The 288358-nt window shown below is 42.8% G+C and overlaps 12 protein-coding genes and 1 long non-coding RNA gene across 18 annotated transcripts in view; 3 read left to right on the forward strand and 10 right to left on the reverse strand.

The window, feature by feature from the left end:
• Window positions 1–4819: 4819 nt before the first annotated feature.
• On the reverse strand, window positions 4820–107248 carry LOC311262791 (inactive dipeptidyl peptidase 10-like). The gene is made up of 26 exons (XM_084362509.1): window positions 106993–107248; window positions 49912–50023; window positions 49194–49289; window positions 43431–43525; window positions 42932–43006; window positions 25644–25696; window positions 25253–25334; window positions 23208–23328; window positions 22293–22447; window positions 20052–20149; window positions 19838–19961; window positions 19718–19756; window positions 18728–18835; window positions 18197–18288; window positions 18061–18108; window positions 17376–17497; window positions 16471–16518; window positions 15718–15816; window positions 13393–13462; window positions 12955–13149; window positions 12496–12550; window positions 12124–12223; window positions 11886–11944; window positions 9230–9302; window positions 7823–7896; window positions 4820–7475 (listed from the first exon to the last, which is right to left on the reverse strand). The coding sequence occupies exons 1-26, from the start codon at window positions 107047–107049 to the stop codon at window positions 7338–7340; spliced, it is 2388 nt and encodes a 795-aa protein (XP_084218635.1). The 5' UTR covers window positions 107050–107248; the 3' UTR covers window positions 4820–7337.
• A 29199-nt stretch (window positions 107249–136447) lies between these two features.
• cops8 (COP9 signalosome subunit 8) lies at window positions 136448–147039 on the forward strand. Its single transcript, XM_084362712.1, has 7 exons — window positions 136448–136563; window positions 137234–137304; window positions 138181–138229; window positions 139526–139658; window positions 145139–145246; window positions 145422–145484; window positions 146401–147039. Exons 1-7 carry the CDS (start codon window positions 136492–136494, stop codon window positions 146478–146480), a joined length of 576 nt encoding a protein of 191 aa, XP_084218838.1. The 5' UTR covers window positions 136448–136491; the 3' UTR covers window positions 146481–147039.
• Window positions 141143–142802, forward strand: trim63b (tripartite motif containing 63b). Its single transcript, XM_084362781.1, has one exon. It carries the CDS (start codon window positions 141312–141314, stop codon window positions 142377–142379), a length of 1068 nt encoding a protein of 355 aa, XP_084218907.1. The 5' UTR covers window positions 141143–141311; the 3' UTR covers window positions 142380–142802.
• Window positions 147040–162977: 15938 nt separating the features above from the next.
• On the forward strand, window positions 162978–167365 carry LOC311262481. Its single transcript, XR_014623262.1, has 3 exons — window positions 162978–163081; window positions 166565–166701; window positions 166810–167365. It is a non-coding gene; the product is annotated as an uncharacterized lncRNA (long non-coding RNA).
• Window positions 167366–169719: 2354 nt separating this feature from the next.
• Window positions 169720–288358, reverse strand: part of col6a3 (collagen, type VI, alpha 3) — a 118962-nt gene continuing 323 nt past the window's right edge. The window contains exons 2-45 of one of the 6 annotated variants that reach the window (XM_084362089.1): window positions 279336–279451; window positions 275774–276370; window positions 273664–274257; window positions 271931–272557; window positions 271235–271822; window positions 188625–189236; window positions 187822–188445; window positions 186944–187537; window positions 186170–186781; window positions 185715–186049; window positions 185182–185260; window positions 184928–185073; window positions 184745–184837; window positions 184563–184616; window positions 184305–184376; window positions 184161–184187; window positions 184021–184065; window positions 183773–183826; window positions 183361–183423; window positions 183160–183225; window positions 183007–183060; window positions 182878–182913; window positions 182711–182773; window positions 182406–182468; window positions 181901–181963; window positions 181501–181563; window positions 180972–181022; window positions 180666–180701; window positions 180500–180562; window positions 180115–180177; window positions 179632–179664; window positions 179473–179509; window positions 179352–179363; window positions 178747–179243; window positions 178532–178634; window positions 177500–178201; window positions 176760–176862; window positions 176606–176661; window positions 176048–176308; window positions 175851–175925; window positions 174326–174511; window positions 172981–173040; window positions 171858–172043; window positions 169720–170593 (exon numbers count right to left, since the gene is read on the reverse strand). In XM_084362089.1, the coding sequence (XP_084218215.1) occupies window positions 170556–170593; window positions 171858–172043; window positions 172981–173040; window positions 174326–174511; window positions 175851–175925; window positions 176048–176308; window positions 176606–176661; window positions 176760–176862; window positions 177500–178201; window positions 178532–178634; window positions 178747–179243; window positions 179352–179363; window positions 179473–179509; window positions 179632–179664; window positions 180115–180177; window positions 180500–180562; window positions 180666–180701; window positions 180972–181022; window positions 181501–181563; window positions 181901–181963; window positions 182406–182468; window positions 182711–182773; window positions 182878–182913; window positions 183007–183060; window positions 183160–183225; window positions 183361–183423; window positions 183773–183826; window positions 184021–184065; window positions 184161–184187; window positions 184305–184376; window positions 184563–184616; window positions 184745–184837; window positions 184928–185073; window positions 185182–185260; window positions 185715–186049; window positions 186170–186781; window positions 186944–187537; window positions 187822–188445; window positions 188625–189236; window positions 271235–271822; window positions 271931–272557; window positions 273664–274257; window positions 275774–276370; window positions 279336–279420 (8871 nt within the window). In that variant the 5' untranslated portion in view covers window positions 279421–279451 and the 3' untranslated portion in view covers window positions 169720–170555. Of the gene's footprint in view, window positions 170594–171857; window positions 172044–172980; window positions 173041–174325; window positions 174512–175850; window positions 175926–176047; window positions 176309–176605; window positions 176662–176759; window positions 176863–177499; window positions 178202–178531; window positions 178635–178746; window positions 179244–179351; window positions 179364–179472; window positions 179510–179631; window positions 179665–180114; window positions 180178–180499; window positions 180563–180665; window positions 180702–180971; window positions 181023–181500; window positions 181564–181900; window positions 181964–182405; window positions 182469–182710; window positions 182774–182877; window positions 182914–183006; window positions 183061–183159; window positions 183226–183360; window positions 183424–183772; window positions 183827–184020; window positions 184066–184160; window positions 184188–184304; window positions 184377–184562; window positions 184617–184744; window positions 184838–184927; window positions 185074–185181; window positions 185261–185714; window positions 186050–186169; window positions 186782–186943; window positions 187538–187821; window positions 188446–188624; window positions 189237–191430; window positions 192031–192274; window positions 192869–193131; window positions 193729–193959; window positions 194554–194816; window positions 195279–271234; window positions 271823–271930; window positions 272558–273663; window positions 274258–275773; window positions 276371–278199; window positions 278972–279335; window positions 279452–288358 lie in introns of those variants that run through there. The other 5 variants (XM_084362087.1, XM_084362090.1, XM_084362091.1 and 2 more) reach the window with 5 other exon arrangements.
• On the reverse strand, window positions 203967–205371 carry LOC311262838 (collagen alpha-3(VI) chain-like; the record flags this gene model as incomplete). Its single annotated transcript, XM_084362587.1, has 2 exons — window positions 203967–204601; window positions 204849–205371. 2 exons carry the CDS (start codon window positions 205369–205371, stop codon window positions 203967–203969), a joined length of 1158 nt encoding a protein of 385 aa, XP_084218713.1.
• Window positions 212327–213731, reverse strand: LOC311262839 (collagen alpha-3(VI) chain-like; the record flags this gene model as incomplete). Its single annotated transcript, XM_084362588.1, has 2 exons — window positions 212327–212961; window positions 213209–213731. 2 exons carry the CDS (start codon window positions 213729–213731, stop codon window positions 212327–212329), a joined length of 1158 nt encoding a protein of 385 aa, XP_084218714.1.
• Window positions 220687–222091, reverse strand: LOC311262840 (collagen alpha-3(VI) chain-like; the record flags this gene model as incomplete). The annotated part of the gene is made up of 2 exons (XM_084362589.1): window positions 220687–221321; window positions 221569–222091. 2 exons carry the CDS (start codon window positions 222089–222091, stop codon window positions 220687–220689), a joined length of 1158 nt encoding a protein of 385 aa, XP_084218715.1.
• LOC311262841 (collagen alpha-3(VI) chain-like) lies at window positions 222359–223763 on the reverse strand (the record flags this gene model as incomplete). The annotated part of the gene is made up of 2 exons (XM_084362590.1): window positions 222359–222993; window positions 223241–223763. The coding sequence occupies 2 exons, from the start codon at window positions 223761–223763 to the stop codon at window positions 222359–222361; spliced, it is 1158 nt and encodes a 385-aa protein (XP_084218716.1).
• LOC311262842 (collagen alpha-3(VI) chain-like) lies at window positions 235735–237139 on the reverse strand (the record flags this gene model as incomplete). Its single annotated transcript, XM_084362591.1, has 2 exons — window positions 235735–236369; window positions 236617–237139. 2 exons carry the CDS (start codon window positions 237137–237139, stop codon window positions 235735–235737), a joined length of 1158 nt encoding a protein of 385 aa, XP_084218717.1.
• LOC311262843 (collagen alpha-3(VI) chain-like) lies at window positions 247439–248843 on the reverse strand (the record flags this gene model as incomplete). Its single annotated transcript, XM_084362592.1, has 2 exons — window positions 247439–248073; window positions 248321–248843. The coding sequence occupies 2 exons, from the start codon at window positions 248841–248843 to the stop codon at window positions 247439–247441; spliced, it is 1158 nt and encodes a 385-aa protein (XP_084218718.1).
• LOC311262846 (collagen alpha-3(VI) chain-like) lies at window positions 257471–258875 on the reverse strand (the record flags this gene model as incomplete). The annotated part of the gene is made up of 2 exons (XM_084362595.1): window positions 257471–258105; window positions 258353–258875. 2 exons carry the CDS (start codon window positions 258873–258875, stop codon window positions 257471–257473), a joined length of 1158 nt encoding a protein of 385 aa, XP_084218721.1.
• On the reverse strand, window positions 259143–262219 carry LOC311262847 (collagen alpha-3(VI) chain-like; the record flags this gene model as incomplete). Its single annotated transcript, XM_084362596.1, has 4 exons — window positions 259143–259777; window positions 260025–260192; window positions 260856–261449; window positions 261697–262219. The coding sequence occupies 4 exons, from the start codon at window positions 262217–262219 to the stop codon at window positions 259143–259145; spliced, it is 1920 nt and encodes a 639-aa protein (XP_084218722.1).

Here is a 288358-nt window from a genome sequence, read left to right on the forward strand (position 1 = left end):
TCTTTTTACTCCTAGAAAAAAAAATCTGAATTTTTAGATGAAAAATCTGAGTTCTTAGGAAAAAATCTGAGTTTTGAGACAAAAACTTCTGAATTATTTTTCTTCTAGAAGATGTCCTTCCTCCTATCAGATTGTTTCCCCACTCAGTACCAGTTACTCACATGAAAAGGAAAAATATAAAAAAAAGAAAAATTAGAAAAAATGTTTGCCAGATTTTTTTCCACCTGGAAATAAAAAAAAATTTAGGAAAAAAATCTGAATTTTTAGGATACAAATCTGAATTTTGAGACAAAAAAACTATTTTTCTTCTAGAAGATGTCCTTCCTCTTATCAGATTGTTTCCCCACTCAGTACCAGTTACTCAAATGAAAAGGAAATATATTTAAAAAAAAGAAAGAAAATTAAATTAAATGTTTACCAGATCTTTTTCCTCCTAGAAAAAAAAATCTGAATTTTTAGGAAAAAAATCTGAATTTTTAGATAAAAAAACTGAGTTTTTAGGAAAAAAATCTGAATTTTGACACAAAAACTTCCGAATTATTTTTCTTCTAGAAGATGTCCTTCCTCTTAGCAGATTGTTTCCCCACTCAGTACCAGTTACTCAAATGAAAAGGAAAAATATATATTAAACAAAAGAAAGAAAATTTAAAAAAATGCTTAGCAGATTGTTTCCCCACTCAGTACCAGTTACTCAAATGAAAAGGAAAAATATATATTAAACAAAAGAAAGAAAATTTAAAAAAATGCTTAGCAGATTGTTTCCCCACTCAGTACCAGTTACTCAAATGAAAAGGAAAAATATATATTAAACAAAAGAAAGAAAATTTAAAAAAATGCTTAGCAGACTTTTTTCCGCCTGGAAAAAAAAATCATAATTTCTAGGAAAAAAATCTGAATTTTTAGATAAAAAATCTGAGTTTTTAGGAAAAAAAATCTGAGTTTTGAGACAAAAACTTCTGAATTATTTTTATTCTAGAAGATGTCCTTCCTCTTAGCAGATTGTTTCCCCACTCAGTACCAGTTACTCACATGAAAAGGAAAAATATAAAAAAAAGAAAAATTAGAAAAAATGTTTGCCAGATTTTTTTCCGCCTGGAAATAAAAAAAAATTCAGGAAAAAAATCTGAATTTTTAGGATACAAATCTGAATTTTGAGACAAAAAAACTATTTTTCTTCTAGAAGATGTCCTTCCTCTTATCCGATTGTTTCCCCACTCAGTACCAGTTACTCAAATGAAAAGGAAATATATTTTAAAAAAAGAAAGAAAATTTAAAAAAATGTTTACCAGATCTTTTTCCTCCTAGAAAAAAAAATCTGAATTTTTAGATAAAAAATCTGAGTTTTTAGGAAAAAAATCTGAATTTTGACACAAAAATATCTGAATTATTTTTCTTCTAGAAGATGTCCTTCCTCCTATCAGATTGTTCAGTACCAGTTACTCACATGAAAAGGAAAAATATTTTTAAAAAAGAAAATTACAAAAATGTTTTGCCAGATTTTTTTCCACCTGGAAAAAAATCAAAATTTTTAGGAAAAAAAATCTGAATTTTTAGATAAAAAATCTGAGTTTTTACGATACAAATCTGAATTTTGAGAAAAAAAAATCAGAATTATTTTTCTTCTAGAAGATGTCCTTCCTCCTATCAGATTGTTTCCCCACTCAGTACCAGTTACTCAAATGAAAAGGAAAAATATAAAAAAAAGAAAGAAAATTAAAAAAAAATGCTTACCAGATTTTTTCAGCCTGGAAAAAAATTAAAAGTTTTAGGAAAAAAATCTGAATTTTTAGATAAAAAATCTGAATTTTTAGATGAAAAATCTGAGTTTTTAGGATACAAATCTGAATTTTGAGACAAAAATATCTGAATTATGTTTCTTCTATAAGATGTCCTTCCTCCTATCAGATTGTTTCCCCACTCAGTACCAGTTACTCACATGAAAAAGAAAAATATATAAAAAAAAAGAAAGAAAATTAGAAAAAATGTTTGCCAGATTGTTTTCCTCCTAGAAAAAAAATCAAAATTTTTAGGAAAAAAATCTGAATTTTTAGACAAAGAACTGAGTTTTTAGACAAAAACATCTGAATTATTTTTCTTCTAGAAGATGTCCTTCCTCCTATCAGATTGTTTCCCCACTCAGTACCAGTTACTCAAATGAAAAGAAAAAATATATATATAAAAAAAGGAAAGAAAATTAGAAAAAATGTTTGCCAGATTTTTTTCCACCTGGAAAAAAAATCAAAATTTTTAGGAAAAAAATCTGAATTTTTAGACAAAAACATCTGAACTATTTTTCTTCTAGAAGATGTCCTTCCTCCTATCAGATTGCTTCCCCACTCAGTACCAGTTACTCAAATGAAAAGGAAAAATATATATTAAAAAAAAAAGAAAGAAAATAAAAAAAATGTTTGCCAGATTGTTTTCCTCCTAGAAAAAAAAATCTAAATTTTTAGGAAAAAAAATCTGAATTTTTAGACAAAAAATTTGAGTCTTTAGGAAAAAAATCTGAATTTTGAGACAAAAATATCTGAATTATTTTTCTTCTAGAAGATGTCCTTCCTCCTATCAGATTGTTTCCCCACTCAGCACCAGTTACTCACATGAAAAGGAAATATATTTAAAAAAAAGAAAATTAGAAAAATCTTTTGCCAGATTTTTTTCCACCTGGAAAAAAACCCTAAATCTTTAGGAAAAAAAATCGGAATTTTTAGGATGCAAATCTGAATTTTGAGACAAAAACATCTGAATTATCTTTCTTCTAGAAGATGTCCTTCCTCCTATCAGATTGTTTCCCCACTCAGTACCAGTTACTCACATGAATAGGAAAAATATATTTAAAAAAAAAGAAAGAAAGAAAATTAGAAAAAATGTTTGCCAGATTTTTCCCCCCTGGAAAAAATAATCTAAATTTTTAGGAAAAATAATCTCAATTTTGAGACAGACTCCTATCAGATTGTTTTCCCACTCAGTACCAGTTACTCACATGAAAAGCAAATCTATGAAGTCATATCTCTGTTACATACGTTCCACTACTATTATTGTAATGCATTACTACATACTATCCTTACTGTAACCACTACTACTGTTATCACTAGTAATCACATTTCCATGTGCATTTCATTGTTGTTGCTGTGATGCCTCTTTATGTGCTTTCACTCCTGTCAACCATCCGTTATAATTGTATACATTGTGATCTTGTTGATCTGTTCTGTACATGCGACATCTATTGCATGTCTGTCCCTCCTGGGAGAGGGATCCCTCCTCTGTGGCTCTTCCTGAGGTTTCTTCCGCATTTTTATTTTCCCTGTTAAAAGGGTTTTTTTGGGGGCAAGTTTTTCCTCACTCGAATCGAGGGTCGAAGGACAGAGGGTGTCGTCTCTGTACAGATTGTAAAGCCCTCTGAGGCAAACTGTGATTTGTGAATTTGGGCTATACAAATAAAATTTGATTTGATTTGATTTGAATATATGAAAAATAAATCTTAGTTCAGTGGTCAGTGTGTACAGATGCTGCCTCCAAGATTTGAGGTTGTGGGATTGATCCTCAAGTTGCCCAAGTTCACTTATCTGTGTTGAACTTTGAAGGCTGGTGTCCAGAAGAAAGAGTGAAAAAGATGCCTGCTCTTAACTTGTGAGGTCGACAGTTTGATTCTTATGAAACTGTGAATTTTAAAGTCCAACACCCAAAGTGAGAGTGAAAAGTGCCCAGAGAAGAACTTCCTTTGTGAAGAGGACTTGGTGGAGTGGTGGGTTTGTTCTTGGCTGGTAGTAACCAGAGGAACTTTTGCAGGTTTGAATCCTGCTGCCTGTCAGTCTTTTCTCGGAGGAAAAAACAAGTAGGAAAAAAAAAAGTTTTTTTTCTAAAAATTCAGATTTCTTTTTTGGGGAGGAAAAAAATCTGGCAAAAAAAATTCTGATTTCCTTTTACATATTAGAAAACATCTTTGTGTCATAGTCCAAAACTTCCATCTATGAGAACACACAGGAAGGGACATAGCCCGACAACTGAGGATCTTCATCCCGGCAGTCAGCTGGACTCAAACCGGTTTGAAAGAGTGAAAAATTAAAATGTTTTGGGGAAAACATTTTTCCAAGGACTAATTTTTTTTTCTTATGTGAAATCGTGGATTATTTTTTTGGGAGAATTTTTTTTTGCTTTTTGTAAAACAGTTATTTTTATCTGGAGAAACATTTTATGTTCATGTGGGCAACAGAGTGAAAAAATGTTTTTTTTTCAAGCTCGAGTGAAAATCGTTCCACATTTTTCACTAGGATTCACACAAAAATAATAACAACCTCCTGAAAATGTTTTCAGGAGGTTGTTATTATTATTATTCCACCTGTTTTCACAGATAAAAACAACAATAAAACAATTAAGGAACCTATAAAGATTATATCCTGGCACCCTTTTTTTTTATTAAACACATGGGAGAAACCCTCAGTGCCCCTCAGGGCTTCAGTATAAACCTGTAGCTGATATTCCAGTATGATGTCCTGCTTCCATGATGGCTTTCATTTATTTCTGTCATCATGTCGGTTCCTACACAGGCTGATATATCAGTGTTAGCATGCTCCCAATTTTTAAAGAAGGCAAAAAATGACTTTTGACATTTTCACAGAAAGAAAGCAAACACAGACATTTGGATCAGCCCTTTAATGTCAGTGTTTAATGATGCAGCGGACTGTGTCTTTGCCTCGACATTATGTCACTGCTGCACAGTCAGCACTTTGAAATCAAGATGAGCTCTGCTGTATCAGACGTGGCTCTGAATGAAACTCTCTTTTTATTGCTTCAGCAGTAAAACACAGATGCAGGACAGTCTTGTTTAACAATTTATTTCAGCATATAAATTTCCCCAAGTATATAAATGTCTACTGTGGACATATTGACTATAATGTACAGTATATATATGACAGTCATTGCATTTTGACAGAATCAAGCAAGTGCATTAGTGTCAGCAGCACAGGATCATGGTCCGAGATGATCTGGTTGCTACGTCTTATTGAAGGACAGATATGGTGATCAGACAGTATTATAGGAGTCTGGTTATGGACAAAGCACGCTGTACACAATAGACTGGAATTATTACAAGTTAACATTCTCCACTCTTCTGCCCATTTGAAACACTTTGTCACATTTTGGGATTATAATTGCTACATGTAATGCTGAAGAATCCAGTTGGTTATAAACATTCAAAGAAACAAGTGTTACTGTGAAAAGAGCTCCATGTTTGAGTTCGTTTACCATGAGAGGAATCAGATGAAACCAGTCAGTGTTATTGTGGTGTAGTTTCTTCAAGAGTAAAATACCAAATTTGTCATAATGTTCTGAAAAGAAAAAACAACTTGTCTCACTACATACGGCAGCCCTGAGGGGCAAGCAATTTATTATTTTTTTAAATGGTAATTCATTTTCCAAGTCTGATCCAAGTAGTTTATTCCTCCCGAGTTTATGACTGGGTTGCTGGGGGACATTTTTTTTCCCCCAGGAGAATATTTTTTTATTCTAGTGTCGAATCAAGATCACTCGGGAGAAACAGTTTTCCCTTGTGGGAAATTGAGTGAAAAAAGTTTTTTCTGACAGGACAAAAAATCTTGTTTGAACCCGTTTTTTTCCCCTGGGAGAAACAGTTTTTTAACCATGTGGGAAACAGTGAACATTTTTCCTGTGTGGTAAACTGAAGGTTATTTAGCGAGACTTTTTTTTTTTTTTTGTGAAAGTTATTTTTTTCAGGAGAAACATTTTATTGTCATGTGGGCAAGTGAAAAAAATTGTACATAAAAAAAACAGGTTCACACAAAATCTTTTGTCCTGAGAGGAAAAACATGTTTTTTTCACTCATTTTACCAAATGGGGAAAAAAAAATCAGTTAGAAAAAACAAGTATTCTTCTGAAAGAATTTTTCTTTTTGCAAGTGATTTATTTTTTCTCATTATGAGTGATTTTTTTTTCTTTCAGGACAAAAAAAACAAATTCTTGTGGGAAACAGTGAAGCGTTTGTTTTTTTCCAGGGGAAACTTTTTTTTTTCAAACTTGAGTTTTTCTTTTCATGTGTGAAACTGGCAAAGAAAAAAAAGTTTATTGAGAATTTATTGTTGCATAAATAAAAGCGACCCTGGAAATGGGGTAGAGGTGCTCTGCAGCCTCTCAAGGCTGAAATAAGAAAAACAAAAAGGGAAGAAAAAATGAAGAAAACTTCTGGTGAAATAACTTTTTTCCACTTATTTTGAAACATTTGTTTCACTCCTGGAAAAAAAAGATTCACTCGGTTTTACAAGAAAAAAATAAGTAGTAACAAGTATTAAACACATGGGAGAAGACATGTTGGATCAGACTTGGAGAAAAAGAAGAAAAAGAAACCCTCACTGCCCCTCAGGGCTTCAGTATAAACCTGTAGCTGATACTCCAGTACGGCGTCCTGCTTCCACGATGGCTTTCATTTATTTCTGTCATCATGTCGGTTCCTACACAGGCTGATATATTGGTGTTAGCATGCTCCCATTTTTTAAAGAAATCAAAAACATTTGACTTTTGACATTTTCACAGAACTTCACACCGAGCTGATAGAAACTAGAGAAGAGGGACAAGCAGCTCTTCATTTCATTGTACGAGGACATCTCATCAGGACCGGTGAGTTCACTGAACCACAGGTAACTGTTGTTATTGCTGAAAAAATCATCTTTGCTCCAGACGGGACTGAAATCACTGACCAGCACAGATAATGTTACTGAATATGGCAAATGTGTTTGAGTTTAATGGTCGTAAGATGAGGAATCAATCCACCAGTATTGAGAATGCAGATGCTCCGGTTAGTGCTTCATTATCTAATTAGACGTTACGGTGACTCTATGAACGCTGCGTTGACTCTAAGGTTGGAGAACTGTGACGACTGTAATGAGGTAAAGGCACCCGCAAATATTGTTTCGTGATATGATCTCCTAAAATTTGGTATCAAGTTAAATTGTGGTGTTTGCAGTCAATAGAAATATTCACAATAGATTACAGCAAAAGTTAGACTCTAAAATGGAAAAATACTAGTTTCTTTGATTCCCTGACATTTGTACTCAGTACATGAGACAAACATTTACAAAACAAAAATTATAATCTCAAGCATTAAAATACAGCGACAACCATCTTTTACATGATCACAACCCTGGAATCACCTCTCTGGTCCCGTCATGCTACATATCTTACACACTGTAGGTCTGTTAGGTTTCCACGAACGCTCTCTGAGAGCTTTCACAGACAGAAGTCCTTCAGGAGAACACAGCCTCTCTCCGATGGCTCACGACAGCAGCTGCTCCACTAAATCGTGTCACCGCAGGAAGCTCCGCAGGTCAGTCGTCTGCTTTAGACGACTCCTTGCCGACGACCTGCTCCTCCTCAAAGCAGCGTCTGAAGAAGGTGAGCACCGAGGTTAGCATGTAGTGTCGGCTCCTGACGGAGGCGATGTTGTGTCCTTCGTCTGGGAATATCTGGGCGACAGGAAAAGACAAAGGTGTCATTACTTAACCTTGAACATCTTTTTAACCTACTGTTTTTAATGATTTCAGTGTGATTACATTGTTAATGTCAAACATTTAGAGGCCGGACACTAAAATCTGACAAAGTTGTTGTTGTTGTTAAATCTGTAACTATCTGATTCCACAATAAGAAAACATGATCTGACAGAGCTGATGAAATGGTTGCTGCATAGCCCTCGTCAGGATGCTTCCACCTCAGTCAGCCTTTAATCATAACAAGGTTGCCGGTCTGACCCAGACACACAACATCAAGGTCTCCTCTCGTTATTATCACTCAGAGAATAAATGGCAGCAGTTACCTGGAGAGTGTAATTAACATTTGACCCGGACAGCAGTTTGACCAGCTCAGCAGAGTGTTGGAAATGAACAGTGGCTGCAATAAAAAAACAGAAGGGACACAATGAAAATGTATCACAGCAGGACACGACAGTTACACTCAGTCCGTTACACGTCCTCTGTTGGGAATGACGATAAATCGAACTGTAGTGCCACAACGTGTACCCAGCAAATCTACATGTGTACACCTGGGCTGTAGTGAAGACACCTTCACCAGGTGGAGTCAAAGACAAACACACATTCAACCAGCCTATGCACAGACAGACTGTCATGACTCGAGAACTGGTGGAAAAATAGTTTTTCAAAAATAATGTCAGTTCATAATGTATTTATTTTTTATCAATGAAAACAGGTGAATTTTTTTTTTTGTGTAGTAAAAAAAAATGTTTTTTTGGCAAGTTTGAAACCAAGTAAAAAAAAATTCTCAAGAGGTCATTTTTTTTTTCCATATGTGAAACTGAGTGAAAACAAATTTCAGGAGGAAGTTTTTATTTTTGTCATGTATTTTTTAAGGAGGTAATTTTTTTTTCATCTCTTCGTTTCACACAAAAAAATGACTTCTAATTATTTATTTTTTTATCAGTGAAAACTGGTGATTTTTTTTTCCTGTGTGAAACTGAGTGAAACAAATTTCAGAAGGTCAAAAAAATTCAGGAGGAAATTTTTATGTTTGTCATGCTCAAAACAGTGACATTTTTTTCAGGAGGTAATTTTTTTTCTCGTGTGAAACAGAATGAATTTGTTTTTCATCACATTGTTTCACACATGGAGAAAACTTTTCTCTGGGATTTGTTTTCACTCCATCTCACAGAAGTCTTTTTCAGTGAAAACAGGTGAATTTTCTTTTTTTTCATGTTCAAAACGTTACATTTTTAAAACATTTTTTGGGTTGTGTGAAACCGAGTGAAAAATTTATACTTTCTTTTTCTGGGAGAATTTTTTTGTCATGTTTGAAACTAAGTGAAAAAAAATTCTCAGGAGGAAAAAAACATGTTTTTGTCATGTGAAACAGTGAAAATAAATTTAAGGAGAAAATGAAGTATTTGTGAAACCGGGTGAAATGTTTTCTTTTCAGGAGGTAACTTTTTCCCTTTTTTTGGTGTGTGATTTCAGTGATTCATTCATCATTCATCGTCACTTCGTATCACACATGGAGAAAACTTTCTCTGGAATCTGATTTTCTTTTTTTCAACTTGTTTTCACAGATGGAAAATGAAGGATTATCCTGGTAAAAGCTTTTTTTCTCAGCGGTTCTAAAGTCATAAACACAGGACAAAAACATCCTTTATATCAGACCAGAAGAGAAAGTCCTCACCTGCCCCTCAGGTATCTGTAAAAAGTCAGGTGAATATCCAGGAGAAAACACTCACCATCTGCTGTGCCGTGGATTATCAGAAAGTTCACAGGACTCGCTGCTGTGATGTTACTGAGCAGACTGGAAATCTGTTGGAGACAGAACACAGTGCAGCTGAAGCAGAAGCAGTTATAACATCACCCTATTTAAAGCAAATTAACAATATATAATATTAATTGCACTTAAACATTCAGTTATGATGCGACACATCTGGACCAAACTCCCAGAAAACTGCAGGTCCGCTCCAACTCTCACCTCTTTTAACTGAAGGCTGAAGACGTTTCTGTTTGTCACAGACGTTCACTGAAGTGATTTCAAGGCTCTGAACTGAACTGTGACTTTTATTTTCTAGTTTTGTCTCTTTAGAACCTCTTCTATTTCAGCTCACTTTCCTATTTCTTAACTTGTTTTAATGTTTCGTTTCTTGATATCTTCCAACTTGTTTTTAATGTATTTTAATGTCATTTTTATGCCCCTGTAAAGCACTTTGAGTTGCCTTGTGTCTAAATTGTGCTTTACAAATAAACTTGCCTTTGCATTTGTGCTGTTACATTTACAGGACTTATAGATTTACAGGGCTCATAACGTAGCAGCAATCAGCTCGAAGCTGAACAATAAAGTGTTTTAAATGTGATCAGTAAAATCTAAAAGTTAAGCCTCAAACGCAGAGTGAGAGAGGCTGAAACAGGGCGATCTTGTATTTGTTCAAAGCCGAGCAGCTGCGTTCGAACCAGCTGAAGGCGCCAGATCGTTTATACGACTAATCACAGTAATCTAAGTGAGATGAAATAAAAAGAAGAGATGACCTCCAGATCAGACAGAGAGACGAGACTTGAGACTTTTGAGATGCTCCTTAATTTATGAAAAGATTTCCTGTCTACAAATATCAGTAGCGCGGCTGTGACCTTTAATTTGAAAAACAAATTACAGATGTTCCTCAATCAGGTTTTTATAAATTAAGGCGCATCTATAAAAAATCAAGTCTTTTCTCTCCTGATCTTGTGACGGTCTCCATGTGGTTAATTTTATTAATATATTTATTAATGAAGCTATAAAACTGTGTCACTTTCAGTTAGTTAAATACGAAGCTGCTCGGCTTTTAACAAATACAAGAAGACGAGATCACGTCAGCACTGTTCAGCCTCTCTTCACTGGTAACCAGTAAGATTTAGAATCGATTTTAATCATCTTTAAAGATCTTCTGGTTTAATGACGAGGCGTCTGCAGTGAGGACTCCTCAGACTCTGACAATCAGGACCGGTGGCTTCCTTTAAATCACGTCTCACAGTATATTTAATGGATTCTCGCCCACCACGACATGTCTTATGTTTCATTATCACCTTCTGACTTTCCAAAGAGAATTAATTCTGAGTTGTTTCCATTTAGCACGTTAGTCAAAGGTGTGAATGTTGTTCTGCAGCAGATACAGCAGAGTGTTTTTCGCAGCAGACATTTTGACTTCTCATAGCAGAAAAGGCGCAGGTGTGATTAATCACACCTGTTAACAATGCCTCACTTCCTTTTAGCCGACCCAGTAAGCCGTGCCAAAGAGCCAGCATGTGCGCGGCGTGGGCCCGAGGCTGGCAGACCTAAATGGAATGAAGCCACCATTAATGTTATTAGTTACACCTGTGCTGCTCCCGCCGTGATGTGGAAATGTGGAAAAAAGGCCAGTTGGAGATGAAACCAAACATCACAGCCATTTTCCAAATTCATGTGAAGTTGACCCAGAGTGTTTACCAGCCGTGTGCATCAAGAGGAAAATGCACCTGCTGTGTGACATCGATAGCAAAATGTTGTCACACAAAAGAAGTGGTTTTATGTCATTACACAACAATAAGCAAATACATGTAACAGTTATTATGTATTCAGCTCACTGTGATGCAAACATAAACCCATCAGCACTGAGGGAATGACATGATTGGACTTTCAAATCTCAACAATGAAAGGCACCATTTCCCCTTCAGCTGCAGGTATGTGCTGCTGCGCGTTCACATCCAGACAGCAATAACCTGTTATTGTCTCTCCGTTTGAGACGTGTTTGACATGTCCCACTGTGTCGGGCACAGCTGCTGCAGAGGTATGAAAGAAGAAATACGACTGGCTGAGAGGACGACGATCATCGCTCTGTAATTCTGGATTCCTCTTTGCACGTGCAGCCAGTGGCTGTCACATGACTGAAACTAACAGGTGTGCTCGGACACTTCCTCTCAAGGCTCACTGCTCTGAAACAGGCTCCTGCGTCTCATTTACATGTAAACTGTTTTTACACGAGTTTGCATTCCAGCTGTGTGACATTGTTTGCTGAACGGCTCTGCCACAGTTTTGCTCCGTCATCCATCAACCGCCACCGGCTGCGTTTTGAGTGCAGCACGGCGGGATTAGGATTAGAAGAAGAAGTGTTTGGATTTGTCTCTTTTTTGAGATTGTTATTCTGGCGTCAACGCGGAGTGTTTTATTGTGAAAATTAACCGGATGTTGTGTTGTTGTTTCGGTGTCTGACTTCCTGTCTGCTCTGTGCTGAATTCGTCTGAACTGATGCGCCGTCTTCTCTCCTCTGGTTGAATTTATGGGTCAGGGCAGGAGCATCAACCAAGAATAAATATATATTCTAGCTGTTTACATGAACAGTTAATGATGTTGTGAATAAAACTGCACGTTCAAAGTCGTACCTGGTATTTGTGATCCGGTTTTACTGGCGAGCCGAAGTATCTCTCCGCGTCGGCCGAACCTTTAAAAAGATGAAGGAGGAAGACAACAATGCCGTTTAAATTAACTCACTGTTCATTCTTGAATCGCATCAAACTTTGAATGTCTTTGTCACATTTGGGAGGAGTTACAACTTCAGATCATTGTAAGTTAGTGACTACGTGTGATATTCAGTGACTGAAGGATTCGTGTCCATCTCACCAAAGAGTCTCCAGTTCGTTATCGGAGCTACAGCGATGCCACATTTGAACACAGAGCTGTAAGAGAGGAGCAGGAGAGTGGAGAGAAATCCTCCATACGCCTGGAAACAATAAAAAACAACATGGTGGCTTTAAAATAATGTTGGATGTAGCGAGGAAATGCTGATTATTTAACTGGATCAAAGAAAAAAAAACATCTGTTACACATCGGTACGGAGAAACTAAGTTACTGTTTATTAATCACAAAAATCATAGTTACTATGAATGTCTGTGTATGTTGGGGACTAAAATAAGAAAAAAGAAAGAATGCTGACAAAACAAACTAATATACATTTCAGGTGGTTACATATGAATTAGATACAGAGGCTGTTACCTTCCCATAAACTCCCACTCTGTTGCCATCGATGTAGGGCAGCCTGATCAGGTACCTGAACATTCAGAGTGAAATAACAAAAATGATCATGTGTGATCATTTCAAGACAGAACACAGTGACAGGCTCGTTACTTTACAAATTCTGCTAAATCTGAGCAACGTTAAGGCTGAACTGTACTGAATCAACCACATGAAGCAGATATATTCATATATTCAGTCTTCTAGGTACTAAATTCCCACTTCATGTTTCCATGGACAGTGGCACCCTGTTGGGTTAGAATACCTCCTGGCAGCTACACTTAGTCTGTTGATACAGAAGGTTGGTATAATTCCTCTTCTTATACATTACATACATAATACATACATATACATACACAAAATATAGATATCGGATGGTGTCAGCTTCATGTGACAAACCCCACACTTTACTTCATAGATTGAAAAATCCACTGCACTCACTCCAGAGCTGTGATCTGGTCCTGGACATCAACAGTTCCCAGTCTCTGGTGAACCTCGTGTAGGATCCTCTGACCCTGGAAGCCGCTGCCCCGGCCGTCCAGACGAGCCACGATGACGCTGTCCGAGCTGACCAGCGCAGAGTCCCAGCCGAGGGAGAAGCGGTCACTCACAGCCTGACCACCGGGGGCGCTGTCACTGGTAAAGGAAAGAGGAAAGGCGTGAGTTCAGTCCATGAGGAAGTTATATTTAAATACAGCAAAGTATACAAGAAAAAAATAAAGACAGGAAAAAGATGTGTAACACACGACCCTTCACATGTATCTTGGTTTTCAGGCATTTGATTTCTCAGCTTTTTCATTTAATAAAGGATTTTTTAATGAAACATTACATAGAAGTGCTCCTAAAATAGCAAATGTAACTGAAAATGAAGTTACATACACGATCAGTAACAGCGGGTGCTCCTTCTCTTCATCCAAACCCAGAGGGACGATCAGCTCCAGACGAAGTGCTGCAAAACACGTCAACACCAGAACCTCAGGACTTTAACACATGAATACATTTTCTGCTGCACACGTTTCTAACTCACAGCTTAACATTCAGGCCGGAGTGCGTTTGGATGGTGAAGATGAGTCAAAATGAGTGTTTTGTTATGCGCTGCATGTACAGCACATCCCTCTTTTCTGACTACATCAAAGCTGCACGGTCAGGTAGCTGTATCAGCCATGAAACGTGTCTGTATTAATCAGTCGCAGTGAAGAACAGACCGGAGAAGTTTCACACAAGTTATTTTTTCCTGAGTTGGCAGTGTGGATAGTTTTCCTCACTTAAGGTTTAACATTTTCCTAAAGTTTTATTTGTATCACAAGTCAGAGAGAGCTGGATGTGAGAGTGTTTTCATGATTCACCCCAGAGGCCTCAGGGCGAGAGAGTTTTTAAAACCTGTGCGGGTGATTCAGCAAATGACACGAGGTGACAGTCGTTGAAAGGAATCATTGGATCGTTGTTTGGGGCTTTAACTGGTGTGAACCTGCAGGGTGACGATGTAACGACAGCACTGTCACTAGTGGGTAAGTGATCGTGTTACTTATCAGACTCAATAAAGAATCGGAGAAATCAAGTCAAAGCCTATAACACGAGTGTTAAAATGTCTTTAAGGAAACACTGAGTCCAGTGAAACCAGTGAATGTGCACCCTGACCTGGAGGATGGAGAATCCTTCAACATCCAAAATAAACAAGAATAAACATGTGAAGACGAGCCTGTGATTTCACTTGTGTTCAACTATTGATGACTCGGCTCCCGTCTGACTGTGTTTCTTTACATTCAGTATGTATCACATTGTCTCATAGTGAGCACAGATTAGACAAAGGAAGCCATTAGTGAGCTGCCTCCTCTAACTGAAACAACATACTACTGCTTTTCTGAGTCCAAGGCTGTTTCATAATCGCCTCAGAAAACCCTGCACCTGTTGTTTTTCTCCCGAGCTTTCGGTCTCCATCAGTGCTTTTACACTGTTACAGGTGGCAGCTCGTCCTCCTGCAGTAATCATTTGCCTAAAAGTCTACACCTGCACTTATTCTAAAGGGCACTTTAACCTACGTGCTCACGGCTGCATGCGAGTAAGTTAACATTTACAATACTAACATCCTGATGTTGAGCAGGTGCAATGTTTGTCTTTTATGTCAATCCATCCTGTTGTTCTTTATATTATTAAATGATTGAGGTATTTCAGTCAGGACAAAAGTCTTGGAGCAACCAACAGACTGACATTATATTTTGTAGAGGCCAAAAACTACGGAAGCCCTGAGGGGCAAGAGAGATTTTTTTTTTCACATGTGAAAAGATTTTTTTTCACAAGTGAAAATGTGTTTTTCTGTGTGAAATTTTCAAAAAAAAGAAAAAAAAAAGAAAATCATGTTTTTCACTAACAATTTTTTTTTCATGTCTTGAAACAAGTCAAATATTTTTTTCATGTGTTGAGCCGAGTGAAATTTTTTTCACCACAAGCGCAAATACGGAAGTCCAAGTCCGTGAGTAACTACTGGTTTGAATGTTTGTGAAAACGTGGATCTGTAATTAACGTTTGATATGAAGTGAAGTTAAATGTGAGATGCATCATTATGTGTAAAATAATGTCTCTCGTGTTTAATTTCTACAATCTGGCTTTAATTTACCACCTCTGTGGCGCCAGTCTCCACAGTGTTCATGTGCAGCCTCTTGTGGTCAAAATGAGTATTATAGAAAAATTAGCCTTACAGTATATTTTTTTTTCCATGAGTCAAGTTTTTTTTTTATCTGGTGCTCCATTTTCTAAGCTGTAGGAAAAATTAAATTTCATGTAGGAAACGGAGTGAATTTTTTATTTTTTTTCCCACTCTTCTCAAAAAATGACAAAAAAACCCAGCCTAAATGCAGCAAAAACAAAGGTGGAGGGAGTGAAAAATCTTGACATTAACTTACAGTAAGTTTACTTTTCTAACCTAGTTTCTTGTGTGCATGGAAACTAGAGAATGCAAAACAGGGCAGGGTTCAAACAGGAAAGTGCGAGCCACTCTCATGGAAACACACTGTGGTTGAAGTGTTTCACTTTGAGTTTTAACTTCAATATGGTTCTCCATGCTCTGATTATTGCTTTTTACCTAAGCAAGGAGAGAATGTTTGTTATAAACATGGAGAAAGTGTTAATGAATGAATGAAGATAATACAGACAACAGCTGAGGACAAGTGAGAACAACAAAGCTCTTAAATGATTGCAGCTTCATACCAAAGTTGTTGATCTGCACAGTTCGTCTTTCCCACTTGGGTGTCGTCCTGTTTATCAGTGCATGTCTTAACACTGTGTTCCTCTCCAGAAACTTGTGCTCTGTTACACGACAGGATAAGAAGAAGAATCACTTCAATTAAAACAATCACAGAAACCTCCTGAATAACTTAATAATCATTTGAATGTCTTGCATGAGTAGAAACTAATGACAAATTATCAAAACTCTGCTCGCTTTGTTAAACACACACACAGTCACATTTGTAGTCGCGTAAGTAAAGAAACTGTAAGCACTTTGAAATGTCACCAATTTAATGTCAGACAGCACGGTAATTAAAAATCTGATTTAATACGAGCAGAAAAATCAACATCTCTCAATCTGCGACGCGAGCCTGCATGTAGGAGTGGAGGAAGATAATCGTTTATCTACTGCGGAGTCCCCAGACGCTGCTCCCAGTGCCTCTGATGTACGCTCGACAACATTTCAAGCACTTAACGCCTTAACCTTAATTGCATCCTCACATCAAGTTTTTACAGCCGTAAGTTAAACTCCGTTGTCGAATTTTGGCTTAATGACTCATGATCTCAGCCACTTAATCTCCAAATAAGAGGCGATCGATTAATGCTCTTTTCAGACCCCGAGGGCACAGAAATCTAACTCCTACCCAAACATGATGAGTAAATATACCTGATGCAACTGTGTGTAAGAGTCCAAACAGTTAACTAGTTCAAGCTTGTCAGTGCCAAAGTACTTACTGTTCATGTCACTTAGTCTGTGAAGAGTAGTTTGGGGGATTCCAGGACCTGGAGAAGAAAATGGTTTAGGTCAGGAAATGCAACTTTATCTGACATTTTGTTAACAGGGTTTTACATTGAGCCATTAATCATACGTATAAATCACGTTCACGTTACATGTGTATGAGTTGACTTTCATGTCGGGAAGTGGAGAGCATGGTGGCGGTGTTACGGTTGGGCAAACAGACTATCAGAGACGAGGCGGTGTTTAACATCGATGAAAATGTCCAGCTGTGTTTGTGGTGACACAACCAGGTACTTCAAGCCAAAACAAGATGTTTTCCCGACCCTAATCAAGCGGCTCTTGTGCCTAAACTTAGCCAGCCACAAGCACAGCGGCGTAAAAAATGTAAAGTTTCAACATATGCATGGTTTGCAGAAACGTACATTGCCAACATTTATTCAGGTAATTGTATTAGAGGGAATATACAGAGAGAAACTAAACTGAATGACTATAATCTATGTAGAGATAATACTGTAATAGTTGCCTCCCCTATCATGATTGACAGAAATTGTGGTTTGAAGGGTGTGAACTTGTGACGGGGGGCATGCCAGAAAAAGTTTGAAAACCACCAGACTAACTCTTAAAATGATAAGAAAACAAGTAAAGGGTGAATTTTTCAGCATGTAGTCGCCCGTTGTTTTTAATGTTTCAGCTTGCGTTAAAAATTCAAGTTGATACGATGACTCAACTCAGCACACCTGAAAGATCCAGACAGAGACCCCTCAAACTGCATATACATAAATAACAACCTTCTGACAACATTTTGGAAACACATGCACTTCTTCAACAGTATATGTTACTGCAGTTTCAATCTGATCGTGAGCCTCTCAGTTGTCATGCTGCTGTCATAATGAGGCGTTACCTCTGCAGTTGAGAACAACGTGTTGGTAGTTCGGGCTCAGGATGGCATCGTAGTAGGAGCACTTTGATTTGAAGAGGGAGCAGGTGAGGCACTCTTTATGAAATGGATCCACAGTGGAGACTCTGTTAGAGCAGAGCAACAGAGATGTGTGAATAAAAGTTAATTTGTTAAGGATTTGAGATACAATCTGTCTGTTTTTAGACTGCAGAATCAAAGAATGTGCCAAAATAAATTGTAATAATAATCATGTATTGACACTGTAGTTTAACTAATGAGGTGGGCTGCTGCCATCCACCTGTGTCTCTGTGTATCTTTAATTTGCTCATTAAACACAACAAACAACAGACCTGACTTGAAATGTAAAAACAAATCCAAATACAGGAAAACACTGGCTGAGATGTAAAAGTTTGTGCAGTGATACAAACTAAATACGACAGCATGAAAACAAATTAAGCAACTACATCGTCAAATATGAAACTGAAGCCGTCACTCCTTGCATAAAAAATATGTTTTTAGATGTGGCTGCGCTGATTTAATCAAGTCAATTATGTCTTCTGCAATGATTTAATAGCAGAATTAACAAACTCTGAGCCACCAACTGTTTATTTCAATGCACTGACACCTAATATCTATAATATAAATGACAGCAGTTGATTGACATTTGAAAGGAAACTTGAATATATACCTGTACATGTGCCGCTGTGTTGAGCCTTCCTCTGTACTCAGGAAATAACTGAAAATCATAAAATCAACCTGTTAGTTGAGAGGTCATATCGCGTGTTGTTTGTTAATATGGTATGATGTCAATAACTTGTGCTTACACCAAGTTGCTGCTCTCATCATAGGCCAGAATCTGACAGACTTCCCAGCTTCCTGAGCTCAGGTGGCGGACGTTGACCTCTTGACCCTCAGACTGTTGATTAACGAGAAAGGATGCAACACAACAGAGCAGAGAAGTGGGTCAACGTGACCTCACACGACCTGCGTGGTCCAAAAGTGGTGCTGATCTTTTTCAACAAGGCCAAACTTTCAATCTAAAAACTTTTGTTCCACCTATTATCTCAACAGAGACTGAATAAATCTCCAAATCATCTACTGTTCAACATTCTCCTTCATTTATTCAAGTTAATGTATTCTTAATTCTCAGGAAACTGTAAGGATATAATTCAAAATGATGAAACTTCAAAATGGAATAATATGAGCGGTATGAATAATCGGAAGGCTCGTGCCTTAAGGCAGGACAGATAAGGGAAGAAAGGAAGAAAAGTACACAGACGTAAGGAGTTTCATTTAAACAGTCAAAGCACCTAAAGAAATGTATTCATTTCATTAAAAGTTTGTAATATTCTCACCAGGTTGGAGATCATGGTAATGTGGTTGAACGTCCCGCGGCCGCCGTGTTTTAAGGGCATAGTGATGAAGAACGTGGTGCAGTCCTCGGAGAAGACCGGCTCCTCGTTCTGGGGAAAAGAGAAAAAAACTAACCTTTTGCAAATGTTTGGACCTTTTTGGATTAAATGGAAAAAGGATTTGAGGCTCGTCTCATGTAAAAATCATGTTTGTTGCCAATTCAGTTCAAATAGAAAACATTATTTTTGTGGCCGAGCTGCAGTGAAGTATTTCTTTGACATAGTCCTGTAAGAGTCACACCTTTATTCAAATGTTTCAGTTTTATAAGTCAAATGTATGATATCTTTGCAGGAAGCCTTTATGTTTTCTGATCAGGTTTTAGATTAATGTTTATGTTGTTTACTATTGAGGGATACTTTTGCAGCTTTTCCACCAAACTCAGCCGGTTTACACAGCCTTATAAACAAGGGCAAGGCAGCCCATCTGTGATCTGCATCTGAAGCTGTAAGTTGCATGTCACCGTCATGTTTCACGTCAAGCATGCGTTGGAATCAGTTGTAACTGGCAACAACAACAATAGACCGCATCCCAAATTCCTCCCCTATTTACGTGTCACCACCAGATGTTGATAACGTGTCATCACCTCGCGTGTTGTAATTTAGCGTGTTCACCCGGGTCTCACGTTTAGATCAAAGCCGAGCCGAGGTGATTAAACCCGTGTCTACTGCAGAGTCAACTGACCCGGTACTGATGCTGAAACACTACGTGAACCATTCGTCACATCATTTCATCAGCTTTCAATGTGTTTTACCTGCAAAATAAAACCTGATGCTCGAGGGGAAGGTAGAGTGTCACTGTTTGAAGCTGCTGTGTTTGACGAGTTGGGAGTGAGAACGTGTATTACAGGCTTTCATATGAAAATCAACAATGGTCCTTAAACAATTCATTGATAGTCTTATTAATGGGTTTGTCGAACATAATGACGCACTCACCTGACGATCGAGCCACTTCTCTGATGTCATCACATGTTTCTGAATTGAAAAGATAAACTCAGTAAAAAATACATCTTCAAATGTAGAAGACTGAAAAACTATAAAAAACAACAGTCGTACCTTCGTGCATTCACTTGTTGTAACATCACAGAGTGAAAGAATGGACGTGTTTTGAGCTCGATTCACCCAGCGGACACTCAGCCTCTCCTGCGTCACCCATCTCACCATGGTGATGTAGTACTCACTGGGGGAAAACAAGCATAAAGTACCATTAGGAATATAAGCAGCCTGGACAAATTACACCATTATTATTTAAAATGTGTAGAAATCAAACCTCTTTTCAAAGCTGTCAGGAGGCCTCAGCTCAGTCGTTGAGGAGCTGCCGTCTACAGTAACGACGTAAAGAGCGGCGGTGGGATTGATTTGACCCATCTGGAGTAAAGAACAGTGTGAATGTACAATTACAATTCACAGGCCTGCTCAAATTGGATGTAATGGCCATGATGCACTGCTTCACTGTAGTGATAACAATAAGCACTGAGCAACACGCTGCTCTTGTTTTCTATTTTTATGTGCCGTTATACTGAACAATGCCAGTAGGACTCAATAACAAGAGAATATAATGAGAATATAATACATGAAGAGAGCAAACTGTGTTGGTGTATATATACTGTGCAGCCCCGCGGCCAGGCACTCGTTTTCTTTCACTTAAGCCTCCCACAAAAGATATAGCTCGTTAGTCTACATGACATCTAAAAAATTACAGTGTGACCCATCACAGAGTTGTCACTATCTATTCCTTACTAGCAGCCATTTATTTTTATTTGTTTTTATTCATGTCGTCTCCAATCCTTCACTTCCTGCTCTTTCAGAGGTTTAATACCTTCTTGGAGTAACTCTATTCCCTTCTTATGATGCCATCTGTGGTATATAAAATGAAACGTAACACATCTGAAACTGCTTATACCAACATGGAATAGGGAATAAGTGAGTAATGACTCTTTTCCTATTTTCTCATAGCGACACTGTCACAACTCAGATCTCAAAACAGTTGGAATAATGTGTGAAAGGTAAATAAAACAGAACGCAATCATTTTACGTCAAAATTGTAAATGACTATAATTATAACTATGATTGTTTTTTAATAAATGCTTCCTTAATTTGTTTGTTTACGTAAAAAACAAAAAAAAGGGTTTGTTTGGAGCCTTGATCATCTTTCACAGTTCTTTTTTAATATTTTTGACATTTCATAGACGAAACATTTCAGCGAATAATCGTGAAAATAATCGGCAGATTCCTCGATGATGAGAAGAATCGCTATTTACAGCCTGAGTTCTGTTTCTAGTTGGTTTGTCTTGTTTTATTTCTCTTTTGTAGCATAAAGGAACTTCAACACAGTTTTCGTTCTACAACCCTGGTGTTGTAACATGACTAATAAACACATTTTCAACCTTTAACCTTTTAACCTTTACAACCTTACAGAGTCACAAGCATGTAGACTGTTCGTTATTCTCACATATCTACATTGGTGTTGCCCCCCAGGGCTGTTACACAGAACAGTTTGTCACAATGACAGTAATTAGGTGTTTCCTTAAGTGCAGACGCATGATACCCATGAAGAAAACCCTCTAGGGTTTTACTTTTACTGCGTATTGACTCACGAGGAGATACCCACACAAATTTATCCCCCTGTGACTGAAGCAGCAGTCTGACTGTCAGGCTGCTGTACAGCGTCACTGTTCTCACCGACTAAAAGGAGGAGAAGGCAATTAAATCTCTGCTTCATTTAGTCCCACAATATTATAGCACTTACCACACTCAAGGGTATGAGCAACAGAATCACTGTGTGTGTGTGTGAGCAGTTTTAACACACTGTGTGGGCAAGGCTCGGGTCGAGTGTAGCGCTTTATTAATTAGATGCCTTCCTGTGAACCCCCTCCCCCCATCTGTGGTTCTCAACCGACAAATCGAGCTGCCCTCTACCTCATGACCCCCATTTCACCAGTTTTCCACAACCTATCTCCCATCTTACAGGCATTTGATACGCTAAACATCCGCATCAAAGGATGGGGGGGGTGTGTGTGCTAACTCGCCTTACTTAAGCATATCACATTCCTATCTCTCCAAATGCCACAGATCCCTGCAGCCATCCCTCTTCAAAGGAAGCAAGTCACTGTAACATGAATTAAACAAGAAAAGGATTCACTAACCTTCATGGGAAAGCTAAAGCAGAGGGCCGGCAGTTGTATAATTCATAGCGCGGGGCTTTTACAATGGTACATGCAGGTCATAGTAGAGGCAGGGTGTAAGGGTTGATGTACAGGATAAAGTGAGCTAAAATGATCAGGAGCAGTCAGACTTCAACTGGATCTACAGAAGATTTTGGATACCGATGTTGGATTCACTTTAGGTTGTAAAAATATTATATATTTGAACATCTGTTTTAAAAGAAAACCCCATCAACTCAGCGTGCCAACACCCGAAATCACTGCAGCAATCATACATTAACCGAGAGTTGATTAAAATGATCTAAATAAAGTCATTATCCGTGCCGACTAGACTTTTAGTACTCTACCTTTGGATAGGGGTACTCCTTCCCCCTGGGGTACAGCGAGCCTGTGAGGCGGGGCAGCAGCATGTTAGGGACCAGCGAGTCGTTGATGGTGAGGTAGGCCAGTCTGGAGCCGTCAGGTGACCACCAGTGGGCCACCTGTGTGTGCAACACCTCCTCTGCAAAACCAGAAGAAGACAAATAAAGACAATCTGAGCCAGAAGAGTGGAGCTCCTGCTTGTTATCTGCAAAATTAAATTCCCTCCCCTGTTCATGCACCTCTTTTAATTCTGTTGTTAACATTTATCATTAGTCAGGATGTAAATTGATGATTGGTTAAATAACTGGTTGATTGACTTTGATCAACATATTGAAAATAATATCTACTTCTTAAAATGACCCGCCCTACTCTGCCTCTGATTGGCTCGCACTCATTGGTCGGCCTCATACCACTGGTAGGTGGAAGATGATCATGTAAACCACTTCAAAAACAAATCACATGTGGACTTTTTTTTCTACAATATTAATACGCCGGAGTACTTTAAGTCCTTCATTTAACTATCATTCCTAATTTCTAGAAAGCTTCCGGCTGCCTGGCAACAAGTATAAGGAGTTTCATCCTTCAATGCTAGTGCTGTATTTCAGTGGACGTCATGGCAACTTAATGTGAAAGCTAGATGGAAAAAAACCTTGTACGGTCACGGAGAGAAGGAAAAATGCCTGCTTTGTGTCTGACCTTGAGGCACAGATAGAGTGAAGACCTTATCTGCAAACATTTGAATCCCATACTCAAGAAATTTAACATTTCACGACATCGTGAGTTTAATCACACAGGCTCAAAGACCTGAAAGACAGCTTCTTTAGGTAACATTTGTCGATCCGTCCTTCGACTAAAGATTCATTGTTCCAGGTTGTATAACTCAGTATCTTCTCTCTTACCCTCATACAGCCAGTCTGTGATGCCATTGAAGACGATCCCCTCTTGTCCAGAAGACGTGAGCCTCCACGAGCTGCTCTGAACATCCGTTTGGAAGTAAATGTTGTTTTCAAATATATATAACTGTGGGACAGAGAGAGAACGTTACGCTGAATTTGAAAACAATGCCACAAACTGCACTGGTACACATGACTTAACACCTACATAACACTATGAGTGGAAGGAAAAATGCTTTGCAGCAGGAGCATGCCAGGGAGCTTGTTTTTGTAAATCCACTGGGTTTAATTCATTCAGTAAAGAAAGCTTTTAAAGATGTTTTATAGACAAGTTAAATCTTTGCATTCCTGCTGCGTTTAATGCATCAGTCTTGAAGGTACAGTACGGTAAACAAGGACTGAGGCGACAGAATATCTCCGCTGAACAAAGAGAAGTGGCCACATTACAGTAAGTCTGAAATCCCGTCTTATCTTGGATTTCCAGCCTGTTGGATGAACTAAATGAAGCTTAGCGTTAGTTCATGCAGGACGTGGAAGTCATACGCCCCAGCTGTCATCAGCTGACAGCCTGCCGATCGGATCCTTGTTACCAATCAGTCTCACACCAATCACAGCTGTTCTCACCACACGGCGGTCCATTTAAATATGGCTCCCTCCTCACTCGTAACTGCTCCGACTCAAAAGCTGCTGGAAAGCTTGTCCCCACCACCACAGCCTCCATCCTTGTCAGGGCTCAAGGTTATGGCTCAATTCTGTGCACCCCGGGGGGTTTTCTGCATTGTAGTCCCTGTTTTGGCTCAGCATGTTGCTGGGTCAATCCAGGGAGCATCTTAACAGCGGAGCCGCCAGAGCCAAGAATAACTATTCCCTCATTTTTTTTAAACACTGATGTTAGCCTGTTGGATAAGCTGACACTGACGGCACCACTGGTAGCCTGTGGGAAAAGCTAACACCATTGTTGGCCTGTTGTAGAAGCTAATATCAATGTTGGCCTGCTTCTAGAAGCTAACACTGATGCCAGCCTGTTCAAGAGGCTAAAACTTACTGTTAGCATTTTAGCTTTATATTTCCTGAACCATGTATTAATGGGTATTTTCTCTTCTACCAAAAGATGAATGCATCCTGCTGAAAGCTAAAACTGAACATCAATCTTTTCTTGTACGTCATAGCAAACTAGCTAGCAAACCACCAGCTGTCATCATGGATAAAGGCAGTCATGTATATGTTGTATAGATACAATGTCTGAGACAGGACACAGCAAAGAGTTTAGAAATAAGATATTAGAAAGGAATTTCTTTGATAGAACGAGGCCCCCTGGTGAACTGATCTCACACAGACAACATGCTCATTGATAAAAACGTGTTCAATGAGTGTTGTTATCTCTTGTGACAAATATGCAGGGAGCGTTCAGCAGCGATGAATGCTAGTTAGTCATTAGCGGTGTGGCACTCTGCTGGAGGGCCTCCTGGAGAACCGCCGCCACCGAGGGCAGGTAGAAATACTGAGGAAACGAGATAAATATGCTATCACATGGTTAATTACTTTCCCTGTCTGGGTTGGAGAAAATAATGGACTGATTATTCTGTGCACAATACTCTGCACGGCGGAGGCATTACTCACACAGAGAGCTTTGGCCGCCCAACAAGGCGTCTTCCAGCAACTGCTTGATTAGTGTAACTGTTGCTGGCTTCTCTTCAAAATAATTGTTCAGTTTAAAGGGAGCTTGTCTTTCCTCGCAAGTCAAAAAACAGCCTTTGATCAGCCTCTACCTCGGAGCGGAGAGGGCGTTATGAATGCAATGAATTATACATAGCACCCTATTACATAAGCCATAAATTAAACATTGGTTTTCACCTTCTGCATGCAGCGACGGTTTCTCGCTCTTAAATGACGACACAAAACGGAATCCAAACGTTGTTGTTGGATTAATTGTTTCGTCAGTAAATGAATTTTTCAGAAGGTCATGTTTGAATTAGAATAATAAAAGACTCATCCCAATGCTTCACTGTTTTTGGACTGCGTTGTCGTCATTTGACCTATAAAACACTTACCAGCTGCTGACCATGAACGCCCCATGAGGCAAACTGGAGCACCGAGTCTGACACCTCTGGAGGATTCAGCTCCCGCACCTCCCTGACGCAGGGACAGTAAAAAATGTGTTACACGTGAACCATTGCACACACGACTAGGAGGCATTTATTTATTTTTAAGTCTCAGAACAGATACAATCAGTGCAAGTTTACAGTCAGTTCAGCTTTTCTTTTGGGTGAATGAACTCCGCATCAGCAAAACACATCACACAGAATTTTTATTTTCTGGTCTCATAAAAGTCTTTAATCTTCTTCGGGTTACATAACGAAGAAGAAGAAAATATATTTTTCCAATGTTTACATTTTTTTAACAAGTTGTGCGTCACTGGTGTCTTATATAATGATTATTCACCTTGTATACAGGTTGTAGATGAGGTATGATGCCAGGAAAGACTGCTGGTAGACCTAAAACACAATCAAAAGAAAAACAAATTCAATGTTTTCATGAACAGACCTTTTATTCTTTTTCCATTAATAATAATTAGGACCTTGACAGCCAAGAAAAACAGGGAAATAATTCAGATAATCACGACTAATAGAGGGGATTAATCAGAAGATTAATCATCAGAGCGGATATTCTCACCATAATGTTGGTCTCCGATAACGAGACAAAACACACGGCGCAAAACGTTCTGAGAGGATTTTGTGATTATGTTCTTTGATGGTTTTGGCTCACCAGCATTTCCCAAAACAGCTTTGGGTACTTTTACGTCAGCTTTTTCCTCATTTTCCCAGTTTGTCTTTCTATTCTTGTGCAGAATGACGTTCTGCTGACAGTGATGACAATAACGCAGCATGGTTTTCCAGTTAGGAAGAAGCGAGAGTGATGTGGAGACAATGCCTAACAGTGCTCTGTTGTAAAAATGACATAAAGGCTTTCAGTGAGTGCCTTATTTCACACAATGCTACCGACAAGTCTGTCAGAACACAATATGTGATTTCACTGCATTACGGTTCGTCCTTGAGCCTTGAATCTGACAATAACACCTGACATTTGCCATAAAAATATACATTTCTCCTATAGCTTTATATAACTTCTGTCCAATCATCTGAAGAAACCTCGTTCATTTTAGTCCATTTTCTTTAATTACAGGCGTGGCACAGTCACTTGTCTCAGCTATGAATGCCATATATATGGATTTTATAGGGTTTTTTTTAATGACAAAACATGAACCATGAAATTGCTGTACGTCCAAAGGTCGACACACATATTTCCATATAAATAAAAATGAATGTCAGTCTTCGAGGGATGTAAGAACCACAAGATTTTTTTTGCCCTCGTTCTATAAAAAAAACAAAACATGGCAATGAAAAAGGGGAAAAAAGCATGATAATAAATAAACATGATAAATACGAGTTTGTACTCATCATTTGGGTTCTGCGTTCTGGCTCAATGTCTGCTTTGAATGAATATTTTCTCTTGCATTAACATTACAGAGCTAGCTCCGACTGTGTTGAGCTTAACATTAGCTCAACATTGCTTCTGTGAACAAAACTGTGGTTTGATGTACACAGTGGAGTTAACTGCTCAATGACAGCTGGGCTCAGTATGCATGAAATTAACGATGATTTCAATTTCTAACTACGTTTAAAGGTTTTTTCTCTATAAAAACACATCCACTCTGATAAAATATCAATACAAACATACTGTTTATTATCTAAAAGTCCAAACTGTGCCTGAAGCAAGTTGATTAAATGCTTTATAGTTGAAGCAACAAAGGCCAAGTTGGATAAACAGATAATTTACTACTGTTAATGTGCTGTGCTGAAACCTTACAGGTATAAAAGAAGACCTGGAAAGAATAAGAGCAGAACATAAACTGTGTAATTTTCAAATTATGGTTAATCTAATGATTTTATTGCAATTACTTGTAATTAAGTACATCTAAACCTGGGGCTGCTAAGACTGTAGAAACCAGTAAGAACACTCCCTCCCCTCAGAGCCGACTGCCCTGTAGCTCCGCTCGCCAGCAGGGAGATGTGTTAGCGGCTAGTTCGCTACGTTTAACGAGCTCTCTTAGCTTTGTTTTAGTTGGATTAGTGCTTAAATAAATGACAGCACAAGCCATCACAAACATACCTCAGTCTAAAAGGCTACCCGGCACAACACTTACACCTTACTGCTGACGGATTTTGCTTTGTGTGCTTTGCAGATATAACAAAAAGTGCATGTATGATTTGAAATGTAATTATCCGTTCAGTGTCCTTGACCGAGGCACCGGCTGAGAAGTGGAGCTGGTTCCCGGACGCTGCACAGTGGCTGCTCCTAATACTTTGAATGTCCCTACGTGGATCAATAAAGGATAACTCAACAAAGCATATATACACAACTCACTGCACCATACTTGAGATTCCACTTATTCTACCCACATGTACAATGAAACAACTGGAGAATATCCACTCACAAAGCTTTTGTTTCAGGACTCGTTGAGATAATGGCTCAAAACGTGAGTGGCTCTGCATGCTAATCAGCTTGAGCATTAGCATAACAATGTTACAGTAAGCTCACCCAGGAGCGAAATGATAAATACTGTAGAGCCACTCCATTCCCCTCAGCTGAAGATCAATCGTGCCCAGAATGGAGTCTGCTCGGCTCATCTCCTCGACGCCTAGCCTTCGTTCCTAATTTGGACTTCCCTCTTCACTGTGCAAAGGGGAATTCTCCAGGAAGGAAAAGATGAGATTGCATTGTTACTTGACTGCTCTTCTTCTCCTCCTTCAAAAAAGATGTCAACACCCAGCAGACACCCCTCATACAGCGGGCGACAGCTCTGTGATGACTCCTTGATAAGGCTGTCAGTGATGGGTGACACAAGAGAGGGGCGGATGTTCAGAGATGTGAGGAGACAGTTTCAGGAGGCAGTGGGGGGGTTGGACTGTGGTGTGTGTGGCGGTGCTCTAAGCAGACTAGGGGTTACGAGGCACTTTAATAATTCCTTGCATTTGTTTTATACAACCAAGATTAGCATTTTAATTATAACACCTGACACCTAATTGGTGCTTTTCCTACATCTGAGTCTGGTACTCTGTGACGGTTGTAACAAATACTGCAAGCTCTAGAAGGTTGAGAGGGTGGACGTGAACAAAACGTTAAAATACGTGAGTGGGAAAAGAAAAACGGTGCGTGAATATAGGTTTTAAATGCCAGATTGTACAGCTCGCTAAGGTGTGCAATTACATCCTGAACACTGTTAGTAGATGCAGACATTTTAATTCAGACACCTCACATATACATTGAAAATAAAATAAATGCTGGACTTCTAAACCTTTAAAAGAAGTGTCGTACTCTTTTTGAACACTTGCAGTAAAACACTATTATTGAAACACAACTGAACACTTGTCGAAGGGCACAGCTACGTTACAAACACAGTAAACTGCGACAGATCTTGATCGGCCTTTAAGTACCTCTCAGATGTATCGAGTGATTTTTAATTGATGCGTTGAAGAATAAATTCTAACACAGAAAAATGTGGCTCGTTAAAACACTTTGCGTTTGCTCTCAGAGATCAACCCTCATGAATGTTTTTGCAGCTGATTGCAGGGTTAATTAGTGCCAATTATTTCTTTTCACACTTAAACTTTTCACACATTTCTAAATGAATAAACAAAGGTGCTCTGTGACAGCTGCAATAATCAGCACCTCAATAATTATGTAAGCGTACAAGTGTGAGAAAAATGCCCTTTATAATCTGCACAGAAGGCTGCTGACCATAAAAAAAAAACAGAGCAAGATTTATGGAAACCTTTGACGCAGCAGTATAGTAGAGCAGAGAGCTAGCATGATTATGTTAAATTCATAAGACAACTGGAGACAGTGGTGCAGCAGCAGGCCATTACTCTCCATAGATTCAGGCTGTCACTCTGATGATGAACACATCTGCTCCGTCCATCTCAGGAGGAGATAGCACCTCTAAGACTCCGCTGTCTCAATCCCAACAAGCGCACAGAGCTCATTACCGAGCGCGCTGAGTTCACCGACACCGAGGTGTTCCTGCGGCCGCCGAATTATAGAATGAAACGGCGAAGAATACACGCTGTGTGATATGCAACAAGCAATTTCACTGGTATTGGACGGCAGAAGGTTTCTGGTGTGATAAATGAAATGTGCTACAGTGACTTGCATGAAGCATAAAGGCTTCACGCAGTTTCTTCAGAGCAACAAAGTCACAGCTGCCCGTCTCTTTTCTAACAGAAGTTATGGGGTTCAGTGTAGCAAAGGGCCTGTGGGGTGCAGGAACACTGTGACCAACACTGAACTCTATTTTAAAGCTGCTGTCATAGAGTTTTATTAAAATAAGTGTTAAATAGCTCTTTATTCCAACAGTAATCACTGTTACAGAGTGTTTGGTCAGTAACCGATGCATCTCCACCCCTTGCCCATGCAGTGAAAAGGCATTTTTTGGTATCCCTGCCCTCCACAAAGAGGCGGTCCTGTCTGCTTGTGAACCCACAGAGAGCAGGATCCTTCTTTTTACTGCTCCAGGTACATGTGGTGGGAGGGTATGGCTAAATACAAAACTGACAGGAAGTCAGCTAAAGGACAACGCCGACAGCAGCTTTAATCACAAATGGTAGATGGATGCACCGAGTTGGCACTTGTCTGCCTAAACTGATATCGTATTATGAGCTTGTTTTAACCAGCAGACCTCGTTGCAGTCAGCAGTCAGTATATGGCTGTTAATCCTCCAGAGCAGGCAGCGAGAGGTGAAATAAGGATTAGCTTGAAGATCAAATCCATTATTCAATGAGTTGTATCTGGGTTCTCGAGAGAAGCATGAAAGAGACGTTATAAAACAACAACTTTAGTATAAAATTTTTCCACCTTAAAAGATGTAATTCTTAGAAAATGGCCAGAATTCGAAGATAACTCCAAAACCACGGGGGGCAGCATGACCACTCACTGCTGCTCGCTGCACTTGACTTGCTACTCCTCGCTGTAGTTACTTTGGCCGCAGCGACCTCCGAGTGAACGCAGCTGGACATCAAACTGGGACTGAACACTGCCGCCGAGACCGAGGGATGCCAGTTAGAAGACAGGGGATATAGTAGGGAGGTGACTTATAAAGGGTCTGAGCAGGACTATGAGTCCAGAGACGAGAAGACGCGGCAGGCAGGGTCAGGAGAGGCATCTCAGGGGAGAAAGGGAGAGTCAAGCATCAGCAGTGGGTGGAAACTTAAATTCAGAAGGTGAACGGTTGTATTCTTCTGTTTAATAAGAAAAATATGTCAAAAATATCTCCTGTCTTGACATCTGAGAGTCTACTTTGTTTACTTATTAGACTAAGTAGTGAACTCGCCGCTCTTACATCTCCCAGATGAAACTGACGGCATCAGATTGTCACCTCTTGCAGTGCAAAGCGGTGTTAGGAGACAAGGCTAGCTGGTTAGCATGCTAATTTCAATAGATACCTCTGCAACACGGTCCATGGACGTCTCTGACATCACTGCAACACTATTGTTTCTTCACACTCTGTTGACAGTGTTAATCTTTTTTTAATGTTTTAAACTAAAAATGATATCTTACAAATTTCTCCTTTAATGTTGATATCAAACTGTGACAATCCCCATTTGGAGCCACATTAATGATCCATCTGCATTAATTTGAGGATTAATGAAGAGGGAAGAATAAAAGAGGATTATCATAATTTAATTTGTGTATAATTATAATCATTATTACCATAAATGCTGCTGTATGAGCGATGCTTTAATGCATGTGTACTATATGTAAATGTGTAGCCTGGCCAGTCAAGTAGCCTCGTGTTTCTCCTGAACACAGTGCAGTCAGAACGAAGGCGGAGAGCTGCGATTCAAATAAAGTGATGATTAATTAGGTCTGTAGTATATGTCCTCACTACGCCGAGCACAGAGGGACCGTGCAGAATACATAATTCATACATAATTTAAAGCCGATTCAGAACTCAACTGATGCAAGAAGTGTTTCAATTATCACGGTGCAGCTGGCTGAGTTTACAGGAATGTTGTGAACCTGAGTGTTCGAGTAAACCAGATTTAGGTCTTTAGTCGCTTGATCTCGTAACAGGGACAGTTAATATCGTCATGGGAAGGTGCACAACGACGGGCTGTTGTGTCAGTTCTCTCTAGTGTTGTCCACCTTCCTCTTTATGTGCTGTAGTTCAGCACAATAATGTTTGAATACAGTATGAGTCTGGATATTGTGTTTACAGCACTTCATTGCCACGGGGATTTCAGTGGCAACATCTTTGAAGGATGCTGACGAAGGTTCACGGTGATCCAGGTCATGGTAATGCGACATCGTAGGCAACTGGACTTTTTTCAGTTTCTTGAAGATGTTACACCTTTCATCAGAACTGAAGAAGCCTGTTGGATGAGAGAAAAGTCCGGTTGCCTACGATACAGCGCTCAGTATTTTTGAAGGATAGTGGTCTGGGGTTAGGGTTGCATGCGTGTGTGTGGACTGACAGGTTAGAATTTTTCATAGGTTTATTGCAGATTGCAGTCTTACGTTACTTTAACCATTGTTATATTTTGTGGGTACTTCTTTCCTCTATCGAAACAGTATTAATAGCAATAAATGTGAGCATATTTGTATATATTTGCGTGTATAAAAAGTAAATAACAAGTCAAACGTTTGCAAAATGTCTGGTTCCAGAAGTGTTTATATTGGTGTAGATTTAAAAGCTTTCTTTCTTTTAATATCCTCAAGTATTTAACTGATATTACAGCTCAATGTTATGGTTGTCAGTTTTAATTACTCCAACAGTTCAGTATGGTAGGTGTCTGTAAATACGACTAAACTCACGCCTCAGGTATCAGCCGGAGGCACAAATCAGAGGTGCAGACATTTCTGAATGCTTTGTCAATATAAATGGATAAAAAAATAAAAAAACACACCGGGTTGTATTTGCTGAATTCATATTACTTTGACCCACAATCAGGAATATTAAGTGGTTCTGCTGAGATGAATTACTAAATCTGAATTTCAGAGTCTGCAGTCTGATCTGAACTTCTTCTTCATCTATGTTTTAATTCTGAAAAGAACGGAATAAAAATAAATCGTGATTTCTTTTCTGTAATCACAACAAGTCACTTTGTGGTTTTCGAGAGCCTCTCTCTCTTACAGATGGTAGCTAACAAATGTCCTCTCTATGCTGCAATGTTAATGAGTTTTCCAGGATTGTGTGCACAGCCTGTTTCTATCTTTAGATCCAGACCTTCGAGGCCACGGTCCCTTATCTCTGCTGCATGGTCGGATCACATATCTCAACTGCGGTGAGATTAATACAAAGGACACAAAGAGTTACTGATAGGCTTGATATAAGACTTGGGAACGGTGATTATTTTGTATAATACGTTACGAAAACAGCTGCAGGGCTGCAGTCTTATGCAATATGAATAGCTGAAAGCAAAATACTACAAGGTTCCACTTAAAGAAAATGTGTTTTTAGCCATTTAATTTCTCTTATTAGGAGGTTCTTGGATTTAAATCTCTTTTCTTCACCACATCACTCAGACGCCGTATGAAGCAGGGGCGGATAGATCAATGCCCAAAGTGTCAATACCAAAGTCTTGCTTTGAGTATCGATCCTGCCAAATTGGACTTCACTGTACGCCCTGCATGCATTTAAAAGTGTAATAAGTGCATTAAAGTGTAAAGCCGTGTTATTTATATGCAGATTAATAAGACCAGGTTGCTCGTATTTCTTGGTATCAGACGGAAAACAATTTTAGTATAAAGTACATGAATGGATTCAAGCAGCTCAAGTTTATGCAAAGATCAGTGCTTCAGCTTGAAATCAATACAAGAGCTTTCAAGGAGACATTGCTAAATTCATGTGTATTGTGCACATACAGTGTTAGATTTAGAGACATAAAACCATTTTTTTACGAATGTGCTCAGATTAGTGAGTGTGAACGTTCAGTTTTCAACATAATAAATGATGCTACGATCAGCAAATGTGTGTTTTCCAGTCGTAAACCTACAAAATAAGCTGCATGTTGTGGATGAATAATTGCTTCATAAATATCTGGAACATATTTCAAACCAATTAGTTTTCAAGCAAGGAAACTGTAAGTAAATCCGATGTCAGATGTGTGATGTATGAAGCCGTTAGGTAGTATTCATCCAAATACTGTCAGTGCCAGAACAGCTAAACTCTCCCGCATGACCTCGGGGTCACTTGAAGATTTATTTACAGCACATAGTTTGAAAAATGCATTTGTTGTATTTGAGAAAGATCTCAGAAGCAACAGTTTCTGCACTCCGGCAGGCATCTGACAGAGAGCTCACACTTATTATCTGCCCTGGAAAATGAGTTCATTACAGTTTCCTGGGTACCAACGGGCAGATCTAAATTTGGGCCTCAAGGAGCAAAAGTTTTTCAACGAGCAGCGCACAAACTTTTCTCAGTTTGTGAAGGAACAACTCGGATATAATGCATCTAGTACACCAGGGCAGAGGCAACTTTTCAAACACTGTTTGAAAAATAACATAAATAATACGATCAGATTATTGAAGCACGTCAACAAAAAATACTTTATTATTTCCTGGCCATGCTAGTGGCAAAGCACTGGGGATGACAGTGTCAGTCGGTCCACCACCACACCATGTTCCCTTCAGGATGAAATGCAATAATAGGTCGAAGTTATGTAGTAATTCGTCTTGGTGACCAAATGCCTATAAAACTAATCTAATAATCAGCCTCAGCTGTACTTTTTCTTTAGTGCCAATTACTACGCTCAATGTTAGCATGCTAGCACAATAAACCAACCCAAAGATTCGACAAGGCATATTTGTGTCGCGTTCTGCCAGCAAAACAGCCAAAACACAATGAAAATGGACGAAGGAGAAGCCATTTAACTACGTGACTGCTCAGCCGTGGTAGAAGCACAGAAATGATGAAATAAACACAATCCAAGCAAGTCAACAATATCAGGCAGGCGTCATGCTCCGCTTCCAAAACACCTCCCAGAGGGATATGAAGCCATAGAGACATGTCTGGTACAATCAAGGTGTAAGACAGTGAACTTGGTAAACATTACACCTGCTTCACATCAGCATGTTAGCATTGTCATTGTGAGCCTGCTGACAGTAGCATCTGGCTAAATGCACTGTTGCGTCTAATGCTCACAGAGCTGCTGTGGCTTTAGATGATTAGTCTTTTTTGTTATTTGCAGAGAAGCTGAACCCGTTTTCAATACAATGCCTTTCTTGATTTCAAACTTAGGTGCTCACAATTGCTGAAGCTTTTGGTTTGATTGCAGAAGCCATCATCTCAACATTATAAGCATATTAGACACAGAGGAGAAACTATCTTCAGTCTGAGATAGAAAACCACTGGAAAGAAAGAAGCAAAGCACTTCATCAAAATAGTTTCTTCTCTTTCAGTTGAATGATTTACCTTAAAAACACACCCGAAGGTTTAAAGCTGCTTGAATACAATCAATAATATAGGAACTATTTAAATGCTGCATATTATTCATTTCAGTCTTATGCATTATATCTGCCTGAGGAACACAGAAAGAAGGAAACTAGTCCACTGCTGTTCCAGAATTTGCTCACAACAACAGAAAAAGCCGAAATTGTGAAAATGTAAAGTGCCGTGGATCAGCAGTCCAGTATCAGCCGGCACTGTACTGATTGTTCTGATGATTCCCTCGACACATAAACAATCCTCCATCCCGTCGTCGACACTCCGTAAACACTGTGTTAAACGGTGAAGCAAACCTGCAGCGGCCGGGCAACAACGCAAAGCTCAGTGTTTGTTTTGTCATATTGCCATTTTAGAGGAAGACATGCTGGGACTGTCGGGGGCTCAGAGGGCTGATCCTCGACCAGGCAACCTATGAGATGAGATTTGTTTATCTTACGGCACCCGAGAAATTACAGAGGATAAACATAAACATCTTTTTTCTTATAATATCATCCCCCCGACATCACTGAGAGGCAGAACAACCCGTCTGTGGCAGCCTTGAGAGGGGGAAAGAAAAGTCTTCAGACTCATCAGTGATTTGTGCAGCATACTAAAAGTCATCTCAGAATGTGGGAATACAGCTAGAAACTGACTGCTGTGCCCTTCCTTTGAACCATGAATGTTCAATCACAGCTCAGCAACAACGAACGGTCAAACTTTGGATTTCTCTGCACATTAAACACACAGGAAGTTATTTCTGCCGCTAGGTGTCTCTAGCGTTGGATCACGGGAGTCGTTTTCTTTATTGTTAAACAGCCACCATTGCCAATGATTTATTTATGTTACGCTCAGTTCTTCGACTTCCTTCTTCATTCTGATGTTTCTTAGAAGTTACTGTATAGTGACAGGCAACAGAATGAAACTTGAATAAAATTAGGGATTTCTCAAAGTCTGAACATTGATGGAAAGATTTATAACTATATAACAAAAGGTATAGTTATTTTTAGACATTTTAATTCAGAAATGTTACTTAGTGGTGTGCATGGGGCTGCAGTAAATATCTTTTTTGTTTTTTTGTGGGTGGTGTCTTTTCACCCACTTTCCGAGAGCAAAAGTAAAAGGAATGAATTAAACAGTGTGTTTATCTGCTCTAATGTTAGCTGCTAATGTTCGTGTGTCGCCAACTAGCTACACTAGTAGCAGGGTTACAGGTGGCATTACCCAAAGTCCTGTTCAGGACATCAGCACATCCATCCTGTGTTAAGTTAAGTAAAGGAGTTGTTTCTGAGATGTTTCTGAAACATACTGTTTGAAAATTAGGGTTGAATAAGTACTCGACTAAAAAGTATCCTGTACAAATAATGTACTTTTTATGAGTATGTGTCATTCGTTTAATCCAAGTAAACTGTATTGACATTCTTACTTGTGATGAAGGAAAATGCTAATTGGGTAGCTGACTGGACATTGATCTAAACCTCAATTCTGAGGCTGTTCTGTGAATAGTGTTTTTAATGAAAAATAAATATAGCAACCTCTGTTAATCCTTCCAACTTCTGGGTTAAGCAACACCCACTTCAGGTAGAAGCCCTGCACATTCACAGTATGAACACAGACACAGATAACGGTACAGTCTAATCTATTCTCTGTCCAAGTAGGCCTTTGTTTTTTTTATAGTAAGCATGTGAACAAGTTTTGTTAGAGTAAAGTTACTTTAATTTACAATATGGCGACTGGTGAGGATGCTGACTTTTCTGTCTTTGACATGCAGCTTCAGCCTTTCCAGCACTTAAACAAGGTTCTCATTTCAAAAAGGAGTCAGCAGGTAACATTAAAAAGTCAGCAGGAAACTTTGATTTTAGCAAACTCACGCAGCGTGAAATAACTAGTGAGCTTCAACTGGTAAAATATGCTAGTGACATTCATTAAGTAAGCCAGCAAAATCAATGTTTGTCAGCCTGAATCAAGCAGCAGGCTTTTGTTTATTCCTGTGTGAAATTTAAGACCCGCTGTTTTAAAGTGTTGCGAGTGCTAAATCTGCCACCGGTTTCATTGTAAACTGCAGGATTTCCGTGCTTGAAGCTTGACTGGCAAAGGAGCTGTAACTTAGCAAAGGAGTAAAAGGGAGTCTGACACACACATGTTGTACATTTTCACGTGTGTGATAATGTCTGGTGGGTCCCGGACTTGGACGGACACAATACGGGGACAGCAGGTGGTGACGGTGACCCTGCCAATGCAAAGATTCTGAAAGTAAATCTGGGATGGCTAAATTAAGTGTTTGTTGTGGGCACTTGGCCTTAGCTGCTGGGAGAGCCAAGAGTGGCAGCCAACCCCGTCCAAGACACTCGGGTGCAGTGATGCAGTTATTTTTACTCTGTTGCCAGCTTGTCTCATAAGCCAGCCGCAGCTCACCCATGAGACTTGGCTGGCTTGAGGGGCTGGTTCAAGAGTCTAGTGCTAGCAGTCTGGGGAGTGCTGATGTGCATCACAGCAGAAGGGGGTGAAAGTTTTTTCTTCAAGGAAAAGCAGAAAGAAACAACCAGAAGAACCTGTATAGTTGCTACAATTAGCAGGTTAGCAGAGTAAACAATAAAATTAATATTAATGCGACTGATTGAGACTGTTGCAACCTTTAGATCCAGGGCAAACGCAGCCATTTAGTTTTTGTTGTTTACAATACATCCAGAAATGAACACATTTCAATCAAATATGAGTGTTTTCAAGTGTTTATCATCACAATAGCTTTGTGGTTGTGTCATTTCTATAAATGCAATTTTATTAGGGAAAGACCACAAAACATCAGAGCAGATGAACTTTAGATGGGGGATGTTACATTCTTTATAAAACTCCCTGTAATCCATGTTAAATGGCACGTGACAGTACATTGCTCACAATAGGCTTGTGAAACAACAGGTTTTATTTGCAGTTTTATCAACATCTTTACTTCTGCCATATTTTCAGGGCCAAAAGCTGTTTGATCCAGTAAGCCTTTTGTGCCAAAGGACGGGGGATTTGACAGTTTGACATCTGTGTGTTGAGCTTGTATGCAGCTAAGTGTAATTGCTAATGCATTAGCACATTGTGCACCTGAGACAATCTGGTGTTAGACTGTAGCTGTCATAATCTGGAGTGGATTATGATGTCACTGTGTGTTCTGGGATTGGATACTTAATCAGATCCATCGAAGTATGACATCTAACACTAGTCACTCCTGGTAGTATTGTACTATGGACTGAGACCTTTATTGATGCAAGATATTTCATGGCATAATATCATATCAACATTAGGATATTGAAAAGTGAGAAGATACTTTTTTTATAGTGGGATCAGAAGCAAGGCGAAGGTCCAGTGTGATGGATTTATTGGCAGAAGTGGAATATAATATCCATGTTTCTACAGTGGCCCAGAACGGACAAACCAAACACTGGCTCTGGAGGCCCATGACTGTTTTCACATTTTTAGTGGTCACAGGGTAGGAGAGGCGAGGGGTATTTCGGTCATTACCGCTCATCGATAGATGCCCATATATCCTACACACTGCACCTTTAACATAATAATAAATGACGACGTCACTTCTCTGTATTCATGTCGGTGAAATCCACCTCAACACAGCCCAGTGTAGACTACTTTGTGTCTTCCCCGAGCTTGATGAAAATTTAAAAAAGAAAAGAATAAAACGTATCATAATGTCTGCTGTTGTGTTGGGTTGCACTGAACAGGTGTTACTGTGTTTATCCTGTGTCACCTGTCATTGTGCTAACTTCCACTGACTGAATTCTCTCATTATATAACATCCGAGGCTGTCCAAGGACACAGACATGTTGAGCATTTTCAATTTGTTCTGGTAATTTCAGTCATTGTTTATGCAATTGAGCATTTTTGTGCTCATGTGAACACTTTTCTTTTTCAAGCGCATGCTTTCTGAAATTAAATGTAGCAGCAGACTGGCTCGCTGGCCTTGATTTTGATTGTGCTACGGTGTTGGTTCATTGAAAGCATCAAGTGGAACAGATGTGTGTGTTTTAATTCAAGAAACAAGCCAAAGAAAAGCTTTTAAACACTGTTCCAGAAAATGCATTAACTACAAGTTTGATAGTTCCTTTGAATCTGCATAAAACACTCTACAGGCCTTGTCAGCTGCAATAGTTGCCAAATAAGCTTGTTGTCGAGTGTGTATAAACAGTTTGTACGTGCTGAATTTGCCACACAATACGCCTCTGAACTAAACCATAAATTAGGTGAAGAGGTTTTTGTGTGATGGTCTCAAAGATGAACACATCGAGGAACGACACTGACTACATTTACATGCATAGAGGAGAAATGAGGTCAACAACAATGGAGGAGACATTTCCATCAACTGCGATAACAAGTGTGCATCTTTTCAATGTAATAGCGTTAGATAATGCCCCTGTCATACAGCAGATATCATGACCCACTCACACGAGAACGCACACTCCGTGTTATTCAATTTATATTTTTCACTAATAAAAAAACTCCTGGGTTGAGGGTTGTGAGGGAAGGTCGGCGGATACATGTTAATAGATTCAGATACACCAGTGAAAAGGCTTTGAGCTCACTGTTACACTCTTACTGGAGTGTTTAAAATCAGTTAATTGATTTGTGATTTTGGAGCTTCAAGAGGCATTTTTATGGGGGTTTGTAGGGTCCTCAGCAGCGAAACCAAAAATAAAATAAAACAACAAAACTCAACAGAACCGGAAGCATTGGATGTTAATATTAATGGCGTCCTCAGTTAGCTAGGTTAGTTAGCTTGCGGTTGGTGTTTGTAGTTCAGTAGAAATAAATTAGTTACCTGAAACTGCTCACAATAAGATTTATTGATTATCTTGAGTAGCCAGGTCATGATTTCTGGAAACAGAAGTTGCTGTTGAGTTTTCAAAATGTTTTATTTGGAGCTTTGATCACCACAAGTCGAGCGCCTTCTAGTTGCATTATATAACCACTAAAACCAAAACGACATGCTTGAAATTCTCCTGAATCAACAGGACAAAAGATGAATCTCCCAAATTGTTTCATTATGCTGGTGAGCAAACTAAAATTCAAATCTGCAGCTTAAATCAATTTACAGCTGTGACTGACGGCTCCAACTGGCTTCTTCTCCCAAGCAGAGACGACCGAGACTCATGGTTGTTGTAATATTTAAAGCCATCCAACAAATAAAATATGAAATCTTAAAACAAAGTTGAAATCATTCACACTGGTGGCCAATACATAAACATGTTTCTGTGTATGGTAATATGGAGGATACTGGCCAGAAAACTTTGGAAATACAGAGTTGGGCAACATAGTTACTCCCATCTCGCTTCTCTATAGATATTAAACTCCAAGAGTGGCAGAAAGATAATGTGCTCATCAATCATCATTGTGCACACGAGTATAAAAGACATACATAAAAAGTTTTTGCAGCAGAAACTTATAGGCCTTTCTCTCCTTATTAAGAAAACAAGGTTCATTGTTTATGACCTTTAAGCAATCAGGCTGGTGCAGAAAGCAAACAATAATGAGACTAAGTGAATGTCAGCATGTTGTCATCTGCAGCGGTTATGAAAGAAATGAATTATAAAAGGTGCAGAAGTGAACAAGAGGAGACAATCAGGGGGCGTCAGAGGAAAAACTTTTTTCATGAACACATTTCCTGATAAAAGCAGACAAATGAGGTCTTAATGAGACAATGAGTCCACTTCCTGGTCCTCCTTAGCCTGTTCTTTCTGATAACATGTATAGTTTGCAATGTTGTACATGTTGTTCTTCTATATATGAACCAAAAACCCTGTTTCAGTGGACCATTATGAAGGTTTTTCTAGTGAGACATTTCCTCACAGAAATCACAACATACTGTTGCAACCAAAACAACATCACGATAACGACCAGATATGTCTGCAGGATATATGTCTGGACTATCTATATTTTATACTCAGATAAAGCTTAAAGTCTTGACTTGAGTTTTCCCTGACAAGCGTGTGTCTAAAAACAACTGGAGCTAGTACAGTTTGTTCACAACACACTGAATTCTTTATGACTAGAGAAAACAAATGCTTACAGGACCAACACAGCATCAAGGTCAGTGCATCGAGGTCCTACACAGCATCTAGAAGCCCCCATACTGGTGAGCAGGAAGTACGCTACTCTGTGTGCTGATTGTATACAGACAACAGTAGATGCATAATTACTTCCTATATAGTGACGAACACTTCCATTATGCCAGATGCAGATTTTTCATAAATAAAAGATGTTAGTTGTTGTTACATTTATTGTATTTCTTTCAACAAATACCACTGATAACTATGAAATTTAACCGGGTGTGGTGGTGACACAAGATAGCTGGAAGGCATCAGGGATCCTTATTCAAGTGTATTTATGCTAAACAGCAGTAGTGGCTGCTGTTTTTGTCATTTACAGGGTATTTCTATATTTTTCTGGTCTTTCAATTCAATGAAAAGACAAAAATATACAATACACTACTAACCTTTGTGCCATAGAGCTCCATCGTTGTTAAAAACAACTATTAAAAAACACATCCATGAGCCACACTGCTGCACTGGCACAGACATGTTCCTTCCTTACCATGAACAAACAGTTTATTTTGACTCAATCCTTCATACACCGCCCTGCTACCTCTGTGCCCAGCGGTGCAGGAGGGAGGCCACAGGATCACTCAGCCACAAACTGTTCTGCCTGCTGGCGCCTGGCAGACGGCGCCGCAGCACCGGGCTCAGTGACAGCTTCATCCTAAAGGCAATGAGCCTGCTCTGGAGTTCTCAAGCTAGGTCACTTTACTCGCGCCGTGCGGTACAAGGCTGCCACTTCACATTTTATACGAATGGAAAAGTGCATTAATTCACGGCTGAGAATAGTCCCCAAGAAAAAGGCAGTGCTTCCTCCTGCTTGAGTAACATATGCTCAAAGCTACAGTGTCCGGCTGTTTTGGGTAATTAATAAGCCTTTTCTCAAGACTTGTTTTTAAATCTACACCATATATACCAAAACAGATCTGCTGAAATTCACAGGAAAAGGACACAGTGATTGTAGAACTAATCAGGCAATTATTTAGCCTTTTTTTTTTAGAAAGGGAAAATGTATTGACTTCTTTTTGAATCCACATCGACTCTGACTTCTGTTCAGCTGTCGCTGCCTAGAGACCAGCTGTCCTGTCAGCAGTACAGTTCTTAAGTGGCCGCCAAACTGCCTACAAAAACAGTTTTTTAACTAGGCTCCACAGAGAGTACACAGGAAGAAAATTGTATCTATTTTTATCTAATCATTGGTTGATTTGATTTCTCTGGCCAGAGGAAAAATGGCTATAGTGAAACCAGAAAGTTCATGGAGAAAGTGGCTGTCTTGATCCAGTACAGTTTGAGCCTTTAGCTCGTCATTTAACGGCATTACTTATGTTAATTAAGTAATGTTTGTGACATAAGTTAAAAATAGTTAATGTTGACTTTTGTTTATACTCTGCCAATCCATCAACACCCAACTCTTCCTAAAACACTTTCTCGCACTTTATACTCGTCAACGGACAACGGAGAAAAAAACCTCTGCAACATTTATCAAAAATACGTTGTGATAACACACAAAACGACTCAGGACATGGAGTATTAGTCACACGTGATTTCGTGAGACTAGGCTGCTTGATCAATCACTACTCAACTCAGATAAAAGTGCTGGGGGCCGCAAAGTGACACGAGCGTGTCTCAGAGTTGTTGTCAATTTTTTTTCATTTGCAAAAAATTGAAGCGTATCTGTTCTCTGAGACGACTGAGTGACAGATGTCAAAACCACTTTGTGTTTAAGTTAGCTCCTAGGCTAACCTCTGGCCCATGAAAGAACTTCTACAAATAAGTGCAGTGAGTGATAACAAAGAATCGCACAAACAGACATGTGAGCGACGCCAACGCAGTGATGGAAACTTATTATATCCATGAAACAACAGTGGTATTTTAACTTGTTTTATAGTGATGTGTGAAATGTCATGCCCACAGGGTTGTGTAAGTATGTGATTGTGAACGGCTCCTGTTTTATTCTCGCAAATTAAACATTTCCTCTGGTTTTTCTAAGACTTGTACACTCGTGTTGGATCCATGTTGGCTTTAACCCACTGACTCTGAACAGCCAGATATCTCCATGCTTTTCACGTTTAGTTCATGAACTGTAAACCTTCAGTATCAGCAGCCCCGAGCCAAACACCAGTGTCAGAAAATATGCAACCTGAATATTAAGAGGCTCTCACCTGCTTGACATCATATCCCAGGAGAACGAAGTTAAGATCTGGAGAAACTGCAAACTTTGAGGCCTTGAAAGTTGCCTGTGGGATAAATGAGAATTTTTAAAAAATGTTTTAACCAAAGCAAACCAAAATTGTATTCTTGTTATCCACTGAGATACAAACAAGCCCTAAAGTATCGTCACAAACTGAGATCAGTGTAAAAAGTTACAGTGCAACTTTGACGTTAGAAGGAGGCAGAGTGGGTCAACATAGTAACAACGAGACATGATGATCAGAAAAGTAAAAGCATCTCTTATCTACCAAAGAATTATAGTGATAAAAATGTGTTTTGCATAAAAATGGCACATTTTTCATGCAATATTCTTTCCTTTGAACCTTGTGTCATTTTCTTTCTACCGGCAGTTTCATTTTTTATTTTAAACGTCTCTCTGAACTTCGATGGAAATTAGTAAAATCATTTAAATAAACTGGAAGGAATAGAAAGACAGCAGCGAGCACTTACAAACGTTGTGTTTTTCAGCAGAAGATCCGTCTCGTTGCTGGTTGTGTTGACTTTCAAAATGTCTCCGTCCCAGCTCCGATAGATTATTTCTTCATCTAAGACAGAAACAGGCATTAGCACTGCATGTGATTATAATTAAAATCAAATGTGTTTCTAAAGGCCCCTTTAAACCCTGAAGCAATAGAAGCAATAAAATGTGTTAAAACACTGAAATATGAAAGCTGTTGAAAGCTTTAGAGACCTGATCTCAAATTCCTGAGTAAATGAGTAAAGGTCGTATTTTTGGATGTTGGAGTTCATAAATGGGATTGTCTGTTTACCATTAACAAATCAACCCATTCTTCCCTTTCTAAACCAAAACATATACTCAGTTTGTTGCAGGAAAGGGATTTTTTGACAGGAGATACACCATACACATACACCACAGTGCACATGCAGCTCGTCCTCATTAGAAAAACAGCCACATAGGACCTTGAAAACATCTTTTAACGACTTCAGTTATGTTGCATGTTAAGCAGCGACCTCTATGGATATAGTAATTATTACTGCATCAAAGGAGGAAGTGAGGACAGGTAGTGTTAAGATCAACAACTCAGCAAAGGCAAGGTTTAGGCAAGAACATGACTTGGTTAGGTTCAGGAAAACACGGTGGTTTGGGTTAAAATAAGGACATTACGTACATAACTTCATCCAAAAAAAAATTAAAAATTGGGAGCGGTTAAACAGGTCCAAAACAATTCAGTATACAACAAGCAAGAAAATGAATACCTAATGGATCGATGCAAGTGCCCCTGAGAAGAGTCTTTGACAAGAGAGAAGAAAACAACAACAACATAAACTCATTTAGGAGGATCTGTCTAAGACAACTCCGCTAAATGAGATAACACTTCAACATTAAACCGTGGAAACAATGACAGGAGTGCCTGCAATAACTCCAATAACTGTAATCCCAAAACCAGCACAGCAGCCCAGGGAGGACCGACTTCCATTAATGCACTTGACAGTTCTAAATCATTTCAAGGTCCCCATCTCATGTAAATGTCAATGAATAAGCTCTGAGGCATCAATCTCCGGCAAGAGGGCTATAGACTTGCAAACACTCAAAACACTTTTGAGCATAGTGACGGGAAAATAAATATGAAAGACAGATGATTGCTTGTGTTCAACAGGCAGGAAAATCCTCAAAAGGCCTCTTGTCATTAAGAAACTCTTAGCCACGGTTTTTAAAAAAAAACACGGTCCTCTTTGCATATTTTATATGCCGTGCATGTATCAAATCAATGGTTACTTTAAACCTTTTACAGCAAAAGTAATTGAAATCGGGGGCCACTCTCGTCCTGAGTTGACAACAGTACCATCAATAAAAGCTCGGAGGATAAAGATGACATCCAATCTCAGCTATGATTAAAAGTGTCCCAGCTTTCCATTGACTTGACACCGTTTTCATAAGGCCAAGAATTAAAGGAAATCCCCTGTTATGCCGCTGATGACACTGTAACCCAATTGATAGATTACACTACTCTAGTCTTTGACCTTAACAAAAAAAGCAAAGTTTCACAATGTAGCATCAGTAAAAGCACCACTGGTGATGTGACACTCTTGATTCTGGCTGCAGAGTGAACATTTGAAAACATGAAGATCAGTTTATGGTCACAGGGATCACTACCCAGCCTGTGAAAACAGGATGATGCTGAATGTCTCTTGTGGCTCAGGAGGGTAATCCCTGATGATGTCGTTAGTGTTATCTCAGTTTGAGGCTGGCGGCAACAAAGGGAAAGCTTGTGTTGAACCGGGGCCATGGAGTTTGAAAGACACAAACATTTACTGGGCAGGGAACAAAACATAGAGAGGTGAAGTCCCGCCACTTATAGTGGACCACCATGGGACCCATAGGTGTGGTATACAGTGAGGACGCTGGGGTCCCAACCACTTTCTGAAAGGGGTGACTTTGTCCCTGTGACCTTATTACATTACAAATGAGAACCGTTTGGTCTCCATCAGAACCTGCAGTCGAGAACTGCTGAGAACGGTTTGCGCTGGCTACTGTATTTTATTATTGTCGACTCTGTATTAACCTGCCCTTCTGATGCACCTGATGCCCACGATCACATTGCCTGAAATCACATATCTTGAAGACTATTTAAAAAATCATTTTACCACTTTTCAACACAGAGTGACGCCCTTGATGGGACCTTATTTGAGAAGAGTATGTATGAAAGTGTATGGCGAGAGAAATTTTATTTTTTTTTTTTATCCTGTTTGAATTGTGCCATACAAGACTGGAACTGGCAAAGTATTTAAAAGTGATAATTTAAAAAAGACTGAAAAAAAGAGCTTTACACCTGCATTTTTTGGTCGTTCCAGTTTCACCTTTTCTGCAAATGTTTTCTTTTGTCTCCTTCCTATATACCATCATTATGCACACTGAAGTGACCCCAACAAATCTGTAACAGCTGCTCCACACTAAAAAGTCTGGGGCTGGCATTTAAACATAAACTGAACCGAAGTCCGTGGAGAAGAGCGTCTGCGGTGATGAAGCAGGTGTTTAATTGGACTTTAAGAGCCTTTCCAAGTCTCTGTTGCTCTGATGGTCTGATTTAATTTAAGCTACGCTAATAAATCAACATTTTGTCAAAAGAAAAAAAATCCATTATGTTGCTGTTGTAAATCTACAGTATAGTCCCTTGCATAACAAGTTATAAATCAGCCAGTAGAGTCATTTTTTATAGCAAGTGATCAATTTGAAACACTTCAGTTTATCAGATTTTAACTTAGGAAATTTCATTTGTTTCCATATGATGCTTTATATTGTTAATAGTTGTTTAGGGGAAATGAGCAGCCTGTCCTGATCAGGAAAACAAACATGTATGTCAACTGTGAAAGCATATAAAAGTTCTGCAGGGTTAGAGATCAGCAGACACATTATGCTTGTCTTCATTTGTGTATTCTGCCTGTTATTTGTCACAGCCACACTGAATGCTCAACTTCTCTGTCACTGAAATGTGGTTTGGTGCGATCAGAGAAGCTTTGTGCATGAGCATAAAGAAGCACTGAACAAAAAAACAAGGAAATATGAAACTTTAGTCTGGTTGATCTTGCAACTCTGCTGGGTTCACTCGGGTGTATGCAATTTGGGCTAGTACATAAAGTCTTCTGGTCTTAAAGATGCATTATTCATTATTTTATATTTACCATGGAGACAAAGAGTATGTGTAATATAAAAGCTCCCCCATAGGGACAATCCAGAGAGACTCTACTCTATGGAGCGTATTTTAGCTTTTTATAGCTCACTGTTTTTCTGGCTGGAAATTCTGCTCTCACCAACCCTGAATCCAGTCAGACCAAGTCGCTTTTGGCAGCAAAAAGACTCATACAGTAGACTCCTTGCTGAGCACCAAACAGCAATCAATACATAGCTGGTAAATACAGTGGAGCATTTAGCTGCTAAATAGCCAAATATATACATTGGGTGATGAGTCCAAGAACAGATCTAAAGGAGAGTGAATATTCATCAGGTGACATAAACACGGCCCCAGATTAGCTCGGTGTCCGCTCGCTAGCATGTCAGCCATAATACAGCTATAATATACAGGTGTTCGTATGTTTACCGCCTGTTTAGCTGGTCGCAAAAAAATAAATAAATAAAGTTTTAAACAAATCCCACACTGATGTTCCACCTGCTTAATAAACCAAAAAGACACTTGCCATTGTTGATAAGCTTATTGTCTGCTCTCTTATCAAGCAGTAATTAATTTACCAGAAGCAAACTGAATGGGTTGCACTGAACCATTCATCTAACAAAGGAGATGTATTTTTTGACAAAGCCACAAGTTTTTTGGTAAGATTATTTCGAGGTCTTTGTGAGACAGGCAGCATTTGAGGGAAGGTGGATTTACAAGGTCGCTCTTTCAGAAGTGGAAAACTGAGCGTGACAGGAGCCAACCACAGCAGTCCTGTGAGAAGAGGGAAGGGTCGGACAGCTTGGCAGCACTAATACAAACAGCTGGACTTCAACCATTCGCCAGGGAGCTTTAAAAGAAGGGGACTATTCCATCACAAAAAGTGGTAATTGATGTGTTATTCATGGTGTCTGCAGGGAAAGAGTCTTCTTAAAAGACACAAAGATAACAGATGGTGACACAAACATCTCTGCTAACATCCCTGAAGGGTTTCATTTCCAATCATGACTCAACATGGCAACACACTGATGGTATGGCTCTTTGCACTCATAGTTTTAACATGTAGCATTGTGTTATACACACAAAAAAAACATTGTTTTATAAGTTAAACACACCAGCAGTACACTTTTATATTTTTCTACATTAAAATGTAACATCTGTAATATTAATGACACAGAGTTAATCACATGTGATCATGAATTTCATATCAGCTTCAGATCCTGACATTATTACACACAGAATCTCATATGATGTTTTTGTTTGTTTGTTTTTGTTGTGGAGGAAAGAAAAAAAAAGACCAGCAAATAATATACTAGAAAATTAAGACCAAAGTCTGTTTCGTCCTGTAACGTGCTATCTTATGTTTGACACAGTTGACTAGGCAGTTACAAATTGACTTTCACTATCAAAGGCTAAAGAAACGTTGACCTTTAAAGCTTAAATTGGGGCAGCCGAGTTAAAGGAACAATTCACCCAAACATGAAAATGTAGTCATTATAAACTCCCATGTTGATGGATAGTTGGGAGAAGTTTCATAGTCCATAAAACATTTCTGGAGTTTCACAGCAAAACAGTGTTGCAGCGTTCTCGTCAACAACTGAAAGAGCTGGAGACTTACGGGGAAAACAATGGTTCCTCATACTTAAGTTGTTTAAGTTGCTGCAACGCTATTTTGCTGTGAAGCCCCAGAAATGTTTTGTGGATTACGAAACTTTAGCCGTCTTTGCATCGGCATTGGGGTGAGTAGATAAAGCCTGTTTTTTTTATTTTTGCCTGCCCAGCCCTGTCTCCTCCAATTTTGAAGTCACACACTGGGGAAATGTTGTGACGCTTGTTACTTTCACATGATGATTTCACATCAGTCCTTCATTCTGCCAGACTGAAAGTAAAGTTGAATGTCCAAGCAGACCTTAGAAAGGATGACGTTGCACAAATGAAAGTAATTGTTCCAGGTGGGAAAAATGTCACAATGAGGCCTAAAAATAAATCCGATATTAAAGACAGTGAACATTATGTTGTTTGTTTTGTGGACTTGTTTCTTGTCTCTAATATCTTCATTCATTCCTGGTCACTGCTGCCTGAGGACGAACGCAGAGCTCAAAATGCTCTGCTAATCTGTATGTCAGCTTGTAGCCTCTTGCGTTCATCTTGTCCTACTTATTTATTAAATCTAAAGCAGCAGTGAAATAAAACACTCATTGTATCACTGGGGTTCCTTGGCTTCACAAATGTCTCTTTACCACAACATTAAGGTAATCTCGAGCTTTACATACAGTATGGCCGACTGCAACAGAAACACTGGTCTGATAAGCAGAATATATTCTGTATTTGTCTCATGCTTTAAGTAGGAAAGAAAAAAAGTGGTGGAAACAAAGCAGCCAATTAAAATTCAGTAACATACAACTGTTGCCATGTGCAAATATTGGGGAAAATAATAAACCTGAAGATGTTGCATCTGAATGTATGTGAGATTTTGAAGAAACATGCAACATAAACATGTCAATGGATACTTAATTCATGTGACACACAACTTTTCACAACATTTAAGGCTATCTTAATTTGTTTTTTTTAAAAACATACTTACTATTGATCCACTTTGCTTCAGGGTCATGTATTTGAAAGTCCTTTTGAAAGAGGTCATCCACCGTCAGCTGTGAACCGAAGGGTTTACCACTATCATCTACAGGGAGATAAAAAACAAAAACACTTTTTATCTACCATCAACAATTAATCACCTGTTAAAACAAAAAACATTAACTTGCAGTTTTTCTGAATTTGCTAGTAATCCGTAAATATGGCTACAAAGGTTTCAGTAAAATCACGGGGTAAATAAAAACCCCACAGAATAAAAATACACCTTAAATGTAGAAATAATAAGGTAGTAGAAACAACTGAAGAATAAGTAGCACTACTGCATCTTGATAAAGCATTTTTCATAAATGACTGGAAAACTGGAAGTTCAGTGACAATTTAAGCAGTAATGCCCCTCCAGATGTTGTCCTAAACTTCTTGTCTCACTTTTTATATCCTCATCATCATATTTTCTCTGCATAAACAATTGAAGCCTGGCTTGATTCACCCCAGACAGTGTCTGTGATTACCTGCTGTGTGCATCCAGTGCTGCTCTGAATTAATACAAAAGCTAATTAAGACAGAACAAACTGAAGACTTTGCAGCGTACGTGCGAACTGTGGAAGTATACTGATGTAATGTAGACTAGACTGAGGCTGAACACAGGAATAACAAGATGAAAAACTTTCTTCATTTTGCACAAAGTGTGCTAAGATCTCCAGAGAGCTCACCTTTTGACAGCAGAACAATGGACAGTCCAATGAGCGAGAGCACCACCAGAATAACCAGCAGGGAGATGGCAATGCCCTTCCAGTTTCTATCTGGTCCAATAGGTCCAATGTCCTACACAATAAGAGAAAGAAATCATGTCAATAATAATGAATGATGTAATTAATAACCTGAAATATCAACACACGGGAAATAAGTAGTGATTTTTTAGAGTAGTTATAATTATAGTGGTGTCCTTGAGCAAGACAAAAGCCACTCTTGTAAGAGTTGAAAGCAGATTGGGCAGATTAAAATGAGTCGCATGAGTTAACATAATTTACAAGATTAATATAAATGCACAATGTCAGGCCACAGAACTGTGAATGAACCAGTGATTGTGAAGCATGTCTGACACAGCAAATCAATGGCCAGTGATGCCAATAAGTCAGCCCACACCAGATCTTACAGTTCTGAATGCTGCCAAATCATCCAACCCTAATAATCAATATTAAATTCAAGAAGCCTCTGATGTTGTAGGCTAAAACTAGACAGCTGTGTTTTGTTGACATTTGCTTTACTATGTAAATGTCTACTAAATGTCCAATGTGTAGGATTTAGGGAAATCTAATGGCAGGAATGGAATATAATAATTATTATTCATGTATATTCATTAGCGTTAAATCCCCTGAAACTAACAATAATTGTGTTTTCATTAACTTAGAATGAGCCTTTATAGCTAAAGAACCTGTCCTCCTCTCTGAGTCAGCCATGTTGCGCCGCCATGTTTCTACGGTACCCCACAAGGGACAAACCAAAAAAGGCAGTAGGAAGGGACTTTCATGTTTTTCGCGGCCACCATAGGGGAGACGAGGGGTATTCAGTTGGAAAAACTGCAACCTTCACAACAGATGCCACTTAATACTAACGACACACATACATACACTTACCTGCACTACACATCAGACAGCTTAACTGACGAGGATGAGAATGTAAACAGTCGGGTCTCCGGGCGCTTGCTAGCTAGATAGCTAACATCGCCTAAATTAGCCATACACTCTTTTAACAATATACCAGTATACATGTATATATCTTTCATACAACTTCACGGTAACAAAGAGAAAACTATTCCTAACATGTGCTCACACATTACCTTAAACAGGGGGAACAGTAGCTGGAGAGGAAGGAGGAAAACATCAGCCTCTCTCGGCTTCACTCGGCGGCTGCCCCCTACCGGAGCCCCGAGGCATTACCAACAGATCGACGAACAATCAAACCACCCGGATCAGGATCGTCGATCTGTTTTATCACCTGTGTATCACTGGCTGCACAGCCTTAACAGTCACCAGCTCTGGTTCACATTAACAACCAGAGATAAGATTACATGTCCTGAAAAGATAATAGTGTAATAAGGATGAATTAAGTTAATTTTATACAAATTAAAAATGGAACCTGAAGATCAATTATTCATGTCTGCCTTATTCGGGTCATACCTCCAGCTGTTTTCTGTTAAATGTCCCACTATACATCACTTGTATTTCTTAGTGTACTCATATCTGATATTTTATACATAAGTCTGTTACTCTGAGCTTCACAGGTTGTTTTTTTATTTTATTTTTTTGCACTTCTGGTTTGATGCCATTTGATGTTTGATGCATTCTGTTATCATTGTAACTGCAATGACAATTATGTTAAATCTAATCAATGTAATCTATATAAGCTAAACAAGAACATATATTTATTTTTTTCACAGACAAAGAAATGTATGTTATTCCTAACCTGGAACCTGCTCAGATCCGAAACTGACTTGATATAAAAGGGGGAAAAAAACTTCATCTTGTTCTTGGTTTTACTTAATTGGTTTTCCACCTAATCCCATCAACCTGGATTACGCGGAAAACCTGCTGTTTTTGGAACGAACCCTGAAGGATGTGAAATCGTAGTTGTTCTTACTGTGCTGAACTTGATCAAAGAACAGAACAATCCTCTGAAGACAAGGCCCATTTTTGGACGCATCTCAAACTCTTTATCTTCCCCGACATCAATTATGCAGCCTTATTTCATTTGCAGTGACAGAGCAGTGTTATAAATAAATCTATCATGCTTACAGAGCCCCGAGCTACTGAAAAGCCGTCTGTGTATTTATGGATCTATTTGCTCTCCAAGTCTTTTAATTGGGAGGATGATTCAAAGATAAATATCCTGGAGCGGTGCCAGCTCCACCCTCCCCTCCTCCAGTTCTACTCCACAGCTCCAGCCCTACACCTCGTCCCTGCGGCGTCGCCAATATTAAAATTCTGGATCACTCACAAGAGAAAAGTAATTTTCCACAGGGAAGACTTTTCCTCCGGTCTAGATTCAACATCATTTTGTTTGTGTTTTCTCTGTGTTGTTTAGCCTCATTAACGAGAGCGACCCTCATTACACGTCAGGGAACATTATTTGCTGTTGTGGTTTCTTCATCAGATGATACACTGAGCTGTCAGGGTGTTATTTTCCTCCGAGTGTACATTTTCATATGCAGGAGTTGAGTAAACCTTCGCATCCCCTGCTGTGAAAATGTACTACGAAGAGCTGTTTAAACGAATTTCCATGAGAGAAATCCATTAAACTCCTCAATCTAAAATACAGAAGAGCCATTAAACTCATGCTGGTTTTTAAGATGCAAAGTCTTGGTCACGCTGTTCATCAGCACCATGCAAGAAGGCTTCTCAGTTACAAGGCAACACAGCAGACACCAAATACAGTGATACTGTATCACATCTGCTAACCTGTCAAGAGGGGCACATTTTCTCTGTGACATCTATGTGAATTTATGTCAACTGAGATGCTCTCAACTATCTGTGGCATTGTGACAGGTGCTGCTCTGAAGATACACAGCTGCAGATACTGAACTGTACAGAAAACAGGTCATAGAGGGTGTTGACTTGTGAAGTGCGTCGTGGAGCAGCTAATCTCCTTCATAATCTCCATCTGAACTGAAGTCTTCATCCCTTCTGTCAATAAAAATTCAGCAGGAACGTGCATAGGGTATGTTCTGGATATCACAGGAAAACATGAGGAAAACCCAACCAGCTGGGAGACGGACTATGTGAAACTGAATAAACTTCAAGCAGGAGTCGTTTTGGTGTAGCTTCACACTGTGGCACAGAAACAACTTACGCAAGAACAAATAATAGCAGCTGATCATTGTCACATTGTTACTTTCTAAACGTCGAGGCTGAAAGCTTCAAGGCTGCTGGTTTCAGCTCTCGATGGTGCTCATTGTGTTTGAGACAAGTTAGCTGCTGACTGCAGGCACAAGTCAGCATTTGTGCAATACACAAAGGAACGTTTTCAACAACACATAATTAATCAATTCCTCTTAAAAATCTACCATATATTTCAGTCGGATCAAAACACAGTGCCATCCACACATACGTCTCTGTGTAAGAGTTACACAAAAAGGGACCCAAACACAGACACATCGAGCTTTAATGAAGCTGAAAGTCCAAATATGAAATCAAAAAATCTAAAATATAAGCAACAAAAGGTACACAATAAAACAGGAGCAATCCAAGAACAAGTGCAAACCAGAATAGCACAAGGACATAAATGCAGGTAAAACATGGGGGGAAGGAGATGAACACAGGCGAACTGTCAAAGAGTGAGGGGGAAAACGCAGGAGTGATTGAATTATGGAACACAGGTCAGCAGGAAAACAGACACTGACAGGATGTGTAAAGTAAAACATGACACTTGAGGATAAATTAAACAGAAAACAACTCAACCAAAAACCCAAATCATGACATAAAGAGCAAAACCAGGGTTGGTTGGATGAGTCATACATCAGACTGACCTCTGGAGCCTGAGGCTCACGTCCTCAAAGTGTCAAGAGTCAAAACTGATTTGTTTTGAAGCTGATGTACATAAATGACGTGACTTATGTAACATAGTTAGTTACGTGACTGAACATAGTTATTTTAACCCAAAGCATGATCTTTTCTTTAACCTTTCACAACATTATTAACAGTCCCAAAGTCATATTATGTCACTGTTTGTGAGCAAACTTTATTTTGAAAGTCAGACTCAGTATTATTGCTAACTTGATCGTGGAGCCAATTACGTGTAAAACTGTCTGTGCAGGGGAAGGTAAAGAGTCATATAGTGTTAGCCTGATTTGGAAAACCAAAGAAGAAGAAATACGTCACCACTGGGACAGTCCAGGAAATTCACCAGACGTAATCTTGTCTCGGCTCTAAATCTTTGTTTTTTATTGACAGAATAGCTACCAGCTATGATGATATGATCTGATCATGCTGCATAATCATTCCTGATTCATAAAGCACATATTTTGTATTCCTCCTTTTGCTGTCCATCATTATTATGTTTACATCTTTGTGCTAATGTGACAGTTTGAATCTGGGATAGTGCTCCTGCCATGTCAGTGTTCACAGTATTTATCACAGTCGTACTCCATCACCCAGGAGACACGAAGGACGCGAATACCCTCTCTGCTCCAGCTCTACGTCCTCAGATGGAGAAAATACATTGTTCCCATTGTTACTGTTACTGACTGGATGTTCTGAGTTAATGGGGCTATTTTGGCCAAAACAGCACCTGGAAAATATAGTTTAACTGGCAATGAGTAATTATGAAACGAGTATTTATCTGTATTAATAGATGACCCAACTAAATCCTCAGTGGCTGCTGTTATTTAGCATTATAAGGTCAGGATGCTGGATAGAATATTTTTTAAATGTTGATTTAATTGCACTTGGCTCGTGAAGCTACTACGCGGGGATAGTGCCAGGCTTGCAATGTCAAGTGCCCCGAGTGTGGGAGAACAACAATGCACATGCCCAAAGCCCTTGGCATTCAAAGCTTATGGTATAAATTTGATGCCAAGTGGGGCTCGCTGCCTGCCGACATTTGCTCATAGTTGGCAGAAGTTAGTGCGTCTTTGAAAGAAGGGAGCAACTGCAGTTATTGAATTCATCAAATTTAAAGACTGCTTTTTGAGGGAAAAACCTGAGATTAAGCGCCGGTTGCAGGATATTGTTATAAACCAAACTGATGGTAAAAAATGATCACAGAGTCAACGTAAGAGTGGTTCTGAAGGAAATAGCTGGGTTGTCGGAGAATAGGCTTCTTTTGCTCCCTGTGTCTTTTATTATTTCAGTTCAGCATTCAACACAATCTCACTCATGAAACTGATTGGAAAGCCAAACACTCTGGGATTAAGACCTCCTCACAAACGGACCCCCGACGGTTCTGATTGGCAGTCAGACCTCCACTCAGCACCGGAGCCCCCCAGGGCTGCGTGCTCAGCCCCCTCCTGTTCACACTGCACATCCATGACTGCACTCCCAGACAACAAGGGAACTCATCAAGGATATTGTGAAGTGTGCAGACGCGGGCGACACCGCCATCGTCAGCATCATTATACACAACTATGAAAGTTCAAATCAGGAGGAAATCAACAGCCCTGCAGAGAGGTGCAGGGAGAGCAATCTACTGCTCGACGCCAGCAAAACCAAGGAGCTGAGTGTTGATTTTAGAAAAAAAGGAGGCAAAGACACACACCCCTGGTAACATCGGTGGAGCTGAGGTGGAGCAGGTGAAGAGTTTTAGGTTCAGCATCACAGAGTACTAACATGAACATCACACAAATGCACAGAAAAGGCTTGTCGACAGGAGCAATAGAAAGCATCCTGACTGGAATAATGACAAACAAGCATTGAATAGGAAGGCTCTACAGCGGGTGATTAAAACCGCCCTGTTGCTATCTGGCAAAAGACACAGAACAAACTGATTTTCATCGTGAGCATCAGGTCACAAAGTGAGTACGGAGCAAATCTTTCAAAAGATTGCACTTAAAAATCTGTTTGATACAACAATAACCTCGCCTTTAACAAAAGCCAGGGAAAATGTTTCTACAAGTACCTCCACTTGTATAAAACACATTATGTTTGACTTAACAAAAAAACATTTGAAGCTCTGAGAACACCCTTGAAATGTAACATCTCTGCTTAGAAAACTCACAACAGTCAGTTTTTATAACGGAGCAGTCAGAGTGCTGCAGGAGTGGGAAAGCTTGAAAGTGCCTTGAAAGATTGATGGGTTAAAAGTCAGGGCATGAAGTTAATCCCTTTGTGACTTCTTCTCTGTGGGCTTCAAAACAAGTTATACTCTGTTCTGTATGTCTCCACTTCAGGGTTTAACTGTCTACAGCTCTGCACCACATGCTTCACTTCCTATGCCATGGCCAGTCCAAACCAATAAAGAGGGTCCAGTGAGCTGAAAGGGTTTTTGAAAACAAGCCTATTCCAATTTTTTAGTCTAATTTCAATGTAAAGGTTGATTCTGATACTGGCAGACAAAAATTATACAACTGCTTCCCTCCTTATGGACAAAATAAACACTTCTGAGTTTGGATTATTACCTCATTAATATTGTAAATATTAGTTTGAATTTCTTCTCCAAAACTACATAGCGCCCCTTTAATCATGCATTTCAAGTTTTTGAAGTACAGTTGCTGTAATCTGGAGGCTCTGGGGGATGTTAGATAAATACTTTGCCTTACTTTTCTCCAGGAAACTGGAGAGGCCAAACTACAATACCTCATTCAGGATCTTTACTTCACTTCTCCTCAGCTTCAACCCTGCCGCTCTCCCTCTTAACGTGTCTGTGATAACGTGTACACTGTGATTCTCAGTCATCCAGTTAAGTAGGATCAAGATGTACTGAGCTAAAACCAGCTGGCCTGCAGTTGCCTTTGACTTCAGAGTACTTCCATGTGTCTGTGTAGACTCCACTCATCTCCAAATCCTTCTCCTGGTGATGCAAACTCAGGCCAAGCTGCACCGCAGACAGACACACCGTGAGACACATCGTCCTCTCCACCGCTACAACTCAAACCACGGAAATAAAGTTATACTCTGTAGCTCTGACAAGCGTTACACTGTAGGTATATAAACCCGTCACTTTATGTGAAGTGCATGCACTTTGTATCCCATATTTACTTTTCATTCGATAACGCTGTAAATAAAAGGTGACGCTGATGCATTCTGCCAACATGTGACCCGGATCCACTCAGTTTGATTTCCAATCTTAAGTGGTCTCGAGTGCCCTTTCCAGAGTGGTGCTGGCCTCGCGGATATTCAACTTATTCAACCTGACTGAATTTAGCGGCCTCATCTGCTGACAATGACAGGCTAAAGAAATGGAGCGCACGCTGCGCCTCAATTCAATATTTCACTGAGCACTTTGGCGGATGGGAGCAACATTTACATGATGAATTGGCAGAGCGAAATATTCTAATAAATATCCCAAAGGCTGAATTTGAGAGATAATATATCACCTAGCTTTGAGCACGAGCCGGGACCACTTGACATTTCTGTCATATAAAAGCAGGGAGGAATGCTGTGCTTCAGCGGTTATTCAGGACACTGAATATTAAGAGAAAGCATGAGTGGGAGATGTTGTTTGGTTGCATAAAAAGCCTTGCGAGGTTGGTCTATGGACGTTGTAATCTTTGCAAAGAAACCCAGGCAGATAAAGCAGTCAGGTGCAGATCGAGCGACGATGGATCATTACTCATCTCAGACAGAAACAGGGTCATCTTATGCATACAGGTATAAGACCAACAAAGTTTTAAATCTGAAGCTGTGGTATTAATGCCACTGATGTAAACACACTGTATGACGTGTCCACTGGTGTCCAAAAATGATTAAAAACACATCGATGAGCTGCATTTTCACTGAGCGACGTGCTCCTTCATTACCAAGAACATGCACATTTATTTTGATTCATCTCACATCACGTCCCGCTGCCTGAAATACTCATTAGAGCAGCAAATGTGTCAATCAATCCGCTGTTGAAAGTGCAATTTTCTTTGAATTATTATTCTTTATTCTAACTATTGATCCAACTCTTCCCTTTTTTTTCAATGTCCGTTTTGTCCTGTTGTTGTTGTTGTTGTTTGTGTTAAGTCATATCGGACTAAGAGGCTACACCTGCTGAAGACTGCAGAGCCCAGTTGTTTTAGGAAATAAGTCTTATTTCAAAATTATAAATCTCAGGCGATGCGACTGGTCTCCTGTGTGTGGCCTGAGTGTCCGAGCTGCCACTAAGGCTTATTTTCATTTTGTCGATTAAACTGTTGATTTGTTGTTTGGTCAAAACAATGTCAGAATGTCAGTTTTTCACAATTTTCTCAAGATGGCATCCTTCAAAAATGACTCAAACTCATTAATAGAGTATCCAAATAGTCGGCGATTGATTTAATAGTTGATTTTGTGCAGCTCTGGAGTCTGCTGTGTGATGAATGTGTGATGAACTAAAAGATGTTTTGGACGAAGTCATGCATAAAGACCTTGACCTCAACGTTTCCAGCAGTTAGTCACAAGCTTCTGTAACTCTGGAGTCACTTGAATCCTCGCGTGCAGAAGCTCTCTAACATTTTCTGGCCCCCTCGCTGCCGCTGCAGTTTGTTTGAGGATTTTCCTTGAAATTCAAATCCAGATTGATGCCTGGAAGAAGCAGGACCAAATTTGGTTCAGCAATTGTTCCTTGAATGTCTTCGAGTGGCCATCTAGTCTCCAGATTTAAACTCCATCACATCACTGAATGTCTCACAGGTTAAGAGGGTTGAATCATTTCGATTGCAGCTGCATATGAGAAGAAAAACTGTAGCTCTCATCAGGGGGTTAATGTTTTTGTTGGAGGACTTGGTCCACAGGCCAATATTTTCATGAAATGGTATCGTGATAAAGGAACAACTTCAGGTGTGAACCTCTGACTTTTCTCTTAAATTATGTAAAACATGCTGTTGTAGTGCAAATCAAAATAAATATTAAAGTAACCCTGTGATCCAAGTTTTTTTGCTGAGCCTTGATACCAAGTGCAAAGCCTTGAGGGGTGTTCTCCAGCATGATATAACATACCTGAGTCGTTTCAACACAGAGTGGAGATACAGCAGGCTGCATCGCATTAGCACTGGAGGCTCTGAGCTCGGCTGAAGTGCTGCCTGCTCTCTGTGTTTCTGAGTGCGTTATCGAGCAGGCGCAGGCTGCCTGTTTTGTAAAGTGGGGGGTGGTTGTGCTGGGCAGTGTGTGTGTGTGTGTGTGTGTGTGTGTGTGTGTGTGTGTGTGCATATTGAGGACCATGCAGGAAGTAGGGCAAGGAGTTGAAGTGCATGACAGTGACATAAGCCTGAACTCCTTATCTCAGTGTCCTTCTTCTCTCCTGCTGCTGTTCATAGCTTCTTTAATTCCAGTAAATCTTAATTAACGCAAGTTTACAATTAAAATGCCAGAAACTCCGTATGCATACTGCAGAGTTGTGGAGAAAAAGAATAAACGGTGCCGAGTCAGAAGGTTACAGCCGTTGTATTAAATCAACACTCTCCATCTTCTTCTGCTCGTCTCATTTTCAGATTGTATTATCGGGGTCTTGACCTTCTCAGACAGTGAAAGGTATAAAAATCTCACCTAAATCTTATGGATTTAATTAATTCTGACTTTTCTTACAAATGTTGCTGAACCGAAATGGATTCAATGAGATGTGCTCAAATGACACCGTGACCTCAACCACAGACAGGAATAATACGTCGAGGCAAACCTGACTTTGCTTTTAAATTCAATTTACTGTTTTAGTAAGTGGTTTAACTCTGGTTTGAAGATTTTAACTGGCATTAAATGTGGTGAAAGGCACATTAGGACTTGAAACACATAAATGTAGGGATCAGACTTTTTGTTTGGGTCTGTAATCAGGATTTTGTAACCAAGACATGAGCCTTAATTATGACTTGTGACCTAAATTTACGTAAATTCAATACGTACGTTAAAATTTTAGGGAACTTGTACCACTTTATACTTGTACTGAACTTTTGTTCTCTCAACTCCATTTTTTTTTCTCCACCTGTATCAGAAACATATTAGTGTCTTTAACCCGTCACATTTCATGGATCCAAGTCAATGTCCAATATTTAACGCTGGCCGCTGTCAGTGAACTGCAGCGCTCACCGTGAACAATCCAGAATATTAAGGAAAGAAAAACTCTCGGCCAGATTTAATGAATTAATCTGACGGGTTATAACAAAGTGAGTTTTCATGCGCAGACAGCTTCTCCAGACTCATTTGCAGAGGTGAGCGGAGCCAAATTGAGGTCAGGAAAAAAGGTAGTGGTGTTATCAGCCAATTCATCTCCTTTCAATGAGCTTTTTTAATTAAAAGAAAAGGAAAGTCAGTTAAAGGTAGTCTTCCTGTTCTGGATGCTGGCTGGAACAGGACAGGACGGCAATTTCAGTGAAAGGCAATCATTGATTTATCTGCAGTATTGCAATTAGTACACTTTATCTTTATGAAAATAAGGTCGGCCAGAAATTTCTATCAGTAAGATAGGCAGTTCAATTAATGTCCTGCTTCTGTATGGACTTGAGCAGTGTGGTACATTAATGTAAGGATTCTTCAGCCTGTCATATAAAGATTTTTTTTTTTTAACAGAAAATCCCAAAGTTTCTGCAACATTTAGTCTGTTATTGTTCCAAATTATTGAAGCTTCGAGCTGCACAGTGTTCTTGTAAACAAACAGAGTTGTGTCTGCATTTGTTTCTCACCAAAATGGATTGCGGCCCAACAAATAATTTAAATGAAGACATTATGTATTTAACAAGTAAAACTGTTAAAAAAATGATTTGAAAACATATCTAATGGAACAGAACACCAGCTTCTCTCGAAATAAGATCCAGGTTTTGCTGCATAATATCCAAACTTTGGAGAAAAGTAAAACATCAAGCATCCAAATGTCTGCAAGTTCCTTCAACTGCAACTGTCTCTCATAGCATGTCAAACATTTCACCTTTGGCTCATCGTCTTAAGCTTTCCTCTGTTCTTTGACTGTCATATGACGTGTTCATCACTTCCTGCAAGAAGTGCAAGAAATTCAGTTGATTGAATACAAACAAAGCTGAATCATCCCGGTACTAAACTGTGATCATTAAGTCTCATGGAGTCTTTAATCGACACGATGTGAGGTCAAAACTAAGCGCTTCATCGTAAATATTGCATGCGATTCATCGTAAAGGTGGATAATAATAAGTGACTGTACAAGATTTTTAATTAAGTTACTCTCACCGGGCTCTTCCAACAACCTTCCTGTGGAGTTGAACGTGAACACACTCGGGGTTAGGTATGAGGTGTCAGGTTCATGTCCTCGCTCCAGATGTTGGAGAGAATCTTTATTACCATCGAGACGTTAAGGCCTTGACTTTGAAAATGTCGGCGAGGGCAGACACTCAATTTATCAAGCTCGGCAACAACAGAAGTGTCATTTCAACCTTGAGCAATGATCAGACAAACCAGCACTTTAGTCCTTGAAATCAGATATTATTTGCGGACCTTCAGTTATGATTACTGCTTTTTCCAAGGTGAAGAATAGATGGAAAGTTACATTCACTGATAAAAACATGGGAGGTAAAGTTAAACTAGACCAGTGAAATCCTCTGTAACAGGTTAATCCAAAATCAATATCACAGTCTCCACAGACTGCGATGAACATGGATGTCTCGCCTCTGCATTAAAATGCAAGAAAGAAGTGGGTGGTGGTTGTGTCTGTTATTAAAAGATATGAAAGCCTGTAAGGAAAGACCTCTGTGCCATCTTCCATATGGAAATTGTAAAAATACAAGGTTGATTTTTCTTGGACTTTACACTGAGGGCTCAGCCTTCAGCCCTCAACACTGCACTTTGATAACAAAGCTTCTTTTATTGGCCCTTTTCCTTAATCCACGGGAGCAAAATCTGTTTTGCAGTGGCACAGATAAATGTTTAAGGTTTTTTACCAACTGAAAGTTTGATTGCTACTTTTTTTTGGACTAGGATGTGAAGGGTTAAACCAATTATACAGTTGGATATTTAAATATACATTCCCACTCTCAACTCGTCAAATTCAGCAGCTTGATCAGCGGCCTTAAGCTTCAGACTGTGACGCTCTACTCTCACTCTCCCACAAGCTTTGCATGTGAAGGGCTCCTCGGTCAAGTTAGTGATAATACATAATACACAACGTCCAGTTGAACTTTCACACCAACACTTGCATCTTTTGGACTGTTGTGATGCTTTGTTTAGGTTTAGGCACCAAAACTATTTAGGCCTCAAGACCACTTGGTTAGGTTTAGGTGCAAAAAATACCTCGTTGTAGACCCTGAGGTCATATTTAGGGTGAGGGTTAAATGGCTTTGTCCAGTCATGTAATATCATCTGTGTACGTTGACCAACTTATGTAACATAACTTCAAAATAAAACAACCTCGGCCCATCCAACCACCCCGATCACCCCCCGACTCAGACTTTATAACTCACTCTTTAAACTACTGTACTAGAGGGGCGCTTCAAGCAGTGGCACTACAGGGTAACAGCTGCAAAAAAATTGGTGTTTTTGCGTTAAGAAAATGACTTTGATGACTAATCATCTACAAATGATCCAGACTGGCTTCCTGTCAATCAAGTTTCAGCTCTAATTTTCATTTTTCTCCCTTCGTTTTGTTATTGACGTTGTGTCCAGTGTGGTTTTTCATATTGATGCTGTCATGCTTTCCAATGTCTCTGTTTATATTTCAGTAAATACTGTATGTACTATGTATTTTCTTTTGAAGGATAAACTGAGGAAATGGGCAAAACTCATTACAGCAAAAGAACATGACGTAAAGGCAGCAGCATACTCATACTCATACTCTACTTTTCAATCTTCTTCTTAAAGGACATTTGGTATGAAAAATATATTGATGTATTTGAGGAACGAGGACACTCATTATACAGTCAATATAACAGTGACTGGGAACTATCCTTCAGGAGAAACATTAGTACAGCTCCTCTTCAGCTCCTCGTTTAATATCGAGCTTTAAACTAACGAGCAAACGTCTTCTTACCACAGTTTAAATCTACCGTCGACCCTGTGACGGCACCTAATTCCCGTCAAACCAAACTAGTACTCCACAAACATAATAACGAGGGTGTTACCACGTCGTCCACCAGCGTATACATCTCCTGTCTCTCCTCACCATCTGCTGTCATCAAAGGCATTATGTGAGGGTGGACCTTTCTACAGAGCGGCACAGAGATAAGATAGGATGCTGTATCTGACATGGAGGGAAAACGATGCGCCGCCACCTCGCCATGCAGCACATCTCATTACCCCGGCCACCCTGTCGACAGCCCGATCATAATTAATCTTCATTGAGCCGCTGGGCTGTCTGGCTGACAGGCTAAATGATTAGGGCGGTCGAATGGGTGGATAACAATGTCCTCCAATGTGGCGTTAAAGTGGGATTCGATGGCGTTTAATAGCAGGTTGAGGAAACACAGCTAGTCGTGAGCTCACAGCGACTGTTGACTCTCAAAGAGCAGAGCAGCAACAAGAAGCCCAGCGGTTCGAGTCCAATAGGTTTCATATAAAGTATTAACTGTGCTGCGGTGACACGCAGTAGATCAACATCACGGTAGAGCAATTTACTCACTCCTGCCGAGGTGTTGAGAAGTTTTCATCCAAAAAAACCACACACACACACACGGATGGCAACCCACTCGCTTGATTTAAATATCAAATAATTTATACCAGCCTCAGTCTCCCCAGATCCAGAGATTTGTTTACATCCTGACAGTAGCCAGAGGGTGATCAATTCACCAGATCGATTGTAACTCCTTTTGAGCTCATCAGTTTATTGCATTGCAAAACAGCCCGGAGGAAAACAATTTATTCCAGCAGTAATGGCATGCATTTATGCGTATAATGTGATTTCTGCACAGCTCACAGCCAGTGAAGCTTTCAGACTGTTTGACAGACCTTCAGTGAGAGGTTTGAACCACAATCTCCTTTAGAGTGCCAGACAGCGCTAACGTCTGTCTAGACTGCAAATCTGCGAAGGAAACAAACAGAAATAAAAATAAAGAGTCTTTACCTTCTACATAGAGACTGAGTTAACACATTGTTCCGCCTCATTAATTGCACTGAGGCGTAATACTCGCTCCCACAGTGGACCAGAAATGGATGTCACAGAGCACTATTTAACCTGGTTACAATGTAATCATCATCATCATCGGCTTAGAAAATCTGAATTGTTGGCAGCTATTATATGAAGCGTATTGTGAGCCTTAATAGCTTTTAGCCTACACCAAAGAGGCTTTTATTATGACGCCTTATTCATTCTTAAATATAGATTTTTCTTGAAGTTGTAAGTTAATTCTTGACTTTTTTGGGAACAGAATCCAGAATCAAAGTCAACCACATCTCAGTTTTAACTCAAACCACCACTTAAAACATGAAAGGTGAGAGAGGAGGACCGTCCTACTCAGAGCAGAACATCTATAACTGAGGAGGAGGAGGATGAAAAGAGGGCTGTGCAGCAGACTGGGGAGGTCCAATGGGTGAATGATAATAATCCCACTGAGACCAGGACAGACAGCTCGACTGTGTGACAAGACTTTTGGAAGTCAGCACCTACTTGCAAATCTCTTCACACCTCTCAGATCTTTGCTGCTACAACTTAAAAGATCGATCTCCTGAGAGGAAGACTGGAGTGGTGTAAGACACCATCGTGCAGCAGCGACGGGAAACACAACATCTGTGAGAGGGCAAAGACGAGAGATTGAGTGAAGACTGGAAAAGAAAACACCTGTTGTCTGTGGTCACCGGGTCAAAATCAGCACCGTTTGACCTGTTTAATATTAAATGCACAGAATGTCATCTCTGCTGCGAGAGGTCTCACTAACGCGACCACTGCCAACCGAAACCTATCTACACAACACAGGCGGAGATTTGCACAGACGAGGTAACGTTTTAAAATGTTATGAACATTTTGTTCAGCCTCGTTTGCTGACTTCCTTCCTCGCTCTCTGACTGTCTCTGAGGTTATAGTGACAGACGACCAAATTAAAAGCTCCATTGCCTCGAATGAACTTGTAGATTTCTCTGAGTTTTGAAGGAAATGAGTTGGGACCATTTAAATACAGAACTCAAACAAATATATAATAAAGGTCTAGTCCTTTATAGGCCTTTTAATGCAGAAACACATAATATAACATAATACTGTATATACCAAGTCACTTACTTTACTAAAAGAATAATACAACCACATACATGTATACATCAGTGCAGTCTAATGATTAACTATTTAAGTGTCTCTGCTATAGGGTCAACATAGTTCCTGTTACAACTTCACACTTCAGTTCAAAAATGTGGACGAGAAATGCAGCTACGGGTGTGTCAGTGTCTCCACAGACATAACATTTAAAAACTGCAAACATCAGAGAGGTTTCTCTGGAGGATGGAGGCTTAAAGGTGCCGTCTGTAAGAAAAGTTGATCTTTGAGTCTCTTTTCCAACTCGTCAGATAATGGCGCTCTGGGATGGCGACCGACCCGTCCTACGATCCCAGATCAGTTTTTGACGAGATGGAAATGAGACTCAAAAATCATCTTTTCTTACAGATAGCACCTTTAATCTGCAATGTGTGAACTCATCTGGCAACGGCTTGAAAATAAAAGACTTTTAATTGAATGTAAAAGTTCAATCCTTCAATGTTAATGGAATAATTTATGCTAGCAACCACAATAAATTGTATATTCATTGATGTAGTGGGCCAGTAAAGATCATTAAATTAACATTTTGATTAACTTTGGGATCCCAACTACATGAATTAGATCTATATTGAATAGATAATCTGATTACATCTCATCTAAATACACTTCTGCATGGATTCAAACTCCCTTTTTTAACATAATGTCTGGATCTGAAGCCTCGATAGACAGCGAGGAGGGTGACAGCTGTCTCATGAATGGACCCATGAGTGGACCTGAGTCACCTGCATCTGCTGTCTGAAAGGGCTAAAAACGAGGTCTGACTCAGGGACGTCTCGGCTGATCATCAACAATTCGGGGGCGAATGTAATTATGTCATATTCGCTCTACAGATTCATAAAAGTGTGTCGTGCTGCAGAGTAACGTAAGAACGCACGGAGCTCTTCAGTGTGCACATTTTCTGGTCACGTAGCTTTTTATAAATACTGAGTCCTGTTATGTGTTGTGTGCAGTCCTGATTTGATACACAGCCCCAGGACTTCTTTGCTCCTGCAGGAACTCATGGAAACCTTCTCTCTGTGTAGCAAAAGCTAACTCACACACTGACTTGGTTTATTTCTGATTCCATCTTAGTTACATTTGTGCTTTAAAAAATCAGTGACGGATTCAACGAGACGCGGCTTTGTCCTGTGGGAGAACAATTAGCCCAGAAGTCTTAAAAGCATATTAATTTCCTTTGCACGAGCAGGAAAAAAACAAGCATTTGAAAGACGTGGAGAATCAGATCCAAAGCTGTTCGACAAGCTTCATTAAATCCAAAGAGAAAGTGTCGGAGTGTTGGCGAGTTCCCAGAGACGCTATTAACCCAGAATTCATGCACAAACACGTTTTGTTATGTTGCCCCTTCTGACCAAACTTGAAAATTAAAAACAGACGACTCTTTCGAACGGCAGCCGGTGGACTGAAGTCATTAAGTATTCTGCAGGTCACTGGGTCATGAATCTAAATGAGTAAGTACTGCGATTGGGGAAACCTGCTTAAAAGGCTGTTAAATAATTCTAATAAAGGAGCATCCTGCAGCCAGAAGCAGGGCAGTGGGTCAAGGTAAAGCTTTGTGTTCGGATTGCCAGTAATTAAGACTCGTCTGTTCAGCCTTCATGTGGACAAACGTGGAATAGTTGGATAATTTCACGCCGTGTGTGAAATGAAGAGATTAAAACTCAGTGATAATCTTCCGCCGCTCATAAACAGGAGGCTGTTTTCATCCCGTCAACACCTGCGTATCTGTAATCAGTTTCACAGCGCTGCATGTTCAGGCAAGTCAAATTAAGCACAATGTCCCTGTTAATTTATCCACTGAATGAGAGTCATGTCTGGATGAGTCTGTAATGTAGTGAGACATCATCAAACACAAATATTTCGCTCCAGAATACAAACGCAGTCTAATAAACCGTCACTCCAACGCAGTCCCTTCTGCCTCTCAGACAAACATAATGAATGCGAGCTGCACACTTATTATATTATCTGTATATTATCACGGTGGCAAATAACCTTCCACTAGTGCTTTCTACATTTTAATCAGCCGTTACTCACGCAGCTCAATCAACGACACATCAGTGAAAAGCTGGAGTTATTTGTGTAAATGGCACCAAGCACATATCAGTTCATGTCTTTCAAGGTAAATCTGAAGTTATAATATTCCCTCATTCATTGAAAACATCATTAACAGCTTGTGGGATTGTGTTTGGTTAAGATTATCTCCAACAGGGGGCACTGGGGTGCACGGCACATGGCACGTTCTCCCATTATGCATCCTCCACCTGCCAGAATACATTTTCAAGTAAAACAACAACAAAAAATAAACCCGTTAGAAATCGTGCAATCCACTGCAATGTGTGAAAAAAATCGAGATGTGTCACACCTCAGCTCGAGGAGAATCGATGTGTCTGACTCAGAAGATACTGATTAAGATTTTTTAAAACAAGTTTGAATGTCTTCTAGATGTAGACGTTTATGATCTGCTGCTTTCTACTGTTCCCCGTTTTTTTGGTGCATTCATGATGACAAAAACACAGAGAGGCAAACTCTGCTCCTGGCAATGGGAAAACAGTACAACACATATTTCTACTGGGTTTAAAAAACCTGCATATTCAGGCTGATTTTGTCAGATTCAGGAAAAGATGACAATTTAATGACAATTACGTTCTTAGACAATAACTGTACTTGGTAAGGTTGAGGAAAATAACTGCTTCACTACTGACCACTTGCTTCCCAAGAGACTCAGACCCTTGTAGAAGCACCCAACCATCCTCTTCTGGCTCTTTCTGTTACTTTAATCCTGTGCTCGCATCACTGTCGCCACTTTGCCATGAAACTGGGCTGAATTCATCAACGTATCCAGGAATTCTGTCCAACAATGTCGTTGATGTGGAGACAGGGTTTCTGCTGTAACAACTGTATAAAGTGACACCATGTTGTGTTTATAGCTTCTTCCACTTCTCCCAGGCAGCCAAAAGAGCCAGTTAAAGTTGATTTAATTTTATTTACAATATATTAGTTTTAATAAAAAATGTACCATTAGTTTTATTTGTAACGTGCAGCAAACAACTCAAACGTCTGCCTCTGTGTTGAAGCACAATAGCTTTCATACTTTTTACAGTGACGGCTCCAGAGATCTTCCTCTCTGAGCGTTGGTGTTAATCACCTGGCATTTATCAGGTTACCAAATCCTTTTCTACAACTTCCGTTGACTCAAAGAACCGACTCTGAGCTGATGACACAAGAAACAAATCTCAACATGCGCAAAATCACAGAGCTAAACTTTAAAATGCAAAGCTCCTCGGTGGTGTTCACTTGGGACTTAAATTATGGATGGACCAGCAAAAATCACTGACCATGTAATATTAAAGTCATCCGACCTCCCCTTGAGAAACAAATCCCATCCAAATGGGGCTTCAGAGAGGTTTAAAACAGCAAGAAATCACAAAACTTACATTACTTTGGACTTTTCATTAGCCAGTTGATGATTAAGTGTGATCATCTTCTAATACTCGCTGCCGCGTGTGAAATCAAACCTCCGGCTTTCACGTGTGTTCGAGTCGGTCAAGAGCCACTAATCCAAACTGAGCGGCTGCAGAGTTTGAATGAAACGGTGCTGAAACTCAATATTTCATCAAGTGGCAGCGGTGAGGACAAATTCTGTCTGAGCAGCAACTTGTGACAGAATACAATTAGATCGGCTGTTAATGACTCTGCAGATGAGGTGTTTTATGCCCCTCACAGTGGAGCTCATCCAACTCACTGTATTTCAAAAATACTAAATCATTACAGGTTGATCTAACAGGAAAATATCCACTGGTGACACGCGCGGTTATTTATGAGTAGACACACTGCAGATAGTGTTTATCTTCCAGAGTGAAACCGATGCATTAAAAAACTCTCCTCGACCGAAGCACTCGAGCTGTTAACAGACATGATTTATATGTTTGTGTTGAGTCAAAAGAACCACTTTCACGGAGGCTGAAGATGGTAATGATGATAACGTCTGAATTAAATGCGTTGCAGCTGCATTTCACTAAACGTTTACAGTGTTATTTGAAAGACTGTGTGATTAAAGGGCACATATCTGTACTTGATGTCTGTTATGACTCATTCAGAAACTGGCAATCTTGTATTTATTTTGAGCCATGCAGTGTCAGTCAGTGTGTCCATCGCTTCGGTCCAGACTGAAATATCTCGACATCTATTAGTCCAGACATTCACAGTCGCCAGAGGATGGATCCAGAAACGAACTGAGGTTGGCAGGCCGTCCTCATCAGTAAACGACCATATAGGTCGACTTTGAAAGCAGCTTATTACAAATCATATCAACGTTTCTTGTTAGGCTGCGACCTCTTGTGGCTGTAGTAATTATTACAGCTGCAAGATGGACATCAGGTGAAGTATTAAAAAGTTTGCATAGTACTGTAAGTAACTAACTACTTACCAAGTAGTTTGGGAGTTACTGGCAATCGACCTATTCAGTAGTTTGGGCGTGAGGGTGTGTTGGATGTTGGTGAGCCTTTGACTTTTCTTGCGCCACCATCAGGTGAAAGTGTTAATGTCAAACACAACACAAAACCTTTGAAAACTAATATTTGGAGGCCAAAAAGAAGTTGTTTTGCATTTTATCACTCAGAGCGTTTAAACAACATGTTACAGGAAGTGCAAAGAAAACGTCACAATGACTTTGGTTAAAGTTTCTTACCATCAACCCGATGTTTACTTCCACCTGCCATGTTTCAGTATAAACGACATCAACTCGGCAACTCTACGCCAAAATTTTCAAGATGTGTCAAAAGTAAGTGTACACCCACCATTCATCCCCCATCGGATGACCACTTGAAGCCTCAAGTTTGGCATTACAGCTGCCGCCATCTTGTTTTTTGGAGCCAGGAAGTGACCTCATCAGGACGAGTGCTCGGGGCTGGGGAGGACATGCTGGAGAAGCGACTTGTCACTCACAAGGTTGTCGCGCCTTAAAGCATAACCTGCTTTATCATCTATTTTAATCTGAGTTGGATCAAAATTTACTAAATGAAGAGGACAGAGGTCATAAATCAAGTGAGAAATAGGCCTTATTTTCTAAACCAGTTGCGTCGCCCCCTGCTGGCCATCAGAAAGAACACAGGTTTTAATCACTTTTCAGACCGTGTTTCATACAGTGGATGTTCAGAAGTCTATTTTCTGCCTGCGTTAGTTAAAACAATGAACATCTTTGTCGTAGGCTTTCTGTGGGTTTTTTGTTTTTTTCTTGGCATTTATTAGCACATAAACTTCACACTTAATTACAGCAGAGATAAAGCTTCCCTCTGTCACACTTCAGATATTTATAGTCGCCGGTCTGTGACTGACCATCTGTCATTGCAGATGTTCTTTGTGCCACATCAGTAAAGGAGAAAATGTACCGCAGTAACGTAACCTGCCTCACAGCTCACAGTCGACGAGTCAACAACCCTGTACCTTTCACTCGCTGCACAAAATGGCTGATGGTGGATCTGTCTGAAGAACGCTGCGACACTGAACCATCTGTTTCTCTCTGTATTACATTATCTTCCTTCAAATTTTTGCCACTGGCCACAAAGACTTCATCATCATCTTTGTGTTTTCCTGAAATGAGTGTCTCATGTTTCACCTCGACAGGAAAAAAAGTTTATTAGAATTACTAGAGGAACATTACAATGCCCCACATAAACAGCCATTTGCTTTGTTTTGCATCAGCATTTTAAAACTGACTGAATTAGTTCGGGGGCCTCAGCTTGTTCACGTACTGTCACTTACAAGGCGCAGCGTGTTCGATGATTCGAATGAGGGAAAACTAATTTGTGGGCGCTCGCTTGTCATTTGCAGAACTGCTTACTGGGAAATCTTTTATGACTATGAGAGGAAACTGTTCAAACCTTCAGGAGGCTATAAAAACACGTGAGCACTAACACGACCGACTGTTTTGTTGCCTTAATAGCATCAACAATCTATCTGTTGTTCCTGAGCTTTTGTGCTTTGTCGTGTGATTCTGGTAAAATAGCGCAGGGGAACATTTATTTGGTGCTTAGGAATGCCTTCCACTTCACGCCGTGATTTATCGCTGTGGATAGGTCTATCGCAGGCTGGGTGCTACAATTAAGTGTGTGGGAGGTAGTGTTTGGAGCACAGATTAGTGTCGAGACCTCCTTATTCTTTGCAGACATTAGTAGACCCCAGAATTATCAGCAGAGTGACTAGAAAGGCTTAAAAGGGGGCAAAGCAGGGGACACGGACGCAGGAGGGCTGGTAATCAACCTGTGAATTAGGCAAAGAAAAAAAATTGTTTGTCACGCTCGAAGCTAACAACTTATTGCCTTACGATGTTAATTTGTAAACGAACAGTCATCTTTGATCAATATTTGGGGTAATGCGGTTCAAAAGTAACGTGTTAAAGTAAGTTAAGTTAAGTTAAGCTTTCTTTCCTTTAGTTCGTAAGGGTCCACTGACCAAAAAGGCTTCTTCATGAAATGAAGTCCAACGCTGCCAACTTCGTTCATCAAACAAAAACATAACTTTTTCTGACAGGAGACATATTTTTTCTTCTTCCCACCCGGTGTTGTTGGCTGTAATTGTTTTCTTTATGTTGCTGCCTACAACATAAAAGTGTCTCCACCTTTCACTCTTTAGTTTTCACCCCAGGACGGCCCCCGGAGCAGCGAGCGCTCCCAGTTTGGAAGGTCGAACGCCTCTGGCAGTTAGAGAGCAGTTTTTTCAGTGCAAAGTTTTTATTTCTGCCGAAGGAACAGAAGGAATTTGACGATAAACAATACGTTTTGTTTGAAAGTAAAAGGTTTTATAGTAAACAAAGATCAGGTTAATCTGAGGCCATCAGAGCGAAACAATCATAACTTCTTCCATTAATGCCTTGTCGTCCTTTTGCAGTTTTTTGGGGGGAAAGTAACGCAAAAGCATCGTAATGCTTTACTCTGCACACTGCCTTTAATTCTGTCCAGCAGACACGGAGGACGATTATCTTTCATTTAGAGTTTTATTTTTGTATTTATTAAAAAAACATTCTCAGCCTCTGTGACTGAAACATCGACTTTTTTAAATAAATCTATCAACGCAGACGAGAAAAGTGTGTGCGGCAAATTACTCTTTTACTGTCATTTCCTGTTTTTTTCCATTAATATTAGCACCATTAAAAGCTTTGACTCAGGACCTCCAGGATGTAGCTCGTCCTATCAGACTGTGAAGTTAATGGCTACTAGTCGAAGCAACCAGGGTGCAGAGTTAACTCATAATTGGGGTCTTCAGCCCCTAATCATATCAATCCCATGCAATGTTCAAAATGTGGTGGAGGAAGCGAGAAGGGGTCAACTAATACAGCTTCTTTTTAAGTTTTAGGCAATTAATGGCCGTTACCATGGCAACAAATATTTAAAATTCACAAAATGGCCCTTCAAATCCAGGCAGTGCAGTCTCTGGCACGTCGTCCCGTCCACACTCGTGTCTCTGCTGCTGTCTGACTGTGGCCCGCTGACTCCACTGTTTAATGATAACTGCAGTGGTATTAATGTTTAATACAGTTAGCGGGTCTCTTATCGCGGCAGGTGATCGTTAAATAACAGGTGCTGCTACTTAATGGAATAAAGGCACAAACTGTTCCTCACCAGCTGACCTCGAATGGTTTCCATTGCTGTCAGAGGAGCACCTGTGGCGTCAGACTGATCCATCACAGACCTGCAGGAACAGATGGGCTCCACTGCATCGTTAGTGTCCGCAATCCACCGGGGCGTCCGCGGCATCATCGCTGTCTGATTCACATCCCATCATGAATATTCATGAGTCATCCACAATGCGATGAAAGCTGAGGCCAAAGATCCATCGAGCATATGTGGTTGGATATGGATCAAATTATCATCCTCGCCCTCATTTGTCACGGGATATTTTTGGCCACATGACCGCTGAGGGTTGTGGGTAAGATGCATTTGCAAGGTTGAACGTCCCGAGGGAAAATATGATGCAGATTTAAACGATTTTTTATTCCACAACGATATTTCATTCTGAGACGTCTTCCACTGTCATCTCAGCTGGTGGGACTCTGTCGACCAGCAAACTATCAGCCTGGAGAGGACGACAAGGAGAAGATGGACTCCTCTATTAACCAACTTGTCACTCATCATCTCTTGACCCGCCCTCGCACACAGAGGGGAACATGGTGCCCGGACTGTTTTGGTAGTCTGCACCTTCCTTATTTTGTTTGCTGTCGCACATTTTAATCTGCTCCGCTGATTGCTTTTCCGCCTGCATTGGCTGACAGCCCTACAGAGCCTAATCACAGGGCCAGAATTTTATGTCACTGCTGCCCAAACATAATCAACTGGACAGATTATGCTAATGCGCTCACATCCAAAGAGCAGTGTAAGCCTCAGTTCTCAGATAGCAAAACCACAATCCAAGTCAAAGGCATGTGACAAAAAATTCATTTTTTTTCCCGGGGATTGGATATTTCAACTCCGTGGTTTTAAATGTACAGTGTGAGTGGTTTAGTTATTCTATTTTCTCTCCCTTCATTCACTGCTGATCCAACGGGAGGTCACAAGCTCGCACATTACAGCGGTGCTTTGTAAATGTCAGACTCCAGGAAGTCTTTTCTCCACAACATCTTTGTAAATGGATTACAGGCATTGCTCCTATTTGGTTTCTCAATTGTCTTGCATGACACACAGTGGCCTGCCGTGGCGTTAAACACACATAAATATTGCCTCAGGCATATATGTTTCAGCACTTGCTGAAGGGCAGCCTCTTACCATGGAGCAAGTCATCTCTGTCTGTCTGTCTGTCTGTATGTCCTTCACCTATTTCCAGAACTGTTCATCCAATCTGCTTCATTCCTGGTGGTGTCAGCCAAGTCACCAGGATATAATGTCAGCAGCCAATGTTTCTGCAAACCACAGATATGTGCAAGACTTATAAGCACACCTGAAATGTTTCCAGCCGTTTCTGTGGCGACCAAAACTGGCTAATTTTCACAGAAAGTTGCACAATCAGTGATCGTGGTGACTAACACAGGTATTTTAAGCCAAACCATGATGTTTTCCGAACCCTGACCAAGTGTTTTTTGTGACACCTGATACGCCACGTTTGGCACAAATATAAACCTTGGACGTATCTTTGGTTTTGTTAACTGCTAACATTATAACTTGTTGACTGGGCTGAGATTTTGTGAATATGAAACATGTTTGGCTCCTGATGAGTCTGTGAGCAGACGACTGAATCTGTAAACATCTGAACAGCAAGTTTTGAACGGGCACCAGTTCACATCGGTCAAGCATGAAGCAGAAAACCAGCAAAAATGTTCTCTGACCTCTGACAAAGTAAAATTAAATAAATATTTTGGCTTTGTTAGTGTTTCCATTTACAACTTCTCCACTTCACAACAGAAAGAAGTCCTTGACCATGAAATTGTATCTATGTGAACATATCGTTCATCTAGCAGCACATTTCCTTTAAAATGCCCGAGCTTCACAGAAAATAGTGTGAACTTCTGCATACTTGTAAGTATGAAGGTTATGTTAAACATAATTGTCCGTATAATGGAGTCAGTGGCGGCTGATGCACAGTGATACAAGAGCTTTTGAATGTTTACTGTTGACTGTTTCATGGTCACATAACTGTTATCAAAGTTCCTTTAGCGGTATTGTTGCTTAAGAACAGACAGTTCAGCTTTTTAAAAAAGACATCTTTCCACAGAGTTGACTCTAAAACCACATTGTGAGTTGTTGTACAGCATGAATGCAGCGTGAGCCTTGAGGGTTTTCATACAGCGGAGATACCATGTACAATCTATTTCACGTTAACCTCAAGCAGAAGAGAAGAGTTATGAATCTTGTCCGTCAGGAACAAAGCTGATAGTGGTGTGCGGCGGTTACAACATTTAAAACTTTTCAGTGAGGAGGTCAGGTGGGTGAATGGGCCGACAAAGCCCCGACAATTTTCTATACACGCAGTATTTTTCTACAGAACTTCATCTCTACTCTTATGCATGCAAAAAATCTGAGTACTTTTCCCACCACTGGCCATTTGTAACAGTTTAAGCAGGCGTAGTATATCAGCCGTGTTTACAGACAGCTGTATTTTGTGTCAGTAAGTGTGGACGTACTTCCCGTGTTCAACAGCAGGAGGCACTTTTCACTTTTTCACGGATGTGTAGAAACACCACCGCTAACATGAAAGAGAAGCTAATTTTCCCCATTTTTGTATTAAACGTGCAATATGTAAGAATTGAACACCTGTTGAATTCATTTGCTAAATGAAAAGGGTGAAGCACATCAGCAGTAAGTGTAAGTTACTGCTAACTGCTGCGAACTGTAGCTGTAAGCTCAGTTAACCATGCAGCTAGTGGTCGTATTAGCTGACGGTAGCTCCGGGTGTGTTGGTGTTTTTAACAATGGGACTATCAGCTCTTGAGGAACAAACCGGCTAGGGGCTACCCGGCTAGCATGCTAACTTCAATAGGTATCTCTGCAACACGATACACAGATGTCTTCAGTTGATCAGGCCCATATGTTTTGTTACTTGATCAAGAGGACTCGTTTGACTTTTTTTCTTTCAATTCCAGATTCCCAGAAACCAATTTTACACCACAGCCAACCCAAACACCTTTTCCGTCAACCCAGCAAGGCTCGAAAGAAGCTCTACAGCCGACTACATCCACGTATCACAGCCTTCCTCTATACAGTATGTCCAACTGGATCAGTACAGCCACCTGCAATTTCCTCTACAAACTCTGACAACTGATGCCAGTTGCCCAAAGTGGCTGAATCCCAGTCTCAATATTCATTAGACTTTTAGTGGAAAGTTATTTGGGCTCTGGGCTTCAGCCTGTTTGGAATTCTGCTCCTGTACTGACCGGCTGGCTTTGATGTATCCGCACAATTTCATGGCTTGCAAAGATCCATTTTACTCCCTCAAACTTTCTAATTGTGTTTTAGTTCCTGTTCTTCCTTCTGTCGAAGCGCTCCGACTAAAATCGCACCGACACTCTGACATTCGAAGGCCAACTAATTAATATCGCCCAACGGTCAGTCAGGTTTGGACTTCGAGCGAGCCAAGGACGTCCGGTATATAACAATCTGGGACTCGTGACTTTATTTTCAAAAGATTTCTTTTTCTATAAATGTAATGTTCAAGCTGGGTTTTTACCTTTTACAATCAAAAACTTAGATGTCCTTGTACATCAGCATTGTGGATTTAAAATGCATTATATCGTGTCCCCTGATCAAGTGGTCCTCTAATGCACTAGTTCTTGAATAAAGTTTTTTTTTCTGCACTGAGCTATGTACCCAAACATTCGTATTTAAATTGAGTATTGAGGCTGTGTCTGTACAGACAGAGCAGTAGGCAGCAGAGAGACCTCGAGGAGGTTGGAAAATGAGTCGCGTGGCCTTGCTACTCCTGCTCATTAGAGACATGAAGGAAAGAGGTGGGACAATACACCGCCAGCACTCAACTATGTGCCTCTCGCTCTCCTTCAAACAGCAATGTGCACATAGACTACGGCTACGGGATGAATAATAGATCCCAACATCAAAGTGGGGACTCTCTCTGCAGTTTTCAATGCCCAGGGCTTGACTAGACCAGTCCTCCAAATTTCTGCCTCTCAGCCACTGCTCAGCCAATGCTCTCAGCTCTGTCCGGCCCTCGAGACGACTTGTGTGTGAGTCTGCATGAATGTTTCATAAGGAACAGACGTATGCGGCATGCATATGAATATTAGCTCCGGCTGCAATATTCACAACCAATGAATTATATTTACCTGACAGGCAGATGACTGACCTCTAAATGACATCAGCCCATCTTGCACATGTTTAGAGGACCAGAATTATTGTGTTGCTGTAACATGTGTGGCAACATCATCTGTTGTTTTCAGCGTCTGTTATTCTCTTTCCTGACACCGTTTTGGATATTACTCGTGTCTGATATGCAGTACTGGTACATTTATAATGTCTGAAATAAGTCACAGGTTCTGGGTGTCTAAAAGTTAATCCATGCTCCTAATCTGAACTCACCGATAGTCTTAATCAGATGTCCCCAGTGATAGCAACATAACTCATATAAAGGTGCTCAAATTAAATTCTTTAATTGACAATAAATGAAATGATTGTGTCGAGGGGAAAACGGTCGCTTGTAGTGACAAACAAACTGAGAATTATCGTCTGACACCCCTTAACTTAATGTTTTTGTGTCTTTCAGCTCATTGTTTTGGTTCATCACACTCCCGTAGGTGCTAGTTGCTCATCTTGATAGGCAGCTGGGTTCAAATCTTGCCAGGCTTCACTCTGCGTTTCAGACCAATCGGCGTCCTCTCAGAAACTACTGGCAGACGTGATGTAGGTGCAGCGACTGTTCCTTTGACAAGACGATAGCGTAGATGCTGCTATATTTTCAATCATATCAGGAGAGTATTTTCCACTGAAATAAGAACAAAGAACAGCACTGAACGCTTATCTTGACTGAAATTATGTTTTCATTCTTCTCCCGACTGGAGTTTGATTTATCAGCTGGCTCCGCTGGTGGTAGCACTCTCCTACTGTTCATGTGATTGATTGAAGTTAGCCCATGGTAGTCTGTGATAGACTGATGCTTCGTCCAATCACCCGTCAAGTACTTTTCCACACACTTTCTAAGAGCTACCTCCAATGTTCCTGTGTAACAAACACATGTGGCACACCAGGTTAGCTAGTTGCTAAAGAGCCAGCTGTTTCCCTCAGGGGTGTGTAGGGACTAAAACAGAGCGAAAAAGACGATGAACATTGGATATAGATCAATGAAGATGTCTAGAAACACAACTTCAAATCAATGCTACTGTTGCTATACGTCTGCTGGATGTGTGAAGAAGCCATTTTTTGCAAACATACCCGTCATAACCGTATGTCAGTGGTTTATGGCAAGTACTTTTTGGAGCAGATACTGGGAATCTCTGACCCTCATCTTTTCCTGAGGTCGGCGTGAAGAAATAATCCTTCAGAAGAACTAAACTCTGAGGACATGTGGGCTGATTTAACGTGAGATCTTCGAGGTGTAATGTGACAAAAGCCTGACAGCTGTCTTTGGGGTTTTCATCATATCTTTAGAAACCTTCATCTGACTCCAAAAAAAGAAGCTCACTTTCATGGTCACAACATTGCGGTTGCAGCCGTTGATCATAAATAATGCATCGGCGTTCAACTCCTTTCTCCTTTTAGTTCATTTGGTTGCAAACTTAAGAGTGTTTAAAGTTGCATTATGGAAAAGCCGACTGAGAACAAATTCACAATTAATGTGATTTACTCTGTAGATATTTTTCTTTCTCCTGACATCTCATTTGCTCAGCTTTTCCTCTGTGCTGTGGCTCAACTGTGCTCTGTTTACAATGCAAAATAAACCGGAGATGAAATATACTCAGATGGTTTATAAAGTTCTTATAACAACCATGTTAGCGAACATTTGCCTCAACTTAAGTATCCGGCAGGACTCTTTTGAAATTCTCTTTTTTCTCCACCTGTCAGATGCAGTATTCATTGTTGTTTTAGCTCCTGCTTCGGTCCAACGACTCCAGGGCAGAAAAAACTGACTCTTTTCATCACTCATTTGTTTACTTTGGCTCTCTGCTATTTCACACTGAGCAAAGCAGGATGCAGTGCGTTCGGTTTATGTGAGCGTGTGCTGCTGTTCATACTGTTAGAGGAGTGGGTGGATGGAGTCAATGAGAGCCTCTGGGACTTAATCATACTGACCAGCAAACCAAAACAATGAGCTGAGAGCAGCTTAAAGCTGAGGCGAGCTGCAGAGTTCACTGTTGATTCCCAGTGGGACCTGCAGTACTCTCAATGTACTGAAGTCATTTGACTCAATAATATCAAATATATAATATATTGCTTAATGGGGATTTAACAGTAAAGGTTAAGGTGTCATAAGGTAATAGACCCACAGGGAGCACATTTTCTAACAAGGTCCACTGACCATCGCTCAAAACCAACTAAACTAACCAATTAGAAGAGGAAGCTGACCGGAGACGCTTGTGAGTCGACGTAAAAGTCAGAGAAAACAAGTTCAGATCGACAAAAAGGAAAGATGGGACCAACCTCGTTACAGCACAGTGGTTGAGTTCGTCTGAATTGTAGGTTTGTGAATCAGGTTTGGCTGCTAGTAAAGTTATAAACAGATATAAATGATGTGTGGAAGAAATTACTCATGTATAACAAAGGCATAACAAAGTATTTTCTCGGCATGGTTAATATTAATGACACACCCACTATGATTTTCATACAGTGTATTACAAATTGATGCAAAGGTTCCATTATATCAGGGACCACATCCATCTACAGCACTTCTGTCCATGGTTTATTTCCTCAAGTGACATCAAAAATATATGATGTGGTTCGTTAAAGATTAAGATCGTAAACATAACTGTGTTTCAGCTTCTCATGCATCTCCAGAAGGAATGGGTTGTCAACAGTCACCCTTTGTTTATTGCTACTTTTACTCCTTCTTACAATCTGGTTCCAAAAAGTTGGGACGCTGTTGAAAACAGTTCAAAGACAATATATTTAATATTTTACCTCATCAACCTTATAGTTTTTTTTTTATAAATATAGGCTTTATATGAATGTTGATGCCAAAACAAGTTGGAACAGTTGCAACAACAGATTGGGAAAGTTGTGGAACAAATGGGTCGATGCTAGTAGCTTTTGCATTTTTTATTTTTCTTTCTTGCCATTGTTATGGATCCATTTGTGAGTCCAAAGTGAAGTTTGAAATGAAAACACCACAGTCGTCATTCTATTGTGAACAGGGCTTTTTAACCTGCAACCACCCGCAGCTACAACAACCATATAGGTCGACTATGAAAGCAGCTTATTGTTAGCCATGTTTCCGTTTCTTGTTAGTTGGCGGCCTCTAGTGGCTGTAGTTATTATTACAGCTGCAGAGGAGGAAGTCAGGTGAAGTAATATGAAGGTCCACAAGGGAACGCTGTTCGTGTCCAATGTGAAACCAGAAGTCAGCGGTGATTTCTTCTAACTTACTAAAATTTACGTCACCTACATAACATAACGTAAGTTACGGCACACTTGTCACTGTATGCTGTAATGGTCATGCTGTTTTGGGAATGATGATACATGTTGTGTCAGTTGTCTCTGGCAATCGGCCTTTTTAAGTCGTTCAGGTTTGAGGAAATGCTGCAAAAAACACCTCCACAGGTAAACAGGTTCATTGATAACAGGTGATAGTATCAAGATTGGGTATAAAAGGAGCATCCTCGAAAGACTCAGTCGTTCACAAGAAGGATGGGGTGAGGTTCAACACTGTGTGAAACACATGACTGTATCAAGGATATTACAGGAACACTTTGTAAAACTGTTGGCAGTAAACACAGCTTTGTTGACAAAAGATTGCATTCCGTTCTTATTTAACTTTTACACAGTAAACAGGGTTATAGTATGAAGGACATAATGACTTCTCACTGTATGAATTTTATTCTGAAGGAGCCACATGAAGTGTGTGATCATTGACAGCAGTTTTAGCTCAGATAAATACAGTGAAGGGGACCTGCTCGGTTGCTTTGTGTCCCCTGTGTTGTCCTGGAATATTATTATATTATCCCGAGCTGCTCTGAAACAGTGAAAAAACCTCTGCTGGCAAATGTGAATTTCAAATCAGACATGCTGCACAATCCTGCAGCAGCCCCCCTGCTGTTAGAATAACTTAACAGGCAGGAGACAGTGGTAGCTGTGTAACACATACCGTACGTCTGCTGTGGCTGCAGTGCATGGATACTGTGAAGAAAAAGAAAAGCTCAGACCATCTGAGTGTTTGAAAAGAAAAGGCTGTTTTTTTCCTTAAATTTCAGAGAATGCACATCCTGACTGTGTGTCCTGTGTAGTTTGAATTGAACACAAAGGTTTCTGTCCAACACCGCTGGGCCTCTCAGGTGAATAAGACAGAGGAGGAAGTGACTACCAAGCAGAAACCTTGACTGCAGAAAACATAAATTTCCATAGATATGAGATAAAGCCTTTGTGGTGCCTTTGATATTTCAGAGAACATTTCTTTGCCCATTTGATTTCGATAAGGTTAAAGACAGTGTAGCAGATGGAGTAGAAGCTCCGGTTAATGTGTGTTTTCCAGCAGGGATTCAATTATTTGCAGCAGATGACTGACCTCGTATGCAAGCTGGAAATAAATATGTTGGGGATCATCCAGATGAGACTGGAATAATAGACTGGTGAAAGAAAGGGGGGAAATAATCATCCAGGAGACGGACGAAAACAACTGGCCACTGTGCTGCACCTCTGAGGAGCTGTACAGCTTTCAATCACAGGATGAAAGAGGAGAGCCGGCCCTCAGTGGTCCATCTGAAGGAGCATTTGATTACCGATTGTTAGGGTGAGTCCTTTGCTCTAAGTTGAAGTAGGGAGAAGAAGGGCTGTCAGTGTAATGAGGCTGTGTGCTGAGAACCTGTGACATTTTATTTTGACCTTTCACTGGATTTTTATCAACGACCTACTTAACCTTCATCTACCGAGGTTATGTATGTAGCTGCAAGAAGTCACAACAACAAATATGCCAGAAGGTTTTAGTTGTATTGTTTTTGCTTCATCATCAACCTTGTTTTTAAGCAAGCAGGTGTTTCGGCGAGACGGCATTAATCAGTGACACGATCAGCTTAAGGTCTTTGTTTCCTACTTGAGTGTCCCAACTGGCCGTGAGCAACACACTGCTGCTATGCACCATTTTGACCCCAGCGTCTGTTTCTATTTTCATTCCTCTGTAATGAAAGCACAACATGGACAAGGAACGGTTGATTCATGAAGCTGAAATGAGGCGTTATCAATCAAATACTGTCTCCTTTAACTATGTAGAAACCTAAATAAGGTGCCAGCTGGCTGGAGGGAGCTGAAAGTTTGTGAACACACACCATCTTTGCTCAATGCTCACTGCTGGCTACCGTAGAGTGAAAAACATGAGAAACATAAAGATATCACAGTACGACATGTGTGTTTTCTGTTTCTAAAAGTACAAACGTAGGACGACAGCAAACCCAAACATCTTAAGTCTCCAATCTGATCACCGTTGCACAGCTGACAGGTACATGGTTAGTTATGCATATTTAACAGATTCGGGGTGGACAGCGATATCCAACATCACGTGGCATCAGTCAATCGCATGCAGTTAGAGCGAGGTGTAATAAGCTCATTGAAGCCCTGCCTGCCGAGGATTAAATTACAAAGTTAATGATTAGAGTCAGAGCTGGTGGAGACCAAAACTAGAGCTAAAAGGAGAGTGAACATTGGACTTAAAATCCATCAGATGGTGAGAAACATGTAGTAAGTCCTCTGAATTAAACAAAATGTGTTTGTTCATGCACTCCAGAGTGACACATGGGAGCTTCTGGTCTGATCTGATCGTTGTATTTAAGTGAAGCAAGTTGCTGAGCCGCTAGCTAATAATGCTAACATTAGATCCCACTGTCTCCTGGTGACTTGCATTTTTGCGAAGAAGATATTTGCGGTGCGTTACTTGCACAAGTTTGATCACAGGGTTCTTCATTTTTAATCTACTCACACGGGTAATGCAAATAAAAATAACCAGGAATGCGTGAAGAGATTTCTCCGTGATCTGACTGCAATAACTGACGGAAGGACGCTGAACAACGTCTTAATGCCGTCTTGTAAAAAGCCTGAATTCACGCTTCGTCAGGTCTGTCGGCCAGATGACAAGCAAACAGCTTTTAAAATGCTTGTTCCCTGAGTGGAGTTTGGATCGATTAGAGCTCTGCTGTGCTGTGCTGAGACAAATGCAAATCACGTCGCCACCTGGAGCAATTAGACGTGAATTTGTGTCTCATCGTGTCACGAATATTCCCGTCGCGTTTGGTCTGAACACAGCATAAAGGTCCAGGAGCAGCTCCTACATCACCAACATTTCTCATTTGTAGCACAATACATCAGCAGAGGAGGAGTGTAAAACACAGTCAGTGTCATCATCCTGGCTTGGTGGGAGGCCCCACACACTCTAGACATGGATGGACAGACATGTCTGAGGAGTGCAGTAAATAGATGAATAAATGGAGCATGCACAAGCCTCCAAGTGTCAGAGATGGGCTCAGAAACACACCAGTCCGTGAAAGGCTTGACGGATGGAAAGCTACAAGACATCCCATGGTATACCCCACCTCTGGAAACAGTACCCAACTTCTTCTGGTAGTGAACTTTTCATAAAAGATGTCTCAGAGGGGGGTATACATCAAAATGTCTCCTTCAGGACGGCGTGAAGACTTGGTAGGGCAGCGTCTGGGTTATTACATGGATGCCGCAGGAAGCCAATCTTTTTTCAGCCAATGGAAAAGAAGAATTTTTCAGTGCTCTGTATATGTATGTCTCTGTTTGTCTCTGATCTCTCTGTTCATCAACTTTATTGTATATGGGAAAAAAGATGATGATGGAGACAGACATGGTTGTTTTATGTCACAATCTGATGTTAATAATAACAGTGTAGCTCCAAAATAACACGTGACTCATGGTAACAGACCCAAAGAGTTTTGTCATGGTTTGGGTTTCTGGTTTAGTCGTTCCTTGTTTTATTTTGTAGATTATACCCTCATGTATCATGTTTTACTTTCCACTTCCTGTCTTTGTCTTTTTAATTACCTGCACTTTGGATTTTTTGGGGAATCCAGCTTTGTTAATGAATCTCTACGCTCTTCAAGTCAAGTCAGCATAATTTAAATCATGGTTGGAAATGTGTGACGAACAGCAGAAGTCATAAGTTTTGTTTGGCATTGTGACTCAAATGTAAACACATATCATTCTGGGGCGCTAGCAGATGCTAACAGTCTTATAATGAATGCTAACATTGCTTTGTGTCATCTGAATGTGTAATTAAGCTACTGTTTGTGAACACAGTCACCAAATCAACTTTATATTGTTGTGGTTTGTCAGTTTTACATGTACACCTGGCTTCCAATGCCACAAATTGGTTCAAATCAACCAAAGCATGTTAAAGTACCTGCTCACTATGTACTTCATCTTCTCGATGATAAATTAAACCTTTTTGTGGTTTGATATGAGGCTAGATACCGGACCGAATTTAATACCAAATGTCACCACTAGCTGCGACTCAGCTAAGCCCATGAATGACAGCAGCACTACAGTCCATCATGTCAACTGTGACACGTCAGGTCAAGAACAATTCAACTTAACGTTTCTTATTCTGAAGTTTAACATTAAAATAATAAATAAGACTCCTGCAGAGTGGAGAAAAGGTTATCTTATCTCTATTAGGTTACATCATAACATGACATAAGCACAGCACCACCTATGTAACGGAGCTAATCGACTATCCCGGGCTCCTGCTAACTAGCCACATGATGCTAGTTCTCTCCACATGATGTTACACCAGACAAATGCCAGTTCAGTTGATCAAACTCAAGCTGGCTGAAGCTCGTACATCGGACTGGAACGAAAAAAAGTGGAAACCTACCACAGACCTTAAGATGCTCAATAACAACTGCTCACTAACTGTACACATTTAATGAAAAGAGAGCAACATGAGCATCCCATCACACTCTCCACTCCCTCCTGACAACTGGAAGTCCAAAATTCCCTTGTTTTCTTTCACCGGTACGGTTCACCGACTCCTGAGAAAAATATTGAACTCCCTTTGGTTTTTAAATGTTCAGCTTTCTCCACCAGCCGCTTGTTTACTCTGGCTCCCTGCCTCTTTCTTTTTTTTTTTTTTGCAGTATTGTATAATCTGTATGTGTGAGCTTGTGATCTGGGAAGTCGGTGACAGCTGCTGGGACTCAACAACCACACAGACCAGTGAACCAAAACTACGAGCTGAAGGTGTCTGAAAGCTGCACCGAGCTGTGGTGATTGATACTATTGATACTTTACTGTTTGTCACATGCGGTTTTGTTTCGCTGCTCTGGGCTAATATATACAGTCCATAAACATTCATAATAGACCATATATTTTCATCACACTCTAAAGACTAATGTTGCTGAAAACCTAATATGTAATTAAGGTTTCTTACAGCAAATCTATAATCCCCATTACTATTAATCAGGATTTCCTAATTGTCCAGGCTGAGACAATTACCATAAATTAATAAGCTCCGTGCCCAATGCTCTCCGTTGGGGTCCTGTTCCTGCCCATTAAGGATTTGACTTTACATAAAAAGGGATGCAGAGACAAAGGCGGAGGGATGTTTTCTACAATTCCTGGATGTCTTCTCACAGCTATAAACACCGTCGGTGGACACGTGTCTGTTCTAATCCTGCCACAGCTAAAGCAGAAAAACAAACAAAAGCCTTGTTGAGTCATCCTCTCCCTGCCTTCAGTTTGGTATTCCTATCAGATTTTTGCAGTAATATGATATGCATGGAGCCGGTGTGATTGAGCCGGAGAACTCCCAGCCCCCCTGGGGTGTGAGGCGGGGTTGGAAGGGGGGGTTTGGATGAATTTATAGATAGGCTATCTCCTGAATGCAGCCTTTGATATCTGCGCCAATGAATTTAAGCTCTCCAGAAAGAGATATGAGGGAGCGGGGGAGAGTGAGGGGCAATCTAGGCCCAAGTGCACAAACTCATTCTTCCAACTGACAAGCCGCTGATATCCTTTCTAAGCATGGCATGCTTCATGTGTGAGCTGATCGCTGTGAAAAGTCTGGAAGTGTCCGTCTCCTCCACTTCTCTACAGTGTGTTCGAATCTGCTCAGTCACCAGGATGCAATCTGTGCACAAAATATCCCTGCAAACCACCGTTACATATGTCACATCATCTTCACATGACATGTTTATGATCTAACTTTTTCATGTCTGGAGGTGGAGGGGATGGTTGCAGGTGACAAGGTTGGCAAGCCAGAGACCACAGCTTGATACATCGTTTCAACATTTGTAAGCGTGATACCAAGTTCGTGAAAGGAAGTCGCCAGCCATGTTTGTGCCGACAAAGCAGGGTGCTCTAATGAGACCTCAGGACATCTCCAGCTGTTTTTGTCACAAGATCTGACGCATCTCGAGACATGTTTAGGAAGACAGTATTTAGTGTTTTTGACGAGACCTCTGGACATCTCCAGGTGTGTTTGTGGCAAGAAAGTGGGATGTTTTTAATGAGATGTCAGGACAATGTTGAGCTGTGTTTGTGCCAACAAAACCGTGTGTTTTAAACAAGACCTCAGGACATATCTGGCCATGCATGTGGCAACAAAACCAGTTATTTTTACCAAGATCTCTGGACATCTCCAACCTTGTATGTGGCATCAAAATCGAATGATTTTAACAAGAGCTGGGGACAGTTTCCAGCTGTCTTTGTGGCAACAGAACTGGGTGTTTCTAATGAGACCTCACAACATTTCAAGCTATCTTTGTTGCAACACACAGGATCTTTTTAATGAGACCTCGGGGCGACTCCAGCTGTGTTTGTGGCGACCACAACAGTTTGTTAAAGCCACAACTTGATCTTTTCCCGTCCTTAACGAAGGGGTTTTTGTGCCTAAACCTAACATAGCACATAACAGAGCATAAGCACAGCTTTGTCACAAGAAGAAATGATGATGGTGATGGCCTCTCACTGGTGGAAAGCTTTAAAGCAGAAATCAAGAGGTGAGAAGATCAACGTTAGAAAAGGCTCATGAGGCTGAGCTCTGTCACTTGATGGACACGACAGAGTAGGTCAACAGATAAACCCTCAGGTTGATAACCTAGTTACAGATTCAATCTTCGCCTGATGTATCACACATTGAAGAACATATTGGGTTCAGTGGCACCTTATCACAGGGATCCACTGTATGAGTATCATCTGATCTGAAGCTGGACAGAGGAAGACATCATGACAGATGTGGCAGTCCATTTTTTACATTATGAAAATGAAATTAGCTCCGTGTTCCTGAAGAAAACAGACCAGAGCTCATATGGTATGTTAATATTTTCACATGTGCGTATTCATAGATCTTCTATACACACAATCTCACATGCAAACAGTTCCCATTGTTTATTCTCCTCATCTATTGCACTGATATGCACTTCACTAATGCACCAAGCAGCTTTTGCTCAGTGTGACACTGCCCCCTACTGGTTATAAGACGTCATTACAATAATCCCCTCCTGCAGATCTAAATCACAGTGAACAATTTCTGTCTCTGCTGCTGCAGTAAGCCTGACAGTGTGATTTATAAGGCGTGCCTCTGGGTATGACAGCTACATACATTCAGTGATAGTTCACCTATTTTAGCAGGGAGGATGTAAATCTATCACGGCTGCAGTGAGTACAGCTGAAGTGTTCATCATAATCAGAAGGGTCTCAGTATTTAAACAAATCTTCCTCATGTGATAACATCAGGCATGAAATCAATCATCGTATTGGAGGGAGAGCAGCGGCAAACATTTGAATTACAAGTAGTTTATGTTTTATAAATAACCCATACATTAAAGCCACAGTGGCAGAGCATTAAAACAAATGTGATGACGTTAAAATACTATAATTAATGCAATCTTGCATCATTTAAACTGTTAAGTGTAATGTCAGTGCAGGTATCCAACAGTCATACATGAGCAAAAGTAAAGATATGGTGTTAAAATATTACTTTAGTAAAATAGAAAGTCATCCATATCAGTAGTACTTGAGCAAAAGTTTCTCATTGTAAATGTACTTTAGGATGTAAAGTACAAGTCAAAGTACATTGTTCATATATTTACATGTATGTTTATACCGTATATGAGTGGACCAATTGTCAGATATGATATTCAGCATTTTTCTGATGTTAAGAATCAGTGTTTTTATCAGATTGCCAATAAAAAATGTTTTCTAAATGTGTTACTTGACATGCAATATGCAAAGAAATGAGGAACTCAAGTTATCAAATAAATGTAATGGAGTAAAAGTACAATATCTGCCTCCAAAATGAAGTGAAGTAGTATAAAGTTGCAGAAAGTGGTACCTCAAAAAAAAACATGGCTGAATATATCCGGAGGTCTCATTAAAAATGTTGAGTTTTCACGCTTACAAACATTGAAACACAGTCTCAAACTGCAGTCACTGTCTCTGCAGCCATCTCACCTAACTCCACTACCAGCTCATATTCATGTCGCATGAACAATGACACGTACAAATCTGAACGTATCAGGACGTTAACTTCCAGCATGTTATCCTGGCGACTGGGCTGAACTACGACCACGTCAATAAATCAGATTTGAATTTGACAACACATACGGCGGCAGTGTTTCTGTTTATTATTCAAATGCATACATTTCACATGCATTTGCATTAAATATGCATGTATTAAAAGGGACAGACGTGTGTGTACGCTGAGTTAATACTTGGATTGCAGTAAGGCTTATTTTCCTTGTCACTGTTAATGATTTAAGACCTGCTAATGCATTGAGTGCAATACAAACATAACCGCTGGCTAACAGGCAGCCCCCCCCAGCACCCGTCCGTCCTGCAGCACAGCTCCCACCACACGAGCTCCGGATCTATTAAGTGGTCTTGACTGCATATGTCCCGAGGCCCGGCTTTTATGTGACACTCCACAAATGACATCATAGATCCTTCAGGTGTAAAATGGCCCCTCCATCATTAAATTGTGTGATTTATAAATGTCTGAAACTCAGCTCAGTTTAATGGCTTTCTCATGGTGCACTTGTGTAATGAAACTCACACTGTCCTCTCTGTTCGATGCATGGAGGAGGTTTTAAGGAGCTTAAAATGGAGGATGTGGATAAAGTTACAGTGTGCCGTCGGAAACTTTAGCATAAAAACAAGAAAATGACAAGAAAATTTCAGATTTTGGCGAAAAAAGTTTGGTGGAAGCAAACTGATGCTGCGGGGAAACCAACAGTTTTAACTTCTGCCTCGGGGGTAAATCAACAGGGGAGGCATATTAATGTTCGTGAGGTTTCTACTGAAGCAGGGCACATGATCTAAGAAATGTTTATACATTAACCCCGACACAAGGACGTGATTTCAGCATTTAGCTCTCGAACTCGTGCATTTGTCCACCCAATAAAAACACGAGCGTAGGGAAGGACAAACTGCTAAATCGTGACTCAAAAGGGCTTTTCACTGTGCATATTCTCAGCCTGGGGCGCCTAACTCGGATAATTAAGCCCCTCTTCACTCACGTTGTTTACCCAAGGTTAACCTTAGCCCGGGGCTACACGATTGTACTAGTCCAGGGTTAAATGTCAGTTTGAACACCCAGCTCCTGTTTTTATTTCTTAAGCCCACATTGGCAACTCTTACCCAGTTCATTTTCAGGCGATAACCCCACAAACTCTGAGTAAGCCAGTGTGGAAAGTGCCAAGATTGTGCCAGTGTGAAACCTTAGTTTGAGGCTAACAGCTTTCTAAGCCTCGGGCTGTGGCGGCAGAATGCAGCCCTAACTCTAACCCTAAGAAAAATGGTAGCAATTTTCCATTTAACCAAAAGTAGAAGAAGCTACTGCGTACGGTTGATAACCAGGGAGAAGCCAGAAGGGGAGAAGAGGAGGAAGTCTTAGAGTCTGAGAAGAAAATGTTTTCTCAAAGTGTCTCACAATAATAATAAGTTGTAGGTCTGACCTGAAAGCATTGACATCCAAATCAGAGTTCAGATGTTTGAGGGTCTGTTTGTTCTTTGAAGAAGACTGATGAAGAGCAAGCAGCTCCTCCTCACGAGGGAGCTCTACCTCCCTCCATGCTCCGAGATGCTCAACACTGATGTCTCCTCTCTCTTCCTGTCCTCGTCAGTCATCAATAACTAATGACCACGTCTGAGGATCAGCAGGTCATTCTCACTGAAGCTTCCAAGGGATTCAGGGCAGCCCTACTAAGTAAGTAAGTTGTGATGGCAGATAATGTGCTACAAGGTTTTTTTTAGGTTTTGTTTGCTAGTTTGCTAACTAATCTTGAGGTAACGCTCATTTAGCAATTTAGCCAATCAGCCAATACATGCACGAAGTAGCAGCTCTGCCTCATCAGCTTCATCAGCATTCTGGAAATTGTGGGAATCCACTGAATGCCGTGACCGTCGTGGTTCACAACTAGGAAATACAGAAATATCCATGGACGTTAGATAAAACCATCTTATTCTCTCTTTGTGACATAAGATAACTTCAACATGTGCTGTCACGTTCCACTTTTCTTGTCCCACTTCTTCTAATTTTGCCACGATACCCCAGCGCTGCATCCTTCTTGTTGTTTTATAGGAGAGAGAGTGGGTGAGATGGCAAAAGATGGACGCACTGCATGTATATACTGTATATTTCCTCACATCGCCACAGAGAACAGAGAAGGAGAAACACAGCCTCCTGTGAATTTATTCCTGGAGCATGTTCTCTTCTTCAAAGCCAATTCATCTTCATGCATGTCTGCATCCTATGGAGGCTCTCTTTAGGAGGATTAGCATAATGAGGCAGCACTGCAGCACATTAAACAGCCGCTTCTCCAGCTCTGTCTTCACCTACATGTCACTTCTTGCCTTTCACTCACAGCGAGGATGACCGCCACCGTCGTCTCACTCTGCGGGACATCCACTGGCAGCAGGAGATAGCACGGACTAGGTGTGGGGTTTTTATTGTGACATTGGGTGTGCACATCATGCCTGTAAACTAAAGTGTAATCAGATATAGATACAGAGAAGCAGCGTGGATTAGGAGTGTCTAAGTGGAGGTGCAATGAAGGACAAAATGGTAGATAATAAATGGAGAACACGGATGGTATGTGGAGCGGTGCAGAGCTGCTAACGGAGGCTTAACGCAATCAATATTGTTTATGAGAAGGTGTGTGTTTGTGTGTGTGTGTGTGTGTGTGTGTGTGTGTGTATTAGAAAGATAAGGGCTTAAGCACAACACTGAATATCAGCAGGAAACTGCAGTCACCTGAAGGTGAACAACATTGGTGGCAAAAAGTAAGTTTGGCCAGGAACTACTTAAGATGTACAGGCCTCTCCTCTCCACCTATGAGCAGATAGGACACTTAAAGACACAACCTGTGATCCTAAACACTGAAGACCACGTACCTTCACCAAGACTACACCATCCTGGGAATGTCTTGTTACGGTTTTGGTAACAAAGCTCATGTATATAAAGCTTTAATAGTTGTAATACGTCATTTTCACAGACTCAAAGGGACGATAAAGCTCAGATACTTTCAAACATGTTTGATATTTATGATTCAAAAATCTGTATTACATCCACACTTTCCGAGCCGGACCACAACAACCAATGAGAGAGGCACCCCAGAGCTGCTGACGGTGCTGCCAAGCAACGGTAATCATTCTAGCCCTTGAAGCTAATGTTAGCTAGCATGCTACTGTTGACAGAGACTTAAGGTCTCACTTCCAGCTAGAAAACCACGTTGACTGCGTCTCCCCACTCATCCAGACTCGTTTAACATATTACTACAGCAAGTTGTTACATCACGCTAATCTCCATTTTGTTTACGTCTGCTTCCCCATGAGATCACGTGTGCGGCCAGCTTCAGTCTTCAAAGCCACAAAGCCAGAGCGCTAAAGCCACGTCTGCATTGCAGCACAGAGCCGTGCTCGCCGTTTATATTCAAGATTTTTTTAAATCATTGAACCAAATTGTTACAAATTCGACACTGCACCTCTTGAGTCCTCAGCAAGAAGCCTACCATGGGTAGATGAGATGTGCGAATAACAGACTTGCTTCATGATTAGATGTTCATATGCTTTAGCGACAGCGTTATCATCATGTTTTATGGTTACTGTTATAAAGTTTATAATGCACAAAAGTGTTACCAGGGGTGTCGCAGATACAATGTTATTCAGATGACAATAACAGTGATATTTAAAGAATGAAATATTGATATTGTTTTAATAAAAGACATATGATAATGTCTATTAAATAATCCAGCGCCTCTTAAATCATTTCTGTTTCTTTCTCGCTTTGTTACAGTAGGTGGTGGTAATGTGCTTTATCACTGGTTGCCAGCCACCTTACAACAGAAAAAGAAGCTGCAGTAACAGAAAACTGTTAATTGTTAATTGCTGTTATTAATTTACCACTGCTGAACACTGCTGTGCAAAATCTGTATATATATCGTGATAATATCGTTATCGTAAAATCGTCCAGAGAAGATTTGATATCATGACATCCCTAAAAGTTACCATAGATTATTTTTAATGCATCAAAACATATATTGTCATTGAGTCATCATGTTTATACAACTAATCATTGAGGGCTCGGGTATAATGGGCATATTATGTACAGAATACAGAATGTTGTGTGATAGAATAGAAATATAATTTATTACATTTGTTTCCTGTTATTCTTCCGTTCTGTCCTTCTCCTGTTCTCAGAAGTTTTTTCAGTCAGAGGATCCTTTCAGGTGTGAGAGCATTTTGTGTGTGCGCTCCCGAGAGTGGCACTAAAAATACATTTTAAAAACGCCACCAGGAGAGAAGAGACTGAGGCTAATCTTTTTCATAGTCTCTCTTCCAGTTTTTTTTTTTTCTTTTTTCCATTTGTTTTCAGGGTTTGTTTGTGTATATAGCACATTTCACAGTCATCTCCTCCAACAGTCCCTCCCTTTTCCAAGTTGCCATGGAAGCCATCCACACGTTCTCCCCGTCGGCTGAAAAACAACACGCCGGTTCTGGAAAAACCTTTTCATGGGCTCACAATCGCTATTAGCGAGTGGAGATGAGGTGCCTCCGTTCCAGTGGCTGACTTATTCAAATCACTCCTTCTGCGAACAACTGGAACGATAAGAAAAGCATCCGTATCTTATTAGGTGTAATCGTAATTGACAGGTATCCAAAAAACAGATTTCGTGCACGTGGGTTTATGTGTGCAACATGCACAAACATCTGCGTCTCCTACGGTTTGTTGTGAGATCGTGCTTAACCAGCCGGAAAGGAAGTGTAACAGGAGAGAATATAATCTGAAGGCAGAGGTACGCTGCAGCTGTGTGGAGCATTCGTTTTGCACCAACAGACAAGAAATTAGAAGTTTTTGTTTGCAGAGAAAAGTAATAAATATTAATATTGAAGCTGGTGTGCAGAGTTTTCCATTTTCCAAGACATATTTGGAAATATTCATGGGTCAGCACACCATAGTTACCCCTAGCCTTGAATCTGCAGACTCATTCACAAATGTGTGTCAGTCTGGGATCACTCAATTAAGTTTTGATTCACAAGGGGCGATATCAACGGACGCAGACCAAAATGCCCCTGAACGCATCTGGACAGACCTACAAACCAATCAGATCAACAAAGTGTGTGACGTAGACAGAGAGGGGCATGCAAGTCGAAGAAAAGTTTATGTAGGAACAGAATCTGGATTCAGATTTGATCAGCACGGCCTCGTTTGTAGCAAGACTGTAGCATGTGTCTCCAATGTGACACCACCAAATGAGAAGGTAGCGTTTGGAGTTGTTGTGGAGGCTCATTGTGGCCAAACACCGTACTAAGAGAGAAATACTCACACATGACTCACAACAACAACGTAAACTCTGAGTATTTCTGTGTGATAAGTGAAAAGGTTTGTTCAGTGGCAGAAGGTGTTGAGGTATAATTGTCTCCGGCTCAGAGCCTCCTGGTGTGAATCATCTCAGTGCCGTTATATAGGATTCGGTTTCACACCCTCTTCTGTATTAATGTGTTAAAACTGGGAGGAGCAGCGGAGAGAACGGCCCTCAGAGCTGCACTTCCTCTGATTCAATGCTAAAATTATGCAGTTGAAAAGTAATTTTCATTTGCTGCCAATCCAGCGGTTTAGGCACCATCTGGCGCTCCTAATGAGCTCATGATGACTCATTACCTGCTTTTGTTACGCTCTTGAATGGTTCTGAGATGGCAGAGATCATGTAACATCATTTGCAGTTGAAGTCTGAGTCAGTTTTGGCACATCCGGGAGTTGCAGAGTATAAAGCGGTTACTTTACAAACACAAAGTCAACAAGGGTTGCGTACAAATAAGACAAAAAGACATCATGTTACTCCAAAAAAGCCACAAAGAGTGAAATGTACCTTTAACTGCACTGCAAAACAAACACCGTCTTGCTGTGTCTCTTGTGAATTTGATCTGGACTTGCGAGCGTGTCTGTGCGGACTTAAGTTGTATGTACAGACACATGTTCACCGTCATCACGTCAAGTCTGCGAGGGCGTTAATTGTATTATTAGACCATAATAATACAGTTAACTTTTAAAACCTCTACAGCTCCTGCATATTTCTTTATCATGATGTGGTTGAGTTTTATTTCTGATGTACACGATTCAAGTCACGTAATAAGTGGAAAATTGTGGCTTCAGCGCTTGCAGACTCGCAAAATCCAGACTTCAAGAGGGAAGAAGTCCAGACTTTTGGATTCAGATATGAGATTTTATACATTATTGATATCACAGCAATTAATGTGTCCTGACCAGAGAATGAAGTCACACTTCCTATGTGTGTGTTATTATACAAGTTATCTCTGTTCTTTGTTTAATGGCCCGTGAGGCTGCATGTGTGACTTGACAGGTAGGTAATGTTACAGGTTAGAGTTGGCAAGATAGTTATTGAGCTGTTACTGATATGACTTTGTTTGGCTAGATGTCACTGAATGTTGAATATATCACCTATAAACTCTGACAGGTCTGAGACAGAAAACATGGTAACAGCAGGGCGAACCAGGCAGAGGAGCATGACGTGTAAAAATACATGAAATACCCTAAAAAAGAGTCAGACATGACAATGTATGATGTGACAAAACGTGAGACAACAAACAGCAAAGAAACATGAACGAGTAAGTGGAAGCCAGGAGGAGAAAAATGGAAGAATTTTCTATTTTCTGTAATATTTTCATTGTGGAGAAAAACGCTCTGGGCCTCTGAAGTGGTGCGAGAATAAAAGCCATGTTTGAACGTGTGCAGTTTGCTGGTCAACAGAGGGCATAATCCTACCACTGAAGGAAGCATCCTTTCAGAGTAAAAGACTGGAAGCATCTGTGTGCTTCTGAGGCATCAGCTGAGATGGTTTGCAGTGGATGGAGCTGAGGTTTCGACTGTAATGTGGTTAAGATGTGGCTTTTAAACTTTCTTAAAACAAACTGCACTTCATTCATGCTGTCAAATCTCTCCGGATCGACACTTTTAAGACTCGGCTCTTTCCACAAAAACAGTTTAGAAAGCATGAATGGATTGTTTTGTGAATGGATGCTGGACTGGGAACTTGTTTTTGATTGATTTGAAGCTGAATACGAGATGAAGGAATTTGATCGGGAAACATTTAGAGCTAAAAATGATAAATGGGGAAGACGCTTGCTATATTTTACTGTATGTGACTGTGTTAGAGAGACGGGAGGCTGCTGTGTACTGCAGCTCAGATCCACACCGCTGTATGCATCTCCTCATCCCGAATACGATTCCTTGATCAAGATCTAATGGGAGGTGCACGTCAGGTCTAAAAATACAAACACAGCTCATTACACAGTTCATACTGACAAATCATTCAGCAGCTCACACCACTCCTCCTGACCCAGATTCACACTCACTCACTGATTTCAGGCCGTTAATAACTGTCGGACTAATAATGCTGTTTGTCCACCCAGAGACAGCGCAGAGCGAGGGAAGCCCTCATACGTCAGGATTGAGATCTATGTCTCTGAAGCTCCGGCGCTCGCATCCCCCAGAGTCTGATCCCCGTCCCCTGGGTGAGATCTGGAGTCTCTGCCTCTCACTCCTCCCCTCCCGCACCAGAAACCACTCTGAGATTTACTGTGTGCAGACACAGCTCCGGTCTGTTTTGATGTAGTCGTGGTGCGCTCTCCATTCTGACAAGTTCCCTTTTAATATGTCTCTATTTTCTCGCTTTACTTTCACACGGCTCACTACTTTTATTTGCCTCTTTTTAAGTATTAATAACCATGTTTGTCCTCCAGCTTTTGGAGCTCATTAATAACAACTATTTATGGAAGAAGATGCAAATAACAACAAAGAAGGAACAGGATACAGGAAAACCTTCAACTTTACAAAGACATAAAGAAGTACAGCACTTAGTAATCGTTACACCTGCAAGTGTGCTCTTCAGGATTCGTCTCACTCACGTAACTCAATCATTTTGTGCATCATCTCTCTGGAGACACGAGCAGAGATCTTACCTGACCTGACTCGCAGTTATGAAATAAGGGAAAAACTAATTACAACATCTTGAACCCGCACAGCGCAGAATTTAATGACAGCTGAGAATAATTAATTTGTTTGGGGGGAATCTGTTGGTGTGACCCAGTTTTCAGAAAGTTGGCTGTTTCTCAAGGCTGTGTTTGTGCGAAACAATGCAGCACCTCTGAAAAATTCATTTTAAGGGGGCCTTCAATTAACGGCCGTGCTCCGCAGAGTGCATCAGCTTTCACCACACTGAAGGGAGGCGAGGAAGGACAGTAACTCGCTCATAAATAAAGATGAAAGAGGTTTCATTCTTTTCACTCCCACAAATGTGAGGGTTATTATCAGCGAGGGAATATTCTTGTTCTGCTAATGCTTTCACCTAATTTCGAGAAAAAGATTACAGGCCCGGGACATTTTTGAATAAAAAAAAAGGCAAATAAATTTGAAGTATTTGTGGAGACTTTGCAAGAGAAAGGTCCCGCAATCAGCAGAGACCTCGGAGGTGTTAAGTGAGGTCATTCAGAGCGGCCTCACTTTCAACAAATCAAAATGATTAAAAAGTGATGGTTTGAAAAATATTCATTTTGTCTGATATTAAAAAGGTTTCGGTGTTCAGTTTTACATGAAAACCACAGTCGCCAGACTAACTGCTCAAAAATGTCTGCAAACCGAGGATGTGTTGAAACTTTATATTTCTACATGTTGCAGCTTCACGTTTCTTTAGGTTCAGGTTTCAAGTTGATATTGTGACAACTCTTATGTTCTGGTTAGTTTTAGGCACAAAAACACTTGGTTAGGGTCAGAAAAAGATCATGTCGGGCTGAAAATACCTGCGTTCACACAGCGATAAAGATTCAAAGGTTTTGTCACCAGAAACACGACTTGTAATTGTCCCAAAGTCTTTTTTACAAATATGAAGTTGTGTCACGCTTACAAATGTTAAATTGCCTTGGTCACTCGTCAGAAATATCCACTGGTTTCTGATTAAAACCAAATTTTCCAGAAAATCAGTAAAAGGAAATCCATCAGGTCCTGTTATGTGAATATGAGACGTTTGCTTGTCATTGGTGGTGCTAACTCTCCAGTAGCGTATCATTAAACAATTTCAGCGGGAGAGGGCACAATGAGATAATGTAAGAGTGTTTCCACTCAGGAGGATGAAAATGGGCACAGTGGTCAGCACTTTGTATAATGTTTGTATTCATTCCTATGTCAAGTTCACCTCTAACCCTGCAGAAGAACAGATTTCCTTCGTGGTTTATAAGAAAACAAAGAAGGAAGAGGTATTATTGTCCCAAAAAGAAGAAGATCACCCACAATATCTATTCTTTTGTACATCATATCAAATGTCCTGCAGCTTTCATAGATTAAAATAAAAAAGACTGTTGCATAACGTCTAAGCGAATGATCAAACCCAAATCAGTATTATGTAAGAACGTTTTGCATCAGGCCACGAAATCGGCTGACATCTTAAGACGCTAATGAGTTTGAATCAATCCGCACTTAGTCGGCACATCTGGTATATATTTTAAACGTGGCTATAAATACTAAAGCTTAAAGTCACACAAAACCTTGAAACAGCAGATAAACATCTGTCACAACTATTGTACTCTTGAAATATCAGTTGAACTCTTGGTTTTACGTAACAAATACAATCAAAAAGCTTCTTTAGGTAGAGATAAACAGGGAGATGAAAAGAGATTTATAAGAAAAAGGTCTCTGCTGGAAGGAAGAAAACCCTTTTACCAAAAGATAATCGGATGTTTTGAGATTTCTGTCTAACAAGTCGCTCCAGAATCTCCCATCGCTCTTCAGCTGGGTTGAGATCTGGCGCCTTTGAAAGCTACAAATAGATAAATCCATTCATCTCCTGGTGGGGTGACGGTTAGGGCAACCTTTAAAACTGAAGAGTCTGGTGAATCAGGAGTCAACCGGCCTGATTAAGAAACGTATACTGTACATCCTGCTGCAGTCACACAGGTGACAGAGCGACTGGTACGTGAGCGACGGCAACCGAGCGTAAGATTCACATCATTTCTGTCCTCATCAAACATTCAGTGAGCACCTCCTGTCCAACACGGAAACATCTGCATCTCTAACGTATCTCGCAGTGTTTTTGTCCTTCAGTCACTGGTTTCTCTCCACATCACACCTCTGGTCTGACTAGAAAAATAGTGATTTTTGCTGCTTGACATACTGTATATTGAAAAACATGTATTCCAGGCAGCCATAGGCAGAGTGTGAAAGGTTAAAGAATTTCATTTCTATTCAATATCCTGCAACCGGAGGCTCGTCGCCTCTCTGCTTTCTGTCCTGCAGACCTGGACATGAAAAGATTCCCCGTCAGGGTTCCAGCTCTCACATTTTAACACGTCGCGTCAGTGGATTCGTCAGAGGTACAAAAAATATACAGAATAGACACAAAAAGGTTGGTTGCACGTGATTTTTCCTTCTCTTGTATGTGTAATTATTTATAACGAACTCTTAATATCTACTTCCTTAACTGTTTTTCACTCCATTTCAACATGAACTCTTCCCTCGTCGTTCATCAGAGAAATCCTCCCGAACGTTGTGTCTCTGTTGTACGAAGAGGAGCACAGCCGGTGATTGACAGGACGAGGTGCTGGCCCCTGTTGAATGGCTGCCTGATTGCTGAGTTTGGCTCGCAGGATTTCCAGAGGGGCCAATCGCAAAGCGCTCAATTTGGTTGCACGCCTCGCTGAGTGTTTCAAAAGAGCAGAAGGGAATGGATGGATGTGGACGCCTGGTAGCTTTTTTTATATATATATATTCATTTAATTCAATCAGCTCTGAGAAAAATGAAAAAGAAATGAAAAGGATCCCACAGAATAATAGTGACGAATGTAAATATGTGACCAATTAAAGCTTATAGATGAACCAGGGGCTGCTGTGCACTCTCAAGCCTCCATTACTGCAGCAGCAGAGTCGAGCTGAGCACATGTACACTGAAGGCAGCGGTACAGATGTTTTGGGTTAATCACAGACAGATGAGGGAGGTTTGTATGATGCAGAACTTATTTAGCCTCATAAAAACTTACGATACAGGCTTTGGGAGAACTAAAATCAACATCCATGGTGTTGATATCAGACAGAAACATTATGTTACATCCAGAGATTTCACACTTACAAATGTGAAAACAGTCTGGAACAGCGGTCTATAAAAGAGAGAAAATATTAGACTGCTAACGAGTCAAACATACCAACTTAAAAGACAACAGCATGTCGATGTCGTGTTAGCTGCTGCCCCTGAAGTTGTCAGGTTGTCAGATACACGTAACCAGAACCAGCATCTTCCATGGAAACCATGGACACTAAATATCTTTCTTAGAGTGAGTGGTATGGCGTCTAATTCATTCATGAACACAATTATTATTGCTTAGCCCACTTAGCTAATGTTTCTAAATCCTTAAAAGTGCTGCTGTCAGTTATTTTTTTACTTCCACCAGTTGCATCGAGCACCGGAAGTATCGCCCATAATCATTTCCCCAGGAACCTCCCCGGGAAACTTGTGCATAACATAGATTAATCCTAGGACTGGTATTATTACAGCACACTTGTCATTATCACTAAAGGTGTTTCGGACTGAAATCTTAACAGCTATAGCTTTGGTGGAGACCCATTTGCTTCCAGCCAACCCCCAATATCACACAGCTCGCAGTCAAGCCAACAGCGTGCGCTGAAATCATCCGGATAACATGTAATCAACACGCATTGAGAATAAAAGACTTCACACCTGCACTCCAGACACTGACGTTCAATCAGACCTGCACGCCTGCTTCTTTCAGCTCTGTCCTCCACACACCTCACAGAGCCGAGCACTGAGGGCTGCTGGGAAACTGCCACCGCCATCATTTCCCTTCAGAGCAGGACTCAGATTAGCTCTCCAGCTGTTTCACCTCTTTCATTGTCACGGACATCAAAAGACCCGAGCAAAACCAAAACTAGCAGTTTGCTTTGAAATTTCACTCAAAAGTGCTCGACGGACACCAGAATATAAATTATGAAAACGTATTTTTAGAGTTAGTCGTCTTTGCTTCTTACACAGCGACAGAGGTAAAAGTGATGTTCAGGTGCAGGTGACAGAGCCACGCTGATCTGTCCTGTATCTGTTGTTTGTTTTTACAATTACAATGTCCCAATGAAATCTAAGAAGCTTACAGACAACAAACTGCAGATCCAGCTGGCAGTGGTTAAGTAAGAGTTGAACCAGTTTCAAGGATTGTTTTTCAAATGACTTCATCATGTGGAGGACAGCCAGCGCCGTACAAAGAGCTGACAGCTGGATTCATCCTCCTGTCTGCGAGCAGCGCGCCGCGTCTCTGCCTCCTTTCAGTACCAATTCAAATCCCGTTGTGGACTCTCTGACATCCGCCTAGAACCATACATATATTTACATGAAGAAACACCTTGTCAAAGCACTTGTCATACACTATAAAGCGCTCGCAAAATTACAGTCCTTTGCTGTCTCGCAAGGTTGGCAGAGGAAGCACTTCGCTTTTCTTGTGAAGAGACAGAACGCTCCCAGTCTGATTGGATTTTAATTCAATCTTTTTCAAATTTGCGATTGTCCCAATTTTTCCAGAATCCCTTGAAAGAATATTTGTCTGTCGTTACATTCGTCCCTGCTTGATGCATCCGTGAGGTCTCAAGAGTTTTCACAGTCGATTGAATGGCTAAACACCCCTGGAGAACTTGTAACGGTGTCAGATTTTTGGTGAAAGGTTCTTGTTCAGTCACATTTCCCCTGAAACACTCTCAGCGGGGAGTAAGGCGTCAAGAGCCCGACTGTTTTCCCATCTGTCCCCGCAGTGGGAGCTCCCTGCGGTGCCTGGGTTCCTCTCCGGTGAGCCCTAATGTGCCGAGAGGATTTCCTTTAAATTACACCCTGGGCGCTCCCTGAAGACGCCATTGTTAGCCTGTGTCGATCTGTGTGCCTCATCGCTCCGAGCAAGCTGTTTGCTCACTGGAGGGGACCGTAATGGTGCTACAGTGCGGCTGAGCTCATCATTTATACTGGAAAACATCTGATGCCGTCCCGCGCTGGAGAGAGGGGATGAAAAATTTTGCTGTGCTCGTGTTTTGACGTGCTTTGAGATGCTCACAGCTGCTGTTTGTCTGTTGATGGATTGTCTTTGTCGACCTGCTGATCTTCAAGGTAGTGACTTAATGGATTTGCTGGTTTGGGTACGACAGCTGATTATCCAGACAGACGTGGGCGGGTCCATCTCAATTGGCCAAACTCTTACGTGAGCAGGATAGATGTGTCGTTTTTAATATTAAATCAACATGTATGTACATTCAAGCACATTGTCAGACTTCAGCAATGTAACAGAATGTTTTGCGACCGTTTTGCGTCACTTTTGAGGATGTTAGGAAGTTACTGTAGGTGGTCTGTGAGTTCGAGAAACACTGAACTTGAGTAACAATACACAATCTTTGCATTCTCCCCTTGAAGTGTGCGTTCAGACCATGGAAATATAATGAGGACTGGATACCACATCAGATCTGAGGCCCTATTCATTCCTGTACAAGATGCTCAGCAGTGTGTGACTGACAGCAGATACTCTCCTCTCTGTACGTTCATGCTGTAAAGAAACGATACATTTCTCCTTCATTCAGCAGTCAAATAAGACAGTTATGAGCGGCGAGCGTGAGGATAAATGCAGTTTTAAATCCCAGAAGTTTAAAAGCCAAACTCTTTGCTCTCCTCGGCTCCTGGTGTTCATTCCTCCAGAGCTCGTGGCTCCAGCTGCTGTCAGCTGTTAGCCCTAACAGAGATGCTTGTCAGTCTAAAACACAGCCGCCTGTCTCTCCACTCAAACCAAAACAAACCATATTATTTGTCTGATATTTGCATAAAAAAATCAACAAAAGGCATCTACACCACCATTACGGCCAAGAGATCCAGTTCAGTGACTGGAAGAAGCCGACCGGTACAGTTGTCATGAGGGGATAAATTAGGCGTAGAGACCAAAACTGTTCTTTAAACCAGGCTGTAAACATGTTCATCTCTGCTGTAAAGTCAGGCATTTTAACCTGGGCTATCATGGGGATTGACTCACTTTTGGAGCCTCAAGTGGCCAATCAAGGAACTGGAAAAAAGCAAGGAACTGCCGCTTGGTTGACCCCTGAGAGCCTCTTTTGCTGCTGATTTAATCAGACAGAGAGAACGACGGCTGATTTCAGCGCAGACACAAGGAAAGACCCTCTAACAGCTGCTTCGACAGACCGCTTACTGATGTCGTTACACTTGGGAGGTGTAAAGATTATCTGTGTAACAACCAGGTTTCACTCCGTCTCGAATGCTTTTCTGGCTCAGATCCACCAGAGGCACGTGAAGTGACTGAGTGTAAATGGGTCGTGGATTGGATGTCCTTTTTTTTTACCTTATCTAGATGGTACAGTTTACAGAGATGGAGCAAAGAGGTGCCAAAACATATGAAAAGCTTCAGGCCAAATCTTAACCAATCACGCTGTGAGCACGAGCCAAACACCCACTGCTCCAGAAGTCGTCGTGTGCCTTTCATCTGCTCTGTTCCCCACACCAGCTGCAGTCCAGCCCCGCAGCACTTTTTATATCCCAGTGACATATTGCTTTTGATAACAACATCCCGACTGGGGGATCCAAAGAAAGTAAGATAATGGCAAAGATAATGGCTGTGTAAAGCTGTGTGATCCAACTGTGGCTACGCTTACGAGAGAGTCGCAGTACACGGGGATGAATGTTTAAGAAGCTCTCTCTCAGCTGCGAGTCTTGCCTCGAGTGCTCGGATAGTCCGCCGGGAGAATATCAGTCTGTAAACCAGTGATCCACAGGATTACTTTGTCTCTGCTTACACCAGTCTGCTTTCTTGGCTTACAACAAATCTACATGTTGGTGAGAGGCTGAGAGGAACTTAATCCTTTTAAATCAAGCATCTCTGTAGAGATGAGCAAGCCGACTACTGGAAAACAAAGAGTGAACAGCACATTAGTGGCAGGTTTTTACAAAAACAGACCCAAACACAAGACTCGAAGGTAAAAGAGGGAAAGGTGAGCTATAACAGGTGAGATATCCACAGTGCAGAATACAAAATACAAAGTCCAAGCGACAAAAAGGCAGCTGAAGGAAAGAGCAACACCAAAACTGAAGACAAACCATCCTGTCAGAAAGTAGAATTAACACTGTGCTTAAAGCAATTTTCATATCTACAAATTCAAAGATTTCCTTTTAGTAAAAACATAAGAAACAAGATTCATAACCAGGTCTGACGCTGAGTTTATAATATACAGATGGTTCAGGATGTGTCATTAAGAAAATTGTTGGTTTCAGAAGACAAATCGTACGACTCACATCCACACTTTAATGGATAAGACGAGAGGAGGAGACAGGAAAATGAATAACTGGATAGCTGCCAGCAATGCATGCACATTTATTTCTCTGTCAAAGCCCATAGCGGGGTAATGTCACGATTGTCCTCATATTACATTTTTCTGCAGCTGCTTTTAATGGCTACAGAAGGGCTGCATGTAATGAGACAAGCTGAGTGTAGCATATAGCCAAGATGATGGAAATTAATGTATGTTCCTCAGAGAGAAGCTATCATTTCACAGCATTAGTGCTGCTCCAGGAACAGCAGTCAGTCCGTCAGTCCATTAACCTGTCAGACCGACACGTCAGTGCGACGTGTGAGTGATGTCTCAGCGTCAGTTAGATGTATCGCCATTATATTTAGAGCATGTAGACACTGATTACATTGATCCGCTGACTTTACATGTAGTGCAACAGGATCATCACAGGATACTTTTGAGCCAATCAAACTCCCAAGAAACCTCAACTGTACTTGCATAAAACATGCAATATATTTACACACTGCACAAGCTAAACATGCTAAGTAGCTAAATGTTACATGCTAAAGTTTCATGGGAATTCAGATCATCTCCTGCCGTGTCATTGATGACCAAAACCAGCTTTTTTTCATGATCAGGCGTCCATCTACAGCCTCGTTACTGGCAACCACGACAGGCTATGTTTCACAGAAAGTCAGACCGTCTCCAGGTGTTTTTGTGGAGACCAAACAGGCATCTTAACCCAAACCGTGATGTTTTCCAAACCCTAACCACTTGGTTTTGGGGCCTAAACCTAAGCACAGCGTTGTGACAAGAAAGAAATAGAAAATTGAACCTAAACAACAAAAGCTGCACCATAAAGATACGTTCTAACTTATTTGTGGTTTTGCAGAAACTTACTAAGCTAAGGTTTATTCTGGTGATTGGGTCGCTCTGGGCGGGAGCAGTAGGGACTTGGCTTGGGGACAGGAGGGTGGCTGGTTCAAGACCACCTCCTGGGCTCTGCAGAGGTGTCATTAAAAGAGGCACCGAACCCGTAACGGCTCAGCGTGCCTCACACAGGGCAACCAACTCACTCTGACCTCACCTCTCCATACAGCAATGCATGTGTGTAGGTCTTGTTTTGGCCTGTGTGTGTGTGTGTGTGTGTGTAAAACATTGAATATCCTTAGAAAGGGATTAATAAAGTGTGTCTTCTTCTGGACACTGTTCGGTTTGAGGATAATCTTTAATCTTTTCTTTTTCTTCTAGAGACACACTGTTCTCTTATTCTCTTATTCTGACTGTTTCTCCTACTTGCGTAACAACTCCCTAATAAGGATCATGCAGTTTTTATTTTCCCGTCCGTACTTTCATGTGTTCTTTAAGCCTGTAATCACAGCTCTCTCCAAAAAGTCAATCAGACGGCTGCAGCTGGGTGAAACATTAGCTGAGTTCTCATATCTTTGCTCTGGTTTCCTACTTTTGGATTAGCTTTGAGGTCACATTGCATTTCTGCTATGTTAAGACGTGTCCAGCCCTCTCAGGTCCTCGCAGGCAGGTCTGCTTACTGTCCCCGGGGACAAAAACTAAACAGAGAAGTGGTGTTCAGTTTCAGTGCACCACATATCTGGAGGAAAACTTGAGGTCTGCTCTAGTTCTCACTTTGTTTCAAATAACAGAAGCAGAGTTTCATGTTTGCCACTTTTAAATAATCACATTTTGAAGTATTGCACTGTAGCCGCAGTAATCTTTCACTTTTCCGTTTAATCATTCGAGCTTATTTTACTTTTCTTTCTTATTTCATTCTGTGACTCTGTATTGCCTCGTGCTTCTTTTATATCTCGTCTTAATGCTGTTTTATGTTTTATATAAAGCACCTTGAGTCTCACTGATGTTGAAATAAACTTGAAATGTATATTTCTAACGGTCACTGAAGTTTTTGTATCTTATGTCTCTTCATCAACACTGAAGTGACAATCAGCAAAGTTTAAGTGCAAGTAGAGCTTAAGTCAGCGATCAGTCAAGTCAGTGCTATTGCTCTGTGATAAGTGCAGGCTAAACAGGGATTTGCATCATTAAAGCAACATTATGTGACTTGTTTACCTTAAAAACAACAGTGTGAGAATCATGTTGATGGCTCAGTGTCTTGTAACAGGGTGAACTGTGTCTCTGTCTCTTGTTTCTGCACTGGTTAACTTCAGTGAGAGGGTCGGATCACAGCGTTACACACATGTTTACTTCAACACACATTACAAACTGTAACAGACCTGGGATCTGTAGTTATGACAGTGGTGTTGGGGGGCGAATTTGACATAATGTTGCTTTAAAGTTTGAGGAAATACAAAAACAGAGACATCATCACCTCTCTTGTGGTCTGAAAGACAAACTGAATGTTACCATGTTTCCTCATACTTCCTGCACTTGGTGGACGCACTACTCGTTCTTATATTTCCATCTTTGTATCTTTAAACATGTTCACATGTATTCAGGCATTCGTAACATTTCTATAATGTGTGTGACACGGTTCTGGCAGAACAAGTTAAATTACCACACTCAGTTCTTCTAAATGGCACATATTCCTTCTCCCTCATTAAAAAAAAAATCCAGAATATATGAATATGCAATTTTTGTAACTGCTGGGCACAATGTGTCCCACTTCACTGTCAGGTCCACGCTCAGTTTCTACATCGCACTGACTTCCAAAGCATTTGTGATGTCACAATCGTGCTGCTTAACATCTGATTTTCATTTTCAGTGAAGCTCAAACACAGCTTGGACCCGAGGGTGCGGCTGCTTCCACCCTCCCGTCCATTACCAGGTTCATTTAAAATCCTGCTCAGCCAGTTATCAAAAGCAGTCGTGCACCTGTTCCAGGTTGACTTCATGCTGTGTGTGTTTGCTTTGTGTCTTTGTCCACAGCCTCTAACTGTGCAACAAACACTGCTGCGTCTCCATCTCCATCAGTCTCTTTGAACTGAGAAACAGCTGATCCAGCCGTTCAGCCAGCTGCTGAGTCTGAGATGACCATTAAAACCTTTTGGTTTAGTCACTTTTCTGCTGAGAGACATCGTGTTTCAGACTCTGTGAGCATCTATAGGTCTGCTTTTAGTCTTCAGTCCAGCAACAACGTCGATTTCATCCGTTTCACTTAAAGGAAGACAAAATGCATGCGTTCAATATCCAGGCTCGATATTAAATGTTAATATTTGACCTGCCACATTTGTCCATATATTCAAAATCCCATAAATCATTTAATCGAGTGGATGCGAGAAAGAGAGAGAGAGGGAGGAAGGGGGGAGCGTCCTCGCTGTTTGTCCCTCCTGTTAAATCATTTAACGAACATCGTGGCTGCTGAAGGAAACACAACTACCGATCAGATGTTCACACACGCACGGAGAGAGGACTCACACACACACAGTTTTAATGTCCTTTAAATCTCTCACAACTTCCTCCACGTGGTTCCAACTTATCCTCGCTGCAGACAACTTTTACTCTCACTTGTGAAACTTTCCTCAGATGTTTCAAACACACGAACAGCTCCAATCACCAAACCAGAAGCGGTGGACGGCCTTGTTTCTTACCTTCCCATCAGCTGAGTACCGCCGGCTGTGCTGCGCCGCTCCTGCGCTCTGGTTCATGTTTCAGCACCGTGGAGAGCTCCGCTCAGCCCCGGGTAGAGAGAGCCCAGTCAGTCCGCGGATCGATCACCTGCAGCGGAGTGATCACACGCACCGACCGGAGAGGGAGAAGCCTCTGGAACTAGTTGACTGGTGTCGTTTGGAGCCGTTTACTGGTCCGTCGTCCGCCTCTGTGGCACGCACGGGTTCTCAGCCAACGATGCGTAACGCGTAAAGACCGGTGCGCCAGCTGTGAGCGCGCGCGAGAGAGCGAGAGAAAGAGAGAGAGAGAGAGAGAGAGAGAGAGGCGGGCTGCTCATTCATCCGACAGTAACGTTATGAGCGAGTTAGCCCCTCACCACCCGAGAGGAAGAACGGGCTGTGAGCGTGAATGTTCATAATCCAGTCCAAAGAAATATGTTTCCAGTCAGCGAGGAGAGTTTCTGGAACAGGAATTAACTTCTGTTTTATCACCGCATGAGGACGGATTACATAACCTGATAAAAACTGATGACAAACAGCTCGATGCATTTCAAAAGCAGCGTGTTTACAGATCTGTGTTATCTGCTCCTCCTCTCATAGGACACTTGGTAGTTACTGGACTGAACATCAGATCACCTGGAGCAGATGATGTCATCAGCACCATCTGCTCACTTTCCCTTCATGAACTCAGAACTTACTTAAAGCAGCATGATGTAACTTTTTCACCTTTTCCATGTTGATGGTTCAGTGTCTTGTGTCTCTATCTCATATCTATCTTATCATATCTAAATTAAAACTGCATTTCTTGTCTTGCTTAGTGCTCCCTGTTTTGGCTCAGCATGCTGCTGGGTCTCAAGAGTGGAGGCCACAGGAATTTACCCACATCCCAGTGAGACACCGTGGATAGTTAACGAGTTTTCTACACTCATGTTTCCATAACGTGATCACTGAACTCTCTCCTTCTACTCAGATTCTGAATCGACTGACTCAAAGTCAGAAATCCCCGCTGAGCTGCATGATATTATAAAAACGTGAAATGCGTTTCTTGGTGGATTTCCTTTGATTAAATCCCTCCGCCCTGTTTCACAGCAATCTATCAGAGCAAATTGAATTCAGCTATTTGCCAACCCGAGTGTTATAAATCCGGTATACGAGAATATTTCTTGTTGGTAGCAGTGAAGGAAGGTCGTGGTGATTAGACTCAGTGTGAAGCCTCTTCATTAAATGTACAACCATGAACACAGGAGCGAGGATGGGATCCCTCTGGAGCCAAGGCACTGATGGTGGTGGTGGTGCTGGTGGTGTAAAGACTGCAGGGTGGAGAACATCTGAGGACATCCTCAAAGTCATAACGCTGATATGGAGGGTGTTGGGTTTGTGCACTAGTATGTCAGAGAATAATAAAACAACCAACTGGCTCAAGGCAGCACAAAGGTGACTGGTCAGATATGATGGTTTTAAGAAATTGTGAGCCAGAGGAGCTGTGAAAGCAGAAGAGACAGAGAGCTGCAGCTTTAAACTGTACTAAACAGTCATTTTTGAAATGAGAGGTAAGAAGCACAGAGGCTTTTTGTGGTGTTATTAAGAGACTTTTAGTTATTTTTAAGTTAGCTAAAAAACCGTAAAAACCATGTACCATGTAACAAGACAGTTTCTTCAAAATGTGTCCAACATACGCACCAAACAAAAAGACCGAAGAACAAAACCGGATAATTTCAGTGACTGTCTTGACGTTCTGCAGCCATTTTTATTAAGACATGGAGACATTTTCTAGCCAAGTTGTGGCAATTAAACTGTGTCTTTCAGGCCAAAAAGAGTTCCTGAACATAACCAAACATATCCAAAGTTTGCAGAAATGTGCAGTTCCAACATTTATTCTGGTGATTTGTTTCATATCGGGAGGCGAAGGTGATGGTGGTGGAGTTACAGGCGATAATGGCTGCCGAACCAGTGACCATAGAGACGGCGGTTTAACTTTTTGTAACTGTGAAACTCCTGAATACTTTTGAAGAGTGAGCACGGCTTTTCAACATCTGCGAGCTTGATTCCACTGGATATTTTAAGAGACATTTTGGTGCAACCACAACATGTATTTTAAGCTAAAACATGATCTTTTCTGAACTCTAACCAAGTGGTTGCTAAAGTTGCTGCACAACGAAACATTTCAACGTATCTGTGAGTTACAGATGGTTTGAAATTCATCTGTAAGTTGCATCTAATTTTACCTCTAACAATGATTTATTACCGGGACACATCTGGCCACTGATGCTGGTGTTAAGACTTACTGCTGCTCTGACCGGTGCTCCGTCTTCAGAGGTCAACAGCAATTTCCTCTTTGTTTCCTGCTCAGATTAGAGGGCCCGGCAGTTGGCATTTATTGTGAAAGGTCTTGGCACTCTATTCACCCTGTTACTTAAGGCAGTCTTGTGCTATTATTATATCGGGACAAAAAAGTCCAAACAGATTTTAAGAACAGGGTTTGCTATCAGTCATTAACTCAGAGCATCGGTGACGGTGTTACATGCATGAAGTCAGCCGAGTTTGACTGCTGCGACATTTGAAGATAATTAACTTGAAGCACGCTCTGAAGACTTGTGTAGTTTGAAGGAGATAAGACGGGTGTCGTACAGTTATTCCCTCTGTTCTGTTACACAGCGATGGCACGGCGGCAGCCAGCTGTAAACTATCCAACAGAATGGAGCCAGAGTTTTCTCAGCATCAATAAGTAAAAGGCCTCCTCTTCTGTTATCTTATCACAGAGCACTTTGAGGACCGCTGCTCGCCTTCACTTGAAAGCATGAATCCAGTTTTAGAGAGGAGGAGACGCGACCTTTTGATGCGTGAAAGGTCGAGGTGCGATAGGAAATGTGTCAGTGTCCGGCAGGCCGACAACAAAATGTCACCGGGGGGAAGTAACAGTAACGACACGGAACAAGAAGGAGCCGGTGGGAGCTGGAAGTTTTTGAGCGCAGGATTACAACGACGTGCACGAAATCTGTAAGGAGATTAGGCAAGAAGAAGAAAATATGAATGTAGACAACTCAGACATCAGACTTACAGAAGCACTTTGTGATTGTTTCATGAAATATATTCAACGCTTTTGTGAGACACCAAGGATCTGCAGAATAACAACAACAAAACCCAGCTGCAGAAACAAATCTTTAAAGAGTAACACCACCAACTTAATACATTACAGTTTGTTTACAGGTCCTGCAGAGTACCACTGCATCTGTAGAAATGAACTGATAAACTGCCTCCAGTGAGGTCACTCAGTGGCTGTTGCATTGTGGGTAATGTAGGCGACATGTTGTTTTAAAAAAGGAATAGCAAAGGTGGTACCTCTGGTTCTGCTGTAACGACTGTCCATAATGAGTCCAACACAGGAGTGCAAAGCTAGACCAGTGGACTGCTTTTCAAATCCTGGTGCCTACATTACCCACAGTGCAACTCAGTGGAGTTGGTGCTAACACTAGCTCTCCTGAAATAAACTTCAAATGTATATCTGCCCACAGGTCTTTCTCACTTCAAGGTCTTTCAGCACTTTTGACTTGTAAGTAAAGTTTCCATCCAATTTTAGGACATTTAAGTAAATCTCCCCCAAATATGCAGAAAAATGAGCTCATCGAGATAAATGTCATACCTGTTGAGGAAGATTAGAGTCTCGTCATCAGTCCACACAGATCTGACTCATGTGTCACTCTTGTTATATACATGTATACATAGGATTTCTTCCACTCAGGTGCTTCAACTGCGCGTAACAAAATGCAGATAAAATGCATGATGACGACATTCACATCAGAACAGGTGAACTCTGTTCTGTTCAATAAGCCATGACAGTGTGACAGGACCCTGAAACTGAACCAGCTAAATATAACTCACCCATCATTCATGTCACTGATTCACTGATTCACTGTTACATGTGAGATTTTTCTCTGTAAAAAAAACAAAAAAATGCTCCTCCATCACGGATCTGTTCAACCTTTCCAACCACGAGTGTTAAAAGTTTTCTGGGCTGTTTCCTGCTCGTCCTGTTTTTTGAACCCTGCGAACCTTTTTTGACTTTTTCCTTCGAGCGTGTTGTGATTACCTAAAACTGACTTCTTCCTGCTTGTCTGACAGAATAAAGAGCTCTGCTTTTAACTTGGCTGACTCATCTCTGAGTCCAGACTTTAGTGTAGTGGGCCATTACTGCAGTACTCCAGTTCACAGTTGAGTTCAGGTGTTTTGTATTTCCTTTGACTTCTCTCACACTTGTAAAACAGCTCCTACAGGTGGACTCACGCTGCTTTTAAAAGCACAAAAATAAAATGAACCTGTCCAATGTTTTTCATTTAAAATGGCATGCGAAGACCAGCTCCTGCAGAAGCAGAACTAAGTCAGAAGAATCCAAACTTGTGGGTGTTTGTGACTTGGACTTGTGTCAGTCTCCACGCAGAAACACATCCTGGAAGGCAGAGCGTGGACGCAGGATGAGATTTTAGATTCTTCAAAGGACTAAAATTATCACCACGCTGTGTTTACACTGATCCACGGAGGGGTCCAATGTGTTTGATGTGGACACTTCCAGCAAATCGTGTTTCCCTTCATCCTCCCATACGACCATGTGCACTCACTGTGGCACTTCTTCTTGAATCTTCTTCCCTTTTTAGGAAAAGCCACCGCACGGTTACATCAAATCTGTCAGACGAGATGTGCTGCTGTGGTGGATATGCTTACAGACAAAGCTCTGCACTTTACAATACGCTGATTCTGTGCATTCAGTCCCGCCACGCTGCCTTTGCCCACATGGGTGCCAAGTGTACTAATCCCTCCGACTCTTTTATAATCTGTGGCCTGAGGATAATGTGCCCGCTGTTACGTAACAAAGATTTTTTTCTTCTTCTTCTTCTTCTTCTTCAAAACCTTTTCTTATTTCAGTCACTTGTGGCCACTCTATTTTTTGCTTCCTTTGATTTGAGGTATTTTAAAACATCGGGCACAATCTGTTTTCTCTCTCTAATTTTCTATTTGATCATTTTTTAGACACCGAGCAGAATCTAAATCTGTATTCAGGAAGCAGCTCGCTCGCGCAGGGTTCACTAAATGGCCGCCGTGGTGACGAGCACGACGCTCTCGCAGCACAACTTTGACTTCGTCCGCTCAGAAATTCCTTTTAATCTGCCTCATCCATTCCTGGCTGCTCGTTCACACGCAGCACGTGTTGTCCTTTTTATGGTACGATGATCGATTCCTCTTTGATCTACATGACAGAAACGATTCCCTGCTGATGCAGTCGAGAGATTTTTTTGCGGATGCCTGCGGAGGAGCGAGTTCACCGGGCCGCGGTCTGAGAGAGCGAGTGCTGTGTCAGGCCGAACTTAACCTCCTGATGTCACAATCTGTCCATCAGACTGCAGAGCGAGCGCAGAGTGATGTGCTGCCTCTACTCGCCTTCAATCAGCTTTCGGGGGAAATAGAAAAAGCGAGGCGCATCTCTCCTTCAATTCTCCTTCAATCATCACTCATCTTTTCATCTATTCCCAGAGAGAGTCTGCATGTTTATTTGTATGTTCTGCACCTGTCACAGCTTCACTCTTTTTTTTTTCAGACATCCTCAGCATTTCAATCCCTCGCTGAGGAAATGCAATTTACGCACACACGTCTGATGTGTTACACTCGGGCACGCCAGCTCGACAGCCGCTCACAATCATTAAATAAATCTCCACCTCCACTTCCAACAATGCCAGACAGCGTTATTTTGTGCCCGGCGGTTTCATTAGCAGTGACCACGTCCACTGATGTGTTTCCTTTCTGCCTCTCACACAGAGGAGGGGACATTAGTGCGAGATGGATGCAACTGTTCCCGAGAACGGATGAGATGGACAAAGTGCTCGTCTGCTTCCTTTGATGGATTCCCAGAACTGTCGGAGCTCCTGGTGGAAGTTAATCATCAGACTTATTTATTCCTATTGAAGGAGGTTGTTATTTCCTCCAAAAACTGCAGTAGATGTCCTTTTTAAAAGGGAAAAAGACGTTCAGAGCTTCTTTTTTTAGGTAAAGTAGCTCGTTACAGCAACAATAACACAGTAATGATAATCTCAGTTTTTCCTCAACCTAATTGACCGTTTTCTGAGATAATGCAGGTTTATGCTTGAAGTTATTCTTTCTACTTCCAGATGAGTAATATACAGTAGTAGAGTGACTGCAGGTCCATGGAACGAGGAGACAGGGTTGATTTATGGACCTCTCTTTCTCTAGCGGACATAACACATCTGAGAAGACAGTAAAATACAGGCTCGACATCCTGAGGCCTAAATCATATTCATGAGAAAACACTGATTTATGTCTCAGATGTATGGACGCTGTATACCACCTCCAGATAGAGAGATGATTAACTAATCTTCTCACAACCCAGTGCCTGGGAACATTTGTAGTCCACGTGTCAAAAGTAACACGTTGACATTTACAGAAAACGTGTCGCATCGCGTTCACTGATGTATAAGAGCTGACACTGTTGTGTTTTCTGTAATGTTGTTGTGTTGTGACCTTCAGGGACACCGTACTGTTCAGTGTTAGAGGGAAGATTTTTAAAAATGCAGCCTGTGCTTCTTTGAATTTGCTGTACGATAAGATGAGCACAACAGTTGACTTTTATTTTGTTACCAGCAGATTGATCCGTTGACCTTTCAGCAGTCCCAGATTGAGACTCGCTGTTTACACCATGACATCAAAGTATCTCTCCTTTGTGGGGGAAAGCATCTGGTTTTGGTTGAATATTAGTGAAACACACTGTGTCACTGCAGACTTCTCTTTTCCTACAAAGACCACACTCTTTGGCAACAAGGCTGCCAAACCAGTGACCGAAACATGAAACCACTGGACATTGTTTAACAAAGGACTGTGGCGTTTCAACATTTGTGAGTGTCAAACCACTGGATACTGTTAAGGACCCCTAAGGACAAATACGGGTGTTTTCAATGAGACGCTGTGACAGTTGCATCCTGCTTCTTGGCATTTAAAGCTAAAACAGTATCTTTTCCTAAACCTAACCAAGTGGTGTTTGAGCCTAAACCCAACCACACCAAGAAAACTAAACCTAAAGAATCATAAAGTTGGAACATTTCTATGGTTTGAAAAAACGTACAATGCCGACATTTACTTAATTCTGGCGATTGGGTTGTTTCTGGACAGGTTGATTCTCAAACTGCATTACAAGAAATCAGCACCAGTCGCTGCCCTCAACCTCAAAAACTAAAAATAACTGCCACCAGCAGGCTGCGCCTCCTCCTCTCTGCACACAATCAGCTCTTAAACAGTATCGTACATCATCCAATTGTGAGCATTTACTTTGGCGCAAAAAGGACGAGTGGGACCGCTCGCCGCTCTGTTCACAGTGAATTAGGCCGGTCGACCTTCTTGCCTCCGTTCTGATTATCTCTTCGGCTTCTATTAAAGTGGAAGCTGATCTAATCAGAACCTCGCCCATGCAGCACCACGATCTAATTCTCTTCTACCTTTTTCTCACATTACCATTCTGTTTCAACACGCAACTCTTCAAGCCTGTTTTCAAGCTCGCTCTCTGGGGGGTTCTTCCCTTCACCTTTTCATATGTCGCCCCATTAATTATGAATGAGACAGAGGTCTCTGAAGAGAGGCGGAGGAGCGGTGATGGTATAGGGCCAAAGGTAGGAGGGAAACTGGGGGATTGCGCACCTCCTTGAAGAGGAAATAGAGCGGAGGTCCTGCAGCGCTGCATGTCCAAGTGTTCGATGTGATAAACATCAGGCGGTCGCTCTGTAATGCAACCGGGCTTTGTGATGAAGCTTCGAGTAAAATGTCAATTCTGACTTATTACATAAACTACGGGCCTGTGTGAATCTGCAGGGGCACGGGGAGGATGTTAAAACTGACATAGAACTAATCTTAGATATAAAATAAAACCCGGACTGAAAGTTATTTATCGTAGGTTTACCTTTAAGAAATCAAATGGGGAAAAAACACCCAACTTTTAACTGCCAACGACAACTATTTCAATCTATGGTTGCAGTCACAACCTTCAAATTTAAAACAGTGGCAGCAAAAAGTTTTTGGCAGTTATTTGCCAAAAAAGAAAAAAAGCTCAGTCAAGTTCAGTTGCAGATGAATTTAAGTTCTAGTATTTCTCACATAATTTCTACAGATCTCGTGATAACATCGTTATATCGATAATATCGTTCCAGATTGTGACAGCCCCATATGAGAGAGTATGAATATTGTGGTATAAACAGTTAAAAATAAATGCTGTCCTCTAACCACACTGTGATATAAACATAACCACTCATCTTAAACGGACAGAAACTGAAGGAGGAGGCTCAGAGTCGACCTTGAACTCCACCCTCGCAGCGAGGAACGGGGTCACGTCTCCTCTTTTCTGTGGGTCCTCGGCTGCACGGAGGAGCGGCGCTGTGACACACTTCACTGTGCGTCGGTGCGGCTGACAGGAAATGATTAATGCACAAGTCTATTTAAGACTTTTTTGTAATTACAGAGAGAATAGAAGGAGAGAAACTGAATCCGCGGAGGGAATAACCCTCGCAGTAAGACGTCTGTGATGAATTGAGAAGTGAGATGTATCGCAGAGAAACGTTATAATATTTTAATGATGTTTGACCTCGTACTTGAGAAAACGTCTGTATTATATGTTCAGCTATGGAAACAGGATAACCACTGTGATTATGTAAGAATGAAAGAGCCACGCTGGGAATTTATGGTAATACGTTTAATTTAGTCGTTTTCATTTCATATTGATAACACTTATTAAAGCACAATGCCTCCTCTCGAGATCCCATTCTCATTGAAATGACTGTGAAATGACTTTCACAACTGTCAAGCTGTAACAGCATACTTTAGTTTAGGGTTCAGACATCTCTAGTCTTAATGACGCTCGCCTTAGACAAGATAGAAACACATTTAGCCTTTTAACAAAGTGCAGTGTGTGTGTGTTTGTGTGTGTTTACTGATCATTCTTTGTTGAGAGCAGAGGAAACCTTCACAAGGCCTCTGTGCATCCTCCATTTTATTACATTACTTTACTTTAAGTGGAGCTCTGTTGTGTTTTTCTTTACTTCTTTTCCTTCTTCCTATAATCCACCTTGTAAACTCCACTTTCAGCTGAAGGGTCGTTACGTTTTTTATCGTTATCATCATCGAACATTGCGAGAATTTCTCACCTGCACAAACTCAGGTTCTTGTTTTCCACAATAAGACGCCTGATGCTGAAGCTTCAACATCAGTTACAGCTCGGACCGCCTGACGGGATGTTGTTTGCAGCTGGTTAACTGTCAGTTACACATTATAATGTTAAATTGATGCAATAAACTATAGACACCTGCAGCATAACAAAGGCACATTAAGGCAAAACTTTAATATCTTCTTAATGAAACAATAATATCACCGCCAAGACGCGAATTAAAGGTTAAATTAACGACCACATTTGAATTGTTTTTTGGTCCAGGAGCAGGTGCTGTCTGAGCTCCAGAGGAGTAAACGGATCACATGACGGGCCGGTCCGGTGCAGAACCCAACAGGCAGGAAACAACAGTAAAACATTAATGTCCCCGAGAGGCAATCTGGCTTTCAGACAGCAGTCAGTGATAATAAATGCAGAAGAACACTGCAGCGAGTTAAACTGTCAATCAATAGAAAAAATAAAGGAGAAGGAGAAGGAGAAGGAGAAGAAGAAGAAGAAGAAGAAGAAGAAGAAGGAGGAGGAGGAGGAGGAGGAGAAGAAGAAGAAGAAGAAGAAGGAGGAGAAGAAGAAGAAGAAGAAGGAGGAGGAGAAGATGAAGGAAGAGGGGAAGAGAAGGAGGAGGAGGAGGAGGTGGAGGGGGGACAAAGAATAAGATGAAGGAGGGCGAGGAGATAAAGAAGAAGAAGAAGAAGAAGAAGGAGGAGGAGAAGACAAAGATGAAGATGAAGGAGAAGGAAGAGAAGAAGTAGACACAGTAGCTACAGCGAGTTAAACTGTCAATCAATAGAAAAAATAAAGAAGGAGGAGGAGGAGAAGATGAAGGAAGAGGGGAAGAGAAGAAGAAGGAGGAGGAGGTGGAGGGGGACAAAGAATAAGATGAAGGAGGGCGAGAAGACGAAGAAGAAGAAGATGAAGGAGGGGGAGGAGACGAAGAAGAAGAAGAAGAAGAAGAAGAAGAAGAAGAAGGAGGAGGAGGGGACAAAGAAGAAGATGGAGAAGAAGATGAAGATAAAAGAGGGGGAGGAGATGAAGAAGAAGAAGAAGAAGAAGAAGGACGAGGACGAGGACGAGGATGAGGAGAAGAAAAAAAGAAGAAGAAGGAGGAGGAGAAGACAAAGATGAAGACGAAGGAGAAGGTAGAGAAGAAGTAGACACAGTAGCTACAGACCAATCACCAGTTTCCACCTCCCCAAAACCAAGTTGAAGAAAAAGCTCTCAGTACGATAAGAAAAGAAAATGGATGAAAAATAAAAAAGAACGTGACGTCTTAGAGTCACAGCTGAGTCTCCATCAGCCGGCAGTGATGTACAACACACAGCACCATGTGTGTCCCAATGAACACACAAATACGAATGACAAACAACGAACACACAACACAACCAATACAGCCAATAGCCACATTTTTTTTTTTGGAAATACAGAAGGTTGAAACTAGCATGAGGAGATCCTGAGGAAGATGACAGTGAAGCGAGAACCACACACAACCTCTCTGCTCTCTATTAGTCAAAACATAACGTATAATAAAACTGTTGAAATGTGACAGCAGCCTGTGTGGAGGGATGAACACAATTAAAAAAGCTGAACCTCTGAACTACATGTTCTCCGCTGTAACGGCACCCTGGAGGCTCCTGCATCGCGCTCTCTATGAGCCACTTTCATGTTCGAGCAAATATAGTAAAATCAAACCGGCCGTTAATTGTAATGATCGCTTCCAGAGCAGAGAGGCTCTTAAACCAGGCCGACATGTTGGAGAAGTGTGCAGCGCGAACAGCAGCAGGTCGCCGACTGATCTCCTGACCAGCGGCCATTTTCATATCATATCTAATTGTTAACCACGGGGAGTGAATACTGGGCCAATCATGTCCACACCGGAGGAGCGAGCAGCTTTTATATCACTGTATTGAGTGTTGAATAGGTGCCGTGTCAGCAGATTGCAGACAGACTTCTAAATAATCAATTATCAGTCCGGTTCCACCGAAGTAAACTCGAAGCTAATGGAAGTGGAGTCTGATTTTATGTTCATCCAATACCATTACAATATATTGTTCCATTCAGCCGGCTGAGGAGCACATATATCATCTGTTCAGTCCAATTTTCTCCTCAGTAAACAGACCCTCTACCGCTAATTGATTAGCGCCAGGCCCGCGAATGGATCAGGTATAAAGATGTCAGCAGCTGGTTTGACACTCTTCATTACACAGTAGTTGTTCCACGACGACCTGCTGAGCAGGAGCAGTGAAGAGAGACGCTGACGCCGGTGATGTGATGTCTGGTTTTGTTTTTGTTTTTTGGCCCGATGAAGGTCGTAACCTCACAGGTCAGCAGCTCTGCTTCGCTGGACAAAACGTCTGCAAAAATGCATTTAAAGGGGCTCTTTTTTTACAATTTCTAGAAATGTACATGTATTAATCACTTTTATCGGCATATGTGAGCGGATTGTGACACGATGTGAAAAACGAGACCTTCCCTCTCTCTCTGTTGCCTTTACAAGCCTGTGGACGACTTGTTTATCCCTTGTGAAGGACTTGGGTTGGATTTTCCGAGTGCCAACATGTCTTTCCACGATCGCCTCTGGTTTGGTCGAAATAAATCCTCAGTTCTCCGAGTTAAACGTGAACATGTTCCAGCTCTACACGCCGTGTTCACCCGTCTCAGTGCCTCGCTCCACTCCGCTAACAGAGAGATTTCATTCAGTCGTTCATTTGCTCTGCCTCTTAACACAATTTTCCATTTTCCATCAGGACAGACACATTATTATTTATATATATGTCTATGTCTTAAGCAATCAGGCCCCAGTGTGACGTCCTTTATATTTTAAGAGGGAAGGTGAAGCTGTGAGTAGTAAAGGAACCCCCGTCCATCCCTCCTGATGGAGGCTGGACGCCGGTGATGGGGGACGATGTGATGAAGATGAATGGCTGGAGACCTGGATGTGATGAGGTGGACTCTGAGGTGAATGAGGTGGTGGAGGGTCACAACCGTTCTGCACTGAAACGACCGCCACTCACAGCAGAGAGGAGAGCACATTTAAAGTTGGACGGCGACGACATGATTGGTTGATTCTGCCGTGTTTCAAAACTAAACAATCACATGAAGCATTGAATGGTTAGTAGACGCTAATATTTTTCTATGTACCGATTATCCAAAGGTTTGAACCAGCCCTCTGGATTTGATTGATAATCCCTTCCCATCAGGCCAGTCTCTCCTGATTGAGATGGTTACATGAGGCATTTTTGTTCTGATTGGGATATTATTCTGATTAACAGAGGCAGACTCGGGATGTTTGAGGAGCAGAGGTCGAAAAAAATAATAAAAAAAGGGCACTCCAGAGGGCACTTAATCATGTTTCATCGACCACGGGGCATCCGAGAGGGCACTTTTGTAGAATAATAACAATGGAAAGGTGCTTAATGTATTATGTATGCAGGAGTTTGTCTGCTGCTTGTGACCCACTCGTCTCTCGCCCACACACCTGTCTCGTGAAGCGGATACACAAGGTTTTCTTCTGTGTATGGAAAAAGAAGAAAAACTACAGTTTGTACGGAGCCGTCTCGGGACTGGAGCTGATGCGGGCCATATGTTTCTCCGCTCAGTCGGGATTCATTAAGTTGCTCTCTGGATGTGAAACAATGTGTTGTGTTGAGCCCCTGAAAACCTTTATGCATGCTGTTCACTCTGCTGTTTGTAAGGCTGTAGAGTCGCAGCAGTCACGCTGCAGAGATTCATTTCTGCAAAATGACACCCACGGAAAGAGAAAACAACATTTTGCTTCAGCTCGTGCTGTTTGACATGATGACGATCTGGTTTCTTCACACGCCGGCGCAGCGTCGCACGACTGTTTACAGCTGCTTCAAGTGATCATATAAAAGCGTCTTCCTTTTCTTCTTTGTCAACACGTGAAATAAATCACACTCTGCTCTGTTGGAGGATATCTGCACCTTTTCTGACGGATCTGAAGCGTCCCAGCTCCTCTCACTCTTCCCTGCAGCCTCTGTTGTTGTTCTGACTTCTTGAAGCTATTTCTGGTTTCCACATGTTTTGTTTACTTCCACATCCCACTGGCATGGCGTGTAAATAAATTAGCAATATGCACCTGCAGTGAGTCGATTTATGCAGCGCTAATATTCAGTCTGCGCTGCTATCTTGGGCAAGTTCACCCTCAGTGTTGTCAGAGTCGTCTCTGCCTCTGAAGACAAACTCAGCATTCAGTAAAAATAGGATGTTTGTAGGATGTGACACAACTCAAGTGAAGAGGAGTTTCTTTAAGAGATCCCAGAAATGAAAATTAATTAAATATAGTCAGTTTGAATATTTAATAACCACCTTTAGCTCTATTGGCTCTACTTTGTGACCTGCAACATATCAGAACAGGGCGCCATGACGGTGGCCGACGGGTGCAAAACACAACGGCAAGTCAGAAACTAGATTGCAAACTCCAAAAACACGACGACATTTCTTTATATAATATTGTGAATAGCTCACATGGTCACCTGTCAGTAACGTGAGCTGTTGAGAAAGTTGATAAATGAACTCCTCCTCCACCCTCCCTTAAATATGGGGTTATTGCCTGATGAGCAGCTCCTGAGAGAAGGAAGAGGAGGACAGAGGAGGACAAAACACAGAAGAGGGGGCTCGTAACAGCAACTAACACCACTGAGCTCCACTGACCAGGATCATGACTCAGAGTATATGGAGCGCTGACTCAGGCTCTGCATCAGTGACCCTGCAGTGCAGCACGGCTGTGTCCTCAGTCCTCAATGTCCATCTGTCAGAACCGGGACATGTTAGTTACTAAACGACTCTCGAAAAACGATGTTGGAAATATGATGGTCTGCAATCTTCTCTCATCTTACAGGTGGAGAAGAAAATACATGAGGCAGGTGCTACGTACAACACTGAGTTAGCACACTGTGTAAAACATGAATAAAAACAGGATGCAATCATTTGGGAACAAACTGTGTTCACTGACGTGTTTTGTGTAGTAATCTCCTTTATACAATCATCTGTTTCAAGTGGTGAACCTCGCCTGCTCCTTCCATATAATCACGCTACTATCACCTGTTAATGAACCTGTTTACCTCCATCTTGTATTTACAAAGTTCAATGAAACTGATGAGGTAAAACATTTAAGTGTCTTGCGATGTTTTCAATTGAGTTTAAGTCAAAAATATTGAGCAAATGATCACATCCTGTTATATTTATATTTTACACAACTTACTGAAACAGACACACATTAACATTGTAACAAATGAAACATAATTTACTCTAATTTACTTTAATAATTCACTGGCTCTGATGTGATTTTAGCATAATGTCCACACGTTGTATTGTAGCTTCTTCATGTGCGGTACACAAAGCATTTCGACACAAACACAATCATTGGAAAGAGAGCGGCTGTAAAACAGTGAATGCATTTTCCCCATAATGACTCTTTATCATCAGAATATGATCCACTTGAGATGTGTAGTTATAGTCGACCCTGCACCCACCGCAGCTCTATGGTTCACCATCAGCAGCATGAAGTAGACAGAAAAAGTCCTGTGATCGTGGTTTGAACATGATTATATGCTTTTGTCTATAAAATAAATATACTGTAGTGCTACGAGTAGGAGGAGAGGCAGAGAAACAATCACCAGTTTACCAGGAAATAAAAACACACAGAGAGTAAACCTCTCCTACACCTCTGCATCCTCACCGACAACGTGTCGCTGTGCTGCTATTTTTGGACGTCTTCAGCATTAATATGTTTCTTCCTTTGAAGAATCCCTGCAGCGTAAAAATAGGGTGTGTTTGTAAGATGTGACACGTCTCGTAGTATTTCTCCGAGTGATGTGTGATCCTTCAGTTAAAGATCTGAAATCACTGTTGGGAGGGTTAAAGAGAGGAAGACAGCTGCGTCTCATGAGTTCTGCAGCAGCTGATTTCACACGCAGGTCTGTGTGTTAACGAAGCCGTCGATTTCTCGGTGGTTAAGGAGGGGATGATGAAGTGTGTGAGTTCGGATCAACTTGTGGAAGCAGGCGTTCAGTTCATTAAAAGGGAAACATAAGACCTAAAGAATAATTCATGCAGATTTGTCGATGTAGTAAAACACAAGAGACAGAAATAAGTGTTGACCCTCTACTTTTGAAGAGCTCATGAAGTCTTAATTTGTGTCCATTCTTCAATAATTTATTGTCCTCTAGTCCTTCAGGGTCCACTGATCAAAAGAGTCAAAAAGGCTTTTTCATCAAGTTGTGGATATTGTCCTGTGAAGTCCATCGCTCACTCAGGAGACATATTTTCTTGTCTTCCTGCCTGCTGTTGGTGACTATGATTGTGTCACATTTAATTAAAAAAGGACCCAGACGCAGAGGCACACAGGTCAAACAACAAAAAGCAGGTTTTAATGATGAGCTGATATCCAATCCCCAAGGAAAAACTCAAAACTGAAGACAAACCAGAAGCCACGGTGAACACAGAGGAACCAACGATGACTGAGGCTCAAATACACAGAGATGATTCGTTCATGGAAACCAGCCTTGTTGGCGATTATTTTGGGGACAGTAACAGAAAAGTAGACTTACACTTTAAACTTAAGATGCCTTGTATCACTGCCTTGTAACTAAAAACAGATGTATAATTCACATGGGCTCCGTTTGGTTCTGGGTTAGTAGAAAGCAGAAATCTCAGCACTTTTGTTCGGATAACTTGAGGAGGATTTGAGTCAGACATTCACGATTTGTCTTTATTCATACTTAACGAACAGGAAGCAGAAAAAAAGGGCACCCAGAGTTCAGAGGAACCCTTTTCATTAACTCCAGTCATCCACAAAGCTTCCTGTATTCAAACAACCAAATCTGGAAAGGATGGAGGAAATAAAAAATGGTCGTCGCACATCAGTGTGCATTTTGAATAGAAGGACACAAAAAAAATGAAAACACAACATGCAGCTCTGGGAATCAAATCTTTCAATATGAATAATTTTTAGAGGATGTCTCCGCTGCCAGTAATTGGACGTCTGTCTGCGAAGTTGCCTTCACAGAAAAGTCCCATTTTCAGTTTCGAGTCGAGTGCAGATAAGACGTTGCATTATTGATGCACTCTGCGAGACTGTCACCGGTAGCCGCGGCCGTCATCACCACCAGAAGGCCCACTAACTGTAATCTACGAATTGATGCACACAGACTTTGATTTCAATTGACACACGCTGAGCTGCAGCGATGACTGGCAGGCGACCAAAGAGCTTCAGTCTGCTGCTGCTGCTGCTGCGATGCATAAAAATAAAACAGCTGGAGCAGCGGTGACACACTGTACTCCACAGAGAGACGTAGCTCTGCAGTGATGCCGCTGCTGCATCTGCACATTTTTGGTACATTGACTCAGTAATTTATGAGGCTTGTGGAGGATTTGTTGGGGTTTTTTGTCAAAGGAAACAACACTTGAGACTCCTCTGAAGGATGTGTTGCATCCAAGAAAGAGTATCAATACAATGAAACAAACAATTGCTAATTACACTCACTGTGCTATCTTTAGCACCACTGTCAGCATATTTAATGGATTATCTGTATGTCCTCATTTAATTACAGAGCAAGAGCCAAGACTAACTACAGAAAAAAAACAGCCCCATGCAAACTGGAGCAAGGCTGCTATTGACACTTTCAGTGCACAAATTTGGGTCAGTTGCAAATCCCTGCTAAGCTCCGGATCATCTGGTGGCTTGTTGGACGTTCTGTTGTCCTCAAATCCGGGCAATGCATCCACAGCCAGTCCCTCGGTACATGCTGACTGCAGCTTTGGGAGCTGAGGAGGAGACTCCGGACAGACTCTGCATCACGTTCAAGAGCATCTTAGAGTGAATGAGGACTTTTTTTTTTGCTTGATGGAGTCACTGCAGAATGATTTGATTTGACTCAGCAGTTGTGGGATGAGCTGTCTGAGGACTCGTGTCTCTTCTTGTTTATACAGTTGTATAGCATAGATCTTTACATATCCAAGTAAGAAGTAATGTTAAAGTTTTTAATGTACACACAAGTTGAGGAAAAAGGACATCACCAGATAAACAGTTTGTAGTCAGGCAGGAGAAGGAAACCAAATTCGGGGGTCAAGGCCAGCAGCTCAATCTCAGGTAAGAGACATCTAAATAAAATCAAGAGCAGGGAAACAGGAAGTGTAACAGATGGGACACCATGCCAACATGGCAAAGAGAAAGTAAGGGGCTGCTGAGCTCTTTATATACACTGAAGGACTGAAGACATAATGGCCGCGTTTCCCAGATTCGATCGTTCTTAAGGACTTAAGAAGGCTCTTAAGAAGGGTTCGGCTAAGAAGGAGCGCTAAGATGCGGGTGTTTCCCAGACGCGTTCTTAACTGCCTTCTTAGGAGAACCTTAAGATCAAGCCAAAGAAGCTTCTGAAGAAGCTCTTAGTGGGAGCTGTCCACCGCGCTGCTGCTGTGCTGAATCAATCGATGCCAGGCAGATCGATCACCCACCTCTTTATCAGCGCATAAGTGCGTGTGTGTGTGTGTGTGTGCGCTGTCAGACCGGGCTGTCCAGGCAAAGAGATCCAACGGCCGTTGGATCTCCGCACGGGGCAGCCGGTACTTTGCCTGGACAGCCCGGTCTGACAGCACGTCCAGAGGGGAGAAGTGCTGACGCACGTATGCATTTATGTAAACCGTCTGGCTTCGCGCACGGCGATGCTGTTGGTTCGCAGGGAGAATGTGCTGTATTGCAGCCGTGGTTTCTCACACGCGTGGACTTTGGCAACACAGAGTAGCAGGTGAAGCCTCTCTGGATGAGGTTCAGCTGAGTTTAATACATCTGTTCCCTTGATATCTGTGAAATGCCACAGGGTTGTTGTTTTTTTTATGTGTAGTACTATAAACTCATATATGCAGATGTTGCGGAAAAGTTAAACGTGTAATTCAATAAAAAGGTTTTTTTTCATCTACCATTTTCTTATTTTTTTTTCTTGCGCCAGTGGTCCGCAGCTATGAGCGCATTTCAACATTGAGCATTGTTTTATTATTTCGCAAAGTGGAAGATATAAATTTCCCTGACGCGCTTGATCACTGAGCATTCGGTCGCTAAGAAGGCTGTTAAGAGTGGGTCAGCTCGATCTTACATTTCCTTCTTAGTGAAAGATCTTCTTAAGCTAAGAGCGACTCTGGGAAACACATCCTTCTTTCACAGCGTTCTTAAGAGCGCTCCTAAGAAGATCTTAGCACTTAAGAGCTTCTTAACGAATCTGGGAAACGCGGCCAATGAGAGGCAGGTGTGTCAGCAGGTGTGGATGATTTGGGAGTGTGAAGAGGCGAGCAGGTGGATGAGGGAGTCAGGTGGGAGTCCCAGGGCATCTGGTGGACAGGTGGAGAACAGCAGGTCTGGGAAGTTACTCAGAAATGTACAGTAAGGTCGTCCTGTGGGAGGAGAGACGAGGCTGGAGGTCGGGACAGAGGGCCAGACCGGGCAAAATAAAAAAAATAACAACCGAGGCAGCTGTTTCCTGTCAAACTCTGAGCTTACCAATCAAATAAAAGCCAAAAGAAGACATAAATAATACAATACAAGAGAAAATATCTTAGAATAAGTGGGCAGAAATAAAATAAACCTCTTATCATACAAAGAAAATTAAGAAATCCAAGGAAACAGTATCATACTGAGCACTATGGTAGTACATGTTGGTACTGCGGCTCATTTACATCACAGTACTTCTGTGATTTTAAGATGTGGGAGTTTTGTGTTTCAGTGAGCTGCTGATTCAGTCTTAAATTACATTTCATCTTGCATTATATTGTCAGGTGTAGGAGGTATCAGTGGACAGATGTTGCTTATGATTTGTGTAACAAACCTGCTCAAAGTGAATCCGACATAAAATTTCAGAAATCACAAAACTTAAAGGGGAAATTCACCAATTCTACAGAAGAAGTTCAGTTTATCTGTCATGAAAAAAATAACTATGAAGTACTGGAAAGCAAAAGTCAGGATACGTTGGCCTCTGCTACCTTAAATTTGGCTTTACTTTAATGTCAGTTGTGAGTCAACAGATGGTTTTGTTGCTGTTGGGTAAGGGCAGACGCTTTCAACAAGTGCTTGGCAGCTGATTGGAAGAACCATCTGTCCATCAGCGGCTTCCTTCAATCAATCACATCAACAGTAGGGGAGCGCCACCACCAGCAGAGCCAACTGCTAAATCAAACTCTCTGTGAAAAAAAGGCTTCAGCCGGCCGCTGTTCCTCGCTCACTACGCAAAACTTGAAGCCTGGCAGGATTGATTCTCGCATGACCTCGCAAAACCCAGAAATGGAAAACAAAATCTCCAGGTTCCCCCTTTAACATTTAGCTAAAACTTTGCATTTTGTGCCATTTTGTACAAAAACAGCCACATGTTTGATCCCTGCAACAAACAATGTTTTCGCTCTTGCAGCCGACCTGCTCAGTGCAGTTGAGAGATACGGCATGAGGAGAAACAACTCCTCTGTCTGTAATATAACTGTGGACTAAAATAATCTACATTGAATGTGCATTACAAATGTATGATATGCTGCATTATTTATATTAAAATAAAAACAATCGCACGTAATGAGAATAAGTGTGTTTGTATCTAAACACTTTGCAGCTCCCTCAGAGACACTCAGCTTTCAGTACATCGATACGTCTTTATGCACCTAGTGTTATATTCAGTGCAGCGGTTGTTGGTGTAACGGGAGCCCTACAGTAAGTGAGGCTGGCTTTTATAGTGCAAAACACTGTATAGTCAGTTTATCATCATGCTCTCATACCTGCAGTAACTTCAGAGGAGGCATCAGACTGAGTTCAGCCTCTCTGGTCTGTCTCCTCTGATTTATGACTGCATGAGTGCAAAATGTAGCTGGATGCAGTTTTGAGGGAGCGACATCGTCACCTGTCGTCCTCTGTTAGTGTTTGAGACAGCTGAGATGCTAACTTTACTTTATCTGCATTTTAGCTTAACTCAACGGTGTTTTCCACGAGCAGGGCCGGAGACAGGATCGTACTGAAGGAGTCCAGGTCCCCCCAACACAAGCCCTCCTCCCTTCATCTCCATCTACTGAACCAGTTAACTGGTTATTATGTTTTCTGTCATTTCATAGTTTTATTTCCCTCCAAGGAGATAAAAATGTTTCAAAATCTAGTATTACAATTTTATGTGGAAATACTGAATCCCTCGTTTGTCTGTTTTTCTTTTGGCCTCGAGGTGGAAGGTGTTTATTGTTACGAGCCAGCAAATACTAAAATCATCCTGTAAAATATCATCAGGTGGAAGTTTCAACTGACTGAATGTAGAGAAAGAAAAACAACACAAGAAGGAGGAGAAGAAGAGGGGGAGGGTGGGTCGAAGAAGAAGGACGGGAAGGGGGAGAAGAAGAAGGAGAGAGAGAGAAAGAAGAAGAGGAAGAAGAAGGAGGAGGAAGAGGAGCAGAAGTGTTATATCAGGGTCCTCAGCTGTAGCTTTGGTTCAGTTCACATGAGGAAGATAAATGCAACAGACTGTTAATCTCATGTATGTAACCAGCAGCTGCTTCTAAACTAGTTCAGAACTTTATTTCATTACCGTGTTTATGCATCGAATGTGATTCAGCTGAACTGTGGTTATAAAAATGACTTAATTTTCTTTGATTGGTGTCAAAAAGATACTTTTTCATCATCAAGCAGTGGACAAAAAGAAGCTGCAGTCTGTTTTCATCTGTGCTGAAACATGTTTCTGACACAAACATTGTGTGAAGTCACTCGTCCAGCAGACTGGAAGAAACAAGTCAGCTCACATCCTTTAAGTCTGTTGTCCGAAATCAGACAGTGAGGAGCGTCTCTTATTATTTTTAGAAAAGCTTTGTTAGCACAGACCCAGAAGGCTGACTTGTAATAAGCAGGCAGATGCATGTGTGTGTGTGTGTGTGTGTGTGTGTGTGTGTGTGTGTCCGTACACGTCTCGTCAGTGCAGTTTTCAGGTCACTATCACGTTACATCGGGCATGGCCAGCCTTCTGTGAGAGCTAAAAGCTTCACAAATAGTTTGTGTGTGCATGCGTGGGCTGCCGACGGTGTGTGAGTGTGTGTGTTTCAGTCTTTGATATAAAGCTACATAAAATGTGTGTGTGTGCGTGTTCTCGACAAGCAAACCCACAGCAGTCTGAGTGTTGCTGACTGATGTTTACATGCACTCAAGTATCTCTGCTCTGACTCGATATGATGATATTAAAATGGCACCAACAGTAAACATGTCATTGAATGTGCGGATGAGAGGCAGATTGTAAAGTGCTTTGCATAAAAGCCTTATGTAAATGCAGCCATTAACCATTTGAAGAGAAAATGAAAGCGCAACAAGGAAATGTACTGAAAATGGAGATGAGAACCTGCGTGCCAGGTGTCAAGATGCAGCATCAATATGGAGCGAGTTCATCTGCATGTTGTGCAGTAAATATTCACTTCAAAAAGCAAAAATCATGCACGGACACAGAAAGTGCTTTGATGTACGTACATGTAGTGTAAAAAAACACGATTAGGTTGTAGATGATAAGTAGCAGAGAGGGGAGGGTTGTTTTAAACATTTATTCAGATACATCATTTTTCTTATACTGTCCACAGCCCCCTCTGTCTGATACGCTCTGTTTTACGTCCTGTCTCTTTAAGGCCCCTCCCTCCTGAATACCCAGTCTACTCTGATTGGTCAGCGCACACACGCCCGAGTCAGCACCGCTAACAACAACAGAGCAGCTGTGCTAAATCAAGTCTTGCGTGCAACTAGGTGTAAATTATGCAAACGTGTGACATGGTGACGTAGCGTGGCGTCACAAAGTCACAGAATTAAGGCGGGACTAGTGGCGAGGCTTTCAGGAGCAGTGTTTTCTGTGGGAGAGAGGAGCTTCTGTTGGTGCAGACTTTGACCTTTTTAACTTTCAGGACTTTTAACATACACAAGAACAAACACAACACACTGAAGGAAACAACAAAAGCTTGATAGGTCTCCTTTAAAGTAATGTAACTGGATACTTTCTGATACTTTTTTATTACAATAATTTGACTTTTATCAATACATAAGTGTGTTTTCTGTAAGACGAGTATATCATTCTTTATTTTAAAATGTAATCCCCATTTTAACTGAATGTATCTGTATCTGTAATCATGTAATCTCTGAATGTTTGCACTTGTATAAGCAGCAGAATGATAACGTCAACAAGTGCGTGTGTTGTTTTCTCTCCACGTGCTTCACTTCGGCTATTACACGTCATTTACGCCTCCATACAGAAAGCATCCGTTCTGTTGTCCCGCTGATTCTGTTATAATTAGAAGCAAAGAGAAAATTGGAGAAATTGGATAAAACAATGCGAACGAGGCTGGGCCGATGCAACAAGCACAGCAGGGTGCTGAGCTGCAGGCTCACTGTGCTTTGTAGCTGCATCATCTCCCCACAGTGGAGTTTCATCATCCTTAACTCAGCTGCTGTGTACAACATGGCCAGTTACAGTTTCCCCCTTCAAGCCTGCGAGATATGTCTGGTGATATTTTTCAATTTTCAATGATTATTATGAAAATATTTAAACCAAAAATGAGTTACGAACCCAAAATGTGACGTCCTGGGAATGAGACTCAACAATCAACTATCTTTGTGGTGCATTCAGGAGTCTGTTTTTTACACAAGTATCTGAACTTCTGCTGGAGGAAACGACGTGTGGACTTTTTCCACCTCTGGAAAATATAGAATAATGGAAAATGTATACTTTTGACTTGTGAGATTTTTACACTCACAGCTCTCCCTTGTCTCTACAGCCTCCACTACACACTTCACTTCTTCTGTCTGTGTTGGACAAAGTGACGGCAAATGTGAAGCTACACAAACATCAGCTCCACTAGAGATCACACAATCACAGACGACAGAAGAGTGTCGACGACTGAGGGAATATAACTGAGAATATTGAAGTGTGAAGCTGCTGATGTGTGAATTATTCAGATGTTTTCATTGTTTGTAGGTGTGTTTGTCTAAACGCATGCATTAAATAACTGGAGCGAGTCAAGGAGCAGTTCAAGGGGCAATTATACTCACTTCGAAACATGTTTCATTTCTCTGCACTGGCACACATCATTCACCACACACACACACACACACACACACACACACAGTACGATCATAAATACTGCAGCTTTCCATCCCTTATGGGAATATCACAAAGATGTTGACATGCGCCCGCCTACCATCTGTGATTTTCACCTCTTAGAGGGAACTTGAACGGTGATGAACGGCGCCGTATCTTGGCGGGAGAACACAACAAACTGGAGGATCAAAGGAGTTCGGGGGTTGAGCCAGAATGAAACAAGATTTAGCCGAGGCGAGCTTCGTTTTGGATCTCATTCGTGGCAAAACCCTGGGAAACACACCAGTTGCCGGGCAGCGAGGATTAAGCAGAAACAAAAATCTTTACCAGCTTAAAGGGCAACTCCACCATTTGTACACATTAAAGTGTGTTTACAGCTCTTCAGGAGTATTAATGGATGTGTGAAAACAGTATCACAAAGTCTTGTTGATCCGGAGGAAGCTGCATGTGATCTGATAAACTGCTTCCATTCCAAGTTGCATTGTGGGTAATGTAGGCACCAGGTTTTAAAGCAGTCCACTGGTCTAACATTGAACTCCTATAACACTATTGGACTCATTATGGACAATTTATAAAGAAATGATCAGAATCAACACAGCAGATCCAGAAATATCATCATTTTTATTCAAGGTATTCTTCTTCCTTTTCGACAACTGTCGCCTACATTTTCCACAATGCAACTATAATGGTTAAAATTGGCTGAGTTACCATTTGAAGCTTTCCTAGAGAGTAACTTAACACCAGGCTGAACAGCAGTTTCACTTTTCTCCACCCAGCGATATAAAGATGGACGAAACATCTGGATCGCCCCCTGGTGGCCGGCTGCAGTACAGGCCCAAACTAAAAACAGTCAAATTAATTTTCCCCAAAGATGGTTTCTGATGTGTTTACAGATGAGACAGACTCCAGTGGAAGGGCACCCTACAGGGCACTTTATTATGTTTTATCTACCATCTGGGCATCCGAGAGGGCACTTTCGCTGTATGGGGGCAACAGGCAAGGGCCCCACGATGTACTGAGACACCCTGGAGTTCACTTCTACATCACGGCAGCAAGGGGAGAAGTAACCCCACTAGAGCAAAGCAGAAATCCCTCCGGCAGTATCCTATTTTTCTCTGAGGTATGGATATATTTAGTTTTCTGACAGGTGTAGGCGACAGCCCCGGGAAATAGAGAGAATACTTTTATTAATTCAAAGGAAAACTATTCAATAAAACACTCTTGTTCTTGTTAGAATCTAAATTATATACACGTTGAGATATAAACTTGAGATGTAAGAACTGAACTCAGCCTCAGGCCCTGATATCACTTTCAATGCATGCAAACAAAAGAAAGAACAAAACATCTTCCTCACATCTTCTTATGAATAAAAAATAAGTTTAGTGTATCTGCCTGTTTTTTGTTTAACCTCCCTCCTCGTCCTCTCCTCCATCCGTTCACCCACCAGGCAGAAAACATCTTTAACACTGAAAAGGTGGGGAAGCCTTAAACCATCTACAGGGAGCGCCGGCTACAGTAATACGTGTTAGATTGAGATGACCTCAGCGGCGGATGTAAAGTGACAAACGCAGCGTTTGACCTCATTTTAACACAAGCAAATGACTCGCTTTGTTTAAAACACGAGAGCAGGTTTGTTCTCAGCTGGGACCGGCAGTCAGGGTGTGATTTATAACAGCTGTGGCCACGTTAGAGCCGGATGATTTAAAGAGAGCAGAAGTGAACCAATCGGATGAATCAATAATATTTGTTAACACAGCTTCCAAACCGGAGCCTCGCCTGGTATCTGGTCACAAAGTCAATTATGACGTTACACTATGCGGTGAAAAGGGGGGTTAGGTTATGTCTGGTTCAAGTGATGACGGATGGATTATCTGGAAAAGTGTCTTCATCGTGTTCTGTCTCAATTTAGGAGCGATATTCTGCTCATGTCTAATGAATCGGGTCGGGCCAAGAAAAATGAGTGGAAGCAGAAATGAGCTGCTGTTCTTTATTCATTAAAACCACATCCTAAATGTTCAGATTGTTAAAGTAATAACACCACAAGTCCTACATTCAAAACCCTATTTCAGTAAACATGTTTTTAAAGGTTTTATTTGTAAGAAAAGTGATTCTTGACTCTCATTCCCAAATCATAAGATTCATAAGATACTGATGCATTGGGATTGCAGGCTGCCATCCCCAATGCACCAGTATCTGACGAGTTTAAAGTATGAAGAGTAAAAGTTCTCATTGTGCAGTAAAACGTTCCCGTCAGTGTTTTTATTTGGGAACACAAATACACGTTTGTGCTTCATGGAGTCGAGCCGGTACGTCTTCTTTGTCACGAGGCTTTGACACCAAACGCAGAGCCATGCTAACCTTAGCCACCAAGAGAAGCAACAAGAAAGCCTGAGAAGTAAAAGCCAACGTGCGACGTCAACACAAAAGTTACAGCGGAAAACCTGAAGCAGCAGTGAAACCCAGCTCTGTTGTGTTCGAAGAAACCGTCCGATCTTCAAAGTGTTTTTCAGAAGATGCAGTGTTTGCTGAAGATATGTGAAGAAGTTTAACCAGAAACGGGCTGTTAGCGGAGTCAGCGTGTCAGGAAAGACCAAGTCAGCGAGCTCATTAATTATGTAATATGAACACCAGTAGCTGCATCTTCATGATATCTTACATTCACAACCAGCCCGTTGAGGGGAAACCATAACGCTGATCAAATTGAGTTTGACACCTCTGCAGCAAACTCTGCTTACATATTCAGAGATCAGAGAAAAACTTCCTCAGCTATATATAGAAAGAGACGCATCACAGCTCCATATCATTAATTACTACATCTTCTCTTCTTATATTAGGCTGCATTTTCCTTTAACACTCCCTAAAAATGTGTTTGTGCGAGCTGCTGTCAACATTTGCTTCGGCTGTTGTAATGAACTCATTCTCCCTCTCTGAAAACACACAGCAGACATGTTCATGTGTACAGAGGGAACTGCGAGCGAGCTTTAAGCTGAGAGCTCCCCGTGGGGAAACACTGGAGGGGGAGCAATTTCTATAAAGAATGACTCGTTATGAAATCCATTGATGCTGCAGACGGAGAGGCTGCTTCACAAAGATAAATACCCAGATACATCTGCAGCAGAGAGGCTGTGTAAATACAAATCTGTGTGTTAGAGATGTGTGTTTGTTATTTAGATGTACAGCTGACTTCATTCTGTCACCCGTATCACCACCTTACAGGCAGGTTGAAAGGAACGGAGGCTTTAGGAGGAAAATCCAAGGATTTGTCTGTTTATAAAATGGTGATCATTCCTCCATTGTAGGCCGGTCACGACGACTGTACAGTCGTGAAATCCACCGATGTGTTCTTGCATTAATGTTTGATTCGTTGGTGTGTCTGAAGGATTCTGTTTCAGGATTTTTAAAACTGTTTCTGCTTTGCATCCCTCTGATCCTCGACATTAGACGACATCACAACAGGGATTCTGCTCTCAACACACTTTAATTAACTGAGATTGTGACCAGAGCATCATCTCGTAGCCTGTGATTAAAAGATAGTGAGATAAGATAACGTAGGACTGGATGGTTCATAAAGTTGCAGGGAAAATCAGAGATATTTTCTCCTCTCTCTAAACTCTTTGATGCTATTTTTGGTTTACAGTGTGAAACAATCGATGGTCTGAAACACCGGGAGGTCGAGGAGCTGCAAAACTGAGCGATGCTGCTCGCAAGTGGTGACTCGAGTCATTGCAGAAATATGTGCTTCCCTCCTGCAGCTCCATTCACAGTGGTGTCAGGGTTAATGCACATTTTAAAGTCACGACTGATCACGTGGATTATATTTAATTAAACGTCATTTTTGCAACCCAACCTGGAGCCCTGGGATTGAATGTTCGAGTGTTTAAAGAAGGTTTTTCTGACAGTATTTCCTTCTTTCTGTCGCTGACAAAGCGAGGCAGGTTCCAGCAGTAATTCTCTTCAGGTGGATTGACGCCTTTTGAAGTACAGAAATGGTTTGAGAGCTCTTCAGGCTGCATGTTGCTTTTTCACAGCAGGAGCACAGACTGAACCGCCGTGCCTAAAAGCACACAGTTTTGGAAGTTGTTGTGTTGGAGCTCTGATTCTCTGAGACACATTAAATACACTTTTCACGCGGTGAAATAACTGTGTCACTCTGACTGAAAGCACTTTTGAATTCTTGAATTTTTCAGCAGCTCATAAAATGTAGTTTTAGAAGCAGAGATTATTTTATATATATATATATAAAACACTCGCTGTGGTGACATGAACAATATTTCTTTAATATGATTAAAATCATTAATAACAGATTCCTTAAATTTGTATTTTAGTATACAATACTTCCTGCAACATGTTTTCTGATGTTGCCCGTCAACACTTTATAATGACTGAATATGTTTTAATGTGTAACCAGGAGGAGACAGGAGGCACACATCTATAAAACTGAAGCATCATGAAGTAAATGTGATTTTCAAAGACGTTTCAAACAGCAGGTGGAGAAAGAAACATTTGAAGAACTACAAAATTTTGAAAAGCAAATCGAAACTTATGAAAAAGAGAGCGGTGGTGTGTTCAAGGACGTCTTTATATCATCAAACTCAAGAAAAACACAGGCGCTCTTGAAGAAAAACAAAGTACAGGCACTCATGTGTGGAGCAGGAAGAAAATTAATATGCAATAATACAAACGAATACTTAAATAAAACATTAAACTGAAAGACATGTAGAGGAATCTCACCTTTAATGCGGGTGAGGACCTAAAGCTGAGGAACAGATGAGCAGAGGTTGCAGATGTTTTCTCCATGGCAACTAAAACGTTGCCATGGAGAAACGTCAAAATAGTGGCAGCACATTACAGCTCTGCCGGTGGAGCCACGACGTTTTTGGAAATGGCTGAGAAAAGAGCATTTATGTCGTCAACGACATAAAAAGAAAACGGAGATCAAACCCTATTAAAACAGAAGAGTCCAGCGACGGCAGCAGCAGCAGCTGAGGATCAGTGTGAGTTTAAGGAGAAAGTGTTTCTCAGCTGTGAGGAGTCACAAAGAGCAGAATGGATTCATCATTTATTTTATCAAACCAGGAGGAGACTTTCCCTAAAACCCCCCACGGAGAAATAAATCAAAGATAAATCTAAACTTATTTATTTATATTGTTTGAACATCTCTGTAAAAGTGGCAGTTTTACCATCCTGTCTCATTTTCATCTACAGTTCCTGGGCAGGTAATAAAAGTTACAATAGACACATAAGACACACTGAAGCAGGAGGGCAGGACTGTACATCATATAACACACTTAAAAGCAACATAGTGCATAAAACACAACACGCTTCAGGATTCAGGTTGGGAAACTGACAACAGGCTGAACTCAACCAAGAATAACTTGTAGAAACTTCTGGGTTTTTCTACACTTGAACATTTTGGCGAGGTTTAACTGTTAATGACATTTTTTTTTCAATCCCTGGGTTATAAATCCTCAAACAGTATAACTCGCCTCGAAGATTAACAGACTTCTTTACTCACTCCTTACTTTTTTGGAGCATCACATGTGTGTATGCCAACACATTAACAGAGTTTAGTAAAGTATCTTTGACAGCTCCTCGAGCTAAAATCACTTCAGGTCCAGACATATAACTTGTTGCAATACTTCTTTATATTTACTGGGTATATTTGGGGTTTGAACTTTCTCTTAGTAACATAACTGAATCAAGTATAGAGTGGGAGTATCTGTAAGAAAATAAAATGACTTGCAAGCGAGTCAATGGTCAGAAATATTCCAATGTTTTCATATCAGGCATTATTTAGTTAATACATTTAGACATTACATGAGCGTGATAATGACAACAAATTACATTTACTATGTATGTTAATGTAGATTTTATTCTTTTAACTTTATCCAGAAGAAATTCAATTTTCCTGTTTCCTGTTTTTCTTTCTTCAGTTTTTAGTGTTTTGTTTAGTTTCTTTTATTTGGTGTTAATCAATGTCTGTTTAATCTTATTTATAATCCAATCAGCTACATTAATTTATTCCTTTACTGTTTTTAATTAAAATATTGTACAGTGGTGGTTAGAGGTGACATCTGTCGTTTGTGCTTCGTCCGCTTGGGGGCAGCACCTCCTCCGACGCGCTGCTCATCTGCTGCTATTACACAGAAGAAGAAGTTTCCGGTGCAACAGCTAGGCATCATCATGCCTACTGCTGTGATTATGGAGGAAAACTATGATAAACTGTTAGAGCAGTGTGAAGCTCAAGAGCTCGAGGTAAGCGTTGAATCGCTCCGTATCATTCAGCCGACAATGATTACTGTCTCCCGGGCTGTCTGTCTCAGAAGGGACGGGTAGAAACATTAGTGTTTCAGACAGTTAGCTAACATTTAGCTAGCTCATGACCAGTTCAGGCTAACATTGTGGCTCAGAAGCTAGCCTGTCTTTTCTCCTCTGACGCTAGTTTAACTTCTGAGCACTGTTAGAATAAGTTATTAGGAGTTAGCTCGTAAATGAGCCAAGAATTGTCTTTATTGCGGCATCTATGTGCTGTTACCGCAGCTATTAGCAGATAGTAGCTAGTTAGCTAAGAGCTGATCGCTCTGTTGGTAAACACAGCTACAGCTAACACCTCTGTGTTGTTTTATCTTGAGTCGTAAAAGCTACAGCTAGTCTTACTGTCTGTCAGTTTACCTTAGGACTGACTGTTAACCTGTACATATATACGTTAGTGGTATTGTAGGGATTATTGCTATTACGTTAGCAGAAGCTAAAGAAAATAATAACACTAGCTAACTGGCAGGCGAAATCAGGACAAGCTCCCATTCATTAGCGAATAATCTTTCAGATATGCAACATGGATTGTTTAGAGGAGCAACGATAGCTTGTGTTTCTTCTTGTTTTTAGCTTTAAACTTTAATGTCACACCTGCATGTGTTTTTAACAGGCTCCAGGGGGCATTGCAACACCTCAAGTCTACGCTCAGCTGCTGTCCCTTTATTTACTTCATAATGACATGTAAGTGAAGTCTGTGTCTGTCTGCAGTGGCTCACAGCTTTTTGTGTTATTTTGGGGGCATAGACTTGTTTTATGGGTATCACATTTTGCAAAATATCCTGCTGCTATCCTTCAAAACAAACAGTTGGGAGGCAGTTTTCTGTGAAGACATCATAGTCCCCTGTGCAATTAATTCATATTTCCATGCAATATTACATTTAATCCACTGTTTATTAGCCTCTAATCTGTGCGATCCTTGTTTCCTACAATCTTACATTCATTGCTGTGCATCACATAAGTACATTCAACTACTGCAACCACTTCACATATTCCCATTATCTGGCTGTAGATGTTCACTAGATGTTTGTTTACTGTGGCTGTTTTTTGGTCTTCCTGTACTGCACTGATCAGGAGTAGCGCTCGTATCTTCGTTGTATTCTGTACAATCATGATAAAGGATTTCTATTCTATCGCACACATGCACAACAACAGCCAAACACAGACGATATACTGAAGTTAAACCTTGATTACCAGTTATAGCTCTAAAAGTCACCTCTTGTAGGTGTTGCAGCTTAAACATACAGTCAGGCTTCATAGTTCATCATAATTCTTCATAATTCATCATAATTCAAATGTCCCTCAAAGCCATAATCCATTTGCCTCCTCTGAAGTGAAATGACATGACCTCCTTCAGTTGCTAGAAATAGTAATACCTTGAGTGGGCGTGTTCCCACAATAGCTGACTGAAATGGATGGCTTTACAAATAATACACTTGGTTTGGTAATGAATACGTGTGTGGCACCTGAAGTCTGTTCAGTTATATCACTGCTAACCCTGCGATCTATTGCTTAACTTCATTATCTGTCTTGTCTAACTTGTTAATGTGGATCCAACAGGAATAATGCCAGGTATCTCTGGAAACGGACCCCCCAAGCAATAAAATCGGTAAGCATGTCCAAGCACATGTAACGTAGTCCCAGTAAAACTATTTCAGTGTAATAAATGTCATGTCCGACCAATGCTTGCTATTTTTTTTGCCTAATTCCAAGTTGGTAATTACAATGTGAAGCCTCGTCCTTTTTCTAAACTGATGTAATTGATATATCTCAGTAAATAATATAAGTCTGATGAGTCTGAAGTCGGGCTGCAGAACATTTGCAACAACTTACATATAAAACACATATTTGGAGTTTTCTACAATATATTTTGCAGCATGGCTTTCAAGTGTACAATAAGAAATATAATAATAATATTCATAATAATAAAAGTGTAAGAAACTGAAAGTTTCTTTCCCCCTTATTCCTACAAGGAGACACAAAGAGGCGGCTCAGTTTACTTGTGGTGGAACCGCCCACTTTATAAATAGACGCCAGGACGAGGACGTCCTCCTCTCTGACTCCAAAAACCTTCACCTCCTTCACCTTCAACAATATTATGATGAAGAACATGTTTGGCTAATCAAAATATTCATGTGCAAATACTTAACATGATTTAAAGCCCCAGGTCCTTAAATTGTCTTATATTCTATAAATATTAGGCCTCGAATGTCATTAAATGATCTTTAGATTTGATTTTTGAGCTCTTAAATGTCTTTTTGTCAAAATAAGTCAAGCTCCTCTGTCCTCAGAGTCCAAATATCTGGTGTTACAAATGATTAAAGCTTCCTCTGAACTTAATACTGTCTTTTTTACTTTATACTTTAACTGTATAATAACAGTATCTCGATACAAAACCTTGGATGAAATGTGAAACGTTTCAAGAAACTGAAAGTCCAGTTGCAGATGGTTTAGCACGTAGAATAACCATGACCTTCATCAACATGGCAATCAACGTTCACATCGTTCTCTGGATAAATTAACTGAACGATTGATTGCGACTCTTGTTTCCTGGTGGTTTGTGGCTCCAGTCGAACCCTTAAATCCATAACAGATTGACACTTTATAAATAGAGGCCTGGATAAAGACTTCACTCCTCTTTGTCCCTAAACACCCTCAGATCTGGATTAATGATTAATAATAATCAGATCATAACTCCTTGTCAGATGAGAAAAAGCCTCATCTACGTAAACATTAAATGATTTGGTGTTTTAAAACGCACAGTACAGTTAAAAAATGTAAACACTGTGTTCAGTATCTTAAGTATTTGGGTGTGACTGCTCTTTATAGTAGCATTGAAACCACCGCCTCATCAAGTGTAGCGTGCTGAAAGTTTTTGAGATGCTTCTCCACTTCTTGTGTTCAGGCGAACCCTGAATTAACAGCTATTTGGGCTGTCGGCCAGCGCATTTGGCAGCGAGACTTTCCAGGGATCTACACGGCCATCGCAGCTTTCCAGTGGTCAGAGAATATCCTTCCGGTCATGGAGGCCCTTCGAGGTAACAACAACAACAGTCACGTCTAATCCCACATTTCACTCTGATTACTTTACATAGATTATGAAAACACTTCTAGATAATATTTACACGCCTTGCACATTTGGCTTCAGGCAAACTGTTGCAAAATGTCCTGCAGGGATTTAAATATTTACATTTCGTCTGCATGATGTGGAGTCAGAATCAGCAGGGGGCACCAGCTGAACACGGTTATAGCTATGATGCAACTCAGCAGCCACGGGGGGAATAACATGTTGGAAAATTAAGGTGCTGAATTTAACTGTGTTTAAGACCTTTTCATTCCCAACACTGTCACATGCAGGTGTCATGATACAACACAACACTTTGACTGAGACATCAGTTTACATACTCAGACACACTGATAATCTTGTAGCTTAATATTTGAATGTTTGTGTTGTGACTTGATTTCACACGTCACCTTTTACATCAAACGTCCCGGTGTGAAACTATTTCCCTAATGCTCACAATCGTTGGACATCAGAATCATGTGCTGGTTCACTTGTGTAACGGTTTAAGAATAGCTTCTACCTCATGTTTACTTGGTGTTTATCTGCCGTGGGTGCTGACGTACAGTTATGTCATGAGACGCTTGAGCGTGACCATTTCTTCATGGACTGTGTGGAAAGATCCAGTGTGCTTCAATCTGAATGGAAACATTTCTCTTTCAAAAAGTGTTTTAAAGGCAGTTTAGGCAGCAAAACTTCCCACATAAAGATTGTTTATATAATTAAGTTCTTATTAATGTTGAGTTTGGTATTTACGTTATTTGTGCTAAAATAACATTTTGCAATATATAAAAAAAGTCGTATCACAAACGCCCAGCAAGTCCCAGCTGCTTACTGGCCATGAACTTACAATAAGCATCAGGCTGTAAGATGAGAGAAATAACAACAGATACACATTACAAATGATTAGAGCCCAAGTGATTATCTTAAAATGTCAGAAAGACCCAACGTACATTTATAAATGAACAAAGAAAAGCAAGAAAATGTTCAGAATTGAGAAACAAAGAGCGTTTGGTAGTTTTTCCTAAAAAAAAGAATGACTTAAATTCTATGGGATCGTTCAATAAAGACGTAATAAATCATCAAAACTGTAAATTTTCTGTTGATTAATATCATTGATTGAAGTTTTCTGTAGTCAACAAAATAGCTTTCTAGGTAAATGGCCACAAATCACAGGAGATAACAGTCAAAACAGCACACGAGGATGTTGACACTGACTTGTTTACCAATGAGACGGAGCTCCGTCTCCTCTGAGACAGTCACATGGACCCTGGTTGTCTCTGCTCTGCCCACCTTTCTATCACTGCAAGAGGGTAAACAGTGCCCACTGGGACATGTGACACATGCAGCACTGGGTAGGTGGGGGCCATTTCTTTGAAAAGATCCCAAGGCACCAAGCAGGCAGGAATGTGCGCTCTGGTCGGTGGGAAGGATCGGGTGTCACCAGCTGTGAGGGGCTGGTATAAAGGACAGAGCTGCTCTCAACCAGAATAGATATCAGCATTTCACCAGCAACCGCACACACTGAGGATAAGTTAAGGTTCAGGCCTTTTAGAAACCAGCTTTTAGTTTTCTTTTGTGAAATATTAGGACATTTACTGGTCTAATAGTAGACAAATACTTTTGCATTATGGACGTCCAGAGGACAGGATCTATAGTTCGGCCCCCGAGCCCCATGGATAGCCTGGAGAAGCAGCTGAGCTGCCCCATCTGCCTGGAAATGTTCACCAAACCTGTGGTCATCCTGCCCTGCCAGCACAACCTGTGCCGTAGCTGTGCCAGTGACCTCTACGACTCGCGCAACCCATACCGCTTCTCTGGTGGCGTCTTTCGCTGTCCTACCTGCCGGTTTGAGGTCGTGCTCGACCGCCATGGTGTGCATGGGCTCCAGCGAAACCTGCTGGTAGAAAATATCATCGACATCTACAAGCAGCAGCAGGAAGGCAGCGGCAGTGGAAGCCCAGAAACCACCCTGAAGCCTAAAGAATGCAAAGAACCCATGTGCCAAGAACACGAGGATGAGAAAATCAACATCTACTGTGTGACCTGCCAGGTACCCACCTGCTCTATGTGCAAAGTGTTTGGCCAGCATAAGGACTGTGAGGTGGCACCTTTAGAAAGTGTTTACCAGGCTCAGAAAGGTGAACTGAGTAATGCTATTGATACCCTGGTGGCTAGCAATGGTCGCCTGCAGGCCCTGCTCAACCAGATGGAGGATGCCTGCCGTGCCGTGCAGGACAACGCTCAACGTGCTAAACAAGGGCTAGCTGAACGCTTTGACCTGTTATATGCCGTCCTGGAGGAGCGCAAGACCATTCTGCTGGAGCAGGTCGGTAAAGAGCAAGATGAAAAGGTGGCAGCTCTGCGGGCGCTGGCCCAGCGTTACGGTGAACGACTGCAGACGAGTACAGAGCTCACAGACACGGCTGTGAGGGCGTTGGAGCAGGGCGGCGCCGCTGAGTTCCTGTTAGCCTCCAAGGGCCTTATCACGCAGACCAAAGATGCAGCTAAAGGCTCACTGGGGGAAGAGAGGCCAGAGCCCGGCTTCGAGAAGATGGACCACTTCACTCTGTCAACAGAGCACGTTGAAACGGTCCTGTCAAAAATGGACTTTGGAGCGGTCGATGATGATGAGTTTGAGGATGCAGAAGGGGAGGAGGAGGAAGAGGAGGAGGAGGAGGAGGAGGAGGAGGAATAATGAAAAGTGGTTACGGACTTGTAGGAATTTATCTAATGTGTGCTTTTGAAGGTTTTTGACACAAGTGTTCATGGCGGGGACTGATGTTGAAAGAAATGTAAGGTTACGGTGGTTGTGGGCTGAAATGGCTTGCCCTTACTTTCAGTGCAATATTTAAATTCAATGTCGTATTCGTACTTTTTCGTAACTTGTTTTTATACTTTTGTACTTGTAAGCCATTTGAATGGAAAATGGGTTTAGATAAATGTAAATACAGAATGTCTGAGGGTTGATTACATGTCATTTTCCTCAAATGTAGCTTATAGAAATGTTTTTTCTCACATTGTCTAAGGTTTTGTTGAATTGGCGATCAGCTGATCTACCTGTAATCACCAAGTCTGTCTTTATTGGAACGTGGAATAAAGCTGCATGAAGTTAAACATCCATTTGCTTTATTGCTAAACAAAGAAAGAAAACATATGAAGATCTGATGTTATCTTGGTCGTATGGAGTTTCTTTGGAGGGTTTCCATAAAAAATGTTCCCCAGTCTGTTGCTGCTCTTACTTGGCAATAGACTGTACTTAAAAATAAAAGCCCTTGCCATGTCCTGTCTGCTTTGCCTTTGCCGGTGAAAAGTGGGGGCTATTTTTAAGAGGTGAGAGGGTGAGAGATGATAGCAGCCCTGGAATAGACCGTCAGGAAAGGACAGGCCAGGTCCTGTTTCTCCTCCATAAAAACTCCCGTCCTCCCACTCATGGATGTCTTGCTCAGCAGCTCCAACCCAACTGCACGGTGTCAGAAGGGCAAACTAAGAAAGGCCGGTCCAGTTGCCACACGAGTCATCTCCAAACGGTCAAGAGGCCAGTGGTAAAAATACCCGACTGCCTGGTGGGGGGGGGCGGGTTACAAAAAGCCCCTTGAGGTGACCTGCTTGTCTGTGTTGGGAACATTTGCTCAGAGACCTCATTTCGTTTCTAATGTGAAGCCAGTCCAGGTGCAGAGAAGTTGTTCCAACTCAAGAAGCAGTTTTATGAAGTGTGATTAATGCTTCGCGTTTAACAGATGGGACTTTTCTACTGACTAGAGAGGGAAAACAACCTCTCTAGTTATGTATCAGCGGCGTGACACCGCAATGACAAAACAATTGTATTTCATCCACATTTCTCTGTAACGACGCCATTAAAGAAGTCTGCTTTAATCATCACAGCGCTTAAAGAACAACTTAATTACTCTACAATCATAACTTTGATTAAAACCAGACCAAAATAAAAGTTAAGTACCTTCAAACACAATTCATACATAAACACAGCTTGATTTAGTTTCCAGGTTAATATTTCTGGTCCTTTTTTCCTCCTTTGAGACGAGTACAATAACAGGGAGAACAGGAAGCTCCTTGGACGGCCGAATGGGAAAGTGCTCTTGACAAATCTCCGGCCTTCCCCTCACAGCTGTCTTTTCTCATCCCACTTGTTATTGTTACCGCCGCAACAGACCGGGGGCCGACTGTTGGTACACATGAACCGTTGCTAGGCTATAAAACACGAAAGGCCACAACCCCCGAGGCTTTTACGTGATAGCCACAGGAGCAGCGGCAGATACGTGCCGGTGTACGTGGATCCATGCTGTAGTGAAGGCCCTGTCACTAAAGTTATCTCCACAGACTGCGGCACCATGTCAGGTCAGCCACGATAAATAGGCTCAGTCGGTGCCCGCTGATAAAGACCTGAGTGGTTTGTTGTGTAAGCGTCGCACAGCGTCCATGATTCATTAAACAAGATCTATTATTAATTATGGAGAAACAATCACAATCAAATCAAGAAGTTTTTAACAAAATGCACCATTTGATTCAGAACACATCCAGATGCTAACAGGCAGACAAACCAGATGTTAATTCACAGTAGCTTCATTTTATTTAAATCCCAAAACCAACTTCTGTGAGATGTTAAGTTGCTCGTGATCGTGTGCTTTTCTTAGGGAGTGACTTCATAAACTCAAAGACACAGAGTTACCAACCTTAAAGAAAAGTTCATCCAATAATGAAAAATACAGTCATTATCTCCCCATTTCCTCTCCTCGTGGCTGGTCCTGGTTAGTCCAAGTCTCTGGAAGACCTGAGATCCCAGATTGATTTGAAAGGACATTGTTTGCACACTTTTTCAAGCCGAAGCTCAACTGTAACTGCTGAGGAGGATGTGAGGATGTTAATAAAGTCTCTTCAAATCAATTTGGGATCTTGGGTCTTCCGGAGACTTGGACGAGCTGGATGGAGCCATTTCATGGGGTTTATTTTAATGTTGTAGAACAAGTCCCCAGATAATACTTCAGTTGAGTCCTTTGTGCTACATTTACAGAAAAAAAACAACAACCTATCTTATAAAATGGAGTGCTGATGATGAATTGTTGAGAATGCAACAACCTTGTTATGTTGTGAAGCTCCAGAAATGTTTTGTGGACTGAGTTTTCCTTTAAGATGCCGACCTCAAGCTTTTATTTGACATTTTCCCAAATCACCTGTGACCTTTAAGAATCATGGCGGAGTAAAACAGCCCCTGTCACTGTTGATTAACTGTCATTCACTGTTTACAACCTCCAGCGCTGTCACTAATTGGCAGCTTTGTTTACAAGAAACTTAACTCTTCAATTCCTTGTTAAACTGAGCTGCTGCTGCCGTGTACTGTACGCACTTTAAATAGAAGCAGACCACAGCTGTAGCATGTGCTGTATGTGCTCCACATGTACCTATCTGATATCAATATCACTGTTTATGTGTCCTTTACAGAGAGCACACGACAAAGGGCGTACAGCCTCGTGGCCCAGGCGTACACTTCCATCGGAGCAGAAGACTTCGCTGCCTTTGTGGGATACACTGTGGAAGAGGCAGTAAAAGGTGAGACTGAATGTGACACAACCTCAACCAGGGAATGAATTTCTAGTAAAATAACAGCTGTAGTATTGCCGTATTTCCAAAGGGGTGTAATGAGGTTAATTTTTATTACATAACTTTTTAAAATCTTTGCTGACGAGGGTATTTTCTTCTCCTTTCCCACCTTCTTTGCCCAAAGGTGTGGTGAGCCAGGGCTGGCAGGCCGACCCTGCTACCAGGATGGTGATGCCCAAAAAGCCAGGTAGGTGGCAGTGTTGCTCTTTGAAATTTGGACCTATCATCAACCCGCTCATTCTGTTTCTCTTCATGAGCAACTCTGCACCCACTGTCCTCATACTCTTCCTCCTAGATATATGACACACATAAAAATGTTGAGAGCAGGGATTTAAGAGTGATTTTAATCTCGATGAAAGATGGATGACATTTTTGTTTTTCCTAGAATCTCTTGAACGTTTTGATTTGCTTAAATCACTCTTATCGAGTCGCCATAATTCTAAAACTTGCCTCCATCTGTTCCTCCTCTTCTCCAGTGCTCCCTTATTTCGTCAGTTTTTTTTTTATCACATCATCACGTCCTCAAGCCCAGAGAGTCCTGCATTGATCCATCTCATTAGAGAAACCTACAGATTAATGTAGCGCTGAAGGAGGCCGCGGTCCGACCTCCTCTCTGTAATCATCGGACGTTGCTGCTGGAGCATCTGCTGCACACATGTCCTGCACAACACGCTAACCCACTCACCAACAATCCTCACGTGTCGGCTTTTTTTTCCCCCTTCTTCCACACCACCGCAGAGACTTAATAGTGCCTGGTAATTTTGGTTAAAGAGTTGATCTCACACAGGAAATCATTCTGGTTGGGTTAAAATGTGAAGTGTTGCAATGATCTCCAGGCTGAATGTCTCACATGTGTCATGGGGAGACTCTGTAGGTAGTGTTGTTAAACAGATCAGGGGTGGGGGGGGAGGCGGGGAGGCGGTGAGGTCACTTGAAACCAGCGACCTGCTGAGTCTCTCTGAGCTGAGACACGTGGGCTGTGGCCACCGAGCTGAAGCCGGGGAGATGTAAGAAGATCGATAGCACTTGGCACAACGAGGAATCCCCGTCTGACTCAACTTCTCCTCTGTTTCTTTCTCCCCTCGCTCTCACTCTCTCAACAGATCCTCCCCCCGTCTCATTGGTTCCAAATGAGCAGCAGTTGGCCAGACTCACTGACTACGTGGCTTTCCTCGAGAACTGATAACCCTCCACAACCACTGCCACCCCTTTTTTTTTTTTTTTCGCTTGCTTGGTACAGAGGGGGGGAACACAAGTTCGGATAGACTCTTCCTCCTTCCTGCAAAAGACCCACTCCCTGATAGAGACGTACCAAAAACACACCCATCATCTTGCATGAAAGCTGCAAGCTCTCCTCCAACACGTGCATATTTATGTTCAATGACTAATATAAAGCTTCCCCTGTTCATTCATTGGTTATCTTTCAGACACACTGTTGTATTATATTATTGTTTTGTTCTCTTGGTCTCATTATGGGTCTGATTTTGAAGGAGGTATTACAGGAATTATGTTTCCCATCACTGACAGTATGTTTTTATCAACCTAACAAACCCGCCACTCACTATAGAAATACAGACTAGTATGTAGAGCACGTCCATGTGTTTCAGCACTTAAAAGGTTGTCTTGAAACTCATTTGTCAGGTAATAGAAGTCTTGGCGTGCATGCATCAACGTGTGGATTTCAGACCTCATGTTTTGAAGTTTATGTTTTGACTGGTGAATAAATATTTTGCTGTTTCTAATTCAGTTTTATTTCTTTTATTCAAGAGTGTCTTCACAGGGAAAGCTGCGCTCAATCAAGGATGAATAATAATGTTTTGCCTCCGGGGCTTAACAGCATCACATTTGTCTCACATGAGAATTAAAATAGTGTCTGGACCCCATTACCTGCGTGGCACACACACGCATGAGTCGGTCCACACGGACGGCATTTCTGCTGCGGTACCAGCCCAGTCTTTCTTCTTCTAGTGATGATCTGTGACATATTCTACAGATATAAGCATTGAAAGCTTAGTGAAGCACTGGTATGCCGTTGATAACTCGCCACACATCTTTTTTCAGGTCTATTATTGCGCCTGTGACTCCAGATCTCTAGCTGATCAGCTGCAGCAGGCCTCATGCAGGCTGTGTGGCTCTGCCCTGTTAACATTGTTGCAGAAATGATAAACAAGAGGATCAGCAATGCACACGCACCAGTCATGCAGCAAATGGGGCCTGGGCTTAACATTTCAACTTTGAGAAACATGTGCAGGGTGAGAGAGGAGCACATGCCGGCCGGGCTGTACCTGGAAAAAGTTGTTAAGCTGGTGACGTGTCGTCAGCAACGTGTCTCGGTGTGATCGGCCACTAGGTCGTCTCTTTATATAGTCTGGCATCAACAAGTCATATACATGGGAAAGAACAATGATTGAATGTAACTAAATACATTTACTACAGTACTGTACATTATACGTTTATTCGAGTACTTGAGTGACTAGTTATTTTGTAGGTTTCATGCTGCATCAGAGCCAAAGTAGCACATTTTAAGATTATTTGGATCAAAGAATAACTAATTACTATCAAAAGTAATTTTCTGAGGTTTTTATGTATAAAAAGTACAAGTGAAACTAACATAGCACAAAAAGTAAGGAAATTTGTGTTTGGTAGATTATTTCTTGGTTGTAACGATGCTTCTTGGCAATAAATCTTATACCGTTGGAAAGCCTGTTTATTCCCCTTTTAAATGGTGCCACATTTGTAAGGAACATGCATTTGTGGGATGAGCAGCAGAGCTGAGTATGTGGGTTGCGCCCATGAAAAAAATGCCAAATCTTCTCTGCCAAACATCTCATTCTGCTGTAGACTCCTGTTTGGTGGATTGGATGATTGACGTCTGAAGAAACGAGACATACTGGCAATTAAAGAATGTATTAATTTAACAAACAGGAGCCTCAGTGGCGTGTGGAGGAACCATACACAGCCACAACAGCCTGGCACCTCCTCCTCATGCTGGTCACCAGCCTGGTCACACACTGAGCTTGTTTCTCAGAGACTACCTCCAGAATTTGGGAGTGGAGAGGATGTAATGGCCTGCCAGCAGTCCTGACCTCAACCCCCATTGACCACTTGTGGGATCAGCTTGGGCGTGCTGTTCGTGCCAGAGTGACTTACACAACCACGTTGGCTGACTTGCGACAAATGCTGGTGAAAGAATGGGATGCCATCCCACAGCAGTGTGTGAGCAGCCACATTAGACAGTGAGGCAGCACAAAAGCTAATTATGAGACTCTGAGCCGTTAAGGTTCGCTCACATGTTCACCTCAGACGCTTTGGATAGTCACAGGAGTTGCAGTTACAACAAACTTTAAGTCCTGGAGCTTTTACGCAGAGATTTGAAATTGCTTCATGCTATATTGCTGTAATTAACATCATAAAGAAGTGGTGGACATTTTATTTTGTAAAGGCGTGTCTGGCTGCCATCTGTACATCAATGCTACAAAATAAAAGTCTGGTGGTAATTGTTTTTTTTTTTCTTTTTTCTGTCCCGACTGCATCCTGTTAAGAAGAGGAATGTGAAGCACACACTGCTTGTTTACTTTGTAGTTATCTGATCTGCAGTGTCGCTCGACATTTGATGTGATTTAGTGTGAAACCGCGTCCATCAGGCCCATTCCCTGCGTGTTTGTAGAGGCGAGGAACTCATTTATTTCCTGACACGGTTTGCTTTGTTATGAAAATGACACATTGGAGACGACTGCACACATGAAAGATCAACATTCAGTTTGTATTTGCTGTGTTCGCTCTTCTTTGCTCTCCTTGTTAAATCTATTTCAGTGGCAATCGAAGCCTCATCTTCAGATATGAAAATGGAAATCTTTATTTCTGAAACGCATCGTGCTGGTTCAGATTTCCCTCTCCTATATATAGACATGATACAGTATATGTGTTTGTGCATTTGCTGTATCAACACGTGTTGACTCGTCCAGGCATGTGTTGAAGCAGCACTGGCCTGCTGACAGACGGCACACAGCGAGCCAGGATCAGTCAGCACGAGTGTGAGGAGGTAACTGATCCGGATCCCTCTGCTGTCTGTGGTGCTGCTGACCTCCACTCTGTCACAACACCACTGACTGTGGATACAGCAGCACATCTACATACATACATACATATATATATATATCTGACTGATGCAAGGTCTGAGCTGGAGCTGCAAAGCCAGAGGTACATCAGTGCAGGAAATAGATTTGATTTTAGCTTTATTGATAAGGACAGACTAAATGCATTGCTGCTGTGAGAGTCTGTCCATGTTTATGAAAAGGTGTTATGAGTCTGCAAAACTTCAACAAGCAATGTTTGACCGGTCAGCTCAGTTGGTTAGAGTGAGGTGCTAATGCAAAGGTCGCGGGTTCAACCAGGCCAAAGTTATTATACCCTGAGGGCAGGAAGGTGTTTCACTGGTGGAGGGTTGTCGTCTTCTGACCCCGTGTGGAAGATTCCTCCAGCAAGTTACTGATGGAGGAGAGCAGAACACATATAGATGCTAACATGATGGATTATAAATCATAGACTGAATCCCAGTGTTTGTTTTCAATTAATAAAACCCATACATTACCTTAAGTAGAATCTAATTTTCTTTTTTAAAGATGCTATTTCAAAGCATCATGACAAAAATCTCACTTGCAATCAAGAATTAATTTTGATTTCTCTCATTCTCTCTGTTAAGTGATAAAATAATTCCTCAGCGCTTCAAATGCAAACTGAACTTTTTACACTGACGACGTTCATACACACACAAACTCCTGTTTAGCATAAAACTCTGGACATCTTCAAGGAAACCAATAAATACAACAAGCTCATTTGAAATCTCTGATCTTGTAGTTCATGTGGGTATAAATCAGTCTTTACAGAACGATGTTGGTGCTCTTTAAATGCTTTCAGATCATTAATACTGAGTAACTTGATGCTTGTGGATAACCAGCGCAGTTTTACAGGTTTGTATGATATATACAATATGTCAGGGCTGTGTTGTGAAGCAGCTGGGGGAACGCTTTGAAGCGAGGACACGAGGTCAGACTGCTGCATTTTTACTGCTGCGGGTCCAGCAGCAACTTTAATAGTCACGTGTTGGTTCATTCGAGGCCGGTGAGTCTTTAGACTTCTTAAAATCGTGATCTCTTCTTCTGATGTATGCAGGAGCTGTACGCCAGCCTGAAGGTAAACGGCAGCAAATACCATCTCTCGTAGAGGCTGAAGGTTGTGTAGAGGTCAATACCTCTGTCGGACAGAGTGCTGAGCTCTGGTGTGATTTTTCATTTTCACAGGTCGCTGCTGTTTGTGCCAGATGTTCTGTAATTAATGCAGCGCAGCCTCTGATGCAAAAGCAGTCTCATCTTTGCTGAGTTTCTCACAGCTCACCATGAAAGTCTCAGTCCTTCACATGTTTCCACTCCGATGTGCTGCCTTTCAAGTGGCTGAGAACACTGTTTTGCATTATTTCTACAATTACTTTTGTTTGCACTGAGCCTCCAGACAGACAGCAGATTTTCAGAGACAATTAACATGAAGACAAGAAGAAACGGAGAAGCAGAGGAGGGAAGTTTGGACATCTTTTCTTCTTCATGTCTCTTCTTCTCTCTATTTTTGAGGTATGTTTGAGTAAAACAAAACAAAACTCCTGGGATCTCAGTGACTGAGTCAATGTCCTGTGCGCAGATGCTCTCAGGGACCCGGGGGCTCTTCTTCATGAGGTAATGTTTTCCAGGGGTCAGAGGTGACTTCTGCCTCGCCTCATACATGCCACTGACATGATGTTACAGAGGACTGTGAGGGTGGTGCATGTACAGTTAAGCTAAGGCATTTTGTTTTTCACCCCCACCCCCCGACAACATTGTCTTTTCTATTTACAGGAAGTAAAGTAAGCTGTTTGCACTGTATTTTAGCCTACATTTGTTTACATTGGTAACTGTTAAAGGAAAAGTTCACCCAGAATTGTGCTCAGGAACACCCAGGAACAACTCAGCCAAAAATAAAAAATTCAGTCAACTCTCCCCTCCCATGCCGATGGAAGGTCAGGTGAAGTTGTATGGTCCACAAAACATTTTTGAAGCTTCACAGCAAAACAGCCTTAAAGCATCCTCCCAAACAACTGATGGAGACTTAAGTTAAATACATGGGGTAACGGGTTTAAATAACATCTTTTTGAATCAGTTTTGAATCTCGGGGCTTCTGGAGACTTGGATTATTTCAGATGAGCTGTATGAAGCTCTGTTCATCTATGTTTAAATCAAGTCTCCAGCTACTGGTGATGAATGCTGCAACACTGTTTTGCTTTGAAGCTCCAGAAATGTTTTGTGGACTATAAAACTTCACCTGACTTTGACTGAGTAGATAATGACTGAATTTTCATTTTTTTGTTGAACTGTTCCTTTAAAAGTATGCCAAATTACCTACTTGTAGCTCCTGTTTGTACTGTACCCATGTATGGAGAGATAACTATCACTGGATTACTGTGATACTGACGAAAACCTAAAAATGTGATGATTTAAAGCAGGTTCTGGAGGTTCTGGAGGTTCTGGCGTTCTGAGGAGGAGGAGGTATCTTCTGAGCAGATTTACGGCTTCACATCTGCGTGCTCTGATTATGTTTTTGACTTATGATTCAGAGAAGTTGTATGAATTTTCCGGTAAACTGCAGCAACTGGACAGTAGGCGTTTTAAAAAATATCTTTACTGCCTCCGTGAGCTGTGCGTCACAACCACTGCTGCCTCTGACCGTGTTGATCTGCAGCCAAATGAAACCATCTCTCCTCTAAAGAAAGCTCCAGATGTTATATGTTTCCATGTTTGTCATTTGTTTTGGTTGTAAATCGTGCACATGAAGTGTTAGTAACACACTTTCTGGGTAAAATTAATGAATTGGCACATTTTAGTGTGAATATATACACATTACATATCCATAATCTATTATCCTGAGACGCATTTGACAATGCAGATTATTTCTCAAAAGCACTGTGCAGTTTGGCTCGTATTTTGATGACACAGCTGTTCTGTCTGTGGCTACATCAGGTGGAGATAGGTGGAGAGGTTTCATCTGACAGGAAGTTCCTGAGATGAACCAGCAGGGGGCGGTCTCCACTGACAGTTGGTGTGATCTCAGAGACGTGACACACACTGCTCGCCATTAGCAGATACTAAAAAGCATCATAGAAGTTTATAAAACCTTCATCAAAAGTGGCAATATTTGGATGAGAGGAGAAAAAGCTGGTTTCCTGCTTTCCCCCCCAACACTGGTGGGGCTGGGCGGGGGCGGCGTTGTTTAAATTTTCATTAACAGCAGTAAAAGCTCCCTCACATCCACAGAGAAAATGTTTCCATGTGGGATGATGAGTCATGAGCATGAGACCGAGAGCAGAGTCCAAGGAGGATGTGGGAGACTGAAGAGAGAGAGAGAGGGTGATGAGAAAAAGAGGGAGATGGGAGAAGAAGAGGAGGAGGAGGAGGAGGAGGAGGAGGAGGAGAGAGAGGTGGTACGAAGGGCCAGTAGGAAAGCAAGAGAAGTGGGTGGGAGGAAGAGTGAAGGAAACACTGTGGAGGCACGGCTGCATGAGCGCCAAGAGGATGAAGATCTGCTGCGAAGAGGATGTCCAACAAAGATGGAGATAAAAAAGTTCAGTGCAGCGGAGGTACAAGTGAATTTTCCAGCAAGTTACAGAAAACAGAAAAAAGAAAAAAGTCTCAAACACAAAAATGTGCAGTTTTATGACATTGCATTACAGTTTGTCTCATTAAAAGCCAAATCCAAACAGATTCCAGTTTGTGGTTCATAAATCACGTCTGTTTAGCCTGAAATTTTTTTTAAAAAAGGAAAATAAAAGCTCCTCTCTTATGTACAGACAGAAAAACGCTTGAGGACTGAAAAAGAAATCTGTGCAGCATCGTCGGCGGGCTCATGAGAACCAACAGAACGTGAAAATTCATTCTCACGAACAGAGAATTAGATGCAGTTTCTTCGCTGCAGCTGTTTTCCACGCCATGTGACCTCGGTAAGAGTTCCCAGATAATGACCACGGGCTCCTCACATCTCTCATCCTTGAGCTTTCCTCGTCCACCATTAAAAAAAGTCAAGATATCCAGCAGGACTCGACTTGGCTTGAGCTTTCCTGCTGCCAGCCAAAGCTGAACGGATGAATGAATGAATCTTTACCCCCCCGTGTGTCCTGCTGCTGGTGGACGTCACCTTTGTGTAATTGCAGGAAATGAAGTGAAGTGAAATGAGCACAGATCAGTGCAGACAGGAGCGAGGACGCACTTTAACAGACTGTAGGAGACACGGAGTTAAGTATAAATTTCCCCCTTGATGCCAAAAGTGTTTTTCAAATTAAGACTTCTTCAGTGTTACATAATGGTTTGTGGAAAACATCAGGCTGCGGGCCGCGGCTCCTGCAGTACGTAGCTTCAGCCAGCTGGATTATACTCATTTTTATTCCTTATTTCTTTCTTCCTTTGCTTTCAGAAACAATAGGACATTTTATACGTCTGGTAATGATCTGTATCTCCGTCTAATTGTCAACAAATCCCAGGAAAGTACTAAAACCAACCTTGAATAGATCCTCTTAACAAATACTGTCTGTGTATCTGAAGCCTTATGCATCTTATTTCTCTGAAATAGAGCTCCATTGTTGTCCAGAAAGACATTAATATACCGCACAGTTGTACTGGGTGACACACACACTGCATTTTAATTTGGACTCAGAGACACCAAATGTGCAAAAAAATATACAGCTGTTTGTTGTTTTTAGCTGATTTTACCCAATGCTCAGTGGCAGCCATGCTAGTGGAGCAGCTCGAGAGATGGCAGTGTTGGTCACTTTGGTCCAGACTGTGCCAAATTTCATACAATAGGTCAACTGTCATGATATGTTCATTGTCCCCTCAGGGTGATAACAACATACATTCATTAAGACATTTTATTTGTCCAATACTTCGGTTTAAATTCCTGCAAAACCAGCGACATTCTCATTGCTTCAGCTATAATTTTAGTATGATGCCAACTGGCTTCTTAACTAGTGTAAGACGGTGAACATGGTAAACATAAGTGTTAAGTTAGCATTGTCATTGTGAGCATGAATGTACACGACCAAACCAGAGTAAATGTTTGCAGTGAGCGTCTCAGCAAAACCACTGATATGTTGAAATGTGTGTGTAGTTTGCAGGAAAGTTAAGTGCTAACATTTTATTCTGCTGACAGTACAAGTACAGCACAGCCTCACAGAGCTGCATGTTCAATAAAACCATGTTTTTCACAATTTATCTTTAGTTTTAAGGAATTGCCAGGAAAATTGACATATAGTTGGTCTTGCCATTTTTGTTGGATTTGTGGAAAATAGTACAAACAGCCATAAGCTTCACTAGTTAAAAGGCTCACCAGGACATTACTGTGTACTGAAGTGTCTCTCTGTTTCTTTAACTCACCATCCTGCAGCGTTCCCACAGGATGAATCCAACCATCTCACTGTGGTTGCAGCGAGCCGCAGCGTCTCTGTCCCATGTTATTATTTTTCACTTTCTCTGAATTCTCTGGATATCTGACGGTACGAGTCACCCGGCGGGCTCAGGAGCGTGACGTCACATCACACCGACACATAGGAAGTTATATTTGATGTAAGATATTCTTCTCCGCGGGGTTCAGCGTCTGAGCAGGTTGTCGGATCTCTACTCCGCCTCCCTTCTCCTGTTTTGTTGGAAAAAAGACGCGATCATGGAGGTTGTGCCAGTTCCTTAAGCCCGGTGTTGAAGAGCTCGTTCTGCCTTTTTCCCTCCACCACAGGCTCCACCAGGTGCAGAGGCACAAATCCAACTTTCCCCCCTTCAGGAAACTGACTACAGTGCTATTAGTTTAATCTGTGTGCCACCTCAAGTCAGAGTATTTAACAGGCACAGGCACATGCTGCGAGAACATTATCCTTAATGCACAGGCTCACAGTGAAGGATAAAAAGTAAAGAGGCACTCCACCAACTTTACACATGTAGTTCAGTTTGCTCATCATGTTTAGTGCTACGCCTCAGTTTCTGGTCTGTGAGAGCCCTGGACCATTCGGAGCATTTACACCCCCCAAAAAGTTGGTTAAGAACCAAAAAATAGCAGGTTTGTTTGACCTGAAGTGCAAATCAAGTGGGCATGTCACGTTTTAGGTGCATTTTTACGTTTTGTGCGATGTGCAACGCCCTCTGTTGATGATGCATCCTTGATTACAGCTGGTGCAAACGTGGAGTCACAGTCAGTCATTGTCTGTGCTGGATTTGTGTTTTTGGTGTTTTGCTTTCTGTTCTTGTGCTTGCAGAGCTGCACTGAGAGGCTGGGCGGGGTTATCCTGCTGACACACACACACACACACACACACCTGCAGCAGGTTGGCAGTCAGCACCTGCTGATAAGTTCTGGTCTTCACGCTACCTGCTGCCAGAGGATTTCGTCAGATCTGAGTGATACATGTTGTTCTCCGTGCATGTTACTACGAGATCTAACTTCAGTGATCTACCTCGTTTTCATCTAGCAGCGGCTTCAGCACCTCTGCAGCCAACAGACTTGCCCTGAGTTCCCCTGAGCTCCAAACTCTTCCTCCTCTTCCTCTTGCTCTCCTGTGGATTCTCCAGCCAGAGTATCTCACTACTCTCACATGCATACTCCCTGTGAAGCATCAATAAATGTCCTTACTACTCTCCTCCCTGCCTTGTTGTCCTGTTCTGGGTCCTACTACACTGACACATTGTAACACGTGGGCTGAGTCACTGGATACCAAGTTTCCAAGAATCTCAAACAGAATTGGTTGAAGAACCGGAGCTGATTTGGTTGAAAAGGGGTCACAGAATAACCCTGAAGACGTTTTTAGTTTTTTTCTTTTCAGTGTGTCACTTGCTAGTCTCAACTTTGTGGAATTGTTATAATATACTCAGGAGTATCCGTCTAAATCAACTCAAATAAAAAAAAATGAGCCGTGACCAAAGTTTCAGGACTTTATTAGGTCTGAACTCATTTTTCCAGCTAAACTTTTGGTAAAGTATTTATATTTATAAACTGTCGTTAATAGAACCTGAATAAATATGAAAAGTATCATGTAGTTTGTCTCCAAGTTTTGTTTGTCTCAGTTTAGGAGGCACAGCTGCACAATTAGAGATTGTTTGCCTGAATCACATCTGTAAACGTTCTGCTTTAAAACATTTATGGAAAACGTGACAGGCTGACAAAAAAATAAACCGAACAAAGTAGTTGGAAAGCGCCGAGCTGACATATGTTAAAACTCCCACTTTACACAGAAGTGGAGACTAAAGGAGGTTAACTCCCACAGACGAGGTCACACACTTCACAAGACGAGGCTACTTAAAACGGCCCAAATGTAAAACAGATTTTCATTTTCATTTTTCCCTTTTAATTTCGTTGTGGTCAGTGTGACTCTGATTGGTAAACACGTCTATGCTGCGTTTAAGATCAATCGCAGAATAATTACAATACGAGGACTCGCTTTAATTTCAGCTAAACTGCTGCTCCCTAATTAAAATAATCCAAAATACATTAAAAACTTAAATAAATATGTCTGTAGAGTGTGACTGGTTTCACAGAGAGGACATCTGGAAACATTTAGGTGTTGTGTGAAGTTAATCCCATCCAGTTTCTGCTTATTGTTTGGCTTTATTCATTTCATAATGTGTTAAAGACAACCTGAGGGAGCGAGGTGTCGAGTACGTCACGTAGAAACAAACACCAACAAACACCAACAAGTGAGACTTGAGGAGTACATTTTTTACGAGGCTGAAAAGTTTCACTGCCTCTCTAGTCAAAAAATTCAAGTCTGTTTCACGTCCACACCCCAAAAACAACAACAAAGACATTGTAAAGTAGCGTGGGATCATGGGAGTCGTTGTCTTCATGTTACCACCAGTGGTGATTAAAATCTTTCAAACAGAAATGTTCACAGGCGAGGTAATGTATGAAAGTTTTGTTCATGCTGTGTTTAGTCACGTTCGTCGACTTTCTTCGTCGTTCTCTGATGTATCATCTGATGATCCGTGTGACCAAATGAAACACCCAGATCGCTCTGGGTTTGTAGATTTTTGGAAAGATTCGGGATGATGTAAGTCAATAAAATACACAAAAAAGTTCTCGTCTCTTTTTAGACATTTTATTGCAGAAATGGGCAAAAAGTAGGACATCTGCAGCAGGAACGTCACGTCACTGGAGTACACTTCAATATCACTGCGGAAAGTGAAGTAAGACCCCTTCAATGACACTAACCTGAGCCCATTACACTCACATATCACTGTCAGACTCACAATGGATTTTAAAAAAGGATCAAAATCGAGCAGCGAGAGGAGATATCATCATTTTTATTCCTCACATTCTTCTTCCTTGTCAAAATCTGGCACCTCATGACCCACAATGCAACTCGATCGCATATAATTTGCTCCGAGTTTCTGGCGTGTTAGTCGCAGTCACACATGCAAAAAAAATCAACCTTCGCCTCCTGTTCATTTCTGTTCTGTGTGAGAAGGGACAAAAAAAAAAAGCAAATCAGCATCTTGGCTTCGCTCAGAGTTCAACCGTGGTGAACTTTGCTATTGGTCATGGCTGCGACTTCGCCATTCAAAGATGTAAACCCTATGTGACGTCACCCATCGGTTTGTGGATGATAGTCTGGAAGCTTTGAGTGAGGCAGAAGTGATCACGTGTGAGCGAGAGGACACTGACTGACAGCCTGAGGAGATGTCATGTTGGCGGTTTGTTGAAGCAGACCCTGTCTACATTTAATCTACTAAATGAACATGATGTGGTGTTGAAGAAGAGTTGAAACTTGAGTTTAAGACCATAAACTCATCAGGAAACTGTTTACTGAGGGAATAAAACAAGGGAGAAGTAGGATCATTTTCTCATAAGCTTACATACAAATCAGACCTCTTTTGCAACCAGTGGCCATTGGAAAGAATGCTGGTCTAAGTCACGTCTACATTGGCACCACTTTTCAGCTTCGTCCATGTTTCACACAGTCCTTGTTGGTGATTAATTTGTCCCTGAGCCTCGGGCAGCTGCAGACGCCTGGTTCGCTTCACATCCGCAGATTTTTCCAAACTTTTATTCTTCAGCTTTAATCGACGTTGACTCAAGTCGCATCACTCGAGGACATTTTTTTCTTCAACACCTGTAAGAAGACTTTGATGTGAGCACATAGCTGACAGCTGAGCTAGCTGTTTAAATTGCTTTAGGAAATTCAATAGAGACAAAAGTCTGGACTGCAGACCGACGCTGTTAGGAGTCAACAAAACCTCTTCCAGAGGGTCCGTGCACACATGTGACTTCACACCAGTCGGCAATCTGGCATCAATATCATCGAGCCAAAAAACTTCAACTGACAGAGAGCTGGTTGGAGAAAGCTGCTGTTGTTCTCTGTTCTCCGTGTGCCAGTTTCCCTCTTTGTTAGCACGATTGTTTCCAGTTGCGAATAATTCAACATCCCCCGACAAACACAGGACGAGTATGGAAGCCTGTTACTGCCATTTAATTTGTAAAGCCAATATCTGCAGCACGAGCAATAATATCTGCAGTCTCACCTCACATGAACTATGACGTAAACGTCCGCTCAGATCTAAAAATATTTGTCGCATAACACACAGACGGGGACGGCAGTGACGTGACTTGTTATCAGCCCTCGTCTTTATTTGCAGACAGAGATAAAGACGTCTCAGATTAATCACTTCATCTAATTAACTTCTCTGAGAAACGCTTCTCACGCCGCTGACTCAGGATGGAAAGAATGTTTCGTGAGGTTGAACTTCAGTTTTACTGCCGTCTGATTATTTTTTCCACTTCACGCTGCGGCAGTTAAGAGAAAATAGAGACGTGAAGGTGACAGAAGATGCCTTTAAATACTTTTTCAATAGCTGTTTTTTGGGGAATTATTGACAAAATTAGGTTGAGAATATTTAATTATAATCGTTTTTATGAAGAAATTGTTTTAAATGTGTCAAGAACCAGTCAACATGAAACAGACCTGCCCTCAGCTTCCACACACACACCTGAGTTCACTGTGACCAACCTAGTGGCTGCACTCACACAGGTGTTTTCACTTCTGCTCAGGTGGAACTCAGACAGAATTGTTCTGGGAATTACAGAGATCACCAAAAGTTATGTTTCCACTGCAGAAACTCAGTAGCTACGTTTACATGAGCACAACATTCCTGTTTTGGCAAATGAAAATGAATACTCCGCCAATATTCCCGTTTACGTGCAGCCTCACACACTCCGATTCAACAGAATGATGCACGTCCTATTAAAGCTCCTTGAAGAGGGAGTAAATTCCTTCATAGTGCAGTCGTGTCACTCCCGTGGTGCTGCTCCTCGTTGTAACCCTTCTGGAAGTTCTGCAAAACTGTGCTCTTCAAGTGATCCTTTTTACAGCAATGCACCAGAAAACACCCAGGCTCTGACAACTTATGCAGCAGGCAGCTACTCTTTCATGATGCGCAGCGAGCTTCCTGCAGGGATATTAGATGAGAGTGCGCAGGAAAGATTGGTGGAAGAGAGAGTGGTCCTAAAAGAGACCATCAGTGAAAAACTCCCCTTGTGAGTAGCAGTAATCTTGTCCAAGTTGGGTTCTGTACTTGGTGAGTGTTGAATCATCGCTGACCAGTATGTGACGCATAAATGTGCAGTGAAGAAGTTTGTATACCTTTTTTTTGTTGTTGTTTCAGTCGTCACACAGGACGTCATTACAGTGTCCAAGTTGAACTGTACACATGTCCAGAGGAAGCTCCTAAAAAATGCTCCTCACCGGAAAATGCTACATTCAGATTCTGGCCTAATTAGAAAACATCCAAACACAATATGCTGTCTACGTGACCTGCATGTGATTGGCAACCCTGATTTTTCCAGAATACACGCTGAAGAAGGGCGTGTTGCTCGAAACGTACGTACGGCTACAATAAACAGTTTGATGGTAGAACTGTCCTTCATTTTTCTTTTGTTCATTCACTACCAGAGGGATTCAGCACCCCGGACTGAAGCTTAATTCGTGAGTTGAGCGCGTCGTCTCCTATTTACATGACCTGCATCAAATTCTGAATATTGTAATAATCAGAATAATTTTCCACTGACTGTGTTACCACCACAAGTTAAGTTCCCAGGATATATTTTTATCCCCTGAAAAGTCCCTGCTTGTGTAGTCACGCTCCAAAAAACACTTTTGAAATCTGATGTGAGCGGCCAGACTGAGACACATCTGTAGAAATCCGACCTGAACGCATTTCAAAACCAGCGAATGTGGTTTTGATCTGATTTGCAAAAATCAGATTTCATGCCCATTACTTTTTTGTGTTCCAGATTTCATAAATTCAATCTGGATTTGCCAAAAAAAAAATAATAATAATAATTTGCTCCCACAGTCTGAACAAGGCTTAAAGATCGGATATGAGAAACAAATCTGATTTGTTTGCCGTCCAGTGAGGAGCAAGAAACACAAGAAACACCAGCAGTCAGTCAGTCAGGTTGTAAAGAAGCAACAGATTATCTAAACCACTTAATTTGAAGGTGAAGCTGAAAGTGGCACACGTTCATAAACTGGTATGTGCAGTGTTATCATAGCAGCATAAAATAAATAATGGCCAAAACAACAAAAATAAGACTTCAATTATAATAAATTGGAATTACCCTTTAAGTAAAAATGTATTACACAAACACAGTCGAGTCCAATCAGCAGTAAAAGCTTTCAGCTTTATGTTAATACGACTGAAGTGGGAAGCGCTGCTGCGTGCGCTCGTAAACAGCAGACTGCGGTGTTTTGTTTCCATCGGCTACACTTTCATGGCAACCTTCACACACAGTTGAAGGATGTCAGAGTGAAAACATCTGTCGCCCTCGGGAGAATCCGAAGAATGCACTCAGAAAAGATTCGTCTTATCAGAATGTGTTTTTAATCTCTCGCTCTGCAGAACGAGCCCGAATTCCTCCTCGCGACGACGCCGTTACCTTAACTGGAGGTCAGGGGCCTCGAGGAGCCGCAGCGCCGTGGATAAACTGGAACCTCTTCGCCTCGGTGCCGTTTGAAGTTTCTTCACCGACCTCGGAAACGACAGTTGCGGTGCCTAACAAACATATGTCAGGGCCACATGTGTGTTTATGGTTTTTAATGTATGTGTTTTTGCCTTTCGAGAGCGCACAGACAAACAGCTTGTTTGTGTTCGCTGTTGGAAACCTCAGTGGGAACTTAACGACGCGCAGATCATCCAACCAGACTAATACGATATGAATGTGGAAGAAAAGAGAAATAAAAGACTGTTGGGATAATCTAATTGTACAGTGAGGTGTGTTTCATGGAGCATAAAAACAATGAAATATAAAAGTCCATGACTGCAAACGGTTACCACTAATTGATGTTTTCATATTCAGATTTCAGAGAAGGGTTGTGTTTGAAGAGTAAAAAATATACTGTACTGCTGGATGAGACGTTTTTTTGGTCATTTTCTTCTGTTAATCTTATTATTGCTGGCCGCTCTTTTAATTTTTATCAACACAATGTACAACTGACGACAAAACATCCAGATTTTTGTCCTTATTCTGAAAAAAAAGAGCCTGTTCAGCTGTTGAAAGTGAATATTCGACTAATATTCACAGCCTCCCTCTTTTATTCCTTCAACCACCTTCTTAAAAAAGGTCAGTGTCGAGATCTTTGTGCATTTCTGAAAACCTCGTTGCTATCCAAGTCTTTCATAATGTTTCAAAAAGCAGGTGTGTTTTTTCCCTCCGGCCAGAAATATTGGCTTTTCTTGTGTGAAAGCGTCTCTTCCCAGCTTTATTAACTTGGAAACAGGCGAGAGGCTGCGTGGCACAAACTAAAGTACATACTCAGGAAGTAACTGGGAAAAACTGGAGATGTATAGAAGGTGACTTCCCCTCAACTGGGCCTAAACAGAGCAGAGTTTCTGGCTGACGGTCTGTTTGGATGAGGTCTGCAGCGTCAGAACCAGAATGACCCAGGTCTTTCCAGGTGACCCCAACGTCTTCCAATAGGTTTGGGATCTCGTGGCTTCCAGAGGCTTCGATGAGCTTTATGAGGTCATTTAATGTTTTGTGGACAAAAGTCTACACACAGCTGAACCCTCAGTGCATCCTCGAACGAGATAGAGGAGGGAAAACACGAGGCACGAGGTAACAGCATTTTATATTATGTTTTACGGTAGTTTTATACCTGGAAACGTATCAAAATATTCCATTCACTCGCTCTATTCAAATACAAATACATCCTTCCCCCTCCCCGTGTGATGTCAGAAAACTGCTTCTTCTTGAAGTCGATGGATTTCTGAGTTCACAAACAGGGATTCTGACTTTGAGTGGCGCTGCGTTGTCATTTTTCTTGTAGGAAGTAAAACATTTTCAAGTTCGAAGTTGTTTGGAAGAGCATAATGCTAAGTGACAAACAGAATAATGAAACATCCATACTAAAGCCCTGCATCTTTGATATCTAAGCGTTCAATCTTCTCCCAAAACGGCTACATATGTCACAATACCAAACTGTTTGGGCACGATCAGCTGATCCACTCTGACCTGTAATGAGCCACTGATGTAAAACACCTGTCGGCTGCCAGGAGACCGACAGCTGGTATATGCTGAAAGGTGATTTGTTTGATTTGTTGTTTTAAAGTGTCTTTTACCCAAAAACTGTCTCTGCAGGAGCCAGAAGAGGCCCCGAAGCTGGAAAAGTCACCAAGGAGCTCACGAGAGGACGTCACGTTGTTTGGCTCAGACTGAATCCAGCGGTTTACGGTGGAGTCACAACACACTCACTGAAAAGTTGGCCGCGTTTTTAAATTTCCTTCCGTAATGATTTGTCAGATAATAACAGAGTTGTGTGATAAGCTTCAGATAACAAGCCTCCTGGATTAGAAAGTGAATTAAAGAGTCTTACATGAGAATCTGTCCGGCCAAAGTAAAGAATATCTGTTTGCATTTTTACATCAGGGCAGGTTCCTGTTTTATTTTCTTGTTCTTGGGAGAAAACAGACTAATATGAGTAGTTATTTTTTTTGAAAGGACACTGGAGATCTCTTGTAACAGCTCATGATGAAATCGTTGGACTTCATACAGCCTGGATTTAATCGCATGAGAATATTTATAGTCCTTTACTAGAAGAAGAAATAAAGTAAGATTTCCTCTGGTTTACATTTTGTAAAATGCCAACTGACAGATATTGAAAACACTTTTATCATGTCGTTGGTTCTGTGTCGTCCTGTGGGAACCGTGTGGACCGTGTTGACCCTGCTGTCACCACAGCATTATGACATTTTTGAGGACAGAACGTTTTTTTTTTTGCAGTCGCGCTACATTTTCTCCCTCTGTTCCCCTCAGATCACTTTTGCTCTTTCATGTTTGACGTTTAACTTGGCAACATTCGGTCCAGGGAGATTTGCAGACTTGCACGCTCAGCATTTCATCCCTGACCATGAATGGGCAATAGCTGACAAGCATGTCGGAGATGCCACAGAAGACCCAGTTCGAGTTGAAGGGAGCCAGAGGAGGCGGTGGGAGAGGGAAGAGATGAGTCTGCTGGTGGTTTGTGCTGTGACTCAGGAGCTGCAGATAGTGGGAGTGCATTTACAGCTCTGCCGCTCAATGTGAAAGTCATTACAGGCCCCTGACTTTTATGGCTCTTGTGGAAAGATGCAGAGCCAGCGGTGTGAGTCATCGATGGAACGACTGCATGTGTGCAGCTACAGCAGTAAAACCTCCTCGCTGCTCTCCCCTCCTCTTGTTCTTTTGGCCGCATGGAGCATTAATCCACCAGCGCAGCTCCCACGCTCGTACTCTCATCTCGCCAAGTTCATCAGTTGGAAAGTAGTCGAGCAAACCGCAACTACATGATCCTCCACCGACAGCTTCAAGGCCCCATAAAAGCCTCTTCTTCTTGGGTTTCCTCACATCAAAACACAGTTTGAACCCCCAATTATTATTTCACCCGTCTTCAGAAAAACCTTCATGCAGATGAAACCGACGCACTTTGGTTTTCAACGTTTCTCCAGACTCATTTCTCAATTATGTCTTTGAACAGTTTGTGGCACAAAGCTCAGCGACGGTCTTTTCCTCCAACAATGTTTACACTGGCACTCCCAGGGCCCTATATGAATCATCGGCATGCGGGGGCGACCACACAGCCACGGGTTTGGTGAAGGCAACATATGGTGGAACCAAAGGAGACTTTCAGTTCCCTGGAAGAGATGAGAGCGCCTCTTGTCTATTCAGCTCCTGATAATATGACGCTGTCACCCCGAATAAAGTACTGTACAGAAAATAGCAGTAATTTTCCATAATGAAAAATACAAATGATCTACAAAGTGGGCTGTCATTGACTCTCAGCGCTGTCTGGTATTTGTGAAATACATAGCAGGAAAGTTGATTTTAAAATATACATTCAACATTTTTGTTGTGAAAACGTCCAGAGACATTTTATGCTTTTTTTCAGTTTTTTTTTTCCTTTCCTTCAGGGTGTTATTTCAGTTCATGTGAGCGTAAAAGGTCTTGAAAGAAACTCCTCCCTCCCACAGAAAACACTGCTCCTGAAACACCTCGTCAGGAGTTGAATTTAATAAATGTTAAAAAATAAATGTGTCTATTAAACTAAAAAGAACATATTTTTGAAAATGTGACAGATTTGCAAAATTATTTCTATGCGGAAAAAAGACAATTTTATGTTTTAGAAAAGGAAATTTTATGGTTATTCAGTGACAGACTTTTCATGATGTTTTACTTGTGACATGTACATCAGGAAACCGGATGAAGGAAGGGGGGATGACATGCAGCAAAATGGCCAGGTTTGAGTTGAGCTGAGCTATTAGGGGCGTCCCACTATCTGGTAATTTTATCATTATTTTCATGTATTTAGAAAATACAGGAAAGGTCTCTAAAATTACAGATTTCTTTTTAAAGTGTGGCTAAAATAAAAAAGGCTTCTCCAGCTCCAGATGCATTCAAACAAAATATGTGCAGTCTTTTTTTTACTTCAGAGCTCATTTTCTTTATTTATAAAACACCCAAATGAAGGTATCCACCGGGAAATCTACTGTGGAAACTCTGAGCTGCGGTCATATCAACAAAGATCTACAGAATGACTGGACGACCCCCAGTGGGTTATTATGTGAAACCGTGCGTACTGAAGTAATGACCCAGAGGATCCAGAAACCGCCTGAACGATGGATGCAGCACATTCCTGGTTCCCCAAGAATGTCCGACAATTTGATAGAGAGGTTTTGAAAGAGGGGGAGAAAAAACAGCCGGAGAGAAACGCCGGCTTGTAAATGAAATAATAAAAGCTGGGAGTTGGGCTTGAAAGGGAGGAGAGGTTAGAGGAGGATTCCCGCTCTTTCACATGTTCTTCATGACCCACTCGTCACCTCACGGAAACCTAAATAACGATTCGCCCTGTTTAACGTCCCTGAGGTTATTTGTTTAGTTCACATTCTGCTGCTGGGTGGGTGCATGCTGGAGGAGAGAAGGTGGTTTTCGTTGGCATGTGCTGAATGCTTCGGCAGTGTACCACAGTGAGCTGCCGTTAGTCACTTTCTGCTCATTGTGGAAATTCTGACAGAGTTACCAGCCGCTGTAAACGGGCAGCTGGCAGGTTTTCCTTTTTTTTTTCTTTCTCTCTGCTTTTTAACTCCTGCAGCTCTGAAGTAAACCTGCCAGACTGTCACAACAGGGAGAAATGACAATGATAGCTATCCACCCTGAGTGTATCTCTGCAACTACAAGGACTACAAGAAAAACCTTGGTACCAAAATAAAAGTAACACTTTCCGCAGAGGTGTGAGCATCGGTCCAGATCTCACAGGAACGCAGCGTGAATAAAAGATTTTATTGCAGTTGCAGCCCGAGAGTACCACGGCACAACATCTGAACATTACTTCTGTCAGGATTGATGCTAATTAAGTGCAGCTGAGCAAAGTTAGAGAGATTTTATTCGAGACATATTTTGGCTCAATCTCAATCTCCAAATGTGCCATTTTAGATTTCTCATGTTACAGCTTGTAAAACTTATTTATAATTAAATATATTGTATAAATGCAACTGTTCTGGCCTCGATCACGTACAGTCTCAGCTTTTATTTGGCATATCGTTTGTATTGTTAGCTGCTTAGACTGCTAGCTCCAGCTTTGTAGGGATGCACCATTTTTGTTTCTTTTGTTTTAGTTGCTTGTGTGTCACAGTCAGACATGTTTCTGTGGTGGATTTGTGTTTTTGCTTGTTGTGCGTGCAGAGCTGCACTGAGAGTCTGGGCGTTTTCCCCTCACCGGAGCTGCTGACACACACACACACACCTGCAGCAGATTGGCGATCAGCGCCTGCTGATGAGCTCTGGTCTTCACTCTACCTGCTGGCAGGTGATTTCGTCAGGTACGTGGTACATGGCTCCTGCTGGTGCTGAGCGCTTTAAGACTTTTCTCTCGCTGTCCTTTGTGCCTGTTTCAAAGAGATCTAACTTTGATTTGTTTTTGCCTTCAGTGATCTACCTGGTTTCCAACTATCACCGGCTCTGCTTCCTGTGATCAGCCCTCAGCACCTCTGCAGCCAACAGCCTTGCCCTGAGCTCTCCTGAGCCCCACACGCCACGCTATCCACCAGCGCCACCGTGAGATACCTCTCCTCCTCCTCCTCTCCGACGGAGTCTCCAGCCAGAGCCTCTCTCTACTCTCAACTGTTTAACCCCTGTGAAGTAATAAATCTCCTTGCACTCCGCTCTCTGCCTTGTTTTCAGCTCCTGGGTCCTACCAAACCTACACATTGTAACATTGTCGTTGGAATTGTGTTTTTGTTTTGGTAAAAATGGTTCTGATGTGCTTTTAGCTGAGATTCATCCTGTTACGTGGGCAGCGTTGGGGGTAACTTCTTAAAAAGTAATACGTTGGAGTACTCAGATTACTTTTTTTGTTGTTGTAACGCGTTAGTTCGGCAATTCAAGTAATCCCTTTTATTGAGTTTGTTTCTCATAAAAAAATCTGTTACTGGAAAAATTGCTGGGGTTTTTTTGTATGTAGGTGTTTTAAAAATAACCTTCTAGCAGTGGACGATGGCTGTGAGTTTTACTACTTGACAAAAAACAAAGTCTGCATTGGTGGTGGCACGTTGCCCCAGGTCCAATCAGCTCGGACATCCGGAGGGAGCTCAGAGTAGAGCCGCTGCTCCCATGTGTCAAAGAGCCAGCTGAGGTGGTTCGGGAAGCTGATCAAGATCCTCCTGGGCGCCAACTGGGAGGAAACCCATAACTCGCTGGAGAGATTACACATCTCATCTGGCCTGGGAACGCCTCGGATCCCCCAGGAGGAGCTGGAAAGCGTTGCTGGGGATAGAGACATCTGGAACAACCTACTGAGCCTGCTGCCACCAGGACCGACCCCGGATGGATGGATGGATGGATGGAGGAATGGATGGATGGAGGAATGGATGGTTTTGGAGCGGTGATGACAGCATGAGTTGGTAATCACGACAAAGAGACAGTGTGTTACTGATCAACCTACATGTTAACGTATGTTCAGTGTATAAAATGAGGTTTGCATGTGTGTACATGTCAACAAGAGATATTACGCTCATAACAAGTCCCATACAGCTGTTTGGATATTCATCACATCTGTCCACAGGAACAAATTCCCACCCACAGAGACGGTACACAGCACAAGTGTAAATATGTCAAGTCTCACCACTAATTGTAAGCAGTTGTTCTCGGTTTTGGTTTCAGGATTTGAATAATCGTCCTACAGTGTAAAGTTTTAACGTGTTAACGAGTTTTTACCCGTTGCGATGTGGGATGTTCAAAACACCCACAGTGCCCGAAGGCTCCAGCTGCACACCGTGCAAAACCCAAATCAGATTTCTCACTAATCATGAAAGCTTTGCTCGTCCAAAAATTGTTCCACTCGTCTGTCATAATAATTTATATTTGCATTTCATGCTAATAAGTATGTGGACACCTGAACATCTCATTTCAAAACCGTGTGCAAAGTCAAACTCTGATGTTTGGCAGTAAGGTCGGCCGCTCCACTGGTGTTCAGTTCATCTCAAAGGTGTTGGATCGGGTTCAGGTCCGAGCTCGGTGCAGGCAGGTCACGTTTTTCCACTCAAAACTGGGAAAACCATTTTTCAAACACAATCGTTGAGACTGAAATATAACTGGACCTACTCACTGTGGACAGGGGTGTCCATATACTTCTGGCCTAAGTGTGTAAAAGTTTGAGTCATAATATGATTTATTTACTCTTCATTACAAATGTCACACTGTGGTCCACGATGGGGGAAAAAGTCAAATGAAGTGATGAAATACTGAAGTGAGCTGATGATTATTGGAGGAAATCTGGTGAGTTTATCAGAACTATGAATATTTCAAACACCCCGGAGAAATGACATCTGGACGTTCTGCTGTGGTTGGACAGAGAACACGTCCCCAGGCTTTTAAAGTTTAACATTTACTGACCAAATATTTAATCTTCTCCTCTCCAGACAATGACACAGCTTTCACTCCTCTTATCTCGACTTTGATTGATTTAGTTTTGATCTCTGAGGGAACGTCTGCAGTAGATGTTTGTCCAAACTGTCCAAATCTAGTGTAACAGGTTTATTTTTGTTGTGCCTGAAGTGAATTCAGCCAGTAAAAGAGTGTGGAGTCATTTTTAATGTTTGAAGAGTAATGATGGGCGTTCTTGAGCATTGTAGCTGCTGTGAATATGTAAAGTTGTGAAACAAAAAAAGGCCAATAAATCTAAAATGTTAAAACGATGTACTAGACTGTCCCTGGAGGTCCATGTGGTCAGAAATCATGGATCCAAATCTGGATGAAATAAAGACACTGAGTCCAATTTAAAAGTAGGATCTGTCAGATCTCTCAACACCCAGTGAATTGTGGGTAATGTAGGCACCAGGTTTGGAGAAGCAGTCCACTGGTCTTGCAGCAACACTGTTGTGGACAGTTTTAAAACAAATCAATAAAGCAGAACCAGAGATATCACTTTTTTTTACTCCACACGATCTTCTTACTTTTCAGACCCTGGTGACTACATTACCCACAATGCAACCGAGCCACTGAGTGACATCACCGGAGACAATTTATCATCTTACAGCTTCCTCTGGAGCCACAAAAGGCTTGATACTATTTTTTTTTCCCTCCCCAATACCTGTAAACACACTTTAGCTGGATTTTTAGAAATTAATTCACTTAATAGCCAGAAAGATCATCTTAACTCCACCTGAGGAGTAAAATAATCCTAAATAAATGAAAGATGATCTTCAGAGAATTTTTATTTTCTGGTTTTAAATAAATCTTCATCTCCTCTTTTAGCTCTACAGGATGTCACATGTATCATTTATGCTTCTGAATCTCTGTAACCGTCTCGTGTGTTTAATTCAAAACAAGAAAGAAAAGAATCAGTTGCTCATGTTTATTAGAAAGTCTAATTCATTTTTATTTCCCCTATACCCAGATGAAACACAAATTTCAGTAAAAACCAAATGAAACAAAAATAAAAAAAAAACAGCTTGACAAGTACATTCCTCTTCTCGATGGCTGGAACGTGAGTGTGTGTTTTGAGGCAGCGGATCCTGAAGTGCACTTAACATTACGTCAATGTTTTAGCATCCGAGCAGTTGGTCACTGTCGTTTAACATACACACACCGCCGTACAAGACTTGTGTAAACATTACTGTGGACTGTGTGACTGTAACATAGTGAAGGAACGATTCCACAGGGATCAAGTGAGCGTAAAACAATACAAATCAATAAAAGCCGAAGTTGCTATGTGAGTGTGGAATGTAAAAAAAAACAAAAATAAAACACAATACAAAAAAACGGTACTGCATTAATTAATGCCAGTCCTGCACGTACTAATTTATCTCTGTCCAAGATATTCATATATGTTTCTTGCTTAATCATAAAACTGCATTTAAAAAAAAAAAAACTCGTATGGTGTCATTGTTCCAGGAAACTTGACTGAATGCACTTTAACAACTCATCTGTAAAACAAACATACTATGTAGCACCAGTAGGTTAAAACAAATCATGCAGCAAATCGTGTTGCCTTCCTTCTTCTCGTCGTGAAAAAAAAAACTACTTCAAGAATTTTGGGGATAAAAGTCCATGTTTTGTGGAATCCAGTGCAGCCACCATTGCTTTGGTATTGCATCCTGACAGTGCGGCCATTTTGGATGGTTCTCCTCAGAATCCCCTAAACGGAGGCGAAAGCTGGCCGTGTGTCACTTTGGTCCTATGTTCTTACTGCAGCGAGGACTTGTTTGATGGGTGCTGCGGATGAATGGGAAAAGGAAAAACATGGTCAGCCATTTTGTGTAAAGAAGCTTCTTTATATGCTAAGATGATGTCCATCTGTCCATTTGGTCCATCAGTCATTCATGACTGTAGCTGCCCTCAGCTAGTTAGCTGAGCAGCCAGCTTGGTTTGCTGAGTCCAGACTATCATTGAAATATTGGACAGTTTTACCTCTTTTGTGTTCAAACGATTATTTAATGGAGGCCATCTGGGAGGTTTGGAGGGACATATTGGACATTCACCAAACTATATAACATCTATACTGGAATGTCCCCCAGGACCCGATCAAACTTATGCTACAAGTCCCACGGGTCGACTCTGGATCTGCCATTAGTCTTTTTGCACTGAACACGTGGAATTATCAACAACTGACACTCTTACTACGTCTGAGCTATTCATGGTGATGATCTGAACACTTCACCTCAGTGTGCAGGTGTTTTCACAGAGTAATGTTTTACCTCTGCATGTTTTTGTCTCGATCTCTATCATTGCGCAAATCTTTGCTTAAATAAAGGTTTGAATTTGGTGTTGCTGCTGACAACTGACGGACCAAAACTGCACTTTTTATTACTATTTTATGAACTTATCACACGTGTTTTTATGCACAATCTTAGCAACTCAATCTGTTAAATGTAGTGGATTGTACTTAAGTGCAGTACTTGACTAACTGTACTGTGTTATTTTCTACCATTGTGTGAACCCACAGGCAGACTACTGGCAGACTCTGCGTCCTAACTTGGTTTTACATCATGTTTACAGATGGAACTAGTTTTTATGGGAGACCAAATTATTACAGGTCAACGTTAAATTGTTTTTTCTTTGATGAATGCAATGTGCACCCATAGAAATTAGCCTAATAGAAGACAGTGAAGCAGTTTTTCTCAGCGTGACTCATACTGTAACTGTGAGTGCTGTAATTGCTCCCCTGAGACGGTAAATTTGTTAATTTATGTTGGCGACTGTGCGTGCCAACTCAAATCGCATGATCTTAGTTTATTTGGCTCGCTGCTTCAGACAACTGCCAAAATAAGAATTAAAAGCACAATAACATTTCTTTTAATATATTTTGCTGCAGCTTTTATGATGTTTGTAAATAAGAGATCACTCCTGATGGTTGATTGTCGGCTGTATTTATTGTGACGTGTGTCCTCTACTGTAGAAAAGCCGCCATGCAGCTGCTTTCCCATCATCTGACGTCTCATTGTTACTGGGAGATTGTTACCATGAACAAGACATGTACCTGGTTTTCCACAGGCCTTCACACACTGCTCGTGCGTGTCGAAGCGGTTCTGGTTTCCTCCGCAGCCTCCGTACCAGAAGCGCGTGCAGCTCTTGCTGGGGGCGTCGAAGTGCCACTTGAGGACAAATTTGGCACACGTACCTTCCTCTTTGGGAAGCTGGCAGATGTCCACGGCTGTAGAGGCCGCTGTGGAGGGAAGTGACAAAGAAAAACAATCAGGAAAAAAGTATGAGAACACATGAGCACATGCGTCTGGCAAGGCCGCCACTAAATTAGATTTTTTTTAGTATGTACAACAATGAGCGGTGCAATCAGCAGCGAATATATCATCACCATTACACATAATGAGTAGTAATGAAGACATGATTGCAGAATTTAGCCGATGACTTGTTTGTGTTGTGGGATGGAAAACAGTATAATCCTCATAAATGTTTCAAGGAAAAACCAAAAGCACTTCCATCCCCGCAAGACTTTTCTTCTTCCACAATCATGAGATATAGCTCATTTGGTTTAAAGCAGACTTCGTATTACTGTAAGCATCTCGTGCCAATTGCCTCCAACGCTGATGAGGTACTGACAAATTGAACTTGCTCTGTGTGAGGACGGCTGCCAGAAAAACAATGAAGCAATGAACAAGGCTTTCCATTCATTTTCTCGGTGGTTATGACTTGGCTGGCTCCTGCGACAAAAGCATAACCTTTCTCATTTTTCCACGTTTGGCACTTCACTTGTTCCGTCAGTCGTTTAGATCATCGGAGGGGCAGCGGAGGAGGTGGGTGGGTTTAACACAAAGGAGTGGTTGTTTTTGCAAAGCGAGCAAAGATCGTGGAAATTATGTAACAGCGATATAACATGTAACACATGTGGCTTGATGTCCAGATACATGCCCAGACATTAGGGGGGGTCTGCAAGGTTTGATTCAAATTTTGAGGATGTGGATTTGCTTGGAAGGAAGTGCTTTTTCTTTCCTATTGGCTAGCATTTGCATATCATAACACGTGCACAAGCACATTAGCCAGTTATGTCTTCAAAACCAGGAGCTGAAGGGAAGAGACAGTAACATAATACTGCAAGTCCACAGAAAACTATTCATGCTATGTGGCGACTGTATATCAGATCTCACCGGGGGCCGGGAGGATCTCCACCTGCTCAGTCTGCTGCACGTTTGGCTGAGGCTCCGGCTCTGTGGAAATATGAAAATAGCTTAAAGCAAGAGACTTTCGCCAGCTGCTGAAAAAACATGTAATGCAACGTGGATTTTAAATGACCACAGGCGTTTACACAGATGTAAACCTCATTATCTGACACAAATGATCCGCGCTGGCAGGTCGCGTCTCTTTTCCTACTAAACTCCCCGGCGCACTTATCACCCCTCTGTATTAAGATGTAATCCACATTTTTCCCCAAAACTCATGTGATCAGTGACAGTTATAAAGTTATAACAGGATTAATATTTAGATTCCTTCAGTTTCTATGAATTGTGTGTATTTAATGACTGTTTGCTGAGTCCTGCCAGCATCTGTAGTGTTTCCAGCCCACTTTAGATGAAAGCGTGGTCACTTCCGTATGACGAACGCCTTTTAGCGCTGATAAACATTAAAATCTGATCCACTAGTTTCCAAGCTACACATAATACAGCCTCTATGCTTGATTTGAACTGTTAACTCATAGTCCTTCAGAAGTAATGTTTTGCATTTCTTAAAAATACAACACACTGAAAATATAGTGAGGAAATGGCACATTAGCTAGCTAGTTCTTGTCTCATTTGTGGTAAAATAAGTGCCCAATATTGCTATTTTCCAAGCTACTAGCTGTCATATTTCGCAGGACCCACTTGAGTGCAGCCATTAAGGCTTTTATCATACGAGTGAGCATGGTTTGATCTGAAGCAGGCTGGGAAATGATACCTGCTGCTTTAATAACTGTTGCTACACTCGTCAAGCTTCAAATTCTGGCGCAACATATCTGCAGTTTAAAATGATAATGTTGGCAGTTTTTCCATTAAAAGGTTTGCAGTAATTTCTGAATCAATTGTAAGCAACTAGCTGTGCCAACAACTTAGCCTCTACAAGGCGAATGTTTCAGCTCCAATCAGATATTCTTCTGTATACCTGACATGCCCCTTATTTCTGGAGATTAAGCTAGGTTACTACTGTCGGTAGCTTTCATTAGAGCAGGTAAATACATGTTTCATTTCTGTTTTTCTTCTTTGTTTTTTGCTTTTGGAGTGGTGATTAAAAAGAAGCTTTTCCTCCAAACTAGAGAAGTATCAATCATTGCCTTATGTCGAGGTTGCTTTGCTTTGATTGGACTGTGATTTCTCTGGCGTACGGCTCAGCGAACAGTCATTCATCAGTTTCTGTATCTAGAGATGAAGCTCATAATGTGCTGCACTATATTACACCGTCACCATCACACCAGGCGGCGGCTCGTCCTCTCAGAGGAAGCCGACTCTGACAAACACTCACCTGACCTCATGCAGTTTTTCAAGCAGAGGGCCTCAGTGTCGAACCTATTGTCATTGCCTCCACAACCTCCATACCAGAACTGTGTACAGATCCCGCTCTGTCTGTCAAAGAACCACTTAGCCTGATAGTCTTTGCACGGCATTCCAGGGTCATAGTCAAGTGAGCATGGGTCTGCAAACTCATTAACTAGAACATGCACAAAAAAAACAAAACAAAAAAACAACAGCAGTGATGGAGGACAGACAGGGAGAGAGGATGAGTTTGTGTTAGAAATTAACGTACAACTAAGTGAGGAAATACAGCAGTTACTGTGCGCTGGTAGTAGATAAATAATTACTATATTAGAAGTTTGGGGTTGTTTTGAGTGCTGATATAGTTCATTGTTAAAGTGCAGAGGAAATAGCATTCAACATAATGGAGTAACATGCTGCTTAAGGGGTTTGGATATTTAAAAACTTACAGTCAGTAGAAGGAAAAAAGGTTTAATATTGGGTTTCCATGAGTGAATTGAAAAGTTAGTTTGTTGTGACTACAGTTTCTGCTTTCTGTTAGTTCATTTAGTCATCTAGGATTCGAACGGCTGTGTGGTCCAGCTGTGTTATCTGCATGAGACCAATCCAAGAAATCGACACCAGAGGTACTTCCTCACAGGTAATTATGATAAAAATCCTTTGGAGTATTGGCTGCATTGTCAGTTAACTCCTTCCTGCTGCAGAGTGCTGGTAAAAAACATACTCTTTGCTCACACTGGGGTCTCAAAGTACAGCACAAGACGACATTCCTATTCTATTAATCAACTGAATGATAGTAGGGAAGGGAAAAGCCGTCCTCCCGCTGTGTCTTTGTTAAGGAGCGGCAGCTGTGAGGCCTCAGATACTGCAACCTCAACTCTTCTCTTTGTCACAACATATTACAAGACAAGATTAAATCTACAAACCAAGAGTTGAGCTGTAGATTTCGTAAGTTTTCCTGCATGACCCACAGTATGTTTAGGCATGTGCCAGTACTGCTGATTAATAGCACATTTGTGTTGTAGTTGAGCTGAAACAATGCTGCATTAGAGCACAGCTTGTTATGTTCGTTGAGTTGAACCATCAGGTTTTATTTATAGGACCAACGCTCTGCAGAGGGAACGCAGCTAAACACAACTCCATAGAGGCCATCAGCATTAATGCAGCAGGCAGTTACAGAGTAAATATTGAATAGATTTGTGCTACAAAGATTAAAGTCAGCACATTTTTGCTTAAACCTTTTTGATTCATATCGCAGTGCGTTGGTCTGACATGTGGTCGATGAGGCCAGCAGAAAAAATATATTCCTATTTCTCTGGGATGAGTTAAATGTCATATTTAAACTCAGAGATTCACTTCAAGCTGAAACGTCCCCAAAGCACAATTTACTGGTCACTACGTATCAATTACATAAAGAAATAGAAACATTTTGCAAGCTGAATATATAGTATATGTTTATATGCATCTTTTCTACTAAAATATAAAGATATGCATGTGCATGCACGGTCACTAACCAGTTTCTGGTTTGTCCAGTGGCGTGGTGTTTACAGTACGGGTGACCTGGCTGGGTGGCTTCAGCTCTGCTGCTTCTGTAAAAGTGAAACCAACAGTCATGGAGCAGCTACAGTAACAGAGTGAAGGCATAGTAATAATAATATTTTATCTTGTGGTTAAAAAAAGGAGCTTACAACGTGTGTGTTTATGCACTTACTGGTAGTCATGATGCCTTTGCGGGTGGAGACGGCGCGGCCCTCAGCAGTGTGGGCAGTGACCACGGCGAGATATGTTTGAGAGCTCTCTAAGTTGTCCACTGAAAGCTCTGTTCCTGAGACGTTGGTCTTCAGCACCAGGGCATGGTCGCTCAACCGTGTCACCATGACCTCAAAGTAGACGAAGAGCTTGGGGTCCGGGCTGCTCCAACGCAGCTTCAAGCTGCTGGAGGTGACGTTAGAGACGTGTAGCACATCTGCATCTGAGGGGGTGACAGAGACAAAGGCTCAATAAAATCACATGTTCACAGGAGGCCAGCAGCTGTTGTGGATGAAGTCAGAGCGATGGAAAAGATAATTTTAGAGTTCATTTTTCTGTTGTGATAACAAGTCTGAGAGAAGTGTGAACAGCGGTGCTGATTGCTGCCAGCGTTAGCGGTTAGCTCTGCATGACTCACAGTAAAGAAAACAGAATGAAACAGTCCAAATCAAACAGCACTTTAATCTGACTTCGCCTGCTGAAGTAGTTTAAGATCATTGTAATACATCCACAATCTTACCTTTGTGCTTTCTCTGATGGACTGCTTGGTGATTTTCATGTTGTTTCTGGTGTTTCCTGTAAAACGGCCAATGATCGGTGGATAAGACCATTAATGTTTCCAGGAAATTAACAGCAACCAATGACACTTCATAAAAATCTCACGATGCACTTACTCCTGTTGCTGCGATGATGTGAAGGGGTTTTTTTGTGGCTGGTCGCTCTGGAACCACGAGCAGTTTTTGGAGACCTCAGGCGACATGTAGAAGGCGTTTTCAACTGAAAAGAAAAATAACAGAGCGCGTCACTCACTTGGATTAACTGATGAATCGAATGGCATTAAAAGTGTACTATGCAGGATTTCCTCTAAAAAGCTCCTCTAGACATCTCTATCTGCCCTTTGCCTGGATTTTCTTATTTTCATGTTGCTGTTTTTATTTTTATTTTTGGCCTTTGGGATGAGAGTGAGGGGGGGTGACATGCAGCAGAGGGCCACAAGAAGAAATCATATCCTGGTCTGCTGCGGTGAGGACACAGCCTCTGTACATGAAGTGCACGCTTTACCAAATGGGAAAGGTTTTTTAGGGATGCTTCTGTGACCTGATGGCCCAGTGGTTTGTTACACAGAACCAAAAAAAAGCCTTCAGTGTTGTTCCTTGCTCTTTAGTTAAGATATAACTGATGCTAGCAGCATCTACGATAACCTCTGGGGGGGGCGCCATTAAGTCTCATTCCCAGGTTGTCAAAAACTTGCCCACCAAGAATTGCTTACTGCATGTTTGGATGATGTGTTTACAAACAGCAAAGGGAAAGTCCTGCATAGTGTGCCTTTAAGCCTGAACTTTTAACAAAAAAAAAAGTGAGCATAAAGTCATTAAAAATTTGATTGGCAGATTGATATCGATGCTGAACTTACTGCTGATATACTTTGGCATCAGCTGGCCGAAGTTCAGGATGTGTTTGTCGTAGAAGTGTGAGATGCTGTTCAGCCGCTTGAAGAAGACATCAGAAGGCTCGCTCGCCATGTGTGACAAGACGCGAGCATCCTCTGCAGTCAGCTTCTCACCCACACCCAGGATGACCAGGAAGTAGCCTCTGCACTTGACCTCGGTGGCGATACGCATCAGCTGCGCCTCCTCTTCCACCACACTTCCAGTTACGAAGAGCACCAGTACTTTCCTGTCTCGTTGCAGAGGCGCCTTGTCAAACACCTGCTCCACTGTGGATTCGATAGCTGCTGCCAGTGCCCGGCCACCCTCCAACTGCGGCGTCTTCTCCAGCAGGAATTTGACAATATCCTGACCTGAGCTCTGCTCCGTCAAACCGATGTCCACCTGGATGGGAGAGCCGGTTTTGTTGTTGATGAACCTGTAAGGTGCTTGCTGGATCACAGACACTCTGGCGTGATGAACGGATGATGTGGGATTTGTAGACACATGTAGATGCTCCACTATGTGCGCTATGTAGCGTTTAATCTCTGTAAAGAATGCTGGGTAGGTCGACTCTGAGCTGTCCATGACGAAAGCCATGTCGATGTCCACATCTGTGGTGGAAGATCTCCTGTCTCGGCCGGTCGATGGGGGCACATAGTCACACATTTGGTCGGGAGAACAGGAGTCTACAAAAGGAAAACACATAATGTACCCCAATGAGAGTCAAAAATCAACTTTTCTTACAAATAGGACCTTTAAACCGATGTAATGTCAAACCCCTTGATTTTCTGTGCAACGGGAAGTTCCTAACATTATAACATTACATATATAAATAGAAATTTGGTGCTGTGTCCATGTTTCTTCTTAAACAGGAAATAGAGTAACTACTGGATTAGTGAGGGAACATCAGATCAGATTAAGACAATCTTTAAAAAATGGGTATTCTTCAGTGTAAAATAGAAACTACAAGCTTTAACTGTGATGTCGGTGTTAGTGTACAAACGCAGAGCTCTTACCCAGGCAGACGTGACAGTTCATAACCTTCTTGATGACTGACTCGTACTGTGCACTTCCAGGGCTGGGAAGGACAATAACCTGGGCCAGGGCTGTGTTGTTGACCTGGTGTTTAAAAAAAAAGAAGCAAAAAATGTTAAAAAGAAAAATATGTCTTACAAATGTATGTAATGCAAATTTCCCCTTTGTGATATCTGCCCTGTTTTGTTTGTTTTACCTGCAGTGCTCTGGTGAGCGCTCGGTCCTCACGATTGACCAGGAACAGAGTGGCGATTCCAGCATCATGGAGGCGAAGAGCTGCACTAGTGAGTGCTTGTGCCTGGCCGGCTGACCCAGTACCGACAAAGAAGATGGCCACCTTCCTCATGAGGAAACCACTGCGCACTCTCTTGAAGGTGTTCTGTGCCAAAAAGTTCATGGCGTTGTCCAACTTGCGCTCCTTCCTCGTCTGCAGGGTCTGCAGTCCCTCAATTTGTTGCAGCAGGGCACGTTTCTTCATTGAATCAGCGAACCGGACCACAGTGGTCACTTCATCGTTGTACAGGGTCAAAGCAACACGAGCTCCTCTTGGACAGTTGCTCTCAGAGATGGTGATGTCTTTGACGAGGCGCTGGACTGTGTCACGCATGTTGTTGAAGGATGGGCGGCCGTTGGCCTGAGAGACATCCAGGGCGAAGGCCAGCTCGGTGGGGTAGAGCGGACATTCCTGCTGACCTGATGGTGTGAACGTAGATGATTTTATTCTCTATACTCGTGCATACAGTACATACACAGTCATGTAAACAGTTATTATCCAATTGATACTATTTTGTTTGTACTTACCAAAACAGCAAGCTGGTAGAAAGAAGAGACAAAATGTGGTGAGACATTTTTGTAACACTGGAACATTATTGCTTTTCATTGTGATGCGCTCACATGCTGATAGTTATTAAATCATACTTACGACAGTTGTCCCTGATTTTCTTGACCAGGTCACATTGCTGAGGACAGAGAGACATTTTGAGAAAAATTTTAAAAGGATTTCGAAGATGAGTTTTGCTCTGTTGATTAAATATAATCTAGTGAACAACTAAATACAACAGTGTGACATGAGTGAACGTACCACGACACCTGGTCCTCTCGGTCCTTTCTGACCCTGTTGAAACAGCAATGACAGTTGTGTGAACAGCTGGACACGGCTGATGCTTTATTCTTTTGGATTTCTTTAGCAGGATTATTTTTTGTTAAGAACTTAAAGCTGCTACGAGGAACTTATAAACATTTCGGGGCAATGTTATGTCTTCATAATAAGCTAATAGCAAGGTAAAGCTTGGTAGCATGGCATGTATTAGCTACAGAGCTTTTATTTTTTCTTCAAGTTGTGAGATTCCTCAATTCCTCCACAGGACTTGGCAGGCGTTAAGTATATAGAAATAACCAATCTTCTTACTGATGATTTTGTTTGCGACTGTTAACGAACCAGTTAAAACGTCCTTGTAGCAGTGATAGTAGATATCATAAATCATGCTCTGCTATGGTGGCACCGTGTCATTTAAATGGAATTTGCACAGCTGTTAAGAAAAGAGTGGAGCTTAAGTTTGCTTACATCTGGCCCGTGATATCCAACCTCTCCCTTCTGTCCGGGTGTACCAACATCCCCAGAGATACCCTGGAAAGAATAAACAGTGAGAGAAAAATCATTCACTGCATCAATAGTTCAAGAAGAGCTTGACTTTAACAATTCACTCTCTTCAAAGACTGATCCAACACAGACATGTTAATGCAGCCCGATCACTGCCAAGACCGCATAGTATATGTTTGAAACAAATCCAATCCTTTATTTTATTACCAAACATATGTGTCCAGTGAATTAAAGTCCAGTTGGAGGACTTTAAGTGATACCATGCAGTACTGTATCGCTGCACTGTACCCCTCATATCTAGAATATAATGCTCATATACACCAAATCTAACTGGGGACTGAAAACGTACTCTCTGTCCACGGTTTCCTCTGGGTCCAGGTCCGCCCTTGGTGCCAGAGTCACCAGCAGCTCCCTGCAACGATGGAAGTAAAAAGAATTATTGCAAATGACAAACATCAAAAGGAAGGCACTTTACAATGGAACACTTTAGTTTGAATCCTCTGTGTTTTCTTTACCTTTGGTCCTGGGAATCCTGGGAAGCCTTCGTCGCCCTGTGGAGGAAAATGGATGCACACTTTAAGTGTTATTTATATCATTATTGTCCCATTGAGTGTATGGTTGCATTGATAATTGTATCTATAAATGGGCCACAGCCATGACCAAGGACTTTAGATGCCTTGGATGACAACAGTAGCTACACTAACAGTTCAATGACTCATCATATAATTCCTGTCTGTTTCTCCAAAAAGTTCTCTTAAAAAGTTCTATCTATCTGATTACCATATATTCATATATATCACTAGAGGTCAAAATTCACTTGCCTTTCTTCCAGTAGGCCCTGGGATGCCGAAGCCATCTCTGCCATCTTCACCCTACAAGGAAAAACAACAAGAAAAAGAAATTGCTCTACTGATTTGTCGTCTTCATAAAATGCTTATTAATGCCTCCCCTTTGTCCCAGCTTAACGTTGTCACAGTATGTAACGTTCAAGAGAGAGCTCAGCAACAATACCAATTCCCTGGTTAAAAACACACCACATACATTATCAGATATAAAAGACAAAGCAACATAAGTCTTGCTTTAAACCGCACATGACAGCGATGCAAATGAAAACCTCCTCAACTCGCAGCCTGAAGCAGAAGTTCTCCTGCCAGCGGTGTTCTCTTTCACGAGGACGGTTATTAAATAGATTAGCAAATTATTGTCTACTGTATCTTAAAGTACAGACAATCGGTTTCATAAACAATGTGACTAACCATGCAAGTGATATTTTGGGTCAGGTCTTATTATTTTGCTCATTTTTCACCCAGTTTTACAGTACATGCAGAGAAGATGTGGTTTCATTCTTACAGGCTCTCCACGAGGACCAAGAGGTCCAACAACACCCTTCGGTCCTGGTTCTCCTGGCTCTCCCTACACAGGCAGAGACACAGAGAATGAGACAAAAACAGTTAAAAACTCAAGGGCGTTCCAAGAGTTTAAATTAAGAGTGAAATGTGACATCGTTCTTTAAACTGTAGGGTCAGTTTCTATAGATTTAAATTACATTATACGCTTTTTTTCCATTAGATCTCAAGCAGAGCCTTGATGTTTTCTTATAGCCCTTTCATGTTTGCTCAAAGAGACTTCACATGTGTGTCCAGTAATGTGAGAGAGAGCGCTCGGCTTAGGCCAGTGTGTTTTTAAATGAAACAAGGCTGTTATGGAAGAATATACTGTAAGCCAGGCCAAATTATGTTCCACGCAGTACCTTGCGACCAAGAGCTCCTCTCCTGCCTTTCTCTCCAGCGGAACCTGGGAGTCCTCCGGGACCCTAGAAAACACAACATTAGGACATTGGAAGACATTCCTCTCAAAATGAAGTATAACGAGCACATGACTCTCAGTCATTTAAACCAGAGTGCCTCTGCAGTTGCAGTGTGTGGTAGATACAAGCTTTTGTGTCAATTGCTGCTGGTTTTAAATGTGCTCAGTAAATATGTTTGATTTGAATTAATGCGTTAAATATGTGACAGATAACAGAAGAGATTTTCAACCCTGATTCCAAAAAGTTGGGACACTGTAAAACATAGATAAAATGCAATACTTCACAAGCAACTATATTTACTGACATATGTTTTACAAAGTGTTCCTGAGCCCATGTAGTAATATCCTTTATACAATCATAATCATTTATACAGTCATAAAGGATTTGGAAATGATTATTGTTCAACAAAGAATCCCAATGAGAACCTGAGTTATAATAGATCACTCACTCTGGGTCCAGGGTTTCCATCTTCTCCTCTGCCTCCTGGTGTACCAATCGGTCCAGGTGGACCCTTTTAAAAAAGATAAAAACCAGACATTGATGAGCCACCAGTTTCTTTCATATTTGACACGGACTTCAAACCTGCAAGTAAAGAATGAACACACATTTTCTAGATCTATAAATAATCCAGCCTCAGCTCCGTCAAAACATTGTGTCATCTGTGCTAAAGCAGCCAAGAAAATTATCAACAGCAATCACAACATTCACTATGATATATGTTTTGGCAAGTGCATTAAAGAATGACAGACTTACTCTAGATCCTCCGACACCAGGCTCTCCCACGACTCCATCAGTTCCTGGCTTTCCGGGGTTTCCCTTTAATGACATGCGAGCAGCACAGTGTTACTCACTGCCGTCACAAGAGTTACTGCAATACTATATAACACCTGTATGTACGTTATCACCAAAAAGAGACTTACAGCCTGTCCAGGTGGGCCTCTTCTGCCATCAGCTCCCTAATAAAGTTTGAGTAGAAATAAGTCTGATTAACAAAGACAGTGGAAAATAAGCATTAAGCACAGATTATGAACACATGGTACAATCGTTACCCTTCTTCCGGGTTCACCAGCTGTTCCCCTCTTTCCATCATCACCAGGCTCTCCCTGTCGTTCCAGAGCAGATATCAAAGTTAAACAAACCCACGCAAACGCACCCATGTGATGTTAAACTGCCAAAGTATAAAATAGAAAATGAAATGTTACCGGTGGTCCAGCATCACCGGCGTCTCCTTTAGGTCCTGCGCGGTTGTTATCTTTTCCAGTTGCACCCTGTTGGACAGATATCACTTTTTCAATTTCGGCTACATTTAAACACCCTAAAATACTATTTGCCCACACAGTATCACTTTAAAGATATTTGTTAAGAAAGTAATCGGCATTATAACCAGTTTCCATAATACTCACTGGATTTCCGCTGATTCCCATTTCGCCTTTGTCTCCTGCTTGTCCTTTGGTACCTTTGGGACCCTGGAAGCAATAAACATGTGTAGTGAGCATTCGTCATTAATGGCCATTAGAGCTGCAACGATAACTTAATTAATCAACGAGTCGATAGACAGAAAATTGGTCACCAACTAGTTCTATAATCTATTAATTGTTTCAGGTATTTTTCAGGAAAAAAAGTCAGCTGGTTGGACAAAAGAAGAATTTTCCACAATTTTTAAGTATTTTATAGACTAAACGATCGACAAAATCATGATAATGATCGGTAGATTCATAGATAAGAAATATAATTGTTAGTTGCAACAATTCTGACCAAGATCAATAGAAAATCGGTAGACAAAATGAATAGCTAAAATGGCATCCAGACACTCACTGTTCTTCCAGGATTTCCTCTGTCTCCTGGGGGTCCAGCCACTCCACTTTTGCCCTGAAAGCATACATCAGATGCCAGTTAAAGCACTCAATCATGCATAAACCAGAACAGATTAACATGTTTTTGACATATGAATAAATGACAGACACACAGCTTAAGACAAGAAGTGGTCATACACGATTCTGTACGCTGTGTTACCTATAAAACAAATGGACTGAAAGACTAAATCTACTGTAACACACACTTACCTCTTCTCCGTTGATTCCATCGAGGCCAATTTCTCCAAATTCACCCTGCAACATGGCAGCAGTTGGTTAGGTAATTGTTTTTTTTCTTTCCAGTTTCACGTAATAATGAGAACTTTATTAAAAGAAAGAAAAACACTCACCTTTTCTCCTGAATACCCACGGCCACCCTGAACAGAAAAAAGCAAATAGTGTTACATTATTAAATTTAATAAATAACAAAACTGACAATTTACAAAAACAAATATGTTTTAGTTGAATGTTAAAGTTAATATTGAAGTCCTTGCCTTGACACCTCTCTGTCCAGGACATCCCTGGAAACCCTGAGTCCCATTCACACCAGGAGGACCTCTCTCTCCCTGTTGTCACAGAGTAAAGACAATAAAACACTTGGTTTAAATATGAAGGCACATGAAGTGGTGAGAAAGTTGTTACTGAACTTCTTGAGAACAAAATAGATGGTTAAACAGCAGTTACAGGTCAGGGCAGTTTACAGGTGTCATGGGAACATTGTCCACATATTTAAGCGAGGCATTCAAACTTACAGGTCCACCCTCATCTCCAGGATGTCCTTGGCTTCCTTGTAATCCTGGACCACCCTGAAAGACAAAGCAAGCAACTTTTAGATTCTGAAAAACAGTTTGATTTTTGGTATAATTAAAGGAAGAGTTTTTGTATATTTTGAAGGTTTTAAACAAATATGTTTTTCTTTTTTGACTTTGGATACCTTAGACCCTGAAAGTCCAACTGCTCCTCTGTCTCCTCTGGTGCCGACACATTTGCATGGCACTCCACAGCACTCCCTCTCTGCAATATTGTCCTACACAGAAAAAAAAAGCAAATATTAAGTAATTTAAGGGGGGAAAAATAAAGCTCACAAAAGTCATCAGTCTGACTGAATAGTACTCACCAGTTCTTCCATTAGCTCATAGTCCAAGTCCATGATATTGACTCGTAGGGGTCTGGTGTACCTGAAGCCACGACCAAATTCCAGTTGCAGAGCCTCCTCAAATTTGGGCACCCGCTCCAGTCCGACCAGGATGAAACTTTTTACTCCTGTTTTGTACATAGAAGAACTTCAGGACTAGATTTATCCTCACTGAATATTTTCGTAGTTTCACAAAGGTTTAAGGTTCAAGGCCCATTTTGTGTCATCCTTTTTACCTGACTGTCGAAGTTCCTCAACTCGCCTTTTCATTTCAGTAAATGGGGCATCAACACCATCAGTCAGATGAATGACAACCTTCAGGGAAAAAAACACAGTTCAGTTCCATATGTCCTTATATTTCCCATTAATCATCATTGTTAAGTGAAAACTAGAGACGTCCTGAGCTAGTTTTTTTTTTGTTTGTTTATTTTTGGCTGTGATCCTGATACAAGTCCTTCAATAATGCCAGATGTTATGCTTACATTTACTTAAGTTGCTGATATGATATGAATAAAAGATTAACTTGGCAATGAGTGAGAGCGTTGCACTTTGTGGCACTATTGTACATAAACACTCACTCCACTCACGCAGTAGTGAGTACTAGCACACTTAGGTTGACTAAACACAGTTGTTTAGGAATGGAAGGATCTTATATTAATTTGCTTTATGTATATTAGCCAATACTGATCCTTTCAAATATGTCCAGAGTGACTACAATGCTTAGGATTTGCTCAGGATATCTCTAGTTTAAGCTGTTTGAGTATACAACCTTGACAGCGTTGTCCTGTCTGGTTTTGAACCTATTGGTGTAAGCTGATATGGTCTTGCCATTAAGGACAAAGGGGCCACGAGTCCGCAGGGCTCTGAAGGCCTCAAAGAGCTCATCAGCATTGTCTGTGAAGTCCAGCTGGACAGGCTCGGAGGCAGAGTCCATGGCCAGCATTCCCACTTGGACAGAGGGAATCTGCCCAGATGTGCAACTGATAGCTGCCATTTTGGAAATTCTCTGCAGAATAGCACCCATCTTGCTCTGGAGGTTGGTCTGAGCACTGAAGATGTTCTGGGCATTAACATCAAAGCCCACCAACACCTCTATGCTGCAGGCTGTAAAACAGAGCATGGTTTTATTTTTGTGAACCACAGAAAACAACTATTGCAAATTAAATGTAAAACAATTCAGCTATAATGTCCATTAGCAGGAAAACATAATACTATGCCCCTTACTTTTAGTAGGATCTACTGCACCAGTACACAGCTTCCCCTTGACTTCATCATCCATAGTCTCCAGAATTTGCTCGTTGAGCTCTGAAAGTTCCTGAATGGTGCTTGCTCGAGCCACAGTAGTAGACTCACTTGCCAGGTTTTCTAACTCAGTCTGAATGTCACCCACTCCTACAGCAAAGACTCTCACACCCCTTTGCTTCAGACCAAGGGCTGCAGTTTTGCTGTCATCGGCCGAGGATCCTCCAGTGATGACCATCAGGATCTGAGGAGTTCCTTCATCCACCCTACTGCCTCTTTCTTTGGTGAAGTGAACATCTTGAACGTGGCGAATGGCTGCACCGGTGTTGATTTTATTTCCACCTTTGTACTCTGTTTCGATAATGGCATCAGCAATTTCTTGCCTGTTCTTGAAAGTGTTGAGGTAGAAGACGTCATTCACATCTGCAGCATAATGTGCCAGGCCAAACCGCAGGTCGTCTCTCTCAGTGAAGAACAGATCAATAAGGTTGGCGATAAACATCATTACTTCTTTGAAGTTACTCCTGCCAAAGTTGATGGAGCCATCCACTAAAAACACTATATCAGCCTTTTTGGGTGGAGGCAGTCCTGATGCTATGGGAAAGAAGATGGTATATTGGAGAGGAGAAGGTGAAGAAAGGTGACAACAGGAGAAGAAATTAAGAAAAAATGATTCATTAGAAAATATAATTAGTTAAGGGTAAAGCATGTGTTATTTAAATATCTGTAATATAGTAAAACATTTTCACAACTTACTAGGCTCCTCTATGTATGGGGGTGTTGGGATGGTCCCACTGAACCTGGCAATAAGCCTCTCCTTGATTGCTGGCAGACCAGGGAATGTAGGAACCTGAAGGACATCATCTGGGCTGGTAGCAATTTGTGTTAGCTGCTTTGTGTTAGCTCCACCAGCTCCGACACCAATGCAGTTGACTCGGGAACTCTTAAGCAGAGGTCCATAGAGGGAAACATCTTGGGGGGAACGACCACCTGTGAGAACCACAAGATGCTGGGAGGCCTCAACCGGACGAACGCCAGAGGAGGGTTTTAATTCATTGTCTATGACGTACTGAATGGCGTCAGCCAAATCTGATGACCGGCCACCCATCTGACGAAGCCTTTTGATAGCAGATATAACAGCGGGCTTGTTGTTGTGTGAGTTGAGTGAGAACTCTGTTTTGACATTGTCTGCATACTGGACAACACCCACACGCACTTGGTCAGGCTGCACGTCGAGTTGTTGGACAATGTTGAGGATGAAGTCACGGATATGAGCAATGCCAGCAGAACCTGTATTGTCTGAGCCATCAATAAGGAAGAGAATGTCCTTTTTCCCAAGACTTAGAGTGCCTGAAGAAATAAGTACAACAAAGAAACAAGGAGACTTTATTTTGAAGTAAACTGGAAAAGACTAGCACATTATTTTAAAGATCTACCATCTACCAACTCCATAACAGAATCAAGCTCTAGGGCTTACTGGTGGACAGGAACTTTACTCCTGCACCACTAGCGTGCCATGATGCGTATTTTTATAATTAGATGAGAAATGAAAAACATGCTAAAAAGCAAATGATGAAAACAATCAGTTATAGCTTTGAGAACTTATAACTTGAATACAGATCGTATATTCTTACCTAAGTCCACTGTGGGAGGTTCATAAGTGCTGATAACAGTGCTGGATATTGTTTTGACTGAATTAATGAGCTGCGACTCCACTCTTGGAAGCTGCTGGAAACTGTCAACTGTATATACGAGCTCAGGTCTCAGGGAAATCTGTCTCAGTTCATCAGGGTCTGCATTCCTTGAACCAATGGCAAGAGGAGCAACCCGGTTTCTCTTCAGTTGGTCAGCTGCAGTGGATACATCATCTGAAGACTTGCCACCTGTAACTACGATGAGGAACTGGGGCACAGCCTCCTCAATGCGGCTTCCGGCTGATCTCTGGTAGATGTTTCTGGAGACATACTCAAGAGCACGGCCGGTGTTTAGGCGGTTCCCACCTTTGCTTCGAAGTTTCTGCACGGCCTGGCGTACCTCTTCTTTAGTGGAGAACTCATTCAAAAGAAATTCTAACTTGGGTTCATCACTGTACTGTACCACTGAAACTCGGACCTTGTCCAATCCTACATCCAGCTTGTCCACTACTCTTCTTATCATGTCACGGATGGAAGGAAACTCACTACGCACAGCTGTCGTGCCATCAATTAGAAATACGACATCCCTCTTTTCTCCTTCCGCAGGTGCTGGTGGTGTGATTACTGCTCAGAAAGAATTCAAGCACAGTAACATGGTATGATTACAAACTACAGAGTTCCTCATAGATATAAAGGATACGCATTATGACCAGAGAATGAAATATTAAACTTTAAATTTGACTTTAACACATATTGTAGTAAAACAGACAATTTTCAGACATAATCTGATCGAGTAAAATTACCTTCATGTGTTGGGAATACAGGACGCATCCTGGCGATGTCCTCATCTGACAACTCAGTGAGAGTGGTGATTAAGTTTTCTTGGACTGTGTACAGGCCAGGGAGGTCATCTACAGTGAAGGCAAAGTTGGGCACGTACGACACCACCTGGAGCTCTGAAGGTTTAACATCCCTGGTCCCAATGCTGAAGGGAAGAACTCTTGATTGTTTGAGGGTAGAGGCTGCACGACGGATGTCATCTGTTGAAGGCCCACTGGAGACAACAATTACAAACTGCGGTACTCCGTCTTGCTTCCTGCTGCCACGTGCTGCTGTCAGAACATCCTGGCTGACAAACTGCAAGGCCTGACCCAGGTTACGCTGTCTTCCTCCACGCTGCCTCATTCCCCTGACGGCATTCAGAACACCCTCTTTGGTTGTATGTGAGTTCAGATACATGTCAGCCTGAGCATAGTCACCATACTGGACCACGCCAATCTGGATCTTATTCTCGCCAACATTGAGAGTCTCCACGACGCGGCGGATAAACTCCTTGATGATAGGGAATTCCAGTCCAACACCATCAGATCCATCAACCAGGAAAACGATATCCTTCCGGGGGCCCTGTGACTCAGCTAAAAGAGAAAAAGATATGGCAATATTATGTTTTGGGGAAAAAAAAGTATGGAACTAAAGGTCAATGAATCAATTTTCTGAAAAAAAAAAGAGTCTGATAAATACATCAATACAATAAAACAGTATGGACAGAAACACACACACACTCATAACCATTTCAGGGATTAGCCACCCCACCACCAACCTACTAGATAAAATGCATCAAGTGCAAAGTAAAGCAAAAGAATTTGCCACCTGCCCAATAATAAAAACCTACTGATTCTTCACAATAATAGTGGTGTTATCCCCCATTATTATTTTGAGCACCCTTTTAATCAGATGTTAAAGACATCTCTTAAAACTATAAAACATTTTAAGACATTTTTGCTTAAATTTTTTTATCGTATGTGGGTTTTAACTGCTATCTCCTTAAAGTTGCACATTTGTTATTTACCATAGATCTACAATGTACTGATAGCTGACATTATCTGAATGACTTCAGTCATTGTAAAAATATGGATATTGCTTGTGTGTTTAGTTTTTCAACACCAAAGCCTGTGTATGCAATCTATTTTGCAGCCAACTCTTGTGTTTTGCATGTCAGAGATGATTTCACAAGAGTGTCAGCCACCCAGACACATGAGAAAGAAAAATTTCTACCATCAGAAACTTGTTAGGACCACGTGAAAACAACATTATTTCGATTTAAAATAAAGACTATAATAAATCATATACTCATTATTACCAGTTATATTAGTTGTCCACTGTGTCTAATGATTAAGTCAGTTGGCCAATTTATTTTCTTGTATAAACTGCTTGTTGTGATAATATCTGTCTTGTAAATCTAATTTAGTTTAGTCTTGAAAATGGATGAGAGCTTTTTGTTTGCTAGTTATATATATATACAGTATTCATCATTCATCACTGCTTGTGCTGCCATGTAATAATCATTTTATTTAGAAAGGAAAGGAACTGCACATTTGTAATTTAACTTTTCTGGACTACAGTTATGTCTCCAGGAAACCTGTTTATGGGGCTATTTGTGTACAAATTTGTGTACAAAAATACAATATCCCTAAATCTGAGCATGATTCAAAATGGTTTCAACATGGATGAAAAGATTAAGATGTATCATTTTAAAGAACTGATTGCCTACTGGCAGTCAGTTACAAAAATTGAAAGAATATTTAGTTTGCTCTCTTATAAAGACACATGGTAGAAAATTGTTTTACAAAGACATATTGTCACAGATTGTGAATGTGACTATAAATAGAAAAAACAAAAGAGAGAATATTGGAGAACATGAATAAGATGAAAATTGAACGATCAGCTGCAGGCAAAGAAGGAATGCAGTACAACAATCTGTTCTTGAATGACTGAAATGACTGTTGAATGTTGATGAGACTGAGAATCAAGAGCATCATCAGGATCAAGAATGTCCTCGTTGTTTGAAGAGTGAAGATCTTGAATAATATCTGCATCACCATTTCTTGACCAAAATAAGAACTTTGTTGTTTGCCAAAAAAAAGAAGAAATTCCACACATGGAAGATTGATTAAAAAACATAGAATATTAATAATTGCAATAAAGTGAAATCAAATAACTACAAAAGTAAGGGGTCATTAGTCGCAGCAGTGATCCATGCCGAAGGGCTGGATGAAGTGGAAAGTACATCATTAATTGTTGTGATATAGATACCACAATTGTAGATGCAAGACAGCATCACAATGCATTTCAAGAATACACCACAGGAGAATAAATTACTGATGATGTTGGAGGGGAAGCCATCACAGAAGAAAGAACAGGGATAAGCACTGAGAACCTGGCATACAGTGAGAATGAAAGTAATAATTAACTGGTCTTGTGAATACAGAGGTGGGTGTGGTTAATCTGCCTGATGCTGATGTATGTTAATAAAATGATCAGAGTGGAGGGGGTTGTTGAAAACCACTGTAAATATTACATTTGGAAACAAAATGCAAGTGAAGTGAAACATGAAGACGCAGACGTGACAAGAATTTGCATTGTGCGTCGTCATGTGACTACATGTTAAAGTAAGAAAAGAAAAGAAACTGTCAAAACATTGCTAGAAAGTTGAATTGCCGTTGTGTAAAATGACTTTGACGATGATTCACTTACTGTGTGTGGAGCAAGAAAACATTGAAATACCAGAGCCAAAAATGTCATGGTGGGGGCCCCTGTTTGTTTACATACCAGGTTCAGTTGGTGATTCTGGAGTGACATCAATAACCACAGCCTCCACGGAGGACTGGAGTTGCTCTTGAACACGGGGAAGGTCAGTGAATTCAGGTACAGAAATAGCATTACGGGAATCGTGGGATATTTTCTGCAGTTCTCTCAAATCAGAGCCCCTGGTTCCAACTGCAAACATCAAGACACCCATCTGTTTCAGAGCCAAGGCTGGGGCATCAACACTGTCATAAGACCTCCCGCCAGTCAACAATATCAGGACTTGTGGAACGCCTTCCAGGCGCCTACTTCCAGCAGAGGCCGTGAAGACGTTATCCCTCAAGTACTGGAGGGCTTCTCCAGTCTTGAGGGGGCTTCCGCCTTTGTGCCTCAAACCTCTGACGGTGTCAAGGATATCGCCTTTTGTTGTGTATGTGTTCAGATAGAACTGGACAGCTGGATCTCTGCTGTACTGAACCACTGAGACACGATCTTTGTTATCATCCACACTGAGTTTCTCTACTGTCTTTTGGACGAAGTCTCGCATAGCTTGGAATCCACGTCTAGTACCATCAGATCCATCCAACAAGAACACAACATCCTTTCCGACTGGCTGTCTCTCCACTAGGGAACATAAAAGTGGAGACATATTTAGGTTCATGTGACCAACATGTCCCATACCAAACTTAGACAACAATACTGAGCTCAAAATGTACATATTTACATATATTTTACATACTCTATTAGTGCTAGTGAACCTGTTTTGTCAGTGGCACTGTGTGACTTCAACTTTGTAAAATACACCTGAATACAGTTCAATTTGCATGATACCATGGCACTGGTATGTTGAAATTGGTCACTTTCTTACCAGTTACTGTTGGTGTCAAGGGTGTGCCCCTCACTCGCACTGTGCTCATTACAGTGGACAGCTTTTCCTGGACACCGGGCAGGTCAGTGAACTCAGACACCGAAAGAGCATAAGTAGGTTCATATGATATCTTCCGAAGCTCACTTCTGTCAGAGTTCCTTGTTCCAATGCCAATCACAAAGATGCCTTGCTGTTTGAGAGCAGAGGCTGGGGCATCAACTCTGTCATAAGACCTTCCACCACTGAACAATATCAGGACTTGTGGAACTCCTTCTAGGCGCCTGCTTCCAGCGGAGGCTGTGAAGACATTATCCCTCAAGTACTGCAGAGCTTCTCCAGTGTTGAGAGGGCTTCCACCTTTGTGCCTCAAACCTCTGACGGTGTCAAGGATGTCGCCTTTTGTTGTGTATGTGTTCAGATAAAACTGGGCAGCTGGATCTCTGCTGTACTGCACCACAGAGACACGGTCGTTGTTTTGTCCCACATTGAGCTTCTCAACAACTCTCTCAACAAAATCACGCATGGCAGGGAAGCCATTCCGTGTGCCATCAGAGCCATCCAGAAGGAAGACAACATCCTTTTTGCCGGTGTCAACTAAGAAAAGACAGCGAGACAAACAGTTTAAAACCTTTGCAAAAAGGAAGCTGGTGGACTACTCATCAAGTTGTGGACGATTAGTTTCAAAACACCTAAGGCAGCCTACTTCAATTTTGAACAGTAGGAAAGCAGAACACAACCTCTCCTTCAATGTAAATGTAGAGCTAATCAAGCATCACACTGAATTTCTTTCCTTCCGTGTGGGTGAAATAAGTCAGGTAGCCTTTCAAACCAGCAAGAGGACGTGCACTTTAACATACCAGGTTCAGTTGGTGTTTCTGGAGTGACAATAACCACAGCCTCAACAGAGGACTGGAGTTGCTCTTGAACAAGGGCAAGGTCAGTGAATTCAGGTACAGATATAGCATTATGGGAATTGTGGGATATTTTCTGCAGTTCCCTCAAATCAGAGCCCCTGGTTCCAACTGCAAACATCAAGACACCCATCTGTTTCAGAGCCGAGGCTGGGGCATCAACACTGTCATAAGACCTTCCGCCAGTCAACAATATCAGGACTTGTGGAACGCCTTCCAGGCGCCTGCTCCCGGCAGAAGTCGTGAAGACATTATCCTTCAAGTACTGGAGGGCTTCTCCAGTCTTGAGGGGGCTTCCGCCTTTGTGCCTCAAACCTCTGACGGTGTCAAGGATATCGCCTTTTGTTCTGTATGTGTTCAGATAGAACTGGACGGCTGGATCTCTGCTGTACTGAACCACTGAGACACGGTCTTTGTTGTTGTCCACACTGAGTTTCTCTACTGCATTCTGGACAAAGTCTTGCATAGCTGGGAATCCACGTCTAGTAACATCAGATCCATCCAACAGGAAAACAACATCCTTTCCTAGTGGCTGTCTCTCCACTAGGGAACATAACATTTGAGACATATTTATTTTGTTGTGAACAATGTGTCCCATATGAAAGTTAGACAACCAAAGCTAACCTCAATGTTTACATATGACTCTATTAATGCTAGTACACCTCTTCTGTCAGAGTGGCACTGTCTGACTTCAACTTTCTAAAATACAACTGAATGCAGTTCAATTTGCATGTAACAGTGACATTGGTGTGTAAAAGTCAGTCACTTTCTTACCAGTTACTGTTGGTGTCAGGGGTGTGCCCCTCACTCGCACTGTACTCATTACAGTGGACAGCTGTTCCTGGACACCGGGCAGGTCAGTGAACTCAGACACCGAAAGACCATAACTAGGCTCATATGATATTTTTTGCAGCTCACTTCTGTCAGAGTTCCTTGTTCCAATGCCAATCACATAAATGCCTTGCTGTTTCAAAGCAGAGGCTGGGGCATCAACTCTGTCATAAGACCTTCCACCACTTAACAATATAAGGACTTGTGGAACTCCTTCTAGGTGCCTGCTTCCAGCGGAGGCTGTGAAGACATTAAACCTCAAGTACTGGAGAGCTTCTCCAGTGTTGAGAGGGCTTCCGCCTTTGTGCCTCAAACCTCTGACAGTGCTAAGGATATCGCCTTTTGTTGTGTATGTGTTCAGATAGAACTGGACAGCTGGATCTCTGCTGTACTGCACCACAGAGACACGGTCGTTGTTTTGTCCCACATTGAGTTTCTCAACAACTCTCTCGACAAACTCACGCATGGCAGGGAAGCCATTCCGTGTGCCATCAGAGCCATCCAGAAGGAAGACAACATCCTTTTTGTCGGTGTCAACTGAGAAAAGACAGCGAGACAAACAGTTGAAAACCTTTGCAAAAAGTAAGCAGGTGGACTACTCATTAAGTTGTGGACTATTAGTTTCAAAACACCTAAGGTAGCCTACGTCAATTTTAAACAGTAGGAAAGCAGACCACAACCTCTTCTTAAATGCAAACGTAGAGCTAATCAAGTATCACACTAAATTTCTTTCCTTCGGTGTGGGTGAAATAGGTCAGGTAGCCATTCAAGCCAGCAAGATGACGTGCTCTTTAACATACCAGGTTCAGTTGGTGATTCTGGAGTGACATCAATAACCACAGTCTGCAAGGAGGACTGGAGTTGCTCTTGAACAAGGTTAAGGTCAGTGAATTCAGGTACAGATATAGCATAACGGGAATCGTGGGATAACTTCTGCAGTTCCCTCAAATCAGAGCCCCTGGTTCCAACTGCAAACATCAAGACACCCATCTGTTTCAGAGCCAAGGCTGGGGCGTCGATTCTGTCATAAGACCTTCCACCAGTTAAAGATATTAGGACTTGTGGAACTCCTTCCAGGCGCCTGCTCCCGGCAGAAGTCGTGAAGACATTATCCCTCAAGTACTGGAGAGCTTCTCCAGTGTTGAGAGGGCTTCCGCCTTTGTGCCTCAAACCTCTGACGGTGTCAAGGATATCGCCTTTTGTTGTGTATGTGTTCAGATAGAACTGGACGGCTGGATCTCTGCTGTACTGAACCACTGAGACACGATCTTTGTTGTCATCCACACTGAGTTTCTCTACTGCCCTTTGGACAAAGTCTCGCATAGCCTGGAATCCACGTCTAGTACCATCAGATCCATCCAACAAGAACACAACATCCTTTCCTGGTGGCTGTCTCTCCACTAGGGAACATAACATTTGAGACATATTTATTTTGGTGTGACCAATGTGTCCCATATGAAAGTTAGACAACCAAAGCTAACCTCAATGTTTACATATGACTCTATTAATGCTAGTACACCTGTTCTGTCAGAGTGGCACTGCCTAACTTTAACGTAGTAAAATACAACTGAATGCAGTTCCATGTGCGTGCTACAGTGACATTGGTGTGTAAAAGTCAGTCGCTTTCTTACCAGTTACTGTTGGTGTCAGGGGTGTGCCCCTCACTCGCACTGTACTCAGTACAGTGGAGAGCTGTTCCTGGACACCGGGCAGGTCAGTGAACTCAGACACCGAAAGAGCATAAGTAGGCTCGGTTGATATCTTCTGCAGCTCACTTCTGTCAGAGTTGCTTGCTCCAATGCCAATCACAAAGATGCCTTGCTGTTTGAGAGCAGAGGCTGGGGTATCTACATTGTCAGAAGACTTTCCACCATTTAGCAGGACTAGCATTTGTGGGACACCTTGCAGGCGCCTACTCCCGGAGGAGTTTGTAAAGACGTTGTCCCTAACGTATTGGAGGGCTGCCCCGGTATTGAGAGGGCTGCCCCCTCTGTGTCTCAGTCCTCTGACTGAATCCACAATATCCTCTTTTGTGGTGTATGTGTTGAGATAGAAATTAACCTCTGGATCTCTGCTGTACTGCACCACAGAGACACGGTCGTTGTTTTGTCCCACATTGAGTTTCTCAACAGCTCTCTCGACAAACTCACGCATGGCAGGGAAGCCATTCCGTGTGCCATCAGAGCCATCCAGAAGGAAGACAACATCTTTTTTGCCGGTGTCAACTGAGAAAAGACAGCGAGACAAACAGTTTAAAACCTTTACAAAAAGTAAGCTGGGGGAATACTCATCAAGTTGTGGTCCATTAGTTTCAAAGCACCTAAGGCAGCCTACTTCAATTTCAAACAGTGGGAAAGCAGACCACAACCTCTCCTTAAACGCAAGCGTAGAGCTAATCAAGCATCACACTACATTTCTTTCCTTCGGTGTGGGTGAAATAAGTCAGGTAGCCTTTCAAGCCACTTAACATACCAGTTTCAGTTGGTGTTTCTGGGGTGACATCAATAACCACAGCCTCCACAGAGGACTGAATTTGATCTTGGACACGGGCAAGGTCAGTGAATTCAGGTACAGATACAGCATTACGGGAATCGTGGGATAACTTCTGCAGTTCCTTCAAATCAGAGCCCCTGGTTCCAACTGCAAACATCAAGACACCCATCTGTTTCAGAGCCGAGGCTGGGGCATCAACACTGTCATAAGACCTTCCGCCAGTCAACAATATCAGGACTTGTGGAACGCCTTCCAGGCGCCTGCTCCCGGCAGAAGTCGTGAAGACATTATCCTTCAAGTACTGGAGAGCTTCTCCAGTCTTGAGGGGGCTTCCGCCTTTGTGCCTCAAACCTCTGACGGTGTCAAGGATATCGCCTTTTGTTGTGTATGTGTTCAGATAGAACTGGACGGCTGGATCTCTGCTGTACTGAACCACTGAGACACGATCTTTGTTGTCATCCACACTGAGTTTCTCTACTGCCCTTTGGACAAAGTCTTGCATAGCCTGGAATCCACGTCTAGTACCATCAGATCCATCCAACAAGAACACAACATCCTTTCCTGGTGGCTGTCTCTCCACTAGGGAACATAACATTTGAGACATATTTAATTTGGTGTGACCAATGTGTCCCATATGAAAGTTAGACAACCAAAGCTAACCTCAATGTTTACATATGACTCTATTAATGCTAGTACACCTGTTCTGTCAGAGTGGCACTGCCTAACTTTAACGTAGTAAAATACAACTGAATGCAGTTCCATGTGCGTGCTACAGTGACATTGGTGTGTAAAAGTCAGTCGCTTTCTTACCAGTTACTGTTGGTGTCAGGGGTGTGCCCCTCACTCGCACTGTACTCAGTACAGTGGAGAGCTGTTCCTGGACACCGGGCAGGTCAGTGAACTCAGACACCGAAAGAGCATAAGTAGGCTCGGTTGATATCTTCTGCAGCTCACTTCTGTCAGAGTTGCTTGCTCCAATGCCAATCACAAAGATGCCTTGCTGTTTGAGAGCAGAGGCTGGGGTATCTACATTGTCAGAAGACTTTCCACCATTTAGCAGGACTAGCATTTGTGGGACACCTTGCAGGCGCCTACTCCCGGAGGAGTTTGTAAAGACGTTGTCCCTAACGTATTGGAGGGCTGCCCCGGTATTGAGAGGGCTGCCCCCTCTGTGTCTCAGTCCTCTGACTGAATCCACAATATCCTCTTTTGTGGTGTATGTGTTGAGATAGAAATTAACCTCTGGATCTCTGCTGTACTGCACCACAGAGACACGGTCGTTGTTTTGTCCCACATTGAGTTTCTCAACAGCTCTCTCGACAAACTCACGCATGGCAGGGAAGCCATTCCGTGTGCCATCAGAGCCATCCAGAAGGAAGACAACATCCCTTTTGCCGGTGTCAACTGAGAAAAGACAGCGAGACAAACAGTTTAAAACCTTTGCAAAAAGTAAGCTGGGGGAATACTCATCAAGTTGTGGTCCATTAGTTTCAAAGCACCTAAGGCAGCCTACTTCAATTTCAAACAGTGGGAAAGCAGACCACAACCTCTCCTTAAACGCAAACGTAGAGCTAATCAAGCATCACACTACATTTCTTTCCTTCGGTGTGGGTGAAATAAGTCAGGTAGCCTTTCAAGCCACTTAACATACCAGTTTCAGTTGGTGTTTCTGGGGTGACATCAATAACCACAGCCTCCACAGAGGACTGAATTTGATCTTGGACACGGGCAAGGTCAGTGAATTCAGGTACAGATACAGCATTACGGGAATCGTGGGATAACTTCTGCAGTTCCCTCAAATCAGAGCCCCTGGTTCCAACTGCAAACATCAAGACACCCATCTGTTTCAGAGCCGAGGCTGGGGCATCAACACTGTCATAAGACCTTCCGCCAGTCAACAATATCAGGACTTGTGGAACGCCTTCCAGGCGCCTGCTCCCGGCAGAAGTCGTGAAGACATTATCCTTCAAGTACTGGAGAGCTTCTCCAGTCTTGAGGGGGCTTCCGCCTTTGTGCCTCAAACCTCTGACGGTGTCAAGGATATCGCCTTTTGTTGTGTATGTGTTCAGATAGAACTGGACGGCTGGATCTCTGCTGTACTGAACCACTGAGACACGATCTTTGTTGTCATCCACACTGAGTTTCTCTACTGCCCTTTGGACAAAGTCTCGCATAGCCTGGAATCCACGTCTAGTACCATCAGATCCATCCAACAAGAACACAACATCCTTTCCTGGTGGCTGTCTCTCCACTAGGGAACATAACATTTGAGACATATTTAATTTGGTGTGACCAATGTGTCCCATATGAAAGTTAGACAACCAAAGCTAACCTCAATGTTTACATATGACTCTATTAATGCTAGTACACCTGTTCTGTCAGAGTGGCACTGCCTAACTTTAACGTAGTAAAATACAACTGAATGCAGTTCCATGTGCGTGCTACAGTGACATTGGTGTGTAAAAGTCAGTCGCTTTCTTACCAGTTACTGTTGGTGTCAGGGGTGTGCCCCTCACTCGCACTGTACTCAGTACAGTGGAGAGCTGTTCCTGGACACCGGGCAGGTCAGTGAACTCAGACACCGAAAGAGCATAAGTAGGCTCGGTTGATATCTTCTGCAGCTCACTTCTGTCAGAGTTGCTTGCTCCAATGCCAATCACAAAGATGCCTTGCTGTTTGAGAGCAGAGGCTGGGGTATCTACATTGTCAGAAGACTTTCCACCATTTAGCAGGACTAGCATTTGTGGGACACCTTGCAGGCGCCTACTCCCGGAGGAGTTTGTAAAGACGTTGTCCCTAACGTATTGGAGGGCTGCCCCGGTATTGAGAGGGCTGCCCCCTCTGTGTCTCAGTCCTCTGACTGAATCCACAATATCCTCTTTTGTGGTGTATGTGTTGAGATAGAAATTAACCTCTGGATCTCTGCTGTACTGCACCACAGAGACACGGTCGTTGTTTTGTCCCACATTGAGTTTCTCAACAGCTCTCTCGACAAACTCACGCATGGCAGGGAAGCCATTCCGTGTGCCATCAGAGCCATCCAGAAGGAAGACAACATCCTTTTTGCCGGTGTCAACTGAGAAAAGACAGCGAGACAAACAGTTTAAAACCTTTGCAAAAAGTAAGCTGGGGGAATACTCATCAAGTTGTGGTCCATTAGTTTCAAAGCACCTAAGGCAGCCTACTTCAATTTCAAACAGTGGGAAAGCAGACCACAACCTCTCCTTAAACGCAAACGTAGAGCTAATCAAGCATCACACTACATTTCTTTCCTTCGGTGTGGGTGAAATAAGTCAGGTAGCCTTTCAAGCCACTTAACATACCAGTTTCAGTTGGTGTTTCTGGGGTGACATCAATAACCACAGCCTCCACAGAGGACTGAATTTGATCTTGGACACGGGCAAGGTCAGTGAATTCAGGTACAGATACAGCATTACGGGAATCGTGGGATAACTTCTGCAGTTCCCTCAAATCAGAGCCCCTGGTTCCAACTGCAAACATCAAGACACCCATCTGTTTCAGAGCCGAGGCTGGGGCATCAACACTGTCATAAGACCTTCCGCCAGTCAACAATATCAGGACTTGTGGAACGCCTTCCAGGCGCCTGCTCCCGGCAGAAGTCGTGAAGACATTATCCTTCAAGTACTGGAGAGCTTCTCCAGTCTTGAGGGGGCTTCCGCCTTTGTGCCTCAAACCTCTGACGGTGTCAAGGATATCGCCTTTTGTTGTGTATGTGTTCAGATAGAACTGGACGGCTGGATCTCTGCTGTACTGAACCACTGAGACACGATCTTTGTTGTCATCCACACTGAGTTTCTCTACTGCCCTTTGGACAAAGTCTCGCATAGCCTGGAATCCACGTCTAGTACCATCAGATCCATCCAACAAGAACACAACATCCTTTCCTGGTGGCTGTCTCTCCACTAGGGAACATAACATTTGAGACATATTTAATTTGGTGTGACCAATGTGTCCCATATGAAAGCTAGACAACCAAAGCTAACCTCAATGTTTACATATGACTCTATTAATGCTAGTACACCTGTTCTGTCAGAGTGGCACTGCCTAACTTTAACGTAGTAAAATACAACTGAATGCAGTTCCATGTGCGTGCTACAGTGACATTGGTGTGTAAAAGTCAGTCGCTTTCTTACCAGTTACTGTTGGTGTCAGGGGTGTGCCCCTCACTCGCACTGTACTCAGTACAGTGGAGAGCTGTTCCTGGACACCGGGCAGGTCAGTGAACTCAGACACCGAAAGAGCATAAGTAGGCTCGGTTGATATCTTCTGCAGCTCACTTCTGTCAGAGTTGCTTGCTCCAATGCCAATCACAAAGATGCCTTGCTGTTTGAGAGCAGAGGCTGGGGTATCTACATTGTCAGAAGACTTTCCACCATTTAGCAGGACTAGCATTTGTGGGACACCTTGCAGGCGCCTACTCCCGGAGGAGTTTGTAAAGACGTTGTCCCTAACGTATTGGAGGGCTGCCCCGGTATTGAGAGGGCTGCCCCCTCTGTGTCTCAGTCCTCTGACTGAATCCACAATATCCTCTTTTGTGGTGTATGTGTTGAGATAGAAATTAACCTCTGGATCTCTGCTGTACTGCACCACAGAGACACGGTCGTTGTTTTGTCCCACATTGAGTTTCTCAACAGCTCTCTCGACAAACTCACGCATGGCAGGGAAGCCATTCCGTGTGCCATCAGAGCCATCCAGAAGGAAGACAACATCCTTTTTGCCGGTGTCAACTGAGAAAAGACAGCGAGACAAACAGTTTAAAACCTTTGCAAAAAGTAAGCTGGGGGAATACTCATCAAGTTGTGGTCTATTAGTTTCAAAGCACCTAAGGCAGCCTACTTCAATTTCAAACAGTGGGAAAGCAGACCACAACCTCTCCTTAAACGCAAGCGTAGAGCTAATCAAGCATCACACTACATTTCTTTCCTTCGGTGTGGGTGAAATAAGTCAGGTAGCCTTTCAAGCCACTTAACATACCAGTTTCAGTTGGTGTTTCTGGGGTGACATCAATAACCACAGCCTCCACAGAGGACTGAATTTGATCTTGGACACGGGCAAGGTCAGTGAATTCAGGTACAGACACAGCATTACGGGAATCGTGGGATAACTTCTGCAGTTCCTTCAAATCAGAGCCCCTGGTTCCAACTGCAAACATCAAGACACCCATCTGTTTCAGAGCCGAGGCTGGGGCATCAACACTGTCATAAGACCTTCCGCCAGTCAACAATATCAGGACTTGTGGAACGCCTTCCAGGCGCCTGCTCCCGGCAGAAGTCGTGAAGACATTATCCTTCAAGTACTGGAGAGCTTCTCCAGTCTTGAGGGGGCTTCCGCCTTTGTGCCTCAAACCTCTGACGGTGTCAAGGATATCGCCTTTTGTTGTGTATGTGTTCAGATAGAACTGGACGGCTGGATCTCTGCTGTACTGAACCACTGAGACACGATCTTTGTTGTCATCCACACTGAGTTTCTCTACTGCCCTTTGGACAAAGTCTCGCATAGCCTGGAATCCACGTCTAGTACCATCAGATCCATCCAACAAGAACACAACATCCTTTCCTGGTGGCTGTCTCTCCACTAGGGAACATAACATTTGAGACATATTTAATTTGGTGTGACCAATGTGTCCCATATGAAAGCTAGACAACCAAAGCTAACCTCAATGTTTACATATGACTCTATTAATGCTAGTACACCTGTTCTGTCAGAGTGGCACTGCCTAACTTTAACGTAGTAAAATACAACTGAATGCAGTTCCATGTGCGTGCTACAGTGACATTGGTGTGTAAAAGTCAGTCGCTTTCTTACCAGTTACTGTTGGTGTCAGGGGTGTGCCCCTCACTCGCACTGTACTCAGTACAGTGGAGAGCTGTTCCTGGACACCGGGCAGGTCAGTGAACTCAGACACCGAAAGAGCATAAGTAGGCTCGGTTGATATCTTCTGCAGCTCACTTCTGTCAGAGTTGCTTGCTCCAATGCCAATCACAAAGATGCCTTGCTGTTTGAGAGCAGAGGCTGGGGTATCTACATTGTCAGAAGACTTTCCACCATTTAGCAGGACTAGCATTTGTGGGACACCTTGCAGGCGCCTACTCCCGGAGGAGTTTGTAAAGACGTTGTCCCTAACGTATTGGAGGGCTGCCCCGGTATTGAGAGGGCTGCCCCCTCTGTGTCTCAGTCCTCTGACTGAATCCACAATATCCTCTTTTGTGGTGTATGTGTTGAGATAGAAATTAACCTCTGGATCTCTGCTGTACTGCACCACAGAGACACGGTCGTTGTTTTGTCCCACATTGAGTTTCTCAACAGCTCTCTCGACAAACTCACGCATGGCAGGGAAGCCATTCCGTGTGCCATCAGAGCCATCCAGAAGGAAGACAACATCCTTTTTGCCGGTGTCAACTGAGAAAAGACAGCGAGACAAACAGTTTAAAACCTTTGCAAAAAGTAAGCTGGGGGAATACTCATCAAGTTGTGGTCTATTAGTTTCAAAGCACCTAAGGCAGCCTACTTCAATTTCAAACAGTGGGAAAGCAGACCACAACCTCTCCTTAAACGCAAACGTAGAGCTAATCAAGCATCACACTACATTTCTGTCCTTCGGTGTGGGTGAAATAAGTCAGGTAGCCTTTCAAGCCACTTAACATACCAGTTTCAGTTGGTGTTTCTGGGGTGACATCAATAACCACAGCCTCCACAGAGGACTGAATTTGATCTTGGACAAGGGCAAGGTCAGTGAATTCAGGTACAGACACAGCATTACGGGAATCGTGGGATAACTTCTGCAGTTCCTTCAAATCAGAGCCCCTGGTTCCAACTGCAAACATCAAGACACCCATCTGTTTCAGAGCCGAGGCTGGGGCATCAACACTGTCATAAGACCTTCCGCCAGTCAACAATATCAGGACTTGTGGAACGCCTTCCAGGCGCCTGCTCCCGGCAGAAGTCGTGAAGACATTATCCTTCAAGTACTGGAGAGCTTCTCCAGTCTTGAGGGGGCTTCCGCCTTTGTGCCTCAAACCTCTGACGGTGTCAAGGATATCGCCTTTTGTTGTGTATGTGTTCAGATAGAACTGGACGGCTGGATCTCTGCTGTACTGAACCACTGAGACACGATCTTTGTTGTCATCCACACTGAGTTTCTCTACTGCCCTTTGGACAAAGTCTCGCATAGCCTGGAATCCACGTCTAGTACCATCAGATCCATCCAACAAGAACACAACATCCTTTCCTGGTGGCTGTCTCTCCACTAGGGAACATAACATTTGAGACATATTTAATTTGGTGTGACCAATGTGTCCCATATGAAAGCTAGACAACCAAAGCTAACCTCAATGTTTACATATGACTCTATTAATGCTAGTACACCTGTTCTGTCAGAGTGGCACTGCCTAACTTTAACGTAGTAAAATACAACTGAATGCAGTTCCATGTGCGTGCTACAGTGACATTGGTGTGTAAAAGTCAGTCGCTTTCTTACCAGTTACTGTTGGTGTCAGGGGTGTGCCCCTCACTCGCACTGTACTCAGTACAGTGGAGAGCTGTTCCTGGACACCGGGCAGGTCAGTGAACTCAGACACCGAAAGAGCATAAGTAGGCTCGGTTGATATCTTCTGCAGCTCACTTCTGTCAGAGTTGCTTGCTCCAATGCCAATCACAAAGATGCCTTGCTGTTTGAGAGCAGAGGCTGGGGTATCTACATTGTCAGAAGACTTTCCACCATTTAGCAGGACTAGCATTTGTGGGACACCTTGCAGGCGCCTACTCCCGGAGGAGTTTGTAAAGACGTTGTCCCTAACGTATTGGAGGGCTGCCCCGGTATTGAGAGGGCTGCCCCCTCTGTGTCTCAGTCCTCTGACTGAATCCACAATATCCTCTTTTGTGGTGTATGTGTTGAGATAGAAATTAACCTCTGGATCTCTGCTGTACTGCACCACAGAGACACGGTCGTTGTTTTGTCCCACATTGAGTTTCTCAACAGCTCTCTCGACAAACTCACGCATGGCAGGGAAGCCATTCCGTGTGCCATCAGAGCCATCCAGAAGGAAGACAACATCCTTTTTGCCGGTGTCAACTGAGAAAAGACAGCGAGACAAACAGTTTAAAACCTTTGCAAAAAGTAAGCTGGGGGAATACTCATCAAGTTGTGGTCTATTAGTTTCAAAGCACCTAAGGCAGCCTACTTCAATTTCAAACAGTGGGAAAGCAGACCACAACCTCTCCTTAAACGCAAACGTAGAGCTAATCAAGCATCACACTACATTTCTTTCCTTCGGTGTGGGTGAAATAAGTCAGGTAGCCTTTCAAGCCACTTAACATACCAGTTTCAGTTGGTGTTTCTGGGGTGACATCAATAACCACAGCCTCCACAGAGGACTGAATTTGATCTTGGACACGGGCAAGGTCAGTGAATTCAGGTACAGACACAGCATTACGGGAATCGTGGGATAACTTCTGCAGTTCCTTCAAATCAGAGCCCCTGGTTCCAACTGCAAACATCAAGACACCCATCTGTTTCAGAGCCGAGGCTGGGGCATCAACACTGTCATAAGACCTTCCGCCAGTCAACAATATCAGGACTTGTGGAACGCCTTCCAGGCGCCTGCTCCCGGCAGAAGTCGTGAAGACATTATCCTTCAAGTACTGGAGAGCTTCTCCAGTCTTGAGGGGGCTTCCGCCTTTGTGCCTCAAACCTCTGACGGTGTCAAGGATATCGCCTTTTGTTGTGTATGTGTTCAGATAGAACTGGACGGCTGGATCTCTGCTGTACTGAACCACTGAGACACGATCTTTGTTGTCATCCACACTGAGTTTCTCTACTGCCCTTTGGACAAAGTCTCGCATAGCCTGGAATCCACGTCTAGTACCATCAGATCCATCCAACAAGAACACAACATCCTTTCCTGGTGGCTGTCTCTCCACTAGGGAACATAACATTTGAGACATATTTAATTTGGTGTGACCAATGTGTCCCATATGAAAGCTAGACAACCAAAGCTAACCTCAATGTTTACATATGACTCTATTAATGCTAGTACACCTGTTCTGTCAGAGTGGCACTGCCTAACTTTAACGTAGTAAAATACAACTGAATGCAGTTCCATGTGCGTGCTACAGTGACATTGGTGTGTAAAAGTCAGTCGCTTTCTTACCAGTTACTGTTGGTGTCAGGGGTGTGCCCCTCACTCGCACTGTACTCAGTACAGTGGAGAGCTGTTCCTGGACACCGGGCAGGTCAGTGAACTCAGACACCGAAAGAGCATAAGTAGGCTCGGTTGATATCTTCTGCAGCTCACTTCTGTCAGAGTTGCTTGCTCCAATGCCAATCACAAAGATGCCTTGCTGTTTGAGAGCAGAGGCTGGGGTATCTACATTGTCAGAAGACTTTCCACCATTTAGCAGGACTAGCATTTGTGGGACACCTTGCAGGCGCCTACTCCCGGAGGAGTTTGTAAAGACGTTGTCCCTAACGTATTGGAGGGCTGCCCCGGTATTGAGAGGGCTGCCCCCTCTGTGTCTCAGTCCTCTGACTGAATCCACAATATCCTCTTTTGTGGTGTATGTGTTGAGATAGAAATTAACCTCTGGATCTCTGCTGTACTGCACCACAGAGACACGGTCGTTGTTTTGTCCCACATTGAGTTTCTCAACAGCTCTCTCGACAAACTCACGCATGGCAGGGAAGCCATTCCGTGTGCCATCAGAGCCATCCAGAAGGAAGACAACATCCTTTTTGCCGGTGTCAACTGAGAAAAGACAGCGAGACAAACAGTTTAAAACCTTTGCAAAAAGTAAGCTGGGGGAATACTCATCAAGTTGTGGTCTATTAGTTTCAAAGCACCTAAGGCAGCCTACTTCAATTTCAAACAGTGGGAAAGCAGACCACAACCTCTCCTTAAACGCAAACGTAGAGCTAATCAAGCATCACACTACATTTCTTTCCTTCGGTGTGGGTGAAATAAGTCAGGTAGCCTTTCAAGCCACTTAACATACCAGTTTCAGTTGGTGTTTCTGGGGTGACATCAATAACCACAGCCTCCACAGAGGACTGAATTTGATCTTGGACACGGGCAAGGTCAGTGAATTCAGGTACAGACACAGCATTACGGGAATCGTGGGATAACTTCTGCAGTTCCTTCAAATCAGAGCCCCTGGTTCCAACTGCAAACATCAAGACACCCATCTGTTTCAGAGCCGAGGCTGGGGCATCAACACTGTCATAAGACCTTCCGCCAGTCAACAATATCAGGACTTGTGGAACGCCTTCCAGGCGCCTGCTCCCGGCAGAAGTCGTGAAGACATTATCCTTCAAGTACTGGAGAGCTTCTCCAGTCTTGAGGGGGCTTCCGCCTTTGTGCCTCAAACCTCTGACGGTGTCAAGGATATCGCCTTTTGTTGTGTATGTGTTCAGATAGAACTGGACGGCTGGATCTCTGCTGTACTGAACCACTGAGACACGATCTTTGTTGTCATCCACACTGAGTTTCTCTACTGCCCTTTGGACAAAGTCTCGCATAGCCTGGAATCCACGTCTAGTACCATCAGATCCATCCAACAAGAACACAACATCCTTTCCTGGTGGCTGTCTCTCCACTAGGGAACATAACATTTGAGACATATTTAATTTGGTGTGACCAATGTGTCCCATATGAAAGCTAGACAACCAATGCTAACCTCAATGTTTACATATGACTCTATTAATGCTAGTACACCTGTTCTGTCAGAGTGGCACTGCCTAACTTTAACGTAGTAAAATACAACTGAATGCAGTTCCATGTGCGTGCTACAGTGACATTGGTGTGTAAAAGTCAGTCGCTTTCTTACCAGTTACTGTTGGTGTCAGGGGTGTGCCCCTCACTCGCACTGTACTCAGTACAGTGGAGAGCTGTTCCTGGACACCGGGCAGGTCAGTGAACTCAGACACCGAAAGAGCATAAGTAGGCTCGGTTGATATCTTCTGCAGCTCACTTCTGTCAGAGTTGCTTGCTCCAATGCCAATCACAAAGATGCCTTGCTGTTTGAGAGCAGAGGCTGGGGTATCTACATTGTCAGAAGACTTTCCACCATTTAGCAGGACTAGCATTTGTGGGACACCTTGCAGGCGCCTACTCCCGGAGGAGTTTGTAAAGACGTTGTCCCTAACGTATTGGAGGGCTGCCCCGGTATTGAGAGGGCTGCCCCCTCTGTGTCTCAGTCCTCTGACTGAATCCACAATATCCTCTTTTGTGGTGTATGTGTTGAGATAGAAATTAACCTCTGGATCTCTGCTGTACTGCACCACAGAGACACGGTCGTTGTTTTGTCCCACATTGAGTTTCTCAACAGCTCTCTCGACAAACTCACGCATGGCAGGGAAGCCATTCCGTGTGCCATCAGAGCCATCCAGAAGGAAGACAACATCCTTTTTGCCGGTGTCAACTGAGAAAAGACAGCGAGACAAACAGTTTAAAACCTTTGCAAAAAGTAAGCTGGGGGAATACTCATCAAGTTGTGGTCTATTAGTTTCAAAGCACCTAAGGCAGCCTACTTCAATTTCAAACAGTGGGAAAGCAGACCACAACCTCTCCTTAAACGCAAACGTAGAGCTAATCAAGCATCACACTACATTTCTTTCCTTCGGTGTGGGTGAAATAAGTCAGGTAGCCTTTCAAGCCACTTAACATACCAGTTTCAGTTGGTGTTTCTGGGGTGACATCAATAACCACAGCCTCCACAGAGGACTGAATTTGATCTTGGACACGGGCAAGGTCAGTGAATTCAGGTACAGACACAGCATTACGGGAATCGTGGGATAACTTCTGCAGTTCCTTCAAATCAGAGCCCCTGGTTCCAACTGCAAACATCAAGACACCCATCTGTTTCAGAGCCGAGGCTGGGGCATCAACACTGTCATAAGACCTTCCGCCAGTCAACAATATCAGGACTTGTGGAACGCCTTCCAGGCGCCTGCTCCCGGCAGAAGTCGTGAAGACATTATCCTTCAAGTACTGGAGAGCTTCTCCAGTCTTGAGGGGGCTTCCGCCTTTGTGCCTCAAACCTCTGACGGTGTCAAGGATATCGCCTTTTGTTGTGTATGTGTTCAGATAGAACTGGACGGCTGGATCTCTGCTGTACTGAACCACTGAGACACGATCTTTGTTGTCATCCACACTGAGTTTCTCTACTGCCCTTTGGACAAAGTCTCGCATAGCCTGGAATCCACGTCTAGTACCATCAGATCCATCCAACAAGAACACAACATCCTTTCCTGGTGGCTGTCTCTCCACTAGGGAACATAACATTTGAGACATATTTAATTTGGTGTGACCAATGTGTCCCATATGAAAGCTAGACAACCAATGCTAACCTCAATGTTTACATATGACTCTATTAATGCTAGTACACCTGTTCTGTCAGAGTGGCACTGCCTAACTTTAACGTAGTAAAATACAACTGAATGCAGTTCCATGTGCGTGCTACAGTGACATTGGTGTGTAAAAGTCAGTCGCTTTCTTACCAGTTACTGTTGGTGTCAGGGGTGTGCCCCTCACTCGCACTGTACTCAGTACAGTGGAGAGCTGTTCCTGGACACCGGGCAGGTCAGTGAACTCAGACACCGAAAGAGCATAAGTAGGCTCGGTTGATATCTTCTGCAGCTCACTTCTGTCAGAGTTGCTTGCTCCAATGCCAATCACAAAGATGCCCTGCTGTTTGAGAGCAGAGGCTGGGGTATCTACATTGTCAGAAGACTTTCCACCATTTAGCAGGACTAGCATTTGTGGGACACCTTGCAGGCGCCTACTCCCGGAGGAGTTTGTAAAGACGTTGTCCCTAACGTATTGGAGGGCTGCCCCGGTATTGAGAGGGCTGCCCCCTCTGTGTCTCAGTCCTCTGACTGAATCCACAATATCCTCTTTTGTGGTGTATGTGTTGAGATAGAAATTAACCTCTGGATCTCTGCTGTACTGCACCACAGAGACACGGTCGTTGTTTTGTCCCACATTGAGTTTCTCAACAGCTCTCTCGACAAACTCACGCATGGCAGGGAAGCCATTCCGTGTGCCATCAGAGCCATCCAGAAGGAAGACAACATCCTTTTTGCCGGTGTCAACTGAGAAAAGACAGCGAGACAAACAGTTTAAAACCTTTGCAAAAAGTAAGCTGGGGGAATACTCATCAAGTTGTGGTCTATTAGTTTCAAAGCACCTAAGGCAGCCTACTTCAATTTCAAACAGTGGGAAAGCAGACCACAACCTCTCCTTAAACGCAAACGTAGAGCTAATCAAGCATCACACTACATTTCTTTCCTTCGGTGTGGGTGAAATAAGTCAGGTAGCCTTTCAAGCCACTTAACATACCAGTTTCAGTTGGTGTTTCTGGGGTGACATCAATAACCACAGCCTCCACAGAGGACTGAATTTGATCTTGGACACGGGCAAGGTCAGTGAATTCAGGTACAGACACAGCATTACGGGAATCGTGGGATAACTTCTGCAGTTCCTTCAAATCAGAGCCCCTGGTTCCAACTGCAAACATCAAGACACCCATCTGTTTCAGAGCCGAGGCTGGGGCATCAACACTGTCATAAGACCTTCCGCCAGTCAACAATATCAGGACTTGTGGAACGCCTTCCAGGCGCCTGCTCCCGGCAGAAGTCGTGAAGACATTATCCTTCAAGTACTGGAGAGCTTCTCCAGTCTTGAGGGGGCTTCCGCCTTTGTGCCTCAAACCTCTGACGGTGTCAAGGATATCGCCTTTTGTTGTGTATGTGTTCAGATAGAACTGGACGGCTGGATCTCTGCTGTACTGAACCACTGAGACACGATCTTTGTTGTCATCCACACTGAGTTTCTCTACTGCCCTTTGGACAAAGTCTCGCATAGCCTGGAATCCACGTCTAGTACCATCAGATCCATCCAACAAGAACACAACATCCTTTCCTGGTGGCTGTCTCTCCACTAGGGAACATAACATTTGAGACATATTTAATTTGGTGTGACCAATGTGTCCCATATGAAAGCTAGACAACCAATGCTAACCTCAATGTTTACATATGACTCTATTAATGCTAGTACACCTGTTCTGTCAGAGTGGCACTGCCTAACTTTAACGTAGTAAAATACAACTGAATGCAGTTCCATGTGCGTGCTACAGTGACATTGGTGTGTAAAAGTCAGTCGCTTTCTTACCAGTTACTGTTGGTGTCAGGGGTGTGCCCCTCACTCGCACTGTACTCAGTACAGTGGAGAGCTGTTCCTGGACACCGGGCAGGTCAGTGAACTCAGACACCGAAAGAGCATAAGTAGGCTCGGTTGATATCTTCTGCAGCTCACTTCTGTCAGAGTTGCTTGCTCCAATGCCAATCACAAAGATGCCCTGCTGTTTGAGAGCAGAGGCTGGGGTATCTACATTGTCAGAAGACTTTCCACCATTTAGCAGGACTAGCATTTGTGGGACACCTTGCAGGCGCCTACTCCCGGAGGAGTTTGTAAAGACGTTGTCCCTAACGTATTGGAGGGCTGCCCCGGTATTGAGAGGGCTGCCCCCTCTGTGTCTCAGTCCTCTGACTGAATCCACAATATCCTCTTTTGTGGTGTATGTGTTGAGATAGAAATTAACCTCTGGATCTCTGCTGTACTGCACCACAGAGACACGGTCGTTGTTTTGTCCCACATTGAGTTTCTCAACAGCTCTCTCGACAAACTCACGCATGGCAGGGAAGCCATTCCGTGTGCCATCAGAGCCATCCAGAAGGAAGACAACATCCTTTTTGCCGGTGTCAACTGAGAAAAGACAGCGAGACAAACAGTTTAAAACCTTTGCAAAAAGTAAGCTGGGGGAATACTCATCAAGTTGTGGTCTATTAGTTTCAAAGCACCTAAGGCAGCCTACTTCAATTTCAAACAGTGGGAAAGCAGACCACAACCTCTCCTTAAACGCAAACGTAGAGCTAATCAAGCATCACACTACATTTCTTTCCTTCGGTGTGGGTGAAATAAGTCAGGTAGCCTTTCAAGCCACTTAACATACCAGTTTCAGTTGGTGTTTCTGGGGTGACATCAATAACCACAGCCTCCACAGAGGACTGAATTTGATCTTGGACACGGGCAAGGTCAGTGAATTCAGGTACAGACACAGCATTACGGGAATCGTGGGATAACTTCTGCAGTTCCTTCAAATCAGAGCCCCTGGTTCCAACTGCAAACATCAAGACACCCATCTGTTTCAGAGCCGAGGCTGGGGCATCAACACTGTCATAAGACCTTCCGCCAGTCAACAATATCAGGACTTGTGGAACGCCTTCCAGGCGCCTGCTCCCGGCAGAAGTCGTGAAGACATTATCCTTCAAGTACTGGAGAGCTTCTCCAGTCTTGAGGGGGCTTCCGCCTTTGTGCCTCAAACCTCTGACGGTGTCAAGGATATCGCCTTTTGTTGTGTATGTGTTCAGATAGAACTGGACGGCTGGATCTCTGCTGTACTGAACCACTGAGACACGATCTTTGTTGTCATCCACACTGAGTTTCTCTACTGCCCTTTGGACAAAGTCTCGCATAGCCTGGAATCCACGTCTAGTACCATCAGATCCATCCAACAAGAACACAACATCCTTTCCTGGTGGCTGTCTCTCCACTAGGGAACATAACATTTGAGACATATTTAATTTGGTGTGACCAATGTGTCCCATATGAAAGCTAGACAACCAAAGCTAACCTCAATGTTTACATATGACTCTATTAATGCTAGTACACCTGTTCTGTCAGAGTGGCACTGCCTAACTTTAACGTAGTAAAATACAACTGAATGCAGTTCCATGTGCGTGCTACAGTGACATTGGTGTGTAAAAGTCAGTCGCTTTCTTACCAGTTACTGTTGGTGTCAGGGGTGTGCCCCTCACTCGCACTGTACTCAGTACAGTGGAGAGCTGTTCCTGGACACCGGGCAGGTCAGTGAACTCAGACACCGAAAGAGCATAAGTAGGCTCGGTTGATATCTTCTGCAGCTCACTTCTGTCAGAGTTGCTTGCTCCAATGCCAATCACAAAGATGCCTTGCTGTTTGAGAGCAGAGGCTGGGGTATCTACATTGTCAGAAGACTTTCCACCATTTAGCAGGACTAGCATTTGTGGGACACCTTGCAGGCGCCTACTCCCGGAGGAGTTTGTAAAGACGTTGTCCCTAACGTATTGGAGGGCTGCCCCGGTATTGAGAGGGCTGCCCCCTCTGTGTCTCAGTCCTCTGACTGAATCCACAATATCCTCTTTTGTGGTGTATGTGTTGAGATAGAAATTAACCTCTGGATCTCTGCTGTACTGCACCACAGAGACACGGTCGTTGTTTTGTCCCACATTGAGTTTCTCAACAGCTCTCTCGACAAACTCACGCATGGCAGGGAAGCCATTCCGTGTGCCATCAGAGCCATCCAGAAGGAAGACAACATCCTTTTTGCCGGTGTCAACTGAGAAAAGACAGCGAGACAAACAGTTTAAAACCTTTGCAAAAAGTAAGCTGGGGGAATACTCATCAAGTTGTGGTCTATTAGTTTCAAAGCACCTAAGGCAGCCTACTTCAATTTCAAACAGTGGGAAAGCAGACCACAACCTCTCCTTAAACGCAAACGTAGAGCTAATCAAGCATCACACTACATTTCTTTCCTTCGGTGTGGGTGAAATAAGTCAGGTAGCCTTTCAAGCCACTTAACATACCAGTTTCAGTTGGCGTTTCTGGGGTGACATCAATAACCACAGCCTCCACAGAGGACTGAATTTGATCTTGGACACGGGCAAGGTCAGTGAATTCAGGTACAGACACAGCATTACGGGAATCGTGGGATAACTTCTGCAGTTCCTTCAAATCAGAGCCCCTGGTTCCAACTGCAAACATCAAGACACCCATCTGTTTCAGAGCCGAGGCTGGGGCATCAACACTGTCATAAGACCTTCCGCCAGTCAACAATATCAGGACTTGTGGAACGCCTTCCAGGCGCCTGCTCCCGGCAGAAGTCGTGAAGACATTATCCTTCAAGTACTGGAGAGCTTCTCCAGTCTTGAGGGGGCTTCCGCCTTTGTGCCTCAAACCTCTGACGGTGTCAAGGATATCGCCTTTTGTTGTGTATGTGTTCAGATAGAACTGGACGGCTGGATCTCTGCTGTACTGAACCACTGAGACACGATCTTTGTTGTCATCCACACTGAGTTTCTCTACTGCCCTTTGGACAAAGTCTCGCATAGCCTGGAATCCACGTCTAGTACCATCAGATCCATCCAACAAGAACACAACATCCTTTCCTGGTGGCTGTCTCTCCACTAGGGAACATAACATTTGAGACATATTTAATTTGGTGTGACCAATGTGTCCCATATGAAAGCTAGACAACCAAAGCTAACCTCAATGTTTACATATGACTCTATTAATGCTAGTACACCTGTTCTGTCAGAGTGGCACTGCCTAACTTTAACGTAGTAAAATACAACTGAATGCAGTTCCATGTGCGTGCTACAGTGACATTGGTGTGTAAAAGTCAGTCGCTTTCTTACCAGTTACTGTTGGTGTCAGGGGTGTGCCCCTCACTCGCACTGTACTCAGTACAGTGGAGAGCTGTTCCTGGACACCGGGCAGGTCAGTGAACTCAGACACCGAAAGAGCATAAGTAGGCTCGGTTGATATCTTCTGCAGCTCACTTCTGTCAGAGTTGCTTGCTCCAATGCCAATCACAAAGATGCCTTGCTGTTTGAGAGCAGAGGCTGGGGTATCTACATTGTCAGAAGACTTTCCACCATTTAGCAGGACTAGCATTTGTGGGACACCTTGCAGGCGCCTACTCCCGGAGGAGTTTGTAAAGACGTTGTCCCTAACGTATTGGAGGGCTGCCCCGGTATTGAGAGGGCTGCCCCCTCTGTGTCTCAGTCCTCTGACTGAATCCACAATATCCTCTTTTGTGGTGTATGTGTTGAGATAGAAATTAACCTCTGGATCTCTGCTGTACTGCACCACAGAGACACGGTCGTTGTTTTGTCCCACATTGAGTTTCTCAACAGCTCTCTCGACAAACTCACGCATGGCAGGGAAGCCATTCCGTGTGCCATCAGAGCCATCCAGAAGGAAGACAACATCCTTTTTGCCGGTGTCAACTGAGAAAAGACAGCGAGACAAACAGTTTAAAACCTTTGCAAAAAGTAAGCTGGGGGAATACTCATCAAGTTGTGGTCTATTAGTTTCAAAGCACCTAAGGCAGCCTACTTCAATTTCAAACAGTGGGAAAGCAGACCACAACCTCTCCTTAAACGCAAACGTAGAGCTAATCAAGCATCACACTACATTTCTTTCCTTCGGTGTGGGTGAAATAAGTCAGGTAGCCTTTCAAGCCACTTAACATACCAGTTTCAGTTGGCGTTTCTGGGGTGACATCAATAACCACAGCCTCCACAGAGGACTGAATTTGATCTTGGACACGGGCAAGGTCAGTGAATTCAGGTACAGACACAGCATTACGGGAATCGTGGGATAACTTCTGCAGTTCCTTCAAATCAGAGCCCCTGGTTCCAACTGCAAACATCAAGACACCCATCTGTTTCAGAGCCGAGGCTGGGGCATCAACACTGTCATAAGACCTTCCGCCAGTCAACAATATCAGGACTTGTGGAACGCCTTCCAGGCGCCTGCTCCCGGCAGAAGTCGTGAAGACATTATCCTTCAAGTACTGGAGAGCTTCTCCAGTCTTGAGGGGGCTTCCGCCTTTGTGCCTCAAACCTCTGACGGTGTCAAGGATATCGCCTTTTGTTGTGTATGTGTTCAGATAGAACTGGACGGCTGGATCTCTGCTGTACTGAACCACTGAGACACGATCTTTGTTGTCATCCACACTGAGTTTCTCTACTGCCCTTTGGACAAAGTCTCGCATAGCCTGGAATCCACGTCTAGTACCATCAGATCCATCCAACAAGAACACAACATCCTTTCCTGGTGGCTGTCTCTCCACTAGGGAACATAACATTTGAGACATATTTAATTTGGTGTGACCAATGTGTCCCATATGAAAGCTAGACAACCAAAGCTAACCTCAATGTTTACATATGACTCTATTAATGCTAGTACACCTGTTCTGTCAGAGTGGCACTGCCTAACTTTAACGTAGTAAAATACAACTGAATGCAGTTCCATGTGCGTGCTACAGTGACATTGGTGTGTAAAAGTCAGTCGCTTTCTTACCAGTTACTGTTGGTGTCAGGGGTGTGCCCCTCACTCGCACTGTACTCAGTACAGTGGAGAGCTGTTCCTGGACACCGGGCAGGTCAGTGAACTCAGACACCGAAAGAGCATAAGTAGGCTCGGTTGATATCTTCTGCAGCTCACTTCTGTCAGAGTTGCTTGCTCCAATGCCAATCACAAAGATGCCTTGCTGTTTGAGAGCAGAGGCTGGGGTATCTACATTGTCAGAAGACTTTCCACCATTTAGCAGGACTAGCATTTGTGGGACACCTTGCAGGCGCCTACTCCCGGAGGAGTTTGTAAAGACGTTGTCCCTAACGTATTGGAGGGCTGCCCCGGTATTGAGAGGGCTGCCCCCTCTGTGTCTCAGTCCTCTGACTGAATCCACAATATCCTCTTTTGTGGTGTATGTGTTGAGATAGAAATTAACCTCTGGATCTCTGCTGTACTGCACCACAGAGACACGGTCGTTGTTTTGTCCCACATTGAGTTTCTCAACAGCTCTCTCGACAAACTCACGCATGGCAGGGAAGCCATTCCGTGTGCCATCAGAGCCATCCAGAAGGAAGACAACATCCTTTTTGCCGGTGTCAACTGAGAAAAGACAGCGAGACAAACAGTTTAAAACCTTTGCAAAAAGTAAGCTGGGGGAATACTCATCAAGTTGTGGTCTATTAGTTTCAAAGCACCTAAGGCAGCCTACTTCAATTTCAAACAGTGGGAAAGCAGACCACAACCTCTCCTTAAACGCAAACGTAGAGCTAATCAAGCATCACACTACATTTCTTTCCTTCGGTGTGGGTGAAATAAGTCAGGTAGCCTTTCAAGCCACTTAACATACCAGTTTCAGTTGGCGTTTCTGGGGTGACATCAATAACCACAGCCTCCACAGAGGACTGAATTTGATCTTGGACACGGGCAAGGTCAGTGAATTCAGGTACAGACACAGCATTACGGGAATCGTGGGATAACTTCTGCAGTTCCTTCAAATCAGAGCCCCTGGTTCCAACTGCAAACATCAAGACACCCATCTGTTTCAGAGCCGAGGCTGGGGCATCAACACTGTCATAAGACCTTCCGCCAGTCAACAATATCAGGACTTGTGGAACGCCTTCCAGGCGCCTGCTCCCGGCAGAAGTCGTGAAGACATTATCCTTCAAGTACTGGAGAGCTTCTCCAGTCTTGAGGGGGCTTCCGCCTTTGTGCCTCAAACCTCTGACGGTGTCAAGGATATCGCCTTTTGTTGTGTATGTGTTCAGATAGAACTGGACGGCTGGATCTCTGCTGTACTGAACCACTGAGACACGATCTTTGTTGTCATCCACACTGAGTTTCTCTACTGCCCTTTGGACAAAGTCTCGCATAGCCTGGAATCCACGTCTAGTACCATCAGATCCATCCAACAAGAACACAACATCCTTTCCTGGTGGCTGTCTCTCCACTAGGGAACATAACATTTGAGACATATTTAATTTGGTGTGACCAATGTGTCCCATATGAAAGCTAGACAACCAAAGCTAACCTCAATGTTTACATATGACTCTATTAATGCTAGTACACCTGTTCTGTCAGAGTGGCACTGCCTAACTTTAACGGAGTAAAATACAACTGAATGCAGTTCCATGTGCGTGCTACAGTGACATTGGTGTGTAAAAGTCAGTCGCTTTCTTACCAGTTACTGTTGGTGTCAGGGGTGTGCCCCTCACTCGCACTGTACTCAGTACAGTGGAGAGCTGTTCCTGGACACCGGGCAGGTCAGTGAACTCAGACACCGAAAGAGCATAAGTAGGCTCGGTTGATATCTTCTGCAGCTCACTTCTGTCAGAGTTGCTTGCTCCAATGCCAATCACAAAGATGCCTTGCTGTTTGAGAGCAGAGGCTGGGGTATCTACATTGTCAGAAGACTTTCCACCATTTAGCAGGACTAGCATTTGTGGGACACCTTGCAGGCGCCTACTCCCGGAGGAGTTTGTAAAGACGTTGTCCCTAACGTATTGGAGGGCTGCCCCGGTATTGAGAGGGCTGCCCCCTCTGTGTCTCAGTCCTCTGACTGAATCCACAATATCCTCTTTTGTGGTGTATGTGTTGAGATAGAAATTAACCTCTGGATCTCTGCTGTACTGCACCACAGAGACACGGTCGTTGTTTTGTCCCACATTGAGTTTCTCAACAGCTCTCTCGACAAACTCACGCATGGCAGGGAAGCCATTCCGTGTGCCATCAGAGCCATCCAGAAGGAAGACAACATCCTTTTTGCCGGTGTCAACTGAGAAAAGACAGCGAGACAAACAGTTTAAAACCTTTGCAAAAAGTAAGCTGGGGGAATACTCATCAAGTTGTGGTCTATTAGTTTCAAAGCACCTAAGGCAGCCTACTTCAATTTCAAACAGTGGGAAAGCAGACCACAACCTCTCCTTAAACGCAAACGTAGAGCTAATCAAGCATCACACTACATTTCTTTCCTTCGGTGTGGGTGAAATAAGTCAGGTAGCCTTTCAAGCCACTTAACATACCAGTTTCAGTTGGCGTTTCTGGGGTGACATCAATAACCACAGCCTCCACAGAGGACTGAATTTGATCTTGGACACGGGCAAGGTCAGTGAATTCAGGTACAGACACAGCATTACGGGAATCGTGGGATAACTTCTGCAGTTCCTTCAAATCAGAGCCCCTGGTTCCAACTGCAAACATCAAGACACCCATCTGTTTCAGAGCCGAGGCTGGGGCATCAACACTGTCATAAGACCTTCCGCCAGTCAACAATATCAGGACTTGTGGAACGCCTTCCAGGCGCCTGCTCCCGGCAGAAGTCGTGAAGACATTATCCTTCAAGTACTGGAGAGCTTCTCCAGTCTTGAGGGGGCTTCCGCCTTTGTGCCTCAAACCTCTGACGGTGTCAAGGATATCGCCTTTTGTTGTGTATGTGTTCAGATAGAACTGGACGGCTGGATCTCTGCTGTACTGAACCACTGAGACACGATCTTTGTTGTCATCCACACTGAGTTTCTCTACTGCCCTTTGGACAAAGTCTCGCATAGCCTGGAATCCACGTCTAGTACCATCAGATCCATCCAACAAGAACACAACATCCTTTCCTGGTGGCTGTCTCTCCACTAGGGAACATAACATTTGAGACATATTTAATTTGGTGTGACCAATGTGTCCCATATGAAAGCTAGACAACCAAAGCTAACCTCAATGTTTACATATGACTCTATTAATGCTAGTACACCTGTTCTGTCAGAGTGGCACTGCCTAACTTTAACGTAGTAAAATACAACTGAATGCAGTTCCATGTGCGTGCTACAGTGACATTGGTGTGTAAAAGTCAGTCGCTTTCTTACCAGTTACTGTTGGTGTCAGGGGTGTGCCCCTCACTCGCACTGTACTCAGTACAGTGGAGAGCTGTTCCTGGACACCGGGCAGGTCAGTGAACTCAGACACCGAAAGAGCATAAGTAGGCTCGGTTGATATCTTCTGCAGCTCACTTCTGTCAGAGTTGCTTGCTCCAATGCCAATCACAAAGATGCCTTGCTGTTTGAGAGCAGAGGCTGGGGTATCTACATTGTCAGAAGACTTTCCACCATTTAGCAGGACTAGCATTTGTGGGACACCTTGCAGGCGCCTACTCCCGGAGGAGTTTGTAAAGACGTTGTCCCTAACGTATTGGAGGGCTGCCCCGGTATTGAGAGGGCTGCCCCCTCTGTGTCTCAGTCCTCTGACTGAATCCACAATATCCTCTTTTGTGGTGTATGTGTTGAGATAGAAATTAACCTCTGGATCTCTGCTGTACTGCACCACAGAGACACGGTCGTTGTTTTGTCCCACATTGAGTTTCTCAACAGCTCTCTCGACAAACTCACGCATGGCAGGGAAGCCATTCCGTGTGCCATCAGAGCCATCCAGAAGGAAGACAACATCCTTTTTGCCGGTGTCAACTGAGAAAAGACAGCGAGACAAACAGTTTAAAACCTTTGCAAAAAGTAAGCTGGGGGAATACTCATCAAGTTGTGGTCTATTAGTTTCAAAGCACCTAAGGCAGCCTACTTCAATTTCAAACAGTGGGAAAGCAGACCACAACCTCTCCTTAAACGCAAACGTAGAGCTAATCAAGCATCACACTACATTTCTTTCCTTCGGTGTGGGTGAAATAAGTCAGGTAGCCTTTCAAGCCACTTAACATACCAGTTTCAGTTGGCGTTTCTGGGGTGACATCAATAACCACAGCCTCCACAGAGGACTGAATTTGATCTTGGACACGGGCAAGGTCAGTGAATTCAGGTACAGACACAGCATTACGGGAATCGTGGGATAACTTCTGCAGTTCCTTCAAATCAGAGCCCCTGGTTCCAACTGCAAACATCAAGACACCCATCTGTTTCAGAGCCGAGGCTGGGGCATCAACACTGTCATAAGACCTTCCGCCAGTCAACAATATCAGGACTTGTGGAACGCCTTCCAGGCGCCTGCTCCCGGCAGAAGTCGTGAAGACATTATCCTTCAAGTACTGGAGAGCTTCTCCAGTCTTGAGGGGGCTTCCGCCTTTGTGCCTCAAACCTCTGACGGTGTCAAGGATATCGCCTTTTGTTGTGTATGTGTTCAGATAGAACTGGACGGCTGGATCTCTGCTGTACTGAACCACTGAGACACGATCTTTGTTGTCATCCACACTGAGTTTCTCTACTGCCCTTTGGACAAAGTCTCGCATAGCCTGGAATCCACGTCTAGTACCATCAGATCCATCCAACAAGAACACAACATCCTTTCCTGGTGGCTGTCTCTCCACTAGGGAACATAACATTTGAGACATATTTAATTTGGTGTGACCAATGTGTCCCATATGAAAGCTAGACAACCAAAGCTAACCTCAATGTTTACATATGACTCTATTAATGCTAGTACACCTGTTCTGTCAGAGTGGCACTGCCTAACTTTAACGGAGTAAAATACAACTGAATGCAGTTCCATGTGCGTGCTACAGTGACATTGGTGTGTAAAAGTCAGTCGCTTTCTTACCAGTTACTGTTGGTGTCAGGGGTGTGCCCCTCACTCGCACTGTACTCAGTACAGTGGAGAGCTGTTCCTGGACACCGGGCAGGTCAGTGAACTCAGACACCGAAAGAGCATAAGTAGGCTCGGTTGATATCTTCTGCAGCTCACTTCTGTCAGAGTTGCTTGCTCCAATGCCAATCACAAAGATGCCTTGCTGTTTGAGAGCAGAGGCTGGGGTATCTACATTGTCAGAAGACTTTCCACCATTTAGCAGGACTAGCATTTGTGGGACACCTTGCAGGCGCCTACTCCCGGAGGAGTTTGTAAAGACGTTGTCCCTAACGTATTGGAGGGCTGCCCCGGTATTGAGAGGGCTGCCCCCTCTGTGTCTCAGTCCTCTGACTGAATCCACAATATCCTCTTTTGTGGTGTATGTGTTGAGATAGAAATTAACCTCTGGATCTCTGCTGTACTGCACCACAGAGACACGGTCGTTGTTTTGTCCCACATTGAGTTTCTCAACAGCTCTCTCGACAAACTCACGCATGGCAGGGAAGCCATTCCGTGTGCCATCAGAGCCATCCAGAAGGAAGACAACATCCTTTTTGCCGGTGTCAACTGAGAAAAGACAGCGAGACAAACAGTTTAAAACCTTTGCAAAAAGTAAGCTGGGGGAATACTCATCAAGTTGTGGTCTATTAGTTTCAAAGCACCTAAGGCAGCCTACTTCAATTTCAAACAGTGGGAAAGCAGACCACAACCTCTCCTTAAACGCAAACGTAGAGCTAATCAAGCATCACACTACATTTCTTTCCTTCGGTGTGGGTGAAATAAGTCAGGTAGCCTTTCAAGCCACTTAACATACCAGTTTCAGTTGGCGTTTCTGGGGTGACATCAATAACCACAGCCTCCACAGAGGACTGAATTTGATCTTGGACACGGGCAAGGTCAGTGAATTCAGGTACAGACACAGCATTACGGGAATCGTGGGATAACTTCTGCAGTTCCTTCAAATCAGAGCCCCTGGTTCCAACTGCAAACATCAAGACACCCATCTGTTTCAGAGCCGAGGCTGGGGCATCAACACTGTCATAAGACCTTCCGCCAGTCAACAATATCAGGACTTGTGGAACGCCTTCCAGGCGCCTGCTCCCGGCAGAAGTCGTGAAGACATTATCCTTCAAGTACTGGAGAGCTTCTCCAGTCTTGAGGGGGCTTCCGCCTTTGTGCCTCAAACCTCTGACGGTGTCAAGGATATCGCCTTTTGTTGTGTATGTGTTCAGATAGAACTGGACGGCTGGATCTCTGCTGTACTGAACCACTGAGACACGATCTTTGTTGTCATCCACACTGAGTTTCTCTACTGCCCTTTGGACAAAGTCTCGCATAGCCTGGAATCCACGTCTAGTACCATCAGATCCATCCAACAAGAACACAACATCCTTTCCTGGTGGCTGTCTCTCCACTAGGGAACATAACATTTGAGACATATTTAATTTGGTGTGACCAATGTGTCCCATATGAAAGCTAGACAACCAAAGCTAACCTCAATGTTTACATATGACTCTATTAATGCTAGTACACCTGTTCTGTCAGAGTGGCACTGCCTAACTTTAACGTAGTAAAATACAACTGAATGCAGTTCCATGTGCGTGCTACAGTGACATTGGTGTGTAAAAGTCAGTCGCTTTCTTACCAGTTACTGTTGGTGTCAGGGGTGTGCCCCTCACTCGCACTGTACTCAGTACAGTGGAGAGCTGTTCCTGGACACCGGGCAGGTCAGTGAACTCAGACACCGAAAGAGCATAAGTAGGCTCGGTTGATATCTTCTGCAGCTCACTTCTGTCAGAGTTGCTTGCTCCAATGCCAATCACAAAGATGCCTTGCTGTTTGAGAGCAGAGGCTGGGGTATCTACATTGTCAGAAGACTTTCCACCATTTAGCAGGACTAGCATTTGTGGGACACCTTGCAGGCGCCTACTCCCGGAGGAGTTTGTAAAGACGTTGTCCCTAACGTATTGGAGGGCTGCCCCGGTATTGAGAGGGCTGCCCCCTCTGTGTCTCAGTCCTCTGACTGAATCCACAATATCCTCTTTTGTGGTGTATGTGTTGAGATAGAAATTAACCTCTGGATCTCTGCTGTACTGCACCACAGAGACACGGTCGTTGTTTTGTCCCACATTGAGTTTCTCAACAGCTCTCTCGACAAACTCACGCATGGCAGGGAAGCCATTCCGTGTGCCATCAGAGCCATCCAGAAGGAAGACAACATCCTTTTTGCCGGTGTCAACTGAGAAAAGACAGCGAGACAAACAGTTTAAAACCTTTGCAAAAAGTAAGCTGGGGGAATACTCATCAAGTTGTGGTCTATTAGTTTCAAAGCACCTAAGGCAGCCTACTTCAATTTCAAACAGTGGGAAAGCAGACCACAACCTCTCCTTAAACGCAAACGTAGAGCTAATCAAGCATCACACTACATTTCTTTCCTTCGGTGTGGGTGAAATAAGTCAGGTAGCCTTTCAAGCCACTTAACATACCAGTTTCAGTTGGCGTTTCTGGGGTGACATCAATAACCACAGCCTCCACAGAGGACTGAATTTGATCTTGGACACGGGCAAGGTCAGTGAATTCAGGTACAGACACAGCATTACGGGAATCGTGGGATAACTTCTGCAGTTCCTTCAAATCAGAGCCCCTGGTTCCAACTGCAAACATCAAGACACCCATCTGTTTCAGAGCCGAGGCTGGGGCATCAACACTGTCATAAGACCTTCCGCCAGTCAACAATATCAGGACTTGTGGAACGCCTTCCAGGCGCCTGCTCCCGGCAGAAGTCGTGAAGACATTATCCTTCAAGTACTGGAGAGCTTCTCCAGTCTTGAGGGGGCTTCCGCCTTTGTGCCTCAAACCTCTGACGGTGTCAAGGATATCGCCTTTTGTTGTGTATGTGTTCAGATAGAACTGGACGGCTGGATCTCTGCTGTACTGAACCACTGAGACACGATCTTTGTTGTCATCCACACTGAGTTTCTCTACTGCCCTTTGGACAAAGTCTCGCATAGCCTGGAATCCACGTCTAGTACCATCAGATCCATCCAACAAGAACACAACATCCTTTCCTGGTGGCTGTCTCTCCACTAGGGAACATAACATTTGAGACATATTTAATTTGGTGTGACCAATGTGTCCCATATGAAAGCTAGACAACCAAAGCTAACCTCAATGTTTACATATGACTCTATTAATGCTAGTACACCTGTTCTGTCAGAGTGGCACTGCCTAACTTTAACGTAGTAAAATACAACTGAATGCAGTTCCATGTGCGTGCTACAGTGACATTGGTGTGTAAAAGTCAGTCGCTTTCTTACCAGTTACTGTTGGTGTCAGGGGTGTGCCCCTCACTCGCACTGTACTCAGTACAGTGGAGAGCTGTTCCTGGACACCGGGCAGGTCAGTGAACTCAGACACCGAAAGAGCATAAGTAGGCTCGGTTGATATCTTCTGCAGCTCACTTCTGTCAGAGTTGCTTGCTCCAATGCCAATCACAAAGATGCCTTGCTGTTTGAGAGCAGAGGCTGGGGTATCTACATTGTCAGAAGACTTTCCACCATTTAGCAGGACTAGCATTTGTGGGACACCTTGCAGGCGCCTACTCCCGGAGGAGTTTGTAAAGACGTTGTCCCTAACGTATTGGAGGGCTGCCCCGGTATTGAGAGGGCTGCCCCCTCTGTGTCTCAGTCCTCTGACTGAATCCACAATATCCTCTTTTGTGGTGTATGTGTTGAGATAGAAATTAACCTCTGGATCACTGCTGTACTGCACCACAGAGACACGGTCGTTGTTTTGTCCCACATTGAGTTTCTCAACAGCTCTCTCGACAAACTCACGCATGGCAGGGAAGCCATTCCGTGTGCCATCAGAGCCATCCAGAAGGAAGACAACATCCTTTTTGCCGGTGTCAACTGAGAAAAGACAGCGAGACAAACAGTTTAAAACCTTTGCAAAAAGTAAGCTGGGGGAATACTCATCAAGTTGTGGTCTATTAGTTTCAAAGCACCTAAGGCAGCCTACTTCAATTTCAAACAGTGGGAAAGCAGACCACAACCTCTCCTTAAACGCAAACGTAGAGCTAGTCAAGCATCACACTACATTTCTTTCCTTCGGTGTGGGTGAAATAAGTCAGGTAGCCTTTCAAGCCACTTAACATACCAGTTTCAGTTGGCGTTTCTGGGGTGACATCAATAACCACAGCCTCCACAGAGGACTGAATTTGATCTTGGACACGGGCAAGGTCAGTGAATTCAGGTACAGACACAGCATTACGGGAATCGTGGGATAACTTCTGCAGTTCCTTCAAATCAGAGCCCCTGGTTCCAACTGCAAACATCAAGACACCCATCTGTTTCAGAGCCGAGGCTGGGGCATCAACACTGTCATAAGACCTTCCGCCAGTCAACAATATCAGGACTTGTGGAACGCCTTCCAGGCGCCTGCTCCCGGCAGAAGTCGTGAAGACACTATCCTTCAAGTACTGGAGAGCTTCTCCAGTCTTGAGGGGGCTTCCGCCTTTGTGCCTCAAACCTCTGACGGTGTCAAGGATATCGCCTTTTGTTGTGTATGTGTTCAGATAGAACTGGACGGCTGGATCTCTGCTGTACTGAACCACTGAGACACGATCTTTGTTGTCATCCACACTGAGTTTCTCTACTGCCCTTTGGACAAAGTCTCGCATAGCCTGGAATCCACGTCTAGTACCATCAGATCCATCCAACAAGAACACAACATCCTTTCCTGGTGGCTGTCTCTCCACTAGGGAACATAACATTTGAGACATATTTAATTTGGTGTGACCAATGTGTCCCATATGAAAGCTAGACAACCAATGCTAACCTCAATGTTTACATATGACTCTATTAATGCTAGTACACCTGTTCTGTCAGAGTGGCACTGCCTAACTTTAACGTAGTAAAATACAACTGAATGCAGTTCCATGTGCGTGCTACAGTGACATTGGTGTGTAAAAGTCAGTCGCTTTCTTACCAGTTACTGTTGGTGTCAGGGGTGTGCCCCTCACTCGCACTGTACTCAGTACAGTGGAGAGCTGTTCCTGGACACCGGGCAGGTCAGTGAACTCAGACACCGAAAGAGCATAAGTAGGCTCGGTTGATATCTTCTGCAGCTCACTTCTGTCAGAGTTGCTTGCTCCAATGCCAATCACAAAGATGCCTTGCTGTTTGAGAGCAGAGGCTGGGGTATCTACATTGTCAGAAGACTTTCCACCATTTAGCAGGACTAGCATTTGTGGGACACCTTGCAGGCGCCTACTCCCGGAGGAGTTTGTAAAGACGTTGTCCCTAACGTATTGGAGGGCTGCCCCGGTATTGAGAGGGCTGCCCCCTCTGTGTCTCAGTCCTCTGACTGAATCCACAATATCCTCTTTTGTGGTGTATGTGTTGAGATAGAAATTAACCTCTGGATCTCTGCTGTACTGCACCACAGAGACACGGTCGTTGTTTTGTCCCACATTGAGTTTCTCAACAGCTCTCTCGACAAACTCACGCATGGCAGGGAAGCCATTCCGTGTGCCATCAGAGCCATCCAGAAGGAAGACAACATCCTTTTTGCCGGTGTCAACTGAGAAAAGACAGCGAGACAAACAGTTTAAAACCTTTGCAAAAAGTAAGCTGGGGGAATACTCATCAAGTTGTGGTCTATTAGTTTCAAAGCACCTAAGGCAGCCTACTTCAATTTCAAACAGTGGGAAAGCAGACCACAACCTCTCCTTAAACGCAAACGTAGAGCTAATCAAGCATCACACTACATTTCTTTCCTTCGGTGTGGGTGAAATAAGTCAGGTAGCCTTTCAAGCCACTTAACATACCAGTTTCAGTTGGTGTTTCTGGGGTGACATCAATAACCACAGCCTCCACAGAGGACTGAATTTGATCTTGGACACGGGCAAGGTCAGTGAATTCAGGTACAGACACAGCATTACGGGAATCGTGGGATAACTTCTGCAGTTCCTTCAAATCAGAGCCCCTGGTTCCAACTGCAAACATCAAGACACCCATCTGTTTCAGAGCCGAGGCTGGGGCATCAACACTGTCATAAGACCTTCCGCCAGTCAACAATATCAGGACTTGTGGAACGCCTTCCAGGCGCCTGCTCCCGGCAGAAGTCGTGAAGACATTATCCTTCAAGTACTGGAGAGCTTCTCCAGTCTTGAGGGGGCTTCCGCCTTTGTGCCTCAAACCTCTGACGGTGTCAAGGATATCGCCTTTTGTTGTGTATGTGTTCAGATAGAACTGGACGGCTGGATCTCTGCTGTACTGAACCACTGAGACACGATCTTTGTTGTCATCCACACTGAGTTTCTCTACTGCCCTTTGGACAAAGTCTCGCATAGCCTGGAATCCACGTCTAGTACCATCAGATCCATCCAACAAGAACACAACATCCTTTCCTGGTGGCTGTCTCTCCACTAGGGAACATAACATTTGAGACATATTTAATTTGGTGTGACCAATGTGTCCCATATGAAAGCTAGACAACCAAAGCTAACCTCAATGTTTACATATGACTCTATTAATGCTAGTACACCTGTTCTGTCAGAGTGGCACTGCCTAACTTTAACGTAGTAAAATACAACTGAATGCAGTTCCATGTGCGTGCTACAGTGACATTGGTGTGTAAAAGTCAGTCGCTTTCTTACCAGTTACTGTTGGTGTCAGGGGTGTGCCCCTCACTCGCACTGTACTCAGTACAGTGGAGAGCTGTTCCTGGACACCGGGCAGGTCAGTGAACTCAGACACCGAAAGAGCATAAGTAGGCTCGGTTGATATCTTCTGCAGCTCACTTCTGTCAGAGTTGCTTGCTCCAATGCCAATCACAAAGATGCCTTGCTGTTTGAGAGCAGAGGCTGGGGTATCTACATTGTCAGAAGACTTTCCACCATTTAGCAGGACTAGCATTTGTGGGACACCTTGCAGGCGCCTACTCCCGGAGGAGTTTGTAAAGACGTTGTCCCTAACGTATTGGAGGGCTGCCCCGGTATTGAGAGGGCTGCCCCCTCTGTGTCTCAGTCCTCTGACTGAATCCACAATATCCTCTTTTGTGGTGTATGTGTTGAGATAGAAATTAACCTCTGGATCACTGCTGTACTGCACCACAGAGACACGGTCGTTGTTTTGTCCCACATTGAGTTTCTCAACAGCTCTCTCGACAAACTCACGCATGGCAGGGAAGCCATTCCGTGTGCCATCAGAGCCATCCAGAAGGAAGACAACATCCTTTTTGCCGGTGTCAACTGAGAAAAGACAGCGAGACAAACAGTTTAAAACCTTTGCAAAAAGTAAGCTGGGGGAATACTCATCAAGTTGTGGTCTATTAGTTTCAAAGCACCTAAGGCAGCCTACTTCAATTTCAAACAGTGGGAAAGCAGACCACAACCTCTCCTTAAACGCAAACGTAGAGCTAATCAAGCATCACACTACATTTCTTTCCTTCGGTGTGGGTGAAATAAGTCAGGTAGCCTTTCAAGCCACTTAACATACCAGTTTCAGTTGGTGTTTCTGGGGTGACATCAATAACCACAGCCTCCACAGAGGACTGAATTTGATCTTGGACACGGGCAAGGTCAGTGAATTCAGGTACAGACACAGCATTACGGGAATCGTGGGATAACTTCTGCAGTTCCTTCAAATCAGAGCCCCTGGTTCCAACTGCAAACATCAAGACACCCATCTGTTTCAGAGCCGAGGCTGGGGCATCAACACTGTCATAAGACCTTCCGCCAGTCAACAATATCAGGACTTGTGGAACGCCTTCCAGGCGCCTGCTCCCGGCAGAAGTCGTGAAGACATTATCCTTCAAGTACTGGAGAGCTTCTCCAGTCTTGAGGGGGCTTCCGCCTTTGTGCCTCAAACCTCTGACGGTGTCAAGGATATCGCCTTTTGTTGTGTATGTGTTCAGATAGAACTGGACGGCTGGATCTCTGCTGTACTGAACCACTGAGACACGATCTTTGTTGTCATCCACACTGAGTTTCTCTACTGCCCTTTGGACAAAGTCTCGCATAGCCTGGAATCCACGTCTAGTACCATCAGATCCATCCAACAAGAACACAACATCCTTTCCTGGTGGCTGTCTCTCCACTAGGGAACATAACATTTGAGACATATTTAATTTGGTGTGACCAATGTGTCCCATATGAAAGTTAGACAACCAGAGCTAACCTCAATGTTTACATATGACTCTATTAATGCTAGTACACCTGTTCTGTCAGAGTGGCACTGCCTAACTTTAACGTAGTAAAATACAACTGAATGCAGTTCCATGTGCGTGCTACAGTGACATTGGTGTGTAAAAGTCAGTCGCTTTCTTACCAGTTACTGTTGGTGTCAGGGGTGTGCCCCTCACTCGCACTGTACTCAGTACAGTGGAGAGCTGTTCCTGGACACCGGGCAGGTCAGTGAACTCAGACACCGAAAGAGCATAAGTAGGCTCGGTTGATATCTTCTGCAGCTCACTTCTGTCAGAGTTGCTTGCTCCAATGCCAATCACAAAGATGCCTTGCTGTTTGAGAGCAGAGGCTGGGGTATCTACATTGTCAGAAGACTTTCCACCATTTAGCAGGACTAGCATTTGTGGGACACCTTGCAGGCGCCTACTCCCGGAGGAGTTTGTAAAGACGTTGTCCCTAACGTATTGGAGGGCTGCCCCGGTATTGAGAGGGCTGCCCCCTCTGTGTCTCAGTCCTCTGACTGAATCCACAATATCCTCTTTTGTGGTGTATGTGTTGAGATAGAAATTAACCTCTGGATCTCTGCTGTACTGCACCACAGAGACACGGTCGTTGTTTTGTCCCACATTGAGTTTCTCAACAGCTCTCTCGACAAACTCACGCATGGCAGGGAAGCCATTCCGTGTGCCATCAGAGCCATCCAGAAGGAAGACAACATCCTTTTTGCCGGTGTCAACTGAGAAAAGACAGCGAGACAAACAGTTTAAAACCTTTGCAAAAAGTAAGCTGGGGGAATACTCATCAAGTTGTGGTCTATTAGTTTCAAAGCACCTAAGGCAGCCTACTTCAATTTCAAACAGTGGGAAAGCAGACCACAACCTCTCCTTAAACGCAAACGTAGAGCTAATCAAGCATCACACTACATTTCTTTCCTTCGGTGTGGGTGAAATAAGTCAGGTAGCCTTTCAAGCCACTTAACATACCAGTTTCAGTTGGTGTTTCTGGGGTGACATCAATAACCACAGCCTCCACAGAGGACTGAATTTGATCTTGGACACGGGCAAGGTCAGTGAATTCAGGTACAGACACAGCATTACGGGAATCGTGGGATAACTTCTGCAGTTCCTTCAAATCAGAGCCCCTGGTTCCAACTGCAAACATCAAGACACCCATCTGTTTCAGAGCCGAGGCTGGGGCATCAACACTGTCATAAGACCTTCCGCCAGTCAACAATATCAGGACTTGTGGAACGCCTTCCAGGCGCCTGCTCCCGGCAGAAGTCGTGAAGACATTATCCTTCAAGTACTGGAGAGCTTCTCCAGTCTTGAGGGGGCTTCCGCCTTTGTGCCTCAAACCTCTGACGGTGTCAAGGATATCGCCTTTTGTTGTGTATGTGTTCAGATAGAACTGGACGGCTGGATCTCTGCTGTACTGAACCACTGAGACACGATCTTTGTTGTCATCCACACTGAGTTTCTCTACTGCCCTTTGGACAAAGTCTCGCATAGCCTGGAATCCACGTCTAGTACCATCAGATCCATCCAACAAGAACACAACATCCTTTCCTGGTGGCTGTCTCTCCACTAGGGAACATAACATTTGAGACATATTTAATTTGGTGTGACCAATGTGTCCCATATGAAAGCTAACAAACCAAAGCTAACCTCAATGTTTACATATGACTCTATTAATGCTAGTACACCTGTTCTGTCAGAGTGGCACTGCCTAACTTTAACGTAGTAAAATACAACTGAATGCAGTTCCATGTGCGTGCTACAGTGACATTGGTGTGTAAAAGTCAGTCGCTTTCTTACCAGTTACTGTTGGTGTCAGGGGTGTGCCCCTCACTCGCACTGTACTCAGTACAGTGGAGAGCTGTTCCTGGACACCGGGCAGGTCAGTGAACTCAGACACCGAAAGAGCATAAGTAGGCTCGGTTGATATCTTCTGCAGCTCACTTCTGTCAGAGTTGCTTGCTCCAATGCCAATCACAAAGATGCCTTGCTGTTTGAGAGCAGAGGCTGGGGTATCTACATTGTCAGAAGACTTTCCACCATTTAGCAGGACTAGCATTTGTGGGACACCTTGCAGGCGCCTACTCCCGGAGGAGTTTGTAAAGACGTTGTCCCTAACGTATTGGAGGGCTGCCCCGGTATTGAGAGGGCTGCCCCCTCTGTGTCTCAGTCCTCTGACTGAATCCACAATATCCTCTTTTGTGGTGTATGTGTTGAGATAGAAATTAACCTCTGGATCTCTGCTGTACTGCACCACAGAGACACGGTCGTTGTTTTGTCCCACATTGAGTTTCTCAACAGCTCTCTCGACAAACTCACGCATGGCAGGGAAGCCATTCCGTGTGCCATCAGAGCCATCCAGAAGGAAGACAACATCCTTTTTGCCGGTGTCAACTGAGAAAAGACAGCGAGACAAACAGTTTAAAACCTTTGCAAAAAGTAAGCTGGGGGAATACTCATCAAGTTGTGGTCTATTAGTTTCAAAGCACCTAAGGCAGCCTACTTCAATTTCAAACAGTGGGAAAGCAGACCACAACCTCTCCTTAAACGCAAACGTAGAGCTAATCAAGCATCACACTACATTTCTTTCCTTCGGTGTGGGTGAAATAAGTCAGGTAGCCTTTCAAGCCACTTAACATACCAGTTTCAGTTGGTGTTTCTGGGGTGACATCAATAACCACAGCCTCCACAGAGGACTGAATTTGATCTTGGACACGGGCAAGGTCAGTGAATTCAGGTACAGACACAGCATTACGGGAATCGTGGGATAACTTCTGCAGTTCCTTCAAATCAGAGCCCCTGGTTCCAACTGCAAACATCAAGACACCCATCTGTTTCAGAGCCGAGGCTGGGGCATCAACACTGTCATAAGACCTTCCGCCAGTCAACAATATCAGGACTTGTGGAACGCCTTCCAGGCGCCTGCTCCCGGCAGAAGTCGTGAAGACATTATCCTTCAAGTACTGGAGAGCTTCTCCAGTCTTGAGGGGGCTTCCGCCTTTGTGCCTCAAACCTCTGACGGTGTCAAGGATATCGCCTTTTGTTGTGTATGTGTTCAGATAGAACTGGACGGCTGGATCTCTGCTGTACTGAACCACTGAGACACGATCTTTGTTGTCATCCACACTGAGTTTCTCTACTGCCCTTTGGACAAAGTCTCGCATAGCCTGGAATCCACGTCTAGTACCATCAGATCCATCCAACAAGAACACAACATCCTTTCCTGGTGGCTGTCTCTCCACTAGGGAACATAACATTTGAGACATATTTAATTTGGTGTGACCAATGTGTCCCATATGAAAGTTAGACAACCAGAGCTAACCTCAATGTTTACATATGACTCTATTAATGCTAGTACACCTGTTCTGTCAGAGTGGCACTGCCTAACTTTAACGTAGTAAAATACAACTGAATGCAGTTCCATGTGCGTGCTACAGTGACATTGGTGTGTAAAAGTCAGTCGCTTTCTTACCAGTTACTGTTGGTGTCAGGGGTGTGCCCCTCACTCGCACTGTACTCAGTACAGTGGAGAGCTGTTCCTGGACACCGGGCAGGTCAGTGAACTCAGACACCGAAAGAGCATAAGTAGGCTCGGTTGATATCTTCTGCAGCTCACTTCTGTCAGAGTTGCTTGCTCCAATGCCAATCACAAAGATGCCTTGCTGTTTGAGAGCAGAGGCTGGGGTATCTACATTGTCAGAAGACTTTCCACCATTTAGCAGGACTAGCATTTGTGGGACACCTTGCAGGCGCCTACTCCCGGAGGAGTTTGTAAAGACGTTGTCCCTAACGTATTGGAGGGCTGCCCCGGTATTGAGAGGGCTGCCCCCTCTGTGTCTCAGTCCTCTGACTGAATCCACAATATCCTCTTTTGTGGTGTATGTGTTGAGATAGAAATTAACCTCTGGATCTCTGCTGTACTGCACCACAGAGACACGGTCGTTGTTTTGTCCCACATTGAGTTTCTCAACAGCTCTCTCGACAAACTCACGCATGGCAGGGAAGCCATTCCGTGTGCCATCAGAGCCATCCAGAAGGAAGACAACATCCTTTTTGCCGGTGTCAACTGAGAAAAGACAGCGAGACAAACAGTTTAAAACCTTTGCAAAAAGTAAGCTGGGGGAATACTCATCAAGTTGTGGTCTATTAGTTTCAAAGCACCTAAGGCAGCCTACTTCAATTTCAAACAGTGGGAAAGCAGACCACAACCTCTCCTTAAACGCAAACGTAGAGCTAATCAAGCATCACACTACATTTCTTTCCTTCGGTGTGGGTGAAATAAGTCAGGTAGCCTTTCAAGCCACTTAACATACCAGTTTCAGTTGGTGTTTCTGGGGTGACATCAATAACCACGGCCTCCACAGAGGACTGAATTTGATCTTGGACACGGGCAAGGTCAGTGAATTCAGGTACAGACACAGCATTACGGGAATCGTGGGATAACTTCTGCAGTTCCTTCAAATCAGAGCCCCTGGTTCCAACTGCAAACATCAAGACACCCATCTGTTTCAGAGCCGAGGCTGGGGCATCAACACTGTCATAAGACCTTCCGCCAGTCAACAATATCAGGACTTGTGGAACGCCTTCCAGGCGCCTGCTCCCGGCAGAAGTCGTGAAGACATTATCCTTCAAGTACTGGAGAGCTTCTCCAGTCTTGAGGGGGCTTCCGCCTTTGTGCCTCAAACCTCTGACGGTGTCAAGGATATCGCCTTTTGTTGTGTATGTGTTCAGATAGAACTGGACGGCTGGATCTCTGCTGTACTGAACCACTGAGACACGATCTTTGTTGTCATCCACACTGAGTTTCTCTACTGCCCTTTGGACAAAGTCTCGCATAGCCTGGAATCCACGTCTAGTACCATCAGATCCATCCAACAAGAACACAACATCCTTTCCTGGTGGCTGTCTCTCCACTAGGGAACATAACATTTGAGACATATTTAATTTGGTGTGACCAATGTGTCCCATATGAAAGTTAGACAACCAGAGCTAACCTCAATGTTTACATATGACTCTATTAATGCTAGTACACCTGTTCTGTCAGAGTGGCACTGCCTAACTTTAACGTAGTAAAATACAACTGAATGCAGTTCCATGTGCGTGCTACAGTGACATTGGTGTGTAAAAGTCAGTCGCTTTCTTACCAGTTACTGTTGGTGTCAGGGGTGTGCCCCTCACTCGCACTGTACTCAGTACAGTGGAGAGCTGTTCCTGGACACCGGGCAGGTCAGTGAACTCAGACACCGAAAGAGCATAAGTAGGCTCGGTTGATATCTTCTGCAGCTCACTTCTGTCAGAGTTGCTTGCTCCAATGCCAATCACAAAGATGCCTTGCTGTTTGAGAGCAGAGGCTGGGGTATCTACATTGTCAGAAGACTTTCCACCATTTAGCAGGACTAGCATTTGTGGGACACCTTGCAGGCGCCTACTCCCGGAGGAGTTTGTAAAGACGTTGTCCCTAACGTATTGGAGGGCTGCCCCGGTATTGAGAGGGCTGCCCCCTCTGTGTCTCAGTCCTCTGACTGAATCCACAATATCCTCTTTTGTGGTGTATGTGTTGAGATAGAAATTAACCTCTGGATCTCTGCTGTACTGCACCACAGAGACACGGTCGTTGTTTTGTCCCACATTGAGTTTCTCAACAGCTCTCTCGACAAACTCACGCATGGCAGGGAAGCCATTCCGTGTGCCATCAGAGCCATCCAGAAGGAAGACAACATCCTTTTTGCCGGTGTCAACTGAGAAAAGACAGCGAGACAAACAGTTTAAAACCTTTGCAAAAAGTAAGCTGGGGGAATACTCATCAAGTTGTGGTCTATTAGTTTCAAAGCACCTAAGGCAGCCTACTTCAATTTCAAACAGTGGGAAAGCAGACCACAACCTCTCCTTAAACGCAAACGTAGAGCTAATCAAGCATCACACTACATTTCTTTCCTTCGGTGTGGGTGAAATAAGTCAGGTAGCCTTTCAAGCCACTTAACATACCAGTTTCAGTTGGTGTTTCTGGGGTGACATCAATAACCACGGCCTCCACAGAGGACTGAATTTGATCTTGGACACGGGCAAGGTCAGTGAATTCAGGTACAGACACAGCATTACGGGAATCGTGGGATAACTTCTGCAGTTCCTTCAAATCAGAGCCCCTGGTTCCAACTGCAAACATCAAGACACCCATCTGTTTCAGAGCCGAGGCTGGGGCATCAACACTGTCATAAGACCTTCCGCCAGTCAACAATATCAGGACTTGTGGAACGCCTTCCAGGCGCCTGCTCCCGGCAGAAGTCGTGAAGACATTATCCTTCAAGTACTGGAGAGCTTCTCCAGTCTTGAGGGGGCTTCCGCCTTTGTGCCTCAAACCTCTGACGGTGTCAAGGATATCGCCTTTTGTTGTGTATGTGTTCAGATAGAACTGGACGGCTGGATCTCTGCTGTACTGAACCACTGAGACACGATCTTTGTTGTCATCCACACTGAGTTTCTCTACTGCCCTTTGGACAAAGTCTCGCATAGCCTGGAATCCACGTCTAGTACCATCAGATCCATCCAACAAGAACACAACATCCTTTCCTGGTGGCTGTCTCTCCACTAGGGAACATAACATTTGAGACATATTTAATTTGGTGTGACCAATGTGTCCCATATGAAAGTTAGACAACCAGAGCTAACCTCAATGTTTACATATGACTCTATTAATGCTAGTACACCTGTTCTGTCAGAGTGGCACTGCCTAACTTTAACGTAGTAAAATACAACTGAATGCAGTTCCATGTGCGTGCTACAGTGACATTGGTGTGTAAAAGTCAGTCGCTTTCTTACCAGTTACTGTTGGTGTCAGGGGTGTGCCCCTCACTCGCACTGTACTCAGTACAGTGGAGAGCTGTTCCTGGACACCGGGCAGGTCAGTGAACTCAGACACCGAAAGAGCATAAGTAGGCTCGGTTGATATCTTCTGCAGCTCACTTCTGTCAGAGTTGCTTGCTCCAATGCCAATCACAAAGATGCCTTGCTGTTTGAGAGCAGAGGCTGGGGTATCTACATTGTCAGAAGACTTTCCACCATTTAGCAGGACTAGCATTTGTGGGACACCTTGCAGGCGCCTACTCCCGGAGGAGTTTGTAAAGACGTTGTCCCTAACGTATTGGAGGGCTGCCCCGGTATTGAGAGGGCTGCCCCCTCTGTGTCTCAGTCCTCTGACTGAATCCACAATATCCTCTTTTGTGGTGTATGTGTTGAGATAGAAATTAACCTCTGGATCTCTGCTGTACTGCACCACAGAGACACGGTCGTTGTTTTGTCCCACATTGAGTTTCTCAACAGCTCTCTCGACAAACTCACGCATGGCAGGGAAGCCATTCCGTGTGCCATCAGAGCCATCCAGAAGGAAGACAACATCCTTTTTGCCGGTGTCAACTGAGAAAAGACAGCGAGACAAACAGTTTAAAACCTTTGCAAAAAGTAAGCTGGGGGAATACTCATCAAGTTGTGGTCTATTAGTTTCAAAGCACCTAAGGCAGCCTACTTCAATTTCAAACAGTGGGAAAGCAGACCACAACCTCTCCTTAAACGCAAACGTAGAGCTAATCAAGCATCACACTACATTTCTTTCCTTCGGTGTGGGTGAAATAAGTCAGGTAGCCTTTCAAGCCACTTAACATACCAGTTTCAGTTGGTGTTTCTGGGGTGACATCAATAACCACAGCCTCCACAGAGGACTGAATTTGATCTTGGACACGGGCAAGGTCAGTGAATTCAGGTACAGACACAGCATTACGGGAATCGTGGGATAACTTCTGCAGTTCCTTCAAATCAGAGCCCCTGGTTCCAACTGCAAACATCAAGACACCCATCTGTTTCAGAGCCGAGGCTGGGGCATCAACACTGTCATAAGACCTTCCGCCAGTCAACAATATCAGGACTTGTGGAACGCCTTCCAGGCGCCTGCTCCCGGCAGAAGTCGTGAAGACATTATCCTTCAAGTACTGGAGAGCTTCTCCAGTCTTGAGGGGGCTTCCGCCTTTGTGCCTCAAACCTCTGACGGTGTCAAGGATATCGCCTTTTGTTGTGTATGTGTTCAGATAGAACTGGACGGCTGGATCTCTGCTGTACTGAACCACTGAGACACGATCTTTGTTGTCATCCACACTGAGTTTCTCTACTGCCCTTTGGACAAAGTCTCGCATAGCCTGGAATCCACGTCTAGTACCATCAGATCCATCCAACAAGAACACAACATCCTTTCCTGGTGGCTGTCTCTCCACTAGGGAACATAACATTTGAGACATATTTAATTTGGTGTGACCAATGTGTCCCATATGAAAGTTAGACAACCAGAGCTAACCTCAATGTTTACATATGACTCTATTAATGCTAGTACACCTGTTCTGTCAGAGTGGCACTGCCTAACTTTAACGTAGTAAAATACAACTGAATGCAGTTCCATGTGCGTGCTACAGTGACATTGGTGTGTAAAAGTCAGTCGCTTTCTTACCAGTTACTGTTGGTGTCAGGGGTGTGCCCCTCACTCGCACTGTACTCAGTACAGTGGAGAGCTGTTCCTGGACACCGGGCAGGTCAGTGAACTCAGACACCGAAAGAGCATAAGTAGGCTCGGTTGATATCTTCTGCAGCTCACTTCTGTCAGAGTTGCTTGCTCCAATGCCAATCACAAAGATGCCTTGCTGTTTGAGAGCAGAGGCTGGGGTATCTACATTGTCAGAAGACTTTCCACCATTTAGCAGGACTAGCATTTGTGGGACACCTTGCAGGCGCCTACTCCCGGAGGAGTTTGTAAAGACGTTGTCCCTAACGTATTGGAGGGCTGCCCCGGTATTGAGAGGGCTGCCCCCTCTGTGTCTCAGTCCTCTGACTGAATCCACAATATCCTCTTTTGTGGTGTATGTGTTGAGATAGAAATTAACCTCTGGATCTCTGCTGTACTGCACCACAGAGACACGGTCGTTGTTTTGTCCCACATTGAGTTTCTCAACAGCTCTCTCGACAAACTCACGCATGGCAGGGAAGCCATTCCGTGTGCCATCAGAGCCATCCAGAAGGAAGACAACATCCTTTTTGCCGGTGTCAACTGAGAAAAGACAGCGAGACAAACAGTTTAAAACCTTTGCAAAAAGTAAGCTGGGGGAATACTCATCAAGTTGTGGTCTATTAGTTTCAAAGCACCTAAGGCAGCCTACTTCAATTTCAAACAGTGGGAAAGCAGACCACAACCTCTCCTTAAACGCAAACGTAGAGCTAATCAAGCATCACACTACATTTCTTTCCTTCGGTGTGGGTGAAATAAGTCAGGTAGCCTTTCAAGCCACTTAACATACCAGTTTCAGTTGGTGTTTCTGGGGTGACATCAATAACCACAGCCTCCACAGAGGACTGAATTTGATCTTGGACACGGGCAAGGTCAGTGAATTCAGGTACAGACACAGCATTACGGGAATCGTGGGATAACTTCTGCAGTTCCTTCAAATCAGAGCCCCTGGTTCCAACTGCAAACATCAAGACACCCATCTGTTTCAGAGCCGAGGCTGGGGCATCAACACTGTCATAAGACCTTCCGCCAGTCAACAATATCAGGACTTGTGGAACGCCTTCCAGGCGCCTGCTCCCGGCAGAAGTCGTGAAGACATTATCCTTCAAGTACTGGAGAGCTTCTCCAGTCTTGAGGGGGCTTCCGCCTTTGTGCCTCAAACCTCTGACGGTGTCAAGGATATCGCCTTTTGTTGTGTATGTGTTCAGATAGAACTGGACGGCTGGATCTCTGCTGTACTGAACCACTGAGACACGATCTTTGTTGTCATCCACACTGAGTTTCTCTACTGCCCTTTGGACAAAGTCTCGCATAGCCTGGAATCCACGTCTAGTACCATCAGATCCATCCAACAAGAACACAACATCCTTTCCTGGTGGCTGTCTCTCCACTAGGGAACATAACATTTGAGACATATTTAATTTGGTGTGACCAATGTGTCCCATATGAAAGTTAGACAACCAGAGCTAACCTCAATGTTTACATATGACTCTATTAATGCTAGTACACCTGTTCTGTCAGAGTGGCACTGCCTAACTTTAACGTAGTAAAATACAACTGAATGCAGTTCCATGTGCGTGCTACAGTGACATTGGTGTGTAAAAGTCAGTCGCTTTCTTACCAGTTACTGTTGGTGTCAGGGGTGTGCCCCTCACTCGCACTGTACTCAGTACAGTGGAGAGCTGTTCCTGGACACCGGGCAGGTCAGTGAACTCAGACACCGAAAGAGCATAAGTAGGCTCGGTTGATATCTTCTGCAGCTCACTTCTGTCAGAGTTGCTTGCTCCAATGCCAATCACAAAGATGCCTTGCTGTTTGAGAGCAGAGGCTGGGGTATCTACATTGTCAGAAGACTTTCCACCATTTAGCAGGACTAGCATTTGTGGGACACCTTGCAGGCGCCTACTCCCGGAGGAGTTTGTAAAGACGTTGTCCCTAACGTATTGGAGGGCTGCCCCGGTATTGAGAGGGCTGCCCCCTCTGTGTCTCAGTCCTCTGACTGAATCCACAATATCCTCTTTTGTGGTGTATGTGTTGAGATAGAAATTAACCTCTGGATCTCTGCTGTACTGCACCACAGAGACACGGTCGTTGTTTTGTCCCACATTGAGTTTCTCAACAGCTCTCTCGACAAACTCACGCATGGCAGGGAAGCCATTCCGTGTGCCATCAGAGCCATCCAGAAGGAAGACAACATCCTTTTTGCCGGTGTCAACTGAGAAAAGACAGCGAGACAAACAGTTTAAAACCTTTGCAAAAAGTAAGCTGGGGGAATACTCATCAAGTTGTGGTCTATTAGTTTCAAAGCACCTAAGGCAGCCTACTTCAATTTCAAACAGTGGGAAAGCAGACCACAACCTCTCCTTAAACGCAAACGTAGAGCTAATCAAGCATCACACTACATTTCTTTCCTTCGGTGTGGGTGAAATAAGTCAGGTAGCCTTTCAAGCCACTTAACATACCAGTTTCAGTTGGTGTTTCTGGGGTGACATCAATAACCACAGCCTCCACAGAGGACTGAATTTGATCTTGGACACGGGCAAGGTCAGTGAATTCAGGTACAGACACAGCATTACGGGAATCGTGGGATAACTTCTGCAGTTCCTTCAAATCAGAGCCCCTGGTTCCAACTGCAAACATCAAGACACCCATCTGTTTCAGAGCCGAGGCTGGGGCATCAACACTGTCATAAGACCTTCCGCCAGTCAACAATATCAGGACTTGTGGAACGCCTTCCAGGCGCCTGCTCCCGGCAGAAGTCGTGAAGACATTATCCTTCAAGTACTGGAGAGCTTCTCCAGTCTTGAGGGGGCTTCCGCCTTTGTGCCTCAAACCTCTGACGGTGTCAAGGATATCGCCTTTTGTTGTGTATGTGTTCAGATAGAACTGGACGGCTGGATCTCTGCTGTACTGAACCACTGAGACACGATCTTTGTTGTCATCCACACTGAGTTTCTCTACTGCCCTTTGGACAAAGTCTCGCATAGCCTGGAATCCACGTCTAGTACCATCAGATCCATCCAACAAGAACACAACATCCTTTCCTGGTGGCTGTCTCTCCACTAGGGAACATAACATTTGAGACATATTTAATTTGGTGTGACCAATGTGTCCCATATGAAAGTTAGACAACCAGAGCTAACCTCAATGTTTACATATGACTCTATTAATGCTAGTACACCTGTTCTGTCAGAGTGGCACTGCCTAACTTTAACGTAGTAAAATACAACTGAATGCAGTTCCATGTGCGTGCTACAGTGACATTGGTGTGTAAAAGTCAGTCGCTTTCTTACCAGTTACTGTTGGTGTCAGGGGTGTGCCCCTCACTCGCACTGTACTCAGTACAGTGGAGAGCTGTTCCTGGACACCGGGCAGGTCAGTGAACTCAGACACCGAAAGAGCATAAGTAGGCTCGGTTGATATCTTCTGCAGCTCACTTCTGTCAGAGTTGCTTGCTCCAATGCCAATCACAAAGATGCCTTGCTGTTTGAGAGCAGAGGCTGGGGTATCTACATTGTCAGAAGACTTTCCACCATTTAGCAGGACTAGCATTTGTGGGACACCTTGCAGGCGCCTACTCCCGGAGGAGTTTGTAAAGACGTTGTCCCTAACGTATTGGAGGGCTGCCCCGGTATTGAGAGGGCTGCCCCCTCTGTGTCTCAGTCCTCTGACTGAATCCACAATATCCTCTTTTGTGGTGTATGTGTTGAGATAGAAATTAACCTCTGGATCTCTGCTGTACTGCACCACAGAGACACGGTCGTTGTTTTGTCCCACATTGAGTTTCTCAACAGCTCTCTCGACAAACTCACGCATGGCAGGGAAGCCATTCCGTGTGCCATCAGAGCCATCCAGAAGGAAGACAACATCCTTTTTGCCGGTGTCAACTGAGAAAAGACAGCGAGACAAACAGTTTAAAACCTTTGCAAAAAGTAAGCTGGGGGAATACTCATCAAGTTGTGGTCTATTAGTTTCAAAGCACCTAAGGCAGCCTACTTCAATTTCAAACAGTGGGAAAGCAGACCACAACCTCTCCTTAAACGCAAACGTAGAGCTAATCAAGCATCACACTACATTTCTTTCCTTCGGTGTGGGTGAAATAAGTCAGGTAGCCTTTCAAGCCACTTAACATACCAGTTTCAGTTGGTGTTTCTGGGGTGACATCAATAACCACGGCCTCCACAGAGGACTGAATTTGATCGTGGACACGGGCAAGGTCAGTGAATTCAGGTACAGACACAGCATTACGGGAATCGTGGGATAACTTCTGCAGTTCCTTCAAATCAGAGCCCCTGGTTCCAACTGCAAACATCAAGACACCCATCTGTTTCAGAGCCGAGGCTGGGGCATCAACACTGTCATAAGACCTTCCGCCAGTCAACAATATCAGGACTTGTGGAACGCCTTCCAGGCGCCTGCTCCCGGCAGAAGTCGTGAAGACATTATCCTTCAAGTACTGGAGAGCTTCTCCAGTCTTGAGGGGGCTTCCGCCTTTGTGCCTCAAACCTCTGACGGTGTCAAGGATATCGCCTTTTGTTGTGTATGTGTTCAGATAGAACTGGACGGCTGGATCTCTGCTGTACTGAACCACTGAGACACGATCTTTGTTGTCATCCACACTGAGTTTCTCTACTGCCCTTTGGACAAAGTCTCGCATAGCCTGGAATCCACGTCTAGTACCATCAGATCCATCCAACAAGAACACAACATCCTTTCCTGGTGGCTGTCTCTCCACTAGGGAACATAACATTTGAGACATATTTAATTTGGTGTGACCAATGTGTCCCATATGAAAGTTAGACAACCAGAGCTAACCTCAATGTTTACATATGACTCTATTAATGCTAGTACACCTGTTCTGTCAGAGTGGCACTGCCTAACTTTAACGTAGTAAAATACAACTGAATGCAGTTCCATGTGCGTGCTACAGTGACATTGGTGTGTAAAAGTCAGTCGCTTTCTTACCAGTTACTGTTGGTGTCAGGGGTGTGCCCCTCACTCGCACTGTACTCAGTACAGTGGAGAGCTGTTCCTGGACACCGGGCAGGTCAGTGAACTCAGACACCGAAAGAGCATAAGTAGGCTCGGTTGATATCTTCTGCAGCTCACTTCTGTCAGAGTTGCTTGCTCCAATGCCAATCACAAAGATGCCTTGCTGTTTGAGAGCAGAGGCTGGGGTATCTACATTGTCAGAAGACTTTCCACCATTTAGCAGGACTAGCATTTGTGGGACACCTTGCAGGCGCCTACTCCCGGAGGAGTTTGTAAAGACGTTGTCCCTAACGTATTGGAGGGCTGCCCCGGTATTGAGAGGGCTGCCCCCTCTGTGTCTCAGTCCTCTGACTGAATCCACAATATCCTCTTTTGTGGTGTATGTGTTGAGATAGAAATTAACCTCTGGATCTCTGCTGTACTGCACCACAGAGACACGGTCGTTGTTTTGTCCCACATTGAGTTTCTCAACAGCTCTCTCGACAAACTCACGCATGGCAGGGAAGCCATTCCGTGTGCCATCAGAGCCATCCAGAAGGAAGACAACATCCTTTTTGCCGGTGTCAACTGAGAAAAGACAGCGAGACAAACAGTTTAAAACCTTTGCAAAAAGTAAGCTGGGGGAATACTCATCAAGTTGTGGTCTATTAGTTTCAAAGCACCTAAGGCAGCCTACTTCAATTTCAAACAGTGGGAAAGCAGACCACAACCTCTCCTTAAACGCAAACGTAGAGCTAATCAAGCATCACACTACATTTCTTTCCTTCGGTGTGGGTGAAATAAGTCAGGTAGCCTTTCAAGCCACTTAACATACCAGTTTCAGTTGGTGTTTCTGGGGTGACATCAATAACCACAGCCTCCACAGAGGACTGAATTTGATCTTGGACACGGGCAAGGTCAGTGAATTCAGGTACAGACACAGCATTACGGGAATCGTGGGATAACTTCTGCAGTTCCTTCAAATCAGAGCCCCTGGTTCCAACTGCAAACATCAAGACACCCATCTGTTTCAGAGCCGAGGCTGGGGCATCAACACTGTCATAAGACCTTCCGCCAGTCAACAATATCAGGACTTGTGGAACGCCTTCCAGGCGCCTGCTCCCGGCAGAAGTCGTGAAGACATTATCCTTCAAGTACTGGAGAGCTTCTCCAGTCTTGAGGGGGCTTCCGCCTTTGTGCCTCAAACCTCTGACGGTGTCAAGGATATCGCCTTTTGTTGTGTATGTGTTCAGATAGAACTGGACGGCTGGATCTCTGCTGTACTGAACCACTGAGACACGATCTTTGTTGTCATCCACACTGAGTTTCTCTACTGCCCTTTGGACAAAGTCTCGCATAGCCTGGAATCCACGTCTAGTACCATCAGATCCATCCAACAAGAACACAACATCCTTTCCTGGTGGCTGTCTCTCCACTAGGGAACATAACATTTGAGACATATTTAATTTGGTGTGACCAATGTGTCCCATATGAAAGTTAGACAACCAGAGCTAACCTCAATGTTTACATATGACTCTATTAATGCTAGTACACCTGTTCTGTCAGAGTGGCACTGCCTAACTTTAACGTAGTAAAATACAACTGAATGCAGTTCCATGTGCGTGCTACAGTGACATTGGTGTGTAAAAGTCAGTCGCTTTCTTACCAGTTACTGTTGGTGTCAGGGGTGTGCCCCTCACTCGCACTGTACTCAGTACAGTGGAGAGCTGTTCCTGGACACCGGGCAGGTCAGTGAACTCAGACACCGAAAGAGCATAAGTAGGCTCGGTTGATATCTTCTGCAGCTCACTTCTGTCAGAGTTGCTTGCTCCAATGCCAATCACAAAGATGCCTTGCTGTTTGAGAGCAGAGGCTGGGGTATCTACATTGTCAGAAGACTTTCCACCATTTAGCAGGACTAGCATTTGTGGGACACCTTGCAGGCGCCTACTCCCGGAGGAGTTTGTAAAGACGTTGTCCCTAACGTATTGGAGGGCTGCCCCGGTATTGAGAGGGCTGCCCCCTCTGTGTCTCAGTCCTCTGACTGAATCCACAATATCCTCTTTTGTGGTGTATGTGTTGAGATAGAAATTAACCTCTGGATCTCTGCTGTACTGCACCACAGAGACACGGTCGTTGTTTTGTCCCACATTGAGTTTCTCAACAGCTCTCTCGACAAACTCACGCATGGCAGGGAAGCCATTCCGTGTGCCATCAGAGCCATCCAGAAGGAAGACAACATCCTTTTTGCCGGTGTCAACTGAGAAAAGACAGCGAGACAAACAGTTTAAAACCTTTGCAAAAAGTAAGCTGGGGGAATACTCATCAAGTTGTGGTCTATTAGTTTCAAAGCACCTAAGGCAGCCTACTTCAATTTCAAACAGTGGGAAAGCAGACCACAACCTCTCCTTAAACGCAAACGTAGAGCTAATCAAGCATCACACTACATTTCTTTCCTTCGGTGTGGGTGAAATAAGTCAGGTAGCCTTTCAAGCCACTTAACATACCAGTTTCAGTTGGTGTTTCTGGGGTGACATCAATAACCACAGCCTCCACAGAGGACTGAATTTGATCTTGGACACGGGCAAGGTCAGTGAATTCAGGTACAGACACAGCATTACGGGAATCGTGGGATAACTTCTGCAGTTCCTTCAAATCAGAGCCCCTGGTTCCAACTGCAAACATCAAGACACCCATCTGTTTCAGAGCCGAGGCTGGGGCATCAACACTGTCATAAGACCTTCCGCCAGTCAACAATATCAGGACTTGTGGAACGCCTTCCAGGCGCCTGCTCCCGGCAGAAGTCGTGAAGACATTATCCTTCAAGTACTGGAGAGCTTCTCCAGTCTTGAGGGGGCTTCCGCCTTTGTGCCTCAAACCTCTGACGGTGTCAAGGATATCGCCTTTTGTTGTGTATGTGTTCAGATAGAACTGGACGGCTGGATCTCTGCTGTACTGAACCACTGAGACACGATCTTTGTTGTCATCCACACTGAGTTTCTCTACTGCCCTTTGGACAAAGTCTCGCATAGCCTGGAATCCACGTCTAGTACCATCAGATCCATCCAACAAGAACACAACATCCTTTCCTGGTGGCTGTCTCTCCACTAGGGAACATAACATTTGAGACATATTTAATTTGGTGTGACCAATGTGTCCCATATGAAAGTTAGACAACCAGAGCTAACCTCAATGTTTACATATGACTCTATTAATGCTAGTACACCTGTTCTGTCAGAGTGGCACTGCCTAACTTTAACGTAGTAAAATACAACTGAATGCAGTTCCATGTGCGTGCTACAGTGACATTGGTGTGTAAAAGTCAGTCGCTTTCTTACCAGTTACTGTTGGTGTCAGGGGTGTGCCCCTCACTCGCACTGTACTCAGTACAGTGGAGAGCTGTTCCTGGACACCGGGCAGGTCAGTGAACTCAGACACCGAAAGAGCATAAGTAGGCTCGGTTGATATCTTCTGCAGCTCACTTCTGTCAGAGTTGCTTGCTCCAATGCCAATCACAAAGATGCCTTGCTGTTTGAGAGCAGAGGCTGGGGTATCTACATTGTCAGAAGACTTTCCACCATTTAGCAGGACTAGCATTTGTGGGACACCTTGCAGGCGCCTACTCCCGGAGGAGTTTGTAAAGACGTTGTCCCTAACGTATTGGAGGGCTGCCCCGGTATTGAGAGGGCTGCCCCCTCTGTGTCTCAGTCCTCTGACTGAATCCACAATATCCTCTTTTGTGGTGTATGTGTTGAGATAGAAATTAACCTCTGGATCTCTGCTGTACTGCACCACAGAGACACGGTCGTTGTTTTGTCCCACATTGAGTTTCTCAACAGCTCTCTCGACAAACTCACGCATGGCAGGGAAGCCATTCCGTGTGCCATCAGAGCCATCCAGAAGGAAGACAACATCCTTTTTGCCGGTGTCAACTGAGAAAAGACAGCGAGACAAACAGTTTAAAACCTTTGCAAAAAGTAAGCTGGGGGAATACTCATCAAGTTGTGGTCTATTAGTTTCAAAGCACCTAAGGCAGCCTACTTCAATTTCAAACAGTGGGAAAGCAGACCACAACCTCTCCTTAAACGCAAACGTAGAGCTAATCAAGCATCACACTACATTTCTTTCCTTCGGTGTGGGTGAAATAAGTCAGGTAGCCTTTCAAGCCACTTAACATACCAGTTTCAGTTGGTGTTTCTGGGGTGACATCAATAACCACGGCCTCCACAGAGGACTGAATTTGATCGTGGACACGGGCAAGGTCAGTGAATTCAGGTACAGACACAGCATTACGGGAATCGTGGGATAACTTCTGCAGTTCCTTCAAATCAGAGCCCCTGGTTCCAACTGCAAACATCAAGACACCCATCTGTTTCAGAGCCGAGGCTGGGGCATCAACACTGTCATAAGACCTTCCGCCAGTCAACAATATCAGGACTTGTGGAACGCCTTCCAGGCGCCTGCTCCCGGCAGAAGTCGTGAAGACATTATCCTTCAAGTACTGGAGAGCTTCTCCAGTCTTGAGGGGGCTTCCGCCTTTGTGCCTCAAACCTCTGACGGTGTCAAGGATATCGCCTTTTGTTGTGTATGTGTTCAGATAGAACTGGACGGCTGGATCTCTGCTGTACTGAACCACTGAGACACGATCTTTGTTGTCATCCACACTGAGTTTCTCTACTGCCCTTTGGACAAAGTCTCGCATAGCCTGGAATCCACGTCTAGTACCATCAGATCCATCCAACAAGAACACAACATCCTTTCCTGGTGGCTGTCTCTCCACTAGGGAACATAACATTTGAGACATATTTAATTTGGTGTGACCAATGTGTCCCATATGAAAGTTAGACAACCAGAGCTAACCTCAATGTTTACATATGACTCTATTAATGCTAGTACACCTGTTCTGTCAGAGTGGCACTGCCTAACTTTAACGTAGTAAAATACAACTGAATGCAGTTCCATGTGCGTGCTACAGTGACATTGGTGTGTAAAAGTCAGTCGCTTTCTTACCAGTTACTGTTGGTGTCAGGGGTGTGCCCCTCACTCGCACTGTACTCAGTACAGTGGAGAGCTGTTCCTGGACACCGGGCAGGTCAGTGAACTCAGACACCGAAAGAGCATAAGTAGGCTCGGTTGATATCTTCTGCAGCTCACTTCTGTCAGAGTTGCTTGCTCCAATGCCAATCACAAAGATGCCTTGCTGTTTGAGAGCAGAGGCTGGGGTATCTACATTGTCAGAAGACTTTCCACCATTTAGCAGGACTAGCATTTGTGGGACACCTTGCAGGCGCCTACTCCCGGAGGAGTTTGTAAAGACGTTGTCCCTAACGTATTGGAGGGCTGCCCCGGTATTGAGAGGGCTGCCCCCTCTGTGTCTCAGTCCTCTGACTGAATCCACAATATCCTCTTTTGTGGTGTATGTGTTGAGATAGAAATTAACCTCTGGATCTCTGCTGTACTGCACCACAGAGACACGGTCGTTGTTTTGTCCCACATTGAGTTTCTCAACAGCTCTCTCGACAAACTCACGCATGGCAGGGAAGCCATTCCGTGTGCCATCAGAGCCATCCAGAAGGAAGACAACATCCTTTTTGCCGGTGTCAACTGAGAAAAGACAGCGAGACAAACAGTTTAAAACCTTTGCAAAAAGTAAGCTGGGGGAATACTCATCAAGTTGTGGTCTATTAGTTTCAAAGCACCTAAGGCAGCCTACTTCAATTTCAAACAGTGGGAAAGCAGACCACAACCTCTCCTTAAACGCAAACGTAGAGCTAATCAAGCATCACACTACATTTCTTTCCTTCGGTGTGGGTGAAATAAGTCAGGTAGCCTTTCAAGCCACTTAACATACCAGTTTCAGTTGGTGTTTCTGGGGTGACATCAATAACCACAGCCTCCACAGAGGACTGAATTTGATCTTGGACACGGGCAAGGTCAGTGAATTCAGGTACAGACACAGCATTACGGGAATCGTGGGATAACTTCTGCAGTTCCTTCAAATCAGAGCCCCTGGTTCCAACTGCAAACATCAAGACACCCATCTGTTTCAGAGCCGAGGCTGGGGCATCAACACTGTCATAAGACCTTCCGCCAGTCAACAATATCAGGACTTGTGGAACGCCTTCCAGGCGCCTGCTCCCGGCAGAAGTCGTGAAGACATTATCCTTCAAGTACTGGAGAGCTTCTCCAGTCTTGAGGGGGCTTCCGCCTTTGTGCCTCAAACCTCTGACGGTGTCAAGGATATCGCCTTTTGTTGTGTATGTGTTCAGATAGAACTGGACGGCTGGATCTCTGCTGTACTGAACCACTGAGACACGATCTTTGTTGTCATCCACACTGAGTTTCTCTACTGCCCTTTGGACAAAGTCTCGCATAGCCTGGAATCCACGTCTAGTACCATCAGATCCATCCAACAAGAACACAACATCCTTTCCTGGTGGCTGTCTCTCCACTAGGGAACATAACATTTGAGACATATTTAATTTGGTGTGACCAATGTGTCCCATATGAAAGTTAGACAACCAGAGCTAACCTCAATGTTTACATATGACTCTATTAATGCTAGTACACCTGTTCTGTCAGAGTGGCACTGCCTAACTTTAACGTAGTAAAATACAACTGAATGCAGTTCCATGTGCGTGCTACAGTGACATTGGTGTGTAAAAGTCAGTCGCTTTCTTACCAGTTACTGTTGGTGTCAGGGGTGTGCCCCTCACTCGCACTGTACTCAGTACAGTGGAGAGCTGTTCCTGGACACCGGGCAGGTCAGTGAACTCAGACACCGAAAGAGCATAAGTAGGCTCGGTTGATATCTTCTGCAGCTCACTTCTGTCAGAGTTGCTTGCTCCAATGCCAATCACAAAGATGCCTTGCTGTTTGAGAGCAGAGGCTGGGGTATCTACATTGTCAGAAGACTTTCCACCATTTAGCAGGACTAGCATTTGTGGGACACCTTGCAGGCGCCTACTCCCGGAGGAGTTTGTAAAGACGTTGTCCCTAACGTATTGGAGGGCTGCCCCGGTATTGAGAGGGCTGCCCCCTCTGTGTCTCAGTCCTCTGACTGAATCCACAATATCCTCTTTTGTGGTGTATGTGTTGAGATAGAAATTAACCTCTGGATCTCTGCTGTACTGCACCACAGAGACACGGTCGTTGTTTTGTCCCACATTGAGTTTCTCAACAGCTCTCTCGACAAACTCACGCATGGCAGGGAAGCCATTCCGTGTGCCATCAGAGCCATCCAGAAGGAAGACAACATCCTTTTTGCCGGTGTCAACTGAGAAAAGACAGCGAGACAAACAGTTTAAAACCTTTGCAAAAAGTAAGCTGGGGGAATACTCATCAAGTTGTGGTCTATTAGTTTCAAAGCACCTAAGGCAGCCTACTTCAATTTCAAACAGTGGGAAAGCAGACCACAACCTCTCCTTAAACGCAAACGTAGAGCTAATCAAGCATCACACTACATTTCTTTCCTTCGGTGTGGGTGAAATAAGTCAGGTAGCCTTTCAAGCCACTTAACATACCAGTTTCAGTTGGTGTTTCTGGGGTGACATCAATAACCACAGCCTCCACAGAGGACTGAATTTGATCTTGGACACGGGCAAGGTCAGTGAATTCAGGTACAGACACAGCATTACGGGAATCGTGGGATAACTTCTGCAGTTCCTTCAAATCAGAGCCCCTGGTTCCAACTGCAAACATCAAGACACCCATCTGTTTCAGAGCCGAGGCTGGGGCATCAACACTGTCATAAGACCTTCCGCCAGTCAACAATATCAGGACTTGTGGAACGCCTTCCAGGCGCCTGCTCCCGGCAGAAGTCGTGAAGACATTATCCTTCAAGTACTGGAGAGCTTCTCCAGTCTTGAGGGGGCTTCCGCCTTTGTGCCTCAAACCTCTGACGGTGTCAAGGATATCGCCTTTTGTTGTGTATGTGTTCAGATAGAACTGGACGGCTGGATCTCTGCTGTACTGAACCACTGAGACACGATCTTTGTTGTCATCCACACTGAGTTTCTCTACTGCCCTTTGGACAAAGTCTCGCATAGCCTGGAATCCACGTCTAGTACCATCAGATCCATCCAACAAGAACACAACATCCTTTCCTGGTGGCTGTCTCTCCACTAGGGAACATAACATTTGAGACATATTTAATTTGGTGTGACCAATGTGTCCCATATGAAAGTTAGACAACCAGAGCTAACCTCAATGTTTACATATGACTCTATTAATGCTAGTACACCTGTTCTGTCAGAGTGGCACTGCCTAACTTTAACGTAGTAAAATACAACTGAATGCAGTTCCATGTGCGTGCTACAGTGACATTGGTGTGTAAAAGTCAGTCGCTTTCTTACCAGTTACTGTTGGTGTCAGGGGTGTGCCCCTCACTCGCACTGTACTCAGTACAGTGGAGAGCTGTTCCTGGACACCGGGCAGGTCAGTGAACTCAGACACCGAAAGAGCATAAGTAGGCTCGGTTGATATCTTCTGCAGCTCACTTCTGTCAGAGTTGCTTGCTCCAATGCCAATCACAAAGATGCCTTGCTGTTTGAGAGCAGAGGCTGGGGTATCTACATTGTCAGAAGACTTTCCACCATTTAGCAGGACTAGCATTTGTGGGACACCTTGCAGGCGCCTACTCCCGGAGGAGTTTGTAAAGACGTTGTCCCTAACGTATTGGAGGGCTGCCCCGGTATTGAGAGGGCTGCCCCCTCTGTGTCTCAGTCCTCTGACTGAATCCACAATATCCTCTTTTGTGGTGTATGTGTTGAGATAGAAATTAACCTCTGGATCTCTGCTGTACTGCACCACAGAGACACGGTCGTTGTTTTGTCCCACATTGAGTTTCTCAACAGCTCTCTCGACAAACTCACGCATGGCAGGGAAGCCATTCCGTGTGCCATCAGAGCCATCCAGAAGGAAGACAACATCCTTTTTGCCGGTGTCAACTGAGAAAAGACAGCGAGACAAACAGTTTAAAACCTTTGCAAAAAGTAAGCTGGGGGAATACTCATCAAGTTGTGGTCTATTAGTTTCAAAGCACCTAAGGCAGCCTACTTCAATTTCAAACAGTGGGAAAGCAGACCACAACCTCTCCTTAAACGCAAACGTAGAGCTAATCAAGCATCACACTACATTTCTTTCCTTCGGTGTGGGTGAAATAAGTCAGGTAGCCTTTCAAGCCACTTAACATACCAGTTTCAGTTGGTGTTTCTGGGGTGACATCAATAACCACGGCCTCCACAGAGGACTGAATTTGATCTTGGACACGGGCAAGGTCAGTGAATTCAGGTACAGACACAGCATTACGGGAATCGTGGGATAACTTCTGCAGTTCCTTCAAATCAGAGCCCCTGGTTCCAACTGCAAACATCAAGACACCCATCTGTTTCAGAGCCGAGGCTGGGGCATCAACACTGTCATAAGACCTTCCGCCAGTCAACAATATCAGGACTTGTGGAACGCCTTCCAGGCGCCTGCTCCCGGCAGAAGTCGTGAAGACATTATCCTTCAAGTACTGGAGAGCTTCTCCAGTCTTGAGGGGGCTTCCGCCTTTGTGCCTCAAACCTCTGACGGTGTCAAGGATATCGCCTTTTGTTGTGTATGTGTTCAGATAGAACTGGACGGCTGGATCTCTGCTGTACTGAACCACTGAGACACGATCTTTGTTGTCATCCACACTGAGTTTCTCTACTGCCCTTTGGACAAAGTCTCGCATAGCCTGGAATCCACGTCTAGTACCATCAGATCCATCCAACAAGAACACAACATCCTTTCCTGGTGGCTGTCTCTCCACTAGGGAACATAACATTTGAGACATATTTAATTTGGTGTGACCAATGTGTCCCATATGAAAGTTAGACAACCAGAGCTAACCTCAATGTTTACATATGACTCTATTAATGCTAGTACACCTGTTCTGTCAGAGTGGCACTGCCTAACTTTAACGTAGTAAAATACAACTGAATGCAGTTCCATGTGCGTGCTACAGTGACATTGGTGTGTAAAAGTCAGTCGCTTTCTTACCAGTTACTGTTGGTGTCAGGGGTGTGCCCCTCACTCGCACTGTACTCAGTACAGTGGAGAGCTGTTCCTGGACACCGGGCAGGTCAGTGAACTCAGACACCGAAAGAGCATAAGTAGGCTCGGTTGATATCTTCTGCAGCTCACTTCTGTCAGAGTTGCTTGCTCCAATGCCAATCACAAAGATGCCTTGCTGTTTGAGAGCAGAGGCTGGGGTATCTACATTGTCAGAAGACTTTCCACCATTTAGCAGGACTAGCATTTGTGGGACACCTTGCAGGCGCCTACTCCCGGAGGAGTTTGTAAAGACGTTGTCCCTAACGTATTGGAGGGCTGCCCCGGTATTGAGAGGGCTGCCCCCTCTGTGTCTCAGTCCTCTGACTGAATCCACAATATCCTCTTTTGTGGTGTATGTGTTGAGATAGAAATTAACCTCTGGATCTCTGCTGTACTGCACCACAGAGACACGGTCGTTGTTTTGTCCCACATTGAGTTTCTCAACAGCTCTCTCGACAAACTCACGCATGGCAGGGAAGCCATTCCGTGTGCCATCAGAGCCATCCAGAAGGAAGACAACATCCTTTTTGCCGGTGTCAACTGAGAAAAGACAGCGAGACAAACAGTTTAAAACCTTTGCAAAAAGTAAGCTGGGGGAATACTCATCAAGTTGTGGTCTATTAGTTTCAAAGCACCTAAGGCAGCCTACTTCAATTTCAAACAGTGGGAAAGCAGACCACAACCTCTCCTTAAACGCAAACGTAGAGCTAATCAAGCATCACACTACATTTCTTTCCTTCGGTGTGGGTGAAATAAGTCAGGTAGCCTTTCAAGCCACTTAACATACCAGTTTCAGTTGGTGTTTCTGGGGTGACATCAATAACCACGGCCTCCACAGAGGACTGAATTTGATCTTGGACACGGGCAAGGTCAGTGAATTCAGGTACAGATACAGCATTACGGGAATCGTGGGATAACTTCTGCAGTTCCTTCAAATCAGAGCCCCTGGTTCCAACTGCAAACATCAAGACACCCATCTGTTTCAGAGCCGAGGCTGGGGCATCAACACTGTCATAAGACCTTCCGCCAGTCAACAATATCAGGACTTGTGGAACGCCTTCCAGGCGCCTGCTCCCGGCAGAAGTCGTGAAGACATTATCCTTCAAGTACTGGAGAGCTTCTCCAGTCTTGAGGGGGCTTCCGCCTTTGTGCCTCAAACCTCTGACGGTGTCAAGGATATCGCCTTTTGTTGTGTATGTGTTCAGATAGAACTGGACGGCTGGATCTCTGCTGTACTGAACCACTGAGACACGATCTTTGTTGTCATCCACACTGAGTTTCTCTACTGCCCTTTGGACAAAGTCTCGCATAGCCTGGAATCCACGTCTAGTACCATCAGATCCATCCAACAAGAACACAACATCCTTTCCTGGTGGCTGTCTCTCCACTAGGGAACATAACATTTGAGACATATTTAATTTGGTGTGACCAATGTGTCCCATATGAAAGTTAGACAACCAGAGCTAACCTCAATGTTTACATATGACTCTATTAATGCTAGTACACCTGTTCTGTCAGAGTGGCACTGCCTAACTTTAACGTAGTAAAATACAACTGAATGCAGTTCCATGTGCGTGCTACAGTGACATTGGTGTGTAAAAGTCAGTCGCTTTCTTACCAGTTACTGTTGGTGTCAGGGGTGTGCCCCTCACTCGCACTGTACTCAGTACAGTGGAGAGCTGTTCCTGGACACCGGGCAGGTCAGTGAACTCAGACACCGAAAGAGCATAAGTAGGCTCGGTTGATATCTTCTGCAGCTCACTTCTGTCAGAGTTGCTTGCTCCAATGCCAATCACAAAGATGCCTTGCTGTTTGAGAGCAGAGGCTGGGGTATCTACATTGTCAGAAGACTTTCCACCATTTAGCAGGACTAGCATTTGTGGGACACCTTGCAGGCGCCTACTCCCGGAGGAGTTTGTAAAGACGTTGTCCCTAACGTATTGGAGGGCTGCCCCGGTATTGAGAGGGCTGCCCCCTCTGTGTCTCAGTCCTCTGACTGAATCCACAATATCCTCTTTTGTGGTGTATGTGTTGAGATAGAAATTAACCTCTGGATCTCTGCTGTACTGCACCACAGAGACACGGTCGTTGTTTTGTCCCACATTGAGTTTCTCAACAGCTCTCTCGACAAACTCACGCATGGCAGGGAAGCCATTCCGTGTGCCATCAGAGCCATCCAGAAGGAAGACAACATCCTTTTTGCCGGTGTCAACTGAGAAAAGACAGCGAGACAAACAGTTTAAAACCTTTGCAAAAAGTAAGCTGGGGGAATACTCATCAAGTTGTGGTCTATTAGTTTCAAAGCACCTAAGGCAGCCTACTTCAATTTCAAACAGTGGGAAAGCAGACCACAACCTCTCCTTAAACGCAAACGTAGAGCTAATCAAGCATCACACTACATTTCTTTCCTTCGGTGTGGGTGAAATAAGTCAGGTAGCCTTTCAAGCCACTTAACATACCAGTTTCAGTTGGTGTTTCTGGGGTGACATCAATAACCACAGCCTCCACAGAGGACTGAATTTGATCTTGGACACGGGCAAGGTCAGTGAATTCAGGTACAGACACAGCATTACGGGAATCGTGGGATAACTTCTGCAGTTCCTTCAAATCAGAGCCCCTGGTTCCAACTGCAAACATCAAGACACCCATCTGTTTCAGAGCCGAGGCTGGGGCATCAACACTGTCATAAGACCTTCCGCCAGTCAACAATATCAGGACTTGTGGAACGCCTTCCAGGCGCCTGCTCCCGGCAGAAGTCGTGAAGACATTATCCTTCAAGTACTGGAGAGCTTCTCCAGTCTTGAGGGGGCTTCCGCCTTTGTGCCTCAAACCTCTGACGGTGTCAAGGATATCGCCTTTTGTTGTGTATGTGTTCAGATAGAACTGGACGGCTGGATCTCTGCTGTACTGAACCACTGAGACACGATCTTTGTTGTCATCCACACTGAGTTTCTCTACTGCCCTTTGGACAAAGTCTCGCATAGCCTGGAATCCACGTCTAGTACCATCAGATCCATCCAACAAGAACACAACATCCTTTCCTGGTGGCTGTCTCTCCACTAGGGAACATAACATTTGAGACATATTTAATTTGGTGTGACCAATGTGTCCCATATGAAAGTTAGACAACCAGAGCTAACCTCAATGTTTACATATGACTCTATTAATGCTAGTACACCTGTTCTGTCAGAGTGGCACTGCCTAACTTTAACGTAGTAAAATACAACTGAATGCAGTTCCATGTGCGTGCTACAGTGACATTGGTGTGTAAAAGTCAGTCGCTTTCTTACCAGTTACTGTTGGTGTCAGGGGTGTGCCCCTCACTCGCACTGTACTCAGTACAGTGGAGAGCTGTTCCTGGACACCGGGCAGGTCAGTGAACTCAGACACCGAAAGAGCATAAGTAGGCTCGGTTGATATCTTCTGCAGCTCACTTCTGTCAGAGTTGCTTGCTCCAATGCCAATCACAAAGATGCCTTGCTGTTTGAGAGCAGAGGCTGGGGTATCTACATTGTCAGAAGACTTTCCACCATTTAGCAGGACTAGCATTTGTGGGACACCTTGCAGGCGCCTACTCCCGGAGGAGTTTGTAAAGACGTTGTCCCTAACGTATTGGAGGGCTGCCCCGGTATTGAGAGGGCTGCCCCCTCTGTGTCTCAGTCCTCTGACTGAATCCACAATATCCTCTTTTGTGGTGTATGTGTTGAGATAGAAATTAACCTCTGGATCTCTGCTGTACTGCACCACAGAGACACGGTCGTTGTTTTGTCCCACATTGAGTTTCTCAACAGCTCTCTCGACAAACTCACGCATGGCAGGGAAGCCATTCCGTGTGCCATCAGAGCCATCCAGAAGGAAGACAACATCCTTTTTGCCGGTGTCAACTGAGAAAAGACAGCGAGACAAACAGTTTAAAACCTTTGCAAAAAGTAAGCTGGGGGAATACTCATCAAGTTGTGGTCTATTAGTTTCAAAGCACCTAAGGCAGCCTACTTCAATTTCAAACAGTGGGAAAGCAGACCACAACCTCTCCTTAAACGCAAACGTAGAGCTAATCAAGCATCACACTACATTTCTTTCCTTCGGTGTGGGTGAAATAAGTCAGGTAGCCTTTCAAGCCACTTAACATACCAGTTTCAGTTGGTGTTTCTGGGGTGACATCAATAACCACAGCCTCCACAGAGGACTGAATTTGATCTTGGACACGGGCAAGGTCAGTGAATTCAGGTACAGACACAGCATTACGGGAATCGTGGGATAACTTCTGCAGTTCCTTCAAATCAGAGCCCCTGGTTCCAACTGCAAACATCAAGACACCCATCTGTTTCAGAGCCGAGGCTGGGGCATCAACACTGTCATAAGACCTTCCGCCAGTCAACAATATCAGGACTTGTGGAACGCCTTCCAGGCGCCTGCTCCCGGCAGAAGTCGTGAAGACATTATCCTTCAAGTACTGGAGAGCTTCTCCAGTCTTGAGGGGGCTTCCGCCTTTGTGCCTCAAACCTCTGACGGTGTCAAGGATATCGCCTTTTGTTGTGTATGTGTTCAGATAGAACTGGACGGCTGGATCTCTGCTGTACTGAACCACTGAGACACGATCTTTGTTGTCATCCACACTGAGTTTCTCTACTGCCCTTTGGACAAAGTCTCGCATAGCCTGGAATCCACGTCTAGTACCATCAGATCCATCCAACAAGAACACAACATCCTTTCCTGGTGGCTGTCTCTCCACTAGGGAACATAACATTTGAGACATATTTAATTTGGTGTGACCAATGTGTCCCATATGAAAGTTAGACAACCAGAGCTAACCTCAATGTTTACATATGACTCTATTAATGCTAGTACACCTGTTCTGTCAGAGTGGCACTGCCTAACTTTAACGTAGTAAAATACAACTGAATGCAGTTCCATGTGCGTGCTACAGTGACATTGGTGTGTAAAAGTCAGTCGCTTTCTTACCAGTTACTGTTGGTGTCAGGGGTGTGCCCCTCACTCGCACTGTACTCAGTACAGTGGAGAGCTGTTCCTGGACACCGGGCAGGTCAGTGAACTCAGACACCGAAAGAGCATAAGTAGGCTCGGTTGATATCTTCTGCAGCTCACTTCTGTCAGAGTTGCTTGCTCCAATGCCAATCACAAAGATGCCTTGCTGTTTGAGAGCAGAGGCTGGGGTATCTACATTGTCAGAAGACTTTCCACCATTTAGCAGGACTAGCATTTGTGGGACACCTTGCAGGCGCCTACTCCCGGAGGAGTTTGTAAAGACGTTGTCCCTAACGTATTGGAGGGCTGCCCCGGTATTGAGAGGGCTGCCCCCTCTGTGTCTCAGTCCTCTGACTGAATCCACAATATCCTCTTTTGTGGTGTATGTGTTGAGATAGAAATTAACCTCTGGATCTCTGCTGTACTGCACCACAGAGACACGGTCGTTGTTTTGTCCCACATTGAGTTTCTCAACAGCTCTCTCGACAAACTCACGCATGGCAGGGAAGCCATTCCGTGTGCCATCAGAGCCATCCAGAAGGAAGACAACATCCTTTTTGCCGGTGTCAACTGAGAAAAGACAGCGAGACAAACAGTTTAAAACCTTTGCAAAAAGTAAGCTGGGGGAATACTCATCAAGTTGTGGTCTATTAGTTTCAAAGCACCTAAGGCAGCCTACTTCAATTTCAAACAGTGGGAAAGCAGACCACAACCTCTCCTTAAACGCAAACGTAGAGCTAATCAAGCATCACACTACATTTCTTTCCTTCGGTGTGGGTGAAATAAGTCAGGTAGCCTTTCAAGCCACTTAACATACCAGTTTCAGTTGGTGTTTCTGGGGTGACATCAATAACCACGGCCTCCACAGAGGACTGAATTTGATCTTGGACACGGGCAAGGTCAGTGAATTCAGGTACAGATACAGCATTACGGGAATCGTGGGATAACTTCTGCAGTTCCTTCAAATCAGAGCCCCTGGTTCCAACTGCAAACATCAAGACACCCATCTGTTTCAGAGCCGAGGCTGGGGCATCAACACTGTCATAAGACCTTCCGCCAGTCAACAATATCAGGACTTGTGGAACGCCTTCCAGGCGCCTGCTCCCGGCAGAAGTCGTGAAGACATTATCCTTCAAGTACTGGAGAGCTTCTCCAGTCTTGAGGGGGCTTCCGCCTTTGTGCCTCAAACCTCTGACGGTGTCAAGGATATCGCCTTTTGTTGTGTATGTGTTCAGATAGAACTGGACGGCTGGATCTCTGCTGTACTGAACCACTGAGACACGATCTTTGTTGTCATCCACACTGAGTTTCTCTACTGCCCTTTGGACAAAGTCTCGCATAGCCTGGAATCCACGTCTAGTACCATCAGATCCATCCAACAAGAACACAACATCCTTTCCTGGTGGCTGTCTCTCCACTAGGGAACATAACATTTGAGACATATTTAATTTGGTGTGACCAATGTGTCCCATATGAAAGTTAGACAACCAGAGCTAACCTCAATGTTTACATATGACTCTATTAATGCTAGTACACCTGTTCTGTCAGAGTGGCACTGCCTAACTTTAACGTAGTAAAATACAACTGAATGCAGTTCCATGTGCGTGCTACAGTGACATTGGTGTGTAAAAGTCAGTCGCTTTCTTACCAGTTACTGTTGGTGTCAGGGGTGTGCCCCTCACTCGCACTGTACTCAGTACAGTGGAGAGCTGTTCCTGGACACCGGGCAGGTCAGTGAACTCAGACACCGAAAGAGCATAAGTAGGCTCGGTTGATATCTTCTGCAGCTCACTTCTGTCAGAGTTGCTTGCTCCAATGCCAATCACAAAGATGCCTTGCTGTTTGAGAGCAGAGGCTGGGGTATCTACATTGTCAGAAGACTTTCCACCATTTAGCAGGACTAGCATTTGTGGGACACCTTGCAGGCGCCTACTCCCGGAGGAGTTTGTAAAGACGTTGTCCCTAACGTATTGGAGGGCTGCCCCGGTATTGAGAGGGCTGCCCCCTCTGTGTCTCAGTCCTCTGACTGAATCCACAATATCCTCTTTTGTGGTGTATGTGTTGAGATAGAAATTAACCTCTGGATCTCTGCTGTACTGCACCACAGAGACACGGTCGTTGTTTTGTCCCACATTGAGTTTCTCAACAGCTCTCTCGACAAACTCACGCATGGCAGGGAAGCCATTCCGTGTGCCATCAGAGCCATCCAGAAGGAAGACAACATCCTTTTTGCCGGTGTCAACTGAGAAAAGACAGCGAGACAAACAGTTTAAAACCTTTGCAAAAAGTAAGCTGGGGGAATACTCATCAAGTTGTGGTCTATTAGTTTCAAAGCACCTAAGGCAGCCTACTTCAATTTCAAACAGTGGGAAAGCAGACCACAACCTCTCCTTAAACGCAAACGTAGAGCTAATCAAGCATCACACTACATTTCTTTCCTTCGGTGTGGGTGAAATAAGTCAGGTAGCCTTTCAAGCCACTTAACATACCAGTTTCAGTTGGTGTTTCTGGGGTGACATCAATAACCACAGCCTCCACAGAGGACTGAATTTGATCTTGGACACGGGCAAGGTCAGTGAATTCAGGTACAGATACAGCATTACGGGAATCGTGGGATAACTTCTGCAGTTCCTTCAAATCAGAGCCCCTGGTTCCAACTGCAAACATCAAGACACCCATCTGTTTCAGAGCCGAGGCTGGGGCATCAACACTGTCATAAGACCTTCCGCCAGTCAACAATATCAGGACTTGTGGAACGCCTTCCAGGCGCCTGCTCCCGGCAGAAGTCGTGAAGACATTATCCTTCAAGTACTGGAGAGCTTCTCCAGTCTTGAGGGGGCTTCCGCCTTTGTGCCTCAAACCTCTGACGGTGTCAAGGATATCGCCTTTTGTTGTGTATGTGTTCAGATAGAACTGGACGGCTGGATCTCTGCTGTACTGAACCACTGAGACACGATCTTTGTTGTCATCCACACTGAGTTTCTCTACTGCCCTTTGGACAAAGTCTCGCATAGCCTGGAATCCACGTCTAGTACCATCAGATCCATCCAACAAGAACACAACATCCTTTCCTGGTGGCTGTCTCTCCACTAGGGAACATAACATTTGAGACATATTTAATTTGGTGTGACCAATGTGTCCCATATGAAAGCTAGACAACCAAAGCTAACCTCAATGTTTACATATGACTCTATTAATGCTAGTACACCTGTTCTGTCAGAGTGGCACTGCCTAACTTTAACGTAGTAAAATACAACTGAATGCAGTTCCATGTGCGTGCTACAGTGACATTGGTGTGTAAAAGTCAGTCGCTTTCTTACCAGTTACTGTTGGTGTCAGGGGTGTGCCCCTCACTCGCACTGTACTCAGTACAGTGGAGAGCTGTTCCTGGACACCGGGCAGGTCAGTGAACTCAGACACCGAAAGAGCATAAGTAGGCTCGGTTGATATCTTCTGCAGCTCACTTCTGTCAGAGTTGCTTGCTCCAATGCCAATCACAAAGATGCCTTGCTGTTTGAGAGCAGAGGCTGGGGTATCTACATTGTCAGAAGACTTTCCACCATTTAGCAGGACTAGCATTTGTGGGACACCTTGCAGGCGCCTACTCCCGGAGGAGTTTGTAAAGACGTTGTCCCTAACGTATTGGAGGGCTGCCCCGGTATTGAGAGGGCTGCCCCCTCTGTGTCTCAGTCCTCTGACTGAATCCACAATATCCTCTTTTGTGGTGTATGTGTTGAGATAGAAATTAACCTCTGGATCTCTGCTGTACTGCACCACAGAGACACGGTCGTTGTTTTGTCCCACATTGAGTTTCTCAACAGCTCTCTCGACAAACTCACGCATGGCAGGGAAGCCATTCCGTGTGCCATCAGAGCCATCCAGAAGGAAGACAACATCCTTTTTGCCGGTGTCAACTGAGAAAAGACAGCGAGACAAACAGTTTAAAACCTTTGCAAAAAGTAAGCTGGGGGAATACTCATCAAGTTGTGGTCTATTAGTTTCAAAGCACCTAAGGCAGCCTACTTCAATTTCAAACAGTGGGAAAGCAGACCACAACCTCTCCTTAAACGCAAACGTAGAGCTAATCAAGCATCACACTACATTTCTTTCCTTCGGTGTGGGTGAAATAAGTCAGGTAGCCTTTCAAGCCACTTAACATACCAGTTTCAGTTGGTGTTTCTGGGGTGACATCAATAACCACAGCCTCCACAGAGGACTGAATTTGATCTTGGACACGGGCAAGGTCAGTGAATTCAGGTACAGACACAGCATTACGGGAATCGTGGGATAACTTCTGCAGTTCCTTCAAATCAGAGCCCCTGGTTCCAACTGCAAACATCAAGACACCCATCTGTTTCAGAGCCGAGGCTGGGGCATCAACACTGTCATAAGACCTTCCGCCAGTCAACAATATCAGGACTTGTGGAACGCCTTCCAGGCGCCTGCTCCCGGCAGAAGTCGTGAAGACATTATCCTTCAAGTACTGGAGAGCTTCTCCAGTCTTGAGGGGGCTTCCGCCTTTGTGCCTCAAACCTCTGACGGTGTCAAGGATATCGCCTTTTGTTGTGTATGTGTTCAGATAGAACTGGACGGCTGGATCTCTGCTGTACTGAACCACTGAGACACGATCTTTGTTGTCATCCACACTGAGTTTCTCTACTGCCCTTTGGACAAAGTCTCGCATAGCCTGGAATCCACGTCTAGTACCATCAGATCCATCCAACAAGAACACAACATCCTTTCCTGGTGGCTGTCTCTCCACTAGGGAACATAACATTTGAGACAGATTTAGGTTCATGTGTCACATTTGTTACATGACAAATTTAGAGAATTCAAGCCAGTCTCGACCTGTTGTGTCAAGCTGATGCTGGTTTACCCCATCTCATTTAAATAAAAAAAATTTATAGTGCAATTTTCTATCCTGATGGGACATGAGATCAGTAACTTCCTTCCTAGCATTGTTTGTCATGGGTTTGTATATGGTTTTCAACAATAGAGATTAAACGTCATGAAAAGTACATTTACCTAATTTGTGCTAAGACAAGTATTTCTGCTTGCCTCAGAAATTGCAAACATAACTGGTATCTATCATAACACACAAGAAATTAATAATGACTTGACGTGTCTTAACCGCAGTGAGCATGTTTTTTTTTCTATGTAGATAGTGTGTTACACCAGCCATCAGCAACAAGTTTAACATCAACAGTATGATATAATTGTAGAGCCCATACATTTTATAATATTTGATGTTATTATAAAGCTAAAATATTATACAAGTGAGAGTAATCATTGATAACTAATAACAATAACCATCTGTTCACGTTCAAGTTTTTTTCTAAATTATGTTGTGTTTTATTTTACCATGTTTTTCTATGTCTCGCAATTTTTAATTTCACCTGCTTTTCCTTTCATCACTTTCTTTTATTTACTGTTCATCAGCCAAGGTAAAAAACAGTTAACACCATAAATCAAACAGTACTCACAGATCAACAAAAAGCTTTGCTAGCTGCACAGTTAGAGCCTGTTACTGTCATTTTGACAGATTTTACTTTTTTAAAGATTGATACGGTGGCTAGCCCATTTACTTTTGTAAGACAGAATATTCCAAAATACTTTTATCGGCCCATTCAAGGATGACTGTGTCCCTTTATCATCGTTTATATTTGCAGTTAGTAAATATGTTTTTAAATTATTTAATGTTCCAAATATTTTTTGAGTCAAGGGAAAGTGTAATCCACACTCTTTTTCTGTTAGGGGTATAAGTACTTGGCAATACAAAACAATAAGTCTTCAATATTAAAACTAAAAAAAAAAACGAGTATGCACTCTTTGCTTCTCTGCTGCGGTTGGGTGCATCTGCATCTGTGATCGAATTAGTTCTGAGAATTCACACATCTAACACTTGTTTTTTAACTTTTACAAATGGTCCTGTGTTTAATTAGGTTTGGCAAAGGACAGTAAAAAGAAATGCTTAATGTTTGGCAATTCATTGTGCAAAGTTTGTCTGAATCCAAGTTGGTGATTCTGGCCCTTTTATCACCTACCCCTATTCTACATATCAGAGTAAGGGACATAAGTAATAGTCAATAGTGAGTTTTACTGGGGAACCATGTATTTAGACAATGTTGGAGATGGATGTGGTCCTAACTGGTATCAGAAAGTGTATAAACTGAATCATGAAACATTTATGAAATTATTCTTACCGATCACTTCTGTTTCTGAAATTGCAGCAACAACTTGCTCTTGTATACTTGGAAGTTCAGCCATTTCAGCAACTGATAAAGTGTAACCTGGAGCATGTGATATCTTCTCCATTTCCTTGCGGTCAGAGTTTTTTGTGCCAATGGTTAATATTGTAACACCGCTTTCTTTAAGAGAAGCAACAGGCAAGTCCACACTGTCACTTGATGCACCACTACTTAACACAACAAGAATTTGTGGCACATTGGCAGTGTCTCTGCTTCCTGAGGCAGCTGTGAATACCTTTTCTTTTACATATTTTAGAGCTGCACCCGTTTTGACAGGTCTCCCCCCTTTGTGGGAGAGTCTTCTGACAGCTGTTAGGACATCTTCCTTCCTCATGAATGAATTCAAAAAGAAATTGGCAACTGCTTCATTGCTGAACTGAATCACAGCAGTTCTGTCTTTGTTTGGTCCAATGTCAAGTCTTTCTATCACTTTGTAAAGGAAATCTTGAATGGCTGAAAATCCATTTCTTGTATTATCAGATCCATCCAAAAGAAAAACTATGTCCCTTCCTTTTTCATCACTTTGCTCTGTTAACAAAAATAGATATGATTCTTGTTATATTAATCACAATCATTATAACAAATCACAGCTAATTGAAATAATTATTCAAATAATCTAAATTCTTACCTGCTTTAGTTTCTTCCTCAACTCCTATTTGTGTAAGATGACCCATCAAACTTTGTTGAATACGAGAGAGATTTACAAAGTCAGGGACTGAGTAAGCATAATTTGGGTCAGATGAAATGACTTGCATCTCAGCTGAATTTGCCATTCTTGATCCAATTGCAAATGTGACAACCCCTGCAGCCTTAAGCATACTTGCTGGACCTCTGGGAGAATCTCTAGATCTTCCACCAGCCAACATGACAAGTATCTGCTTGGCACCTTCATGACGTCGACCTCCAGCATTTGAAACAAAGACTTTATCCTTCACAAACTGCAGTGCTGCTCCAATATTCTGCGGCCTTCCACCTTTTGGCTGTAGGCTTGCAACATGCTTAAGAACATCATCTCTTGTGTTGTAAGTATTCAGATTGAAACTGGGTTCAGCATTGTTGCTATACTGAACAACAGCAACTTTATCTTTTCCTTGGTTCAGGTCAAAGCTGTCGACCATTTTTGCAACAAATTCTCTTATAGCAGAGAATCTACTCCTGACATCATCAGATCCATCAATGAGAAAGACAATATCTCTACTCACACTGGAGCTTGAACCTAGAAAAGTCCACAATCACATAAATTGTGAGGGTTTACAATCCAATAGAAATCTCATCACTGGTAATATAATTGAAATAAATGCATGGACAGTATTTGAATAAATATAGAGATTACGGAATGTATCTATTAATTAGATTTATTTACGATAAAGTACAGTTTATTAATAGTTGTTTTCACTCACCTACACCAGGGGTGACAGTGTCTTTGTGAGATGTAATGGTTGATAGTAACTGTTCTCTCACAAGAGGAAAGTCAGAAATCTCCTTGATAAAATACTTGGCTCGTGGACTGTGTGCTAACTGCTCTATCTCCAACCTATCTGCGTTATTGACTCCAATGCTGTAAATGATGATTCCAGCATTTCTCAGTCTGTCCACTGCACCTGAGACATCATCTTCTGACTTTCTCCCACTCAACAGAATCAGTATCTGTGGGACTCCCTGTTGGGCTCTGCTTCCAGATGAAGCATTGAACACATTGTTTTTCACATAATCAAGGGCAGCACCGGTGTTTAAGCTGAACCCGCCTTTCAGTTTCACATTGCTCAAATGACTCAAGACATCGTCTTTCCGCGAGTATGTGTTCAGGAGAAGATCAGTGGTGGGCTTTGTGCTGTACTGAGTCAAAGCAATTTGTACTTTGCTTGGCCCAATTTCTGTTTGCTTTACGATCTCTCTGACAAAATCCAAAATTTGTCTTTCACTTGCCCTCATATCATTAGATCCATCGAGAAGAAAAACAATATCGGCACTCTGGAGTTTTAAATCTGAAATTGTGGAAGAGTCTGAAATGGATAAAAACAAACATTTTACAAAACCAATATAACCATGGAAATCATACAACTTTTATGTTGATGTAGAAGACGTCTCAAGAATTTTTAAACGCAAATTATGTTTCTACTTCTTACCAATAACGGTTGGAAATTCAGTTGTTTCTTTAACACCCCTCAATGTGGCTTCCACAGATGGATGTATGCTTTGCAGATTGTTAAAGTTTGTGACATGAAAATAATGAGCTGGCGTGAAGGAGATGGTTTGCATTTCCAAGGTATCAGCATTGTTTGTTCCAATACTGAAAGTCTTAATTCCATTTTCTTTGAGTGACTGTGCTGGTCCTCTGACATCATCCCCAGATCTCCCACCGCTGAATAAATACAGATATTGAGGGACTGATTCTGTACGTCTGCCTCCCACTGAAGCGGCAAAGACACTGTCTCTGACAAATTCAAGTGCTTTGCCAATATTGAGGGGTCTCCCAAACTTATGCCTCATTGTTCCGATGGAGTTGAGCACATCGTTCTTGGATGAATAGGAATTCAAGTAAAAATTGACTGTGGCGTCACGGTTGTATTGGACAACAGCCACTCGGTCTCTGTTCTCATCTAGATTTAAACTTTCAACAATTTTTCCAATAAAGCCTCGGATCTCTTCAAAAGCATTTCGCGAGTCATATGATCCATCAATAAGAAACACAACATCTTGTTTCTTAGAATCTGCAACAAAGACAAAAGATGTAGAAACAAAGGCAATATGATTTTCTGCTGGTAACTTATGGCACTCCCCTATAATTGAGCCATGTACCTAAATACAAATCATCAACATTTTTTTAGCTAAAACGTAAGAACATGACATCTTACCAAAGCTCTCAGAGGGAGCAGTTTGCTCTACATGGTGGGAAGTCTCTCTTAACAATGAAAACACATCCTGCTTAGCAGTTGGAAGCTCCTCATAATCATTAATTGACAAAGCATAATTGGGCTCATGAGATATTGTCTGCAGTTCCAGGGTGTCCGCGTCAGTTGTTCCAATGGCGATCGAAATGACGCCCATCTCTTTCAGCATTCTGACCGGGGTTCTTATGTCATCTCCAGATCTTCCACCACTCAACAGAATAAGTATCTGTGGAACTCCCTCAAGGAGTCTACTTCCTGAGTCAGAAGTAAATACATGGTCCCTCACATGCTGGAGAGCAGCTCCAATGTTGTGAGGATAACCTCCTTTGTGACGTAGGCCTCTTACTGCATCAAGAACATCATCTTCTGTTGAGTAACGTCTCAAGTTAAAGCTAGTCTCTGCCGTGTTGCTGTACTGGACCACTGCCACACGATCTCTGTTGGCACTAACGTTTAGGTCCGCCACTACTCTCTGCACAAAATCTTTTATATCTGGGAATCTTCGCTGAGACTCATCAGAACCATCGAGCAAAAAAACAACATCCTTCCTGGTGGGATCTGTAACAACACAGGCATTGACACATATAAAAGGGTTTTATTGCCACAAATGTTGGTAACCTTGAGTGCACATGCTCTGCACAATCATCAATCATAATTAAAAATGTCACTCGAAAAAACTCAAAAAGATTATCGTTGGCTTGAATAAAGCCAAAATATTTAATTTACAATGGAGCTCCCATTTTCAGTTGCAACTCACAGTTGTACAGACTGTCTGGTTACAGCAAGGAGTTTGGTTATTATTATTATGACAATACATTAAGTTGTGTATATAGCATACAATATGAAGTCATTACTGTCATTACAGTCTTACCATATGATGCTTGTTTGATAACAGGGCTCTCACTCTTTTGGATGGCATCAAGTATTTGTTCTTCAATGTCTGGCAGATCACTGGAGTCTGCCGCAAAGAAGGCATGACTGGCTTCCTGTGGCATAGACTGAATCTCAAGGGTATCTGCATTCTTTGCTCCCACAACAAATACCATCACACCCATTTGTTTCAAGCCTTCAATAGCATTTCTGATATCATCACTGGACCGTCCGCCAGTAAAGAGAATCAAAATTTGTGGGACACCCTGTTGGCGCCTACTTCCAGAAGAGGCTGTATAAACATTATCCTTGACATACTGGAGCGCTGCACCAGTATTACGGGGTCTGCTTCCTTTATGCCTCAGAGTTCCCACATTGCCAGCAACGCTCTGCTTTGTTTGAAATGTGTTCAGTAAAAATTCAACGTTGGGTTCTCTGCTGTACTGCACCACCGAAACACGATCTTTGTCCTCATCCACATTGAGTTTCTCCACCATTCTCTCAACAAAGCCAAGCATTGCTTTGAAATCATTTTGCATTTCATCCGAAGAATCCAGTAAAAATACAATATCACGCTGAATGGATTCAGTTTGAACTGCAGAAACTGACACAAAGATCATACTCAATTACAGTTAGGCATGAAGTGATATATAAGAGAAAGATTAGGATAGATAGATAGATAGATAGATAGACAGATAGACAGATAGATAGATAGATAGTCTTACCTAGACCATTCTGTGCTTTCAGTCTTGGCTGCTGTCGAGGCACCCTTTTCACAAATGACACAAGCTGTGGATAGATGCTCCCAACATTGTCAAATCGAATCACAGAGAAAGCATAGGAAGGGTTATGTGCAATCATTTGTTGTTCGAGTATGTCTGCATTTCTTGTGCCGACACAGAACGGAACAACTTTGTCCCGTTTTAGAGCTGCAGCAGCGCTTGCGACATCATCTTGAGATCTTCCCCCACTCAACAGAATCAATATCTGAGGGACACCTTCTTGATGCCGACTCCCAGAGGATTCAGCGAAAGCATTACTCCTCACATAGTCGAGAGCTGCCCCTGTGTTGCGCAGGCTGCCCCCTTTATGGTTCAACTGCTGGACAGCAGCAAGAACATCTTGTTTTTCTGTGTAGGTGTTCAAACTGAAATCTGTCTGTGGATCTCTGCTATACTGCACCACAGAAACACGGTCTTTGTTCTCACCAACATTGAGTGCATCTACCACTCTTTGGACAAAACTTTTCATTGCTGGAAATTCACTCCGTGTATCATCTGACCCATCCAATAGAAACACTATGTCTCTTTGAGGGGACTCTAATTCAACTAAAAAAGAACAGGAAAACTTTGTTTTAGAATCAGACATATACTGCACAAGCTAAAAGATATAGTGGTGCAATTATTACACATTAGGTGGTTGGTAAAGCCGTAAGAGCTGGTCATCAGAATTCACACTAATAAATGCAATAAACAAGATAGATGTCAGAGCAATTAAGAAAACTGGTAGGTAAAGAAATATTGAGAAACTTGGAAATAGGAGCATATTCCACTTTCACAAATGAAAGATGGAGAAAGCTGGAAAAAAAAGACTTCAGTAATCTTCAACTCCAATTCGGTCAATGATGTGATTATCATTGGCTCAAGGAAGAGCTAAAGAATAGAAAGAAAGGCTAATTGCTGATGTGGATCAGTCAAGGAAAGATTCTCCAGGGCACAAGACAAAAAAGGAACGAGAGCCAAACAAGAGACAGCATAACCATGAAGTTGCCTCTAGCAAGTGGAGTCAGTTTGAGAAACATGAAACTGATCAACTGATATCCTCGAGAAGATGATGCAGTTTCATTGCAATTCAAACTATGAAGGATCAAATGGACTTAAATATAAGGGAGGAGAAAGTTTGATTCTCACCTACTAATCAGTGACACTTCTTACCTACAACAGTGGGAGGCTCAGTTTGTATTTCCGCTTGGACAAATGCAGCTATCTCTGGTTGAATGGACAAAAGTTCACCAAAGACAGGAAGGTTGAAAATAAATCTGGAGGAGAAGGCAATTTTCTGAAGTTCTTCCTGTTTAGCGTTTTTCATTCCAATGGCGAAAGACAGAACACCGATTTGTTTCAGGCGTAAGGCAGCTCCTGAAACATCATCATGGGATTTGCCACCAGTCAGTAAAAACAGAATCTGAGGGACTCCCTCCAGACGTCTACTCCCAGATGAAGCCGTGAAAACATGGTCTTGAACGTACTGTAGAGCAGCTCCGGTGTTCCGAGGTCTTCCACCTTTATGGCGAAGACTCCTTACAGCATAGATAATAGCCTTTTTGGATCGGTGAGTTTTAAGGTTGAAGTAAACTTTGGTGTCATCACTATACTGTACGACAGCCACTCGAACTTTATCTTCTTCAATGTCCAGCTCATCTGCCATTCTTCTGATGAACTCTCGAATAGCTGGAAGTCCATTTCTGGACTCATCCGACCCATCAAGGAGAAACACTATGTCCCTCTTGTTGCTCCCTGTGTCAACAAGGTGATACATGGATAAAGAGAGAATTCACGAACTGCACGTTCAAGTCTTTTCTACGTCCATGCGTATTTATTGCATGAGCATGTTCAGAGGAATGAACTGAGCGTGAAAAGAAAGACGAGCCATGGCTCTGAAAGTGTTATTTTCAAGCAGAACTGCTAAAGAACCATCTTTTTTATCAAAAAGATGTATGAAAGAATTTGTCGACTCGTCTTCAACACTGAAGTGGACAATTGGAAAGAGGCGTAAAAGAGGGCTACATTATTGAAAGCCTAGAACAGTTGTTTATTTTTCAACAGAATAGATTTTCTAGCAAGGGTAATGTCATGAATGTCATGCAGCAGATCTGTGCCAAAACATTTCATAATTTTTCATCACAGAGTAAAACAAGTGAGAGTAAAACATTGAGAAAAAATAATGAAATATTGCACTCTTTGAATTCTTACCTACTAAATCAGAGATTCCATTCAGGGTTTCCTCAGTGTCTTTGTTCATGTTCAGTGTAGCAACAAGTTGTGAGTGGATTGAGCTCAACTTTGAGAAATCAGTGACCTTGTATGTGAAACCAGGTTTGAAGGCAATCATTTCCAACTCTGAGGGGTTGGCATTTCCCACTCCAATCCCCACTGACACAATTTCATGCTCTTTAAGTGCAAAAGCTGGGCCTCTCACATTATCAGTCGATGGCTTCGAACTTAGAAGAATTAAAATCTGGGGCACTCCTTCTAGTCTCCTACTGCCCGTTGAGGAAGTGAAGACACTGTGCCTCACAAACTGGAGAGCTGCCCCGACGTTAAGGCGCCGCCCACCCTTGTGTCTTAAGTTATCTATGGCATTTAGGGTGTCGTTCTTTGCCTTGTGAGAATTCAGATCAAAGTTGACCTCAGCTTTATCAGCAAACTGAACCACAGACACTCTGTCTTGGCTCTCACTGACAGAGAGGGTCTCCACAATGCTCTTTACAAAGAGTTTTATCTCTTGGAATCCATCTCTTGTGTTATCAGAGCCATCCAGTAGGAAGACAATATCTCTTTTTACAGCATTGCTTTGTACTAAGACACAACAAATAAGATTCAGTCATTCTAATAAAACACCAAAAACATCAGCAGAAACACTTTTCTGAAAGCAAACCCACACGCCAAAAACAAAAGAGATTGTTCCTACCTTGCCGTATGACGACCTCCAGCTGTTCCTTTGGAAGGCTCACATAGGTGTTGAGCTTTCCTGGTATGGTGCTGAGCTCACTGAATTCCTTCACAGTGAAGGCAAACGAAGGGTTGTGTGAAATGGCCTCAATCTGCCTTGGGTCTGCATCCTTGACACCAACGCCAAATGGAACGACTCCCTCTGTCTTCAGTGAACCAGCAGGTTCCTTCACGTTATCCCTGGACCTGCTTCCACTCAAAACGATCAGAAACTGAGGGACATTTTGCCCAGTCCGGCTGCCATGCCTTTCAGAGAAGATATTGTCCTTCATGAATCTGAGAGCAGATCCTGTGTTCAGACTACGTCCACCAGCCACTGTCATTCTGTTAACAGCATTTATCACATCATCTTTGGTTTGAAAGCTGTTAAGGTAGAAGCTTGGAGTTGGCCTCTCGCTGTGTTGAACCACTGAAACTCGTACCTTATCCATCCCAATGTCAAGTGGTTCAATTACTTTAATGATAAAATCCCGGATGTAGGGAAAATCTGCTCGGACATTGTCTGTGCCATCAATGAGGAAGGCAACATCCCTTTCACCTCCAGCAGCTGAGGGAAAACAACAAGAGCAAAAAAACAAAATGTATTGTTACGAACCGACCTTTTATGTTCGTCACATTTATTTCATTAACAGAAACAGAGAAATACTAAACTCACCAGGTTCCTCAGGGAATGTTGATGTTGTCACATCTGTATCGCCAACCACTGTTATCAACTTTGGCATGACTAGTTCAGCCATAGCTGGTAAATTTGAGAATTGTGCGTCATGGTAAGCCAAATCTGGAACAAAGGCAACGGTTTGCAGTAGGCCTTGATCTGCTTGCCCAGAACTGACTGTGAAGGTCAAAACCCCAGCCAGAGCCAATCGATCAGCTACAGTTTTAAGCTCATCCTGGGCTGGACCACCTGTGATCAGAACCAACACCTGCTGGACTCCTTGCCTTCTGCGTGACCCAGTTGATGGCTGGAACATGTTGGAAAGGGCATAATTCATGGCAGCTCCTGTATTCAGAACTGTGCCTCCAGTTAGCCTCAGTTGAGAGATTTTATTCACAACATCTTGCCTGTTGCTGTGGCTGTTCAGATAAAATTCAATTCTGGGGCGATCAGCAAACTGCAGGAGACCAATCTGGACCCTGTCAGGTCGTACTTCTAGCTGGTTGACCACGTTGATGATGAAGTCTCTCACATAGGGAAAGCTGCTGCCAATGTAGTTTGAGCCATCCACAAGGAAGACAATGTCTCTAACCACTTTTTGAGTCTGCACTGTGGTTATCTCCACCACTAAGAAAGAAGCACAAAAACAAACAATTATTTTCTGTGATAAACCACACGTATGTACTTTCATTGGTAACACATTTATAGATTAAAAAGATGCCCTCTGAAACTATTATCTAAACATGCTATAAAGTTGATTCTTTGATACGAGTTACTCTCACTGCAAGCTGAAAGTCAGGGTGATGCAAATGGATGACAAATAAAAACATAAATATAAAACATAATAAAAAGAAAAACATGAGGTATCTTAGTAAAATGTTGGTTGAGCACAAGCCAGTATAACAGAGCTCCTTGTTTATGTGAGGCGAGTGTTTTTGTGTTTGCTTGTGTTCTCTCATCTGACAGTCAGACAATGCTTGGATGCAGGCGACAGATTTGTTTATAAAAATGCATCTCTCTCTCTCTCATTTAGCCCACTTTGTAGAAAATACCGAGATATACGTATAGCAAGTATTGCTACAGATACAAAATATTTGCCACTATCATAACTCTAAAGAGTTATGCTGTCTGGGTATTCTACTCTGCTGTGTATTGTTCTGGCATCTAAGAAGCCTTCAGACCTTAAGAGTTGTTACTCAAACTACATTTATTTTCTGGTATTTAATGTAAATAAGACACAACACGCTCGACTCACGTATATAATTTAACTACGGAGTGCTGAATCCCTCTTGAGCAAAAAGGAAAATAAAGGACAGCACTCCAATTAAACTGTTTATCCTTGCCACACGGACGTTTCAGGCAAAACGCCCTTCTTGCAAGTCTGGCAATTGCCAGAACATGCTGCAGAAGGGCTTCTTGCCCAAAACATCCATGTGGTATTTAATGTCTCATCTTTTTATGGGACGCCACTCCTCCAAAAGACCTTTCCTCTTCTTGTGGTGTGATGATAGTGGTGGAGAGCGCTGTCTAACATGTTCCTGGAAATTTTCCATACATGTTCAGTTGGGTTAAGATGCCACATCGTTGTTCAGGAGAATCTGCGTTTGTTTTTCCGCTTACTCATTAAAGATCTCGTTTAATTTGTCACTCAGATGTATTTTTCCATTTTAATCAAAGATCAGACAATTCATTAACTGAATTACTCTTGAAATGTAATGAATGTGGTTAGTTACCTGGCTCGGTAGGTACTTCGGTCACCACCACCCCAGCTAGTGTTGAGAGTGAATCCAAAATTGGCTTTTGGCTACGAGGCAGTGCGCGGAAGTCCTTCAGAATGAACACAACATTTTCGGAAAAGGCAACCTGCTTCAGTTCATCTCCATCTGCAGTCCTGGCACCTGCAGCTAAAGTCAGTGCGCCCATTCTCAGCAGGGCCCTCGCAGGTTCTTCCACACTGTCACTGGACTTTTTACTGGTCAATAGCAGTAAAAGCTGGGGTACCCCCTGTTGAATACGACTGCCTCTCTCAGGTCGCAGCATGTTCGTCCGCACAAAGTCCAAGGCTGCTCCAATGTTGACTGTCTGCCCGGGTCGTGGTTTGATGCCACCCAAAGCAGCATTTATCTCATCCCTGGTTCCGTAAGTGTTGAGATCCATCACTAGTCGTGGGGCAGTGCTGAACTGGGCCACACCAACTTGAACTTGGTCTGGGCCGATTGGCATGGCGTCGACAAACCGCTTGATGAGTTCACGCACGGCTGCAATGCTCTGTGTACCCATTGTATTGTCGATTAGGAAAATGACGTCTCGGTTTCCAACTGTCAACACTGAAAAGACAAGAAAAAACGTTAACAGCTGATTTTAAGTGAGGTTCTAATAATAAACCTACAGAGGCTAACACAGACAACCAATGATACGCTATGATTAAATTCACATTTTCTATTTATATTGAATTATTTGTGTTTTTGTTAACTAATTGACATACTAGACAAAGAGGGACGCTTTCTTAATGTTTTGTTTTGACATTGGATTCTCATATGTACGATTTCAGATCAGAATTGATATTTAATTGTTTTGAAAGCTGCATATGGACACAACATATGGTACCCTAGAAGGTATCAATTATGCTTAGAATATGAACTAAAAAACTAAATAACATTAAAAATCAATACACAAAATTTGAAATAAATATGCTCTGCAGAGCAGAGACAAGTCTGTAAGAGACTTTGGCTCATTATGAACGGCTGTTTCCATTGGAGACAGTTGATTTTTATGTCTTGGCCTTTTATACGGTTCATCAAATCATTTAACTTCATTTTACAAAGGTAGGTCATGTATTTAAAGCTACTCCAAGGAACTTTAATTGGTGGCCACTGGTGACAAAAGATGACAGTGGTGAAACAACTTTAAGTGCCGCACCACCAGACTACAGAGCAGCTTTAGAGACGTATTATTCCTCCTCAGCACTCCGCCATTAAACAAAGCGTTAATTTTATGACTTCTCACTCCCAACGCATCAAATACAGCAGCCTGGTCAGTGGCCCAATGCTTCAAAGTTTGCCGCTGTAGCTACCTCTCTAGCATCACTTGTTGAAGCATCCGCCTAGTGCAGCAGCATAAAGACTGAGAAAAAGTCCAAGTCAAGGTGTGGTTGGGATGGTTGAATGGGCCACTGACCAAGCTGCCTTATTTGACAAGTTGGGAGTGAGAACTTGTTGGTAGGTCATATGGAGGCATCAGTCTTAAACTAAGACTGTTTTATAACCAATAAAAGTTCCTTGTAGTAAGTCGACAGTGTATTTGTTCTCAACTAAACGTGTGTTGGAGCTGTCTCTTACTCAAAATTTGCCAACGAAAACTGGAAGCTGCAAACATTTTCCATTCAGATTATATCATTCATTTGGATACCAGAACTTGTAACTGCAAAATACTTAAACTTTATCAAGAAATATTTTTGTTTGCTGGTGGGATGGGAGTGGGTGGGAATTACTAGTCACCGTGGTAACCAAGACAAATGGATGAAAAACCTCTTTCAATGTCTTTCCGTTCGTGTAATATCTGTTAACCATGAGGCTGTTTACCTCTACAGTGTCTAAATGAAACTTTGTGGATCTATACATTTGCAGCAGTTTAGTTCAGAACATTAAGATTTTATATTTATGCTTCACTTTCACTGTGTTTTTGCCACCTCTGTCAAAAGCCTGTATTATGATTGAGAATATGTAATTTTAAGTTTAGCACAAGCATATCTTACCTTGCATGCTACATTACATTCATTGTGAGCTTTTTAGGGCCCTTAAACAAGCACAATGCACCGCCAACATTTACAGAAAAGTTACATACCTTCTGTGAACTCATTCTGAACTATAATGGTGCGCTGGATCACCCCGTTAATGTATGGGAGCAGCTGGTCACCCATGTTTGCCACTGCTCTGAAATCAGGGGCTGACAGGACAAAACTTCTATCTGTAGCAATCGTTTCCAGATCTGCAGTGGCAGAGTCACCAATCACCACGCCGAATGTGATAACGGCGGCCCTCTTAAGGGCCCGGTCACCGGCGCCATAATCATCATTGGCTTGCCCAGCACTGATAACAATCAACATCTGGGGCACACCCTCTTCTGCTCTGCCCCCAGCTGTTTCGCTCAAAAGGCTCTCGGCCACTTCCTCCAGCGCAGCCCCCAGGTTAGCTGTGTCGCCCCCTGGGTAGGCCAGGCCCTTCACAGCCTCCAGGACCGATGATTTGCTCTCATAGCTATTTAGATAGAACGCTATCGCTGGGTCAGCGCCGTACAGGGCCACTGCCACCCGAACAGTGTCCCTGCCCACATCAAGGCGCTCAATGATTCTCAAAACCAAATCACGCACATAGGGGAAGTTTGCTGCTCCAACGTTCTCTGATCCATCAATTAAGAGTACTAGGTCAGCTGCATCTTCCGCTTTAAGGAGAGAGAGAGAAAACAAAACAAAATGGAACGTGTGAAAGCGTTAACATCGTGAGACAGAGACAAGAACTCGTGCTAGCATATCACTGCATGTGTCAAGTGACATTCAAGTGAACACATCAATTACAACATTGCAAAACACATCATACTGCATGTAGGCTGAACCAAGGAGATTTCCTAAAGTGATGTGACTAGATTTATTTCCCCTCTAAACGTAGCTTTAGCCAATACTTTACCCTAAAACATACTTGTGATACTGTGTGGGCCATTATAGCACACTGTGAGTAATTCCTACTGTTGATTGTTGAGGTATATTTAGGTGATTATAAGAATCAAACACTGGAACTTGAAATTGATTATAAGTCCCATCTATAATGTTGATATAGTGCATCAGGAAGCATTATTTGTGTTTTGTGACTGTGGTCACTAAGCATTATGAATGCACTGTGGTACACTATAAATGTCCCCATAATGCACTACTGATGTGGTATTTATAGAAAGTGTTACCGAATGATTAAGCTAATTCTCTGGGAACCAAAAATATATAATGTATACTAATGTTTCAGGGGCAGAATACATCTCCAATAAAGCCAGTTGAATTTGACATTATTTTGATTGTTACAGGAAAAAGTGAAAATTTGCTCTAAATAGCCCCAAAAAATTATTGGAGTGACTGTTGCATGAACGTACAATTATTTTTTTTCATAAAAACTTGTGAAAAAATATCATTTTAACTGTTCATAATTGTTACAATTGTTTAAAAAAATCCCTTTTTAAACCTGTGTGACATGTTTCTTGTATTTAAGCTCCATTGAGTTCAGCCTTCCAATGCAGACTCTTGTTACGGACCTCAGATAAAGTGACCAGTCATGATCCTGTGTCCCATCCTTGGTGCCCACAAGCTAAAGTACTTGAGAATGTATTACATGTAAAACATGTAAAATTTTGTATATTAGTTATGTTTCCAATTTTATTTTGAAGCGAATTGCGTTTGCAAATGTAATGTTTTTTTACTTTTGAGTTTCATAGGAATGCATTTCATCATTCCGATAACTTCCAGTTACTTATTATAACATATTGCACGCAATTCACGGACATCTACGTATGAAAACATTCTCAAAGCACTTCCTCTGCAGGTCAAGGATGGGATCAGGCAGGTTCATCACTGTTTCAAATACAGAATATTGCACATATTTTACACAGATAGACATTGTGACTGATAAGACAAACATACAAAATGCAAGACACATAAGCAGTTGTGCGTGGTTAGCTATTGTTAAAAGCCTATTGATTTTACAATGTGGTGTTTTAAAGGGGAAGCCATCTCGGAGGCAACGTTCTTCTCCAAAGGCTTCCCACAGGAGTGTTGTTAATCTGAGGTGTCACGATATAGATTTTATTCTGTTGTTGTACAATACAAACATGCATCGTCTGAACACTGTGTAATAGATTATGACTGAGGTTACTGACACAGAACTCAAATCTACCAAATTCAAAGGCACCTGGTACAGACTAGTTCTCTCAGTCCCTACTCATTGGATTTGTTCTGACCTTGCACAAGCATATCACACCCTACTTAGCACCATAAGGTGCTGTAAGGGTGTCAATCACATGCAGATCTCATTGTGATTTCAAAGCATTAGGGGTATATTAAGACAAAACAAGTGATGTTAATTTTGCAGGTAGATAGTGAAAGGTTATTATGGTTAAAAAATACTTGATTGTGTTAATAATAAAATCCAGTCACGGCCACATATGCAGCAACTCCTCCCTGCACATGTAGCCACATTAGTATGGTAGTGACACTGGTCCCATTTCATTACCTGTCCCTCCTCCAGCCACGGGGGCCTCGTTTGCCACAGGAGCCCCCCCTGACTGGGTCACGGCGCCGCAAAGCCCCACTACTAAATCTTGAATTACGTCCCGCAACGACAGGAAAGTGTCTACACTGAAAACATGAGTGTCATAGGGCTGGCTAGCCATCTCCCTGAGCTCAGAGTCCACTGCATCCTGAACTCCAACCGCAAAGACTTCCACGCCTGCCAGCCGCAGCACCTGAGCTGGCATGGCCACGTCATCCTGAGATCGCCCGTCGGTTAGCACCACCACCACCTGGGCAACTCCTTCAACAGCACGGCTGCCCGAAGCAGTGGTCATGTGTGTACGAGTCAGGAAATCCAGGCCCAGGCCAGTCCGGGTGCCTCCACCGCGGTACGACATAGCCTTGATGTGTGCCAGGACTCCCTGTGTTGTCGGGTAGCTGTTGAGCTGGAACTCAGTCGTGGGCTTGTTATTGTACTGCACGAGGGCAAATCTGAACCTGCCCCCTCCAACCTGGTGAAGCGCTTGCGTCAAGCTGTACAGAAATTGTCTGACATGCTCAAAGTTCTCCTCTCCAATACTCCAGGACGAATCCACTAGAAAGTATATATCAGCTGCCAACCCGTGTGCACAATCTTTAAAAGAGAGTGTTTGGAGGACAGAAGTGAAGACCAGTAAAACGATGCTTTGTTGTGGTGCCAAACAATAATGCAGTAGCTTTTTTTTTAGGTAGCTTGACAGCATCATTCTGCTTTGTTTGTCAAGAGCATCTGACTGGACACTCCTGACGCCTCTGTTTTATTTTTTTAGTCCCATGCTGAGATACACAGTTTAAATCCAGATTGAAAAACAAAATAACAATAATTGAAAAATATCCAGTTTACCAACAATGTACATTAGAGGTGAAATATCTTGTTACTTTATCGATATGAGTGTGTTTTTTATTAGGATGTCATAAGCACATAAACTCACTTTCCTTCAGGTGTAGATTATATAATTTCAGGAGAGCAAAACATGAAAAGACACCTCATTGAGCATTGCTGAAAACCGGACGAAAAGTGTTTCCCAAACAGATCGATCATCTGCTAAATGAGCACACACTGCTGACTGCAGCTGAGATTGATTCAGTTCAACTTACCTTCCTGAGCATCAAGGTTAGGGAGGAGTCCTGCGAACAGGACGCCCAGGAGGGCACACAGCGGTAACAACCGATGCCGCCTCATCTTCTAACACCGAAACAGCAAAAGGGGACACCTGTAAAACCAGAAACAGATATCAATGAACCAGGAAGTACAAACAAAATGTAAAGGTCCCATATTGTGATAGTTTTTAGGAAAATACTTTTATTTTGGGTGTCTAATAGAAAATGTTTACATGCTTTAATGTTAAAGAAACACCTTCTCATACTGTCTATTGCTGCAGCACCTCTATTCACCCTCTGTCTGAACCCTCCATTTTAGTGCTTGTCTCATGAAACCTCACTTCATGATGAGCACCTCCTTTAAGGCTTTTAATGTCCTGTTTTTCCCTATTTCTACTGCACTGCCTCTCTAACTATATCACATAGCATTACATAAGCTCGTCTTATTGGCCAAGAGCGCAACATTTAATCTTCGACACAACACACAAGAGAAAAATACGCCTCATGTCAGCCTTTTTTCTCAGCGTGTGCCAGAATATCAGAAATCCTCGTTGCTTCTGCTGCTGAAGTGTCACCATGTTCCAGTTACGTAACACTGGGTTGAGCATTTTTTCATTTTTCACATTAGGCAGTAGCACACTTTAGAAAAACAGTCCTGGTATCTGGTTTTAAATGCAGCTATGTTTCAATAAAACTTTAAATTGAATCAGCGTCGCTTTCCTAACCTTTTGCTTTTGTAAGTGAGGGAGCTGCAGTGTGCGCTGGTATCGGTAGCAGACCTGCAGAGTGGTAATGATCAAAACCACCTGTTAAAACTGCCAGCCAATGTGCTTTAGTAATTGACTCTGCTTGGCAAGGACTCTATTTTCCAACTCACAAAATAATGTGTTCTCAGGAGGAGTGTTGGACTGGAAAGTCCGGTTCCACAGCAGGGGTGTGTGTTTTCTATTAGGTCAGATTTTCCCCCATTGTGATGTTAAGCAATGTCACAGGAAATTAAAGAAAGGTCACCATCACTGACCTAAAAGGTTTAGCTCATCAAGTGTGCATGGTATATGTACAGTAAGTATGTGAGAGATATGCACTTCTTCTGCTTACTTATTCAGCTGATAGAGCATCTTTGCTATCCATAAATAAATAATGTCTGAACCACAGAGACACTTGTTTGTTCTGCAGCCACAGCCAGAGCGGCAATTATCCTAAAATCAAGTCCTATTGAGATGTAATAGTCGTGATCCTTAAAGTCATGTGTCCTTAAAGTTAACCATCACAGGTATACACCAGCCGTTACACAACCACTAACTATATAGAGAACTTAATTTTCTGTTTTTATATATTCATGGTGCATCGTCGAGGCAAGTGAGGAGGTTGGCCTGCCAGGTGTGTCGCCAATTTTGTGAAATAGTTGTTAAAAGATAAATAAACGTTATGCCAGAACTCTGTTATACAGCTAATATGCTACCAATGCACACAGTCTGTCCAAAAATTTTAATGCAGTCGAGGCATCGGGGAAGATGTTACCATGCTGCTTTTGATGTACCAGTCAATCTGCGTTCCAACTCTCACCTCACCTATGGTCACGAGCCTTTAGGTAGCGGAAAAATGACATTGCGGCTAAAAGAGTTTCCACCGTAGGCCGGCTGAGCCTCAGTGATAGGATGAGAATCGTGGACATCTGGTGGGAGCTCAGGGTCAAAGGGAGCCAGCTAAAGTTCTGATTCTGATTAGGATGCTTCCTCAGCACCTGCCTTTGGAGGTTTTCTGGGCACAACCAACTTGCTGGAGGGATTACATAACTCATCTGGCCTGGGAACCTCTTGTATTGTTGGTGAAAGGGACGTTTGGAAAACCCTGCTTAGCCTTTTGCCACTGCAACCTGACCCCAGATAAGTGGATGGAGGGATGGATGGATGGATGGATGGATGGATGGATGGGTGGATGGAGGAGACCATAGGAATGAATGGGCTGACTCACTTACTCACAAGGTGTAACTATATCCTCAATCTAAACCAAGTCTTAAACCTCAAACAGCCCTTTGAGAGTCGAAGGCTGCTTTCACTTTCCTCACTCTCTCGGTATGAAAGTCACAATGGTCTTCACAATAGTGGACCGCCAAGAGAACAGCCACATATAACCTATTAAACTTTCGGACCACCCAGAGGTAATTAAGTAGATCCAAAAAGACACAAGAGCAGTCAGAGCAGGACCACCCAAGCAATTATTGGAAAAGGGGGGAAAAAGTACATTTAACACACTGAAGCAAAGATCTGAGAAAAACAAATGGCACCTAAATGAACCCAAACTTCCAACCTACCACTCTGCAATGAGGAATAATTTTCACTTGTACAGAAAAAGAATAAAAAAGGCCTGAGATGTTGCACACAGCCAGTAACCAGTGGAGTCTTTAAACTAAGTGGGTCACCATTAAACTAATGATGGAGTGAAGGTAGAAAACTTGTGTCCCAGAGTCTTTAACAGCCTCTGTGCCTGCTGACACACACACACACACACACACACAATAAAAGCTAAGCATTAAGGGCAGCTTTAATGTGCACTGTAAGTAAAGTGGCATGCTGGTAATTAGAGATTTACTACTTTACTGAGAGCCGAAGAGGAGAACTTCTTCAAGAATGTGCAACAAGTTTTTCATTTTCCAGTGCCCGACAATGTAAACAATGCTGTGTTTTCTTTATCCAGTGAGTTTTTATGATGACGGAGGAGTCCTTCATGGATACTGAGGCTGTGGAGACAATTAATAATGCCCTCTGGTGGAGAAAGTAAGGCATTACAGGGTGCGATAGATCCTGATTTATCTACAAGTGCAGTGGGTGTGTGTTGAACCACCCGTGCACATATTGTCAAGAACGACCTGCGCAGCACAACCACAGCCCGATCTGTTTAACCACTGAGCAGTTGTGGGTTCAGGTTCTTGCTCAGATGTATCCTGCAGGTCCAGGAATCCAACTGGCAACCCTCCATTCATAAGAATGCTTCCATTAACTTTAGGTTACTCCCATCAGTGCCCCGGAGAAAATCATGCGAATACAACAAAATGTATTTGGGCACATAGATCCTTTTCATTGAAGTGTTTTTTCCGATTGCTAATTGAGCTTCAAATTGCAGCAATTAAGAACAAAAACTAAGAGTAAATCAGAATGAGTCAGAACTGAGACAAGGCACAGGCTGTGCAGGTCTTAGAAATGCAGAACAGATCACACTGAAGTCACTTTTGTTGACCTGAACCTTCTGATCTTGACCAAATGTGCACTTCAGTCCTTTTTTAAATCAAATGATTTTTTGCTGTGGAGTAAAAAAAAGAGACCCTTTCACAAGGATAGGAAACTGTGGGTCAGCTCGGCTTGAATCAACGCCACAATACACAGCGATAATTAATTATACACACATGGCTGTCGTACTTAGCGTGAAGCTGCAGCGAGTTTCTTTCGTTTGAGTCACCGTATTTAGGCTACGCTGGGCCCACTGTTTATGCAGACTGCTCTGTGCAGATGAGGATGATGAATTAGTCGGGGAATAAAAAATTGCATTGGTAGTCACTTTTTGCAGGCCTGTTGCTGTCATCAAAACACACTGACCAGACAAAACTTAACAAATAACTGCAGGAGTTATTGGACATCAAAATATAAGTGCTCAGACCCGGGTGGGGTCATTCTGCAGTGCCCTACAGGATGGTGATAATCACATGACGTGATGATCTTTTCATCATAAAACAAACGTGAAGTGTTTTGAGAATATGTTTCAGGAACGTTTAAAAAGTCTCCTTTGAACAGAACTGCCACTTGCAGTGAGAAATGTTCATCCCCTGCTGACACCGTCCAGATATAGGGCCTAAATCACCAAGTTCCTCTACTTCAAGGAAATCGAAGCTATCTTGGACACTGCAACAGATGTTTGTGCTCTCCACTCATGGTCATGTGATTTCAGGTCACTCAAAAGCCACTTCTCTGCAGAGCCTGCCAGGCCTGGCCAGTGTGTCAACACTATGGGTTCCCCTCACCGCCACAGAGGAAAACATAGTAGCGCAGTGGAGTCCTGTTTTCACTGATATGAGCAGCCAAAACAATGGCAGCATGGGGTTGGAGAGGGAAGATAACAAGAATGTAAAATACACAGTCTCCAGATCACTTTAATATCTTAAAACTGCATTGGTAATTTTGGGAGGGCAGGACTCTAAATCACACACATGGCTGACATGTTGTTCACCACTTTTACAGACACGGAGCAACAACAGCATTTGTTGTGGACTGTGTTTATGGCAACCATTTGGTCTCCACCAACTCCTGAGGAAACATCTGCCTCTGTAGCTGCTAATTGCTCCACTGTGTTCACCAGCTAGTCTCTGACTGTGTCTGTCTGCTGTCTGGTGCTGGGGCTGTCGTGGGGTTTATTAATTGATCATTAATTGAGATTAATGAGAGCGGTGATACTGAACCAAAACCATAAACTTGCCAAAAGAAATCAAAGGAATGAGCTAAAAGACTCAACAGGACTGTTTTAATAAATATCACCTGCTGAGCTGGTTGAAGCATGCACATTGAGCTCATTGATGAAATTGGTGGATTTGATTGATATTCATGTGTTCAACATGTAATTTAGCTCTTTATATTTTGTCAGTGTCCATCCAGAAGGCAACATATTGATTTTTTTTATCGATCTTTATCGCTCAGTTTAAAGCATTTGTTAGAAAAGTAATACAAAGTAATTAAATGTAATAAGTTACGTGACTTTGATGAAGGGATTAAAGTAGTTATTTTCAACAGGGTAACTGATCATCTGTAACCTACACAACCTACCATTATGTATCGTCATTGAACCTATTGTTAATATAAAATATTGATAAGTGCAGCTGTGATATTTTAAAAAAGGGACAATGCCATGAAAGAAAAAGGAAGAAATATTAGAACTAAAGGAAAAAATACATTGTAATTTGCTCTTTAATTGTATTATGTAACGCTGGAAGCTCTCTGGTATGAGTCTTACTTCCTTTAACCTTCACAAAATGCCAAATCATCTGCACCAAACATGCAGATCTGGAATTCACAGTGAACTCAGTAACTCTCACTCTCTCACTGCATGCACACTTTAACCATACAAAACACATCAGGGCCTCAAAACTGCCATCCCTCCAGACTCAGAGCCCCCTGTGTGATGAGCAACTTAAGGATCTAGTTTTTATCGGAGAGGACTGAGACAATGACGATCACGCATAGTTTAATCTATGTGCTGCTTTCTGCAGATATCATATCACTGCCCCTCAGTGAGATCCATGTGAGGTTTTTTGTTTCTGAGCTGCTGAGGTCGACTTAGCTGTGACTCTATATGCAGAGTCACCACTTAATCTTTGTGTTATCCAGTCACCACCATAAAGTGACATGCTCCACAGAGTAGCAGTAGAAGTAATGAGCAGTTTATATTATACAGTGAGCAGGAGATACAGCTCTGACACTGTATATAGCAGTAGATCTTGCTCAGCGGTATTATTTATAGTTGCCGGTGTCACTTTGCATCTACAGAGCAAGATAGACGCTGCAAATGTGCCCACGAGCGCTCTGAAGCACGTTTGCAGCTGGACCTCACACACTCATTTATAGCAAAGACCACATAAACACGCACACACACACAAGCATGCACACATAAACACACTCAGACAAGCTTACAGTGCAGAGCAGCACACAACTCCATCGGTGTCAGACGGATAGCGCTGTTATTAATTGCAAAAGCAGACCTCCAAGGAAAGGCAGAGGAATGTGGCTCACCTCACACAAACATGCAGAGCAGCCGGCCTTAGATGACAGTGATAGAGATAGAGAAGCTTGACTTCACAATCAAACATCAAGATGCTTTTCTGACACATAACAGGTTTAAACAAAACAAAAAAGTGGCTGCGAAAGCGAAGCCGAAAGTCTTTTACAACTGGAAAATACCCTCAGCATTATATTACCAGTGGACCACAGGACTACTTGTACTTGTGTCAGTGTCTTTAAATGTTCACCTCTCTCATCAGTATGCAACATGCAGCCAAAAAGTGAAGAATATTTTTTTAAAAACAAAAAACTTTATACCCAGCAGCAAGACTGACAAAGTTAGCAGCTAGATGGTGAACACAGTGGAGCATTTTGCAGCTCAAGAGCCAGATATTTACTTCCGGAGTGAGCAGAGACTAACACAGAGCTGAAAGTAGAGTGATTATTGGACTCAGATTCATCAGCTGATCAGAATCATACATCTAAATTAATTTTAATGAAGCTCTGAGTGTGAAAAAACACAGTTATTTGCTAACACGTTCGCCATATCAACCTAAAGTGTGATGAGTCCCTTTTTTTGTTTCCACTGCCCCCGAGTGGCCAATAAATCAGATTTAACTCAACATTAAATACAGACCTGTCCCATACACGCTGAACAAACCAATGCATTCTCCAAACACTGAATTAAAGGGGCATAAGTGATTATATTAAAGCCAGATCAACACCTACAAAGTTCATCATCAGTCATTAAAGATGTCACAGTTGATCCCTCTCTTTGACTTGCAGATGCTGTTATTTGTTTAAATTATGTCATTAACTATAAAAGGTGTCACAGGTTGAGCTAACACACACAAACACACACAGATGAAACGACACAGTTTATATTTAGTAACTGGAATTCATCCAAAATGCAAACCACAAGTGTTGCCTCTGAGCCTAATTGGTCAAACTGTCGAATACTTTATTACAGACTGAACCCTTGTACGTATCAATTATACTGTCAGCAGCACTTATTGAAGGCAATATGCATAAATCCAAGCTGAGAGATCAGTGAAAAATAAGTGAAGGCACGAGGGACGTGAGTCATTTCTACTGATGCAGCTTCTGAGGGCGAGACAACTCTACACTGCCACTTACTGGCAGCGTTGCGAGGGAGCTTGTTCATACAGCATGTCTGACTTTGCTCTAGTGAGCCTCCACATGTATGAATCAATCCGTGTGGAGCTGCACGGCCCGACCCACCCTTCAGCTGGAAGGATGCTGATGTGACATGTGTGGTGCAGATGAGGAGGAGGATCGATGATGACTTTAAAAGAGGGAGGGGGGCGGCAGGTTGTTCCACGCAGCTGGAGCGTATTAGCTCGTCTGACACCTAGCAGATGTGTGTTCGAGCACACATGGCCAATGTGAGCCTGCGAGGTTGAGGCCTGAGTTCAAGTGCTGAAGTCGGTAAGATCAGATAGTAAGGTGAGGTCATCGCTAAGATCTATTTTTCCCTCAATTTGGGTTCCTGTGATCTCAGTCAGTCAATCAATCAACACCTCGAAATGACCACAAAAAGGACAAAGACGACAGAAAACTGATGCCATCACCGCCCACAAACCTCACTAATCAATACATAATGTTTCGGAGATACTCCTGATTTAAATCCTTGCAATTAAAAGGCTGCAGCTTCTATGAAAAGAGCACGTTGGAGCGGCAGCAGCTCATTGAGACCAGAGACCTCTCTGAAAAATGTTCCAACCTTCCAGACATCTGTGCTGCATCATGGAAAAAGACTAAAAGCTGGAGAGAGCGGAGCAAGTCATAAAACACACTGATGCTGATTTATAATGTATATTTAAAAAATCCTTTGTTATTAAGATTCCTCCTGATGAAGACCTGCCAATAAGATTTTAAGACATAAGCTTCCAAAGGGGAGCTGAAGCATCGTCATAATGCAGCTAGTAAATTATGTAAAAAGCACATAAAGCCAAATCTGGAGCGCGCACAAAGTTTCCTCCTGCTTTTGAACGACGACCAAGTTCTTCCTCCCTGTGTCGTAGCAACGGGTGACATGCAAACATAAAAATACGTGGAAGCAGTAGCTCATGAGATGTATTTATGACTAGTGTCCAATTTAATGTCATTAGTTGTGACGTGGAAGACTAAACTAACTTAATTTGCCCGTCAAATCCCACATTGCTCGCAGTGAAACACTGCAGTGAGGACTCTGAATTCCTCTGTCTCTACTTAGACAGTCGTTGGAGGAGAAGTGAAAGATTAACAGCTCACACCTGGTCCACTAAACCCTGCAGTCTACCACCACCACCCACTCCCACCTCCTCAGTCCAGTGGACCAAACCCCTCTCTGGTTCTCCTGGTTCATCTGGCCAGAAGTGTGGAAAACACTTTCTTCACACTTTTCCACTCCTGTACTAGTTTCATAGAGGGTGTGGTTTTGGGCTACTGCTGCAGTGGAAACATCTTCCCATCCAACTACTCTTCTTTACAGCTCACATGTGGGTGTGGAGATTTTTAAACATTTGGATGTGACTGTACCATTACTAACAAATTCCCTATTTAGCGTAATTGAATGAGCGATCCCAGAAAACTAACTAACTAAAAAATGAGCTCTTGAAAGACGATCAATGACACTTTTTAACGTAAGATACAGCATTTTTAGCGGGTTTTGATACAAGCATTAAATACAGTCTGTCCCATATCTGCTGTTTTTGATGATCACTGCATGAAAAACTGCATTCTAGCATAGAAAGTACATTACAAACCACTAATCAGTTACTCAGTGCAAAGCAGCTGGTTCGCAGCTGTGACGCTGATCTGAGACGACAGCTTGACACTTCAGAGCAATTTAGGGATTTTACATTTTTCTACCTGACACCTGTGCAGTAAATTAAACTTTTGCACAAACCAAGAATGTCAAAGAGAAAGGCGAGCATTTTGAAGAAAGGGAAAAGAGAGCGCACACGCCCCTCTCAACTCACATGGAGCGTACATAACATTGCTGAGGTCTCCTTCCTCTCCCTAACTGCGGCTCACCTCTTGCCCTTGCAGCACTCTCACCACTAAAGTATAGGTTGCAGCCATGCTGCTAAACGCATGCTGTCTGATATTTATAAGCTATAAGCCAAAAACTCTGCGCAACCTTGTGATTATGACACTCATCATGTTGTGAGCAGAAGTTGCGCTAAGGTCAGTGCATTTTTTTTAACATACAGTGCAAACAAGGTGAATCCTTGAAGGAGATAAAACTGAGAA

The sequence above is a fragment of the Pagrus pagrus genome (assembly GCF_965226575.1).
Source record: "Pagrus pagrus genome assembly, chromosome: 9".
NCBI classification, from domain to species: domain Eukaryota; kingdom Metazoa; phylum Chordata; class Actinopteri; order Spariformes; family Sparidae; genus Pagrus; species Pagrus pagrus.

Bases quoted from the DNA above. Each gene is read 5' to 3' on its own strand.
- cops8 (XM_084362712.1), top strand. From the start codon at position 136,492: ATGCCTACTGCTGTGATTATGGAGGAAAACTATGATAAACTGTTAGAG. The intron at 136,564-137,233 runs GTAAGCGTTGAA...TGTTTTTAACAG, and splicing joins GTGAAGCTCAAGAGCTCGAG to GCTCCAGGGGGCATTGCAAC. The intron at 145,485-146,400 runs GTAGGTGGCAGT...CTCTCTCAACAG, and splicing joins GGTGATGCCCAAAAAGCCAG to ATCCTCCCCCCGTCTCATTG.
- LOC311262791 (XM_084362509.1), bottom strand. From the start codon at position 107,049: ATGAACCAGAGCGCAGGAGCGGCGCAGCACAGCCGGCGGTACTCAGCT. The intron at 49,290-49,911 runs GTGAGCTCTCTG...ATCTCCCTGTAG, and splicing joins CATTGTTCTGCTGTCAAAAG to ATGATAGTGGTAAACCCTTC. The intron at 12,551-12,954 runs GTGAGTGCAGTG...CTGAATGTTCAG, and splicing joins GACCAGATCACAGCTCTGGA to GTACCTGATCAGGCTGCCCT.
- trim63b (XM_084362781.1), top strand. From the start codon at position 141,312: ATGGACGTCCAGAGGACAGGATCTATAGTTCGGCCCCCGAGCCCCATG.